The 288,358-nt window shown below is 41.7% G+C and overlaps 9 protein-coding genes and 2 long non-coding RNA genes across 32 annotated transcripts; 2 read left to right on the top strand and 9 right to left on the bottom strand.

Moving 5' to 3' along the window:
* Positions 1-27,311: 27,311 nt before the first annotated feature.
* Positions 27,312-35,808, bottom strand: ZNF233 (zinc finger protein 233). Its single transcript, XM_086688647.1, is given in 5 exon segments — positions 27,312-27,463; positions 27,466-27,961; positions 27,963-28,245; positions 28,247-28,901; positions 35,697-35,808. Coding segments are annotated over 5 exon segments (1,698 nt in total).
* On the bottom strand, positions 33,364-43,341 carry LOC147573644 (uncharacterized). Its single transcript, XM_086690022.1, has 2 exons — positions 43,259-43,341; positions 33,364-41,269 (listed from the first exon to the last, which is right to left on the bottom strand). The coding sequence occupies exon 2, from the start codon at positions 40,717-40,719 to the stop codon at positions 40,162-40,164; it is 558 nt and encodes a 185-aa protein (XP_086546148.1). The 5' UTR covers positions 40,720-41,269; positions 43,259-43,341; the 3' UTR covers positions 33,364-40,161.
* A 12,612-nt stretch (positions 43,342-55,953) lies between these two features.
* Positions 55,954-69,065, bottom strand: ZNF227 (zinc finger protein 227). 4 transcript variants are annotated; one of them, XM_086689998.1, is made up of 6 exons: positions 68,930-69,065; positions 66,900-66,969; positions 66,396-66,457; positions 64,154-65,343; positions 62,704-62,826; positions 55,954-58,973 (listed from the first exon to the last, which is right to left on the bottom strand). In XM_086689998.1, the coding sequence occupies exons 4-6, from the start codon at positions 64,185-64,187 to the stop codon at positions 56,857-56,859; spliced, it is 2,274 nt and encodes a 757-aa protein (XP_086546124.1). In that variant the 5' UTR covers positions 64,188-65,343; positions 66,396-66,457; positions 66,900-66,969; positions 68,930-69,065; the 3' UTR covers positions 55,954-56,856. The 4 variants fall into 4 exon arrangements, with proteins under 4 accessions (XP_086546124.1, XP_025770722.2, XP_086546123.1 ...); XM_025914937.2 differs by having other exon boundaries at positions 64,154-64,280; XM_086689997.1 differs by having other exon boundaries at positions 64,154-64,280; positions 66,396-66,969.
* A 19,296-nt stretch (positions 69,066-88,361) lies between these two features.
* On the bottom strand, positions 88,362-102,459 carry LOC112851400 (uncharacterized). Of its 5 annotated transcripts, none has more exons than XM_025914938.2 (6): positions 102,314-102,459; positions 101,747-101,794; positions 95,937-95,993; positions 94,707-94,833; positions 93,765-93,857; positions 88,362-90,560 (listed from the first exon to the last, which is right to left on the bottom strand). In XM_025914938.2, exons 3-6 carry the CDS (start codon positions 95,949-95,951, stop codon positions 88,378-88,380), a joined length of 2,418 nt encoding a protein of 805 aa, XP_025770723.1. In that variant the 5' UTR covers positions 95,952-95,993; positions 101,747-101,794; positions 102,314-102,459; the 3' UTR covers positions 88,362-88,377. The 5 variants fall into 5 exon arrangements, with proteins under 5 accessions (XP_025770723.1, XP_086546126.1, XP_086546127.1 ...); XM_086690000.1 differs by lacking the exon at positions 102,314-102,459 and adding an exon at positions 102,128-102,269; XM_086690001.1 differs by lacking the exon at positions 95,937-95,993.
* A 10,821-nt stretch (positions 102,460-113,280) lies between these two features.
* Positions 113,281-134,236, bottom strand: LOC112851355 (uncharacterized). 4 transcript variants are annotated; one of them, XM_025914880.2, is made up of 7 exons: positions 134,066-134,236; positions 132,002-132,073; positions 128,973-129,080; positions 127,774-127,861; positions 124,761-124,904; positions 123,828-123,915; positions 113,281-117,346 (listed from the first exon to the last, which is right to left on the bottom strand). In XM_025914880.2, the coding sequence occupies exons 4-7, from the start codon at positions 127,780-127,782 to the stop codon at positions 115,479-115,481; spliced, it is 2,109 nt and encodes a 702-aa protein (XP_025770665.2). In that variant the 5' UTR covers positions 127,783-127,861; positions 128,973-129,080; positions 132,002-132,073; positions 134,066-134,236; the 3' UTR covers positions 113,281-115,478. The 4 variants fall into 4 exon arrangements, with proteins under 4 accessions (XP_025770665.2, XP_086546136.1, XP_086546137.1 ...); XM_086690010.1 differs by lacking the exon at positions 123,828-123,915 and having other exon boundaries at positions 124,778-124,904; XM_086690011.1 differs by lacking the exon at positions 123,828-123,915 and having other exon boundaries at positions 124,778-124,904; positions 129,009-129,080.
* Positions 134,237-134,371: 135 nt separating this feature from the next.
* On the top strand, positions 134,372-142,702 carry LOC147573643 (uncharacterized). Its single transcript, XR_015244932.1, has 2 exons — positions 134,372-134,591; positions 142,564-142,702. It is a non-coding gene; the product is annotated as an uncharacterized LOC147573643 (long non-coding RNA).
* Positions 139,431-185,126, bottom strand: LOC112851354 (uncharacterized). 5 transcript variants are annotated; one of them, XM_086690017.1, is made up of 5 exons: positions 185,033-185,126; positions 155,013-155,103; positions 152,254-152,380; positions 151,640-151,732; positions 139,431-142,919 (listed from the first exon to the last, which is right to left on the bottom strand). In XM_086690017.1, the coding sequence occupies exons 2-5, from the start codon at positions 155,025-155,027 to the stop codon at positions 141,526-141,528; spliced, it is 1,629 nt and encodes a 542-aa protein (XP_086546143.1). In that variant the 5' UTR covers positions 155,028-155,103; positions 185,033-185,126; the 3' UTR covers positions 139,431-141,525. The 5 variants fall into 5 exon arrangements, with proteins under 5 accessions (XP_086546143.1, XP_086546142.1, XP_086546147.1 ...); XM_086690016.1 differs by lacking the exon at positions 185,033-185,126 and adding an exon at positions 160,026-160,183; XM_086690021.1 differs by lacking the exon at positions 155,013-155,103 and having other exon boundaries at positions 185,033-185,122.
* On the bottom strand, positions 177,974-209,125 carry LOC112851353 (uncharacterized). 5 transcript variants are annotated; one of them, XM_086690006.1, is made up of 8 exons: positions 208,872-209,125; positions 194,510-194,778; positions 193,466-193,619; positions 193,301-193,373; positions 190,989-191,039; positions 186,221-186,347; positions 185,033-185,128; positions 177,974-180,528 (listed from the first exon to the last, which is right to left on the bottom strand). In XM_086690006.1, the coding sequence occupies exons 5-8, from the start codon at positions 191,001-191,003 to the stop codon at positions 178,694-178,696; spliced, it is 2,073 nt and encodes a 690-aa protein (XP_086546132.1). In that variant the 5' UTR covers positions 191,004-191,039; positions 193,301-193,373; positions 193,466-193,619; positions 194,510-194,778; positions 208,872-209,125; the 3' UTR covers positions 177,974-178,693. The 5 variants fall into 5 exon arrangements, with proteins under 5 accessions (XP_086546132.1, XP_086546131.1, XP_086546133.1 ...); XM_086690005.1 differs by lacking the exon at positions 194,510-194,778 and having other exon boundaries at positions 208,872-208,976; XM_086690007.1 differs by lacking the exons at positions 193,301-193,373; positions 193,466-193,619; positions 194,510-194,778 and having other exon boundaries at positions 208,872-208,933.
* An 11,001-nt stretch (positions 209,126-220,126) lies between these two features.
* ZNF404 (zinc finger protein 404) lies at positions 220,127-273,564 on the top strand. Of its 4 annotated transcripts, none has more exons than XR_015244931.1 (5): positions 220,128-220,288; positions 221,134-221,218; positions 231,887-231,962; positions 234,753-234,879; positions 273,351-273,564. XR_015244931.1 is itself a non-coding variant. In XM_086690015.1 (3 exons), exons 1-3 carry the CDS (start codon positions 221,111-221,113, stop codon positions 242,704-242,706), a joined length of 1,689 nt encoding a protein of 562 aa, XP_086546141.1. In that variant the 5' UTR covers positions 220,295-221,110; the 3' UTR covers positions 242,707-246,964. The 4 variants fall into 4 exon arrangements, 1 of the variants encoding a protein (XP_086546141.1); XR_015244930.1 differs by lacking the exon at positions 273,351-273,564 and adding an exon at positions 238,642-239,438 and having other exon boundaries at positions 220,131-220,288; XR_015244929.1 differs by lacking the exon at positions 273,351-273,564 and having other exon boundaries at positions 220,127-220,288; positions 234,753-235,153.
* On the bottom strand, positions 244,759-263,743 carry LOC147573642 (uncharacterized). Its single transcript, XR_015244933.1, has 2 exons — positions 263,142-263,743; positions 244,759-245,694 (listed from the first exon to the last, which is right to left on the bottom strand). It is a non-coding gene; the product is annotated as an uncharacterized LOC147573642 (long non-coding RNA).
* On the bottom strand, positions 269,173-284,841 carry ZNF283 (zinc finger protein 283). Its single transcript, XM_025914942.2, is given in 6 exon segments — positions 269,173-269,306; positions 269,309-270,970; positions 277,051-277,177; positions 278,990-279,077; positions 283,947-283,998; positions 284,704-284,841. Coding segments are annotated over 4 exon segments (1,833 nt in total). The 5' UTR covers positions 278,999-279,077; positions 283,947-283,998; positions 284,704-284,841; the 3' UTR covers positions 269,173-269,271.
* Between the last annotated feature and the right edge of the window lie 3,517 nt (positions 284,842-288,358).

Below are 288,358 nucleotides of genomic sequence, written 5' to 3'. Positions count from 1 at the left end.
TCTCTGTCCCAAAAAAATAAATAAACATTAAAAAAAAAAAAAAATCTCCCAACAAACCAAAGTCCAACACCAGATGCTTCACAGGTGAATCTTGCCAAACGCTTAAAGAAGATTTAATGGTTTTTCTTCTCAAACTACTCCAAAAAATAGAAGAGAAAGGAAAACTTCCAAAATCATTCTATAAGGCCAGCATTACCTAGATACCAAAACCAGATAAAGACACCACACAAAAAAGAGAGAGAGAGAGAGAGAGACAACTATATGCCAATATCTTTGATGAACATAGGTGCAAAAATTCTCAACAAAATGTTACCAAACCAAATCCAACAATGAATTTTTAAAAATCACTGCAATGAAGCAATCAAGTGGGATTTATTCCTGGGTTGCAAGTGTGCTTCAATATTTGTAAATCAAGCAACCGGATATATCACATCAATAAGAGAAAGGATAAAAAGCTGTATGGTCATTTCAATAGATGCAGAAAAAGTATTTGACAAAGTACAGCATACTTTCATGATAAAAACCTTCAACAAAGTAGGTTTAGAGGGAACAAGCCACAACATAATGAAGGCCATATATGAAAAACAGCTAACATCATCCTCAGTGGGGAAAAACTGAGAGCTTTCCCCTGAAGGTCAGGAACAAAACAAGGTTGTCCACGCTCACCACTTTTATTCAACATTGCACTGGAAGTCCTAGCCACAGCAATTAGACAACCAAAAGGGGGGGAAAAGGCATCTAAATTGGTAAGGAAGAAGTAAAACTTCCATGATTTGCAGATGACATGATACCCTAAATAGAAAACCCTAAAGACCACCAAAAAACTATCTGAACTGATAAATGAGTTCAGCAAAGTGTCGGGATAAAAAAAAAATCAACATACAGAAATCTGTTGCATATTTTTTTTTGCATTTTTTAAACATTTATTCATTTTTGAGAGAGTGCGAGTTGGGGGGAGGGGCACAGAGAGAGAGGGAGACACAAAATCTGAAGCAGACTCCAGGCTATCAACACAGAGCCCAACGTGGGGCTCAAACCCACCAACTGTGAGATCATGACCTGAGTTGAAGTCGGCCGCTTAACCAACTGATCCAACCAGGCGCCCCTGAAATCTGTTGCATTCCTATACACTAACAATGAAATAGCAGAAAGAGAAATTAAGGAAACAATTCCGTTTACAGTTGCACCAAAAGTAATGAGATACTGGGGCGCCTGGGTGGCTCAGTCGGTTAGGCGGCCAACTTTGGCTCAGGTCATGATTTCGCAGTCCATGAGTTTGAGCTCCGTGTCAGGCTCTGTGCTGACAGCTCAGAGCCTGAAGCCTGCTTCGGATTCTGTGTCTGCTTCTCTCTCTAGCCCTCCCCCGTTTGTTCTCTGCCTTTCAAAAATGAATAAATGTTAAAAAAAATTTTTTTTAAATAATGAGATACCTAGGAATAAAGCTAATCAAAGAGGTGAAAGACTTGTACTCTGAAAACTATAAAACACTGACGAAATAAATTGAAGATGTCACAAAGAAATGGAAAGACATTCCTTGCTCATGGATTGGAAGAACATATATTGTTAAAATGTCTATATTACCCAAAGAAATGTACACATTTAATTCAACTCCTATCAAAATACCAAAAGCGTTTTTCACAGAGCTAGAACAAACAATCCTAAAATTTGTAGGGAAACAAAAGATCCCAAATTGCTAAAGCAATTTCAAAGAAAAGCAAAGCTTGAGGCATCACAATTCCAGACTTCAAGTTAAATTACAAAGCTACAGTAACCAAACCAGTATGGTACTGGCACAAAAATAGACATATAGATCAATAGAATAGAACAGAATAGAGGACCCAGAAATAAACCCATAATTGTACGGTTAATTAATCATCTACAAGGCAGAAAATATCCAATGGGAAAAAGACAGTCTTCTTCAACAAATGATTTTGGGAAAACTGGAAAGCTACATGCAAGAGAATGAAACTGGACCACTTACACTATGCACAAAAATAAATTCAAAATGGATTAAAGACCTAAATGTGAGACCTGAAACCATGAAAAACCTAGAAGTGCACATAGGAAGTATTGTCTCTGACATTGGCTGTAGCAACTTCTTTCTAGATAGATCTCCTGAGGCAAGGAAAACAAAAGCAAAAATGAACTATTGGGACTTCATCAAAATAAAAAGCTTCTGCACAGTGAAGGAAACAAGAAAACAAAAAGACAACTTACCAAATGGGAGAAGATTTTTATAAATGACATATTTGATAAAGGGTTAGTATCCACAATCTATAAAGAATTTATACAAATCAACACCCAAAAACCAAATAATCAAATTTTAAAATGGTCAGAAGACATGAACAGACATTTCTCCAAAGAAGATATACAGATGGCCATCAGACACATGAAAAGATGCTCAACATCACTCATCATCAGGGAAATGCAAATCAAGCCTATAATGAGATATCACCTTACACCTGTCAGAATGGCTAAAACCAAATAAGTCAGAGAAAGACAAATATCATATGATTTTACATATGTATGGAATTTAGGGAACAACATATGAACATAGGGGAAGGGAAGGAAAAATAAGATAAAAACAGAGAGAGAGGCAACTGTAAGAGACTCTTAAATACAGAGAACTAAGGGCTGCTGGAGGAGAGGTTGGGGGGGGGGAATAAGCTAAATGGGTGATGGGCATTAAGGAGGGCACTTGTTCAGATGAGTACTGGGTGTTATATGGAAGTGATGAATCACTGGATTCTAAACCTGAAACCAATACTACACTTTATGTTCTAACTTGAATTTAAACTAAAAAATAAAATAAAATGCAAGAAACAACAAGTGTTGGAGAGGATGTGGAGAAAAGGGAACTCTCTTGCCCCATTGGTGGGAATGCAAACCAGTAGGGCAACATGGAAAACAGTATGGAGTTTCCTCAAAAAGTTAAGAACGGGGCACCTGAGTGGCTCAGTAAGCATCTGACTTGATTTAGGCTCAAGTTATGATCTCAAGGTTCATGAGCTCAAGCCCCATGTGGGACTCTGCAGTGACAGTGTGAAGCCTGCTTAGGATTCTCTCTCTCCCTCTCTCTTTGCCCATCCCCAGGTCATACTCTATTTCTCTCGAAATTAACAAATAAACTTTTAAAAAAGCTAAAAACTACCTTACAATCCAGCAACTTCACTACTGGGTATTTATCCAAAGAATACATAAACACTAATTCAAAGAGATACATGCACCCCTGTGTTTATAGCAGCATTATTTGTATAATAGCCAAGATATGGAAGTAGCCCAAGTATCCATCAACTGACAAAGAAGATGTGAGATGCACGCACACACACACAGTGTGATAGCTTTGAAGTAAGCTTTGAAGGGATAATTGACTATTTGAAACATAAATAATATTTCTGGAAGTTTATCACACACACAGTAAAATGTGTAATCATGGCAAAAGGATAGAAGGGAGGGATGAGAAGTGTACTGTTGTAATAATCTGACACTATACTTTAAACAGTATTGTATTATTTTGTAGATTATGATATTGCATATTAGAAACACTAGTCTAAAAGCAAAACAAATGGTTATAATTAGTCAATAGAGATAAAATAGAATCACAAAAAATAATCCAACAGAAAGTATGAGAAAAGGAATAAAGAACATATAAAATATAAATATAGGAAGATGCTAGATTTAAATCCAGACCGGTCAACATTCACATTAAGTATAAATGGTCTAAACAACGAAATAAATAGGCAAATATTCTAATATTGTATTTTTTTAAGTTTATTTATTTATTTTGAGAGAGAGAGAGATTGGGGGAGGGAGCAAGGGAGGGAGAGATAGGGAGAGAGAGAGAATCCCATACAGGGCTCAAACCCATGAACCATGAGATCATGACCTGAGCTGAAATCAAAATTTGGATGGATGGATGGATGGATGGAGAGATGGATGGATCGATCGATAGATATATAGATAGATAAATAAATAATTAGAGTTGCATGCTTAAATGAAAGAGTCACTTGGGTGCCCCTAATATTGTATTTTTAAAAAAGCAATACCCAACTATATGTTGTATACAAAAACATATTTTTTTTTAATTTTTTTTCAACGTTTATTTATTTTATTTTTGGGACAGAGAGAGACAGAGCATGAACGGGGGAGGGGCAGAGAGAGAGGGAGACACAGAATCGGAAACAGGCTCCAGGCTCTGAGCCATCAGCCCAGAGCCCGACGCGGGGCTCGAACTCCCGGACGGCGAGATTGTGACCTGGCTGAAGTCGGACGCTTAACCGACTGCGCCACCCAGGCGCCCCCAAAAACATATTTTAAATACAAAGATGCAGATGGGAAAAATAACATAATGGAAAGAGATGCAAATATTCGTGGGGGAAAAAGCTACAGTGTCTATATTATTATAAGAGTAAAGTTTAGAACAAAAAAATATTAACAGGTATAAATAGAGACATCCCACAATGATAAAGGAACAAATTTATCAAGAAGACATAACCAATGTAAATGTGTATACATCTAATTAAGGTAATTAAAGATACATGAAGCAAAAGAAGATCTTGACACAGCCATGATTAGAGTTAGAGACTTCCATTCCAACAGAATAAGTAAATAGATAATCTGTAAGGATTTAGATAACCTAAACACCACTATCAACCAATTTGACATAACTGGCACTTGTAGATCACTGTGCGCAATAGCAGAAAAAAAGTTCCTTTAAGATACAGTGCAACTTTCAAAAGAGTTGAAATCAGAAATAAGAGATGGGACAAAAAAGAAATCACAAAAATTAAAAGTAAAGTAAAATACAGGGGCCCCTGGGTGGCTCAGGCGGTTAAGTATCTGACCTCAGCTCAGGTCATGATCTCATGGCTTGTGGGTTTGAGCCCCACATCGGGCTCTGTGCTGATAGCTCAGAGCCTAGAGCCTGCTTCGGATTCTGTGTCTCCCTCTCTCTCTGCCCCTCCCCTGCTCATGCTCTGTCTCTCTCAAAAATAAACATTAAAAAAATTTTTTAAGTAAAATAACAAAAACATTAAAGTAAAATACAAAAGTAATTTATGCAACTAAAGTGATGCAAGAATTTATAACATTAGGTGTTTATATTGCAATAGAAGAAATCAATCACCTAAGCTTTCACATGCAGATACTAGAAAAAGAAAAGTCAATTAAATCCCAAGTTTAATTTGGAAAAAAAAAAATAATAAAGTGGAAATCAATGAAACAAAAACCAGAAACACAATTGAGACAAATCAGTGAAACAAAAATTTTATTCTCAGGGCACCTGGATGGCTCAGTCAAACTTCCAACTCTTGATTTCAGCTCAGGTCATAATCTCATGGTTCATGAGAAATGAGCCCCCCATTGGACTCTGTGCTGACAGCACACAGCCTACTTTGGATTCTTTCTTTCCCTCTCTCTCTGCCCTTCCCCTGCTCATGTGCACACACTCTCTCAAAATAAACATTTAAAATTTTTGTAATTCTTTGACAATACCAATAAAATCAAATCTCTAGCCAGTCTAATTAGGAAGAAAGAGACAAGACAAAAATTATCAACATCAGGAAGGACAGTGGATATCACTTCAGATATTAAAGCCATTAAAAGATAAAATATCATTAATACCTTCATACCCATAAAACCTAGATGAAAAAAAAATCCTTGAAAGATATAAAATGTCCATAACAAATCCAAGAAAAAATAGAACAATGGAATAGCTCTATATTTTATTTTATTTTATTTTTTTTTTTTTAGATTTTTTTTTATTTTTTATTTTATTATTTTTTTTTATTTATATATGAAATTTATTGTCAAATTGGTTTCCATACAACACCCAGTGCTCATCCCAAAAGGTGCCCTCCTCAGTACCCATCACCCACCCTCTCCTCCCTCCCACCCCCCATCAACCCTTAGTTTGTTCTCAGTTCTCAACAGTCTCTTATGCTTTGGCTCTCTCCCACTCTAACCTCTTGTTTTTTTTTTTTTTTGTTCCCCTCCCCCATGGGTTTCTCTTAAGTTTCTCAGGATCCACATAAGAGTGAAACCATATGGTATCTGTCTTTCTCTGTATGGCTTATTTCACTTAGCATCACACTCTCCAGTTCCATCCACGTTGCTACAAAAGGCCATATTTCATTTTTTCTCATTGCCACGTAGTACTCCATTGTGTATATAAACCACAATTTCTTTATCCATTCATCAGTTGATGGACATTTAGGCTCTTTCCATAATTTGGCTATTGTTGAGAGTGCTGCTATGAACATTGGGGTACAAGTGCCCCTATGCATCAGTACTCCTGTGTCCCTTGGATAAATTCCTAGCAGTGCTATTGCTGGGTCATAGGGTAGGTCTATTTTTAATTTTCTGAGGAACCTCCACACTGCTTTCCAGAGCGGCTGCACCAATTTGCATTCCCACCAACAGTGCAAGAGGGTTCCCGTTTCTCCACATCCTCTCCAGCATCTATAGTCTCCTGATTTGTTCATTTTGGCCACTCTGACTGGCGTGAGGTGATATCTGAGTGTGGTTTTGATTTGTATTTCCCTGATAAGGAGCGACGCTGAACATCTTTTCATGTGTCTGTTGGCCATCCGGATGTCTTCTTTAGAGAAGTGTCTATTCATGTTTTCTGCCCATTTCTTCACTGGGTTATTTGCTTTTCGGGTGTGGAGTTTGGTGAGCTCTTTATAGATTTTGGATACTAGCCCTTTGTCCGATATGTCATTTGCAAATATCTTTTCCCATTCCGTTGGTTGCCTTTTAGTTTTGTTGGTTGTTTCCTTTGCTGTGCAGAAGCTTTTTATCTTCATAAGGTCCCAGTAATTCACTTTTGCTTTTAATTCCCTTGCCTTTGGGGATGTGTCGAGTAAGAGATTGCTACGGCTGAGGTCAGAGAGGTCTTTTCCTGCTTTCTCCTCTAAGGTTTTGATGGTTTCCTGTCTCACATTCAGGTCCTTTATCCATTTGGAGTTTATTTTTGTGAATGGTGTGAGAAAGTGGTCTAGTTTCAACCTTCTGCATGTTGCTGTCCAGTTCTCCCAGCACCATTTGTTGAAGAGACTGTCTTTTTTCCATTGGATGTTCTTTCCTGCTTTGTCAAAGATGAGTTGGCCGTACGTTTGTGGGTCTAGTTCCGGGGTTTCTATTCTATTCCATTGGTCTATGTGTCTGTTTTGGTGCCAATACCATGCTGTCTTGATGATGACAGCTTTGTAGTAGAGGCTAAAGTCTGGGATTGTGATGCCTCCTGCTTTGGTCTTCTTCTTCAAAATTACTTTGGCTATTCGGGGCCTTTTGTGGTTCCATATGAATTTTAGGATTGCTTGTTCTAGTTTCGAGAAGAATGCTGGTGCAATTTTGATTGGGATTGCATTGAATGTGTAGATAGCTTTGGGTAGTATTGACATTTTGACAATATTTATTCTTCCAATCCATGAGCAGGGAATGTCTTTCCACTTCTTTAAATCTTCTTCAATTACCTTCATAAGCTTTCTATAGTTTTCAGCATACAGATCCTTTACATCTTTGGTTAGATTGATTCCTAGGTATTTTATGCTTCTTGGTGCAATTGTGAATGGGATCAGTTTCTTTATTTGTCTTTCTGTTGCTTCATTGTTAGTGTATAAGAATGCAACTGATTTCTGTACATTGATTTTGTATCCTGCAACTTTGCTGAATTCATGTATCAGTTCTAGCAGACTTTTGGTGGAGTCTATCGGATTTTCCATGTATAATATCATGTCATCTGCAAAGAGCGAAAGCTTGACTTCATCTTTGCCAATTTTGACGCCTTTGATTTCCTTTTGTTGTCTGATTGCTGATGCTAGAACTTCCAGCACTATGTTAAACAACAGCGGTGAGAGTGGGCATCCCTGTCGTGTTCCTGATCTCAGGGAAAAAGCTCTCAGTTTTTCCCCGTTGAGGATGATGTTAGCTGTGGGCTTTTCATAAATGGCTTTTATGATCTTTAAGTATGTTCCTTCTATCCCGACTTTCTCAAGAGTTTTTATTAAGAAAGGGTGCTGGATTTTGTCAAAGGCCTTTTCTGCATCGATTGACAGGATCATATGGTTCTTCTCTTTTTTTTTGTTAATGTGATGTATCACGTTGATTGATTTGCGAATGTTGAACCAGCCCTGCATCCCAGGAATGAATCCCACTTGATCATGGTGAATAATTCTTTTTATATGCCGTTGAATTCGATTTGCTAGTATCTTATTGAGAATTTTTGCATCCATATTCATCAGGGATATTGGCCGGTAGTTCTCTTTTTTTACTGGGTCTCTGTCTGGTTTAGGAATCAAAGTAATACTGGCTTCATAGAATGAGTCTGGAAGTTTTCCTTCCCTTTCTATTTCTTGGAATAGCTTGAGAAGGATAGGTATTATCTCTGCTTTAAACGTCTGGTAGAACTCCCCTGGGAAGCCATCTGGTCCTGGACTCTTATTTGTTGGGAGATTTTTGATAACCGATTCAATTTCTTCGCTGGTGATGGGTCTGTTCAAGCTTTCTATTTCCTCCTGATTGAGTTTTGGAAGAGTGTGGGTGTTCAGGAATTTGTCCATTTCTTCTAGGTTGTCCAATTTGTTGGCATATAATTTTTCATAGTATTCCCTGATAATTGTTTGTATCTCTGAGGGATTGGTTGTAATAATTCCATTTTCATTCATGATTTTATCTATTTGGGTCATCTCCCTTTTCTTTTTGAGAAGCCTGGCTAGAGGTTTGTCAATTTTGTTTATTTTTTCAAAAAACCAACTCTTGGTTTCATTGATCTGCTCTACAGTTTTTTTAGATTCTATATTGTTTATTTCTGCTCTGATCTTTATTATTTCTCTTCTTCTGCTGGGTTTAGGCTGCCTTTGCTGTTCTGCTTCTATTTCCTTTAGGTGTGCTGTTAGATTTTGTATTTGGGATTTTTCTTGTTTCTTGAGATAGGCCTGGATTGCAATGTATTTTCCTCTCAGGACTGCCTTCGCTGCGTCCCAAAGCGTTTGGATTGTTGTATTTTCATTTTCGTTTGTTTCCATATATTTTTTAATTTCTTCTCTAATTGCCTGGTTGACCCACTCATTCGTTAGTAGGGTGTTCTTTAACCTCCATGCTTTTGGAGGTTTTCCAGACTTTTTTCTGTGGTTGATTTCAAGCTTCATAGCGTTGTGGTCTGAAAGTATGCATGGTATGATTTCAATTCTTGTAAACTTATGAAGGGCTGTTTTGTGACCCAGTATATGATCTATCTTGGAGAATGTTCCATGTGCACTCGAGAAGAAAGTATATTCTGTTGCTTTGGGATGCAGAGTTCTAAATATATCTGTCAAGTCCATCTGATCCAATGTCTCATTCAGGGCCCTTGTTTCTTTATTGATCGTGTGTCTAGATGATCTATCCATTTCTGTAAGTGGGGTGTTAAAGTCCCCTGCAATTACCACATTCTTATCAATAAGGTTGCTTGTGTTTATGAGTAATTGTTTTATATATTTGGGCGCTCCGGTATTCGGCGCATAGACATTTATAATTGTTAGCTCTTCCTGATGGATAGACCCTGTCACTATTATATAATGTCCTTCTTCATCTCTTGTTACAGCCTTTAATTTAAAGTCTAGTTTGTCTGATATAAGGATGGCTACTCCAGCTTTCTTTTGGCTTCCAGTAGCATGATAAATAGTTCTCCATCCCCTCACTCTCAATCTAAAGGTGTCCTCAGGTCTAAAATGAGTCTCTTGTAGACAGCAAATAGATGGGTCTTGTTTTTTTATCCATTCTGATACCCTATGTCTTTTGGTTGGCGCATTTAGTCCATTTACATTCAGTGTTATTATAGAAAGATATGGGTTTAGAGTCATTGTGATGTCTGTATGTTTTATGCTTGTAGTGATGTCTCTGGTACTTTGTCTCACAGGGTCCCCCTTAGGATCTCTTGTAGGGCTGGTTTAGTGGTGACAAATTCCTTCAGTTTTTGTTTGTTTGGGAAGACCTTTATCTCTCCTTCTATTCTAAATGACAGACTTGCTGGATAAAGGATTCTCGGCTGCATATTTTTTCTGTCTAGCACACTGAAAATCTCGTGCCAATTCTTTCTGGCCTGCCAAGTTTCAAAAGAGAGATCAGTCACAAGTCTTATAGGTCTCCCTTTATATGTGAGGGCACGTTTACCCCTTGCTGCTTTCAGAATTGTCTCTTTATCCTTGTATTTTGCCAGTTTCACTATGATATGTCGTGCAGAAGATCGATTCAAGTTACGTCTGAAGGGAGTTCTCTGTGCCTCTTGGATTTCAATGCCTTTTTCCTTCCCCAGTTCAGGGAAGTTCTCAGCTATTATTTCTTCAAGTACCCCTTCAGCACCTTTCCCTCTCTCTTCCTCCTCTGGGATACCAATGATGCGTATATTATTTCTTTTTAGTGTATCACTTAGTTCTCTAATTTTCCCCTCATATTCCTGGATTTTTTTATCCCTCTTTTTCTCAGATTCCTCTTTTTCCATAACTTTATCTTCTAGTTCACCTATTCTCTCCTCTGCCTCTTCAATCCGAGCCGTGGTGGTTTCCATTTTGTTATGCATTTCGTTTAAAGCGTTTTTCAGCTCCTCGTGACTGTTCCTTAGTCCCTTGATCTCTGTAGCAAGAGATTCTCTGCTGTCAGCTATACTGTTTTCAAGCCCAGCGATTAATTTTATGACTATTATTCTAAATTCACTTTCTGTTATATTATTTAAATCCTTTTTGATCAGCTCATTAGCTGTTGTTATTTCCTGGAGATTCTTCTGAGGGGAATTCTTCCGCTTGGTCATTTTGGATAGTCCCTGGCGTGGTGAGGACCTGCAGGGCACTTCCCCCGTGCTGTGGTGTATAACTGGAGTTGGTGGGCGGAGCCGCAGTCAGACCTGATGTCTGCTCCCAGCCCACCGCTGGGGCCACAGTCAGACTGGTGCGTGCCTTCTCTTCCCCTCTCCTAGGGGCGGGATTCACTGTGGGGTGGGGTGGTCTGTCTGGGCTACTTGCACACTGCCAGGCTTGTGATGCTGGGGATCTGGCGTCTTAGCTGGGGTGGGTAGGCAAGGTGCACAGGGGCAGGAGGGGCAGGCTTAGCTTGCTTCTCCTTAGGTGATCCACTTCAGGAGGGGCCCTGTGGCAGCAGGAGGGAGTCAGATCCGCTGCCGGAGGTTTGGCTCCGCAGAAGCGCAGAGTTGGGTGTTTGCGCGGAGCGAGCAAGTTCCCTGGCAGGAACTGGTTCTCTTTGGGATTTTGGCTGGGGGATGGGCGGGGAAGATGGCGCTGGCGAGCGCCTTTGTTCCCCACCAAACTGAGCTCTGTCGTCCGGGGGCTCAGCAGCTCTCCTTCCCTTTGTCCTCCAGCCTTCCCGCTTTCTGAGCAGAGCTGTTAACTTATGACTTCCCAGACGCTAAGTCGCGCTTGCTGTCGGAACACAGTCCGTCAGGCCCCTCCGCTTTTTGCAAGCCAGACTCGGGGGCTCTGCTTGGCCGGCGAGCCGCCCCTCCGCCCCGGCTCCCTCCCGCCGGTCTGTGGAGCGCGCACCGCCTCGCCGCCCTTCCTACCCTCTTCCGTGGGCCTCTCGTCTGCGCTTGGCTCCGGCGACTCCGTTCTGCTAATCCTCTGGTGGTTTTCTGGGTTATTTAGGCAGGTGTAGGTGGAATCTAAGTGATCAGCAGGACGCGCGGTGAGCCCAGCGTCCTCCTACGCCGCCATCTTCCTCCCACTCCTATATTTTATTTTTTAATTTTTGTTTATTTTTGGGAGAAAGAGAGAGAAAGAGAAAGTGTGAGCAGGGGTGGGGGAGGGGCAGAGAAAGAGGGAGACACAGAATCTGAAGTGAGATCCAGGCCCTATGCTGTCAGCACAGACTGTGAGATCATGACCTGAGCTCAAGTCAGACGCTCAACCAACTGAGCCACCCAGGCACCTTCTATATTTAAAAAAAGGAATCTATAGTTAAATATATTCCTTAAAATAGAAAAAAAAGCTAGTAAAAATTTCAAGTCTCATATTGCTGGTGAATTCTACCAAAGAGTTAAATTAATGTGAATTCTATACAAAATCTTCTGGAGAATTGGAGGAAATTATTTTCCACTCATTTTATGAAGCCAGCATTTCTTTGATACCCAAACCAGGCAAATATATTACAAGAACAGCAAAATATTTTTTTTTTTTGGTACAGCAAAGGAAACCATCAAAACAAAAAGACAGCCTACTGAATTGGAGAAGATATTTGCAAATGATATATCTGATTAAAGGTTAATATCCAAAATATGTAAGAATACATTACACTCAACACCAAAACCACAAATAATCTGATTAAAATACGCAGAAGACCCGAATAGACATTTTTCCAAAGAAGACATACACATGGCTAATGGACACATTAAAAGATACTCAACATCACTCATTACCAGGGAAATGCAAATCAAAACCACAATGAGATATAGAGGTCAGAAGAAGTCGCACGTTTTCCAAGTGCTGGAAAAACAAACAAAACTCATCTTGAAATTCTATATCCAGCAAAACTATCCTTCAGGATGAAGGTAAAAGACATTCTTAGATGAAGGAAAACTAAGAGAATTTGTTGCTAGCAGACCTATATTTAAAGAATGGCTGAAAATTTTTCAAGCAGAAAGGAAGTGGTACAAGAGGGACTCTTGGAACCTAAGAAGGAAGCACAACACAAGGAACAGAAATTTGGCTACAAAAAAAGACAATCCTCTTGAGTCTTATAGACATATTAGATGATTGAAACAAACACTATACCACCACCTGATACTCAAGACAATGATATTTAAAAGTGGGGAAGGTAAAGGAACATAAATGGAAGTAAGGCTTCCACACCTCAAAGTGGTAAAATGCCTATGTCAGCAGACTGTTTTAAATCACATATGTATATTGTAAAATCCAGAGCAACCATTAAACATATAAAGAGATACCCTTAAAAACGCTGTAAATAAATTAAGATGAAATCCTAAAAGCCCTGTATATCTACTTGGGATTCTGCGCATCAGATAGCTAAATGTATGTAAGAGTATAAAGTCATTCAGGGAACAATGTAATATATGCTATTGGGGCATGGACTGTTTTCACTTAGAGGAATTATTCATTGCTTTCCCACCACTAGTGGGGAACAGAAGCAACAAGATGGAGTCAACCACTTACTGCTGTTTATTTAGCATTCTTCTGGGATCAACCTATATCAAATCTCTGAAACTAAAATTATGTGAAAACTGATCAATACCTATCACAGTACAACAATTCAACATATTTTTACTTCTTCCTCAGCTCACCACTCTAGCTATTTCATTTGCATAAATAGCCCAAAGGTAATTTATCTTCGGGAAGTGCTAGATCATATATGGATAGTTTGGTGCGTTAGACAAAGAAATGCATTTAAAACACAAGTATGAACTCACTATGTTTTATAAATAGGTATAGACTGGGGTGCCTGAGTGGCTCAGTCGGTTAAGCGGGCGACTTTGGCTCAGGTCACGATCTCACGGTCCGTGAGTTCAAGCCCCGCGTCAGGCTCTGTGCTGACAGTTCAGAGCCTGGAGCCTGTTTCAGATTCTGTGTCTCCCTCTCTCTGACCCCCCCCCCCCCCGTTCATGCTCTGTCTCTCTCTGTCTCTCTCTGTCTCAAAAATAAATAAACGTTAAAAAAAATTTTTTTTAAATAAATAAAAAAAAAATAAGTATAGACTGGGGCGTCTGGGTGGCTCAGTTGATTAAGCATCCGACTTCAGCTCAGGTCATGATCTCACAGTCCGTGAGTTCAAGCCCTGCATCAGGCTCTGTACTAACAACTAAGAGCCTGGAGTCTGCTTCAGATCCTGTGTCTCCCTGTCTCTATGCCCCTACCCCACTCCCACTCTGTCTCTCGCTCTCTCAAAAATAAAATAGAAACAAAAAATTTTTAAAAAGTGTAAACACCTTAATTTTATCATAAAGGTAAAAAGGCCTCCATTTTCCTCTATGTAGTGTGTAAGAATTAAAAAGACTATAAATTTCCCTCAATCTCTTATGTTTTGTGACCACAATGAATTATTTTTTCTAAACAGAATCAGGCACAATCCTCAAACAAGGCAGTATAAGTGTACTGGTTATGAGTTTGGGCTTTGATGTTATAGGTACCCAGACAAAATGCTCTGTTTTATGTACTTGCCAGCTGAGTGGCCTAATTTAACACCCTGGGCCTCAGTCCCTTCATTTGAGAAAAGGATATGGAACCATATACGTTACAGGACTATTGTAAGAAACAACATATCAAATGCTTTGGCATATAAGCATTCTGTGATGGAAACTGTTGTCAGAGATAAACGTAATTATGGGAATAAAGTGAAGCATTTCAAGAGGTCAGATTATTTGGGGTTATGGCACAAAAATACATTAGGTTCTATAGTCAATGGAACGGGTCACCTCCAAAACCAAAATTCTCCTGTGTTATTTGGGACTCTAAGATCATTTACCACATGACTACAATGCTGAGTCATTCTCTGTCTCCTACATTAGGACAGTGGTCACCCCTTCCTCATTCAGTGTAATGTGTTCCATAAAATAGGGTTGAATCCTACTTCATTTGCATACTGTAACTATGACACTGGTGATTTTTTTTTTAAAGCTTATTTTAAGCCATGTGTTCTTTTCTTTGAGAGAAAACTTCTAACAAAGTAATCGTTTTAAGAATATCATGTCCATGGGGCGTCTGGGTGGCTCAGTCGGTTGGGCGTCGGACTTCGGCTCAGGTCATGATCTCGCAGTCCGTGGGTTTGAGCCCTGCGTGGGGCCCTGTGTTGTCAGTTTGGAGCCTGGAGCCTGCTTCAGGTTCTGTCTCCCTCTCTCTCTGCCGCTCCCCCACTCACACTCTGTCTCTATCAAAAAATGAATAAACGTTAAAAAAAAACTTAACAAAAAAAAAGAATATCATGTCCATAATTTTAGCCTATCCTAGAAATGCAAGCTTATCTTCTGCTTTAATACCAAGCGACTATATGCCAAAATGGCCACCTCAAATAATTATCTAATAAAATCACACATTCAAAAAAAAAAAAAATGAGAGGGGTTCCTGTGTGGCTCAGTCGGTTAAGCATCTGACTTCAGCTCAGGTGATGATCTCACGGTTCCTGGGTTCAAGCTCCGTCAAGCTCTGTGCTGACAGCTCAGAGCCAGGAGCCTGCTTCAGATTCTGTGTCTCCCTCTCTCTCTTCCCCTACCCTGCCCGCACTCTGTCAAAAATAAGTAAACATTAAAAAAAAAAAAAAAACATATCACCTTACACTTGTCAGAATGGCTATTATCAAAAAGACAAGAAATAACAAGTGTTGGCAAAGCTGTGGGGGAAAAGAAACACTTGTGCACTGTTGGTGGAAATGTAAATTGGTGCAGCTACCATGGAAAATGGTATAGAGGTTCCACGAAAAATTAAAAATAGAAATACCATATAGGGGTGCATGGGTGGCTCAGTTGGTTAAGCAACTGACTTCAGCTCAGGTCATGATCTCATGGTTCATAGGTTTGAGCCCTGCATCGGGCTCTGTGCTGACAGCTCAGAACCTGGAGCCTGCTTCAGATTCTGTGTCTCCCTCTGTCTCTGTTCCTCCCCCATCTCACTGTCTCTCTTTCTCTCAAAAATAAATAAAGATTTTTAAAAATAAAAGAAATACCATATGATCCAGTAATCTGCTACTGGGTATTTACCCAAAGAAAACGAAAATATTAATTTAAAAAGATATGTGAAGCTTTATGTTTATTGCAGCTTTACAACAGCCAAGATGTAGAAACAACCCAAGTGTCAATCGATAGATGAATGGATAAGGAAGATGTGGTGTGTGTGCAAGTGTATATGTGTGTATGTATAAAATGGAATATTGGGGCGCCTGGGTGGCGCAGTCGGTTAAGCGTCCGACTTCAGCCAGGTCACGATCTCGCGGTCCGTGAGTTCGAGCCCCGCGTCGGGCTCTGTGCTGACCGCTCAGAGACTGGAGCCTGTTTCAGATTCTGTGTCTCCCTCTCTCTCTGCCCCTCCCCCATTCATGCTCTGTCTCTCTCTGTCCCAAAAATAAATAAACGTTGAAAAAAAATTAAAAAAAAAACTGGAGATATGAAGCTTTTTTAAGAAAACATAGGAGAAAATATTTATAAACAGGTTATTCAAAGATTTATACTGGATACAGAAAGGATAAATCAGAAGAAAAACTTGATAAATTCAATTTCATTAAATTAAAGGCACTATTACAGAATTTAAATGTTAGGCTACATAGTGAGAAATGATAGAAAGTGAACTGAAAGAACTTGCATCCAGAATTTACAAAGAAGTCTTAGAATTCAATAAGACAAATGATCGATTTTGCAAATGGAAAAAATGTGCTCAAACACTTTCAAAAGATAGAGGAATGGCCAATAATCACATGGAAATGTTCGGTATCATTAGTCCTAGGGAAATGCAAATTAAAACCACAATGAGATACTACCATACACGCATTAGAATGGATCGAATTAAGCAAAAAAAAAAAAAGGATAATACCAAGTTCTATTGAGGATACAGAATTGAAACTGTTGCACAAAATATAACAGCACTTTGAAAAGTAGTTTGACGCTTTGCTATACAAAGTTGACTAAGACTTACCTCAAGACCCAGCAATCTCACTCCTAGGTAGTTACTCAAAAGAAATGATAACACATCCAAAAACTACAGTGCAGGTGTTTACAGCAGTTTTATTCATAAGTGACAAAGGCTGGAAATAAACGATTTGGAGAAACTGGAGCCATCATACTTTCCTGATGGTCCTCCCCCATTCATGCTCTGTCGCTCTCAAAAATAAACATCAAAAATTAAACACACACACACACACACACACACACACACACACACACACACACACACACACACACACACACACACAGAGGCCAGTCCTAAAGTACTACATGTTAGAGGTTTCCATTTTTAGGAGGGGTGGAGCAGGGAGCTAAATTGTACAGGGTTACTTTCTGAGGTGATGAAAATGTTCTAAAATTACGGTGATAGTTACACATACCTGAATATACTAAAAACCACTGAATTTTTAAGTAGATGAATTGTAGGATATATGAATTCTACCTCAAACTCGTTATAAAAATAGGGAAAGAAAGTACCTATAAAAATCACACTTTTTCTATTATTGCTATTGTACTTATCAAGGTCTATTTTTATTTTTTTTAACGTTTATCTATTTTTGAGAGAAAGACAGTGTGAGAGGGAAAGAGACAGAGAGAGAGGGAGACACAGAATCGGAAGCAAGCTCCAGGCTCCGAGCTGTCAGCACAGAGCCTGATGCGGGGCTCAAACTCACAAACTGAGATCATGACCTGAGCTGAAGTCAGACGCTCAACCGACTGAGCCACCCAGGCGCCCCTATCGAGGTCTATTTTTTAAAAAGCATTGAAAACAGCTGATTTGTAAGCAGAAGAGTAACACAGACATTTTTATTCACTTTCACACTATTTGTGAAACAACAGTGAGCAACAAAAAGTATAAATGAAATTCAGTGATAAAAAGCACACGTTCGACATATTACAAACACTAAATATTTGGGGGTCATCCTTTAGTCCTCATCAAATTGACAAAAGATGTGCCCGCTCATTGCCAAATGAGAGAAAAAAAAAGCACAACTCACCTGGAACTTGGTCATTGTCTCCTCCTTTTTCTGGAGAAGGACAGAGTCACAAGAAAACGCAAACTAGATAAAGGAAAGGAAGTCATGAGAGAAAGGCCAGGAATCCTCCAGCCTGTTTGGCATCTTTGTGAAAACTGGAAAAAAATAAAGAGCCCCCCGTGCACGAAACAGACGCAGCCCCAAGTGCCCTGGTAAGCAGAGCATGGGCTGGGTTCCCGTTACCGCTAGTTTCCTCTGGGATGAGAACAGCGGGGTCTAATAATGCCAACCACCGTTCCTCAAAGCTCCCTCTCCCCCACCCCCCATCAATCCTCAGTTTGTTCTCAGTATTTAAGAGTTTCTGATGGTTTGCCTCCCTCCCTAACTTTCCCCCCTTTCCCCTCTCCCATGGTCTTCTGTTAAGTTTCTCAGGATCCACATATGAGTGAAAACATATGGTATCGTTCTCTGCCTGACTTATTTCACTTAGCATAATACCCTCCAGTTTCATCCACGTTGCTACAAATGGCAAGATTTCATTCTTTCTCATTGCCGAGTAGTTGTGAGGTTTAAACAAGGGGGTAGAAAGAAAGCTGTTATAATTCTGTTTGTGGGGGTTGGGGACCCCATCCCCTGCCACCTGCAGAGAAGCAGAGGCTATATTCTCCATCAGAGAGCTATCCTTGCAAATGGGCTGAGAAGACACCAGAACACCAGGGAACTTCATCTTTGAAAAATCATCAGTGTGAAATCTTGACTGGTGGCTTTACTTATTATTTGTTGCCTCGTAGGTGTTTTTTTTTTTTATGTTCATATTTGTTTCATAAAAAGGGATAATTCCTGGTGGGTTTTCTTCTGGAAGCCACAAGAGGCTCAAAGGCACATTCTCTTCTTGGTTCCTGGACCAATGAAAGCTTTGAGTTTTATTCATCATATTAGCAAAAACTCTGAGTCCCTGTTTAACAATCCTTAAATAGCGATAATAAAACTCAACCCACAGAGATGTTGGGGGCTTTTTTGAGCTTATCTCTGTAAGGCCTGGCACGTTAGATACATTCTCAAAAAATAATGAGGATTTTGATGACTGTTGCTCCTGACAGATAGGAAGACAGAGATTCAGTGAGAATAGGTCACCCAAGTCATAAAGCTGTCAAGTGGCAGTGGCGGGACCCAAATCTGGCTGAGTCTAGAACCTCTCTGCTCTTTGTCACTGGGCTGCTGTAAAGACAAAGAGGAGAGGGGGGAATACTCACCGATTCAGTAAAAGGACAGTCCTGGAGTGGATTCGTTTCCTATGGAGGCTGTAATGAGCTAACTTTGTACTAATTTAAGTGAACATATATTTATTCTCTCATAGTTCTGGAGGTCAGAAGTCCAAAGTGAGTCTTACAGGGCTAAAATCAAGATGTCAGCAAAGCTGACTCCTTCTGGAGGCCCCACGGGGAAAATCCGTTTCTTGCCCCCTCCAGTTCTAGAAGCTGCTTGTGGCAACTTCCTCCACCTTCAAAGCCAGTCGCATAGCATTTTTTCTTCCCTCCAATCACCTGCCCTCCCCTTCTAAGACCCTTGTATTACATTGGGTTCACCTGGATAATGCATGGTACTCTCCCCAAGACCCTTAACTTGATTACACCTGCTAAGTCCATAGAAGAGAACACAGGTTCTAGGGATTAGGACATGAACATCTTTGGGAGACACTATACCACCCACTGCAAAGAATAAAGGACAAACACAGAAAAGAAAGAAAGCTCCTGCTGACAAACGCTCTTTCTGCCAGATAATACAGAATAGGGAAGGGGGTGGCTTCTGGAGCCACATCTTTGAGGCTCTACCACCAACCTGCTACCTGTCTGTGCCTTGTTGCCTCATCTGTGTAAAAGGAAGACAAGGTGTAACTTCCTCATAGGCCTGTGGGGAGGCATAATGCAGTAAATATACATCAAAACATACAGAACCGTGTAGGGCATGCAGGAGGAAGTCTTTGAGACATGTTTCCTGCTATTGTTAGTTTCTCTTCCTACTTGGAGACATTCCTTCCCAAGTAACTTCCTCTGGCCGGCTCCAGGATCATCAGATGCCTTCTGCTCAGGCACTGGGAGTTGCATGGAGATCTGACAATCCCAGATGTGTAGTGGGGAAAACTCTCTAGACCAAATAAGGGTCTGGTGCACCAGACTCAGTTTCACCCATGACATCCATCAGGGTCTGTTTTCTAGACCCAGCTTTCCAGACATGACCTTTCCCAAGCCAAGTCCTTTCACCACTTTGCTCAGGATATTGGCTCCACCTGGGGGACTCTCCTTCCCTCCACGTTTGCAGGGCAGGCATGAGACCTTGCACGTGCCCCTCAAAACCCTACTCAGGTGATGCCTTGATGAAGCTTCCCCTCACCCTCCAGGGATATTTTATTAATCAAGCTCCTGCACTGCCTGAGAGGCGATTAGTTCTTCCTCTGTTTCATATCGACAGCCCCCCAAACACATGAGGGGCAGACTGCACAATGAATGGAGGGACAGGGTGAGCCCACAGTTGGATGGGGAATGTGTGACTGTTGAGGTTCCCAGGTCAGGGGACTTGGAGAGCAGCAGCGTCACTTTCTGGGTGCTGCTTCTGGGTTTCTCCCCTTACCTACTGCTCTCAAGCACCTTGAGGACATCTTGGGATATCTTTGAAGACATGAAACATTTCCTGTGACGCCCTGCTTTGGCCACCTACTCCTCCCCCACAAAGTGCCTGCTAGGTCTTCTTACCCCACCTGAGAAAAGAAAAGCCCTTTTCTGTCTCTGTTTGAGACACTTTCAGATTTGGGAAATTGGAGCATTCACCCTAATGAAAGTCCCTTTGAATGAAGTCTCTCCTCACTGAAGTCCAGATGTGTTTCTAGTTGACAGGTCCCATGAGCTAGGGATGCAATCAGTCTATTGACATCTAGTGTGGATCAGCGAGCACCTCAGTGTCACATGACTCCATCAGGCAATAAGCTTTTTCTGAGGGTGTTTCTGTGCGATCCAGAGGGCCCAGGGGCACCCATAAAGGGTTTTCCACTTTTTAAAAAATTTTTTAATGTTTACTTATTTTTGAGAGAGAGAGAGATCATGCGAGACAGCAGGGGAGGGGCTGAAAGAGAGGGAGACACAGAATCCAAAGCAAGCTCCAGGCTCTGGGCTGACAGCACAGAGCCCGACTTGGGGCTTGAACCCACAAACCGTGAGACCATGACCTGAGCTGAAGTCGGATGCTTAACCGACTGAGCCACGCAGGTGCCCCAGGGACTTATTTATCTCCTAGTTGCCTTAACCAATATCTCTCCCATTACCCCACTCCTAGTCCCTGGTAACTGCCATTTTACTCTGCCTCTATGACTTTAGTTTTTTTTTGTTTTGGGGCTTTTTTAGATTCCACATATAAAAATTATACAGTAGTTGTCTTTCTCTGTCTGACTTATCACACTTAGTATAATGTGATTGATCCGTGTTGTCCCCAAATGGCAGAATTTCCTTTTTTCTCATGGCTGAATAGTAGTTCATATCTACATCATGTCATCTTTATCCATTCATCTGTCGATGCCACTTATGTCGCTGCCATAGTTTGGTTATTGTGAATAATGCTGCCATATACACGGAGGTGCAGTACCTCTTTGGTGACCTGTGTTCATTTCCTTTGGATATATATACTCCGAAGCTGGAGTATCCATGATGTCACAATTTAGGGCCCCCCAGAGGGGTACACAGTGGCACAGTCTGAGTCAGTTTCCTGAGTGGAGCGATCCCAACCCACTTCAATTCAGCACAGTCCATGCTGGGGCTGGAACAGCTCGGGCGGACAGTATCAGATTTCAGCCCAGAGACCGGTCCAGGCAATGAGGAACTGTAATTTCAGCATTCCAAAAAAGCCACCTGCTTCTCTCTGGCAGCAGCAAAGCTGAGACTATAGGGCAAGATGGCTGTGCCCAAGTCCAAGTAAGGCCATCCTGAGCCCTTTCTACCTTGTTATTCTTAGAGTCCAAACTGACCTCTCAAAAATATGCACACCAGGCTGGAGAAGCATCTGCCTCTTGGGGTTAGACATCTGATTCTCTGAGAGCTCATTAGCAGCTAAAAACTGCTTTTGAAAACTCCAAAAGTGTATCTCCACAAGGAGATGGCCTCTCTTTTCATGTTGCCTCCTTTCTCCCAGAGGCTCCAACAGACAAGACTCATAGCAAAAATCATCAATTACAGAGACTTATTCTGTTCCCAAAATTCAAAGTTTAATTTTTTTTTTAATTTTTAAATGTTTACTTATTTTTGACAGAGACAGAGCGTGAGTGGGGGATGGGCAGAGAGAGAGGGAGTCAGGGAATCTGAAGCAGGCATCAGGCTCTGAGCTGTCAGCACAGAGCCTGACGCAGGGCTCGAACCCACGAACCGTGAAATCGTGACCTGAGCCAAAAGTTGGACGCTTAACCAACTGAGCCACCCAGGTGCCCCCAAAGTTTACATTTTAACCTGCTGACAGGAAGCAGGAAGCAAGGGAGTTGTGGCCTCTGACACATCCTCTGCAGCTTTCTCTGACTGAGATGATCCCTCTAGCGTTTAGGTCATAATCTTAGAAACTTGCATCAATTTTTATCATACATTGTAGCCACAAAATACAAAGCCATGTCTTTAAAAGCCCCTTTGTTTTACCCCCTCTTTGTAAGCTTACTCAAACCCCAGGCAGTAGGTCTAACATTTACAAGGTTAGCAATGGCTGGGGAGGAGGGTTGTGACAACACCATGAAAGTGTTTTCTATCAGGGAACCTCAGTCTTTCCCTCCTCCATCCACCCTCTTTATTTCTCTGGTTTATCTAAAATTTTGTCTTGTGGGGTGAAGACACAATTTTCTAGAGAAAGAAAAAAAAACCAGTCCAAGCTTCCAAGAGTCCTCTCCATGTGGAGTCAAACAAGACACTCTTGATTCCCCAGCAATGGGCTGTCATGACACATGTGAAGTATGTCTACCAGGGGACACTCAGCACCATTAGACATTCAGTACCTAAGATTTAATTACAGGCTAGTCACATACACACACTCTGCCTACAATGCATTCACATTCCTGACATCCAAAAGGAAAGCAAGTGTTTGGCCTACACCACATCATTTGTACAGTTTAGGCCCAAGTGAACCACTTTTTATCACTTAGGGAATGGTGGAAACCCTACAGAAATCCCAGGTCTCAGATGTCAGAGGTAATGAATATCTTTTACAATATCTGCTCTCTCATTGTTTCCTTATATTTGACACAGAGAAATGGACAGTGCCTACTATTTGGTAATGAGGTAGGGAAATAGGTTTCTCATGAGTCTTTTGTCAGAGTATATTGGCATAGCCTTTCTAGAAGACTCTCAGACAATGTGGATCAAAATATAAAATGTGGGGTGCTTGGGTGGTTCCATTGGTTAAGAATCAGACTCTTGATTTTGGTTTCGGTCATGATCTCATAGTCATGATATCAAGCCCCATGTCAGGCTCTGTGCTGGTCATGGAGTCTACTTAAGATTCTCTCTCTGGGTTCCTCCCCCACTCATGCACACTCATGTTTTCTCTCTCTCAAAAAAACATGTAAAATGTGACAATGCTATGCTAGGAAGGGTATGAAGAAACTGAATCACTCATACATTGCTGCTGGGAATATAAAATATCAGATACTCTGGAAAATAGTTTGGGAATTTCTTTTAAAACAAAACATGCAGGGTGCCTGCGTGGCTCAGGCAGTTAAGTGTCTGGCTTTTGATTTTGGCTCAGGTCATGATCTCGGAGTTCGTGAGATTGAGCCCTGCATGGGGCTCCGTGGTGACAGCTCAGAGCCTGCTTTGGATCCTCTGTCTCCCTCTCTCTCTGCCCCTCCCCTGCTCACACTGTCTCTCTTTCTCAAAATAAATAAATAAACATTAAAAATAAATAAATAAAACAAAACATGCATTGGGAAGCCTGGCTGGATCAGTCAGTAGGCCGTGCAACTCTTGATCTCAGGGTTGTGAGTTCAAGCTCCAAACTGGATATAGAAATTACTCAAAAACTAAATCTTAAAAAAAAAAAAAAAAATAGGCCATCAGTTACACTCTTGAACATTTATCCCAGAGTAACAAAAATTTATGTTCATGCAAAAACCTGTGAGTGTTTACAGAAGCTCTATTCATCACATCAAAAACCAGAAACAACCGAAATGCCCTCTAACAGGTACATGGTTAAACAAACTGTAGTACACCTACCCCATGGAATACTCATCAGCAATAAAAGGAACTCTGAAAATCATTAAAAGGAAACCTCATTAAAATAGAGTCGGGAGGCCAGAAGGGGGAGCTCTCACGTGTACCACTCACCCTGAACAAGTACCAATTATAGAGTCCATCAGAAGAATCCTCAACAGGAAAGAATCATCAATTACAGGCCCCAACAGGAAAAGACTACTTTGCATCTTATAAGCATACACTGCTATCCGATAGATCTGAGATGACTGAAGTGTTTTGTATCTGTGCTAATATGGTAGCATATGACTACTGAGCACTTGAGGAGTGGGGCTAGAGTGCCTGAAGAACTGAACTTTTAATTGTAATCTGAACAGTCACCTGTGGCTAGTTGGCTACCATATTGGTGGTGCAGCTCTAGGCTCTACTGTTTCAATGTTCACTTTTAGGTCTTAGTAACCATATGGAACTGATTTACAAATCAGCATGGTGTGAGATAGAAGTCAAGGTTCATTCATTTTCTATGTATCTGATCACTACCATATACTGAAACGATCCTCTACTGATACACTGATTTACTGGAAGATCTCTCCACTGTATTGCAATGATTCCTTCGTTGTATATCAAGACGGTACCATACATGAACTCTATTGTGTTTCATTAGTCTGTTGTCCACCACGGTGCCCACCACCACTGTGCCATTCTGTTGTAAAAATTGCATTTTCATCAAAGGTTTGGTATTTGAAAGTATAACCCCTCATGTTGTTCTAGACTGTCTTCACTGTTCTTGGCCCTTTAAATAGCTATATACATTTTAGACACAGTTTGTCATTTTACAGCACTGGTTCTAAAAATTTCTCCCAAGGAAATAACCGTACAAGAGCAGGAAGATGGATGTCACTGTTCTAAATTTTGCATTGAACTGTTTAGGAGATACAAACTGAACATTCATCAGTAGGTAATTGGTTAAAATGTGATATGTCTGTATTACTGGAATACTATGCAATTAAAACATTATAGATCAATATTGATAGAAAAGGTTTCCAACATATTAATGAGTGAATAAAATCAAGTTACAACATAGTATGCATATTGTCCTAGTTTTGCAAAACTGAAAAGATATGTATCCATATGCAGATACCCTAAAAATGTTCAATAAAATCTTGTTTATTATGTTTATTATGGAGACATTAGTGCCTTTTTTAAATTATTTGCTTATTTAAAAATTTCAGGCATTATTTTTTTTATTGTTTTAATGTTTTTATTTATTTTTGAGACAGAGAGACACAATGCATGAGCAGAGGAGGGGCAGAGAGAGAGGGAGACACAGAATCCGAAGCAGGCTCCAGGCTCTGAGCTGTCAGCACAGAGCCCGACACAGGGCTCAAACTCACAGACCGTGAGATCATGACCTGAGCCAAAGTCGGACGCTTAACTGACCAAGCCACCCAGGCGCCCCCAGGCATTATTTTTTAGAGAAAAATCTAATTTTACTCAGGGGAAAAGAAAAAGATTCTCCAGAACACTGATATATGATAAAAATGGCAAATCGTACCTATAAATATTGGCATTTAGATAGGGCATATTTAGGAAAATGCCAACCCTTCAGGTGACAAACACGGACAACAAGAGGTCCAGAAAACTGTTCTGTAAGTATATAGAAAAGGGGGTGTGCTAGAAGAGTTAACAGAGCATCAACTCTTTAAATAAATTTGCTACGAGTTGGAAAGAACAAACATGAGAATCAACTCAACCAAAAGCACAGAGATGAGGAAATCACAAAAAGAATTAATCCAGAGCCATTTTCAATGGGGCCTATATCCTGTCCTATTCATATTCTTTTTAATTACATACACCAATAAATTCTCCTTCTGTCTCAGCTAGTTCAGACTGGGTTTTCTATTTCTTACAACTGAAAACATCCTCATATGAACAGCCATGAGCTCCACTTGTCCACCCTAGGATCTGGTAATGACAAAGCACAGCGTTACTGGCCCTGGATTTCTGATGGTAATATGGAACTCAAGTAGCTGAAAGGTAAGGTCCAGGAAAAAAAAATTGTGTGAAAACCGTTCTTTCTCTCTCTCTCTCTCTCTCTCTCTCTCTCTCTCTCTCTCTCTCCAGTAAATATATACTGAAGTAAACTATTCAACCAAGCAAACTTAAAAAAAAAAAAAAGCAAAGCAGATAAGAATTGTGGGGTGGTATCCAAAATACTCTGTGCCTGGGGCGCCTGGGTGGCTTGGTCGGTTAAGCGTCCGACTTTGGTTCAGGTCATGATCTCACGGTCCGGTCCGTGAGTTTGAACCCCGCTTCGGGCTCTGTGCTGACAGCTCAGAGCCTGGAGCCTGCTTCCGATTCTGTGTCTCCCTCTCTCTCTCTGCCCCTCCCCTGTTCATGCTCTGTCTCTCTGTCTCAAAAAAATAAATAAACGTTAAAAAAAAATTCAAAATACTCTGTGCCTTAATAGCTTAGTTCAACGTCCAAAAGGCATACTATAATATGTCCCCCTTTTTTCACACACCTTTCTCATGAAGACTTTATGGAATTGAAGACAAGTTTCTCTTTTATCATTCAGTCTCTTCTTGTCACAAAAGACCCAAAAGAGATAATGAGATTTATACACAATGGATGATGTACAGAGAGTCTTAAGTGGTAAGATAAAAACTTGCAGAGGACAGGAGCCAACTGCAAAAAAATCTTACACTCAAATTACACATTGCATGATTTTATGTATTTTTTATTAAGTGGTCACTTCCTTGAATTACGTTTTAAAGCTCCTTACAAGAATCCTTTTCCTTGGACAACTGATTATGACTGACTGGGTTGAGCTCCTTAAAATTTTTACGTATTTGTCATATTTATGATAGGTTTCCTTTCCACCAAGTTAGACATTTTCAGGGCACCTACTGTTTGTTAAGTACTGGCTGGAGGTCATGGTCATTCAGCAGTAAACAAACTTCCTGCCCCCATGGAGCTTATATTCTAGTGGGTATGGATTTCGTCATGTCCATCTATATACTTTTGCTAACATCCTGACCTTACCTATCATTCTTAAGGGCTCTCTCCTGTGTAGATTTGACTGAATGTAGAAGTTCTGACTGAAACTTACTCATCTCCGGGCTCCTGGGTGGCTCAGTTGGTTAAGCTTCCGACTTCAGCTCAGGTCATGATCTCCCAGTTCGTGAGTTCAAGCCCCACATCGGGTTCTGTGCTGACAGCTCAGAGCCTGGAGCCTGCTTCAGATTCTGTGTCTCCCTCTCTCTCTGCCCATCCCCTGCTTGTGCTCTGTCTCTCTCTCAAAAGTAAATAAACATTAACAAAAAAAAACTCAGCTCATTGCTGAATTCTTAAAATACAATATTTTATAAATATTCTCTTCTGTGTGGATTTTCTGATGAAAATGAGAAGTCTACAGTCTGAAGAACACTTTTCTCACACTCATCACGTGCACTGGATTTATCACCATTATGGACTCTAACGAACTTGAAGACGTGAACTTTTACTAAAGCCATTACCACAGTCAAAACATTTGTAGGGTTTATCTCCCGTATGGACTCTCCAATGGGCTTGAAGATATGAGGTCTTACCACACATGCCACATTTATAGGGTTTCTCAACTGTGTGATCCTCTGACGAACATGAAGATAGGAGTTCCAGATGAAGCCTTTCCCACATTCTTCACATTTGTAGGGTTTCTCCCCTGTATGGACTCTCTGATGGGCTTGAAGATGTGAACTCTGACAAAAGCCCTTACCACACGTCTCACATTTGTATGGCTTCTCTCCTGTATGGACTCTCTGATGGACCTGAAGATGGGAAATCTGAGTGAAGTACTTACCACATGTGTCACACTTATATGGTCTTTCTCCAGTGTGAACTCTCTGATGGGCCTGAAGGTGGGAATTCAGGCTGAAGTTCTTATCACACATACCATATTTATATGTCTTCTCTCCAGTGTGGATTCTCTGATGGACTTGAAGATTTGAGGCCTTACTGAAGTCCTTCCCACATACCTCACACTTATATGGTTTCTCTCCAGTGCTAACTCTCTGATGAGGACCAGGATTCTGATTAACTAGCCTGTCGCATGCCTCCCATTTGTATGTTTTTTTCTCTAGGAGCGGGGGGGTGGCTCTGATAGGCTTGAAGTTGTGATGCCTGATTGAAGCCTTTATCACACATCTCACATTTAGAGGATTTCTCTCCAGTGTCATTGATACAGCAAATGTTAAGATCTGGGCTACGACTCGAGCCCTTCCCACACATGTCACACCTATACAGATTGTCTCCTGGTTGAAGGAACTCATGGGTGGGAAGACAGGAGTTCTGACTGAAGCCCCTAGCCTACACCTGACATTTGTAGGGCTTCTCTCCTGTGTTGATTCCCTGATGATTTTGCAGGTATGAGCTGACTGAAGCCCTCACCACACTCACCATTCCTACCTCATTTCTCCCCTGCATGAACGCTCTGACAAATGCAAAGCACTGAACTGTTGTTGATGTCCTCCCCACACTCACTACATACATGGTGTTTCTCTCCTGAGTGGGTTATACTATGTTGGAACGATTTCCTCAGGAACTCTTTTCCACAACTATTGTGGTTATAAGCCTTCTCGCTGTTGTGTGCTTCCTGATCATCGTAATGTTGAGAGATCCTTCTCATAACACAATGGTCACACTTAGATGGTTTATTTTTTACATCAATTTGCTGACACCTATTCTGATCATTGTGTGACTCTCTCAGGTAGATTTTCTTCCAGAAATCCCAAGTAGTCTTAATTGGAAACTCTTGACTTTTGATAGTATTGGAACTCTCCCCTTGAAGCTTTATCACACAGTTCTCATCTTCAATAACCTGAGATTCTCCTGCCCACACCTGACAGGAGGAATCACCCTGTGTTGGCAACTCAGACTTCTTGCTTTGCAGATTTATTACAAAGTCTTGATTTCTGGTTAATTTACTTGTAAATGGCTCCCAGATCTGCCAGTATATAACATCTTCATGTGAAAGGTATCTTAATCCTACTTTTTGAAAAGTCTCCATCTTGCTTTGATTCCTGTGTCCTGGAAGGATAAAAAGGATTCAGATGCGAGCATGAAGACAAGTGAATATTGTTCAGAGACAGAAATATTTCACAGATCAATCACACCGGGAGATCTTATTCAACCAGTGAAGACTTCAGCTTGACTTTATCACTGGCTTTTTCGTGCCTATGGAAACACAGTAATGAGCAGGCTCCTTCCTGCCCACTAGGTACCAAGGAGACTCATTTATAACATACCAAGACTAATGTATGAGGTCAAATTAGAAATACAAGGCTACAGAGGAACAAAAAGACGTATCAGAAAGATTTTACAGGGGAGAAACTCTACTTCTTTGTCCATAAAAATAATCACTTAAGTAATTCCTGCCTCTTTTCTGCAGCAGGTATATAAGATCTACAAAATCCTGGATATTTATAAGCCTTAAAATCATGGTTACACTATTACCACCTGCATGTATGTATAAGACAAGGCAAAAATGGCTGGGAAATGCCGAATCTGTCCTTTAGTGTTTACAGAAAGATTATCATGTGATGCCAAGAGTTCCCACAGAGAAAAAGAGAAGACATCCTCAGAAAAGTGCAAAGAATTTATTTGTAAAAGGAAACATTTTCTCTGTCCTAATAATAAATCCATGAGATAGTTTCCTTATATCCTTAATTTAGCCAGTAAACACACATTAAACAAGCTAGATTTGAGAGGATTCCCCTTTATTCCAATGAAGTCCTAATATAGAATACCCAACTGATAAACATTATAACTAGGAAAAAAAACACTAGAAAATGTATTCTCATAGCGGACATATCGTATGGGAGTAAAAATCCTATGACCATTGTGGCCACTTAATTTGGCTGGATTTTCTGCTGAACAGTTAGAGTCATCTCTTAGCTTTTGTGGATTTGTGTTTGTACAAAAGGTGTTATGGTACACAGCACACAAGATGGCCCCCAATGATCCCTGCCTCCTGATATCCATACTCCTATAAAGGTCCCCTCTCACAATGTATCAGGATCACTCTGTGTAAACAGAATATGGCGGAAGTGATGCTATGACACTTCGAAAGTTAGATTATAAAAGATACTGTGGCTTCTGCCTTCCACTCTCTTAGATCACTAGCTCTTGGGGAAAACAGCTTCCATGTTTTGGGGACACTCAGGCAGCCCCAGGGAGAGGCCCACTTGGCAAGTAAGTGAGACCCCCAAATAATCAACGAGGAACTGAGATATTTTGCCAACAATGATGTGAATGAGTCCATCTTGGAAGCAGACCTTTCACCCTCATCAAGCCCTCAGAAGACTGAAGTTCTGGCATCTCCTTGGCAGTGACTTCATGAGATCCTGAGCCTGAACCACCCAGATACCTGCCCGAGATTCCTGGCTCACAAAAACTGTAAATAAATGCTTGTGGCTTTAAACCAATAAGTTTAAGAGTAATTTGCTTTATAACTATAGATAACTTAATACAAGTACCACAGAACTTCTAATTAGGTTAGACATTAACAATGTTCTGAAATAATCCTTTTATCACCGTGGTTCACTTTGCTCATGTAAGCTTTCTCCAGGAGGAGCAAATACATAGAGACAGAAGGAAAAAATGGTGGTTTCCAGACTAGGGGGAGGAGGTATCGGAGCTACTGTTTAATGGGTATGGAGTTTCAGTTTGAAGATGAAAAAAGTTCTGGAGATATGTGGTGGTCATGGCTGCACAACACTGGGAATGTACTTAAGGTCATTGAGAAGTACACTTAAAATGATATATTTTGTTATGTATATTTTACCACAATAAAAAAAAAAAAAAGCCCTTGTCAGGTAACTAGTATCTCATCCCTTCTAACTGAGAGCTAACGTCAGTGAACATCATTTTACTGTATCTGATTGTCTTTCATACAAGTTGAGATTCCCCTCGTTCTTGTATGACAAGTCATTTTTCCAAAACTCAGACATCTTGAGTATTATAAGACTTGGGATTTCATGTAAATCTTCTGTTTTACTAGGCCCCCTCTGACACCTCTCTCAAAGGCGGAGGGGGGCAGAGCTAGGCCCAGATTCCCTACTTGGCCTCTGTTGATATCTGGTGGGGTAAGGAGTTAACTACTTCTGGGCTGGGGTGAGACTTCGGGCCCTTTACTTCTGGTCTCTGCAGATAAGACTGTGGCTGAAAGGGGCAGAGGTGGTTTGTTACTGTTCCCCATTGGCTTCTACTGACATGGGGTATGAGGAGTTGGCCTCAGCTCTGCCAGGTAGTGGTCAAAGTCCTGAATTTCCACTAGGTCTCCTCTAACACCACCTAAGCTGGGAAAAGGAGAGGCAACTCATTATCACTAGGTGAGTGTGAAGTCCAGGCTTCCACATTGTCTCCTTTGACAACATAGTGGTGGGTGAGTCCTTATTACTCCCTGACAGGGAGTTTGGGGGACTCATTATAGCTGGCAAGGCAGGAAGCCTAGGCTTGTCATTACAGCCTGGCAGGGGCAGGTGTGGGGCGGGTTTTGTTTGTTTGGTTGGTTGGGTTTTTTTTTTTTTTTTTTTTTTTTTTTTGGTCTGTACTCATTGGTATTTCCACATTGCCATCATCTCCAGCACCAAGTCTGGGATATATGAGGCAAAAAGAAAACCCAAGTAACTCACTGCCACATCACTCCTCGAGTCTTAGGTCCCAAGCCAGTCTGCCTGCTTTCATGTTTGCTTTACATACAACATCCAGGATTTTTAGCTGTACTTAGTGGAAAGAATAGGGAAAAGTATGTTTCCTCCATCTTTCCAGAAGTGGCAGTCTCCAGAATTACTTTTTGGGAACAGACCTTGTATGTAAGAACACTGCAGTGTTCTTTAAAAACATTTTTTAGGGGCACCTGGGTGGCTCAGTCTGTTAAGCAACCAACTTCGGCTCAGGTCATGATCTCACAGTTCCAGCCCCGCGTCGGGCTCTGTGCTGACAGCTCAGAGCCTGGAGCCTGCTTCACATTCTGTGTCTCCCTCTCTCTGACCCTCCCCAGTTCATGCTGTCTCTCTCTGTCTCAAAAATAAACATTTTTTAAAAATCTTAAACTACCTAAATGTCTAAGATTAGGGAATTCTTTAAGAACAATTCATTGAACTATAATGTAGTCATTAAAAATGCAGATGTGGGCGCCTGGATGGTTCAGTCAGTTGAGGGTCCGACTGTCATTTCAGCTCAGGTCATGATCCCAGGGTCGTGGGATCAAGCCCCAAGTAGGGCTCTGTGCTGAGCATGGAGCCTGCTTAAGATTCTCTCTCTGTCTCCTTCTGACCACCACCCCCACTCATGCTCTCTCTAAAATAAATAAAAATGTTTTTAAAATGTAGGTGACAGAAACTTCTATTTCTGGCTATAACAGAATAACTAGGACTAAACATGCCCTCCTATCATGAGTAGGAAAATAGGGGGGAAAAGTATGAAACAACCATCTTCAGACATCGAAAGCACAGTACTTTGATCTCTTAAATGCAGGAAACAAATGAGGAGTCCTATGATCACCCCAGATATTTGCCAATCGATAACTTTTGAACTGCAGGTGCAAGAAGGAGGAGCCCAAACAGAGACCTGCTGAGTGGAAGAGACAGAAATCAGAACAAGGAGACTGGGTAGCTGGAAATTGCAGAGCAGAGTTCCAGAAAGAAGAATGCAGAAGAAAAGCGCTGTAAATCTGCACAGGAATCCCTTTGAGTCCACCACTAAAGACCAAACTGTGCACATATATGAGGAAACTCCACAGGCCAGGCAAAAAGTAACCGGAGAGTTATGGGCTGAATGGTTTCCAGAGCTTAGTAGCTTAGTAGGACTTAGAGGTGTTTGAATTCCAAACAGGCAAAATGGAAAGCCCTCACTGACCACTAGGGACATTTGGCAGCAACTGAGGGGCCATGCTTAGGTAAAAGGGCTAAACTATCTCTAGAACAGAGTTTCTCAACAGTTGACATTTTGCAGCAGGCAATTCTTTGTTGCCAGGTGCTATCATGTGAATTGTAGGATATTTAACAGCATCCCCGTCCACTGCCCAGTAGTTGTCAGTAGTACCCACCCTAATCATGACAACCAAAAATGTCCAGACACTACCAAATGTCCCATGGTGGGGCAAAGCTGCTGGAAAGCCACTGCTCTGGAATAAAGATTACTCTAGACCCAACCTAACTAAGCTTAAAAAACAAGGTCGAAAAGAATCAAATTGAACCAAAGGAACATATGATGATCCGATTATTAAAAGAAAAAGCATTTACAAAAAGTTGATGGTCATTCATAATAAATGCTCTTGAGTAAAGTAGGACTAGAAGGGGACTTCCTCAACCCCAGTGACTGGCATCTACAAAAAGGCCAGCAGGTGATGGAGGACTAAACACTTTCTCCCTAAGATTAGGAACAAGTAAAGGATGTATATGGTGAGTACTTCTATCCAAAAGTCTTCTAACAGTCTTAGCCAGTGCAATAAGAGAAGAAAAAGAAATCAACACAATGGGGACAGGAATGGAAGAAGTACAACTTTTTATTTAGTGATGACCATCTGTGTAGAAAATTCTAACAGGTCAGAAAAATGTTTTTAGATTTACTATGCAAAGTTAGCAAGGTCAAGATACAAAAGCCAAGTATATATCTATATTCTAGCAACAAACAGACACTGAATTTCAACAATAACAGCACTTAGAATAGTACCCCCTAAATATCAATCCCTTAGAGATAAATTTATCAAATACATGTAAGAAACCCACATACTGAAAGCTGTGAAACAAAGCTGAGGGAAATGAAATGACCCAAATAAGTGAAAGAAGATCTAAATGCTCATGGGTCAAAATGACTTGTATCCAGAATATTAGAAGAACTATTAAAATTCAATACAAAGTAAACAACTTAGCTTAAAAATTGAGCAAAAGAATTGAACCTTTCAAAAAGAAAATATGCAAATGTCCAAAAGGCAAAAAAAAAAAAAAAAAAAAAAAAAAAAAAAAAAAAAAAGGTAGTCAACATCTAAAGCATCAGAAAATACAAATGAAAACCACAACAATATATCACAACACAACTGTCATTAGGATGACTAAAACTTAAAAGATTGAAAATATCAAATGTTAGAAAAAATGTGGAGCCAACTGAAACTCTAACATATTGCCAAAAGGAATATAAATATGCAACTACAAATGAAAAATTATTTGACATCTCTTAAAAAGCTAAGCATATAACCCAGAGATTAGATTCTCCTCCTAGTTATTTATCAAAAAGAAGAAAGAAAAGAAAAGAAAAGCGCTCAGAGCCTGGAGCCTGCTTCAGATTCTGTGTCTCCCTCCCCCCATCTCAAAAATAATAAAAAATTTAAAAAATAAAATAAAATAGGCTGCTAACTTCACTAAACTTTTCAGAAAGGATATACAAAAAAAAGCACACTAAAAAAAAAAGCACATGACTCAACATCATTTATCATGAGGGAAATACAAATCACAATCACAGTGAGATGTCGATTCATTAGACTTTTATATTTGCTAACTTGTGATTGAGATTGGGACACTGTTAGTGTTATGCCCAGAATTCGTGATCCCCAAAGACCACCAGGGAGCCGAGTCCAATGCAAAAGCAAAGAGCCTTTATTCGAGCTAGCTCGAGCTCAATCCCCTACCTGCACCGATGCAGCAGTGAAATGCTGGAGAGTGTGCGTTTCAAAAGCACAAAGGTTTTATAGGGATCTAGGGGCAGTTAATGGGGTGATGGTCATGGCCTTAGCCGATTGGCTGGGAAAGGGTCAGAGTCCCATTGCGCAGGTTGCCGTGCGTGATTTGAATGGGAAGTTTGAACGGGTGAGCAGGAAGTTACTCCAGGGGAGTAGGCATGGTCTGAGGTTTGAGCGGGAATTTCTTTCTGCGGTTTTCCCGGAAAGGGGGCCATGTCAGGGACATAGTCACTCAAGATGGAGGACACAGAACAAAATGGAGTCGGCCGGCCTAGGTCCGCTCCTTCATTCCCCCCTTGTCATGTAGCTTACAGACCCAATCATGGGACTGGCTGCATTTCTATTTTGTCCTCTTCTGTTATTAGGGGCTTGCACTGAGCACAGAGGACCATTAGTTGGACGGCCCCCACAGGGTCCCTAACAAACAGGACCAGCCTGTTGATGATACAGGGTCCAAGGGTTACTAGTAGGAGCAGGATGGCAAGGGGTCCAGCAAGGGCCGAGATGAGGGTAGTTAACCAGGGAGACCAGTTGAACAAAGACTCGTACCAGGACTGAGATTGTTCTCTAACTTTTGTTTTTGCAGCCCTTCCCTTATGAGGGCCATAGATTCTTTTACAACACCCGAGTGATCAACATAGAAGCAACATTCTTCCCCTAGGGCTGCGCATAGTCCTCCTTGCTGCATGAAAAGTAAGTCTAATCCCCTTCTGTTTTGGAGTACTACTTCTGATAAGGAAGTAAGGGATTCCTGTAGATGAGAAATTGATTTCTCAATTCTTTCTATGTCTAAGTCAATGGCTGCCCTTAGGGTTCTGTAGTTTTTGTCCTGGATGACGAGTGAGGATATTCTGGTCCCTGCCCCCACTAATCCCAGTCCAAAGAGCGCTAAGGACCTGGGAGTGGACACAGGGAGTGAGGCCACTGGAACAGGCCCACCATGCATTTTTGGGGGGAAGTAGATACACTGTCTCTCTGGGGACTGTTAGGATTTCATTACAGAAATGAGACTGCCTGGGGGGGGGGGGGGGGGGTGGGCACGTGGCCTATGCAAGTGCCCTGCCCTGTTACTGCCTGGATGGTTAGTCTTGCAGTAGCCTGCTGCCATCTTCAGGAGATAGAGTTGGAGGCTGTTGTATAATTACCTTTAATGGCAATACCTTCGTAATATGGGGGCCGGACATTTAGACAGAGCCAACAGGACTTGGTCAGGTTGGGCCTAGAAGCGTTTAGTAACTGGTATCCTCCAACAACCATGCTCTACAGGGGGTCTGTATCAGGTAGTGAGTTGTGACCTGGGGCAGGAGATGCGGGTGACACTCCGGTAGGGACAGGGGATGTGGAGGGCTGTGTGGCCGGGGCCTGGGTGTTTCTGGGCATGGCCGTCCGGGCGGGGGCAGGTCGGGGAACTAGTACTTGGTGGGGTCCTACCCCCTTGGGGGACTGCTGGGCAAGGGGAGTCGCTTGCATTCAGAGGGTAAATAACGTTCCCTTGTCCTTGGCTCCCAGCCTAACCCGGTCGTATATCCTGAGTCCCCAGGTTTTTCCACTCTCCCGTCCTGTTGTTTTTTTACCTTGGCTTGTAAAGGATATAACTATGGGATTACCGTGCCCCCAGGCATATGGCAGTCAGGGGCCACTGGGTCGCTTTACCACGATGAGATCTCTGGTGTGTGGTGGGGTCCACCAGATGTGCCCCGTCGAGACACATGACTAGGAGGCGCAAAAGTAGCCAGCCGCGTCCCCGCATGTGCTCGAGCGAGAGTGGCCAGGGCAGACATAGAAATAAAGGAATCCGGGGGCATATGGTGATAAGGGGAGCAGAGTTTGGAGGTCTACGCAAAGTTCTGGGAACCAAGTGTCCCTGGGGTGGCTCTGGGAAATCTGATTAAGTATTGTCCCCGAGCTGGTGTCTATGATCTGCCAGGTGATGTTTTGGGGGGCGTGGGGACTCTCGGCAGCATGAGCAGTGACAAGCAGAGCTGAAAGAGTTACCAATATTAGGTGGGTCGAATGCGATGTAGCTTGAGCTTGAGTGGGTTGTGTTGGTCCTGATTGACGGCCCATCGCATGACGAAGTCCTTCCGGATCCAGGAGGGGTCTGCTGGCCGAACGTGGGTGTGATGGACCCAGGTCTCAATGCCATCTACTTTGAGAGCAGTGGGGGTTGTCAGCACCACAATGTAGGGTCCCTTTCAGCGTGGCTCAAGGGTCTCTCGGTGGTGCCTCTTGACGTAGACCCAGTCTCCCGGCCTGTACTGATGAAGTGTCGGGGTTGGGCCAGCCTCGTAGATGGCATGGAGGCGCGGCCAAATGTCCTCGTGTGCCTTCTGGAGCCCTCTCAAGGAAAGAAAAAGTTCTTGATCTTTAAACTCAGCAAGAAGTTCATCTCGAAGGTTGGGAATAATAGGGGGTGGCCTGCCAAACATGATCTCATAGGGAGTAAAACCCAGGGTGTAAGGAGTGTTCCTAACCCGGTAAAGGGCGTACGGTAGGAGAGTCACCCAGTCCCCGCCAGTCTCCATGGTTAATTTGGTAAGGGTCTCTTTTAGGGTTCTATTCATTCTTTCTACCTGTCCTGAGCTCTGGGGCCTATAAGCACAATGTAATTTCCAGTTTGCCCCCACTGCCTTGGCTACTGCCTGCGTTACCTGTAAGATAAAAGCTGGTCCATTGTCTGATTCTATCATGGCACGAAAACCATACCTGGGTAAGATGTCTTCTAGTAGCTTCTTAGCCACCGTCTCAGCCATTTCACGCTTGGTTGGGTATGCCTCCACCCAGCCAGAGAAGGTGTCTGTAAACACTAAAAGATATTTATAACCATACTTTCCTGGTTTGACTTCAGTGAAGTCAACTTCCCATTGGGCTCCCGGTCTGGTGCCTCTGAGCCTGGTTCCTTTTTTGTTTGATGTGGCCCTCGCGTTGGTGAGTTGGCAGGTCTTGCAGACAGACACAACTTGCTCTATTTTGGTGTCCTGTTGGTGAATCTTGATTCCGGCATGTCAGATTAAGTCTTTTAATTTTCAGGCCCCCATGTGAGTAGACCAATGCATGTGCTCTAATACCGAGACTCCGAGCCGGTCTGGCAGCACAAGCTCCTTGTTAGGTGTATACCACCATCCCTTTATCTCCTGGGCCATGGGGAGTTTCTTGATCTGCTGTGACTCCTCCTGGGAGTATTTGGGCTGGTCTGGTAAAACTGGGTCTCCCGGGTCCGGTAGTTGTATGGTCATGGTGGGGACTGAAGTAAGGGCTACTGCCTTGGCTGCCTGGTCAGCCTTTTGATTACCTCTAGCTACTGGGTTATCAGTTTTCTAGTGCCCTTGGCAGTGGATAATGGCCAGCTTGGCAGGAAGCCATAAGGCTGTAAGCAGGTCAAGTATCTCCTGCTTATTTTTTATAGTCAGTCCTTCTGCCATCAGTAACCCCCTCTCCTGATAAATTGCCCCATGAATATGAGCTGTGGCAAACGCATAACGGCTGTCTGTGTAGATGTTAACTCGTTTTCCAGCTCCCAGCATCAGCACCTTGGTGAGGGTGACGAGCTCTGCTTGTTGGGCTGACGTTCCAGAGGGTAGAGCCTCCGCCCATACGGTGTCCGTTTCAGTGCCCACCCCTGCACCCGCATACCTGTGTCCATCCCGCACAAGGCTGCTGCCATCAGTGAACCAAGTAGCCTCGGCATCAGGGAGGGGCCGGTTGGTCAGATCCATCTGGAATCCATGTACTTGTTCCAGGATCCCCACATAGTCATGTAGTAGAGCATCTAGGTCAGGGTCAGGCAGCGGGGTTGCAGGATTGAGGGCCGCACTGGGGCGGAACTGCACCCGTGGAGGGTTGAGTAGGAGGCTCTGGTAATGAGCCATACGTGTGTTGCTTATCTATCAGGAGGCTGTTTCAGAACCCCTTCAATGGCGTGTGGGGGTCATGATCCAGATCTCCTGTCCTAGGATCAGTTTGTCTGCGTCCTTGACTAGAAGTGCTGTTGACGCAATAATTCTTAGGTATGGCGGCCAGCCGGCAGCCACTGGGTCTAGCTTTTTGGACAAGTAAGCCACGGGGCGGTTCCAGGGGCCTAAGGCTTGAGTTAGAACCCCTTTTGCTATTCCCTGGTGTTCATCTACAAAGAGGTGGAAGGGCTTCGTAATGTCTGGCAGGCCCAGGGCTGAGGCACCTAGGAGGGCCTTTTTTAACTGATTAAAGACAGTTTCTTCTTTTTCAGTCCATTCAAATGTTTTCCCCTCTTTGGTAGCTTCATATAGGGGCCTGGCAATCTCAGCAAAACCCGGAACCCAGAGGCGGCAGTAGACGGCTGATCCTAGGAATTCCCTTACTTCCCTTCGGGAGGTGGGAGTAGGGATCTTCAGGACAGTTTCTTTTCTGGCATCTGATAACCACCGCTGTCCACCCTCCAGGATGTATCCCAGGTAACTTACCCTCTCCCTGCATATCTTAGCCTTTTTCGCGGATGCACGGTACCCCAAGGCCCCGAGGGTAGCCAGCAGGTCCTGGGTCCCTCGCTCACAGTCCTTGGCCGTCTCAGCAGCAATCAGGATGTCATCTATATACTGTAGAAGGGTGAGGCCAGGGTATTCCTTTCTGTACTCACGAGGACCCAGGTCCTTGTGTAGTGCCTCATCGAAGATGGTGGGCGAATTTTTGAACCCCTGAGGCAGCCGTGTCCAGGTGAGTTGTCTGCTGTAGCACTCCTCCGGATCATGCCACTTGAAGGTGAACAAGGGTTGGCTTTGGGGTGCCAGCAGCAGACTGAAGAGGCGTCCTTTAAATCTAGTACAATATACCAGGCCCTGGAGGGCACCAAGGAGCTCAAGAGAGTATATGGGTTGGGAACAGTTGGGTGTATGTCCGTGACCCCCCGGAGGTCTTGTACCAGTCGATAGTCATTTGTGTGAGGCTTTTTGACCAGCAGTAGGGGGGTGTTCCAGGCAGACTGGCAAGAACTAGTACCCCTAGGCTTCATAGTCTCCGGATGTGTGGCTGGATCCCCTTCCGGGCCTTCTGAGACATGGGGTATTGTTTGATCCTTACCGGACCTTCTCCTGGCTTGAGCTCTACCAGGACTGGGGTCCTGTGAGTGGCTAGTCCTATCCCCCAGTCTCTGCCCAAACCGAGGGGAATTCTTGTAGCCATCTGTCTATATTATCCTCTCTCGGGAGAGCCTCCTAGTGGAGGCGGTATTCATCCTCTAGTTTCATAGTCAGGACCTGGATGGGGTGGCCCTTGCCATTGGTGACCTGAGGCCCCCCTTGTCTGAAAGTTATCTGAGCTCCAATCTTGGTAAGTCCCATCCTAACAGCGGGTAGGGGCATTCTGGTATTACCATGAAGGAGTGGGATACCCGGCCCTTCCCCAAATCTACCATTCTTTGGGTAGTCCATGAATACTGGCTCATACCAGTCGCCCCTTGTACCCAGGACTTCTTGCTGGCTAGTTTTCCTTGTGGGGTACAGAGGACCGAATGTTGCGTTCCAGTGTCAACAAGGAAGTCAACCGGGGTCCCCTCCACTTTAAGAGTTACCTTGGGCTCGGGGAGAGGGTCCAAACCTCGACTCCCCTAATCACTCAGCTCATCTAGCTCTAAGACTTTTACTTGATCAGTCTTGCTTCCCTTCCCGCTGGCCTTTTTCGGACAATCTTGGGCCCAATGCCCCATCTCCTTGCAGTATGCTCACTGATCTTTCTGCAGCCTCTGCTTCCCCCCTTGGTGGTTCCTTTACCTCCTTTTGAGTCGTCTGCCAGCTGCCAGAGACAGCGGTCTCGTTCCTCGGGGGAGTCAGCAGTGGTGGCTAGTAGTATTCTGGCCAGGTCTCGAGTCTGCTTACTGCTGGCAGCCGCCATGGCATGAGCCTGCTTGTCCTCAGGAGGCTCCCGGTTATTATATACCTTTTTGGCTACCACCAGTAAGTCCTGCAGACTTTTTTCTCCTAGTCTATCTATTTTCTGTAATTTTTTCCTAATGTCTATGGCCAACTGGTTTACAAAGGCCATGATAACAGCTGCCTTGCTTTCTGGAGCCTCTGGATCCATGGGGGTATAGGTACGGAATGCCTCCATGATCCGTTCTAAAAAGGCAGCCGGAGATTCATCTTTTTCCTGTTGCACATTTCCTACCTTGGCCAAATTGGTCGGCTTCCTAGCAGCCATTCAGAGACCCCCCATTAGAGTCTGGCGGTAGACCCGGAGCCTCTCCTTACCTTCTGCCGTGTTGAAATCCCACTCGGGCCAAGTTAAGGGGAAGGAGGCATCTATCTGAGCCTGGTTGGTGGTGGGATTCCCGTCTGTGCCCGGAACTAGTTTTCAGGCCTTATTGAGGATTCTTTCTCTTTCCTCAGTCATGAACAGGACCTGCAAAAGCTGCCGGCAATCGTCCCATGTGGGCTGATGGGTAAAAAGAACAGAGTCTAATAAATCAATAAGCTCTGCCGGTTTCTCGGAAAACTTAGGATTCTAAGCTTTCCAATTGTAGAGGTCACTAGTGGCGAAAGGCCAATAGTGATGGGGCTGATTCCCCTCTACGTCTGGGGGTCCGGTGGCTCACAGGGGCAGAATAGTAGAGTCAGCGGAAGAGGCGGATTGCTCCCTCTGAGTCCTTTGTCTGGTAAAGGGCGGGCTTCCCACTGGAGCGTTTCCGCCTCCCGCTCTCGGAACAGCATCTGCCTCCCCTGGAGGGGGAGGATGGTGTTCTTCCGGCATCCTAGGGGGGGTTATATAGGAGAGGAAAAATTCATTCTTCTTCAGTCCCCCCTTGTAGGACAGGGTAGAGGGGTGCTGAAGGCTGGATAAGACTTTTCTTGTTCTCCTTCTTCTCTGTCCCCTGCAAAGCAAGAATGGGTTTCGGCTCCGGAGGGCGTGGGGCTAGGAAGGGCTTAAGCCAAGAGGGTGGGTCTTCTACAAGGTCCTGCCAAGTGGTAATGTAAGGGAGCTGATCAGGATGGCCCGTCTTAGGCCGAGAGATGATACCCCTGACTCGGTGGATGGTAGGGAGGTCGAAGGTTCTCTCTGGCAGCCATCTGACATTGAAAGCTGGCCACTCGCTAGAACAAAAAACCTGCCACTGACCCTTTCGGACTTCCACACTGAGGTTGTTAGCTCTTCCCCTGACATCCTTAAAGTGATCAATCATAATACTTAGAGGAGTAGTCTGAGTCTGTCCCATAATATCCATCCAGTAAGTCCAGAGAACAAAACAGAGAAACACAGAAACAGACAGAGGGCCCCTAGAAACAGTCTTCCAACTCCATGGAAGCAAAGATGAAAGCTAGACGACGGCCTCACACTGACCGGCGGGAGCGACCTGCCTCGTCTCAGACCTTTGAGGGGAATCCACATCCCTCCAGAAGGGAGGATCGGATGTCTTCCAGAACTCCCGGCCCGTGGTCCTCCAGTGCATCCACTTAGACCGCGCCAGGCACTACCAGAATTTCAGAAATGAGCTCACACAGAAGAGACAGGGAACGAACAGACACTAACCATGGCCAGTCAGGCTCTCCGGGTCGGGGGTCCCTCGGGGGTCTTGGGGATCCTGGACGAGCCCCCAAATGTTATGCCCAGAATTCGTGATTCCCCAAAAACCACCAGGGAGCCGAGTCCAATACAAAAGCAAAGAGCCTTTATTTGAGCTAGCTCGAGCTCAATCCCCTACCTGCACTGACACAGCGGTGAGATGCCGGAGAGACAGCGAGTTTCAAAAGCACAAAGGTTTTATAGGGATCTAGTGGCAGTTGGTGGGGTGATGGTCATGGCCTTAGCCGAGGCTGGGGAAGGGTCATAGTCCCGTTGCACAGGTTGCCATGCGTGATTTGAACGGGAAGTTTGAACGGGTGAGCAGGAAGTTACTACAGGGGAGTAGGCGTGGTCTGAGGTTTGAGCGGGAATTTCTTTCTGTGGTTCTCCCAGAAAGGGGGCCATGTCGGGGACACAGTCACTCAAGATGGAGGACACAGAACAAAATGGAGTCAGCCGGCCTAGGTCCGCTCGTCCAGTTAGCAGGACGCTGGGGGTCACTTCTCCTCTGCACCCTCTGAGAACTTGGGGCAGAGACAGGAAAGGAGGCTGGGAGAGATCACAATTTTGTCTCTGGTCCAGGATAAATCACGGAGGACAATCACAGGCCCGAGCTGGGAGTGAGGCCAGCCCTTCTTTTAAAAAGGGGGTGGGGTGGGGTAGTGAAAAGTCAAGAGGAATCCTAAAGGCCCTGCTTCGCGCAGGCGTCGGAGAAGGGCCGGCGACGCTGCAGCGCTGAACTCACCCCGGGCTCACAAGCTTCCAGGAACCCAGCGCTTCTTGGAAAGAAATCGTAGATTGGTAACAACCGGCCACCGTCCCTGTGCCAGGATCGCTTTCAAGCATTCTTACATCTACTTACTTCACGTAAACCCCACTGCACTAGTGCCTACTAGGAAGGTACTACCCTTAATTCCACTTTACAGAGGACAAATGGAGAAAGTAAACAAGTCCACGAAATGTCGCTAGAAGGCGGCAGAGCGTGTAGGAGTGGGGGAGGCGAGAGAAACCGAGGTCGCGACCCCCGCCCGCCCGCCCGCAACGCCAAGGTGACACACCCCGCCGCCCCGGCCCTCAGCGGCTTCTATGCCTCTTCTATTCCCCGAGCGACAGGGCGGCACTTGCGGGCTCTGCGCCCGGGCAAGCTTGGCAGAGACGCAGGGTCTCTGCACCGACTCACCTCCCACAAGGTACCGATGAAGGCGGCTTCGCCCTCCCAGGGCGGAAGTGCCCTGTCGGCCACCGTCCCTCGACTACTCTTCCCAGAACCCCCTGCGGTACAAAGGGCTTATAGCTTCTTTCCGTGGCAGTGGCTGTGACTCCCCCAGGCCTGGACTACGCTTCCCAGAATCCTCCGTAATGCGGCTCTAAAGGTTGCCACTTTTTCCCCCCTTAAATGTATAACAGTTGCAGTTAAGTCCGTTCTCAGGTGCTATTAGCGTTTGACCTTTCTTTTCTTTTTCTTTTCCTTCTTTACTTGTTTAAAAAAAAAAACCTTCATTAGGAACGCCTGTGGGTGGCTCAATGGGTTGAGCCTCCAACTCTTGATTTTGGCTCAGGTCATGATCTCAGGGTCTTGGGATTGAGCCCAGCTTCTGGCTCTGCGGCTCTGCGCTGAGCGTGAAGCCTACTTAACATTCTTTCTTTCTCCCTCCCCCCACCCCCTCAGTCTCTCTGCCTGTCTCCCCCACTCGTTCTCTCTCTAAAAAAAAAAAAAAAATTATATATATGTATATATATTATATATATGTAAATATATATATATTTTTTTAATTACAGTACTAATAGGTGCGACTGTAAAGAAATGTAGCTGTATAGGAGAGAGAAGTGAAGCTAGGCTCTCAAGGCCGGTTTGATGCTAGTGTATCTGGAAGTGTGGAGATCTCTGACAACGTTTACCTGATATGAGGTTTTCTTTCCAATGATAATAAGTTTCCGCAAAAACAAAGAGTGACTTCTGATGGATCCAGACCACAAGACAAATAACTAAAGTTTCCCGCTCCTCTCGGTTTTAATTGGGCACTTGGAAATGAGGGTATTTTTCTGATAAATGAAAAAAAAATTGTAGTGGCAGGGAAGTAAAGGAAGTACTTCAGTTTGGAAAAGAAAAGCCTGAAATACATCTTGAAAATGTCTCTTTAGTTTGCTTTCAGCATATCACCTACAGTCCATTCTGCACTTGACATCATAAAATACAATAAGATGTTTTATTTTTCTACAGGGTGGTTGCAATCAATGAACCATGATTATTCAAAATTAGGTGTGAAAGTGGGGGATCTTGATCAGATAATAGTAACAAATTCAACTTTTTTTCAGCTTCATTGAGATATGATTGAGAAAAAAGTTGTAACATATTTAAAGTGTACGTGGTGAACTGATATGTGTTCATTGTGAAAGGATTTCCACGATGAATTCGCACATCCATCAACCTAACTCTGTTTGTTTTGGTGAGGACCTGTGAGTTCTACCCGCAGCAAATTTCAAGTATGCAATAGGGCACTATCAAATCCTCAGACCCTATTCATCTTATAACTGAAAGTTTGTACCCTTTAACCCAACCTCTCCTCACTTTCCCCACCTTCCAACCTCAAGCAACCACCATCATTCTACTCCCTATTTCTATGAATTCAGCTTTTTATTTCCCCCCCTCCTAGATTCTATACGTAAGTGATAACAGGAAGTATTTGTCTTTCTCTGGCTTATTTCATTTAGCATAATGCCCTTCAGTTTTATTCATGTTATCACAAATATTTCTCCATACATTCCATATGCCAATGGTTAGAATTAGAGGTTCAATTTGATTCAGATTTTTTTTTAAAGAAAGAATACTACATAGATGGTTCTGTTTGTGTCTCTTATTACCCTTACTGGAAACTGCCAAGACACCCTAAAAGAGAACAAGATGGGAAGACATCCTCCCTTTACCAAATATCAAGACTCACTGCTAAGCTATGGTAACTAAACCAGTGTGGTACTGATGAAAGTATTGAAAAAATAGACCAAAGGCAATTGAGAATGAAGATATACATCTACATCCATATATGACTAAGATAGATAGATAGATAGATAGATAGATAGATAGATAGATAGATAGATGATAGATAGATGATAGATACATAAAGAAAAAAAGAAAGAAAGAAAGAAAGAAAGAAAGAAAGAAAGAAAAGAAAGAAAGAAAGAAAGAAAGAAAGAAAGAAAGAAAGAAAGAAAGAAAGGAAAAGAGAAGAGAAGAGAAAAGGAAAAGAAAAGAAAAGAAAAGAAAAGAAAAGAAAAGAAAAGAAAAGAAAGGAAAAAGAGGGTAGGGGGAGAAAGGAGGAAAGAAAGTTTATTCATTTGTTAAAAGTAAATTCTCTACCTATCCAGAGGTTTCAAGGAAAGGAAGTTCATGGCAACAAAGGTGGGGTTTCCCTGGACCTTTATTCATATATGATTGTAATCACATTACATTTACATTTAGGTTAATGCAGGACACTAGGCTCTTTGATTCTAAAGTGAGTCGCTTGTAGACAGCATATAGTTGGATCTTGTCTTACCCATTTTGCCAAATTCTACTTTTAATTGGGAAGCTTAATTGACATCACATTAATAATCCATAATTTAATTCACATTTAAATTAATTCCTAAGAAGATTCCTTCTGCTATATTGCTACTTGTTTTACAAACATCTTACTATTTTTGTTCCTCAGTTCCTCCATTAATGCCATATCTTGTGTTTGATTTTTTTGTATCCTTATGATTTCCTTCTCATTTTTTTCATGTCTTTTAGTTATTTTCTTAGCAGTTACTCTGAGGTTACAGTTAATCTCTTAAATGTATTACAACTTCTTTTGAATTAATACCAACCTAGCTTCAATGGTATAAAAGACTCTGCTCCCATATATCTGTCTTCTTCTCTTTAGGTTATCACAAATTACATCTTTATACCTTGTATACCCCATTAATATAGGTTTATAATTGTCGTTTCATGTTTTTTTGTTTTAAATCATATAGGAGTTATCCATTGCCTTCTGATTCCATGGTTTCTGATGAGAAATGGGTTGTGAGATAATAGAAATATATATTTGTTTCTGCCCCCCCCATTCCTCTCATAGAGCTCCTGAAACCCTTGTAATTTTCATCTTTTGTTCCAATATAGACGGAACAAAATCAAGGACATGGCATCAGTCCTTCAGGTAGCCCCCAGATGATTCCGAACAGACAAAACACAATTCTTTGAGAACACAGTTAGCTCTGGTCCCTCTGAAGCCAACGATCTGGTTCCTACCAGATGCGAGTGTAGGCTGTCCCCATCAAGACCATTGCTGAGTAGGGGAGGTGGGTGAAGCAAGGGCAAGTAAAATACCACAAAGCTCCCCTACCATCTTCAAGTTGTTTTCTCAATTCACCATTCACTGGGTGGTTGTGCATCTTTAGCCATCTTCCAGGATCCCAGTGAAGTTGATTCTGAGCTTTTGACCTTTTATTGTTGTTTCTGTGGAAGCTGGGCCCTTGGAACTACTTTCTCCATAGTTTTTGCTGACATCACTCTGCAGTTCTTAAACAGTGCAACTTTAAGGGGTTAAAAATGGGAATATTTTCTTTTTCTTTTTTCTTTTAATTCCAATATAGTTAACATACAGTGTTATATTAGTTTCAGGTGATTCATATAGTGATTCAACAATTCTATGCATTGCTCAGTGCTTATCATAAGTGAGACTCTAATCAAATAATTAAACTGTTCAAATGGAAACATGAGCTCAAATATTGCAATTTGGGGAGAATTTTTAAATTGAGTTTTTTCCTACACTTGGGTAGTATGATCATATGGTTCATAATTAAAATTATACAAATATACATTGAGAACTCTTACCCCATCCTGACCCCAGGTTTGCCTTTACCAAATGTCCATGCACTAAGTTTTGTTAGCTTTTGTGTGTTTCTGGTGGTTCTTCATGCACATAAAACAAATTCAAGAGGTATATATTCAAGTTAAAAATCAATTTTAAATATTCCATAATATATGACTATTCTTTGTGAAAGTGTGAGTAAATTTTTGGAACTAGTTCTTTGATTATGTATTAAAGTAAAAGGGTTTAAAAGTGAAGGACATTAGTGAGCTACAAAATATAACCAATGACAAAGTGTATACAAACAAGGCCCTTCTAATGCTTTAAAAAATATATCCTTCAACATACAATGGAATATTACAACATGGATGGACCTAGACAGTGTTATGCTAAGTGAAATAAGCTAGACTGAGAAAGTCAAATACCATATGATTTCACTCATAAGTTTAATCTTTAGGGGCTCCTGAGTGGCTCAGTCAGTTGAGCATTGGACTCTTGATTTTGGCTCAGGTCATGATCCCATGGCCATGGGATTGAGCCCTGTTTAAGATTCTCTCCCCACTCTCCTTGTGCCCCTCCCCCACTCATGTGCACGACCTCTCAAAAAATGTATATAAATATATTAAAAAATTAAGTCTTTAAAAAAAATGAACAAACAAAAAGCAGAATCAGACCTATAAATATAGCAAACAAACTGATGGTTGCCAGCAGGGCGGGGGTGGGAAGTTGAGAAAAATGGGTGAAGGGGAATGAGAGATACAGACTTCCAGGTACAGAATGAATAAGTCATGGGAATAAAGGCCACTACATAAGGAATAAGAAAGGTAATAGCAATTTATCAGGACAGATTGTAGCTACACTTGTGGTGAACATAGCATGATGTATAAACCTGTCAAGTCACTATGTTGTAAACCTGAGATTAATGTAACATTGTGTGTCAACTATACTCAAATTTAAATACACACACACACACACACACACACACACACACACACACACACACACTTCAGTCATTTCATTTATTACATGAAGTGTCTTACTGATAAGGGGTAAAACAGTTTCTAGGTGAATGAGTATTTTTCTATGGGTTTTTCCTTCGTTTTTTTAATTAAAGGTTAAAATAAAAACATAGCTAGACACATTATATTGAAACTGCAAAATATACAAGATAAAGAGAAAATTTTGAAGATAGCAAGAGAGAGGGGGAAGGACACAACACACACACACACACACACACACACACACACACACACACACACACAAGGGACAAAGAGAGAGAGAATTACAGAACAATTCTTATCAGAAACTATGCAAACCAGAAGACAATACAATATAGAAAAAAAAAATCTGTCAACTCCAAATGCCACACCCAGCAAAAGTACCTTTCAAAAATGAAGTAGAAGGGACATCTGGGTGGCTCAGTCGGCTAGCGTCTATCTTTGGCTCAGGTCACGATCTCAGTTTGTGAGTTTGAGCCCTGCATCAGGCTCTGTGCTGACAGCTTGGAACCTGGAGCCTGCTTCAAATTCTGTGTCTTCCTCTCTCTCTTTCCCTTCCCTGCTCGCATTCTTTCTTTGTCTCGAAAATAAATAAATATTTTTAAATTTTTAATAAAAAAAAATTTTAATGAAGGAGGAATAAATACTTCTTAAAACCAAAACAAACAAACAAAAAAAACTGAGAATTCATTAGCAGACTAGCACTACTAGGAATCTTAAAGGAAGTTCTTCAGGCAGAAAAATAAGATAGTACACAGAAATTTGGTCCTACAAAGAAATAAAGATTGCCAGAAGCAGTTAAAATTTTAATTGGTATTTTTAATTGCTCTAAAAGATAATTGTCTAAATCAAAAACAGTAGCAATGTATTATGGCTTTATAGCATGTGCAAAAGAAAAATATTTGACAAGTGCACAAAATGTTGGAGGAAGGAATTGTGGGTATATGGCTGTATAAGTAGAATACATTATTTGAAGGTAGACTGTGATTAATTAAAGATGTATATTGCAAGTCCTATGGTAATCACTAAAACAATTACAAAAAGTGATATAAATAATAGGTCAATATTGGACATTATATGAATTCACAAAAAAACTTCCAATTAACAAGGAAGAAAAAACAGTAGGCAATGAAAATATAGATTTATATCCAAGCATATCAATAATTATATGAAATATAAATGGCATAGACACAGCAATTAAATATAAATGGCATACGCACAACAACAGAAATTGTCAGATTGGAATAGGATATACTATATGTAGTCATGCACTTTGTATTAATATATTAGAAAGCTACAAATCTGTTTTGTACTTTTTATACTGTTGGATACTTATACTCAAAACTTTTACTAGGGGGGTGCCTGAGTGGCTCAGTCGGTTAAGTGTCCAACTTCAGCTCACGTCATGATCTTGCAGTCCGTGAGTTCAAGCCCCACATTGGGTTCTGTGCTGACAGCTCAGAGTCTGGAGCCTGCTTCAGATTCTGTGTCTCCCTCTCTCTCTTCCCCTCCCCTGCTCATGCTGTGTGTGTGTGTGTGTGTGTGTGTGTGTGTGTGTGTGTGTGTGTCAAAGATAAATAAACATTAAAAAAAACACTTTTACTAGGGTATTGAATAAATTTAGTCTTGCTAAAAAAAAAAAAGAAAGAAATTGTCGGATTGGAGAATAAAACAACAATAATCACAAGAAAGCTGGAATGGCTATGTAATTTTAGGCAAACACTGATTTTTAAAAAGCAAGAGTGATTATATGATAATCAAAAAAGACATCAAGACAAAGAATGTTACCAAGGGAAAAAGGAACATTACATAATAATAAAGGGGTAATTGGACCAAAAAGGCATGAAACATGTATGCACAAAGAAATAGAGCTTCAAAATATATCAACAACTGAAAGGACTGGAAGGCTAAACAAATCCACAATCACAGAGACTCCACCACCCTCACCAATCAATAGGATAAACAGAAAGAAAATCAGTAAGGAAACAGAAGAGCTCAACAACATTATTAATCAACTTCACTTAACTGACATTTCTAGAATGCTTTACCCAACAATAGCAGAATACACGTTCTTTTTTAAGGGCATATGGAACATACACCAGGATGGATCATATCCTGGACCATGTAACTAACTGCAATGAATTTAAAGGAAGTGAAGCCACATAAAGTACATTCTCAGACACAACAGAATTAAATGAGAATCAATCACAGAAAAAATTAGGAAAATCCCCCAAATCTTGAAATTAAATTAACCATGGGTCAAAAAAGGAATTGCAAATGGAAATGGGACATAAATTAAATCAAATCAAATCAAAATACAAAGACAATATATAAGAACTTGTGGAATGCAACTAAGGCATGCTTAGAGGGAAATTTTAGAGTATTGGGAGACAAAAGCAGAGGGAAGAAAATAATAAATGAAGCAGAAATCAATGGAACTGAAAGGTGAAAAACACCAGAGAAAAAACAATAAACTTCAAAAACAGGTTACAAGAAATTACCAATGGCAGGACTGCAAGACATTTTAATAGATCCTAAAGACATTAAAAGGATAATAAGGGAATTTTATGACAGCTTTGCGCCACAGGTGACAACTTGGATCAAATGGACAAATTCCTTAAAAAGACACAAATTACCTAAATCATTCAAGAAGAAATAGACAACTACAGTATTCCTGTATCTATTAATGACATTGAATTCAAGTTTTAAAAGCTTCTAAAACAATGAAACCAGCCCTAGACTGCTTATATACTACTAACCTTTAAGAAAACAAAACAATTCCTCAAAAAACTGAGCAAACAGAAGTGGAGAGGGGTGCCTGTGGTTCCATCAGTTAAGCATCCCACTCTTGATTTCAGCTCAGGTCATGATCTCACAGTTGTGGGATCGAGCCTCGCATTGGGCTCCATGGTGAGCATGGAGCCTGTTTGAGATTCTCTCTCTCCCTCTCTCTCTAACTCTCCCCAGCTTGTGCACATGTGCACACTCTTTCTCTCTCTTCTCTCTCTCAAAATAAATATTTTTAAAAAGGAAGAAAGAAAATAGAAGTGGACAGAACACTTCTCAACTCATTTTATAAGGGCAACATTACCTTGTTACCAACGCAAGAAAAAAAACATTACACGAAGAAAGACCATAGGCCAATATCCCTCGTAAACATAGACGCACAATTCCTCAACAATTACTATTAACAAGCAGAAAACAACAACATTTGAAAAGAGCAAAACATCATGTCAGGTGGGTTTATCTCAGGAATGCAATATCATTCCAACATTTGAAAACTAATGTAATTTACCATATTCATAGACTACAGAAGAAGTGTATGACATCTTAACAGATGCAGAAAAAAAGCACGTGAGAAAATTTAACATCTGTTCATGATGAAAAAATTTCAGCAAACTGGGGATAGAAGGATTGTCCTTAACTTTATAAAAGACATCTACAAAAACCTACAGTTAATGTAATACTTAAAAGACTAAATGCTTGAAGAGAAAGGCAAAAATGATTTCTCTCAACATTCCTATTCAACAGCACTCTGGAGGATCCAGACAGTACAATAAGGAAAATAACCAAACAGACACAAAACCAGATCGGATAAGAAATGACGTTGCAGACAACAGACAATTTGCATACCATATATATAGAGGCTATAAAGAATGAAAAAAAAATTCAGGAAATACTTAAGTATAGGTCTAACAAAACACAGGCAACATCTGTGTACTGAATAACAAAAATTACTGATGAAATAAAAGATCCAAATAGAGCTATGCCACATCCACAGACTGGAAGATTTAAGATGTGCAATATTCCAACACACTTCCCTTGAAAGTCCCAGCAAATACTTTTTTAAAGAAATCAACAAGATACTTCTACAACTCAAAGCAAAAGAGCTAGAATAACTAAAGAAAATTTGAAAAAGCAAAGCTTCTCTACTTGATTGACAGGCTTATTATAAAGCTAGAGTGGGGCGCCTGGGTGGCGCAGTCGGTTAGGCGTCCGACTTCAGCCAGGTCACGATCTCGCAGTCCGTGAGTTTGAGCCCCGCATCGGGCTCTGGGCTGATGGCTCAGAGCCTGGAGCCTGCTTCCAATTCTGTGTCTCCCTCTCTCTCTGCCCCTCCCCCGTTCATGCTCTGTCTCTGTCTGTCCCAAAAATAAATAAACGTTGAAAAAAAAAAATAAAAAATAAAAAATAAAAAAAAATAAAGCTAGAGTAATTGGGAACAAGTGGTATTGATACAAGAATAAACACAAAGATCAATGTGACAGAATAGAGTCCAGGAAAAGAAAAAACCCATTCATATATGGTCAATCAGTTTTTGACAAAGACGGAAAACCCAATTCAATGGAGAAAGGATTGTCTCCTGAACAAAAGTGGTGTTGGAATAACTGAGCATCCACGTTTTAAAATGAACCTACATTTTGTACCATGTACAAGTATCACAATGAATGATCAAACATGATCAAAATGGATCAGAGACCTAAATGTAAAACCTAACTTATAAAACTTCTGGAAGAAAACATAGGAGAAAATCATAGGGACCTTGGATTAGGCAAAGACTTCTTCTGTATGACACCAAAAACATGATCTATAAAAGAACAATTTCAAAATTGACCTCATAAATATTTAAAATTTCCACTTGAGAACTTGGTGAAAATCTTTGCAAATCACATACCACATAAAGGATTTGTACTCAGAATATACAAAGAATCTGCAAAACCGAAAATGGTGTTCAGTTTGGTTACAAGTGGCAAGTTAAAGCTTTCAACATGGCTGTTCTTTCTCAGTTTGAGTTAATTTTCAGAGTTGGCTCTTGAGTCATCAAAGAAAAATGTTAGAAAACTAATGCCATTAGTGAAGTCAGAAACAGTCAAGGAAATACAGAATATAAAACGTATCCCTTAGGTTATTGATTTACTATAAACAAAAAAAATAAAAGCCTGGGTAGAAATGTAACAAAGGCTTCCTAGATAAACCTGGTATTTTTCTATGGATTTTCCATTCTTACATTCATGATTCATTCATGTGAGACAGGGAGAATGCTCTACAGAGCAATTTTAGGGGTTCTGGCCCTGCAATGTAATTCATGCAGATGGCAGTTAAAAGTAGCTTCAAAGTCTGTGAGAATGGAGTTCAAACTCTGGTCGTGCTATTTATTATCTACTGTCTTGGGGAAAATAACCTCTTAAAGCCTAAATTTTCTTACATGCAAAAATGGAGAAATAAATAACGTGTATTCTTAGCACTGCAGGTTAATCAGACATTAATAATAGCATAATAGCATATTGCTTCTTCATATATGGCCAGAACCTTGTATTTAAAAAAAAGTTTTCCGATGTTGCTTTGGGCATTTTTTAGACTTCCTGAAGGTTTAAAGTGCTCAAAGTTTTAAATCCTGTGGTTTGAGAAGTGCTAAATTGAGCTAAAACTCTTCTGTATTATCACATATTATGTATGTATCTCAGAAGAGTTTTTGAGAAACTGAAATTTGCTCAGACCAGACGATGGCAAACTTTTTATAAAGGCCCAGACAGTAAATGTTTGAGGCTTTATGGTCCATACTCTTTGCTTTCTCCTTACAATTCTTTACAAATGTGAAATTCCAAGGTCTCAGGCCATACAAAAATAGGATACAAGCCGGCTTTGGCCAAGAGCCTATAGTTTATTATTCTCTGGCTTAGAATTTAATAATATAAATATATAGTAATAATTTCATCTGTCGAAGATAATACCTAAATACCTACAGCTCTTACTATTATAGTTTTAATCCCCATAACAGAAGAGCTATTACCCACACTGAACACACAAGCTGCAGAACAGAGAGGTTAAGCATATTGTCTGCACTTACTCAACTAGCAAACAGCTCAACTGGACAAGTCTGGTTCCAGAATCTGCTTTTTAATTACAATATACTGCTTTGTAACCAACATTCTGGTTTGGTCTCTTTAACATTAGTTTCTCCTAAAATACTTGTTTTTTTTTTTTTTTTTTTTTTTTCAAGAAGCAATGGAGGGGTGTGGTCCTCAATGGCCTGAAAATTGTCAAGCTCCTTCTAAGTATAGGGGGGAATGGGAGGTGAATAGTAGATGACATAATGCAGGGCTGGTCAATGGCCAGAACTGCTCCCCAACTCACCCTTCAAAGGAACTATTCCTTTACATTCGCTGTTCTAGTATCTGCAAGGGATCATTAACCGGTGGGTTCTCATCTGGATATGCCCATCTTTGGATTAATGTTTCTATCAGATACTTTTCTTCATGGTCCAACAAGGATATATTACTTGGTTTAGAGTTGGTGACCTGAGACTGGGAAAACTTATGGTGGAGACTATGCCATTCAAAAGTCGCTTCTAGCTTTAGTCGTCCCATACTCCATTCTTTTCCTGTGAACAACAGAACCAAGTTGTAGCTGGGAGTGCATGTCCATTCTCTTCAGTTAATATGTGGATGATACTGGGAGTAACATTTTTTATGCTTAGAGAATGAAGATGCAATTTGTAATGGGGCAAGGCTAGAAAGAACACTATACCGTTGAATTAAGAATTGGTGGTTCGAACTCATGGTTCATTCTTTCTACCTGTGAACATCCTTATCTACCTACCTATCATTTTCATCCCCTCAGTAGTGAGGGGCATATCTATTTCTCAGGCCTTAATTTCTAAATATCATTCCACACTGTGAAGAACAAGGTCTCCTAAAGAGACTACAAGATAAGTATGGGACATTATATTGTGCCAGAGTAAGGATGTGCTCAAATTTATGCAAATTTATGAAGAGTAAATAAGTAGGGGCACTGGCGGCGGGGGGGGGGGTTATTTCAGTTAAGTCTCACTCTTGATTTTGGCTCAGATCATGATCTCACAGTTCAGGGGATCAAGACCCGCATCAGGTTCTATGGTGACAGCGCAAAGCCTGTTTAGGATTCTCTCCCTGTCTCTCTGACCCCTATTCACCCGTACACTCTCTCTCAAAATAAGTAAATAAACTTTAAAAAAATGAGCAAACAGTACAGATATTGGCTAACATATGTTGAGGGAATGATGATGGTAGAAAACCACTCTTTTGCAACCATCAGTAAGTCGATTTAGGCCACATTTAGCAACGGATGCTAAAACTAGCGGACGAAAATTTGTTGAAAAACAAGCTATTTACAGAACCAGAATATACCTCCCCACAAAGTACTAATTACAAAGGTAAAAATGGTAACTTTGCAGTGGAAAAACCCAGCTTACCTACCTTAATCGAGTTAACCAAGTTAACATCACCTATAATAGGACTAACATACCATGTTTCCTTATGTGATACACCAAGGACACATCACTTATGGAATCCTTATGCCAAAAAATGCATAATTTAAATCCAATAATGAGAAAACCTCACACTAATCCAAATTGTGTAACACTCAAAAATATCAAGGTCATTAAAAATAAACAATAAAGCAGTGATCCAGATTAAAGGAGTCTAAGTGAAATGTATAAACCTTGACTAGATTCTAAACCAGAAAAAATGTGATACATTATCAGGACAACTGATAAAATTTGAATAAGGTTTGTAAGTTAAATAGTGTTATATATCAGTATTAAATTTGCCTGATCACTATACTTGTAGGTGTGTAAGTAAATTAAATATCTTTGTTCTTAGCACATACACTGATGTATTTAGCTGCAAGGGGCAAGAGGTCTGTAACATACTCATGGTTAAAAATTCTACGTGTACAGGGACACCTGGGTGGCTCAGTCGGTTGAGCAGTTAAGCATCTGACTTTGACTCAGGTCATGATCTCATGGTTTGTGAGTTCGAGCCCTGCATCGGACTCTGTGCTGACAGCTTGGAGCCTGGAGCCTGCTTTGGATTCTATGTCTCCCTCTCTCTCTGCCCCTTCCCCACTAGTACTCTGTCTCTCAAAAATAAATAAACATTAAAAAAATTTTTTTAAGTTCTATGTGTACATACAGATATCAATATGTGTGTATATACACACATTCACATACAAGGAGAGAATGATTCAAACATGTTAACTCATCAATCTGAATAAAGGGAATACAAGAGATGTTATATAACTTACATTTTTTGGAAAGTTTGATATTATTTCAAAATAAGAAATCTAAAGAAATGCAAAAATACATATGAAACAAAATATCATCATTTAGCGATAACCAGAAATACCTATTCATCTATACCTTTTCTAATGAGATCACACAAAATCCCATGCCTTGTTTTTTTCAGGTTAATATATTCTGGACATCTTCCAATATCCCGAACTACAAATTTACCTTTTCCCATCTGATGTTTGCATAGTGTCCTACTGGATTAATAAATCATAAAATACTCTATCCAACTGATTGTTTCCTATTATAAACAATGATGCAATGACCTTTTTTTTTTTATACATCTATAGCAAACACAAATTTACTTCTGAAGATCAAAGCTTCATCCCAGGGGACCTATTCCTTAATTTTAATCCAATATACCATATGAAATAAAGCAATCATAGTATGAATTCTTGGTTATAGGAAATTTAGGTCAGTAATTTTATTCACTTTTCACAGCTTTACAGCTTTAGTAAAAATAATGGTCGCTGTAAATAAATATAAAATATAAGTTAAAGTAATCCAGAAACCTCCCTAACCACCCCCACCCCCCGCCAAAAAAACTAGCTAGTATATATATATATGGCAAATATCCTTTTCACACAGTATCTTTAGGCATGTATTTACTTTTAAAGACTATAGCAGATGGATCTTGCCAAGAGGGTTACAAGCTATTCCTCCCCCTTAATATTAGTTCCATTCCTGGCATTATGGTTCCACGTCATCATTTTAACGGATGTTAGAAAGATTCCATCTGAAGAAATCCCTTTCCACTCTCAATACTTGATAGTTTATCACCAGCAACGACCCTCCAAATATGTGACGACGTACATCCTGACAGAAGCCATTAAGACATTCTTCAGTTTTAACGATTCTTGCCAGTGTGGACTTTCTGATGGTACGTAAGACGTGAAGGGTGACTGAAGTCCTTACCACATACATCACATTTGTATGGTTTCTCACCAGTGTGTACTCTCTGATGGGCTTGAAGACGCGAACTCTGACTGAAGCTCTTACCACACTCTTCACATTTAAATAGTTTTTCCCTAATGTGAACACTCAGATGGACTCTCAGATTTGAGGGGAGACTGAAGGCCTTACCACACTCTTCACACCTATGGGGTTTCTCTCCTGTATGGACCCTCTGATGATGGCGAAGGTTCAAGCTCCTCCCAAAGCCTTTCCCACACTCCTCACATTTGTAAGGTTTTTCTCCAGTGTGGCCTCTCTGGTGGTATATAAACTGTGAACTGTATCTAAAACCCTTTCCACAGACATCGCATTTGTATGGCTTCTCCCCAGTGTGGACTCTCTGATGGGACTGGAGACCAGAGGACTGACTGAAGCCCTTACCACATACACCACATTTGTACGGTTTCTCTCCAGTATGGACTCTCTGATGTACCCGAAAGTCTATGGCCTGACTGAAGCTTTTGTCACACTCCTCGCATTTATAGGGCTTCTCTCCAGAGTGGACTCTCTGATGAGCATGAAGATTTGATCGCCAGCTGAAGCCCTTCCCGCACTCCTCACACTTATATGGTTTTTCTCCAGTGTGAATTACCTGGTGCAGTTTAAGATTTGAACTGTAACTGAAGTCCTTACCACACACATCACATTTGTATGGCTTCTCTCCGGTGTGGACTCTCTGATGGGTTTGAAGCTTTGATGACTGGCTGAAGCCCTTCCCACACGTTTCACATCTGAATCGTTTCTCCCCAGTGTGGACATTCTGATGGACTTGAAGATTAGAAGCCTGACTGAAGCCCTTCCCACACTCCTTACACTTATAGGGTTTCTCTCCTGTGTGAACTCGGAAATGGATATGAAGATCTGTATTACGGGTAAAGCCCTTCCCACACGCCTCACATTTGTATGGTTTCTCTCCAGTGTGGACTCTCCGATGGCATATTAGCGGTGAATTGTGACTGAAGCCCTTACCACAGACGTCACATTTGTAAGGCTTCTCCCCAGTGTGGACCCTCTGATGTATGTGATAGTGTGCAGCCTGAGTGAAACCCTTACCACACTCCCCACATTTGTAGGGTTTCTCACCCCTGTGGACCCTCTGATGAACACGAAGATTAACACTCCAGCCGAAGCCCTTCCCACACTCTTCACATTTGTATGGTTTTTCTTCAGTGTGGACCCTCTGATGGCACTGAAAATTTGAACTCTGGCTAAAGCACTTACCGCACTCTTCACATTTGTAAGGTTTCTCTCCGGTGTGAGTCCTGTAATGAATGATAAGGCCTGTGCTGCTACTGAATCCCTTGCCACAACTGTCACATCTGTAGGACTTTTCCCCTGTGTGGTTAGACTGATGAGGATGAAAAGTGCTCTTACCGAAGCAATCGCCAGGTTCATGACATTTATTGTGTTTCTCTCTTGGGCGAATTCTCTGAAGAGCCTGCAGGTGTGGACACCGCCTGGAGCATTTCTCTCCTGGGTGAACGTTGTGAAGTGGAAGCACTGAGCTATAACTGAAACCCTTTCCACACTCACGACACGGAAAGAGATCCCCTCCTGGGGGTACATGTCGACTGAAACCATCGCAAATGCTTTTGCCGCATTCATTGTATTCATAGGGTTTCTGTTCTGTGCCAGTGCTAATACAATCACTAAGTGATTGCTTCATGAAGGCCTCACATACACTCAGGTTATTTTTCACATTAACTTGCTGACCTCTACTCTGCTCCGGTGACTCACGCGGGTAGGTATTCCCACAAGAATCCTGAGTTCTCAAAACCGATACACCTGCAGTGTAACTGGAGCTACCTGCTTTAGGATTCATTCCATTATTCTCACTTTCAGAAACATGAACAGAATCACCGTGGAGTAACTGGGAACGCTTCCTCTGAAGACAGCTGGTTAAATCACTTGCCACTTGCTTCCAGATTTGCCAGCAGGATAGTTCTTCGTGTGAAAGGTATTTTAATGCAACTTTTCGAAGAGTCTCCATCTCCTTTTGATTCTTGCTGCCTATAAGAAAAAGCAATATTCAGAGATAAGGACAAGGGAATGCTCAGGTCCAGAAACGTCAGGATTTCACATATAGGCCCTACGATAAGGCCTCCACAAACCATGGGGAGGGTCACGTCTATACAGTATCACGTAACCTTTTATGTGTTTCCATGCAAGTGGAAGCAAAAAATGGGGTCAACAGACTCTTAGCCACTAAGTGTAAATGTAACCCATTTTAGAACCATAAATTTCATAGATTAAAATGAGAGCTTTAAGTTTGAAATCAAATGACTGCAGGGCAACAAAGACAAGCCACATTCTATCCTCCAATAACATCAATTAAAAGCCTACTCACCTTTGCCCTCGTAGGCTTATGGTAAGAGGCATCCTCCCCAGTAAGATTAAAAAAGCTTGGGGCGCCTGGGTGGCGCAGTCGGTTAAGCGTCCGACTTCAGCCAGGTCACGATCTCACGGTCCGTGAGTTCGAGCCCCGCGTCAGGCTCTGGGCTGATGGCTCAGAGCCTGGAGCCTGTTTCCGATTCTGTGTCTCCCTCTCTCTCTGCCCCTCCCCCGTTCATGCTCTGTCTCTCTCTGTCCCAAAAATAAATAAACGTTGAAAAAAAAAAAATTTAAAAAAAAAAAAAAGATTAAAAAAGCTTATAGGCATTAAATAGTATTTTAGGTCCTGGCAGAAATCACACATAGTAAGGACACCACTGTATGAAATGCTTGTTTCAAAAAAAAAAAAAAAAAAAGGAACAAAGAAAGAAATGCTTGTTTCAGTTCTAAACACACACCTAAATATTGTATTTATGCTGGATAAAGATGTAAAATATCTGATCGAAGGTCATGGCTAAAAATGTATGGAAGCCACTGGCTTAAAATGTTTGAGTGGGGCTGGGTACCAAAAGTCCTTCATTAATTTGCTTAAGTGGAAAGTTACATTCTAATAACATAAGCTGAAAAATCTCAACAGGTATATATACACTTCTAGGTATGTTAGGTGAAGATGTCCATGCCCTAATCCCTGGAACCTGTATGTTCATGTACGTAGCAAAAGGGCTTTAGATCTGATTAAATTAAGGATCCTGAGATGGGGAAGTTATCCTGGATTATGTGGATGTGTCCAAAGTCATCACAAGGGTCATTATCAGAGGGAGGTGGGAGGGAACTGTCCCGGGCCTCACCCTATGCATCTCTGCCTTTTGCTGGTTCAGATTTGCATTCTTTTCGGGGCACCTGGCTGGCTCAATCGGTTGAACACGTGACTCAATCTCGGGGTGTGAATTCAAGCTCCATGTTGGGTGTAGAGATTACCAAAAAAAGAAAATCTTTTAAAAAATAAATAAATAAATAAAAAGGCTGAACCTCACTCCTGAGGCTAAGTCTGCAGGTGAAAACTAGACCCAGTGAAGGGAAGCAAGTATCCAACATCCTGAGCGCATCAACCATGAAGCGACGTAGGAAGGGGAAAGGACAAAAGAAGGGGTAAATCCATCACTCGCTCACAGAATTCATTGCCTTTGTATTCCTTTGGTTATAATGCAGTTATAATTGTAAGTACAGAGCTTTCCTGTGTTCTGTCATTTTAGTGAATGCCAGCTGGGTCCTAAGAGGGTGGCCCTGGAGAGCCCAGCTGGTGTCTGACGTCTTGGTGGGTGGTCTCGTGGGAGGTCTGTGCCCTTAACCTGTGACGCTGGAGCTAACTTCGGGTGTTTCGTATCAGGACTCACTACAGCATGTCAAAAGGCTTCTCACATTGCTCTATCAGCTAGTTAGTATCACTAGGATGCAAATTACACTGGAAAATTTAGAAAGTCTGTAATTTTCTTTCCTGTCAGGACCCTTCTCGTGTCCACAGGTACGTATACCAGTCTTCTGATGCCTGGAAATGTCCAATTTGAAACTACTGAACATCTACCATATATGCGTTCTGTGATCATTTAGGTGTTAGCGAGAGGGGCAGGCGCTCAGCTGGGAAGCTGGTGGCTTCCATTCATATGTAGACAACCTGAGCCTCTTCCCTGAGAACTGATGAACTGAAATGCCTTGCGTCCTTGGCACTGATAATTTCTGATAGTTTAGTTATCCATTCTGATAACTGGGAATAGCTTTTATCTTCTAAGTTTACTCAGTATAAATCTTTACATATTCCAAGACATCTTAGAAATGAGAACTATGTTAGACATTCACTGGGAGACGATGTTCCAGAACAATCCATTAGTCACATTAGTGTGCTCTAAACCTATGAGCCACCTCTAGGAGTGACAGAGATGGGATGCGATGCCCACTTGTCTCCAGTATCTGTAAGCTTTTTGTTTTTAAGAATCTACAAAAATAAGCCCTTTAATTTGTCCTCTTGTGACCTGCAAAGAGCACTTTAGCACAGTTTTTGTATGTGGGGCATGGCTGCAAAATCCTGAAACGTGCTGATGGTAAAGAGGTCAAAAAACCTTTGAGACAAGGTGACAGCAAATGCTACAAGATCTGTTAAAAGACAGACTTGGTCTATTATGCAAAACTGAGAAGTGACAATACTTAGGGTCGGCATTCCTGAGGTTGAGTCTGCATGTGAAAACGAGACCCAGCGAAGGGAAGCAAGTATCCAACACCCTGAGCGCATCAACCATGAAACGACATAGGAAGGGAAAAGGACAAAAGAAGGGGTACATCCATCACCCGCTTGCAGAATTCATCGCCTAACTTATCACGTTTGCAGACAAGCTACTGTTTCATTTTCAGGCAGAGGGAGAGCCTATGAATTTACTTGATCTAGGAATATCTAATTTTTAACTTCTAAATGGGTAGAACTGAGAAATATGCCAATTAAAGAGAAAGGACACTAGGGGAGAGAAAGGAAAGGAGATCGAAGAGTGAAGTGAAAGGTGAAGGAGAGAGAGAGGGCAGGAGAAAGGAGGGCGGTAAAAGGCTGGGCGGGAAAGTAATCAGCCTGTCTGGGGACATGGACAAGGCATTCTTCCCATCCGGGAAAGGCTGCTATTGAAAGGCTGGTATTGTAGCTCACTTCTACAAGAACAGTAACTAGGTAACTGACTTACTCACTTAACAAGCACGTATGGGATCACCTTCTGTGCAGAAGGCCCACCCGAGGCTTTGAGCAGACACAGCAGATAAAACTGCCCAAATTCCTACTTCCTGGAGAGATAGAGGACGCACAAGTAAATAAAACTGTTACCAGGTCAGGAGGTGATCGGTGCTTAGACACAAAATAAGGCAGGGTGAGGGGATGGAGAAGGGAGAGGATGACACATTAAACAGCAGACACAGAAGGCCTAGCTGATGTAGGTGAAACTCGAGCAAAGACCTGAGTAAGGGAGTCGCTGCGGACTCTATGCCCAGGCAGAGGGGGAGCCAGTCAAAGGCCCTGAAACAGCAGACGACACTCCAAGGGGGCCAGGACACCAGGGATGATGGAATCCAGGGTAAAAGCAAGGCTGATCATAGAGGAACCTGGTGAGGCATCCAGATGAGGTAGGGCCGTGCAGGCCACTGTGAGGACACGGAGAGAAATGGGAAGTCTCTGGAGGGTTTTCAGCAGGGGAACGGCGTGATCCCACTTGCTCCCTAAAGAATCACTCAGGTCCCATGTTGAGAACAGATGACAGGAGTGCAAGGGAGGAGGCAGGGAGACCAATGTGGAGGCTGCTTTCCCAGTCCAGGCAAGGGATGACAGTACCCAGACAAGACTGGTAATCACGGGTGTGGTGAGAAGCAGATTAGCTGGTACCTGAAGGAACAGCCACATGGTTCTCACTGGAGTATCCATTTCTTTGAGTTTCTCTTTCCATCATCCAAAGCTTTTCTTCTGCCTCCAACTGGGACATCATATCTGGCTTGAAGGGAAGATGTCCTATGGAAAGGCAGATACATATTTTTAAGATGAACACAAAGCTGTATTTTTGTCCAAATTCTACAATCCTTAGAACCTCTAAAGTGACAATTTAAGAACTTTTTTGAGGGGCGCCTGGGTGGCGCAGTCGGTTAAGCGTCCGGCTTCAGCCAGGTCACGATCTCGCGGTCCGTGAGTTCGAGCCCCGCGTCAGGCTCTGGGCTGATGGCTCGGAGCCTGGAGCCTGTTTCCGATTCTGTGTCTCCCTCTCTCTCTGCCCCTCCCCTGTTCATGCTCTGTCTCTCTCTGTCCCAAAAATAAATAAAAAACGTTGAAAAAAAAAATTAAAAAAAAAAAAAAAAGAACTTTTTTGATCACAAACCATAAGAAATGGATTGAGGTCATGACCTAGTCCGTGTCTAGACAGAGATAAAATTAGATCTAGCTAATGGCTGTTCTCATCCTATTTCCCACTCTCACGCCACTCACTGCAAATGGTCAGTTTGTGCCTCAACGTGAGCAGGTCTTGATAAGGAACTTTGATGGTTTCTGCCCTTATTCTTGTTTATTCTATTTCACTGAAAAATAAAATTCCAGTACAATGTATTAATTCCATGACCCACCAGTGGGTCACAGCCATAATCTGAAAGATAAAGTATTTGAAAAGCATAGAAGCCAATTTATAATTTATAATTCCCAGTTATAGTTAATTTTTTTTAATTTTGTTTTTAATGTTTATTTATTTTTGAGACAGAGGCACAAAGCACGAGCAGGGGAGGGACAGAGAGAGAGGTAATACAGAATCTGAGGCAGGCTCCAGGCTCCGAGCCGTCAGCACAGAGCCCAATGCGGGGCTCGAACTCACGGACCGTGAGATCATGACCTGAGCCGAAGTCGGACGCTCAACTGACTGAGCCACCCAGGTGCCCCTCATTTATAGTTAACTTAAAGAGGATTAACTTAACTTAAAGAGGATTTCTCAACTGCGGCACTATGAATATTGTGGACCAGCTACTTCTTTGTGGTGGGGGTTGTCCTACACGCTGTAGGTTTAGAAGCATTGGCAGCCACTAGGTGGCAGTAGCACCCCTCCCCTCTAGTTGTGATGATCAAAATAGTCTCCAGACATTGCCTAATGTGGTGGGGGGGGGAGGGGGAGTGGAATCATCCCTGGACAGAACTTTGCCTGAGCAGAAAGACCAGGAAAAACTATGCCTGCAGTCCCAGGGATTAGAAAAACTTGTGCTTTCAAGGTCAGGGAACCATTTTAAAAGGTCCAAAGCTTTGAAATGAGGACACGGGCTCTCAGTAGGGGTGAGGTTCAGTGTCACAGTGCGCCTGTTCTCACCCACTGAAAGCAGGTTCTCGAAGTTCTCCACCATCACATCTCGGTACAGCTTCCTCTGGGCAGAGTCCAGCAGTCCCAGCTCCTCTATAGTGAAGACCACAGCCACGTCCTTGAACGTCACTGCCTCCTACGACATCAAACACACACAACCTCGATCCCATAATCTCCACTGGAAAAAAGCCGGGATTGAAAAGGGTAAAGAGGATTACCAAAAATCTTGTTGCTGATTTGAAGGGAACCCAGGCAGATTTCAGTCCCAGAGCTGTCCCCCATTCACCGTCCCCTCCCGATCACCCCACAAAGCTTGGATTCTGTCCCTGCAATTTTCACAGGCCTTTGGCAGTCCTCCAGGACAGGCACACGGCTTTCTGTGTTCAATGCACATGCCGTATCCACCTGCGGCATTCACAGCTGGTGAAGGCACAGACTGAGTTCAAATTTCAAAGTTTTAATTACAGGACCTTGGGGGAAATTCCATAACTTGCCACTATCTCAATGTCCTCTGTTCTTTAATGGTGTCTAAACCACAAGGTGTTTGAAAACGTTAGATGAGGAAGTACATGTAAACCACAGAGAGTGGTGCCTGGCACATCTCAAAGTGCTCAATAAATGTGAACAACTACTATTATACGGTCTCATTCTATTTTGCGACCAGAGACTCTAACATTCCTTAGAATTTACGATTTGTCTTTAATCAATACAAATCATGTATAATTAGTTCCAGATTTTTATTTTGTATTTATTTTTTCAGTTTATTTATTTTGAGAGAGGGAGAGCATGCACACCCGAGTTGGCAGAGGGGCAGAGACAGAGGGAAAGAGAATCTTAAGCAGGCGCCACACCCAACACGGAGCCCAACACGGAGCCCAACACAGAGCTCGATCTCACGACCATGAAATCATGACCCGAGCCAAAATCAAGAGTCAGTCGCCCAACCGACTGAGCCATCCAGGCGTCCCATAGTGACAGATTTTTAATCAATGCTGCAAAGATCCTTTTACAGAGATTTTGGCTAAGAGCAGCAATTGCAAAGTCACAGAATAAACACTTCCAGATTTTTCAAAGAATAGCAGATTTCCCTCTCAAAAGGTTTTCCCAGTTCCCCTTTCATGCAAGAGTACAAGTGTTCCTGAATCTCTAGACTCTGGCCAAAGAGGACAGAACTCCTGTTTAAAAAAATCTTCGACAACCTAAGTGATAAATACACAGAAAGACTTTGTTCACATCTGCATACGTTTACTTATGAGTGACCATTATTTTCTCCATAAATTTGCCTTTTTTAACACTCCATTTCTTTTACTCATATACCAATTAGGTTTTTCTTTATCATACTAGCCTTTTTTTTTTTTAATGTTTATTTATTTTTGAGAGAGAGAGAGAGAAAGACAGAGCATGAGCAGAGGAGGGGCAGAGAGAGACAGAGACACAGAATCTGAAGCAGGCTTCAGGCTCTGAGCTGTCAGCACAGACCAGAGCCCGACACAGGGCTCAAACTCACGAACTGCAAGATCATGACCTGAGCTGAAGTCAGACGCTTAAACAACTTAGCCACTCAGGCGCCCCTCTTACTAATCTTAATAGAGTTATTAAGCCTTTCTTTAATGTATGTAAGTACAGCTGACCCTTCAACAAGGGTTTGAACTGCATGGGTCCACCCTATATACAGATTTTTTACAGTACTGTAAATGTATCCTCTCTTAAAATTTTCTTAATAATGTTTTTTTTCTTCTAGCTTATTTTATTGTAAGAACATAGTATATAACATATACAAAATATGTACTAATCAACTGTTTATGTTATTGGTAAGGCCTCTGGTCGACAGTACGCTTAAAAGATAAGTTTCTGGAGAGTCAAAAGTTAATATGTGGACTTTCAACTGTGCAAGGGGTTCAGCATAGTTTGAGGGTTGACTGTAGATCCCACCAATGCCAATACTGCAAATACAGTGTTAAGAATGCAAGTGAAAAAGGAATGCGGGAAAGTGCAAAGAGCTGGTTTGTAAGCAAAGCAGGAGTGTACATTACTTTTGTCTATTTCAAATTGCTATTACTTTTTTCAGAGATTGTTTTGTGAAATAATAAAGATAAAACAGCACACACACATGCACACAGAGTCTGGCCAGAACATGCACTCAAAATCTGTTGTTCTCCACTAACCTTTCCAAGGAAGAGAAAAAAGGATGTGCCTAATCTCTGAAAAGTAAAAACACACCTTGGGAGCCACAAAAGAATGCCTTATTTACCTGAAACTTGGTCATTTTCTCCTGCTCCTTCTCGGAAAGGTCAGAGTCCTGAGAAGGCATAACTGGGGAAGGACAAAGAAGCCATGAGATGCAGGCCAGGGCGGCCATGAGCCCATGTGGATCTTTGCAGAAATTATACGAGAGTTCTCCTACTTCCAGGCAGTTGCAGTCACATACAGCATGGTAAGGAAAGCATGGAATAGATTCCAACTACTAATAAGTTTGTTAGTCAGGGGCCACTGGACAGTCAATAGCCTGCAGGATCAAACGCAGTAACCCTACTATAAGAATTTTCCATCCTGGGGACAGTAGGAAATGAAGGGCATTGTTAACAACATGTATAGGCTTAAAAAAAAAATGTGGTTCTAAGTCAAAGGCCTCAGTTTAAATCCTGGAAATGATACTTGCATCTATGTAATGTCAGGGGTGTTAAAGAAAAAACTCTGTGCCTCACTGTGGTCATCTGCACGTGAGGACAGGATACAAACTGCAAATCATACTCACCTCATAAGGTTTTCCCCGTATTAACAGCAGATGGAAAGTTCAAAGAGCCAGGAATCCTTTTTTCCTGCACCTGCAAAAAAGCAGATGATACTTTGCATTATAAACTGTATTTGCACAGGTCTTTTCTCAAAGCAGCAAAAAAGACCAGAAAAGTACCTGGACTTCATAACGCTCTCCTATGAAACTCACCTTTCTTCTCTGAAAATCCTCATTTTGACTTAAAATTTTCTCTTACTTAACAATTCTTTCCCCGGGGGTGCCTGGTGGCTGGGTTGGTTAGACATCTGGCTCTTGGTTTTGGCTCAGGTCATGATCTCCTGGTTAGTGAGTTCTAGCCCTGTATCAGGCTCTGTGCGGACATGGCAGAGCCTGCTTGGACTTCTGTGTCTCCCTCTCTCTCTGCCTCTCCCCCACGCATGCTCTCTCTCTCAAAGAAAAAATAAAATAAACATTTCAAAAATAATAATTTGTTGCCCAGCTAGTAACATTTTGACACTGGTATTAGTTTTCTAAAAAACATCATTTCGAGTGAATTTACTTCATGAAGTCAATAAAAGGCTTATTGGTAAGAGCCTTTTAATCCTATGTGCATAGAGATAAAGAAAGATACAAAATAAAAATCAAGAAACACAGAAGACAGATTGAGAGGCTCCAACATTTGTCCAATAGGAGTATGAGGAAAAGAGAATGAAAGAAATGGCAGAGAGGTCTTACTTCAAAAGATAATTGTGAGTTCATACATAGAAATTCTCAACAGTATAAATAAAAATACTCTCTTAAATCATACTGAAACTCAAGAATGCAAAGAACTAAAAAGTGTACGTAAATAAGAACTAAAAACAACAACAAAAATCCTTAAAGCTCCCAGAAAGAAAATACGGTTTACCTAACAAAAATGACCATTAGACTGACAGAATCAGGGAAACAGAATGGAGATCTGAAACAACTGAACGAGATCTCCAAAAGGAAGGAAAAAAAATAATGGTCAACCTTGAATTCTATGCTCGACAGAGTGACTACTGACACAAGGGAGGAAAAAAAAAATTTTCAGCTGAACAAAGATGAAGAACATTTATAACTAAATGAGCCCTAAAGAAGAAATGGTAAAATAACAAAACAACAACAAAAAAAACCCCGAAACAAACAAAAAGACCCTTGTAAGTATGTTGGTAACGTCTTTGTGATTTAAAACAAACAAACAAAAAGCCCAAGAAAGATCTGACCAATTTGGAGGGTAGTTAGAACAAAAATATAACCCATCCCACAGAACCTACCCTACAGTTTAAAAAAAAAAAAAAAGGGGGCGCCTGGGTGGCTCAGTCCGTTGAGCGTCCAACTTTGGCTCAGGTCATGATCTCAGTCTGTGTGTTCAAGCCCCGCGTGGGGCTCTGTGCTGACAGCTCAGAGCCTAGAGCCTGTTTCGGATTCTGTGTCTCCCTCTCTCTCCCCTCCCCTACTCATGCTCTGTGTCTGTCTCAAGAATAAATAAACATTAAAAAAAAAAAAAAAAAAAAAAAAAGGTGGTGGCGTGGGGGCGCCTGGGTGGCTCAGTCAGTTGAGCATCAGATTTCGGCTGAGGTCATGATCTCACAGTCTGGGTTCGAGCCCCACATCCGGCTCTGTGCTGACAGTGCAGAGCGTGCTTGGGATTCTCTTTCTCTTCCTCTCTCTCTGCCCCTTCCCTGCTTGCTCTCGCTCTCTCTCAAAAAAAAAGAAAACATTAGTCTCAGAGACAGATAACCGTTTTTTTATCCCAAAGCAGTTGCGAGTAAGTAAAAGAGGAATAAGAAGAAAGGAGAGCAAAAGGAAGAAATGTAAAACGTGGTAAACTGAAAAATGAAGACATATTTAAAACATATGCGCGTGTGGTATAAAATCCACACTCACACCTACCAACGGGGAGATTAAACACCGGCAGGCTGATGCGACAAATATTTGCACATTTTCCTACTGCGAATTTACTGACTGAAAGAAACCTGATGAATTGAAAACAGAGGACAGGACAAGAAAGTACCTTCGCTGGTACGTACCCGGGGCTATGCCGTGGGCAGCCAAGAAGTCCGTCCTTTCTCCCCTTTGCGACCCCAGGGACGCGGAAGAAAAGGACGCGGTGGGACGGCACGGCTGGCTCTGTCTCCGGGATCAAGCGTAGCGGACATCCCCAGGCGCTAGCGCGGGGTGCCTCGGGGCTTCCTAAAAGAGATCGATAGAGCTGGGGAAGACCTCGGTGCCCGGGACGACGACAGCAGGGCCACGCTGTCGATGCCCCTAGAGCCCTGAGCTCCCTGTCTTCACTGGGGCTTCCAGGCAAAGGGGCGCTGGTGACCGAATTGCTCTATCACGAGCGAGAGCCAACCCGTCACCCCGTGCCCCGCCGTTCTAAGCTCTGGACACGTACTGTCTCGTTCAGTTGGAATCACAACCCTACCCAGTAGTTTCTCGCTCGCTCGCTCGCTACCGTACGGAGGAGGAAAGTAGAGCGCAGAGAACAACTCGCCGGGTATTGTACCGATAGAAGTAGCAGCGCTGCTCGGTAAGTGGGGGAGGAGGGCTGAGGGAATCCAAACTTCTGCCCTCCGTCTCTCGGCCTCCGCCGGCGGCCGCGACTCCTCCATCCTAAAAAGGCCGCCTCGGTAGCGACCAGTCCCACGCTCAGGCCGAAAAGGCTCGGAGGGGTGGGGGGGAGCAAGGCTGACTCACCTCCCGACCGAAAAGATGGTGGCAGCCTCGCTTTTCCGGGGCGGAAGTGCCTCTGCCTACACGGCGCCCCAGAACTACACTTCTCGGAAGCCCCGGGGGGAACAGGCGGCGCAGCGAGCCCCTTGTTTCCGGAAAGAGTTCAGGACTACATTTCCCAGAAACTCAAAGAGGAGGAAGAACTTTGCCCGCCCGCCTTAGGCCACTCCCTTCCCTCCCAGCAAATCTCCCAGCTGGTAATGCGAGGACTACAAAGATCAGAAACCGCTTTACGGCTTCCCATTTTGCCGCCCTAAAGCTGTTCTGTGACGCCAGTGAAACTGAGTTTTTCCCACTGACAAACAAAACGTAATTAGCAAATAGTTGAAGAGTCAGAGACTTAAAAACAGTTTGTAAGAAGATCACGTGATCCTTTAATAACGAAACTGTACCTACTACTAGACGAGAGAAAACGATAGCCTTTATTTTGCAGTTTCAGACACTTTTTAGATATAAAAACGAATGAAAGACCAAAAACAAAAAATGAGGGCAAAACGTATTGTAGATTTCAACTTTTGTGAATAGCACAAATAATTAAGAACTTGGCTACTGAGGGCAGCCAGACATACTCAAGAGCAAAAAGACAAGCTTCAGCATATTTGTATGATCAATTTCCCAACCGGGGGGGGGGGGGGGGGTGTTGGAAACATTCCTCAGAGAAATTTCCGAATTTGAGGATGAATACATTATTAATTAGATTTTTATGCAACAGTCACAGTCACTGTAAAACTCTTGTTTGCTGATATCTATGATAGAACAGATGTTTCAAAGAAATGAGGGTGGAGAGCAGAGAGGAATACCTAAAAATATCCACGTGTCCACTACAATATATGTTTGCATTTCTTATTTACTGAACATGTTCGGCAGGAAAATAGGCATGAGCGACAGGAGGATGGACCTTAGATGTCCTGACAGAGACCCCCAACCAAGGACCGCCCAGGGACCACCCCATTCCATCCACCTAGCAGTAGGTTTGCGTTACAACATCCCAGCAGAGGAAGAGTTAAGTTTGTTGCACTTGTGCAGAAAGCAGCCTGTTGTCCTTATTTAGCTTAGATCTCTAGAAATATGAATAGAAATAATGTTGCGGTTTCCTTCCCCTGCAAGCATTTTGAATACATACTGGGAAAGGACATGGGTAGCTAATTAGCATGTAATCCAGGCCCGTCACTCAAATGTTGAGATCCAAGGACCCTCCAAAAGAAAAAATTGATATAAGCACATAGCCCAGAGTGTCTGTGGGGCCATTCCTTCTGTTATATTATACACCACTGTTTCTTGTGAAGTACTTTGTGCATGCTAGGGACTATTCCAAACACTTGAGACTCTGGGATTCTCCATTCACAACTGTCTTTTTGAGGTAAATACTATAATTTCCTCCATTTTACAGTTTAGGAGGCAGAGGCAGAGGAAGGGTAAGTACTTTGTCCACGTTACTAAATTAGTAAGTGCCAGTGCCAGGTTTCAGAATTTGGCATTTGACACCCAGAGCCTGAGTGCTAACCACTCCTTAGCCACATCTCGTATAATCAACACGAACAGATACTTAATTTCAATCAATTTTTTGGCCTCCCTGATGCCAAAGAGATAGAACATAACATGGAAATTCAGTTATCTTCACCTGCATTTCTATCCAGTGCCCTCAAGGCAAGTCACAGAAACAGGAATCTTCTATGTTGTTTTCCTCTTCAAACCCATCTTCCACTCATGTCCGGCCATGGTGAATAACTTGTACTCCTACAAAAAGCCTCTTTGTATCTACTGTTCATTACATCACACCCCACTGCTCTATTCCCTTCTAGGGTTTAGTCTTCATCTACAGCTTAAATCTTCCCTGTTCCCGTAAGACTTCTTGTGGGTTTTGTCTCATACATGAATAAAAGCCATGTGTAATAACACAGACTACAGATTTGGAATCAAGATGCCTGGGTTAAAATTCAGTTCTTCCACTTATTCTGTGAACTCTGTTCCATTTTTATTCACTTGCAAAATAGAAATAATACTATGACTGATATGATAAGCAAATTAGTAACTACACTGAAGGGCACTGGAAACTCTACCTGACTCATAACCACCCTATAAAAAGCAAATATTATCCTCAGGTGACGGGAAACATGAATAAGGGATGAGTGATTTAGCAACTTTGCTTTAAGATCATTAAAATTAAGAGCAGGGCGCCTGAGTGGCTCAGTTGGGCATCCAACTCTTTTTTTTTTTTTTTTTTGAGAAAGAGAGAGAGAGAGAGAGAGAGAGAATCCCAAGCAGGCTCTGCAGTAGTAGTGGGGGGCTCAACTCAAGAACTCAGCTCAAGTTTGGGGGGCTCAAACTCAAGAATTGTAAGATCATGACCTAAGTCTAAATCAAGAGTCAGACACTTAGCCAACTGAGCCACCCAGGCACCCCAAACTCTTTATTTCAGCCCAGGGCATGATCGCAGGGTCATGGGATCAAGACCCACATTGAACTCCACGCTGATAATGGGGCCTACTTAAGATTCTCTCTCTCCCTCTGCCCCTCTCCCTGGCTTGTTCTTTCTCTAAAGTAAATAAAAAAAATCAAATAAAAATAAAATACATTTTTAACGTTTATTTATTTTTGGGACAGAGAGAGACAGAGCATGAATGGGGGAGGGGCAGAGAGAGAGGGAGACACAGAATCGGAAACAGGCTCCAGGCTCTGAGCCATCAGCCCAGAGCCCGACACGGGGCTCGAACTCACGGACCGCGAGATCGTGACCTGGCTGAAGTCGGACGCTTGACCGACTGCGCCACCCAGGCGCCCCTAAAATACATTTTTAAAAAGAACTATTTCCTATGTTTGTTTGTTTTAATGTACAGCATTGAGATTAAAAACACAGACTTGAGGCTGTAACACCTTGGGCTCGAATGGCAGTTCTGCCTCTTAAAGCGTTAAGTTTTGGGCAAACAGTGTAAACTCACAAAGAGTAAACGAAAAAGAAAAAAAATAATTTTCCTTGTCCAAAAGATGCATTTTCTCTGCCCTTTTTCTTAGAGCATTTCCATAGGAAACCCAGTGCTTTTTGGATCTTTTTTCTGACCTTTAAATACATATGTAAATCTTGTTAGAGGCTAAGTAACTTCTTACCAAGTTTCCAGAAGTGTTTTTCAAAGGTCTGGGCTTTGTCCCTTTTAAATGTAAATGTCCGGGCAAATAATCTAGTGTCCCTATCACTGTGGGAGTTTAACCAAGATTTCTTTCTCTGCTAGCAAGGGAGATAAGATACATTTCATTATTCCCTCGGATAAGGTCAATTAACTAAGAAAATTCCCAAGAAAAATTAGCATAAATTTATCAACGAATTTGCAGCAAACGGTGTAATCAAGCCCTCTTATAGGAAGACAAGATATCGTTAATCCTGAGAATACGTGTACCTAGTAGTTAAACATTTAACAGTATAAAAAGCTTGTAACTGCTTGCCTGTATAAACAGGGCGAAGCTTCTTTACTTGTAATCTCTTCCCGCAAATTACCTACAATACGGTACTCTGAATATGAGTATTCAGTAATAAGCTTACTTTTCTACATTATGTAGCGAGAACTTTGTGTTAGTAGGAGGTTGTATTTCCAGCTACCTCTGCTGAAAAAAATAAAAGGCGAATAGCATTACCTGACTCTTAAGGCTGTTGAGGTCATTTCATAAATTAATTCGTATAAAAATGATGAGGGACCACTATACCAATGACACTACTTGAGAGATGAGCATAATGAGACCAAGAGAGATTAGGTAACTCGCATAGCGTTGTTCTGCTAGGAAGTGGCAGCGCTGACTGGTAGGTGAGGAAAGCCGGCTGGAGCGCCGGGAGACCCGCAGACCAGGCGACACGGAGACCTGGGCCGCCCCGACCCAGGGAAGCCAGAGGTGCTGCAGACGGGAGGCTTGGCAGAGGGGAACGCAGACCTCTTCCAACTCCACCCTCCGCTGCCTCGGGCAGCTCCGGGCTCGGAGAGCTCCCTGGGAGGGAAGACTCCTCTACTGGACAGGAAGGCGCGCACCAACCTCGCCCTCCTACCGCGAAACCGGCTCTTTCCGACTAGAGGGAGCTCATGGACCACTTCCCAGAATTCCCTCGCCAGGCCTTCCAGAAGCGGAAGTGCTCCAGGCTACATGTAGCCCAGACTACATCTCCCAGAATGCCCGAGATAAACGATGCCCTCAGCTCCGCCTCCTAAAGCGGAAATACTTCCGGGTACCCTGAGCGGCTGGGTATTAACTCCTTTAATGCCAGAGTGAATCTTGGCGGAATTGTGTCATTTTAGACTGCAAGGGTCTTCCACGGTGGCTCCTACAGATTCTGTTGTTGCAAGCTGATCAGCACTTTAGTCGCGTTCAAGGCGCTCGGAAGGAGGTCGGGGTAGGGCAGTGAAGAATCCCAAAAAGCTGCCCTGTAGGAGTAAAAATAAGAGGGAAATGGATTGTCTTTGGTAGAGACGGAAGACAAACTCCAAATCACCTCACTAATTGAAATTGGATTAGAGTGAAACGTTTGTTACTGTCTTCAACCACCTAGCAAAAACAAATGAAAATCTTTTCTAGAGAAAGAGAGCATCATCCTAGGCTTCAAATTATTTCTGTAATACTAAAATATATTAATAGTGGGCAAAATAGCCCTTGGAGATAAAACCATTATGAGTCATGGAAAGAAACACTTCATAAGTTTCAAATTATCAAGAATAACAGCTTTGCATGATCAAAAGCAAACTTTAAAAAGCAAAACTGACAGAATTATAGGGAGAAAAACATTCACAATTAGACTGGGAAGTTTTAACACATATTTAGGAAGAATGTAGAGTCTGGAGAGCATTTACTAAAACAGAAGAGAAGCTGAAAATTAAAATGGAAACATCCATCTCAGGAATTTAATAAACAGAAAACAAAAACTATAGTAAGTAGATGGAAGGAAATGATGAAAATAAGAAATTCATGAAATAGAAAACAAAATAGACTGAAGTTTTTGTGAAGGACCAAAAGACGATTCAATGAATAAACCAATAAAATTGACAACGTCCAGTAAGAGTGGCTAAGAAAAAAAAAAGAGACAGAAATGACATACTACCAATTTCAGTGATAAAAATGGAAACATCAATAAAGATATTAAGAAAACATCGTGCAGAACATTACAATGATAAGTTTGAAAATACATGTGAAATGGTTATAAACTCCTAGAAAACTCCAGCTTAAAACTAAAATCAGTTTCTACTCCTGAAACCAATATTACACTATATGTCAACTAACTTGAATTTTTTTTAATGTGGAAAGATACCTAAAATAAACGTATACAACAACTACACATAATACTTAGTGATAAAATGTTGAAATTTTTTGAGAACAGGAAACAGAAGAGAATGCTAAATACCACCCCTTTCATCAAATTGTACTGGGCCTTGTATCCAGCAAACTGGTCAAATTTACTTGTCAATTCCAATAACTTTGTTGTAAATTATTTTAGATTTCCTAAATACATAAACACGCCATTGGTAAATGACAATTTTGTTTCTTCTTTTTCAATCTTTACATTTCTTATCTATTTTTCTTTCATTTGTACGTTGAAAAGAACTCTTGTTCCTTTTAGCCTATTCACACTTTTTAAAAAGATTTTTGCGGGGGTATTTTAAAGCAAATTGCAGAACCTTTTTTCAGTAAAATTAAATTGAAATCCTGGACACATGTGATAAAATAATTTTGTATTTATTCCTTTCTTTTCCCCATCGAACACTTTCATTTGCTCCTCTGACCCATAGGATATTATTTCATCTGAAGTACAGTTGATTCGAACAACACAGGTTTGAACTGTGCAGGTAGACTTATATGTGGATTCTTTTTCAATAAATACAGTACAGTACTATAAATGTATTTTCTCTTATGATTTTCTTTAAAAAAATTTTTTAAAGTTTATTTTTAATGAGACAGAGACAGCAGGAGAGGGGGAGAGGGAGAGATAAAGGGGGACAGAAAATCCCAAGCAGGCTCCGCACTTCCAGGACAGAGCCTGACTTGGGGTTCGAATTCACGAAACCACGAGATCATGATCTGAGCCAAAACCAAGAGTCAGACACTTAAAGACTGAGCCACCCAGGAACGCTTCTCTTATGATTTTCTTAATAACATTTTTTTCTCTAGCTTACTTGAAAATACAGTGCAACATTCAAAATACATGTAACAACATATTTGTGGGGAATAAGCTTAGGAATCCCCTGGGCTTACACCAATGGGTTAACAAGGCATAAAGAATTACAAAGTGATAGGATGCTCACACCCGAGTTTGGGTAAACAAGATTAGCAACCCAGAATAGGGAGGTGCAAAGGCACCAAGAATAGGGAGATGCAAAGGCACCCCAGAATAGAGAGGGGTGCAAAGGCCCCCAATACAAAGTTATACGAGGTAAACAAGATTAGGCATTCAGGGCGAAAACGCCCCCCAATTTAGTGTTATAGCATAAAGCTGCTTTCGCAGGAGGGAAGGAACAAATTAGGTAAACAGGTAAATTGAGTTATAGACCACTGTGCTGCGGGTGAAGTTGCCCAGAGCGGAGATGATTAACAAAAGAAAAGGTGCCTTGTTAACCTTGAGGTTATTTCCCCTATCTGTCTTATCCCCTAGGCTAGCTAAGATAAACATATACAGCACCTCCTGTCTGCCGTTAACAACCATCTGCCCATCTTCCCAGCACCAGGATTTTGTTTTATATTGACCCAAGCCCCAAACACTGTGTATCTTCAAAACCCCCTTTTCCCCTCATGCCCATGAGCTAATGTTCACCGATTCAATATCTCTTTGTGCACACCCATCGTGTTTGTAAGGCTTTTGATCTTAATAAATATGGGGCAAGGACACTTATTCGGGGCTCTTGTCTTTTCCTGGACATTAACCATCTCTCACTTTTTATCCTGCATCCTTCTCTCTTGCTAGACGAGAGAGAACTTTAGACCCAGAGTCTATAACAGATATTAATTGTTTATTGGTAATGCTTTGGTCAATAGTAGGCTATTAAGTTTGGGGGGAGTCAAAAGTTATACACAGATTTTTTACTGGGTGGGTTAGTGTCCCTAACCCCTGTGTTGTTCAAGGGTCAGCTGTATTTCTTTTTGTGTGTCTTCTTATGCAGAATATGTGTGGTGTGTTTTTGTGTGAACATATTTTTAATTTATGTAAGTAGTATTGATGAGGGAGCCAAAGGCAAGCTGAGGGTAAAGCTAACACCATGCAACTCTCCTCTCTCTCCCGAGGTGGGATATGTGTGACATTTCTCAGGTACCCCTAGCTGCCCAAGAACAAAGGAAAGGGAAAAACAAATGGTTAAATGATGGAGATCACAATCATGCAGGGCATGAATCTCCATCAGTTTGCAACTGTCTTAATGATTTATAAGAAAAAAGGAAATCTCCAGAAACCTATAGACTCAGTTTCCTGGAGCCCCAACGTCACCCTCCCCTCCATAGTGATGTGGGTAACAAAGGTAAGAAGAAAATGTACACAAAATTAGATTTGTTTATAACCTGCAGCCCATTGACAAATACTTGAGATAGGCAGAGTAAAACATTCCTCCAAGAAACTCCCATCTTTCTTAATGTTAATGCCTTACTAGAGGGAAAAATAACTTTGGCTCAACCATAGCAAGATCTCCAGTATCTTGTGAGTCTTCTTTAGCATATGAAGGTCCTTTTGGGAACTTCCCCTTGCCTTTACCCACCCCCTCAACTCCCAGATATACAATCAGTCACTCCTCACAACCCCAGTGCAGCTCTTTCTACCCACTGATCATGTCCCCTTTATTTAGTAAAATCATCTTTTTGCACCAAAGACATCTCAAGAATTCTTTCTTGGTCGTTGGCTCTGGACCCCATCATCACTCCAAAAACACGTCAGTATTGTGTTATAAAACTTAATTGATTTTTTTAACTTTCTTCATTCAGTATTATATCTTTAAGATTTGTCCATGTTTTTAGCATACATCTAATTTATTTTATAAAATTCACACACAACATCTTATCTATTTACTCTTCCATGAAAGATACCCAGTTTTCCATTGGCAATAATGATGTGATATGTCTCCATACTCCTATACAAATGTATGAGAATTTATTTAGGACACATATCTAAGGAGTGCATTTGTTGGTTCACAGCATACCCATATACTTATATTTATAAATAATAGCTAGTTTAATCTTTTTTATTTTCAAGAGAGAGAGAGAAAGAGCGTGTGTGAAGGAGAGAGGGAGGAAGAGAGAAAAAGAGGGAGAGGGAAAGAGAGGGATGGAGGAAGGGAGAGAGAGAGAGAGAGAGAGAGAGAGAGAGAGAGAGAGAGAGAGAGAGAATCTTAACCAGGCTTCATGGCCAGTGCAGAGCCCAACAAGAGGCTCCAAACAGGGCTCAGTGTGGGGCTCGATCCAACCACCCTGGGATCATTACCTGAGCTGAAATCAAGAGTTGGATGCTCAACCAATGAAGCCACCCAGGCGCCCTGCTAATTTAACCTTTTGAGAAAGTGCTGGACTGATTTTCCAAAGCCTTTGCACATTCCAAAACATCTCCACTCACAGCATATGGCAGTTTCAATTTCTCCACTTCCAATCATTTTATTACCAAGTTTTGTTTTGTTTTGTATATAGCCAATCTGGTGAATGTGGAGTGCTATCTCATTATGGTTTTGATTTACATTTTCCTAATGTTGACCATCTTTTCATGTGCTCACCGGCCATTTGTGTATCTTCTTTGGAAGAATGTCTATTACCAAATGCTTTGGCACATGGTTTAATTGGGCCATCTGTCTTTTTATTGATGATGTGGGCTATTTGTCTTTTATTACCAAATTGTAAATGATCTTTATATATTCATTCTAGTTATAACTTCATTATAAGAGATACAACTTCATATATGATATGAAAACAAATATTTTTTTCTCCCATTCTGTGGATGTCTTTTCACTTTCCTGGTGGTATTTTTTGAGACACAAAAGTTTCTAATTTTGATGATGTCCTACAAATCTATCTTTTATTGTTGTTCCTTGTGCCTCCATGTCGTATCACGAAACCACTGACTAATACTAAAAGTTTTATAATATTTGGTTCTTACATTTAGGTCCTTGATCCATTTTGAGTTGGTTTTTGAAAATTGTGTGTGGTACGGGGTGCAACTTCATCTGCGTGTATATATCCATTGTCTCAGCGCCATTTGTTGAAGAGACTGTTCTTTTGCCATTGAGTTGTCTTGGCACCCTAACTGGATTTTTAAAATTCATTTATCGTGTCCTACATTGGATAAACAACCTTGATGATGAAGAAATCAATTTAACAAACTTTGTCTTAATTTCTGGGCTTTTGAAACTCCCAAGTTTCAAATTTTCAAAATTAACTTTATAATTTATCCTTTATATTTAGGGCCTTTAATCCTTTTGGAGTCTACTGATGCATGTGTTATCAGGTGAGGAACCACTTTGTTTTTCTGCATATACAAAAGAAATGCTTAAAAACGAGTAGTGCTATTTATGGATAGAAAATTCCATAATTTAAAATATGCTAAACTAGTATAGTGATCTACAATATCAGTGCAAACCCAATAGAAATGCTGGCTTTATGGGGTACCTGGGGGTCCCAGTCAATTGAGCATCCAACTTTTGAGTTTTGTTCAGGTCATGATCCCAGTGTTGTAGAATTGAGCCCCATGTCAAGTTCTGCACTGAGCATGGAGCCTGATTAGATTCTCTTTCTCTCTTCCTCTGCCCCTCTCTTCCACTTGCATTTTATCTCTCTCAAAAAAAGAAATACTGGGGTGCCTGGGTGGCTCAGTTGGTTAAGCGTCTGACTTCAGCTCAGGTCATGATCTCACTGTCTGTGAGTTTGAGCCCCGCGTTGGGCTCTGTGCTGACAGCTCAGAGCCTGGAGCCTGCTTCAGATTCTGTGTCTCCCTCTCTCTCTGCCCTTCCCCTGCTCATGCTCTGTCTCTCTCTGTCTCAAAAATTAAAAAAAAATTTAAAAAACATCAAAAAAAAGAAATACTTTTTTTCCTGGAAATTGATGCAGTAGTTATAAAAATTTTGTAAAGAAGCAAAGGGCTAAAAATAGTTAAGATAATGTTAAGACAACAAAATGGAAGCCTTTATCAGATATTAAATAATATTATACAGCTACAGTATCTGAGACAGCGTGGTGTTTGCTTAAAGATGGCCAGATAAAAAAGGGAGGAGAATAGAGACCAGATCAAAGCAGACACTTTCATCTGATTCATGAAAAGGAGACATTGCAATAGAGGGAGAGAGAAGTATTTTTATGTATGTTCCTCCATCAATCGGACATCCATATGGAAAAGTATATTTACTTCTACTTCACAGAATCTACAAATATAACTTTCATAAGGACTGTAGATCTAATTTTGAGAAGTAAAATAATGAAGCTTTTAAGAATACAACCTTAAAAAAAATTTTATGTTTATTTTTGAGAGCAAGAGAGACAGAGCTCAAGCAGGGGAGGGACAGAGAGAGAGGGAGACACAGAATCCAAAGCAGGCTCCAGGCTCTGAGCTGTCAGAACAAAGCCCAAAGCAGGGCTCAAACCCACGGACCATGAGACCATGACCTGAGCCGAAGTCAGACGCTTAACCGACTGAGCCAGCCAGGTGCTCCTTAAGAATAAAACCTAAGAGAGAATGTTCGTTACCTTAGAATAGGGCAATAAAATTCTTAAACAAGTCCAAAAGCAAACTACTAAGTGTTGACAAGGATATGGAGCAACCATAACTCTATCACTTTGCATGTGAGAGTGTACATTAGTTCAGTGACTTGGAAAATGTTTGGCAGTGTCTGCTAGAATTAAATATATGCATCACCCATGACATGCAATTCCACTTCCAGCAAGCAGAAAAATAAACACACTACACACACATCCCAAAATATACGCAAGATTTGGCCCCTAGGATGTAGTTTGCCTACCTCTGCTCTACAGTAAACACGTAAACAATTGCTTATAAACAGCAACGTGGTTTAAGCTCACAAACACGATGTTGAGCAAAACAAGCGGGGCACAAAAGAATATATACAACGTAATCCCATTTATGTAAAGATAAACAAAAGGAAAAGTAGTCAATAGTAATAGAAGTTAGGGAAGGGCACTTGAGGCGGGTGGGTAGTAACTGAAAAGGAGCAGCAGAAATGGTTTGTTGTGTCTGTTAGAGCCTACTGATGGTAATGGTCTTGGTTATGGATGCCTGAAGTACTGGCCCAGACTCTATTACTTGTATAGAGCCCCACAGACATTTCCCCAACTGGGGCCAGTGTTGTGGCTGGACCAGCCCTTATTGGTTATTATGATCACAGGACACACTTCAGCAAAAAACCAGGAGTAAGATTTATAACTCCCATGTCCTGGAGGGTACATGGTTTGCCAAAGGACCACACAGCGAGATCAGAGAGAAAGAGCAAGCTGAGACCTGGGGCTCTGCGTTTAATTGGGTCCCAGGGTGGGGTGTCTGGGGTTTCACAAGTGTTCACTTAATTATTTGAAACATACAAGTGGGATTAGAGGATGGGAGAGTAGAGACAGGATCACCCAGGGTTTCTGAAAGGGAAGTTCATGAATGTGGGTGGCCTAGTTCCTTATCTGGTTGTTTTGCTAGGAACTGCCATATAGCTGGCAATATGTTTATCCAAAATAAGTAAGCGGATGCCTCAAAAATTTTAAGCAGATGCCTCAGGAATCAATAGGCTAATGTCAGGCACTTACACTGCAGGGTTCAATATCAGCCAGGGTTCAATCAGAAAAGTTGTGTCATTATGATTTTAGAGATAAGTGTATTTTAAAAAAGGAATTAGATTTGGGGCACTTGGGTGGCTCAGTCAGTTAAGCGTCTGACTTCAGCTCAGGTCATGATCTCGTATTTCGTAAGTTCAAGCCCCACATCGGGCTCTGTGCTGACAGCTCAAGCCTGGAGCCTGCTTCGGATTCTGTGTCTCCCTCTCTCTCTGTCTCAAAAAGAAATAAACATTAAAAAAAAATAGGAATTAGACTTTACACAAATGTGGGAGGAGAAATCAGAGTTTAGGAATTCTGAGAAGCCCAGCTCATCCAGCTTCTGAAGCAGAATTGTTAATGGGGAACATCGTGTAAGATCAGTGAATCCTGTGAACATTAATTTTGCTACAATTCTTTTTTCTTTTTGTAAAATTCTTTGCCTGGTCACAAGCAATGGTGGATGGAATATCATGAAAGAGAATAAAGCATTTTGTGAGGTCCACAGATGGTGTTTCTGACAGAAGCACTGGACCGGGAAAGGCAGTTCCATATCTAAAAGCAACTTTTCTCCATTGAAAACAAAATGCTGTCCCTTCCATGATGGAAGTGGTCTTGTGTAATCAAATCCTAGCAGGGGCCTGGGTAGTTCTCTTTGGAGAACAGCAACAAAATTTTCCCTTCTCATTCAGCTGATCACAGACACCTCCTCATGAGGTTGAAAGATGGGACTCACAGTAGCAAGAATTGGAGCTATGGAAATCTGAGTCACTCGTTCATGCAGCTTACTTGTGACTTCTGTTTAGACCCAACCTCATATGGATCACTTCAACATCAGCACCAGTATAGCTGCTGGTATACTCAAATTTATGACTTCATCACATGGTAATTTTCTGGCTTATGGCCAGATAGTTTCAATTAGGGATTGAAAAACCCAGAAGTTGCTTTCTCAGGATTAATGCTATCAGCAGAGAATGGCTTAATTTTGTTCCCAAATCCTAAATATGTATGCTGTAAGTTCTGTGCAGTGACCCTACCTGTCAGACACTTCATACATCATCAGATATATATCAGGGGTCACAAAATTATTTCAGTCAAGAACCAGATAGTAAATATTTTAGGCTTTGCAGACCACACAGATCTCTGTCACAACTACTCAACTCTGCCATCTTAGCATGAAAGCACTGTGGACAATATGTATAGAGTCATCATGGCTATGTTTCAATAAAGTTGTATTTACAAAAAACAAGTGGCAGCCAGATTTGACCCATGGATTGTAGTTGGCCAATCCTTGGAACTAAACTATGAAGACTGGAAAGTTGGTGTAGCCCTGAGCTGGAGCTATAAAAGTGTATTGATGGCCCTACCAGATGAAACTCAACTTCTTTGAACGTTTACTAACATTCAAACAGGTATAGGAACAGGTATAGGGAAAAAAAAGAAAAAGAAAGCATGTTGGTGTAATGGCTGCATATCAGGTGTCAGCAGATGATTGACGTGCTCCAGCAATAAAACCTCATCTGACGCTACAAGTGATGTCAAGTCCTAATTAAATTTACAATAATCCCAGGTCATTCCCCCAAGATCCACCTGTCTTTTTGCACAGGTCAAATAAGTAAATTAGGGGCACCTGGGTGGCTCAGTCAGTTGAGCATCCGACTTCAGCTCAGGTCATGATCTCACAGTTCGTGGGCTCAAGCCTTGCATCAGGCTCTGTGCTGACAGCCCAGAGCCTGGAGCCTGCTTTGGATTCTCTGTCTCCCTCTCTGTCCCTCCCTGACTCACACTGTCTCTGTCTCTCCCAAAAATAAACATTAAAAAAATTTTTTTAATGAGTAAACTAGAGGGATATGATAGAATAACAGGACTCCTATCTATGACTTTCAAGATACTGCTGTGGCACTAATCTCTAGAATCCCTTGAATATGGCATTTCTTTTGTTTTTCTATTTTGGTACATACAAGGCAGTTACGGTGTTTATTTGTCCTTTCTTACCAAAATAGCCTTTGTCTCATGGGTGAGGGAACCAATGTGAGAATTCTGCCAGTGGTTGGGTATTTCTATTGCAATTCAGCATTCTGGAACTTGGGAAATAACCATACAATGGGTTCCACTACATATGCACCTGAGCAAAAGTTAGGTTATTATTTGTTGTTTATAAGCCCCAACTACTAACTGGTGGGCACAATGCATTTGAGGTTCCAGGAATTAATGTCATGTCTACTGTCCAGTAATCCCTCCGTATTCTACTTATTTCCACTTATCTAATGCAAAACTTCCATAAATATGGCTGCAAGTCACTTTGAAGAAGTCTAGAACAATTTATGGTATATACTTTTGGCAGTATATCAGATGCTTTCCTCAAGGGAACCTGGCCTGTTCTTTAAGATGCTCTGGAAATGGGAATGGACTCACTCACCAAGACTGCCAATGCTCCCCTCACCAATGAACTTCTTAAATCTTTGGCAAAGGCAGTGTTCTTTAAACCCTCCCAGGGCACATAGAGGGTTACGTTGAGCGGGTCTTGCATGACAAATTCACTTCAGCAGTCTGACATTCCCATGTCTTTGTATACCTTCTACAGCAGTTCTTAGCTGGGGACAATTTTGTCCCCCACCCTGGGGCATTTGGCAGTGTCCTGAGACATTTCCTATTGTTATAGCTGTTGGGGGGGGGGGGGGGGTGCAACTGGCATCTAGTGGGTAGAGGCCAGAGATGCTGCTGCAGAGATGCTACAATGCACAGGACAGCCCCCAACACCAAAGAGCTATCCAGTCCAAAATGTCAGTTGTGTCAAGGTTGAGAAAATATTTTACAACATACTTATAAAGTTCTAGCATTTTGACTTTAGCGTATATAGGATAACTTTAGGTTCAGGTTTTAGTCATTTTACTGAACCGAAGGCATTCACAGATGCTCAGTCTGAAATTGATGTTCAGTGCACTCATATCAACAAATCCACCCTACTCCAATATTATATTACTTCCACCTGATTCCATACCCTTAAGACCCACAACCATATAGATTTCTTAGGTTTCTATTGATACAAATTGTATAAAAATATTCTGGCAAGGTATAGTGTCTCCTCATGGTTATACTTTATACCTGATGGCTCCCTCCACTCCCACTACTTTCCCCTTCCCTGCAAGGATCTAGTCATGATTAACAGGTCTAGAAAAATGAGAGGCAGTAGAGAAAAGTCTTAAGGATCTAGTTTCCTGCAAGGAACCCATCTTGGGGGAGATCATAACAGGTTCTTCAGGCAAGAAAAAACTACATCAGAAGAGAGAAAAAGGCTTCCTTCTAATGGCAAAGGAGGCTCACCTAAGTTTAGAGATCAAAGGCCTCCGTTTTTTTTTGGAATCTACCCATATATTTCTCCTCAATTTTTCAGGATTCTAGTCCTTCCCTTTGATGCTCTGTACCATAAGAGAATCTACAAGTTTGTGAATCGATGTGTTATCATTCAGCTGCTTACTGAATTTGACTTTGGGTCTCCTTTTTGTTGAAAGAAAAGAAGAAAAGAAAAGAAAAAGAAAAGAAAAGAAAAGAAAAGAAAAGAAAAGAAAAGAAAAGAAAAGAAAAGAAAAGAAAAAAGAGAGAAGAGAAAAGGAAAAAGAAAGGAAGGAAGGAAGGAAGGAAGGAAGGAAGGAAGGAAGGAAGGAAGAAAAAAGCCAACTCTTTACAACAAGCCCTCAAAGTATTAATATGTAGCCAAGTTCAAATCTAAGATAGGAAAATCCTCCAGAGGCCATGAGTGTGGGCCCATGGTGTCAAGTGGGAGTTGAAACCGAATGGCCTACAAAAGCCAATGGAACTGGATACACAGCTAGAGGTTTAATCTTTATGTAGATGGGAGTCAAGGTCAGAGGAGCCAGGCACGCTGGGAGAGAGTAGTGAACTACCCAGTATTACAAAGGAAATTCTCTTTCACTGACTGTGAAGAAACAGGTAGTCCCCACTGCTACCAGCATCTTTGGACCAACCCAAAAGAACAAGATCAACCAGAAGGGCAGATACAAGAATCAAAAGGAAACCATTCTGAAATCCTGACTGAACCAGGTTTAAGTTCTGTCCTACTTGTAGTCTTTCCAGTTATGGGAGACAAATGTCTTTGGTTTAACACAGGGATTAACAGGCATTTTCTGTATAGGGCCAGAAAGTTCAGTATTTTAGGTTTTGTGGGCCAGTGTTTGTCACAACCACTAAAGTGTCACTGCAATGAGAAAACAGTCACAGATGATATATAAATGGGCATTGCTATGTTCCAATAAAGCTTTCAATACCTTGCCAAACTTTGGTTTAACCCATTACACTACAAATTACCTTGAAATGACAGGCTATCCTGGTATCCATTAAACAAAACAAAACATGCAAGGCCTAGGATTTCTCATATCTAATGCAATTTGAGGTAGCATGGACTTCACATAGCATGTGAAGGTGTGGTCCAAGAAATCAACTTGGAAACCTTTCACATTATATACATTATATATACATATATGTGTATATATATGTATGTATATATACATGTGTGTGTATATATATGTATATATGTATATGTGTGTGTGTGTGTGTGTATATATATATATATATATATATATATATATATATATATATATAAAATCTCCATTGCTGAGCAAAGCCCTTTAACCAAATAAGCATTAAATATCAGTAAAGTGACTAAGTAGAAATGATATTCAAACCTCACACAGCTTGCTTCCATCATGCTAGATGTTCCCCTATGCACATCTTTTCCTTAGGAAATCTTTGTTAAATTTTACCTCAAAACAGATGTACTTTCGTTCTCCATCTTCAAGATTTGCCCAGTTACTCTGTAAACAAGTTTTTCATCATCCCTTTTCTCCCACAGCTCAAGGTTCTCTGTTTCATGGTGTCTGGAAAGAGCCAGCTACCACCCTGATCAGAGCAAGCCAGTACTGTGGGATTCCATTCACCCAGTAGGGAAGTCTGACAAGAAGTAGGGGATGTACAAATCTCCACTGTTGGAGTTACACTAGAATCTTCTAAGCCACATGGATTTATGCCTAAGCTTCAAATATATTAATTACAAATACACAGTTACGTTCACTGTATGTATCTGTATCTTTGAATGACTACAGAATTTTTTTTTTCTTTTTACAACTGATTTCCAGGGTTCTATTCCTTAATTTTGGCCTTACATGCCACATGATGATACAAGTTTACCGTAAGAGATGTTCTTAGAAATTTTTAAAATTATATTTTACATAGCTTACTCTGCTGCTGTAAAATAACAGTATTTTACTATAAAACTGATGCTCAACGAAAAATCTGAGTTAAATACTATAAAATCTCTGAGAATCTTCCTTGCCACTATTTATGTAACGTAAATATCCCTTCACATGACTGGATGCATTAACACATTCATAGACACACACACGTTTGATTAAAGTACTTGATGTCCCTAAACTGCCTTAAACTGTTACATTCTTGTCTTGGCTTTAAGCCTTAGCCATCATTTTAATGAATGTTATTGTATATCAAAACATATTTATACAAATCCCTACTGATGAACATTTATTTCCACTTTTAAAAAATTCAGTTACAGGGCGCCTGGGTGGCTCAGTCGGTTAAGCATCCGGCTTCAACTCAGGTCATGATCTCGTGGTTTTTGAGTTCGAGCCCCGCACCGGGCTCTGTGCTGTCAGTTCAGGGCCTCCAGCTTGCCTTGGATTCTGTGTCTCCCTCTTTCTCTGCCCCTCCCCTACTCTTGCTCTTTCAAAAAATGAATAAATGTTAAAGAAAAAAAATTTAGTTAACAGCACTGATGTGCTACTGACCTTTTCTATTTGAAACTCCAAATCAGAAGTTCATATTCTACCTTCTCCAGATCAAAGGGATTCCACATTCTACATTTTGATAAATACCAGTTTCAAAACAAAAAGCCAATTATTCAATCCACTGCTAGGAAAATGTGTGAAAGTCAGTCATGCCTCAATGGTCAATGTGTTTGAGGAAATTCTCAAATTCCAACAAATAATTTTTCTTTCCTTCTTTCTCAGGGTGGGGAGAGGATGCAGTAATGGGATAGAGAACTTGACAAAAGTAATCAACTTCAAATAGCCTCTCTACCCAAGAAGTTTTGATGAAAGTAATGCTAAAACCCTTAGAAGGCAATGACGTCAAAGTCTGGATGGAAATATGGAGAATAAGACACCAATGATCAATTCAACATTTACTAAGAGATGTGTGTCATTAGTGGAACTTTGACACTTAAACCCCTGCTTTGACATTCTTGAATATAATAATCGACAGTGTTAAGGTCTTATTATTGTAAGATCAGCAATTTTTTGGTCTATGCTGTCACAAAAGGTAACTGTCTGGGATTCTATTGATTTTATGCAGACTAAGTTCAAGGCCCAATGATAAGACCCAACCTGATGAGAGGCTGGAGAAGACAGGAGCTCCTCACAACAGGGCAACGTCAAACTACCAGGAAAGACTGCAGTACTGAGTGGTCTCAGTTCAACTGTCTCCCTGAACTAATTTTATTAAGGCCAATTTTAGGTCACCTCTTCTGAATATAAATTTTTGTGAAATTCCGGAGGTGATCTCAACACAATTTTCAAATATACCATTTCCCCCATTCATTAATTTAACAAACACTGAGCAGCTCCAAAGTCCCCAGCATGTTAAGACTCTGCAGATCCAGAACAAGTCTCTGCATTTATGGAGCTTACATTCTAACGGGCATTCATTCTAGCATGTCCATCAGACTTTTGTACAAGGCCGGATAAAACTCGTCCTTTCCAAAGCCTCTCCCCTGAATAGTATCTAATAATAAAGCTCAAAGTTCAAACTGTACTTCGCTATACAACCCACAAGCATTCTCTGCTCCGTGCCCTCCTGACTACTGGGATATGTTAAGCTGGGGCTGAACACTGACTTTAGTGAAACAAACAAGTTCTTTTGAACTTTATGATTGGAAGAATTCACGGGACACTGGGGTTTTCTTTTTAAAAAATCATTTTATGCAACTATTTTCCTGTGTAGATTCTCTGTTCTTACCACTCCTATTGCTTTTGTAAGATTTATCACCGGCGTGGATTCTGTGATGAATGGTAAGGTTGGATCGCCAGCTGAAGCTCTTACCACAGGTCTCACACTTGTAAGGTTTCTCCCCTGTGTGAACTCTCTGATGAGACTGTAGCTGTGAAGAGCGACTGAAGACCTTGCCGCACACATCACATTTGTACGGTTTCTCTCCAGTGTGGACGCTCTGATGCAGCTGAAGACTTGAGGCCTGACTGAAGTGCTTACCACACTCCCCACACTTGTAGGGTTTCTCTCCCGTGTGGACCCTCTGATGCATGTCCAGATTCAAGCTCCACTTGAAGCCCTTCCCACACTCCTCACACTTGTATGGCTTTTCTCCAGTGTGCACTTTTTGATGGGCTTGCAGGTGTGAACTGCGACCAAAGCTCTTCCCGCACTCTTCACATTTAAAAGGTTTCTCTCCGCTGTGAACTCTCTGATGCGCCAGAAGATTTGAGGCCTGCCTGAATACCTTCCCACACTCCTCACAATTATATGGTTTCTCTCCTGTGTGGATTCTGCAGTGAATTTTGAGATCTGCTCTACGACTGAATCCCTTCCCACACTCTTCACATTTGTGTGGCTTCTCTCCGGTGTGGATCAGCTGGTGAATCTGAAGTCGGGAACTCTGATTGAAGCCCTGCCCGCATTCGTCACACTTGTAAGGTTTCTCCACGCTGTGGGCCTTCAGATGGATTTGAAGATATGAACTCTGACTGAAGCCCTTCCCACATACCTCACATTTGTAGGGTTTCTCCCCTGTGTGGACTACCAGATGAACTTGATAATGGGAGTTCCTCCTGAAGCTCTTCCCACACTCATTGCATTTGTATGGTTTTTCTCCTGTATGGACTCTCTGATGGGCTTGAAGATTTGAACTCAGAGTAAAGCCTTTACCACACACATTACATATGTAGGATTTCTCTCCAGTGTGGACTCCCTGATGGGCCTGAAGACTTGAAGGCCGACTAAAGCCTTTACCACATTCCTCACATTTGTAGGGCTTTTCTCCTGTGTGGACTCTCTGATGAATGTATAGATTTGAGCTACAAATGAAGCCCTTCCCACACTCCTCACATTTGTATGGTTTCTCTCCTGTATGGACTCTCTGATGGGATTGAAGATGTGAATTCCGACTGAAGCTTTTACCACACGCATCACATCTGAATGGTTTCTCCCCAGTGTGGACCCTCTGATGGTCCTGCAGATGAGAGGCCTGACTGAAGGCCCTCCCACACTCCTCACAACTATACGGTTTTTCTCCTGTGTGGACTTTGCAATGAACAGTAAGTGCTGATCTACGACCAAAGGCTTTCCCACAGTCCTCACATTTGAATGGCTTCTCTACAGTGTGGACATTCTGATGGGTTTGCAGAAGTGAGTTCTGACTGAATCCCTTGCCGCACTCACCACACGTATAGCCTTTCTGTCCCACGTGAACTCTCTGATGAATACGAAGAACTGAGCTATAACGGAAGCCTTTCCCACACTCACTACATGTATGAGACTTCACCTTTGAGTGTAACTGTTTATGAAGATCAAAGGTGGAGAGGTCACTGAAGGTTTTTTCACATTCATTACATCGGTAAGGTTTCTGTCCTGTGTGAATCACACTATCCTGGTTCAATGCTGAAACCTTCATGCCGTCTTTCTCATAATCATCGTGGCAATAAGATTTGTCACTTCTGTGTATCCCATGATTAAGGGGATGTGAAATCCAACCGATCGCGTCAACATCTTGTTTACACCGACACAGATGATTTTTCATGGAAATTTGCTGATATCTGTTCTGATAACTCTGCGACTCAGTCAAAGACGTTTTCCTCCAAGAGTCCTGGACTCTCAGCATTGGAAACTCTGAGTTTTCAGTACCACTGGGACCAGCCACTTTACAATTTAGCATACAGTTCTCATCTTCAGAAATTTGAATAGACAGTCCCGCTCCAAGCTGGCAGGGGGAATCACCCTGCTTGTGAAACTGAGAACTATTTCTCATAGAGTTCTGCCATCTGGTTAGGTCACTTGCGATGTGTTGCCAGATTTGCCAGCAGGAAAGCTCTTCACGTGGTTCTCTGTCTTGAAGAGTCCTCAGCTCACTTTGACTGTTCCCTCCTATAGGGACAGAATTCAGACATGAGGACAAGTGAAAGCACGGTTCAGAGTCAAGATTTCACACTTAGGACACAGTACAAGACTTTACTGAACCTCAGGATGGTCTGGCTTATCTTTTTCACCACGTATGAAATACTCTGGCTTATATACTGATAGAAACCAAGAGGTAGTCCATTAAACTCCCAACCGCTTAGCATCAATGAAACCTACTTGAAACAAAATTACTGCCATCTGACATACCATTTAAATCATGTCAGAAATGACATGTCTTTCCCACCACAATGCATGATCAGTAAGGACAAGCGTGTTGCAGTGTTGACAGCTTTTGACAGTGCGTCGCAGTTAGCAGGCACTCAAGAAGCGCATGCATAGATGAATCCCAGTTTGAGGTCTGAGATGATGATGATGATGATGATGATGATGATGATGATGATTAGAATTAGAATTATAAATCCCAGTTTAAGTGTGAACAGGACAGAGGAGCCAAAGAACTTTTACAAGTATTTGAAGTAAGAAAAGAAGGGGCACCTGGGTGGCTCAGTCGGGTGAGTGTCCGACTTCAGCTCAGGTCATGATCTCATGGTTTTTGAGTTCGAGCCCCGCATCAGGCTCTTTGCTGACAGCTCAGAGCCTGGAGTCTGCTTTGGATTCTGGGTCTCCCTCTCTCTCTGCCCCTCCCCTGCTCACACTCTTGTCTCTGTTTCTCTCTCTCAAAAATAAACAAACATTAAAACAAAAAAAAATTGAAATGGGTGCCTGGATGGCTCAGTCGGTTAAACAACCGACTTTGGGTTGGGTCATGATTTCATGTTCGTGGGTTCGAGCCCCACCTCAGGCTCTCTGCAGACAGCGCGGAGCCCGGACCCTGCTTTGGATTCTGTGTCTCTGTCTCTCTCCACCGCCCCCCGCTTGTGCTCTCTCTTTCAAAAATAAACATTTAAAAACATTTTTGAGGGGTGCCTGGGTGGCTCAGTTGGTTAAGTGTCCAACTTCGGCTCAGGTCATGATCTCACGGTTTGTGGGTTCGAGCCCCACATCAGGCTCTGTGCGGATAGCTCAGAGCCTAGAGGCTGCTTCAGATTCTGTGTCTCCCCCTCTCTCTGCTTCTCCCCTGCTTATGCTCTGCCTTTCTGTCTGTCAAAAATAAATGTTTAAATAAATAAGTAAATAAAAATTAAAAACAATAAAAATAAAACATTTTTCGAAATAAGAAAAGGACGGGTAAATACAGATTACTAAGAAAGTGAAAGGCGGCACCAGAGGCAGCAGTACACCAAGGGGGTACTGAGGAGAAAATCAAAGGTGCTAAAGAAAGAAAAGCATGAAGACTTATGCACTAGATCCTTCTGAGACTTTTGTATTATCTAAAATTTTTTTTTAATGTTTTTATTTTTTGAGAGAGAGAGAGAGAGAGAGAGAGAGAGAGAGCGAGCGAGCTCACGCGCATGAGCAGGGGAGGAGCAGAGAGAGGGCGAGACACAGAATCCGAAGCAGGCTCCAGGCTCCGAGCTGTCAGCACAGAGCCCAACACAGGGCTCAAACTCACCAGCCGTGAGATCATGGATGACCTGAGCCGAAGTCGGACACCTAACTCACTGAGCCACCCAGGCACCCCTGTACTATCTCTCTAAATATACCCTAATCACCCTCCCCACACTACCCTGCCAAGTAAGAATCAAATTTAGAGGCCAGGGACGAATGCCGACTCTTTGAAGACAGCGTGGAAAAATTTTGGATATAGATCCATTGGTCTTCAACAAGAATAATTTTCAAAGTGAAGAATGGTTTCTTAGTGAGCTGGGAAATCAATTCCATAGCTTACAATATTTAGAAGAAACAGATCAGAAACGATTAGAGAATCATTACAAGCAATAAAGGTGTCATTATATGAAACGCCTTCAAAAGTCATACATTTAAATACATACACAAACACAATGTCTGAGGTAACAACGTTAAGATCCACTTCTTATTATACATGTGGATTTTGGAAGCAGCAAATGGAATGCAGTTGGGCAAATCTTTCAAGGGAAAGGCAAACACAAGCTTGCTATTTTCTGAGACCTTTCATTCTCTGATACAAGAGACACAGAAACTGAATATTTTCCCTTCTATGGAGGAGCTGCCTAACTGGACAGAAGAATCCACAATTAAAAAAACAATTCCTCCCCAAATGAATATGCTCTGCTACTAATGGAAAGTCACAGGGAAAGAATGTTATTCAGTTTGGTTATAATGACAGTGCTGCAGGTTCTGTATAGGTTTCTGTACAAGTTGGTGTGGGTCAATTTGTACAGAAAGGCAAACACACACATGCACACGCACATATACCAGGGGCACCAGAAACAGCAGAATTAGGTCAGGAATTCATTTAAAGACAAAAACTGGTTTGCAATATCCCCTATTCACGTGGATCTGTTCACCACCTATCAGCTATCTCCATTGAAGGCAGGTTTCCTTCTAAAGGAACTCATTCATTTATTCAACAAATATTTACAGATCCCCTGCCATGTACCAGGACTGTTCTAAGCACTAAGGATAGTGAACAAGAAACAGAAAAATCCCCCCACTTTTAAAAATTACACTCCAGTGAGGAGAGAAAGGTAATAAGCAATGAACAAAAATGTATGTGAGGTGAGGACCAGGGCTCAGACACAAAATAAAGCAGGGCACAGAGAGTAGAAAGGGGAAGCATTTTCAACAGGGTGGTCAGAGCCCAACATGATATTAAAACTGAGTGACCCAAAAGAAGGAGAGAAGGGGCCTGAAGGATTGGAGGTGGAAAAGTATTCCAGGCAGAGAGAAGAACGAGTGAAGGGCTCTGAGGCAGAAGCTTCCTTTGCGGGTCTGGGGAACGGCAGAGAGGACGCTGTAGGCAGAAAAGATGGGGCAAGAGGGAGGACAGATGTATTCGGAAAGGCAGAGGGGGATGAACGGCAGACCACAGAGGACGTTCTGGAGGCTGTTGTCAGTGGTTCTCATTCTACGTAAATGAAGCCGTAAAAGAATTCTGAACAGAAGACTAGCCTAACCTGGCCTGAAGTTACAAAGGATCACTCTGGCTGCTACTTGAAGAACAGACTATAGGAGGAGTCACACAATCCAGGAAAGAGCTGTGGCAACTTGGACACGGGCAACAACACAGGGGTGGCGAGAAACAACAAGGATGGTCAGGAAACGGAGAACTCACACGTGCTTGGTTCTTACCCACATTTCTCTCCATCTGGGCTGCGGTCTTCATCGACCAAAGCTTCTCTTCTCTTTCTATACGCCATTTATCTTGTTTCAAGGATTGGTGTCCTAAGAACATGCAAAGTCACGAGTTAGAACGAACACATGAGAGGGGCGCCTGGGTGGCTTAGTCAGTTAAACGGCCAACTTCAGCTCAGGTCATGATCTCACAGTTCATGAGTTCGGGCCCCGCATCGGGCTCAGCGCTGACAGCCTGGAGCCTGCTTCAGATTCTGTGTGTGTCTCTCTCTGCCCTCCCCCCACTCTTGCTCTGTCTCTCTCTCTCTCTCTCAAAAACAAATAAACGTTAAAAAAAAATTAAAAACAAAGAACGCACACACGAGGGCTAAAATTTACTGGAAACTTTTTGAGTTCCAACTGCATATTCGAGGTATCGAAAGTTGTGTTTTTCCAACCTGTTTTAAATCATGACCCAAAAGCTAAATACATAGCATTTATTTCATGACCCAAATACATACCTAAAGATATGTACTGTTGAAACAACGTTTGAATGCTCTATTTCTGACCAATGTCCGTGTTCACTAAATCCCTCCCACTAGCCCTCACACACTCCTGCACTCAGCCAGTTTTTGCTGCAATGCGTCCTCAGAAGCTGATATCCTCTACCTTATTTATTTCATTCAAAGGTGCTCACAGACCTCAATAAACCAGTTTTATAATGCATTAATGGGATAGGAGTGAAATCTGAAATCGAATAGGCAAAGCGTAGCAGTATACATAGTCCATTTATAGTTCTTTACCAAACCCAAATAAAAAAGACCTGAAAGATCCCGTTCAGAAAGACCAGAGACATCCTGTGTCCCGTAGGAAATGGAAAAGTTCAATCCCCAAACTCAGAGAACCATCTCAAGAGCCCCCAAAGGTCACAAAGATACTCCAGAGGGGGGCTGTCCTCACCCACGGAGACCAGGTTCCTGAAGTTTTCTAACATCACATCCTGGTACAGCTTCCTCTGGGCAGAGTCCAGCAGTCCCAGCTCCTCCTCTGTGAAGGCCACTGCCACATCCCTGAACGTCACTGCCTCCTACGACAAACACACACAACCTCCATCTTACACCCGATGTCCACTGAGAGAGGTGGGAAGGATGGGGGGGAAGCTGCTCTGGCCCCTGAGCAATGTGTAGGTTTCCCAGCGCCACTCCTACCCTACCAGTGCCACACGCAGATTTCCCACAGCCTCGTCACAAGTGCTGCTATGAGGGGCACCTGGGCGGCTCAGTCGGTTACACATTCGACTTGATTTCAGCTCACTCACGGTATTTTGGGTTCGAGCCCTGCATCAGGCTCTGCACGGACAACGCGGAACCTGCTTGGGATTCTCCCTCTCTCTCTGCCCCTAGCCCACTCACACTCTCTCAAAATAAATACAGAACCTTAAAAAAAAAAAAAAAAAAAAAAAGTGTTGCTATGGAAAGGAAAGCTTGTCTATTCACCCGGCCCTCTCAGTGAACACTATAAAAAGCAAACTCCCTAGAATTTGAATCGCTGTATCCTACACTAAAAAGGTTTTACTTTTTAACTAACGTTGCCAATTACCCCAGGAACATTTAACAGTTTAGCCGCAGCACTGTTTGATGGCACCTGCCGTCCCACTGAGGTGGGATCAGGTGAGGAGCAGCATTCTATGTGGAAATAATCCAAAGGGCATGCCAGGTCCCTGAATGAAACACTCTCTCCTCCTGTACCTGTCTTCACTTGAACACGACACTCTGCCTCCAGATCCCTGGTTTTCTTGTGCGAACTTAAGCAAGTACCTTTTTCCCAACCCCTTTTCTTTATATTTAAAATGAAGATGGGGATGCCTGGGTGGTTCAGTCAGTTAAGCGTCCTACTCTTGATTTTGATTTTGGCTCAGGTCATGATCTCGTGGTTTGTGAGTTCAAGCCCCACATCGGGCTCTGTGCTGACCGCTCAGAGCCTGGAGCCTGCTTCGGATTCTGTGTCTCCCTCACTCTCTGCCCCTCTCCTGCTAGCTCCCACTCACTGTCTCAAAAATAAATAAATGTTAAAAAAATTTTTTTTAACAAATTTAAAAGACAAATAAAAACTAAAGAGAGAAGAACTTATGTCCAGCCTTGGAGGACTAAAAGGACATTTTTAACAGCAAAAAAGGCAAGCCCTACTCACCTTGAACAAGCTCATTTTCTCTTTCCTTCTGGAGAAACAGAATCCTAGGAAGACAGACTGAGAAAGGAGAAAGAAGTCAGTGGCAATCAGTCAGGTACGTCATTAACCTAGGGGACGGCTCACTGTGAATCAGCAAGGGCACTCCTTCCTCGGCACGGCGCAGGTGAACAAGCCTTCACAGGCAGAATGAGACATGTATACCAGTTACCCGCCCTCTAGCCCTTCCATAGTAGTTCAAGGAACACCTGCCCAACCACAAAAATGGCTCCACCACAGTGCCCCTGTAGCTTTCGCTACAGGGAATCCCCGTAGGAATTCTTATCCCGGGTATGATAGATATTGAGACCGCACCAGTAAGAGTTGGCTCTGGAGTCAGTGTGCATGGGCTGAAATCCCAGCTAGGCTATTCAGTAGCAGTGTCATCTTGGGCAGATCATTAACATCTCTCTGCCTCGATTTTGTCATGTGCAAGTGGGGGAGAATAACGCTACCAACGTCCTGGGACCACGGAAGAGGTGGAAAGCTCCCAGAGCCCTTCCAGTTCCTTATTTCTTTGCAAATGCAGGGACACATTCTGCAGAATAAGACTCTACAGTTTAGATTCTCTCTACCGAGAGAATATTGTTAAAATACACAGAGATCAAAGGTTGTCACTCTGTCGGGTGAGAGTCTTATTAACTGCTCCACATCTCCGGTTGTCTTCCTAATAATCTGAAACCTCAACGACAATATTTAGAGAGACATGGCCAACTTTTTATAAAAGTTACAAAAATAAGTGAAGTTTCTTTCTTTTTTTCTTAATGTTTATTATTTATTTTTGAAAGAGACAGAGAGAGAGTCTGGGCAGAGAGAGAGGGAGACACAGAATCCAAAACAGCCTCCAGGCTCCGAGCTGTCAGGACACAGCCTGAAGCAGGGCTGGATCTCACAGATCGTGAGATCGTGACCTGAGCCGAAGTCAGATGCTTAACCCACTGAACCACCCAGGCACCCCAAGTGAAGTTTCTTTTTAAGCAGGAAGTGCACTTTTGACAAGTATGCATGGAGATAAAGAAAACTAATAAAACCCAAGCTTCTACAACAAAAAAGAGGTTGACAGTCCTGACCTAATTTAAATAAAAAAGACAGACATCTGAGTTGTAACCATACTGTTATAAATAAAAGAATGTGTAAGAAATAAATAGGTAGGAAGAAAAAGCTCCCCCTCTGGCAGAAGGCAAGGTAAAAAAAGTAGAATGAAAGAAAGATAGTTAGAAAATCATCAATGGATGCCAAAAAATGGTGAAAGTTTGGGAATAAATAAATAAAATATTAACCGCAAAAGGGAAAACAGGAACCTGGCAGACACCTTACCCAAGAAAACAAATTTGACACCAGCAGTTGGGTCAAACCAACAAACTGACAGGTGCCTCCCGTGATGCACCAAGAAGGTGGCCTTACCACTGACTTCTGTAGCATCCCTGTTGCTAATGTACAGCCTGAATCAAATCATAAACAAACATCAGATAAACCAAAAAAGAGGGACATTCTACAAAATAATTTGCCAATATTCTTCAAGAATACCATCATCTAAATTACATAAATGAAGTCTGAGGAATTATTCTATCTTTTTGTTTTAGGTAACCTTTAAAAAATTTTTTTAAACGTTTAATGTTTAATGTTTATTTTAATGTTTAATGGGGCAGGGGGGAAGCAGAGACACAGGCAAAGAGAAAATCCGAAGCAGGCTCCAGGCTCCAGGCTCCAAGCTGTCAGCACAGAGCCCGACGCGGGGTTTGAACTCACGGACTGTGACATCATGACCTGACTCGAAGTCGGACGCTTACCCAACTAGCCATCCAGGTGCCCCAAGGTTTAAAAAAAAATTTTTTTTAATGTTTATTTTTGAGAGAGAGAGAGACAGCATGTGAGCAGGGGAGGAGAAGAGAGAGAGGGAGACACAGAATCTGAAGCAAGCTGCAGGCTCTGAGCTGTCAGTACAGAGCCTGACATGCGGCATGAACCCACAAACCAAGAGATCATGACCTGAGCCGAAGTCAGACACTCAACTGACCGAGCCACCCAAGGCACCCCAAGTTTTAAGTAATCTTTATATCCAACCAGGGGCTCAAACTCATAACTCCAAAATCTGGAGTCGCATGCTCTACAGACTGAGCAAGCCAGGCGCCCCAGAATCATTCTAGAATAAAGACTAACAAAACAAAAACTAAGTTCAACGCATATCACAGGACTGAACCCTGAACTAAAAAAAGGAAATTGCTCTCAAAGACTTTCTTGGAAAAACTGAAAAAAACTGAAATTTGTACTGTGGATTAGATAACAGTACATTATTATCATAATTAATTCCATATTGATCAGTCTATAGCTCGCTCTCAAATGTGTTTTTTTTCCAGCAAAAAAACATAACAATATACAAGTATGATAAAGCTGTGAAAGAGAAAAAAAAGGGGGAGGCCTTGAAAGCTAACAGCAGCAAACAGCTAGAGCTTGGTGTTTGCCACCGATCAGTGAGACTCTGACAGGGCCACTCAGTGACCATGATGAACAGGAAGAGGACAAGACACAGGATGCCTGGGTGGCTCAGTCAGTTAAGAGTCCAACTTTGGCTCAGGTCATGATCTCACAGTCCAGGAGTTCAAACCCTGCGTTGGGCTCTGTGCTGACAGCTCAGAGCCTGGAGCCTGCTTCAGATCCTTTGATTCCTCTGCCCCTCCCCTGCTCGTGCTCTCTCTCTCACTCTCAAAAATAAACATTAAAAAAATTTTTTTTAAAAAAGGATGAGACGCTTTGTAACACAGACACAAAGACATTCTTTGTTGTAGCCCACCCCCAGCTAACATGAGTGACTAGTTTATTAATAGTGACAATTGCAGTCTCATTTTGTTTCTCCCATCTACTAGACAAAAATTATTACAACATTCAGTCATCAAATTGCTTCTGCTGCCTGACAGCATCCAAACCAGATCAAACTCTCACTGCTTAAAACTCCCCAACTCAGTTAACACAAGGCAAAAACCCTGTAAGCAGCCCCACTTAATAGCCTCTTACTAAGACACCCTGGGTGTGTGGGCTTCCTTGCTTCCACAAGCTGAAACCAACCTAATGCTTTGATTACAGAGACGTCCCTGGTGGTTTGGGGCTGACACTCACTGACAGAGCAAATAGGCAAAATATAAGTTAGTAACTGATGAATCCGATGAAGATATGAGACTTCGTTATGCTATTTTTGCAACTTTTCTAGAAGTTTGAAGGTACATAAAAAGAAAAAGTGAGGGGTGCCTGGGTGGCATAGTTGGTTAAGTGTCCAACTCTTGATTTCAGCTCAGGTCGTGATCTTGCGGTCCCTGAGTTCAAGTCCCACATCGGGCTCTATCTGCACTGACAGTGTGAAGCCTGCCTGGGATTCCCTCTCTCTCTCTCTCTCTCTCTCTTTCTCAAAAATAAATAAACATTTAAAAAATATATTTTAAAAAAAAGGTGAAAGAAAATAGGAAATAGTCATAGCTATAAGAACAGTAATGGGGCTCCTGGGTGACTCAGTCGGTTAAGCGTCTGACTTCGGCTCAGGTCATGATCTCACAGTTCGTGAGTTCGAGCCCTGCATCGGGCTCTGTGCTGATGGTGCAGAGCCTGCTTGGGATTTTCTCTCTCTCTCTCTCTCTGCCCCTCCCCCACTCACGCTCTGTCTCTCAAAACCAAACGTTAAAAAAAAAAAAGAACAGTAATAATAGCAGTAGTTCTGATAAAGGTGAGTATAGCAAAAATATCTTATGTTAACAGTAACTACTAGCTGATCTTCAAACTCCCGGAAGAATTTCTCTATTACAAAAGATGGCAACAAATTCACTCCCCAATTACACACATCCTCCAATTCCCTCCAGTTTGACTCTACACTTGCCAGCTGCCTTCTGCTCAAGTCAATACACTGCAAGCAGACACGACAGCTGACAAGAACGAGTCCAGGGAGAAACCACTGGACTGAGCTGGGCTATGGTGTACCCAGCTCAGTTTTATCTGTGACCTCCAGCAAGGTCCATTTTCCAGGTCTCAGCTTCCAGACAAGTCTTTTCCTGAGCTTCTGGAATTTTCACATGCACAGGAATCTCCCCAGAATCTTGCTGGAATGCAGATTCCTGGGCCCCATGGGCAGAAAGTTTAAATAAAAGGTCTCAGAAGGCGCTCAAGGATGAGCATTTCTACCCAAGTGATGCCAAGGCCACTGCTCTGTGGGCCACAGTTTCAGGAGCACTGCAGTATCCCATCTGGACCAAAGAAAGCAACCTCCACTAAACACAAATATACATAGAGCAACCAGACAGGCTAAAATGTTGTTGTTGTTACTGTTACATTCCAAGGTTATAGGTAGTTAACATTTGTATTTATATGCATTTCTGTATTTTCCATAATGATTAGGTTACTTCTATGATATAAGTATTATTTAGGGGCGACTGGATGGCTCAGTTGGTTAAGTGTTTGACTTTGGCTCAGGTCATGATCTCACAGCTCGTGAGTTCGAGCTCCACATCAGGCTCTGTGCTGACGGTGCAGAGCTTGCTTGGGAATTTCTCTCTCTCTCTCTCTCTCTCTCTGCCCCTCCCCCACTTGTGCTTGCTCTCTCTGATACGTGAACTTTTAAAAATTAAAAAATATGTATATTATTTAAAACAAATGACACAGACCAAAAATCTACTTTAGAGATTTCGGACACCGAGGTGCCTCAGTAGGTTAAGCATCAGATTCTTGGGTTTCAGCTCAGGTCATGATCTCATGGTTTGTGGGATCAAGACCTAAGCAGGGCTCGGCGCTGATAGCAGGGAGCCTGCTTGGGATTCTCTCTCCCTCTCCCCCTCCCCCACCTGCACGCACGCACTCTCAAAATAAATACACTTAAAAAACGGTTTAAGGGGCGCCTGGGTGGCGCAGTCGGTTAAGCGTCCGACTTCAGCCAGGTCACGATCTCGCGGTCCGTGAGTTCGAGCCCCGCGTCAGGCTCTGGGCTGATGGCTCAGAGCCTGGAGCCTGTTTCTGATTCTGAGTCTCCCTCTCTCTCTGCCCCTCTCCCGTTCATGCTCTGTCTCTCTCTGTCCCAAAAATAAATAAACGTTGAAAAAAAAAAAAAACTTAAAAAAACAAACAAACAAACAAAAAAAACGGTTTAAAAAAATACAAGAAATTCTTAGAATACCCTAAACCTTGCTCTCAAGGTCCCTGCAGTCAAGTCCCAAAATGTTTTCACAATGATTCTAGCCAGTCCCTTATGCTCAAGGAGAATATATCAAAGAGATTCATGAACTCAGGTGATGGCTTCAGAATGTCCCGCTCTGCCTCCTACTACCTGGATGCCCATGAACAAATGGGCTATGTTCTCCACCTCAGTCTCTCCTCATCTTTAAAGTAGGAAAAACATGGGGGCACGTAGGTCCGTGAAGCATTTGACTTTGGTTCAGGTCATGATGCCCAAGGTTCATGGGTTCCAGCCCCGTGTCGGGCTCTGTGCTGACAGCTCAGAGCCTGGAGCCTGCTTCGGATTCTGTGTTTCCCTCTCTCTCTGCCCCTCTTCCTGCTCCTGCTCTGTCTCTCTTAAAAGTAAATTAAAAATATTTTTTAAAAAAATTTTTTAAGTAGGAAAAACAGCAGTACTTCAAAGAGCCATTGTGTGAGGGGGGAATGTGTTCATCTGTGTAAAGCTTTTAGAATGGAACTCTGCAATGAAGGCTCAATTGTAATCATCACCGATGCCCAAGTGCGTGTCCCACACTTTCTCCAGTTTACGTGACTATCTTGGTAGAAGAATGGCAAGTCCTACTCACGTGGGGCTCTGTTGCCTCCTCCCTGCAGTGCTTGTTGAGAAGTCAGGGCTGGGGAAGGAAAGGAGGTTGTGAAATACCAGTATTCTTTCCATTCCCAATATATCACATTCCCCGGTATCAACTAGAAGCAACCCTCTCCTTCCAAAAAAAGGTCAGGAGTCCAGGACAATTCAGCATCCTGGGCTCGCAGAGTCTGAGAAACAGGCGCTTCTCGGATAATTACAGTAGTATTAATAACCACAACACTCCCGCCAGGTAGTTTTAAATCTTTTGCTTGTACTATCTTGGTTTTCTCCCCACGGCACTGTATTAGGAAGGTATTACTTTTACTCCCCTTTTACAAAACAGCAAACCAAGTCATAGAGGGATTAAGTAACTCACCCAATGCGATACCGCATGAAGAGGGGGTAGGTCGTAGGTGGGGAGCCAGGACACAGGTGCAGAGAGCCCGGGACACCCTCTAACCCGGAGAAGCACAACCAGAACCCGCCCCATCCCGGGCACTTCCCCAACGCGAAGAAGCTCCGCCCAGGAGAACGCAAATCACCCCCCCCTCGGCTATCTAACCTCCGTTTTTAGCCGCTGCTCCTCTTTCTCTCCCAATGAAAGCCTGGTGGCTGCTGGCCCCGGGTGCGTTCCGGGGAAGTTTGAACGGGTCGTGAACAGCGGACCTGAAACCCTACAATCAGAGAAAAGATGGCTGCTACGGCGTCCTCCTGGGGCGGAAGTTCCTGCGGTCACCGGAGCTCCTGGACTACACTTCCCAGAATTCACCAGCACCACCGTGTTGAATGGAAGTACCTGCGACTACTCGGAGTTCCTGGACTACACTTCCCAGAATGCCGCAGGGAAAAACGTTTACAGCCGGGGCTTACAGTCGCTGCGGAGTGCGAGACTATACGGAGGTCTGGACCGCAGGGGCCAACCTGTGTCGCGCTGCGGCTACGGTGACAACAAGGCTCTCCAGGCTACCCTTCGCCTAAGGTCGTAGCGGAAAACAGACAAAGCCACGCCCCTGATACGGAAGTGCTCGACTATTCTATTTCACTTCCAGGGATCCCTGAGAGGGTCTCCTGCAGTTGCCTTGCCATTTTAGCACGTCATCTCAGCACTTAGAAGAGTGTAGATTCTGTTCACGAAAAGCCGAGAAGCTAAGTAGCACTTTCGATATGCTCAAGGGACTAAAGCACGTAAATCCTTTTTTTTTTTTTTTTTTTTTTTTTTAACCACAGATGCTTCCTAGTAAACCCCAAAGAACTCCACCATAGGAATAGGAGCAAAAGGAAACTGGGCCTTCATTGGCAAACGTTAAATCAGCTCAGTCCTTGAAACTGCATGAAAGTGAATTGTTGGCATCTTCTGACCCTTGCAGAAGCGAGTGGAAATCCTTTGTACGGGAAGATGTCGGTCATCATCCTAAGCCTCAAATTATTCCTATCATTATAAAATTTGTCATATCAGTATTAGGCCAAGTGAACTTTAAGGGGGAAAAACATTACTTGGCATAGGGCCACTTTGTAATGATAAAAGTTTCAAGGTACCAGAAACTAATAACTTCAGTTTGTATTTTATAAAGCGAAAATTGAACTATGACAGAGAAAGATTCAAACTCAGTTGGAACTGGAGATTTTAACAGGTACACACATGGGGGGGGAAATGTTGAGCCTTAAATGCATGTATTAAAATAGAGGAGAAGCTGAAAATCCCTCCGGAGAAAAACTAATCTCAGAAATTTAATTAACGCATAACAAAACCAAAGAAAGCAGATAGAAGAAAATAAGAGCAGATTAGTGAACTACCAACAAAATTAAGTGGATCCCGCCTTCCACAGAAGGTCAAAAGATCACCCCGTGGGGAAAGCAATGAAATTGATAAAAGTATGGTGAGAATGATTTTTTTTTTTTAATTTTTATTTTTGGGACAGAGAGAGACAGAGCATGAACGGGGAAGGGGCACAGAGAGAGGGAGACACAGAATTGGAAACAGGCTCCAGGCTCCGAGCCATCAGCCCAGAGCCCGACGCGGGGCTCGAACTCACGGACCGCGAGATCGTGACCTGGCTGAAGTCGGACGCTTAACCGACTGCGCCACCCAGGCGCCCCAAGAATGATTTTTAAAAAAGACATATATGAAAAATAGCAAGTATCAGAAATTAAAGAGAACATCATGAGATACTATGATGATATTGTAAACACCTTTATAAAAATATATTTGTAGAGGTGTCTGGGTGGCTCAGTCAGTTGAGCGTCCAATTCTTGATTTTGGCTCAGATCATGATCCCAGGGTCATGGAATCAGGCCTGGCATCAGCTCTGAGCTGAGTGTGAAACCTGCTTAAGATTCTCTCTCTTCCTCTGCCCTTCTCCCCTGCTTGTACTACTTTCTCTAACAACAACTATATATATATATATATATATATATATATATATATATATGTACATATATTTCTGTGAAATATATAGATGTATGTGTGTATATGTATATGTATATATGTAATACTTGATGAAATGACAGAAACTTCACTTGCCAAACTCATCTATAAATTTCAGTGTTAACACCACATTCATCTGGACTTTCTATACACTTAATCATGTTAATTTAAGTGGGGTGCCTGGGTGGCTCAGCCGGTTAAGGGACTGACTCTTGGTTTTCGCTCAGGTCATAATCTCAAGGTTCCTGAGATTGAGGACCCAGTTGGGCTCTGCACTGAGAGCATGGAGCCTGCTTGGGATTCTATCTCTCTCCCTCTCTCTCTGCCCCCTCTCCTGCTTGCTCGCTCTCTCTCTCAAAATAAGTAAACTTAAAAATTCATGTTAATTGTAAGTAACAACCATTTTATTTCTTCCTTTCCAATTTGTATACCTTCTCTTTATTTTTCATTCCTTCTTGAACTGGCCAAGACCACTTATTTCCTCTAACACATTCTCAATTTTTATTTTTGCCTTGACTATTTAAAAAAATTTTTTTTCAACGTTTATTTATTTTTGGGACAGAGAGAGACAGAGCATGAACGGGGGAGGGGCAGAGAGAGAGAGGGAGACACAGAATCGGAAACAGGCTCCAGGCTCTGAGCCATCAGCCCAGAGCCCGACGCGGGGCTCGAACTCACAGACCACGAGATCGTGACCTGGCTGAAGTCGGACGCTTAACCGACTGTGCCACCCAGGCGCCCCATTGCCTTGACTATTTTAAAGCAAATTCCAGGGATGTACTTTCACATATAAATATATTAGTATCTATCTCTTACTGATAAGAACATGTTTTTTAAGTAGGCTCCACCCCGCACGTGGGGCTTGAACTCACCACCAGGAGATCAAGGGTCACATGCTCCACTGCCTGAACCAACAAGTACCCCTGATAAGAACATTTTTAAAGCCTAAAGATATTGTGCAATTATGTTTAAGAAAAATAAAATGAGGGGGCACCTGGCTGGCTCAGTCAGAAGAGCGTGCAAGTCTTGATATCAGGATCATGAGTTTAAGCCCAAGGTTGAGTGTAGAGATTACTTAAATAAATAAACTTAAAAGAAAAAAGGAAAAGGAAAAATCTTTGTTTAATAACAATTTATATTCAAGCCCGGGTTAAAAAAAATTTTACTATTTTGTGAAGTATGCCTAAACTAAATTTTTTTGAATCCAGATATTAAAAAAAACGATCCATACATTTGAATGTATTGGTTATCACTATTAAATAGTTCTATAGTCGTGCACTCTTCCTTTTTTTTAAGTATGTGACTGAATTCATGGAAAATCACATTATTTTCCCTACACTTGCAGTATTTTGGATTTGGTTCATTGCTTCAACAACATTGAAACCCAGAAGTCAGTGGGATAATAATTACAGTATTCTTGTGTCTTTTTTAATGTTTTTGTGTTCCAAATTCTGGGAAATCATCCTCTAAGAACTGTGCCTGGCTTAATGCAACATGGCACACAGAGCAGACACAGAAATTCTTCCCAATGGACAAGTCAATTGAAATCTTGAATGTAGTATGATGCAGTTTGTGCACATGTGTTTTTACTTTATATAAGTGATACTGTGTCATAAAATTTATCCTGGCGTTTATATTATCCACTCAGGTGTATGTTTTTAAGATTTATCCACCCATCTTATCTAGTTTATAGAACTCCATTTTCTGCACCCACATTTTTTTAAAGTTTGTATTTAAATCCGAGTTAGTTAACATACAGTGTAATATTAGTTTCGGGTGTATAATTTAGTGATTCAGCACTTACATACAATACCTGAGACTCATCACAGTAAGTGCACTCCTTAATTCTATTCTATTCTATTCTATTCTATTCTATTCTATTCTATTCTATTCTATTCTATTCATTTAAGATTTTATTTATTTTTTTTCAACGTTTATTTATTTTTGGGACAGAGAGAGACAGAGCATGAGCGGGGGAGGGGCAGAGAGAGAGGGAGACACAGAATCGGAAACAGGCTCCAGGCTCTGAGCCATCAGCCCAGAGCCCGACGCGGGGCTCGAACTCACGGACCGCGAGATCGTGACCTGGCTGAAGTCGGACGCTTAACCGACTGTGCCACCCAGGTGCCCCTTTATTTATTTTTTTAAGTAGGCTTCACACCCAACATGGGGAGTGAACTCAACAACCCTGAGATCAAGAGTTGTATTGCTCTACTGACTGAACCAGGCAGGTGCCCCTCCCATCACCTATTTAACGCATCCCACACACACCTCCCCTCTGGCAACCATCAGTTTGTTCTGTATAGTTAAGAGTCTGTTTCTTGGTTTGCCTCTACCTTTTTTCCCAACATTTCATCTATCTACTCTTCCCATTCCTACTGCCAGAAACAATGAAATGAACACACATGTTCACTTACGGACCTATGTGAGAATTTCTTGGGAAGACATATCCAAGAGGGAAATTACTTCATAGCATACATGTATACTTAAATTTAGTATCAGCCAGATTGAATCATTAAACCAGTCCACATTAACAAGAGCTATCTTTTTGTGTAACTATCTCTTCACCTCCATTTGGAAGACTTGTCACCCTAACTTTTGCCAGTTGTTACTACTGGCAGTATAACTATGATACTATTAAATGTATAGTAGTATCACACAGTTTTAATTAAATTTCTCTAGTTTCTAATAAGTGATCATTTTTTCAAATGCTCAGGAGCCTCATTTGTAAATGCCTACTTATACCCTTGGCCCCTTTTCTCTTGTGGATGCTACCTTTTTCTTTCCTCATTTTCATTGCACATTCTGATTATTGATACCTTGTCAGTTTTAGAAATTACAAATATTCTTTCCAAAGTAGGCATGTGTTTTTAAATTTTGTCTATTGTGTCCTTCATTGAATAGAAATCATTAATTGTAAGATAACTACTAAATTTCTTCTTAATCTCTGTCCTTTGAAACTCCTAAGGCAAAAGTATCTATTTCTTCCTCCTTAAATTAATTTCTAGACCTGTCTTTCATATGTAGTTCCTTTAAATGTTTTGGAGTCTATGTATGTGCATCTTACTATATGGGGATTCACTTTTATGTTCTCTAAGAAAAACTCTTAAAAAATAAATAATGATATTCATGGCTTCAAGACTCAGTATTACAAAGATCTCAATACTCACCAAAATGATCTATAGTATCAATCAAACTCCAATAACAATATCAGCATTTTCCCCTAGAAAATGATAAGATGATTAGAAACAATATATTAGAAAAGAGCTAAGAAGAGTCTAAATAAGAATAAAACAGAGGACTTATTTATATTAGTATACACTAAATCTTCTTAAAAATCTACAATATAAGTCTGGAGCTTGCTCAAGAATAGACGAATGAGTGAATAGACATCAAAATCTATATTGAAACAGACATTACACCTTGATGTGTATAAAGAAAACACTACAACAGAAAGGGTAAAGAGGTCTCACTAATATACAGTTCTCAGTCAGAAAAAATGCTGATCACTGTCTCATAGAATATAAAAATACAAATTCCAGAAGGTCTGCAGATTTAAATTTGAAGAGCAAACAATGATAATTTAGGAAAGAAACAGGGGCGCCTGGGTGGCTCAGTCAGTAAAGCGTCTGACTTCAGCTCAGTTCATGATCTCACGGTCTGTGAGTTTGAGCCCCGCGTCAGGCTCTGTGCTGACAGCTCAGAGCTTGTTTCAGATTCTGTGTCTGCCTCACTCCCTGCCTCTCCCCTGCTCATGCTCTCTCTTGCTCTCAAAAATAAATTTAAAAAGATAAAATAAGTTTTTTTTTAAAAAAGGAAAGAAACGGAACTTCTTTCTTACTCGGACTAGAATTTCTCCCTCCCTCTTTTTAAGTAGGAAGAATTTCTTAACCAAAAAAACAAAAACAAACAAAAAATCAAATATTGAAATAAAAAATTGAAAAACTGTACTATTTTATATATATTTTTATATTTTTTTAACTTGTTTTTTAATTTTTTTTTAATTTACATCCAAATTAGCATATAGCACAACAATGATTTCAGGAGTAGATTCCTTAGTGCCTCTTACCCATTTAGCCCATCCCCCCCTCCCACAACCCTTCCCATAACCCTCAGTTTTTTCTCCACCAGTCTCTTCTGTTTTGTCCTCCTCCCTGTTTTTATATTATTTTTGTGTCCCTTCCTTTATGTTCATCTGTTTTGTCTCTTAACGTCCTCATTTGAGTGAAGTCATATGATTTTTGTCTTTCTCTAATTTCACCTGGCATAATAACCCTCCAGTTCCATCTACATAGTTGCAAATGGCAAGATCTCATTCTTTTTGATTGCCGAGTAATACTCCACTGTATATATAGACCACATCTTCTTTATCCATTCATCCATTGATGGACATTTGGGCTCTTTTCATACTTTGGCCATTGTTTATAGTGCTGCTATAAACATGGAGATGCATGTGTCCCTTTGAAACAGCACACTTGTATCCTTTGGATAAATGCAATTGCTGGGTCATAGGGTAGTCCTATTTTTAGTTTTTTGAGGAACTTCTATACTGTTTTCCAGAGCGGCTGCACCAGCTTGCATTCCCTTGTACTATTTTAAAGTTAAGAAACACTGCTAATCAAAACACACTAAAAGAATGAAAAGGCAAAGAGAGAGATTTTCAAAATGTGTGGAACAAAGGACTGTTATGTAAAATCTAAGTCTTCAGATCAATAAGATAGGCATCCCGACACAAAATATGGAAAAAAGACTTAAGTAAATTCAGAAAAGAGGATGTCAAGTGAGCCAGTAATCATGAAAAGGTACTAAACTCCATGTCATAAGGGAAATACAAATTATGTTGTTATGAGATACCAGCACATTCTGATTAGAAAGGCTAAAATTAAAAAAAAAAACACAGAAAAATACTGAGTAAAGATGCCAACACTTGCATATCACTATTGAGAAAGTATGACTACACTGGTGTCACTACTTTGGAATATTCTAAGTATCTACTAAAGTTGAACATTTACCTCTAATGTTTTGGTTCTATCCATATAAATATTCCTCAAGTAAATGTATCATATATTAAACACAAGACACATTTTAGACTGTTCATGTCAGTACTAAATGTGATATCCAAAAATCAGAAATTACCCGATGCCCATCAACAATAGAATGAATAGATTATGGTATGTTTACACACTACAATGATCTCCACCAATTAAAGTAAAACAAAGTCCTCTGCTCCCAACAATGTTGGTGAACGTCATAACATGATGTTGAGTGAATGAAGCCAGCATGTATGTATTTTGTGTATACTGTATAATTCCACTTATATAAAATACAGAACAGGCTAAATGAATCTGCACCATTGAGTTAGTGGCTACCACCAGGAAAAGGAAATAAGGGGAATGAGCCCGAGAGGTGTGTTTCTACGATGTTGGGTTTGTCCTGGTTCTCCAAGGAGTGGACGCCAAGATGTTAAGCAAGACTTTTAAAGAGCAGATATTTTATTAGGGGGAAACATCTGAGAGAGAAAATGGCCGGGAGCTCATGGAGGGAATCATCAGAATCATCAGATCATGGTACAAACGTGACCCTGAGTGAAGGAGTTTTGGAAGATTTGGTGATCATCCTAGACTGCCTTATATTAAGTTCTTGAAAGCTGTCAGGGGGAGGGGGTCCCTGAAGAAAAGGCTTTGGACAGAGGAGTCCCAGCCTCCAAGAATGGATCTGTTTTAGGACCCCTATTGTGTTGACGGGGAGCAATCATGGGAAGATTGGCCTCCATGTAAATGTAGTGTGGTGGTGCATTTTAGAGCACAGCAGCTGGGCCCTTTGGCCAATTATACTCCTGCAGTCAGGCAATTGTGAAGAAACTATCAATTTGGGTTTATCTGCTATTCCCTCAGAATGCAGGATACAAAAATACAAAAATATTGTATTGGCAGTAATAACAGTGAAGCAACATCATGTCCTTCTTGGTACATATCAGACCTAAAATGTAAGTTTGTTCTATTATCAATAATATGAACATCTTGGCTAAGGGAGTGTTCACCCAGATTTCTCCATGATATACCTACATTTCCTTTAAAAAAATTTTTTTAATATGTATTTATTTGTGAGAGAGACACAGAGTGTGAGCAGGGGAAGAGGCAGAGAGAGAGAGGGAGACACGGAATCCGAAGCAGGCTCCAGGCTTTGAGCTGTCAGCACAGAGCCCGAAGCGGGGCTTGAACTCGCAAACTGTGAGATCATGACCTGAGCCAAAGTCGGAAGCTTAACCAACTGAGCCACCCAGGTGCCCCTATATTTCTTTTTATAATAATACTGTACTTTGTGGAGATATTTTGGGCTCTGTAGCACCCATCCTGTTTTTCAGTAACTTTCAACCAGTAAGCCGTACCTGCAGTCTTAGAAGTTGTGAGGGCAAACCTTTTTTTTTTTTTTCATCTACTGAGTTTTCTGTCACAAATTCCCTGACGACACATTATGGTATAACAGCAAAAAATGGTAAACAAAATACAAAAAAACAAAAACAAAAAAACAAAACCAAAATGAAGGCACTGGGCTTCTGATGTCATGTGTACAGAAAAGTTTAAAATAGAGCTGAGACTGGGACCCTTAGAAAGGCCGGTGTGCAAGGCTGGCTCTTGACAAATATCTGGGTAGTTGGATTGGTCAGGAGGATTCCTACCGTTCCCTAAGTAGTTCACAGTGCCTAAGCTCTTTGTGCAAAGTGATTTATCCTGAATATCTCTTTTCCTTCTGAGAATCTCTAATTTTGGTACATGCCAGGCAGAGAATGCCTAAGTAACTGGCCTCCAAAAAAAACCCTAGGGCACAGAGTCTCTGATGGTGACACTTCACACGTGTTACCACAATTCAGTGCCAAAGGAATTCGGTACACTGTGATTCCACAGGGAGAGAACTTTTGGAAGCTTGCACCCAATTTCCTCCTCCGGACTTCATCCTATGTACCTTCTCCTTTTGCTCATTTTATTTTGTATCCTTTCAGTTAACAGATCAGTTGTTGGGTACTCCTAGGGAATGAAAGAACATGGAACAGCTTTAGGAACCCCCAACACACGAAACTGAAACAGCACGGACCTAATTAAGTACCTAACATCCGATGAGGGCGTGGTCCACAAAATCAATTGTGGGAATCTGTCTCCAGTAAATAGAGTTTGCTGAGGAAAGCCCCTTTAATCAACTATAATGAATAATCACTATCATGTCTATGTAACAGCATCCAAACCTGGTCTTCACCTTTACTGGTTCCACAGCCAGAGGGTCCACATTGCTGTTATGGTCTTCCTTCATGCATACCTTTTCAAAAGGAAATGTTTTATTTTTTAATGCCTCCACAATGCATTTATACCAATGTTGTTATGAATTTATACTTAAAGCACAGCATGCGTTAACTACAATTGTTAAAATTCGCCCAATTCTTTGTATATGCAAAACCACCAGAGAATTTTTTGGTTTTGCAATTGGCTTCCAGAGACCATACCTTAATTTTGATCTTATATGCCAGATGACAATACAGAACATTCAGAGCAGCTTAACTGCAAGGGATAATTACTTGGTACTTTCCTAAATTCCATTGTAATTTACTGCTTTGGTACTATTCCATGAAAAACTGAAGCATAACTTAAATGGAAGAATATGGGGGGGGGATGAAAAATGCGAAAATGCTATAAAATGTTCCTTGCCAAGGAAAACCACTATGAAAAAGGATCCCTTTACACATTATCTATGTATGTAGATACATACATTCCCACAAACACACTCACAAAGACTTATGTGTGATTATGCTATGAAGGCTACAATCTATGATTTCTCAAAGCCCGTATGTTTCTCCTCTTGTCACAGATATCTGCCATAATCTTAATGGCTTCAAGTTAATATATGAATATTCAAAATTCAAGTTCCTACAGATGTGCACTTATTCCTATTAAAAAATCAGTGATATCATCAATGTGGTGCTCATCTTCTTGGTATTTTAATCTCATAATGTTAACTTCTGATTATATGATTTCCAAATCAGAGATGTACAACCTATATTCTGACATATACTCCTTTCCGAGAACCGTGCTTTAGTGCTGCCAGTAGGGAAAAGCATGTATCAATTTCCCCTCAAAAATACATTTGATCAGGGGTGCCTGGGTGGCTCAGTTGGTTAAGCGTCCGACTTCGGCTCGGGTCATGGTCTCACAGTTCGTGAGTTCGAGCCCCGCGTCGCGCTCTGTGCTGACAGCTCAGAGCCTGGAGCCTGCTTCACATTGTGTCTCCCTCTCTCTCTGCCCCTTCCCTGCTCATGCTGTGTCTCTCTGTCTCAAAACTAAACATTAAAAAAAATTAAAAAAAAAACCATTTGATCAAATTATCAAATTCCCACAAATGTGTGTGTGTGTGTGTGGGGGGGGTATTCCTTTCATGAGCATGGGGGAGAAAGAGGGCATAGACACCACATGAAAGTTTTGATAAAAAAAATTGCTACAGTAATTAGAAGGCAACATTTTGAGTTGGATGGAAATGCAGTTATAAATCAACGATAAACTCAAGGTCAGTTAAGAAAATTGTTGGGGCGCCTGGGTGGCGCAGTCGGTTAAGCGTCCGACTTCAGCCAGGTCACGATCTCGCGGTCCGTGAGTTCGAGCCCCGCGTCAGGCTCTGGGCTGATGGCTCAGAGCCTGGAGCCTGTTTCCGATTCTGTGTCTCCCTCTCTCTCTGACCCTCCCCCGTTCATGCTCTGTCTCTCTCTGTCCCAAAAATAAATAAACGTTGAAAAAAAAAATTTTTTTTTAAATTAAAAAAAAAAAGAAAATTGTTATTGGTGGGGCGCCTGGGTGGCGCAGTCGGTTGAGCGTCCGACTTCAGCCAGATCACGATCTCGCGGTCCGTGAGTTCAAGCCCCGCGTCAGGCTCTGGGCTGATGGCTCGGAGCCTGGAGCCTGTTTCCGATTCTGTGTCTCCCTCTCTCTCTGCCCCTCCCCCGTTCATGCTCTGTCTCTCTCTGTCCCAAAAATAAATAAAAAAACGTTGAAAAAAAAATTAAAAAAAAAAAAAAAAAGAACCTAACCTTGGAAGTTCGTAAGAGTTGGGGAAGTTAAAAAAAAAAAAAAATTGTTATTGGTAATTAATTGTGACATTTTCAAAGTGTTATAGTAAATTCTTGCCTTAATATTGATAGATAAAAGCAGCTGTGTGAAATGCAGTTAAGTCCTTGCAAACAAAACTTTCTCAGTCTGTAGTATCAGAAAAATGACAAAAGACAGTTCAACGTAACTGTATATACAATGCTTGGAAAAGTACACAGGGCCCCAGATAAGAACCCAACTTGAGAACAGAGGCTGTGGGAGGAGAGGAGCCATTTATAGTAGAGGAGTAACATTAACGTTGTGAATTGTAATATCCAGTGGTTTTCTACAGTTCAACAAATGTTCATTTCCCTGAAATTTACTTTGCAGGTTTCCTCCTCTGGATACAATTTTCATATGTTGTTTATTTAACATACAGGTAGAGACCACACCTACAAGGGCTAGTCAATATTAAGGCTGTGCAGACTTTTTTTTTTTTTTTGTAAAGTTTTTATTTAAATTCCAGTTAGTTAACATACAGTGTATTAGTTTCAGGTGTACAATATAGTGCTTCAGAAATTCCACATATCACTCAATGCTCATCACAAGTGCACTCCTTGATCACCATCACCTATTTAAACCATCCCCCCACCCACCTCCCTTCTGATAACCATCAGTTTGTTCTCTATAGTTAAGAGTGTTTCTTGGTTTGCCTCTCCTTTGCCCTTTGCTGGTTTCTTGTTTCTTCAATTCCGCATAGGAGTGTAATTACATATTTGTCTTTGACTTATTTCACTTAGCAATATACCCTTTAGATCCATCTACATCATTGCCAATGTCAAGATTTCATTCTTTTCTATGGCTGAGTAATATTCCATCGTATATATATACACATACCACATCTTCCTTACCCAGTTATCAACTTATGAATACTTGGGTTCTTTCCATATTTTGGCTATTGTAAACAATGCTGCTATAAACATTGGGGTGCATGTATCCCTTTAAATTAGTGTTTTCGTATTCTTTGGGTAAATTCCTAATAGTGCAATTGTTGGACCATAGGGCAGTTCTATTTTTAATTTTCTGAGGTACCTCCATACTGTTTTTAACAGTGGCTGCACCAGTTTGCATTCTTGTCAACAGTGCAGGAGGGTTCCCCTTTCTCCACATCCTTGCCAACACCTGTTGTTTTTGTTCTTGAGTTTAGCCATGCTGACAGGTGTGAGGTGATAGCTCACTGTAATTTTGATTTGCATTTCTCTGAGAAGAGACGTTGAGCATCTTTTCATGTGTCTGCTGGCCATCTAGATGTCTTTTTGGAGAAATGTCTAATCAGGTCTTCTGCCCATTTTGTAATTGGATTTTTGGGGGAGGGGGTGTTGAGTTTTACAATTTCTTCATATATTTTGGATAGTAACTCCTCATCGAATGCATCATTTGCAAATATCCTATTCAGTAGGCTGCCTTTTAGTTTTGTGGTTTCCTTTGCCGTGCACCTTTTTCTTTTGATGTAGTTCCAATAGTTTATTTTTGCTTTTGTTTCTCTTACCTCAGGAGATCTATCTAGAAAAAAAAGTTGCTACAGCTGATATCAGAGAAATTACTGCCTATGCTTTCTTCAAGGACTTTTATGGTTTCAGGTCTCACACTTAGGTCTTTAATCTATTTTGGATTTATTTTTGTGTATGGGGTAACAATGCAGTCCAATTTCACTCTCTTGCATGTTGCTGTCCAGTCTTCCCAACGCTATTTTTCCCATTGGATATTCTTTCCTGCTTTGTTGTAGATTAACTGACCATGTATTTGTGGGTTCATTTCTGGGTTTTCTATTCTGTTGTAGTGACCTATGTGTCTATTTTTGTGCCAGTACAATACTATTTTGTTTGTTACAGTTTTGTAATATAACTTGAAGTCCAGAATTATGATGCCTCCAGCTTTGAGGGCTATGTATATTTAGCAGCAAAGTCCCTGTCCTCATGCAGCTTACATTCTAGTGCATATGAATTCTGGCATGCACACCATTATACTTGTGTTAAAGGCCAGACCAAACTCTATTCCTAAGTGCTATCTAAGTGCTTCTGAACAAAGACGTATCACACCACTTAAGGGTTCTCCACTGTGTGATCTGGTGAAAACCGAGATAGGTTCAATTATTGCTTCAATACCAACTAAACCAAACAAGTATTTTCTCTCTTATGAGACTCGATGATGGTAAGAATTCAGGGTTTCACACAACGTCATTTTGGAGAACTTCTTTCCACACACAATTCCTTCATGTTCTTACCACTCTTGTTACCTTCATAAACCGTACTGCCACCATGAGTTTTGCGATGATGTGAAAGTTTGGATCGCCAACGGAAGCTCTGACCACAGGTCTCACACTTGTAAGGGGTCTCCCCTGTGTGAACTCTCTGATGAGACTGTAGCTGTGAAGAGTGGCGGAAGACCTTGCCGCACACATCACATTTGTACGGTTTCTCCTCACTGTGAACACTCTGATGAACCTTAAGACTTGAGGCCTGACTGAAGTGCTTACCACACTCCCCACACTTGTAGGGTTTCTCTCCCGTGTGGACCCTCTGATGCATGTCCAGATTCAAGCTCCACTTGAAGCCCTTCCCACACTCCTCACACTTGTATGGCTTTTCTCCAGTGTGCACTTTTTGATGGGCTTGCAGGTGTGAACTGCGACCAAAGCTCTTCCCGCACTCTGCACACTTGAAAGGTTTCTCTCCGCTGTGGATTCTCTGATGCGCCAGAAGATTTGCGGCCTGCCTGAATACTTTCCCACACTCCTCACAATTAAATGGTTTCTCTCCAGTGTGGATTCTGCAGTGAATTTTGAGATCTGCTCTACGATTGAATCCCTTCCCACACTCTTCACATTTGTGTGGCTTCTCTCCGGTGTGGATCAGCTGGTGAATCTGAAGTCGGGAACTCTGATTGAAGCCCTGCCCGCATTCCTCACACTTGTAAGGTTTCTCTACACTGTGCGTCTTCAGATGGGACTGAAGATATGCTCTCTGACTGAAGTCCTTCCCACATACTTCACATTTATAGGGTCTCTCTCCCGTGTGTACCACCAGATGAACCTGGTAACGGGTTTTCGTCCCGAAGTTCTTTCCACACTCGTTGCATTTGTATGGTTTCTCTCCTGTGTGGACTCTCTGATGTGCCTGAAGATTTGAACTCATAGTGAAGCCTTTACCACACACTTTGCATACATATGGTTTCTCACCAGTATGGATTCTCTGATGGGCCCGAAAATGAGAAGGCTGAATGAAGCCCTTCCCACACTCCTCACATTTATAAGGTTTCTCTCGCGTGTGGCCCTTCTGATGGATGTGAAGATTTGTGCTACAAAAGAAACACTTCCCGCACTCCTCACATTTGTACAGTTTTTCTCCCGTGTGGACCATACAATGACTATTAAGTGATGATCTACGACGAAAATTCTTACCACATTTATCACATTTGAAGGGTTTCTCCCCGGTGTGGATTCTCTGATGTTCCTGAAGATGGGAAGCATGAATGAAGGCCCTTCCACATTGGTCACAACGATAAGGTTTCTCTTCCATGTGCAATTTATAATGAACATTAAGTGCTGATCTACGACAGAAGCCATTCCCACACTGCTCACATTTGAATGGCTTCTCTACGGTGTGGACTTTCTGATGAGTTTGCAGGCATGAGCTCTGACTGAATTCCTTCCCACACTCATCACATTTATAGCGTTTCTCTCCCAGGTGAACTCTCTGATGAATATGAAGTGCTGAACTGTAACAGAAGCTTTTTCCACACTCACGACATGTGTGAGACTTCACTCCTGTGTGTACTTGTTGATGAAGATCAAAGTTGGAGACATCACTGAAATATTTCTTAAATTCACTGCACTGATCAGGTTTCTGACCTGTGTGAGTTTCAGTTAGTCTGGCCCCAACCTGTCCAGGTGAATCACCTTGTTTGGGGAACTGAGAACTCTTTATCATGGAGCCTTCACACTGGGTTAAGTCACTTGCAATCTGTTGCCAGATCTGCCAGCAGGAAAGCTCTTTGTGTGGTTCTGTTTCTAAAACAGTCTTCATTTTATTTTGGATCTTTCCTCCTGTAAAGACAGAGAATGCAGAGATGTGGACAACTGAAGGCTTTGTTCAGTATTTTCAAGATTTCATTTAGGAGAGACCGTAAGACTTTACTGAACCCAGAGAATGTCCAGTCGGTCTTTTCCACCATGTATCAGAGTCTCTGATTTGCAGGTGTAGGGAACACCGGAGGGGGGCCAGTGGGCTCCTAATCACTAAGCCCATATTCCCTCCCCCCGCCCCCCATCAACCCTCAGTTTGTTCTCTGTATTTAAGAGTCTCTTATGGTTTGCCTCTATGGCCATTTCTATTGAATTTGAAAGTCAGTGTAGAATATTGAATAGAAAATTATGTAGTTAATAAGTTATGTAGTTAGAAAAGTTATATAGATAATATCAATCAATTAGAACTTAAAGAAAAGCAGTAACACAACCAAATTTTGGATTTATTATATGTCCTAATACCAAATACCTTGAAATATTTATATTTCTATATTCAAAGTATTCCTGGAAATTCTGCACATGTTCACCTAACTTTATCTTTCTGTGTTGACAGACATTAAATGGGTTGGCTACTATTACAAACTTTTGACCACCTTTAATAACTTAAGTTCAGAAATGTGTTTTCTAAAACATTTACCCCATTCACATTCCCAAGTCTCTGTATTTACATAAAGATTATCTAAACATTTGAAGATTATTTTTTCAATAAACTTTTCAAAAAGTACTTTTCTTAAAACTCAACAATAAGGAAAAAGAACCTGATTAAAAAATGGACCAAAGACCTTCCTAACATCGAAGAGGATCGGGGCGCCTGGGTGGCTCAGGTGGTTAAGCGTCTGACTTTGGCTCAGGTCATGATCTCATGGCTCGTGGGTTCGAGGCCCACGTCGGGCTCTGTGCTGATGGCTCAGAGCTTGGAGCCTGCTTCAGATTCTGTGTGTCTCTCTCTGCCCCACCCCCGCTCATGCTCGCTCTCTCTCTCTCTCTCTCTCTCTCTCTCAGAAATAAACATTAAAAAAAAAAAACCATTGAAGAGGAGCTACAGATGGCGATAAGTGTATGACAAGATGCTTCCCATGTTATTTTATGCAAATCCAAACACCAAGATACCATTACACATGTATTAGAATGGCCAAAATCTAGAACACCAACACCACCAGTGCTGGCCATGACGTGGAGCACCAGGAACTCATTCATCACTGGTAGGAATACAAAATAGTATAGACACTTTGGAAGACAGTTTGGTGGTTTCTTACAAAACTAAACATACCCTTACCATACTCTCCCACTACCGCACAGTTTGCTATTAACCAAAGGGAGCTGAAAATGTACGCCCACACAGAAATCTATACACAGACAAAACCTGGACAAGGTTTATTCACAAGGACCGAACTTTGAATGAACCAAGATGTCCTTCAGTAGGCGGACAGATAAAAATTCACTGTGGTACATACACACAATGGAATATTATTTGGTGCTAAAAAGAAATGAGCTACTAATCCATGAAAAGATATGGAGGAAATGTAAATGCGTATTACTAAGTGAAAAAAGCCAAACTGAAAAGTATGAGTCCAACTATATGACATTATTGAAAAGGTAAAAGTACGGAGACAGTAAAAAGATCAATGGTGGTTAAGGGTTAGAGGGGAGGGATGAACGGGCAGAGGACAGAGGATTTTTTAGGGCAGTGTAACTACTCTATATAATACTATAAAGATGGATATGTGGCTTTATCCATTTGTCCAAGTCTATATAATGTATGATACCATGAGTAAACCCTAATGTATACTCTAGACTCAGTGACAATGATGTGTCCATATAGGTTCATCAATTGTATCTGGTGGGAATACTGATCATGTAAGAGGTGAGTGTGTGGGGGTAGGGGATATATGGGATATCTCTGTCTCTTTCGTTCAATTTTGCTGTGAACCTAAAACTGCTCTAGAAAGATAGTCTTTGAAAACACTGCTGAAGAAATGTTTAAAAGGGAAATTCACTCGCCTCCCCGTATGAATAGTCAATTAAAAGCTGCCCCCGTTTCGATCCACTAGACGTGTGGGAAACAGCCTCTACAGAGCCCTGCCTTGGGTCACTTTATTGGAAAGTTACTTCAGCGTCCAGGTGACCTGGAATATCTAGAATGACTTGCGGGTTTGGGAGCAAATACCTAATGGCACACTGACTAAAACATAGCATAAAGCAGACAGCAGAACTTTATCTTCTACGGGCAAGTTTCCTTCGTGAGGACAAAAGGGAAATAAAGTTGAACAGAAAACATACATGGTTCTAAAACCTGATGGTAATTCAGAGCTCTAGAAAAAAAGTAAAAACAACAGAGACAGAGCCTGGGAAAAGGAAAAGATGAGGTTATGGTGTAACCTCCGAAAACCAGCCCAACTGCGGGAGTCTGATCTTGCCAGGAACACTTCCTGGACAGACACATGGATGATTCCTCATGACTTGTAGGTCTCTGCTCAAAGTCAGTCCAGCAACAAGCCACTTTACGGCCCAGAGTAAAATAATCAGCCCTGTCTGCCCCCAGTTCACCTCTGGCAACTCCCATCCTTCTTTATGTTCCATGCACCCCTCTCACCATGTGACTTGCTAGGTCATCTGTCGGGCACCATATGTCTTTCCCACCACAATGCAGCACCAAGGAGGGAAGCATGTTATACCTTGTACGGTGAACACATTTTACACTTTCCGACTTTATTACCAATGTCCAGAACTCTGCCTGGAGTGTGGAAAGTACTCCACAAGTGCATGTTAAATGAAATAAATGAATCCTGGTTCAGCTATTCTGGTGAGAGTTGAAGCCACACCCTAGAAAGAAAATATCTTTTCCAGGTAAGTTATTTGATACAGGAAAGGGAAAGAATATTGCAGTTTTGCTGGGAAGCTGAAAAGCTGCACAGGGGACATCGAGAGACAGGGGTACCTCAACCAGGATGCTAACAAAAACAATAAAAGGTGGCAAGTGTCTCTGGGGTGAAAAGAAAGGAAGGCCTATTGCTGGTTCCTTCTGAAGCTTTAGGACTATCTCTGTGATAACAGGATGTGGAAGAACTGTGGATGTATGGATGTGTGGATAACATAACCCACCACAACAGTTTTTCAAACTCGAAAACTTTCGAGACTCTAGTAAGCTGGAAAGATTTAAAAGCTTGTAATAAGCTCTCAGAAAAAAGACCCAGGACAGCAACTATCAGAGCATCACTGCCAACAGGACAGGTGTCATTATTCGAAATGCCTGTGAAAGTCACATATAAATCTGCAACATGCAAAATGTTCTGGTTACAATGAAAGATGTGTTTCTTACTATGGCTCACTCTTGGGAAGACTCAGAAACTTTGCTTCTACAAGTTACCCAGTCCCTAATTAAATTGTTCAAATGGAAAGATAAGTTACTAGAATCTTGGGAAAACGCTAATAGGTGAGTATGTACTTTTTGGTGGGTAATTCCGTTTATGGTTATATTTAACAAACCGACCCCTAAAAGGAGGAGTTGTGTGAGGGGAACAGGGAGCCTCTCTGAGGATGTTGACAATTTTAAGCAGGAAATTTCCTGATTCTTTCTACGTCAGAATGTTCACTAGTTGAAGGGCACCTGGGTAGCTCAGTTGGTTGAATATCCGACTTTTGATTTTGGCTCAGGTCATGATCCCAGGGTCACGGGATCGAGCCCCGTGTCTAGCTCTATGCTAAGCATGGAGCCTATGTAAGATTCTCTCTCTCTCCTCTCTGCCCCTCTCCCCTACTTGCTCTCTCTCGGTCTAAAATTAAAAAAAAAAGTTCTAATTAAAACACAATGAATGTTTACTAATTGAAAAGCACCAAATCTTCATTTAAAAAATCGGGGAAAAACTGTATGAAATCTATATTCTTTCACATTTGTTTAATGGCTAACTTTGTAGAAAATAAAAAGCATGATCTATTTTTGAACCAGATGCAGGCAGCATTCGGGTATGTGTCTCCTATCGTTCTCACCTTAAATCTTCCCCTCCGAGGACAGGGAAGGGGAAACCTGGAGGCAGTAACGTGGGTGGGTGCTTTGAAAGAGGCAAATGGGCTGCAGATGGCAACTCTTCAAAAGGAAGGCAGCTTGCAACCTGGCTGATATTGCCTGATACAGTAGAAGAAACATATAGAAGAAGAAAGAGGAAACATATCTTTCTTCCTTCTGTTGGGGGATCTGAGAACAGGACATCAGAATCCTCATTCCAGGGGCGCCTGGGTGGCTCAGTCAGTTAAGCGTCCGACTCTTGATTTCGGCTCAGGTCTCGATCTCATGGTTCATGAGTTTGAGCCCTGCATCAGGCTCTGTGCTGACAGTGCGGGGCCTTCTTGGGATCCTGTCTCCCTCTCTCTGCCCCTCCCTGGCTTGCTCTCTGTCTCAAAATAAATAAAAATAAATTTAAACACAAAACCAAAACCAAAAAAAGAGATGCTTAACCGACTGAGCCACCCAGGTGCCCCAAGCATCTGGCTCTTGATTTCAGCTCAGGTCGTTATCTCATGGTCATGAGATCAAGCCCTGCATCAGGCTCAGCACTGGGTGTGGCGCCTGCATGAGATTCTCTCCATCCTCCTGCCCCTCTCCCCAGGACACACATGCTCTCAAAAAAAAAAAAAAAGAAGAATTGTCATTCCAAAAGTATTCTTCCCAGAAATGAAAATGCTCCCCTGAGGTGCCTGGGGGGCTCAGTCAGTTAAGCTTCTGACTTCTGCTCAGGTCACGATCTCACTGTCTGTCAGTTTGGGCCCCGTGTCAGGTTCTGTGCTGACAGCTCAGAATCTGGAGCCTGCTTCGGATTCTGTGTCTCCCCCTTTCTCTGTTCCTCCCCTGCTCATACTCTGTCTCTTTCTCAAAAATAAACAAACATTAAAAAAAAATTAAAAAAGAAAAAAAAAAAAGAAAATGCTCCCCAACAGAAGGTTCCAAGAAAGCCACAGAGCACAGAGACAAAGCATGTTACTCAGTATGACCACAAGCACAATGCCTACCAGTTGCCCTGGGACACGGGTCAAGTGCATATACCCAAACACACTTTCATGCCAAGGGTACCCAAGAAAGTAACAAACAGAAAGAAACTGGATAGGCATTCATCAGAAAACAAACAATGTTCTGCAACATCCTTCCTTCGCTCTGGTTTGCACACGACCTATAGCTATCTCCAGGACCCATGGACACGTGGAGGTCTCCCTTCCATTAACACATTCACAAAGTCAATACATGCTTCCAGACACCTGCCACATACCAGACGATTCTAGGCACTGAGAATAGAGCAATGAACGAAAGAGGCAAAATCCCTTGCTGGGGGGGGGGGGGGGGGCAGGGATCAAACTCCAGCGGGGACAGAGAGGAGATGAACAAGCAAACAAAAATGTATGAGGCACAACATAAGGCAGAACAAGAAAAGTAAAGAGGGTGATGTTTTACTTAAGTTGGTCAGAGAAGGCCATTCCTGTGACATTAAAACCAAGCAGACACAGGAAGGGAGGAAGGAAGGAGGGAAGGAGTGAAGGGACAAAAGGATTTCAGGCAAAAAAATATGTCAGAGAGAGCCACAGAGAGTAAGTAAGGGCTCTGAGGCAGAAGTACGTGTAGTAGGGAGATTAACTGGCTCCGGAAGAATCCACGTCCTGATTTTTGGAGCCTAAAATACGTTAAGTATATGACAAAGAGGAATTAAGGCTGCAGATGGAAATTAAGGCTGCTAATCAGCTGACCTTAAAATGGAAGACTATTTTCTATTGCCCAGGTGGACTCAAGGCAATCAAGAGGATCCTTCAAAGTGCAAGAAAGCTACGGAAGAAGGGCGGAGGAAGGCAATGCGACCACAAGAGAACGGGCAGAGAGAAGCAGGGTGCTGGCAGTGAAGACGAAAGAAAGGGGCCGTAAGTTCAAAAACGGGGGGTAACCTCTAGAAGCTGAAAAAGACACAGATCCTCCCCTAGAGCCTCCAAAAAGAAATGCAACTGTGCAGACATCTCAACTGTAGCCTGGTTAAAAACCATGCCACGCTTCTGACCCAGAGAAGCGTAATCAACCGTGTTGCTCTAGGCCATGAAGTGCGTGGCAGTTTGTTCCGGCAGCAGGCGCTAGAGCGTCCCTGGCAGGTCTGGGAGCCCCGAGGGGCATGGTGTGGGTGGACGAGGCGGAGCAAGAGGAAGGGGACGGGCGAGGTATTCAGAGAGGAAGTGGGGGACGGGGAGCACACCATGGAGGACTCAAGCCACTTCGAGAGGTTTCAACTCCGGGAAAAATAAGCCCCAAAGGGTCTTGAGCACAGGAACGGGGCTCTGACTTCCAGTTCCTACGGATCACACGGGCTGCTACGCGGAGAACAGACAAACAAGAGGAAGCGTGGAAACAGGCAAGCGGCTGAAAGGATTCAAGAAACAGCTTAGAAGTTTGGACCAGGTGACAGCAAAGGGGGCGGAAAGAAGCGAAGACACACAGGAGAACACCTACGAGGACTCCCACCTGCTTGGCTCTTACCTGATTTCTCTCGTCTGTGGCTTGCTAGCATCATCCAAAGTGTTTTTACCTTCTCTAAGCGGAATGTATCATGTTTGAAGAGGCGGGGCTTTGTGAGCATGCAAAGTCCGTATTTAAAACGAACACATTAGGGGCGCCTGGGTAGCTCAGTTGGTTAAGGATCTAACTTTGGCTCAGTGCATGATGTCATGGTTTGTGAGCTCGAACCCACTTCAGATCCCCTCTCTCCTTCTCTCTGCCCCTCCCCCACTCATGTGCTTGAGCACACATGCTCTCTCTCTCAAAACTAGAAAGACATTTAGAAATAAATAGAACGCACACACTAAAGGTACAATCAACGGAACATTTGGATTCCTGCACATACTGATCAATTAATCAAAACCAGCATTTTTCAAACATTTTTAAAAACATGGCCCATATTGGTGCACCTGGGTGGCTCAGTCGGTTAAGCCTCCAACTTCGGCTCAGGCCATGATCTCGCGGTTTGTGGGTTCGAGCCCCGAGTCAGGCTCTGTGCTGACTGCTCAGAGCCTGGAGCCTTCTTCGGATTCTGTGTCTCCCTCTTTCTCTGCACCTCCCCCGCTCACACTCTGTGTCTCTCTCTCAAAAATAAACACTAAAAAAAAAATTAAAAAAACAAACAAACAGGCCCGTATTTCAAGACCCAGACATACATGCAGAAACGTGCATTACAAGCACCTATTTCTAACCAATGTCTATTTTCACTAAATCTCCCACTGGGCTCCTACACCACTGACAAAATTGGCGGGAGATCTTGCTGCAATATATTCTGTTCTAATAAACTGAGATTTTCCACTTTATGTTATTAAAAATTGTTAGTACACCATAAATACAAGGGACCATTTCAAGACCCCCCAAAGCTTTGAACACACAAACACACAAAGCCAATCCAGGAAGCTGACACTGAGTCACAGAGCGCCTGTCCTCACCCAGAGAGAGCAGGTTCCGGAAGTTCTCCAGCATCACGTCTCCATACAGCTTCTTCTGGGCGGGGTCAAGCAGCCCCAGCTCCTCCTCCGTGAAGACCACAGCCACGTCCTTGAACGTCACTGCCTCCTACAACACCAAGCACATATAACCTCAATCTCGCACCCAAAGGCCACTGGGAGCGGGGCAGCACGGAAAAGCTGGAGAGGATGGTGGGACGTAGTTCCAGAGTGTGAGGGACTCAAGTCCATCTGTAGGCTTCCAGGCGCTTCTCCTTCTACCTTGCCAATGCCACGGTGAGTTTCGTCAGCCTCACCAAAATGTGTGGCAATGACAACGTCCTTGTGTTTTTGTGTCCTCGTGGAGTCTACTTACAACGTCCTTGTGTTTTTGTGTCCTCGTGGAGTCTACTTACAAGTAACCGCCAAAAACTCTAAACACGCATCCTGGACAACACACGTTTTACTTCGCGACGCGTGGTGCTGACTGCCCCAGAAGCATTCAGCAATTTAGTTCAAGTTTGACAACACCCACATTCTTCCTCTCTCACACACACACGAACCCTATCACTTTGCTTTCACATGTGCCACTAACGAGCTTTTCCTACCCTCGTGGGACAGCTACGTGGTTCTCCCATGTAATGTTCAGCATCATGTTCCGGAGCCAGCAGGCCTCAGTGCGATTCCCAAGGGCCTGTGCCTTACTAGCTGTGTGACTTTGGACAAGTCTGTCCATGTCCCTGAGTTTCTTCTCCGTATGTGGTCCTTCTGTGACAGAGTTCCTTCAAGGATTAAACAAGGGAATATCCCTAACACTTGGAACAGTGCATGGCACAGAGTAAGTGCCTAACAGACCTTTATTATTCATATTATTTCTTCACGTTGCCATTATCAACAACTATCTCATCAGGGCACCCGGGTGGTTCAGCTGGTTAGCGTCCAATCTTGATTTTGGCTCAGGTCATGATCTCAGATCTCACGGTTGTGAACTCGAGCCCCAGGGTGGGGTCTGCACCAGGCGTGGAGCCTGCTTGGGATTCTCTCTCTCCCTCTGCCCTTCCCCCACTTGCATACACTTGCTCCCAAGCTCTCTAAAAAAATAAAAAATAAAAATATTTCCTCTCAGGGTGACTGGGTGGCTCACTGGTTAAGTGTCCAACTCTTCATTTCAGCTCAGGTCATGATCTCATGGTTAGAGAGTTCAAGCCCCACATCAGGCTCTGTGCTGGCAGTGCAGAACCCGCTTGGGATTCTCTCTCTTCTTCTCTCTCTGCCCCTCCCCCACTTGCTCTGGCTCTCTAAAATAAATAAATTAAAAAAATATTTCATCTCATTTTGTGGCTGTTATCCCAGAGAACAGAAAACTATATTTAATGATACCGATTAAACAGTATTTAATTTTACGTATTTTTCTCATTACAACGTATCCTGCAAAGAACATCATTTTACATAGACCTTGTTTCCCTGACCACTTGAAAATGATCGCAAACGAAAATTAAAACGTCAGAAATTAGCACGTTTAAAATTGTGATCATATAATGGCAGATTTTCTTCCCCCCCTTTTTCCTACACCGCTAATCTTTCAAAAGAATACAACAGTCCTGGGTCGCCTGGGTGGCTCAGTCGGTTAAGCGTCCGACTTTGGCTCAGGTCATGATCTCGCGGTCCTAGAGTTTGAGCCCCGCATCGAGCTCTGTGCTGACAGCTCAGAGGCTGGAGCCTGCTTCAGATTCTGTGTCTCCCTCTCTCTCTGACCCTCCCCCGTTCATGCTCTGTCTCTCTCTGTCTCAAAAATAAATAAACGTTAAAAAAAATTAAAAAAAAAAAAAAAAAAAAAAAAAAGAATACAACAGTCCTGGGTCTCCAAATGACAGCCAAGAGCAGGCTATACATTTTTCCACGGTTTTGCTAATTTGGTTTACAAGAACAACTTGTATTATTATTGCCACTTATTTGACTGTAAATTAACATAACTACCTTTGAGATGTTTATTTGTGTTTCTCATTTTCACATGCTTACTCTCATCCTTGTTTGTATTTCACTGGATTTTTGCCCTTTACCATATGCATAAGATTCCTATTATGGGCTCTGCCTTTTTATTTTGGCATCCCTGTAGCAAGTATTTTTGCCCCAGGTTGTTGCTCCTGGTAATTCCATATCAGGTATCTCTGGCCACAGAGAAATTTAAAGATTTTACATTTATAATTTAAATTTTATAAACGACTGTGCTAACTGCTATCAACGTGCCTACAGCGCTGAGCAGGTCAGTGTGGCGGGGTGACTCTGAGAAAGGGGTCAGGGAGCAGGCTAGCTGTGGAAATCATCTCTCGAGGGGTGCCTGGGCGGCTCGGTTGGTTAAACGTCTGATTCTTGGTTTCAGCTCAGGTCACGATCTCATGGTTTGTGGGTTCAAGCCCTGCATTGGACTCTGTGCTGACAGCATGGAGCCTGCTTTTATTCTCATTCTCTCTCTCTCTCTCTCTCCTCTCCACCCCTGCTCACGCTCTCTCTCAAAAATAAAAAAAAATAAAAAACAGTAAAATCCCTAAACCACATACATGTCTTTGAACAGGAAGTAAAGATAAAAAGTACATCGATTCAATGGGGACAGGATGCAACTGTGAAAAATGAACATTACAAAACATTAAAGGAAAAAAATCAGAATTAAAATTAGATGTATATCACAAATACAAATTCAGTTATGGATACTGACAAGGATGAGAGAGGGAGAAAATAAAAATAGCTCACTTGTCAGAAAGGAAGTAATGAATTGGAAGAATTGCTCATTTCTAGTAATTTTTCTACTCCGTAAGAAAAATAATAATAAAACAAAAACTAAAAATACATGCAAAGTAAATTCAAAAGGGACAAGGGAAGACCCTGGCACAAAACAGGTCCTCAAACGCCTGGAGCTCTGCTTGAGTCATCCCCAGAAAAAGGTGTGACCATCTGAATAATGAGATGGAATCTGGAAAGTGAGAAAGGCAAGCCCTACTCACCTTGAACATGGTCACGGGTCCTCCTACTTCTGGCAGTGTGCAGAGTTGCACAGATCCCAGGAAGGCAGAACGGCGCCTGGTGGGGGGCCTAGGGAGGCGGAAAAAAGACATTAAAGGTAGCCCGGGATGTCACTCCCCTCCCATCCCGGGATGATTACTGGAAATCTGTACATGAGTGTTCACACTCCAACCGGAAACCACCGAAATGTCGACCTATGACCTATGCACGAATAAACAAATTGTGACAAATCTGTACAGTGGATGTTTTTCAGATACTTTTACTGTAATTAAAAGGAAGGAAGTATGGATCATGCTGCAACATGGATGAACCTGGTAAACGCTGCTGAAAGTCAAAGAAGCCAGTCACAAAAGGCCAGATATTTTATGATTCTATTTCTAGAAAATGTCCAGAAGAGGCAAATCTAAGGAGAAAGAAAGCAGGTTGGTGGTCACCTGGGTATTAGGGGAGAAAATGGAGGTGAACTGAAAATGGGCCTGAGGAATCCAACTGGGGGAATGAACATGTTCTAACTGAATTACAGCAATGGCTGCACCACTCAGCGAAGTTACTAAAAATCACCGATTTGTGCAACGAAAATGGGCAGATTCTATGATATGTACAATACACATCAAGTTGATATAAATAAATGTTTGTTCATCTACGTGTCATTTAAATCACAAAACTAATTGACAGATTCTGAGTGCATCTTGATAAAGGTATTTATATTTGAGTGAATAAGGAGGGAACATGGGGAAGCCTGGCCTCACAGCAGAATGCCAACCAGTAAGTGTATCTCCCCATAAACTTTACTCATTCTGATTTAAAAAATAGTAACTTTAGGGGAGTCTGGCTGGTTCAGTCGGTAAAGCGTGCGACTCTAGATCTGGGGGTTGTGAGTTCCAGCCCCACGCTGGGTATAGAGGTTACTTAAAAAATACAATCTTTAAAAAAATATAATAAATAAAAGTTAGTGACTTCGCAGTGGAGAAACCTAATAGAAATCACCTTAGCTTAGGTAACAACGTTGAGTTCACCGATATACGGACAGACCGACGTCCTTTGGCTCCTGTTATGCTGCAATGTCAAGGACGCCTCAATGTTCTATGGGATTCCTGCTAATGACGCATTACCGAACCTAAACACGTAGTAAGTACATTTGATAAACCCCAAATGGAGAACTTTCTCCAAACTAACTTGCCTCTACACTCTTCAAAAGCATCAAGAACAGGGGCACCTGGCTCAGTCGATGGCACGTGTGACTCTTGCTCTCCGGGTTGTGAGTTCGGGCCCCACGTTGGGTGTAGAGCTTACGTGAAAAACAAAAAGTAAAAAAAAAAAAAAAAAGAAGCACCATCAACAAAAAAGACAAAGGTTATGGAATGCATTCCACATTAAAGAACATCAAGTTTATGATAAAATTTTTGTACAATGTCTATCAACAAATATACAGTTTAAGGCAGTACGTAAAATTGGACTTTGAAATGAGTTAGGGGAGGCGAGACTGGTTATAAGGCGTTTATACATGAAAAACAGAACAAAATTACATAGAAGACTGCAGATTACAAACCAGGATGTTATATGTTATCTAGCATTATTTAATAAGTAACACCACCATTAACTACTATTTGTAATTACTTACTAAACATCTAACATCTGATAGATAACTCTATCATATAGTATAACATCCAATATTACCAAGCACGGGATGTTAAAATTCTATAATCAGCCTCCCCTAAATCCTTTTTACCAAGATACCTGATTACCCATATGTGGGGCTTCCTTCCTTCAGAAAGCTAAAAGAAGCTGTTATTGAATCGCAGGTATATTCCTGGTGTTATGTGGTTGACGGAGCCACAAGACAGACAGGCAAAATTTAAACAACTGGGGAATTTGTGTAAAGAGTATTTGAGGGGGCACCTAGATGGCTCAATCAGGTAAGCATCTGGCTCTTGATCTCAGCTCAGGTAGTGATTTCAAGGTTCGTGGGATTGAGCCCTGCATCAGGCTCTGCACAAGACAGCAAGGAGCCTGCTTGGGATTTTCTCTCTCCCTCTCTCTCTGCCCCTCTTCAACTCGCTCTCTCTCAAAACACGTAAGTTAGAAAAAAGAAAACAACTTAAAAAGAGTATATGAGAACTCCTTACACTAGTTTTGCAACTTTTCAATGGAAAATTTTTTAATTTTAAATTATGCAAAAATAAAGTCTTATACTGTCAGGAAACAGTCACAGGCACAACAATAATAACGGGAATAATAAAGATGATCATGAAATTAAATGGAAATTCATTTTTCTTGGCAATGTTTAAAAATTGGCCATAGCTCTGCGGCACCTTGCCTGGCTCAACTCTTGATCATATGAGCCCCACAACGGGTGTAGAGGTTACTTAAAAATCATTAAAAAAAGGGGCGCCTGGGTGGCTCGGTCGATTAAGCCTCTGACTTCAGCTCAGGTCATGAAGTCACAGTTCATGAACTCGAGCCCCGCGTCGGGCTCTGTGCTGTCAGTTCAGAGCCTGAAGCTTGCTTTGGATTCTGTCTCCCTCTCTGCCCCTCCCCTGCTTGTGTTCTGTCTCTCCCTCTCTCTCTCTCAAAAATAAATAAACATTTAAAAAAAATTTTTTTTAAATCGTAAACAAAATTTCCATAGTTAAAATACATCAGAGGTTACACACAGAAAAATATGATCATTGTGTAAAATGTTCATAAACAAACATATAAATATACACAACCACCAAATAGAAATGCATTAAAAGCTTCACAGTTATTATCTTTACATCCTCGATTACCAGGTAATTAAAATTTTTTCCAGGGGCGCCTGGGTGGCTCAGTGGGTTAAATGTCCGACTTCGGCTCAGGTCATGATCTCACCGTTTGTGGGTTCAAGCCCCGCATCAGGCTCTGTGCTGACCGCTTGCTCAGAGCCTGGAGCCTGCTTCTGATTCTGTGTCTCCCTCTCTCTCTGCCCCTCCCCCATTCATGCTCTGTCTCTCTCTGTCTCAAAAATAAATAAACGTTAAAATAAACTTAAAAAAAAAAAATAAAATAAAATTTTTTCCAGAGCGCCTGGGTGGCTCAGTCGGTTAAGTGTCCGATTTCGGCCCAGGTCATGATCTCGCGGTTCCCGAGTTCAAGCCCCGCGTAGGGCTCTGTGCTGACAGCTCGGAGCCTGGAGCCTGCTTACGATTCTGTGTCTCCTCCTTCTCTGTCTCTCCCGCACTCACACGCTCTCTCTCTAGTTTCAGCTCAGGTCATATCTAATGGTTTCATGGCTTTGGGCCCCTATATTGGGCTATGTGCTGGCACTGCTGAGCCTACTTGGGATTCTCTCTTTCCCTCCCCCACTCACAATGCCTCTGTCTCTCTCAAAATACATAAATAAACTTCAAAAAAAAAAAAAGAATAAAGCATATTACTAGTAATAAGCAAAATAAAATAGTTCACAATGCTTTTAAAAACTCAGAAAAGTCAAAGCCCGTTAGCCTTGCTTTTAAGGTCCTCCAGACCCAAGTACTAACTACCCCAGGGTCTGATGCCTGCTGGTTCCTACAGCTGCAGAACATGCTCAAGAGATTAGCAACCTGAGCTCTGGACTCAGGCTGCCTTCATTCCAACCCCAGTTCAGCCTCTTACTAGGTGGGGACTGTGGGCAAATCACTTATGCTCCCTGGGTCTCAATCTCATTTTATTGACTAGGAAAAAAAAGGCAGAATTTCTTAGCATAGCTGTGGTGTGGCCCAATATATTTATTTGTATAAAACCATCATGGTTGAGGTTGGCAATTAAGGATTATTACTAATACCCATGCCCAATTACACAACGTGTACATTATCTAATTGATGTGACTATCGTTGTAAAAGAAAAATGCCCAGGGGCCCCTGGGTGGCTCAGTCCGTTAAGCGTCTGACTCCTGATTTCTGCTCAGGTCATGATCTCAGGTAGGGAGAATGAGCAACCCCCCTCCTTTTCCCAGGCTGTGACAGGCTCTGTGCTGACAGCAGGGGGCCTGCTTGGGATTCTCTCTCTCTCCCTCTCTCTCCCCCTCCCCAACTCACCCACACATGCTTTCTCTCGAAAGAAAGGGAGAAAGAAAGAAGAAAGAAAGGGAGAAAGAAGAAAGAAAGGGAGAAAGAAAGAAGAAAGAAAGGGAGAAAGAAAGAAGAAAGAAAGAAAGAAAGAAAGAAAGAAAGAAAGAAAGAAAGAAAGAAAGAAATGCCAAATCCCACTCACGTGGAACTTTGCTGTCAGTAGCCAGGGGAGTCACTCTTTCCACCTCTGTGCAGCCCTTTCTGAGAAATCAGGCTGGGGAAGAAAAAAAAAAAAATGTCATGAAATGCCATGGTCATGTCACTGTCCTCAATAACAGTGCAATCTAGGGGGGCGCCTGGGGTGACTCAGCTGGTTGGTTGTGCAAGAGACTCTTGATTTCGCCTCAGGTCGTGATCCCAGGGTTGTGGAGCCTGTTAAGATTCTCTCTCTCCCTGTGCCCCTCTCCCCAACTCATGCATGCTCTCTCTCTCTAAAATAATAATAATAATAATAAAAATGCAATCTGGAAGCAACCCTCATCACCAACTAGACCCCAAGACCTGACATCTAACGCCCACCTGCTTGTACTCACCCACCTCTGTCTTACATTTTCCCTTAAGCTCTCTTTTCTAGCTTACCTCTTAACTCCGGCGAATGAAACCGGAAACCACCTCAGGTGATGACAACTGCCCTGACAAGACCTGCCGCAGACCCAGACCACCCAGAACTTCTGCGCTAGACCCCCAACTCGTGCCTGCACAGAAGGACCATGGAGTGGCTTCTGGACTGACCTACAATTACCTTTACCTCATTATAACCCTAAAATTTCTGCCCAAGGAGGAGCCTCAGCCTCATGTACATAACACACAACATATAGGCATGTTTCCTTAGGGCGCATGCTCATCCCTATGCCTGCCTCTACATACCATGACAAGCTTTCCCTATCTAAATATCCATCCTAACCCTAAACAAAAGGAACCCATCCACCCTCTTTTGGGGATTCCCGGCTGCGGAAGCTATTCCCCTGTGATTTCCTTCTTTGCTTGCAAATCAAAGTTTTCTTTATGCAACAACTCAATCTGGTAAGGTTTCTGAGTCACCAAGGTGGGAACTCAACCTTAGTTCCGTTACTACCCACACCTTCTGAAAAGAGACATTAGAAGGGGCCCAGGATGGGGCGCCCGAGTGGCTCAGTCAGTTGAGCGTCCGGCTTCGGCTCAGGTCATGATCTCACAGTTTGTGGGTTCGAGCCCCACATTAGGCTCTGTGCTGATGGCTTAGAGCCTGGAGCCTGCTTCGAATTCTGTGTCTCCCTCTCTCTCTGTCCCTCCCCCACTCATGCTCTGTCTTTCTCCCAAAAACAGATAAAAACATTAAAATAAAAAATTTTTTAAAAGAAGGGGCCCAGGATGATCCAGCAACCTGATCCAGCAGGAACCAGAGAAGAGCAAAGATCACCGCAGTTGGATATGTGACCCTAACCTGGGGACTTGACTGATGCTCGGGAAATTAATACCAAAAAGAGATCACCATTCACCATACGCCAGGAGCTGTTTTGAGATTTTTATTTCCACAGCCATAGCTGGCGAGCGGGGGCGGGGTGGGGAGGAGGGGGCAAGAGCATCTGGCTTTGGGGAGGTCCCAAACAGACCCCATTTGGTCCCTCGCTGCTGACAAAATCCGAAGGCAGAGAATCTAGTCCCGGTGAATAAGAAAAGAATTTATCTCAGTAAGGCGAACGCCAAAAGACTGCAGACTTACGGCTCCAAGACTGTCTTCAAAGTGCCTGAAAATACGTCCGGGTTTATACAAGCAAAAGGTGGGGTGAAGGCGGGCGGGTACTGCAGGTGGGCAGCGAAGGTCAAATGGATTACTATCTTGGGGTCAATCACAAACGGGGTCTTGCTGGCGCAGGGCAGCCCTTACGGCTTGAGGGGTTAGTTTAGGTTCTCACCAGGGGCTGCTCTGCCCTCAAGGCTGTGCCACCTGCGCCAAGAGACAAGCTGGAAAGAAGCCAACCAGAAAGTTTGAGGTCAAAATGGAGGCAGCTGAAGTCCTCTTTCACCACCTCTTACAATCCTGGAACACCAGGAAGCACAGGCACGCGTGGGTGTAGGGAGGCGGACCGGGCGAGCTGAGACAAGCAGAAACTCAAGCCAGGCGATAGGTGACCCCACCCCACGCCCCACCCCGGGCCTCGGGACCCACCACGAACGCAGAGACTCCCCCAGAGACGCACACCACTGCCTTCCCCCCCGCTAATACCTGCGTGCTCCGCTCAGGCTTTTTTTTCCCCCCTAAGCCGCCCTGTCGCTGCAGGTTCCAAGCACAGATTCAGGAAGTTTGGAAGCGCTGGGAGAGGAGGAACTGACGCACCGCTCCCATGGAAAATTCAGGAGCAACCTCCCACTCCCCCAGCGGAAGTGCCCGAGAGAACCTGGAGCTTCTGGACCACATCTCCCAGGATGCACCAGACCCGCCTTCCTGAGCGGAAGTGAGCGCGACTACACGGAGCGCGAGGACTACATCTCCCAGAATGCTAAAGGCAAAACGTTCTTAGGCTCGCGCTCCTAAACAAGTTGCGGCTGCTGGAAGCTCCTTGTCTACGCTTCCCCAAATGCCAGAATGGAAGGGGTCACGCAGTCCCGACTTCCTAGGTGGTAATACGGGTTTCCATGTTAAGAGTCTGCGTTACCTCTGCCTGAGTCTTCAGCGAAATTATTCCATGGACACGACTTCCGAATTCGAAATGCCTCCAATTGTGACAGGAGTGTTGTTGGAAAGGGATTAGGTGAGGAGGTGCAATCTTCAAGAAATTAACGGGGAATGATTGCTTAAGGGACACTAGACGACTGAGAGGGGGAGGATGTTTAATGTAATCTGACGATATGAGGCCAAAACAGAGTTCAAAGAATGGGCGAGGGAGAATTATTCGGGAGGGGCGGTGAGAAGCGAGGAAGTTACCCGCTTCTACTCCAGACATACCAGACTTGGGAGGAATTTAGGGCCCAAGTGGAAGCTTGTCCTCATGGAAAAGCACGCTTCCCTTATTTAAACTGTATATTAAAATTGTTATCCCGGGGTGCCTGGGTGGCTCAGCAGGTTAAGCATGTGATTCTTGATTTTGGCTCGGGTCATGATCTCAGGGTGGTGGGATCCGGCCCCACATTGGCCTCTGCGCTGATCAGGGAGCCTGCTTGGGATTCTCTCCTTTTGCCCCTCCCCTATGTGTGCGCTCTCGCTCACTCTCTCTCTAAAATAAAGTTTTTTTTTTAATTATCCCTACTTGGGAGGTGAACATGTCAAGCTTCTGTGAAGTTACAAAATTGTCCAGTATCTCAAAGCAAGGGTAATAGCTGCAGAACTTGACATTGGAGTTATTCTGACACCCAAAGCCCATGATTTAAAGGCAAATCACGGAGGAGGATTCTGTAGGTGAGAGAGCATATTTTAGTATTGAGTTTTTTCCTTTATACTTTCTGATAAAAATATCTTATATTTTATAGTTGTTTTATTGCATATAGTTAATTTTAAAAGATGTATGTTACTAAAAACTAAAAATAGTATGAAGCAAAATAAGAAAAATGCACCTAGAATCCTTCCTCCTGAAGATAAAAATTGTCTCCCCATAAACATATATCAATATATATCTATATCTAGCTATCTATCAACATATATATTTAATTTTTATTTATTTTTTATTTTTTTAAAATAAATTTTTTAATGTTTATTTGTTTCTAAGAGAGACAGATGAGCGGGGGAGGGGCAGAGAGAGAGGGAGACACAGAATCTGAAGCAGGCTCCAGGCTCTGCGCTGTCAGCACAGAGCCCGACGCAGGGCTCGAACTCACTGACTGTGAGATCATGACCTGAGCTGAAATCGGACGCTCAACTGACTGAGCCACCCACGCGCCCCTATATTTAATTTTTAAAATGAAGTCTCAGGGTGCCTGGGTGGTTCAGTTGGTTGAGTGTCTCGCTCTTGATTTTGGCTCAGGGCATGATCTCACGGTGGTGAGATCAAGCCCTTTGTCAGGGTCTGTGCTGGGTGTGGAGCCTACTTAAGATTCTCTTTCTCCTTCTGCCCCTCTGACCACCCCCCACAAACACACAATCTCTCTCTCTCTCTAAAAAAAAAGTAATTGAAAAATAAAATGAAGTCTCATGTTCTATATCCATATAAGCTGAACATTTTGTAATACCAGTTTTGAAAGTCTAGGGGCGCTTGGGTGGCTCAGTCGGATAAGCATCCGACTTCAGCTCAGGTCATGATCTTGCCGTCTGTGAGTTTGAGCCCTGCGTCGGGCTCTGTGCCGACAGCCCGGAGCCTGGAACCCGCTTCGGATTCTGTGTCTCCCTCTCTCTCTGCCCCTCCCCTGCTCATGCTCTGTCTCTCTCTGTCTCAAAAATAAATAGAAACATTTAAAAAATTTTTTGAAAAAAGTCTAACTCCTTCCAAATGATGGCTGTAGAATGTTACACTGGATGGACTGAGAACTAAAAACGAAACAGCCCGACATCTGGAAGCTGGTGTAGCCCTCGAAGCTAGGCCATGTTAGTCTCCTTTGGGACATAAATGAATCACAGAATACCATCCTCGAATGAGCGTTCTCTGAGACCATGGTAAAGTGAGACGAAACAAGTCCCCTTCTTAATTTTGAGATGCACACAAAAACGAGGTCACTGTGCCATCACACAATGCCAAGCATCCCTTTTTTGCTAGATGGGTGACTGCTACTTCTTTGTCACTTGGACCTTTATTCTTGTTCCAGGCTGCCTTCCCAAAAGGTAACACCTATTGAAATACTCACTCTTAGAATTCCTCCTGCTTTCCGACGGTAGTTCATCTCCAGGAACCCTGCTTCTTTAGGCCTTCCCTAAACCACCCAAACAAAGCTCAAATCCTAGAATAGATTCTTTCTGACACCCTCTTTCCCTCGTGACGCTTCATGGTTTTCCCTGGTGGGTGTACTCCACTGCAACAAATAATAAGCCCAACTTGTCCAACTACTGGTGTGTTTCTGGATGAATTAAGCGTTTTGGCACATCCCCTGAGGAGTAGTAGGTTTGCTATTATATATGGTCCTTAGGCCTGCTTGCAAGGCTGGATTTTGGCTGGTGTCAGGGAACATGGATTTGGGAAGACTTACTCCGTCCATCACTGGTCAGAGCTGTTCACTGTGTCTCAACTGCGCAACAAGGTTTCTTTTGAACATCCGCTTTCTGTTGAAGGTTTGAATTTTGTCACGTGCTAAGTAGATGGCGCCTACATGACCAGCTCTCATTAAGAACCCTAGGTTCTCAGGGGCACCTGGGTGGCTCAGTCGGTTAGGCGTCCGACTTCGGCTCAGGTCATGATTTCACAGCTCGTGGGTTCGAGCCCCGCGTCGGGCTCTGTGCTGACAGCTCAGAGCCGGGAGCCTGCGTCAGCTTCTGTGACTTTCTCTCTGCCCCTCCTCCATTCACACGGTCTGTGTCTCTCAAAAATGAATAAACATTAAAAAAAGAAAAAAAAAAAACAAGAACCCTAGGTTCTCAGGGGTGCGTGGGTAGCTCAGTGGGTTGAGCATCCGACTTTGGCTCAGGTCATGATCTCAGTTTGTGAGTTCAAACCCCACACTGGGCTTGCTCCTGTCAGTGCAGAGTCCACTTCGGATCCTCTGTCCCCCTCTGTCCCTGTGCCTCCCCCACGCATGCTACCAAAAATGGATAAATATTTTTTTAAAAGAACCCCTTTTAATAACCCCTTTCTTTTGCAGTCCTGTTGTAGACATTTCACACATGTATTCTTTCACTGAAATATAGTCCTAAATCCAACTATATTCTGTGTCCTCTCAGCAAGTCACAGAACCTGAAGGTGGTAGAAGGGACCCTCAAGCCACTACGCAAATTGAGATAGCATGGATCGCAGTATCTAGTATTCTGTGGAGATACAGCCCAGAAAATTGATTATGAAAATGAATCTATTAGATACACTTTGTAAGTAAACCCCTCAGTCAATACACTTAAAATATCACCATGGCATCCACGGAGTGTGGAATGGCATCCAAAGCTTCTTTCTCCTTAGAGGCTCCAATGCTATAATGCTCTGTAAGATCCCTACCCATGCGCATTTTTTCTTCAAAGCCTTTTTCTTAACCTCCACAACATAACCACTTTACTATCTCCAGTATTTGCCTGCTCCCTGGCTTATGCCTCAAGATGAATCTTGTGCATCAACAACAAACATGGTTGACCATACTCATTAGTTTATCTGTGAATACAAATTGTGTCTTATTCCTTAGTTTTGATCTTATCTGCCATATGATAATGCAGAACAATCTTAGTAGGTGACCCAACTATAAGGGACTCCTAATCATCTTTCAAATTCTATTGTAATTTGCCAGTTTGATCAAATCGATGTTCACTGAGAAATAAAAACACACAGTAGAATTACAGAATGGAAAATGCCACCATATACTCCTTGCCAAAGAATATCATTTAGAGTATCCATTTCTATGTGATGTATGTCTATAAACACATAATACACAGAATTATGAACTTATTACACTATGAAGGCTATGGTCTGATTTCACAAAGCTTTTATTATGTTCTTCTCCTGCTATTACATGTCCTTGACATTAATTTAATGGCCCCATGTTATTACGGGAATATATGAAATTTAAACAAATTCTTATTGAACACTTGTTATATCCATTGTTAAAACTCTGTGACATTACTGATGTGGTATTCATCTTTTCATTGTTTGAATCTCATAGTATGTTTCCTATAGTACGATTTCCAGATCGAAGTTGCATGTTACACATTCTGAAGTATACTGCTTTTCAAAAAAATGTTTTTATTGTCACCAAGAAAAACATATGTCATTTCTGCACCCTGTAATTAATGTATTTGATGCAATCACCAAATCCCAAATTTTTCTAGTATTTATTTTCATGGGGATGAGGGGAAAATATGGGAAGCTGACAAATTAAATGTCCTTCAAATTGGCATAAATTTCTACCACAGAAGTTTGATTAAAAAAAAAAAAAATCCAGGGGCGCCTGGGTGGCGCAGTCGGTTAAGCATCCGACTTCAGCCAGGTCACGATCTCGCGGTCCGTGAGTTCGAGCCCCGCGTCAGGCTCTGGGCTGATGGCTCAGAGCCTGGAGCCTGTTTCCGATTCTGTGTCTCCCTCTCTCTGCCCCTCCCCCGTTCATGCTCTGTCTCTCTCTGTCTCAAAAATAAATAAACATTAAAAAAAAAATCCTACAATTAGAAGGCAATCATATCAAAGACTACATGGAAATGCAGAAATTTAAAACTCAATGACAAATTCAAAATTAAGAAAAATGTTTTTATCACTACTATATAAATCTGATGTTTTTAGTGTTTCTTTGAACCCTTGCCTTAACTTTGTTGAGAAAATTCAATTAAGATATGTGCAGTGGCCAGTTATTGTGAAGTTAAATTGTTTCAGTCTGCAATGTGAGAAAAATCACAAGAGTTCAACTGCTATTGCGTAAACCAATGGGATATGAGATCAAGACATGAAAAATAAGAACTCAACCTCAGAACACAGGCTGATAGCCAGAGCCAACCATAATAGGAAACTACCAAAATAATGCTGTGGAACACAGTACTCAGTGTATTTCTGCATTTCAACTATTTGTTCCTCAGAATTATTTATTAGTTTTTTGCTGGTTTCCTTTTCCAGATACAATTTGTAAAGATTGCACATTTTGCCTCTTTGGTTCATTTAAAATATTTTATCACTTTTTGCCATTTTAACAAATATGTATCTTGGTGTGGACATCCTTGGGCTGATTTTTTGGGTGGATCTCTGCCTCCTCGATCTGGTTATCTGTTTCCTTCCTCACATTAGGTAAGTTTTCAGCTATTATTTCTTCAGGTAAAATTTCTGCCCCCTTTTCTCTTCTTTTGGGGTCCCTTTAATGCAAATGTTATTATGCGATTATGCTTGATGGAGTCATTGAGTTCCCTATCCTCAATCTCCATGATTTTCTTCCTCTCATTTGTGTGGCTTACTTTCCATTACTCTGTCTTCCAGGACATTCATTCATTCCTGCTTCATCTCACCTTCTTCTTATCCCATCAAGTGCATTTTTAATTTATTGTGTTCATCTCTGCTTGGTTCTTTTTAATCTATTAAGGGTCTCAGTGATGTCCTCCACTCTTCTCAAACTAAGTGGGTATCTGTGATCATTACTTTAAATTCTCTGTCTGGAATATTACTTATATCCATTTTGCTTAGGTCTCTTGCTGTGGTTAGGTCCTGTACTTTCATTTGGGAGATATTCCCATCTCATTTTGTCTCCATGTCTATTTCTGCATATTAGGAAAGTCAGCTGTGTCTCTTGCTCTCGAAGGTAACGCCCTTATGAAGAACAAGTCCTGTAGTGCCCTGCAGTGCACGGTCTCCTGTTTCCTGGGACCTGTCGCTTCAGGGGCAGGGTCTCCTATGTGTGTTGCCTGTGCCCCAGTGCTGTGTCCTGGGCTCTTTTTATTCAGTCTGGTCACCTGCAGAGGCTCTCTTTGCCTATTGTGGGCAGTGTTTGGTCCCAGCTGGGTAGAGCCCATTTTAATGATATGTGCTGGTCTGTTTGTGAAATGAGACCTGTTGAAGCTGCCACCTCTGGAACTGATGTTCTGCAAAACACACAGGTCAGGAGACAAGGTAGGCTTGCTCTGGTCTTCACAGTGCCGGGACTGAAGCAGGTGTGATTGGGAAAGGCAGACCCACCAGAGCACAGGGGGGCAGGGGCTGGTGTAACCAAGTTAGGTAAGGAGTGTGGGCGCCGTGCTGGTTCCAGCAGGTACCCATGTGCTTATGCTGGGGGGGCCAGGGAGGGAAATGGTTCCCTCCTTTGTTCCCAAAGAGTGTCCCCATGATCCCTGCCTCTCCAGGCCACACTCAGTAAATTGCTGTCCCTGCTGTCTGCCCCTGGCATTTGCCAAACTTGATTCCTGGTTGTGTCTCCACCAGCTGTTCATCGTGCTCTCCCAGAGCCCAGCCCACAGACACTGGAAATCCAGGCTTTAAGTCCAGCTGGCTGCTAAGAACTCATGCCATTTGGCCCCTCTCGCTTTCAAAGCCAAGTGTTACAGGGATTCATCTTCCCCATGTGGGCTCCCCAGTGTGACAGTCTGTTTTTTGTCTTCTCTACACCACTGGCTCCTTCCCCTCCACAGACGGCCAGTCTGGCTCACTCCCAAACTGCATCTTTGCCCTTCCTACCTTCTCTGATATGGCCTCTTCTACACCTTTAGATGTTGACTTTGTTCTGCCAGTGTCGGGGTCAATTTCTGGGTTATTTACGCTGATGTGAGTGTTGTCTAGTTGCATCGATGAGAGGAGAGGAGCTTAGCGTCCTCCTACTCCACAATCTTCCCTAATTCTCTCTTCCTTTTGATTCATTTAACAACTGTGTACTAAGTGCATACACAGAGTGCTATTCAATGCTGATTGTATAGATTCAGCAGCAAACAAACTCCCTGCCCTCATGAAGCTTCTATTTCAGGGGACATCGATTTTAACATCCACCATTGGAATCTGATAAAGGCCTAAAGAAATTGTTATATTTAGGCCTTTTTCTTGAGTGATAGCTACAACTGCCAAGGTTCTTGTACCTTGTACACTGCACCACTTATGTGACCTTGGGATCACCAGGATGCATTCAGCTACGGCTGAAACATTCACTTTAATGAAACAAATGTTTTCCCTCCTATGAGACAGAATGAGATTTATCCTCAACGTGGATTCTGTGATGAATTTTAACATACGAACTTGAACTGAACTGCTTACTGCATATCTCACACTTGTAAGGTTTCTCCCCTGTGTGAACTCTCTGATGAGATTTTAAATGTCCAGATTGACTGAAGACCTTACCACACACATTACATTTGTACGGTTTCTCTCCAGTGTGGACTCTCTGATGAACTTTAAGATTTGAGGTCCTAGTGAAGTGCTTACCACATGTCCTACAGGTGTATGGGTTCTCTCCCAAATGGACACTCTGGTGCACATCAAGATCCAAGCTCGTCTTGTAGCCCTTCCCACATTCCTCACATTTGTATGGCTTTTCTCTGGTGTGGACTTTCTGATGAGCTTGCAGGCACGATTTCTGACCAAATCCCTTCCCACATTCTTCACATTTGAATGGTTTTTCTCCACTGTGGACTCGCTGATGTGTCAAAAGAGGTGAGACCCACCTGAAGCTCTTCCCACATTCCTTACAATTATAAGGTTTCTCCTCTGTGTGGAACCTCCGATGATAATAAAGATGTGTCCTAGAAAAGAAGCTCTTTCCACATTCTTCACATTTGTATGGTTTCTGTCCCATGTGGACCTTCTTATGGATACGAAGACGTGAACGCCAAGTGTAGGACTTCCCACACTCCTCACACTTGTATGGTTTTTCTCCCGTGTGGACCACACAATGACTATTAAGTGCTGATCTACGACGGAAGTTCTTACCACAGATATCACACTTGAATGGCTTCTCCCCGGTATGGACTCTCTGATGGTCCTGAAGATGGCAAGCATTAATGAAGGCCTTTCCACATCCCTCACACTTATAAAGTTTCTCTCCCGAGTGTAACCTGCAATGATTACTAAGTTCTGATCTACGACTGAAGCCTTTCCCACATTCCCCACATTTGAATGGCTTCCCTATGGTGTGGATTTTCTGATGAGTTTGCAGGCATGAGCTCTGACTGAATTCCTTACCGCACTCCTCACACCTATACCGTTTCTCTCCCAGGTGAACTCTCTGATGAATACGAAGCGCTGAGCTATAAAAGAAGCATTTCCCACACTCGCGACATGTGTGAGACTTCTCCCCTGAGTTTATGTGTCGAAGATCACAGTGGGAGGTATCACTAAAGATCTTTTTGCACTCATTTCCCAGGGAAGTCTTCTGGCCTGTGTGGGTTATAGACCGTGCTGCCTCAACGTGGCTGGGTAAATCCCATGGTCTGTGGAATTGAGAACTCTGTATCATGGAGTCGTGACACCAGGTTAAGTCATCTGCAATATGCTGCCAGATTTGCCAGCAGGAAAGTTCTTCATGTGGTTCCACTTTAGGAATAGTCTCCATCTTGTGTTGGATTTTGTCTCCTAAAAGACAGAGAATGCAGAGATGTGGGCAAATGAAGGCTTTGTTCGGTGTCCTCAAGATTTAACAGTTAGGAAAGAGCATGAGAGTTTAATGAACCCAGGGAATATTCCCTACATCCTTCTAGTGTGTACCATGGTCTCTGGTTTAAATGCCTACAGAAACCAAGAGGTAATGCAGTAGGGTCCTATCCGCTAAGCACCAATGAAACAAATTTAGAATCGTGCCAAGCCTCATATGTAATGGACAAGTTAGAAATCAAAGAATTAACAAAAATGATAATGATACATATTAGTTTTGCGACTTCCACTCAATTTCATAAATCGGTGTAAATTCTTAAATAGTAAAATATGCAGTTACAAATAAGTTACATAAACAACGAGGCCTGTCCTCAACATCAAAGAGACAGTTCTAAGCCCCTGGAATGTCATGCCTGAAATGAGCGCAATAGGGACTTCAGTCACATTAGATTACTTTAACAATATGATTTAGGGATGACGCTGACCACACCAGAAAAACTAAGAACATGATGTTGGGCGGGGCTTTCAATTACCTGGTAGCGTGGACCAAGAGACTGAGAATAACCGTATGAAACCATTCAGTCTATACTGAATGGTCATGTGACAGAGCTCCAATAATTACTCTGGACACTGAGGATCACATGAGTTCCTCAATTGCCAATATCCTGTGTATAACTGTACACTTTCATTTTGGAAAGTAACACAATAACACGTCCCTGATTCTATGGAGACAAGACAATGGAAACTGCATATGGTACTTCTCTAAACTCTCTCTCCTATGCTTTTTCTCATGCCTTTCCTATAATAAACTAAGCATAACAGCTTTCAGTGAATTCTACCAGCCCTTTTAGAAAATTATTCAATCTGAAGGCAATTTTGGGAACCCCTCAAACTTTTAGTTGGTGTCAAGTACAGGAGGTCTGTGTGAACTGTCCCTCGAAACCTCACAGTTGCTTAGACTCTTTGCAATCCTATATATCAAGCACCCAGAACTGATTATATCTATATGTTCTAAGTATTCCCGCAAATTCTATACAATATGTGTAGCTCATCTTATTTTTGTGCTAATATGTGTAGTAACTTAATTAAGATACCTGAAATTAAAAAGGGACCGGAAACTGCAGTTTTACTGTGAGGTCAGAAATTTGTACCCCACAGGAATACAAGGAGGGTGGTGTTCCTAATGAAAGAACTGGAAGATGGCAAGAACCGCGAGGGGTGGAAAGGATACATAAAGGCTTATGCACCGGTTTCTTCTGAGGCTTCTGGACTGTTTCATACTAAACAGAGTGTGGAAAATCTTTGGATGTAGAATATTGGGCTTTCACATGAGTTTTTCTGACTGAAAACTATAGCCTTTTAGTTGGCTGTAAAATAAATTTAAAATCATTCAATAAGCATTTAGAAAAAAAGGGACAGAAATCATCAGAGTATCATTATTCATAGGAATGGGGTGATTGCAAGAATTCTTATAAAGTTGTACACATAAATCTACACACAAATGAAATGATTCTTTTGGATACACTGAAAGATGCATTTCCTAGTAGGGCTTGTGCTCTAAAAAGTTTGAAAACTTAGTCAGGAACTCAGCAAGTCTATAATTAAACAAACTGTTCAAATGGAAAGTCCTAAGGGCAAAAACTTGGAAAAATATTAATAGGTGTGTATGCACCTCTTGGTAGATGCTAGTTTATGGTTATATTTAATAAACTGTCCCTTTAAAATAGTTTTCTTTGGGGCATCAGGGTGACTCAGTCGGTTAAGCATCCGACTTCGGCTCAGGTCATGATCTCATGGTTCGTGGGTTCAAGCCCTGCATCAGGATCTGTGCCCTCAGCTCAGAGCCTAGAGCCTGCTTCAGCTTTTGTGTCTCCCTCTCTCTCTGCCCCTCCCCTGCTCACATTTTGTGTGTGTGTGTGTGTGTGTGTGTGTGTCTCAAAAATAAATAAACATTAAAATAGTTTTCTTTGGGCGGGGGATATAAGAAGTCTCTCCAAGGATGTGACAATTTTGAGTGGGCTGTTTCCTGATACTTTCCAGGTTATAATGTTCATCAATTGCAGATGAAACAATAGGCTTCATGATAAATGTATGGAAATCATGTGAAATGATTATTCTTTAATGGCTAAATTTGTAGAAAATAAAGGTGCAGAAATAGATACCTTAATTTTTGACCAAAATGATCAGGTATAGACAACATTCAGCTGTGTGACTGGTGTTACTTTCACCTCCTCCCCTTCTGGCACATGGAGAGGAAACCTGGCAACAGTAGGGTGGATGTAGGCTTTGTAAGATGCCAGTGTGCTGTAGATGGGCAAACTGTGCAAAACAAAACCTTTCAAGCTGATTACTATCTTGAGAGATCAGGAAGTTGAGATTTTTTTTTTTTTTCTCCACTTGTTGGGCAGCTATCTAGGAAAAGACATCAGAATCCTCATTTAAAAAAAAGATTTTCTTGGGGCGCCTGGGTGGCTCAGTCGGTTAAGCATACGATTCTTGGTTTTGGCTCAGGTCATGATCTCACAGTTCGGGAGTTTGAGCCCCGTGTTGGGCTCTGTGCTGACAGTGCAGAGCCTATTTGGGATTCTCTCTCTCTCTCCCTGTCTCTGCCCCTCCCCTGCTCATGCTGCCTCTGTCTCTTTAAAAATAAACAAACTTTTGGGGCGCCTGGGTGGCGCAGTCGGTTGAGCGTCCGACTTCAGCCAGGTCACGATCTCACGGTCCGTGAGTTCGAGCCCCGCGTCAGGCTCTGGGCTGATGGCTCGGAGCCTGGAGCCTGTTTCCGATTCTGTGTCTCCCTCTCTCTCTGCCCCTCCCCCGTTCATGCTCTGTCTCTCTCTGTCCCAAAAATAAATAAACGTTGAAAAAAAAAATTAAAAAAAAAAATAAACAAACTTTTAAAATATTAAAAAAAAAAAAAAAGATGTTCTAGGGGTGCTTGGTTGGGTCAGTCAGTAAAGCACATGACTCTTGATCTTGGTGTTGTAAGTTCAAGCCCCATGTTGGGTGTAGAAATTACTAAAAAAAATATTTTTTTAAAAGAGAAGTATTTGGGGGGAAGAAGGAAGATGGCAGTGGAATAAGAGTACCCATGAACTGTCCCATGAATACAAGTAGATAACTAGGAGACATCCTAAATACCCCAGAAATCAACCTGAACAATGGCAGCACAAACTCTGTAACTAAAGGTAGAGAAGAAGCCGCAGAGAAGTCAGGAAGTGTGGGGACACAGTTTGGGAGAGAAACGGATCGTGGCTGCTGTGGTGAAGAGGGAGCTGTAGTTGTGGAGAAGGGGGTGAGACAGACGAGCACATGGGAGTGCACGGGGAAAATGAATCCCCACGGCAATTGGCTTGGAAAGCAAGAGGGACCAAATTTCATGAGTTCTTGCAACCAGCGGTGCTTAAAGCCTGGAGCTGTAAGTCAGCAGGCTTGGCTCGGGGACAGCCTGAAGTCTTTGGGGCTGCTCTTGGAAGGAAAGCAGGACAAACAGCCCACGGACATACAGCACGGAAACGGGAGATCTGAAGAGCACCTGGGGGGCACCTGAGTGGCTTAGTCGGTTAAGTGTCCGACTTCAGTTCAGGTCATGATCTCATGGTTTGCGGGTTCGAGCCCCACGTCGGGCTCTGTGCTGACAGCTCAGAGGTTGGAGCCTGCTTCGGATTCTGTGTCTCCCTCTCTTTGCCCCTCCCCTGCTCGTGCTCTGTCTGTCTGTGTCTCTCTCTCTCAAAAATGAATAAACATTAAAAATAAATAAATAAATGAAAGAAATAAAAAGCATACACATCAGTAAAGAAGAAGTCAAACTTTCACTATTTGCAGAAGCCATAATACCCTATATAGGAAACCTGAAAGATTCCACCAAAAAACTGCCAGAACTGATAAATGAATTCAGTGGAGTCACAGGATACAAATTCAATGTACAGAAATCCATTGCGTTTCTACACACCAGTAATGAAGCAGCAGAAAAAGAAACTAAGGAATCAATCCCATTTACACATGCACTAAAAATAATGAGATATGTAGGAATTATGCTAACCAAAGAAGTGAAAGACCTATACTCTGAAAACCATAAAACACTGATGAAAGAAACTGAAGACGACACAAAGAAATGGAAAGACATCCCATGCTCTGAGACTGAAAGAGCAAATAACTGTTAAAATGTCTGTACTACCCAAAGCAATCTACATATTTAATGCAATCCCTATCAAAAGACCTGTCAGAATGGCTAAAATCAAAAACACAGAAGACAGCAAGTGTTGGTGAGGAGTTGTGTACTGTTGGTGGGAATGCAAACTGGTTCAGCCACTGTGGAAACAGTATGGGGGCTCCTCAGAAAGTTAAAAACAGAGCTAACCTACCATCCAGCAATTGCACTACCAGCTATTCGCCCAAAGAATATTAAAAAACTAGTTCAAAGGGATACGTGCATGCATCCCTATGTTTATAGCAGTGTTATTAACAATAGCCAAATTGTGGAAGCAGCCCAAGTGTCCATCAACCGGTAAATGGATAAAGATGTGGTATATATACACAATGGAACATTATCTGGCTAGAAGAAAGAACGAAATCTTGCTATGGGCAATGACATGGATGGATCTAGAGAGTACAATACTAAGTAAAATAAGTCAAAGAAAGACAAATACCATGTGATTTCGCTCATCCGTGGAATTTAAGAAAGAAGACAAATGAACAAAGGGGGGAAAAAAAACAGAGACCAACCAAGAAACTACAGAGAAAAAACTGGTAGTTACCAGAAGGGAGATGGGGGGGGGGGGGTGAAATGGCTGATGGGGATCAAGGAGTGCATCCGTTGTGATGAGCATGAGGTGATGTATGGAATTGCTGAATCACTATATCGTACACCTGAAACTGATGTAACATGGTACATTAACTGGAATTACAATAAAAACCTTTAAAAAAAGAAGTATCTCTTTCCAGAAATGACTATGCCCCCTATAAAAGGAAAGCCATAGGGAAGGCATGTTTGCCTGTATGGTCACAAGCACAGTGCTTAGAAGTTTCCTTGTGAAAACAGATGAACATAAGGGAAGGGAAGCAACAATAATATAAAAACAGGGAGGGGAACAAACCACCAGAGACTCTTAAATACAGAGAACAAACTGAGGGTTGCTGGCGGGGTGATGGGTGGGGGGGATGGGCTAAATGGGTGAGGAGCATTAAGGAGGACATTTGTTGGGATGAGCACTGGGTGTTCAAAGTAAGTGATGAATCACTAAATTCTATTCCTGAAATCATTATTACACTGTATGTTAACTAACTTGGATATAAATTAAAAATACATAAAAAGTAAATAAATAAATATTTTAAACATCAAAAAAGAAATTTCCTTGTGATACAAGTCAAGGGTACATAAAGAATCAAACTTAAGTGTGATTACATCTAAATAAGTAGAAACCGGATAGCTGGCCATTTGAGGACAAGACATGTTCTGCAGTATCTTCAATTCACTCTGGTTTGTGGATCACTTATTAGAGGTTTCCATGAGTCATGGAGTGACTGGGTGAAAAGGAAGCCTACGCACTGGTTTCTTAGAGAAGGTTTGGATGTTTCTTTGGGCTGTTTCGTTGAAAATGGGGTGGAAAGGGGCGCCTGGGTGGCGCAGTCGGTTAGGCGTCCGACTTCAGCCAGGTCACGATCTCGCGGTCCGTGAGTTCGAGCCCCGCGTCAGGCTCTGGGCTGATGGCTCGGAGCCTGGAGCCTGTTTCCGATTCTGTGTCTCCCTCTCTCTCTGCCCCTCCCCCGTTCATGCTCTGTCTCTCTCTGTCCCAAAAATAAATAAACGTTGAAAAAAAAAAATTAAAAAAAAAAAAAAAAGAAAATGGGGTGGAAAAACTTTGGACATAGGGGCGCCTGGGTGGCGCAGTCGGTTGAGCGTCCGACTTCAGCCAGGTCACGATCTCGCGGTCCGTGAGTTCGAGCCCCGCGTCAGGTTCTGGGCTGATGGCTCAGAGCCTGGAGCCTGTTTCTGATTCTGTGTCTCCCTCTCTCTCTGCCCCTCCCCCGTTCATGCTCTGTCTCTCTCTGTCCCAAAAATAAATAAACGTTGAAAAAAAAACTTTGGACATAGATAAATTGGTCTTCAGCAGTTTTTTCCAAATTGCAAATGAAAGACCTTTTAGTGCACTAATAAATTTAAAAGCCTGTAATAAGCGTTCAGAAAAATAAACTATCCTGCATCACCACAAGCAAGAAATAGTCCATTTCTCCTATCCATTAAGTCCTTCACTAAGTCAATAAATATTTACAGGTATCTGCCATATCCCAGGACTAGTCTAGGCACTGAGGACACATCAATAATCAAATCAATCAAAATTCTCCTCCTGAAGATTATATCCACTGGAGAGAGAGGGGTAAGAGGCAAAGACATATGAGACACAATATGAGGCAGGAAGAGTAAAGACAGCATTGTATTTTAAACAGAATGGTCAGAAGGCCTGTGTCATGGTAGTAAAACTCTGCAGAGACCAGAATGAAGAAGGGAAGAGCCGGCAGGAAGTTTTGGGGAAAGACTGTTCCAGGCAGAGCAAAGAAGTAAAGGACCCTGAGGGAGAAGCTTCTGTAACAGACTTAATGGTTCCTGAAAGATGTCCGTGTCCCATCCCCAGAACCCGTGAACTTTTGTTACGTTACCTGGGTTGCAGATGCAATGCAGGCTGCTGATCAGCTGATCAGAAAAAGAGGACGATCGTCCTGGATTATCCGGGAGGAATGTAATCAGAAGGGTCCTGAAAGGCAGCAGACACAAGAGGCAGAAGAGGGGCAGAGGGAGAGTACCCAAGAACGGTCAGGGAGATGCAGTGTCGCTGGTTTCGAAGACGGAGGAGGGAGAATGAGAGTCGAGAACTGGGCAGGCCGCACATGCTGGTAGCCCGAGGGAAAAATCTCTCCCCTTGAGCATCCAAAGAGGAACACGGCTCCGTAGGCACCTTGCTATTATCCCAGTGAGATGTGTCAAAGTTCACACCTCAAGAACAAACACACCTTAAAATTTTGTCGTTTGGTCTACTACACTCATAGTAATTTGGAAAGTCAGCAATAAGCAAAGTACAGTATACTTGGCAGGTCCTGGTAACAGCAGAGAGGGCGATGTGGGTGGAGAAATGGAGCGAGAGGAGCACCTGGTTGGCGCCATCGATAAGAGCATGTGACTCTTGATCTCGGTTGTGAGTTTAAGCCCCATGTTGGGTGTAGAGACAACTTAAAAATAAAAAAAAAACTTGAGGTGCCTGGGTGGCTCAGTCGGTTAAGCGTCTGACTTTGGCTCAGGTCATGATCTCACAGCTTGTGGGTTTGAGCCCCGCATCGGGCTCTGTGCTGACAGCTCACAGCCTGGAGCCTGTTTTAGATTCTGTGTCTCCCTTTCTCTCTGCCCCTCCCCTGCTGGTGCTCTGTCCCTCTCTCTCTCTCTCAAAAGTAAATAAACATTAAAAACATTAAAAAACAAATTAAAAAATTTTTTTTAAATCTTGAGAAAGAAAGAAAAATGGAGAAAACAGGAGATGTATTCAAAGGAGAGGGAGTGGGGATGTAGAGCAGACCAGAGAGGACTCTAAGAGCCACTTTAGGGGCATGTGGGTGGATTAGTCGGTTGAGCATCTGATGTCACTTCAGGTCATGATCTCACGGTTCGTGGGTTCATGCCCCACATTGGGCTCTGTGCGGACAGCTCACAGCCTGGAGCCTGTTTTAGATTCTGTGTCTCCCTTTCTCTCTGCCCCTCCCCTGCTCGTGCTCTGTCCCTCTCTCTCTCAAAAGTAAATAAACGTTAAAAAAATTAAAAAATTAAAAAAAATTTTTTAAATCTTGAGAAAGAAAGAAAAACGGAGAGAGAACAGGAAATGTATTCAAAGGAGAGAGAGTGGGGATGCAGAACAGACCAGGGAGGACTCTGAGAGCCACTTTAGGGGCACGTGGGTGGATTAGTCGGTTGAGCACCTGATGTCACTCCAGGTCATGATCTCACGGTTCGTGGGTTCGTGCCCCGCATCGGTCTCTGTACAGACAGCTCGGAGCCTGGAGCCTGCCTCGGATTCTGTGTCTCCCTCTCTCTCTGCCCCTCCCCACCTCAAGCTCTGTCTTTCTCTCTCTCTCTCTCAAAAAAAATAAACATTAAAAAAATTTTTTTTATTTTTAAAAAAAAAATTTTTTTTTTTTTCAATGTTTATTTTTGGGACAGAGAGAGACAGAGCATGAACGGGGGAGGGGCAGACAGAGAGGGAGACACAGAATCGGAAACAGGCTCCAGGCTCTGAGCCATCAGCCCAGAGCCTGATGCGGGGCTCGAACTCACGGACCGCGAGATCGTGACCTGGCTGAAGTCGGACGCTTAACCGACTGCGCCACCCAGGCGCCCCTAAAAAAATTTTTTTTAATTGGAAAAAAAAAAGAGCCACTTTAAGTGGTTTTAACTTTAAGGGGAGAAAAAAGAAGCCATAATGGATTTTGAACAGAGGAATGGCAATCTCGTGTACACTTCCAAAGGATCACTTTGGCTGCTCCCGTGGATAACACATGTAGGATGGGAAGTGTGGAAGCAGGACAACCCATAATAAGGCTGTTGTAATAATCCAGGAAAGAGGTTTGGCAGTTTAGAACAAGGCGATGGAAATGAGCATGGAAAAATGTGAAAGAGACGGTTGAGTTGCCTCCACGACTCACAGTTACTTGGATCTTACCTGAATTGCCTTTTCCTTGGGTTGCTAACTTCATCATCCAAAACTTTCCTTCCCTTACCAAGTGGACCATATCTCGTTTGAATGGTTGATGCCCTGCGAGCACACAAAGTCATACGTGTTGTAGGTAAAATTCACTGGAGAATTAGGTTCCCACTACATATTCTTCAAGCATTCAGAAGCAGCATTTTTCAAACTTTCTTTTTTCATGACCCATTTGAAGAAATATCATTTGCCAAGTCTCCTACACATATATGTTAAGAAATACTCTTCTTCAATGTTTTGGAAGAGTGGGAGAAGCTTGCTAACATCTCGTTTGTTTATTTCATTAAAAGTTGATAATAGGGCTCCCTGTACTGGTTTTATAACTCATGATAGGGTCAGAAATACAAAGAGTAGAGCTGTATACCATTCATTTAGTTCTTCAATAAAACAAAAACTTGCCTGTTGATCAAAACAAAACAAAACAAAACAATGCTGTGTGTCCCATATATATTAGGACAGTCATATCCCCAAACTCAGAGAACCATTTCAAGCGCCCCAAAGCCTCAAAAACCCACGGATACAAAGCTACTCCTGGAGACTAACTTTCAGTTACAGAGAGCTCATGTCCTCACCCACAGATACCAGGTTCCCGAAGTTCTCCAGCATCACTTCTCGGTACAGCTTCCTCTGGGTGGGGTCCAGCAGCCCCAGCTCCTCCTCCGTGAAGACCACAGCCACGTCCTTGAATGTCACTACCTCCTACAACACCAAGCACATATAACCTCAATCTTACAACCAACCTTCACTGTGAGGGATAGCGCTGAGATACTATCTTCTTATCTGTCACTTTTACTCAACGGAATGGCTAATGTTCTTGACCATTGGTTTCCTGTGTGAACCTGAGCAGGTTTCCTATATTTTACATATGTAAGTGGAAGATGCAATCAAGAACCTCCTTATACAACAGCTCTGAGGAGTAAATGCAGAGACAGAACTAAGTGCCTGGCAAATCCAGCAAGACTGGATATTTTAAACTAAAATTATACCTTAGTTTATAGCTGGAGGCAAGCAAGATGTCCCTTAGGTGGTGAATGAATAAACTATGCACATCCATACCAGAATATAATTAAAAAAATTTTTTTTAATATTTATTCATTTTTGAGAGATAGAGGCAGAGAGAGAGGGAGACACAGAATCCAAAATGGGCTCCAGGCTCCAAGCTGTCAGCACAGAGCCCGATGCAGGGCCTGAACCCATGAACCGTGAGATCGTGACCTGAGCCGAAGTCAGATGCTCAACCAACTGACTGAGCCACCCAGGTGCCCAACACCAGAATATAATTTAAGGGGGAAAAAAACAACTATTAAGCCACAAAAAAAAAAAGATATGTTTTTACCTTAAATTCATATTACTAAGTAAAAGCAGCCAATCTGAAAGGTTATATACTGTACAATTCCAACCATATAACATTCTGGAAAAGGTAAAACTGTGGAGACTGTAAAGAGATCAGTGGTTGCCAGGGGTTAGAGAAAGGGAGGGGTAAATAGGTGCAACACAGGATTTTTTATTTTTTTTTATTTTATTTATTTTTTTTTTTTTTTAAATTTTTTTTTTTTTCAACGTTTATTTATTTTTGGGACAGAGAGAGACAGAGCATGAACGGGGGAGGGGCAGAGAGAGAGGGAGACACAGAATCTGAAGCAGGCTCCAGGCTCCGAGCCATCAGCCCAGAGCCCGACGCGGGGCTCGAACTCACGGACCGCGAGATCGTGACCTGGCTGAAGTCGGTCGCTTAACCGACTGCGCCACCCAGGCGCCCCAACACAGGATTTTTTAGAGCAGTGAAACTACTCTGTATGATACTATAATGGTGGGGCCATATCATTATAAAGTCCCAACCGACAGAAAGAACAACATCAAGAGTGAATCTTAATGTAATCTAGGGACTGGGTGATAATGATGTCCCAATACAGGTTCATCGACTGTAACAGTGCACCACTCTGGTGGGGGATGTTGACAATGGGAGGGATTGTGGGTGTGTGGGGGCAGGGGGTACACGGGCAATCTCTGTACTTTCTGCTGGATTTTACTGTCAATGCTCAACTGCCCTAAAAAAATAAAATCTATTATTGAAAAACACATATACAAACCTAAGGTTATATGTTATTTTGAAAAAATTCATCAATACGTGAAGGAATAAAAGTAGACCAGGGGTGCCTGGATGGCTCAGTTGGTTAAGTGTCTGACTCTTGCTTTTGGCTCAGGTCATGATCTTAACCATTCATGGGTTCAAGCCCTACATCGGGCTCTGTGCTGACAGTGCAGAACTTGCTTGGGATTCTCTCTCTCTCCCCCTTTCTCTGCCCCTCCCTCTCCTTCTCTCAAAATAATTAAATAATAACAAATAAAGATAATAAAAAGTTTCAAAAAATTTTTTTTAAGTTTCTTCTTTTTTTTTTAATGTTTATTTATTTTTGAGAGAGAAACAGAGCATGAGCAGGGGAGGGGCAGAGAGAGAGGGAGACACAAACTCTGAAGCAGGCTCCAGGCTCTGAGCTGTCAGCACAGAGCCCAAGGCGGGGCTTAAACTCACAAACCATGAGATCATGACTTGAGCTGAAGTCGGATGCTTAACTGACAGAGCCACACAGGAGCCCCCCACCCAAAAAAATTTTTTTAAGTACACCAGTAAGTAATAAGAGACATGCAGTGTGACTCAGACACGGGAAAGACAGAATCTAGCTCTTCCTGTGTGAAAATCTCCAACAATATTTGCATAAAGCAGTGGTTAGAGCCTGTTGCACTATGCTGTCTTTGAATATCTGTCTACAAAATCCTAACACGGCATGTATCATGTGTACTCTTTCGTTACTGAGTTCTTAGTACACTGAGGATAAAAAATAGGCAGTGTGTTCGGAGAATTGATTTTTTGGAGAAAAACCTGCAGGCAGGAAAATGATCAATGCAGTGTGCCTTACAACAAACTCCTCAGCCACCTTAATGTCTAGAAGCAACTATAAATAATGGCTGTTATATAATGCTAAATGAAAAAGACACAAGTCAACATTAGATGTATATCATGAATGCGAATAAATCTATGAATGTGCACAAGAAAGAGTACGGGGAAATAAAAATAGTTAATGTGTCAGCAGTGAAGCAAGCATTCCTACTAATTTGTCCACACTTGTTTTCAAGTAAAATGAATAATGGCAAAATAAAACAAATGCTAACAAAAACCAAAAACCAAAAACCAAAAAAAACAAAAAAACAAAAAACAAACAGGTCATTTAGCCTGGTGCTCTCCTTGAGTCACCGAGGAAAAGACACAAATGTGTAACACTTTGAGGAGTGAAATGGAATTTTACCAGGAAGAAAGGGAAGCCATATGCACCTTGAATGTGGTCATTTTCTCTTGCTACTTCTGGAGATGTACAGATTCTGGGAATAGAGTCCTGCTGAGGCAGATCTGTGCCTGGTAGTGTCTGGAAAAGGCAGAAAAGGACATGAATGGGTGACCAGGGACGATGCTCACCCACATGAATGCTTATTGTGAATTACCCAGGAGCCCCTTTCTTGGGGTGGCTCCTGCCATACACAACTTGAAGAGCAGATCAGGGCATGGATATTCCATTCCTGCCCCCCACGCACATTCACTGTTGTGTGTTGACTTGGTGTGTTGACTTGTGTCATCTTGTGGCCTCCAAGGTGGCAGCTGAGATTCTGATATGATGGAAATTGAGACAACATAATGCACCCAACAAGAATCATCTCTGGGGCAGAACACCTGGATGGCTCAGTGGGTTAAGCGTCCGACTTTGGCTCGGGTCATGATCTCGCAGTTCATGGGTTCAAGCCCTGTGTCGGGCTCTGTGCTGACAGCTCAGAGCCTAGAGTCTGCTTTGGATTCTGTGTCTCCCTCTCTCTCTGCCTCTCTCCTGCTCATGCTCTATCCCTATTGCTCAAAAATAAATAAATGCTAAAAAAAAAAAAAAAACACTTAAGAATCATCTCTGGGGCAATCATATCTGGGTTCAAATTCTACCTCCGCTTCTCACTAGTTGTATCATCTTGGGTAATTTAATAACGTCTCTTTCCCTCAATTTTGTCATCTGTACAAATGGGAGAATAATATTTCCAAACCCTAGAGCTGTTGAGAGCTGGAGAACACTTTGAATACACTCAGAGTTTCTTATTTTTGTAGCTAATATTGAAAAAGATGACATTCTGTAATGTGAAATTTCTCTTATAAATATGATTTTCTACCAAAAGACACTGTACGATATCCAAATCTGACATTGACTATTCTGAGGTCACTCATAACCTTTGAAAAATCGGTTAACTCTGCTTCATTGTCTTCCCTAATATTGTGTTAGCTGAACAATAATTTTTAAATTGTTGTGGACAAGTGTTTTCCCCCACAACATGGAAGCACCCAAATATATAAAACAATTAATAACAAACATAAAGGAATTCATTGATAATAATACAATAATGGTGGGGGACTTTAATACTCCCCTTCCATCAATGGACAAATCATTTAGGCAGAAAATCAACAAGGAAGCAATGGTTTTGAATGAAACACTGACCAGATGGACTTAACAGATAATCCAGTTAAAAAATGGTCAAAAGACATGAACAGACATTTTTCCAAAAAAGACCTATAGATGGCTAACAGACACATGAAAAGATTCTCAATGTCACTCATCATTAGGAAAAATACAAGTCAAAACTACAATGAGATACCACCTAACATCTGTCCGATGGCTAAAATGAACAACACAGGAAATAACGGGTGTTGGAGAGGATGCGGAGAAAGGGGAACCCTCTTACATGGCCGGTGGGACTGCAAACTGGTGCAGCCACTCTGGAAAACAGTATAAAGGTTCCTCAAAAGTTAAAAATAGAACTATTGGGGTGCCCAGGTGGCTCAGTTGTTCAAGCGTCTGACTTCGGCTCAGGCTGTGATCTCATGGTTCTTGAGTTTGAGCCCCGCATTGGGCCCTCTGTTGTCAGCAAAGAGCCTGCTTCAGATCCTCTGACTCCCTCTCTCTCTGCACTTCCCCCGCTTGTGCTTTCTCGCTCTCTCTCACTTTCTCAAAAATAAATAAACATGAAAAAATAGAACTGGGGTGACTAGATGGCTCAGTCACTTAAGCGTCCGACTTCAGCTCGAGTCACGATTTCACAGCTTGTGAATTTGAGCCCCATGTCAGGCTCTGTGATAACAGCTCAGAGCCTGGAGCCTGTTTCAGATTCTGTGTCTCCATCTCTCTCTGCCCCTCCCCTGCTCATGCTCGGTCTCTGTCTCGCTCTCAAAAATAGATAAACCTTAAAAAAATTAAAGAAAAAATAGAACTACCCTATGACCCAGCAATTGCACTACTAGGTATTTACTCCACCCCGATGTATAATTTATAGCAGCATTATCAACAATAGCCGAAGTATAGAAAGAGCCCAAATGTAAAAGAATGGATGAATGGATAAAGAAAATGTTCTCTCTCTCTCTCTCTCTCTATATATATATATATATATAATGGATATATATGTGTGTGTGTGTGTGTGTGTGTGTGTGTGTGTGTGTATATATATATATATATATATATATATATATATATGATGGAATATTACTCAGCCATCAAAAAGAATGAAATCTTGCCATTTGCAATGACATGGATAGAGCTAGAGTGTATTACGCTAAGTGAATTAAGCCACTCAGGGAAAGACAAATACCATATGATTTCACTCAGTGTGGAATTTAAGAAACAAAACAGATGAACATAGGGGGGAAAAAGAGAAACAGGCAAATTATAAAAGAGACTCTTAACTGGAAAACAAACTGAGGGTTGCTGGAGGGGAGGTGAATGGCAGGATGTGTTAAGTGGGTGATGAGTATTAGGGAGGGCACTTTTCTTTAAAAAAAAATTTTTTTAACATTTACTTATTATTGAGAGACAGAGACACAGAGCATGAGCAGGGGAGGGGCCGGGAGATGGAGAGACACAGAATCCGAAGCAGGCTCCAGGCTCCGAGCTGTCAGCACAGAGCCTGATGAGGGGCTCGAACCCACAAATTGCGAGATCATGACCTGAGCCGAAGTCGGATGCTTAACCGATGGAGCCACCCAGGCGTCCCAGGGAGGGCACTTTTTGTGATGAGCATTGGGTGTCGTATGTAAGTGATGAATCACTGAATTCTATTCCTGAAACTAATATTATACTGTATGTTAAGTAGCTGTAATTGAAATAAAAACTTGAATCAAACCATGAAATCTATCACACAAACTTCACAATTCACAAGATGGACTTTCTCCAATACAGTGTGCTTACACATCGTGAACAAAAACATCATGATCAAAATGAAGGAATCATTCCAGATTAAAGGAGTCAATTAAAGAGTGTTTCCCTCTCTCTCTCTCTGCCCCTCCCCAGCCTGCACTCTTGCTCTCAAAAAATATTTAAAAAATTAAAAAAAAAAACAGCACAAATTTAAATATGGACTGTGGCTTAGATAACAGCATATTAACAATGTCATTTTCTGATTTTGACCCTGTGAGTATAGGAGAGAATATCCTTGTTCGTAGAAAATAGACACTGTTTAAAAGAAAAACACAGCCCTAAAACGCTGTCACTTAGGCCAAGTGACCAAACTGGGGCTTAATGCCTAACCTAATTGCAGTTTCAGACTCCCCCAGACACTCAGAAATTCTCCAATAAGCACCAGCTGAGTAATCTGTCACACAGACCCTCTCCATCCCCGCAAGATGCATAAGATCCCCTGCTCTTCCCTCTAAGGGAAAGTGACCGTGCCCAGAACAATCCTTTGTTTCCACTTGCTAATAACTTCCTTGCCCCACCCTCCTTCCCATAAAAACCTTCCATTCTGTACAACTCCTGGGAGATCCCTCCTACTTGTTTTATGGGATGCCACCCAATTTATGAACCGCTTAATAAAGCCAATGAAGTCTTCACGTTTACTCAGTTGAATTTTTGCTAACAATACAAATATTTAGGGACGAAGAAGTATTTTCTACAGCATAATCCCCAATTCTTGAAAAAAAGATGCGTGAAGGAAAAAAAAAAGGGGGGGCAAGGACAGTTGACAGCTGGCAGCAGCTAGGTGTTGGTGTCTTCAACTCATCATACGTAATTCCAAAAGTATCAGCAATTTTTAGACATAACCACAATGGTGCAGCGAGAAACACAATTTTTTTTTTTTTTTTGCGACAAAAACCAAGGAAAGAGAGGAGGCTCTGAAATGCCACAATTATGTCTCTGTCCCTGAGAAATCATGAGATATTCTGCCCTCCTCCAGACCCCCTACTTTCAGCCAGAAACGGTTTGGGAATGTTAACCTTAAAAATAAAACTGCCAGTTATTTTACTGGAATAGTAGAGAACTGCAATCCAGGACGAGCAGGATATGGCAAAACCACAGGCAAGTCCGCAGAACAAAGGAGAAACCCACTCTTTTACAGAGGAAAGGGAGAAACTGGGCAGGCTGTCATAAACAAAAAACCCATTGGATTAACCGGGACTTGGAAATATGGTGGCTTTTCATTGGCTGAGTTTTGACAATCTTTCACTGGTTGGGCTGATGCGGAGCTGGGGGAGGAAAGCCATTCTGGTTCCCTCTGGGATAGCAACGAAGAGCTACTGTAGTTATCAGCCTGCAAGGTGGTCTCTTCCAATAGGGCCTTCCAATTGGGTCTCTTACAATTGACAAGAGCGACAGGGTGTGAGGGCTCTCCCTGCCAGCCTCGGACGCCATCCTAAAGGAGGTTTTCTCACTAACTTTCACAGGAGTAACTCTTCAGAAGGGGCTGGGGACTATGAAGCTAACGATTGGGATCAAAGATAAATGACAGGGGTCACTGAAGCTGAAGCTCTCACTCCATCCGATATTCATGGCTTTCAGGTTACTAAGCACTTAAAAAAATTAAAGAGTCTAATACCAAGAGATCCCCATTCACCACGTGGCAGGAACTGTCTTTAAGGCTTTACTTAACCCATTTGTTTAATTCTCAAACCGCTGTATTATAGGAAGGTAGGAAAGTCACCCCAATGTTACAAAAAAAAAAAAAAAAAATTGGACACAGATGTTAAGTCCCCCAATGTTCAACCGAGTGAAAAGGCGGAGCGAGGGAAAGGTGGGCTGCCCTGGGGTGGGGGGCAGGACCGTAGGCAGAGAGCCCGGGAGAGCCGGGAGAGCCGGGAGAGCCCCCCCCCCCCCCACCGGGCCATGCACAGCACAAGATCCCCAAACGCCAAGAGGGTCCCTGGGGAGGGAAACACCACTCCAGTCCTCAAACCACCGCTGTCTGACGCAGCTCTTTTCCCCAAATCAATGGCCGGTGGTACTGGCACCCAGGGAAGTTCAGAAGGGTCTCGAAACCAGAACCCACTCACCAAAGCGACAGAAGAGCCTGTAGCAACCTGGCCACCCGAGCGGAAGTGCCTGAGACCGCCCCGCCCCAGGCTGCGGGAGGATCAACTACCCAGAATTCATGTTTCCAGACGGCCCTGGGGAAGTGTACGACTGTCTACGGGACTTCCGGACTACACTTCCCAGAAAGCCAGGGAACCACCGTCCCATTCCCACCCTCTTTGGCCGGAAGTGCTTGCGCCTCCTGAGAGATTCGGTAGTATAGTTCCCACAGTGGTCATGGGGGCGGAGTTCATACTGTCGACTTCAAGGGCAGTAGTAACGTGGGTTCCCACAGTGGGGGCAAGAATTAACCTCTCCGAAATCCGGCAGCAGAAAATATTCTAGGTTATTTAAGCTGCTGTTAGTTTTGTCTCTACTATAACACTAAACCTAGCTGTTATCCAAATATATCAAATATATATATATGATATAGGAATATATAAATGATATATATCTCGAATATATCATTGGAAAGTTCGGTTCAGTTGCAGTGGTGAACTTCAGATACTCTGAAGAATGCACAAGGTGAAGGCTTAAGAAGCTGCGCGTTTGGAAATCTACACAGCAGAACTGTGGATAAAAATACTTTAAAACTGTACTACAAAATTCATGGGCCCAAGACAGTTATGGTAATTTGACTGATTCTTTATTACTCTTCCATATGGGTCTGAATCATGAGTGCCAGAATCCATGAGTCACCTCCATTCTGGCAGTACACTCATCATGTGACCGCTTAAAATATTGTGCCACAGAGAAGCAAGCACCAAGGCACCTCGACACAACCTCATGGGCACCAGTCTTGGAAGTTTCCTGGGGTATCTGATAGACCACCCAAATGGGATAAAGACCAGAGACAACCCCAGAAGGAGAAACCAGATTGGACACACACAGGTTCAGATCCAGGCTCCAGACACCCTAACTGGGTAACACTACCAGTCATAACCAGACTCAGGCAGCAGAGGGCAACATGAAAAATTTGGGCACTGCATACTGTAGGCCCTCCTGAGGCACAGGGCCTGACCCCACCTACTTGGACCTAAGAGCGATACAGTCTCCTTTATTCTAACTGATGTTCTCACCTCTTTAAGCACACATAGTCTTATAAGCTGCACAGCCATGAGTATCTTTATTTATCTATGATGTCAGCCCTAGCCGGATATCAGCAAAACTGACCTTTAAAAAGATTGGGTCTATGACACAGAAATTCCGCTCCCAGGTATATACCCAAGAGAAATGAATCATATGCCCACAGTTGTACAAAAATGTTTATAGCAGCATTATTGATAATAGCCAAATTGTAGAAACAATCCAAATATCCAGCAACTGATGACTAGGTAAATAAAATGTGATACATTTATACAATGGGATCTTACTCTGCAATTAAAAAATGAAATACTGATTCAGTCAAGGATTGACCTTGAAAACATGCTTAGTGGAAGAAGCTAGACACAATAAACAATGTGTTTTATGATCCCATTTATATGAAATGTGCATAATACATCAATCCATAGAGGAAGAAATTTGATTAGTTATTACCAGGGACTTGTTCATTGGGAGTGGAGAATGAATGCTAATGGATGGGGGGGTGGAGGGGTTGGTGGGCTGATGAAAAAGCTCTGGAATGAGACAGTGGTGATAGTTTATATCTTTGTGAATATACCAAAAATCATGCAATTATACATCTTACAAGTGTGAATAGTCAGGTATGTGAATTATATCTCAATCAAAAAGAGAGGTTGGTCTGTTTGAAACTATTTCCCACTCTCAAGATACTATGGACTGGTTTGTGCCCCCTGCCCATGCATACTGATGCCTTAAACCCCAATATGACTGTATTTGGAGATAGGCTCTTTAAGAAGGCAATTAAATAGGTCATTAGAGTGGGGCCCTATTCTGATAGGTTACAAATAAATGGAAAAGTATCCCTGTTCATAGACTGGAAGAATTGATACTGTTAAAATATCAAGACTACCAAAAGCATCTATAGATTCAATGAGATCCCCATCAAGATTCCAATGGCAGCTTTTTTTTTCACAGAAGTAGGAAAAACAGTCCAAAAATTTACATAGCACCACAAAAGACCCCCAATAGCCAAATAAATCCTGAGAAAGAACAAAGCAGGAGGCATCACACGTCCTGATTTCAAACTATACTATAAAGTTATAGTCATCAAAACAGTATGGTACTGGCACAAAAACTAATACCAATGGGACAGAATTGATAGCCCAGAAATAAATCCAAGCATATACAGTCAACGAATATTTGAAAAGGGTGTCAAGAACATTCAATGGAGAAGACTCTCTTTTCAATAAATGGTGCTGGGATAATTCGATATTTACATTCAAAAGAATGAAACTGGACCCAAATCTTATACCATTCACAAAGATTAACTAAAAATGAATTGAAAGACTTAAATGTAAGAAATTCCTAAAAGAAAACAGGAATAAATCTCAACATGGCCCTTAGTAATGATTTATTGGATATGACACCTAAAGCACAAGAAACAAAATAAAAAGTAAACAAGCGAGACTACATCAAACTTAGAAGCTTCTGCAGAGCAAAAGAAATCATCCACGAAGGTAAATTACAACCTATGGGATGAGGAAAAATATTTGCAAACCATGTATCTGATAAGAGGCTAATATCCAAAATATATAAGAACTCAAACAACTCAACAGCAAAACAACCCCTCTCACAAATAATCTAGTTAAAATGGGCAAAGGACCTAAGTAGACACTTCTCCAAAGAAGATATACAAAAGAACAACAGGTACATGAAAAAATGCTCCACTTCACTAGTCATTAGTGAAATGCAACTTAAAACCACAACGGAGGTATCATTTCATCCCTGTTAGAACAGCCATCATCAAAAAGACAAGGGATAACAAATGATGTTATGGATGTGGAGAAAAGAGAACACTTGTGCACTGCTGGTTCGACTGTAAATTGATACAGCTACTGTGGAAAACAGTACAGAGGATCCTCAGAAAATTAAAAATAGAACTACTGTAGGATTCAGCAATTCCACTTCTGGGAATATATCTAAAGGAATTAAAACAGGGGCGCCTGGGTGGCGCTGTCGGTTAAGCGTCCGACTTCAGCCAGGTCACGATCTCGCGGTCCGTGAGTTCGAGCCCGCGTCGGGCTCTGGGCTGATGGCTCGGAGCCTGGAGCCTGTTTCCGATTCTGTGTCTCCCTCTCTCTCTGCCCCTCCCCCGTTCATGCTCTGTCTCTCTCTGTCGCAAAAATAAATAAACGTTGAAAAAAAAAAATTAAAAAAAAAAAAAAAGAAAAAAAATAAAAAAAAAAAATAAAGGAATTAAAACACTGATTTGAAAAGATATCGGCACCCCCGTGTTTGTAGCAGCAGCAGCAGCAGCAGCAGCAGCAGCAGCAGCAGCAGCATTCACAATAGCCAACACAAGGAAACAACCTCAGTTTGCATCAATGAGTGAATGGATAAAGAAGCTTTTGTATATATTTACGATGGAATATTATTCAGCCATAAAAAGAAATGATGAAATCCTGCCATTTGCAACCATATGGATAGAACTTGAAGACATTATGCTAAATGAAAAGTCAGAGAAAGACAAATACTGCATAAGTTCACTTATATGTGGAATCTAAAACACAAACAAAAAAACAAACTCACAGAAGAAACAAACTCATAGACTGTGGTTACCAAAGGCAGAGGGTGGGGGGGAAGGGGAATTGGGGGAAAGTGGTCAAAAGGTACAAACTTCCAGCTATAAGATAAGTAAGTACTAGGGATGTAATGTACAACGTGATGACTACAGTGAGCACTGTCATATAATATATAGGAAACTTTGTGAGAGTAAATCCTAAGAGTTCTCATCACAAGATGAAAATGTTTTCTTTTTGTTGTTGTTGTTTATTTTTGAGTGAGAGAGACACACACAGAGTGCAAGCGGGGGAGGGGCAGATGAGACACAGAATCTGAAGCAGGCTCGACTCTGAACTGTCAGCACAGAGCCCGACGTGGGGCTCGAACTCACGAGCTATGAGATCATGACCTGAGCCAAAGTCGGATGCTTAACCAACTGAGCCACCCAGGCTCCCCTTCTTTTTATTTACATGAGAATATGGACGTTAGCCAAACCTACCGTGGTAATCATTTCACAATATATGTAAATCCTACCATCATACTGTATGACTTAAACTTACACAGTGATGTATGTCAATCATTTCTCAATAAAACGGGGGAGGGGCGCCTGGGTGGCGCAGTCGGTTAAGCGTCCGACTTCAGCCAGGTCACGATCTCGCGGTCCGTGAGTTCGAGCCCCGCATCAGGCTCTGGGCTGATGGCTCAGAGCCTGGAGCCTGTTTCCGATTCTGTGTCTCCCTCTCTCTCTGCCCCTCCCCCGTTCATGCTCTGTCTCTCTCTGTCCCAAAAATAAATAAACGTTGAAAAAAAAATAAAAAAATAAAAAAATAAAAAATAATAAAAAAAAATAAAACGGGGGATAAAAAGAAAATCAATATTTTGTGAGTATGTGAAAATATAACAAAACAACGAATGTTTATAAGTATTACAGTCATCATTTCTGGAACTGATGTAATGATCTACAGCTATCATCATTCACTACCCATTCCATATTCCCCTTGCCCTCAGCAAACACCTCAGTTCATTGTGGTTCTTTTCCTAGCAGGATGAACCAAATTTTCATTCTTCAAGGTTGAGACATTAACGGTCCTGCTTGAACTGTGTTGTATTTTTCCACTGGTTTTTGATCATTAGACATGGTGCTTTTAAGAGACCCCCTAAGTGATCTCTTGCATTCCAGACGTACTCTTGTTTACCTCCACTGTGCTGTAGCAACTCAATTGTTTGTTATCGGAATCAATTACCCCAACCAGTAAAATAACCCCCTTCTTTGACTATTCATTCAGAAGTAGAAGACATCAAGTGCCCAGTCTGAAATATCAAGTTCAAGTTCAATGGAATCATTGTTGTGTTTTCTGATGAAATCATTCATCCCCTTGGAATTAAGGTCTCTTTAGAGCCTGCTCATGGAGACAGGAAGCAAAATATTTGCTATTGGAACACTAGAAGTAGTAAGTGGAGCCACTCAAATTTCTACCCCTGGATTCCTGATCTTGTGAAGCTTGGTTATGGACACCATATTCTGAGCACTGATTTAAATCATATACAGTATCTATGAGAACACTGCCACAGCTCAACAAGATACTGCCACCTACCAGGTAAGGTAACTGAATTTTCAAAGGGCCAGTCCACTTTCTATCAATCCAAATATGTCAAGGTAATGGGGAACAGGGTCGAAACAATGCACTCCGCAAGGATGGGCTCACTGCCACACTTCATTTGCTATGAAGTGAATTCCTTATCAGAAGCAATGCTGTGTGCAGGTTCCTCAAAAAATTAAAAATACAACCATCATATGATCCAGTAATTGCAGTACTGCGTATTTACCCTAAGAACGTGAAAACACTAATTCGAGGGGATATATGCACTCCTATATCTACTGCAGCATTATTTACAATAGCCAAATTATGGAAGTAGCCCAAGTGTCCGTTGATAGGTGAAGAGATAAAGGAGATGTGATTTTTGTTAAATTCAGCCATTTAAAAAAGTTAAATCTTGCTATTTGCAACAACAGGGCTGGATCTAGAGAGTACAATACTAAATGAAATAAGCCACTCAGAGGAAGTCAAATACCATATGATTTTACTCACATGTGGAAGTTAAGAAACGAATGAACAAAGGGGAAAAAAGAGACAAGCAAAAAAACACTCTTAACTACAGAGAACAAACTGATGGTTACCATTGGAGGGTGGGGTGGGGGGTGGCTGAAATAGGTAAAGGAGATTAAGAGTACACTTATCTTTTTTTTTTTTCTTCCCTTTTTTAACTTTAGAGAGCAAGGGGGCACAAGTGGGGGAGAGGGGCACAGGGGCAGGGAGGGAGGGAGGGAGAGAGAGAAAGAGAGAAAGTTTAAGCAGGCTCCAGACTCAGCACAGATTCCAACATGGGACTCAATCCCAGAACCCTGGGATCACGACCTAAGCTGAAATCAAGAGTCAAATGCTCATCCCACTGAGCCACCCAGGTGCCCCTAGTACACTTATCTCTTATCTTGATGAGCATTGAGTAATATACGGAATTGCTGAATCACTATATTGTACATCTGAATAAATATAACACTGTATGTTAAGTACACTGGAATTGAAATAAAAATAAGTTAAAAAAAAAAAGAGAACAAATGCTGCATGGAATACCACAAAAATAGTGGAAAAGGACTGTCAGAGTACCTAGTTGATAGTTTTGGCAAAAGCACTGCAGGTATGGAAGGTGAATCCATATCCAGAGTGCCTATTCGATTAAAAACAAGGTACTGCCCCTTCCATGATGGAAATGGTCTAATGGAACCAATCATCCTGGGGAAAGGGACTATATCAAGGAACCAATGTTGGTCTCTGATGCTGGCACATGGCACTCAGCAATAGCTATAGCCAGGATGGCCTTGGTACATGGAGTTTACATTGCTAAAACCATGGATAACCTCCATTCCTGCCATTATGGCCACTTGGCTCATGAGTTCACTGGGCAATGACAGAAGTGGCTGTTGACAGAAGCTAAAAGAGAGAGACACACTGGATCAAACTACTTGTTTATGGAAACCCTCCTCTACTGAAAGTACCGTACGGTGGTTGTTTACGTGGAGCACACTTATCTTCACATTCTTTCCCCACTCAGAGTGGTCTATCCAAAATACCTCTCCCTTAGGATACCTTGCAATTAATTTTCCAATCACGTATCTTTGAAGAACCTGAAAATCCAGCCAAACCTTTGACCATAGGCTGTGTAACTATACAGACTCTTAATTCAAGCCATTTGTTCTTTTAGGCCAAAAGAGCAATGAAGGCACACTGGTCAAAGTTCTGCCCATTAAGAGGTTTTCCTTTCACAACTGCCCTTTACGGACATCCCAGAAAGAAGCTGTTATATTTTAGTTGAACAATTTCAGGTCGGTGCCTGTCTACCTACCATGCAGAACCATCTGCAAATTGGCCAGGAGTGAACTTTCCCTTCCTCGCCCAACTGGTCATAAGGAACTTTCCACGAAGCTATAGGGGCACACTGGGAGAAAGGAACATAATACAAGTATGGACCGTGGGCATTTGGGCCATTTACTGATGCTTCCAATGCTTCATATAAATATACTTCCATTTACTTCTCATGTAAATCTCTTCCATTTGACAACAGAGTGCTTCTGTTGTCAAATCCAAGCCTACATTGGTGAGCTGACACCTAGTCCATGAAGGAGAGTCAGAGTGTGTGGTAATTTGGGAGCCCATGGTTAACTCTTCAGTCTAGTAAAGTGCAATGACCAAACCAAAGTGGTTTCTTTATGTATAATATAACTTTTTTAAAGTTTATTTATTTGAGAGAGAGTGAGAGCATGAGTGGGGGAGGGGGAGAGAAAGAGGGAGAGAATCCCAAGCAGGCTCCATGCTATCAGTGCAGAGCCTGATGCAGGGCTTGAACTCACGAACCTGAGATCATGACTGAGCTGAAATCAAGAATTGGGACGCTTAACTGATTGAGCCACCCAGGTGCCCCCCAAAATAATTCCTTAAAGAGAGGTGGGTGTCTATAGAGGATGCAGGGTTTGATGCCAAAATTCTAAGGGTCTGTGCTGTGAATTATCTTTAGGAGCTAGCCAGACATTCCAAACACCATTTCTGTCTGCCACTGACATTTCAAGAACCTTTTAATCTGCTGGGTCATATGGCCCAAGTGGTAGAGAGCTTCCATGGAAGCCTGGACCTGAGAGCCTTATTCTCCTCTGGGCTCCAGGCAGAAGGTTTTCAGGTCACACATAAAAGGGCATAGAACACCCCAATGAGAAATATGTGTGTCCAAAAATCTGAGGGAGCACACTAGGCATGGTGACTCTCTTTTGGTTGTAGGAGGGACCTGGATGCAACACGTCCTTTACTTTAGAAGTGGCATTTCAACATGCCAACACCAATGACCCCTTAGAAACTTTACTTAAGTAGAAGTCACCTAGATTTTTAGGGAATTTATTTCCCATCCCCTGGCATAGTCTTATCAATATGCCTAGGAGAACTTTGACTTCCCACTCGCCAGGGCCAATCAGCATCAATCAATGGGCCAGTTCAGAGCCATGATCCAGTAATCCCAGCCAAATGGTCCCCTTGAGTGAAGCCCAGGAGAAAGATTAACATTGCAATGTTTGGCAGGGTAGCAGGGTACTTAGGAAGATGAAGCCTTTTCTTTCTTTCTTTTTTAATGTTTATTTATTTTTGATAGAGAGAGAGCACAAGTGGGAGAGGGGCAGAGAGAGGAGACACAGAATCGGAAGCAGGCTCCAGGCTCCGAACTGTCAGCACAGAGCCCGATGCAGGGCTCGAACCCACAAACTGCGAGATCATGACCTGAGCCCAAGTTGGACGCTTAACCAACTGAGACACCCAGGCGCCCCCAGCCTTTTCTTAATCCACTAAATTCTGGATGTGAAAACTGGCTCATGTCTGGATATTGTTTAAGAGGTAGTCAATCTCTGTTTTTAGGATAAAGGTAGACTTCTGTTCACATGACCTAGAACTATTCCACTTGTACGTATCAGGTAATAATTCAGTATACTTCACGTCTATTTATGTTTCAGGGACATCAAGGTCAATAGCCAATGTCACATATCAGACTATTCTGAGTATGATGTTGGCTCTGCTGTCCATTATAGTATCCCTATCCAACTTGCCTTTGGGATTAAATGCCACCACTTGACCAATACCACACTAGGATCTCATCATTTCATTTCATTTCATTTCGAGATCCTCCTCTACAGAGCACAAAAAACCTTGAGCTCTTCAAAGATGCTGAAGTTCCTCTCAAATTATTTCTCAAGGTCATGATGAATTACGATTTCTCTATTCCTCCAGGGGCGGGTGACATGTCTAACATGATAAACCTGCTCTAACATTCAAATCTCTGCAAGACTTTGAACATTTCCCTCTACATCGTATGAAAGAAATTCTGGAATTTCAACTCAATTTAGTGAAGCTACATTCCCATCCATTTTTCAACCTACCAACCAACCAACAACAACAAAGCAAAAAAAACAAACAAAAAACAAAACAAAAAACTCACACCTTTCTAACCAATGGAGCTGAAATATTGAATTCAGAATGTTTAATGAGCCTATTTCAATATATTCATCTCATCCAATTTTATACTCCTGTGTCACAACCCCATATCCCAAAGATCCACCCCCAGACATGTTCCCAGATTTATCTACCTAAGCTGAAAAATCATGAAATTCTTTCAATGTGCAGAGTACTACTTCAGTGTCATTTGTACCTAAGGCTTTGGTACCAGGTGTGACTTGAATCTACGTATAGTTGTGGAAGCAAAGAGGTGTGGCAGGATTCGGTCCTGAGGAGAATCAGCAGTGTCTTTCTTTTTTAAAAATTTTTAATGTTTATTTACTCTTGAGAGACAGAGAAAAAGACAGAGCATGAGCAGGGAAGGGGCAGAGAAGAGAGGGAGACACAGAACTCGAAGCAGGCTCCAGGCTCTGAGCTGTCAGCACAGAGCCCAAGGTGGGGCTTGAACCCAAAGGCTGTGAGATCATGACCTGAGCCGAAGTCGGACGCTTAACCGACTGAGCCACCCAGGCACCCCTGTCTTTCAAGGTCTCTATCTCAGAGGAAGCCATTACATGCTCTTTGGGGACAAAAGGGGTCATTTTCCTCAGGCAGTAGCAGAATGGCTGCTTCTAGCAGCAAGGACGACTTTGCAAAATTCAGGGGGTTGAGGGCAATCACTCCTGGATACGAGGACATTTGTAGGCATTCCATATTCCAACAGAAAAGTTCCAGCACTGGTGGAACAGCAACAAATCTGAGAACAGATGCAGTGAAGGGGAGAAGAGTTTCTCTTTCCCTGTGTCACCTCTCCTCCACGACAGCAGAGCTCACCGTGAAGGCAGATCCCACTGGCCTGCAATTTCTCCCATGTGGGTGGGGAAGTAAAATCATGTTGAGTCAAGTGCTAGGCTTCCCCAGCTGTACTCAAAAGGCCCACTTCTTTCCTGCTCTACCCACAATACCGAGGTGATCTGTATGGCCGAAGGGTTGGGAGAGGCTGGGAGCACAGCAACCAGGGCTTGGAACTCATCAAAGGTACACAGATTCTACTAAGTGCATCACAGACTGCCAGGAAGCCTGCCCACAAGTGCTGGGGATACCTCTCCTGCAGGCTCCCCAAACTGCCCATTAGCACCCCAACACGCCACATGCCTCATTTCCTCCACTTTGTGGCTAGCTGCCTGCACCCACCCCAGAAGATGATGAGCGTGAGCCTCTGCACACCTCTGGCACACACAGACGGTCATCCCAATTCTGCAGATTGGGAAAAGGGACACAAATGTAAGCACTTCAGGACAACACTCGAAGGGGGAGAAAAAGGGACGCTCTCATCACGAAGCCTGGCTTTGCTGGGAAAAAGCATACAATCTTATAAAGTCTCCCACCAAGAGGGAACACGAGTGTGGAGTGGATACATCGATAGAAAAGTTCTGAGAAAGACTCAGAATCCCCAGCCAGCTGATAGTGATAGCATTTCTCCCCTGAAGCCAGTCGGTAGAGCCTGGAGGAGGTCACTGCTTCTTCACATGAGAAGACAGCAACACAGTTCAACGGATATGAGAAATCAAGGAAACTGGCATTACCAAAGGAACACGCTCCTTTTCCAGTAAGTACCTTCAAAGAAATGGAGAGTGAAGCATTGCCTGACAAAGAATTCAAAATAACTTTTAAGGAAGCTCAGTGAGCTACAGGAGAACACTGATAGACAACCCAACAAAATTAGGAAAAGAATACATGAACACAACAGCAGGTTCAACGGAGAGATACAAGTTGGAAAAAAAGAAGCAAAGTTAAAGTCTGGAGCCCCAAAATACAATAAATCAAATGAAAAGTGCGACAGAGAGCACGAACCTAAGGGTTGATCAAGCAGAATAAAAAATCCGTGAATTCAAAGAGGGGTCATTAGAAATTTTCAGTCAGAGGAGAAGAAAATGAAAAAGAGTGAGGGGTGCCTGGTTGGCTCAGCCGGTTAAGTATCTGACTTTGGCTCAGGTCATGATCTCACGGTTCGTGGGTTCGCGCCCTGTTGGGCTCTGTGCTGACAGCTTGGAGCCTGGAGCCTGCTTTGGATTCTGTGTCTCCCTCTCTCTCTCAAAAATAAACAAACATTAAAAAAAAAAGAAAAGAAAATGAAAAAGAGTGAAGAAAGCCTATGTGAATTATGGGATCGAATACAGATAAACGATATACACATCATGGGAGTCCCAGAAGAAGGAAGGGAAAGAAAGCTTATTTTAAAAAATTATATAATGGCTGACGGGGCGCCTGGGTGGCTCAGTCGGTAAAGTGTCTGACTTCAGCTCAGGTCATGATCTCACGGTTCGTGGGTTCGAGCCTCTTGTAGGGCTCTGTGCTGACAGCTCAAAGCCTGGAGCCTGCTTCGGATTCTGTGTCTCCCTCTCTCTCTGTCCCTCCCCCACTCACGCTCTGTCTCTCAAAAATAAATAAAAATGTTTAAAAAAATTACCTAATGGCTGAAAAATCCCCAAATCTGGGGAGTGATATGCACACCCAGGTACATGAACTTCATAGGCCCTGGAACATTTTCCATTGAAAGAGGACTTCACTGACACACATTATAATACACCTATTAAAAAATTAAAGAGAGAATTTTGAAAGCAGCACAGGAAAAGAAACTCATCACCACAGGATATGTCATCAAAGACCTCGTAAGCTAGGAGAGAGATGATGTATTCCAAGTGCTGAAAGGGAAAAAAAACAAAAAACAAAAAAAAAAAAAATGGCAACCAACGCTACTCAGCAAAGCTGTGCCGCAGAAATACTTTTCCGGACAAACAAAAGTCGAAGGAATTGATCATCCCTAGACCTGCTCTACAGAACTGCTAAAGGGAGTTCTTCAAGCTGAAATGAAAGGATACGAATTAGTAAAATGAACATGTAAGTATAAACCTCACTGGTAAAGAAAGGGAAGTATGTTGTCAAATTCTCCTAGTTGTGATCAATTTCTTAATTCTAGGGTTAAAAAAGAAAAGCATTTAAAACAACTATAGGTTCCTCAAAAAGTCAAAAATAGAACTACCCTACGATCCAACAAATGCACCACAAGGTATTTACTCAAAGGACACAAAAATACAGATTGGAAGGGATATATGCACCCAGATGTTTATAGCAGCATTTGATTCAACAATAGCCAAATTATGGAAAGAGCCCAAGTGTCCATCAAGTGATGAACGGATAAAGAAGATGTAGTATATACACACCATGGAATACAAATCAGCCATAAAAAGAATGAAGTCTTGTCATTTGCAATGACATGGATAGAGCTAGCAAGTATTACGTGAAAGAAGTCACTCAGACAAAGACAAATGATTTCACTCATATGTGGACTTCAAGAAACAAAACAAATGAACGTGGGGAGGAGGGATGGGGAGAGGAAAACCAAAAAATAGACTCTTAACTTCAGAGAACAAACTGATGGTCACCAGAGTGGAGGTTGAGGGAGGGACGGTTAAATAGGTGATGGAGATTAAGGCGGGTACATGGGAAAAGCACCAGGGGTCGTAAGTAAGTGATGAATCCCTAAATTCTACAACTGAAACTAACATTACAAGGTATGTTAACTGGAATTTAAATAAAAACTTGAAAAAATATGTAGCAACAAAAATTTATTAGTGGATCCATAATATAAAAATATATAAATTGTGACATCAAAAACATAAAATCTAAGGAGAAAAGCACAAAGTTTTATATGTGAACAAAGGTATAATGGTTATGTTTTATGAAAGCTCATGGAAACCACAAAACAAAACCTGTAGTAGATACACAAGAGAGAAAGGGAAAGGAATCAAAATACAGCACTATGGAAAATCCTCAGATAACCTAAGTACACAGCAAGACAGGGAGAGAGGAACAAAGGAACTACAGAACAGTCAGAAAATAATTAACAAGGTGGCATTATTAAGTCCTTAGCTATCAGTATTACTTTAAATGTAAATGGATTGAATTCTCCAGCCAAAAGACACAGAGTCTTGGTTGAATGGATCCAAAAAAGAAGAACCAATTACATGCTGCGTACAAGAGACTCACTTCAGCTTTAAGGACCCACATAGGTTGAAAATGAAGAAACGAATACAAAATAATTCACGCAAATGGAAACTGACGAAAGCACAAGCAGCTATACTTACATCAGACAAAACAGACTTTAAGTCAAAAACCGTAACAAGAGACAGAGAAAGTAATTATACAGTGTTAAAGGGGTAAATTTATCGAGATAAAACAAGTGTAAATGTGTGCCCAACATTGAAACTAAATATATTAAGCAAATATTAACAGATCTGAAGAGAAATAAAAATGCAAGGGGACCTCAGTACCCTACTTTTAACAATGGATAGATCATCCAGATAGAAAATCAATAATAAGGAGGGGCACCTGGGTGGCTCAGTCGGTTAACTGTCTGACTTTGGCTCAGGTCATAATCTCACAGTTCACGAGTTTGAGCCCTGCTGCGGATTCTGTGCTGACGGCTCGGCGCCTGGAGCCTGCTTCCGAATTCTGTGTCTCCCTCTCCCTACCCTCCCCCACTTGCACTCTGTGTGTGTGTGTCTCTCTCTCAAAAATAAATAAACATTTAAAAAAATTAAGAAAATCAATAAGGAAAAATTGAACATGAACTACATTAGACCAAAGGGACCCAACATAGAACATTCCATCCAACAGCAGAAGACTATTCTTCTGAAGCTCACACAGAACATTCTCCAAGATCACATGTTATATCACAAAAGAAGTCTAAAAATTTTAATACTGAAGTCATATCAAATATCTCATGGTTCATTAAATCGAGCCCCATGCCAGGCTCTCTGCTGACAGAATGGAGCCTGCTTGGGATTCTGTCTCTTCCCCTCTCTGCCCCCTCCCCCACCCATGCGCATGTGCACGAACATGCTCTCTCTCTCAAAATCAATAAACAAACAAACAAAAAAAGGAGTCAATTGTGAAGGCCATCGGAAAGAAACATAGACATCTGATTTTGTGTCAGCAACGTATAAGCTTCATCTCCTGCCCATGTCCTCTGCCTCCTTCACAATTCTGGTAAGGTTCTGGGGTAAGGTTCACTCACATAGTACAAGCAACCTCCAACCATTAAAAAAAAAATTTTTTTTAACATTTACTTATTTTTGAGAGTGAGAGAGACAGAGCATGAATGGGGGAGGGGCAGAGAGAGAGGGAGACACAGAATCTGAAGCAGGCTCTGGGCTCCGAGCCATCAGCATAGAGCCCGACGCGGGGCTCAAACTCACGAACCGTGAGATCATGACCTGAGCCGAAGTCAGACACTTAAGCAACTAAGCCACCCAGGCACCACTCATTTTTTAAACTTAACTTCGAGAGGACTTCTACTCGATAAAATACCTGAACATTGACTGTTCTTTCTGCTCTGGACCTTCTCCTGGACAAGTGTTCTCTCCACCTTTGATCATCCCAAAGGGTGTCTGCCATGAGTTTTGTGACCCAAACCTAATGTTGGTGGGGAAGCTTCCTTACGTCGCAGTGAAGTTGCTGAACATGCACATCAACTGGCATGGAAAGATTGATCTTTTTGTGGATGACATTATCTGATTACAGAAAATCCCAGGAAATCTATATAGAGGAGCTACTTTAATATACAAGTTTGACAAGATTGTAGGCTACAAGGTTAACATAGAACAATTGCATTTCTATATACTAGCAATGAACAGCTGGAAGTTGAAATCTGAAAAATAGTAACATTTAGTTTAATACCAAAAACCAGAGCACTTAAGTATAAATCTAATAAAATATGTACAGGATCTATGTACTGAAAACTACAAATTACTGATAAAAGAAATTAAAGGAGTCCTAAACAAATAGGCAGATACATGGTGTCTGTGGTTTAGAATATTAAATATTGCTAAAAAAAAAAAAAAAAAAAAGAGAGAGAATATCCAATATTGATAAGATGCTAAGTCTCCCTAAACTCACCTATATATATTCAATGCAATTTCAATAAAATTCGCAGTAATGAGCTTAATTTCACAAAGCTTAGTCACAAAGCTTATTCTAAAAATTATGGAAAAACAGACAACATAGCCAAAATAGGGGGTGCCAGGGTGGCTCAGTTGGTTAAGATTCCAACTCTTAATTTCAGCTCAGGTCATGATCTCATGGTTCATGAGTTTAAGCCTGTACGGACAATGCAGAGCCCACTTGGGATTCTCTTTCCTTCTCTCTCTGCCTCTCTCCTCTGCTCTCTCTCTCTCTCTCTCTCTCTCTCTGTCTCAAAATTAAATAAACTAAAAAAAAAAAAAAAAAAAAAAAGGGCAATTTAAACTTAAAAAAAAATAGCCAAAATATTCTGAAAAAGAATAGAGTTGGAAGACTCATACTATCTCATCTCAAGACTTAGTGTATAAAGCTACATATTGGCAAAATGATAGACATATAGATTGATGGAACCAAAGAGAGGCCAGAAAAAGACCCACACATGTATGATCTACAGGTTTTTCACAAAGGTACAACAGCAATTTGATGTTAAAAGGATAGTTAACTGGATGTTTCCATGCCAAAAAATTGGCCCTTGACCCCACATTTTATACAGACTAACTCACATGGATCATAGACCTAAATGTTAAACCTGAAACAAACTTTTAGATAAAAAAGAGGAGAGGGACACCTGGGTGGCTCAGTTGGTTAAGCATCAGATTCTTGATCTCATGGTTCACGATCTCATGGTTCAGGTAACGATCTCATGGTTCATGAGATGGACCCCCATGTCAGGCTCTGTGCTGACAGTGTGGAGCCTGCGTGGGATTCTCTCTTCCCCTCTTTCTTCCCCTCCCCCACCCACACGCACACACGTGTCTCACTCTCTCAAAATAAATAAACTTAAGAAAAAAAAAGGAGAAAAATCTTTGTGACCTTGGATTAGGCAGAATTCTCAGATCTGAATCCAAAAGCAGAATCCACGGAAGATGAAAACTGAACTTCATCAAAAACAAAACACCTGCTTCGTGAAAAATACTGATAATGGGGGAGCCTGGGTGGCTAAGTCAGTTAAGCGTCCAACTTTGGCTCAGGTCATGATCTCACTGTTCATGGGTTTAAACCCCGCATCAGGCTCTGTGCTGACAGCTCAGAGCCTGGAGCCTGCTTCGGATTCTGTGTCTCCTTCTCTCTCTGCCCCTTCCCCGTCACTTACTGTCTTCCTCTCTCTCAAAAATAAACAAACATTAAAAAAATAATTTAAAAATACTGCAATGGAATAAAAACATAAACTACACACAGAGATAAAACATTTGCAAAACATATAAGGACATACATCCAGAACATACAAACTTTCAAAATTCAAGAAGAGAACAGTCCCCCAAAGAAAAGATACATGTATAGCAAACATTCAGATATGAAAGATGCCTAACATAGTCATTAGGGAAACGTAAATTAAAAAAATTTTTTAATGTTTATTTATTTTTGAGAGAGAGAGTGTGAGCGGGGGAGGGTCAGAGAGAGGGAGACACAGAATTGGAAACAGGCTCCAGGCTCTGAGCTGTCAGCACAGAGCCCAACGCAAGGCTCGAACCCATAAACCATGAGATCATGACCCGAGCCGAAGTCAGATGCCCAACCGACTAAGACACCCAGGTGCCCCGGGAAATGTAAATTAAAACCAAAGAAAGATGCCACTATGAACCTAGCGAAATGCTAAAAACAAAACAAAACTTTGATACGCACTGATGGTGGGAATACAAAACGGTACATCCATTTTAGAGCCATTAGCTTTTCCATACAGTTGAACATGCATACAACCCCCCTCTTAAGTATTTACGAAGACAAAGAAAACTTGTGTTGATACACGGCCCTGTATGCAAACACTAGTCACTGTTTTCTTTATCACCACTAACAACTGGAAACTCAAATAATCCTTGAAGTGATAAATGGGTAAACCAAACGTGGTACAGCCCTGTAACAGAACACGACTCAGCAACAAGGGGAATGACTAGCAATCCGCACATCAAGATCAATGAATCTCAGAAGCATTAAGTGGGAGAAGCCAGACTCCAAAGACTACAGTCTGAATGATTCCATTTTAGGACATTCCAGAAAAAGTAAACTATGCATACAGAGAGCAGGTAGATGGTTGCCAAAGGTAGGGAGGGGTGATAGGGAAGGGGCTGACCACGAGAGTACAAAGGAATTTCAGGGCAAGGGGGTCACGGAACTGTTAAATGTCTTGACTGTTGGGTGGTGATACAATAGTAATCATTTGCCAAAACACAGAACCCTACACCAAAGAGTCAATTTACTGCATATAAATTAATCCTTAATAATTTTAAAAAGAATGCTAATTTGTAGGGGCGCTTGGGGGACTCAGTTGGTGAAGTGTCTGACTTCGGCTCAGGTCGTGATCTCAGGGTTCGTGGGTTCGAGCCCCGCGTTGGGCTCTGTGCCAACAGCTCTGAGCCTGGTCCTGCTTCAGATCCTGTGTCTCCCTCTCTCTCTGTCCCTCCCCTGCTCATGCTCGGTCTCTGTCTCAGAAATAAATAAACATTAAAAAAAAAATTTAAAGAATGCTAACTTGTAGAATTTTCATAGAAGGCTCTTATCTCCCTGAGGAATTTTTCTCATGAATAGATACTGAATTTTTTCAACTTTGCTTTCATGTTTGATGATCATGTTTGATCCAAAGAATCCAGACATAAAAGAGTATATACTGAAGCCACAGGAAGTCCAAGAACAGCTTCTACCAACGTGAGGTATAAAAACCATCCTTGTCGCCACCGGAGGTGGGAATGACTAGAAATGCACACAAGGAAACAGTCTGGTTTAATAGAAATACTGCACACATCAATTTGGGTGAGGATTACACAAGTGTTATACATTTGCAAAACTTCAGGAAGCTGTAAACTTGAGATTTATGCATGTTACTGCATGCAAATTATACCTCAATAAAGTATCCGCACACATAAGTGCTGGCTACAACCCACTGAATTGATTTTTGGACCTCCTGACAGGTTGAGAAACACCAGTTCACAGGACCTGCAGGGTTGGGGAAATGAGCCCACGTGCCTAATTTACATGTCCTCTAAGCCTTGCAGATTTCCTCTTCTAAGTACATCTCATAGACATTTTGCGAGACGAACCGAAGAAAAAGTCTCAACGATGACTCTTCTCCCTACACTGATTGAACGTTACTGAACACCTACAACGTGTGAGGCACTGAAAGGTTGAATAGATTTGGCAGCCGACGCATCTCTACTCTCCTGGAGCTTATATTCTAGCGGAAGACGGACTCATCCCTCCTAAGCCTCTCCTCTGTGTCACATCTGGTACGTGTCAACGTTCTAAATGAAGCCCTTCCTTAAGTCTCCGTTCTCATGAGGCTTCTCTGCTATGTGGTCACCCAACCACTGGGACATGTGGAGCTCCGGCTGAAATACTGACTCTCTTTAAACAAATGTTTTGTCTCCTATGACAGGTCTGGTAACGGGATTGTTTCAGCACCCATTTGAGGTATTAAAACATTATCACTTTTCTGGAGCTTCCTTCCTGCGTGAATCCTCCGAGGTGGGAAAGTCTTTATCACCCTCATCGTCAGCATGCACTCGCTGATGAATTATAAGGCTTGAGCTCCAACTGAACCCCTTCCCGCACTCCTCACACTTGTATGGTTTCTCTCCAGTGTGGACTCTCTGATGGGCTTGAAGGTATGAGCTCCAACTGAAGACCTTCCCGCACTCCTCACACTTGTATGGTTTCTCCCCAGTGTGGACCCTCTGGTGGGCTTGAAGATAGGATCTCTGTCTGAAGCGCTTACCGCACACGTCACACCGGTACGGTTTCTCTCCCGTGTGGACGCCACGATGAGCCAGAAAATTCGAGGCCCGGCAGAATCCTTTCCCACACTCCTCACATTGGTACGGCTTCTCTCCAGTGTGGCACCTCTGATGGGCTTGGAGCTGTGAACCCACGCTGAAGCCCTTCCCACACTCCGCACACTGATACGGTTTCTCTCCAGTGTGGACTCTCTGGTGCACTTGAAGACTCGAGAACTGACTGAAGGCCTTACCACACTTCTCACATTTATAGGGTTTCTCTCCCGTGTGGATTCTACAATGAACGTTAAGATCTGAACTCCGGCTGAAGCCCTTCCCACATGTACCACACTTGTATGGTTTTTCTCCAGTGTGGCCTCTTTGATGGGCCAGAAGATTTGAGGCCTGACTGAAGCCTTTCCCACACTCCTCACATTTATAGGGTTTCTCTCCCGTATGGACTCTAAAGTGAATGTTAAAATCCGAGCTACGACTGAAGCCCTTTCCACAGGCATCACACTGATATGGTTTCTCACCAGTGTGGCCTCTCTGATGGTCCAGAAGATTTGAGGCCCGACAGAAACCCTTCCCACACTCCTCGCATTTGTAAGGTTTCTCTCCAGTGTGGCTGACCTGATGGGCCTGAAGGTGTGAGCCCACACTGAAGCCTTTCCCACACTCTTCACATTTATAGGGTTTCTCTCCTGTGTGGATTCGACAATGGATGTTAAGGTGTGAGCTGTAACTAAAGCCCTTGCCACAGGCCTCGCATTTGTATGGTTTCTCTCCTGTGTGGATTCGCTGGTGAGCCTGCAGTCGCGAACGCCAACTGAAGCCCTTCCCACACTCTTCACATCTATAGGGCTTCTTTCCCACGTGGACTCTCTGGTGGACTTGAAGATACGAGCCCTGACTGAAGCTCTGCCCGCACTCCTCACATTTATAAGGTTTCTCCAACGTGCGGACTATCAGAGGAGCTTGACACTGGGAGCTTCTCCGGACGCTCCTCCCACACTCCTCGTACTTGTGTGGATTCTCTCCAGGGGGGGCTCTCTGCGGATGGCGAAGATGTGACCTCTGTCTGAGACCCTTACGCGATGTATCGTGTTTGTACGATTTCTCCCTGCCGTGGACTCTCTGATGGGCTTCAAGGCTTGAAAGTCGGCGGAAGGTGTTTCCACATTTTTCACATTTATAGGGCTTCTCTCCCACATGGGCTGTCTGGTGAGTCTGAAGATGAGAGTGCTCAATGAAACCATTCTCACACTCTCCCCCCTTATAGGGGTTTCCTCCTGTGTGGTCTCTGTGGTGAATTTGAAGACACGAAGTCTGATTAAAGCCTTTACCAAACTCCCCATCTTTACAGAGTGCATCACCCTGTTTTTCCAGCTGAGAGCCAGTTCCTTGGATATTTACCATGGCATCTTGGCTCTGGATTAACTCCTTTGTAACCTGTTGCCAGATTTGCGAGCAGAAAAGCTCTTCATGTGGCAGGTACTTTAATCCAATTTCCTGAAGAGTCTCCGCATCATTTAGGTTCCTGTCTCCTAAAAGGATAAAGAGAATTTAGAGATGGGGCACCTTAAATGCTTTGGTCAGAGGTACCAAGGTTATAAACTTAAGGCCCACACCCGAAGGCTTAACATGAACCAGGAGAAGGTACCGTTTTTTAAAAATGTTTCTTCATTTTTGAGAGAGAGCGGGAGCAGGGAAGGGGTGGGAGGAGGACAGAGGATCCCAAGCAGTCTCTGTGCTGAGAGCAGTGAGCCCGATGCGGGGCTCAAACTCATGAACCGTGAGATCATGACCTGAGCCAAAGTGGGACACTTAACCGACCGAGCCACCCAGGCGCCACACTGTAGGGAATAAGTTTAAGGATTCCCTGAGCTTGCACCAATGGGTTAACAAAGTTGAGGTGGAAAGCTGCCACAGGGTGAAAAAGCCAAGCACAGAACAAAGCATAGAGCGGAAAGCCGCTCCCAAAGGATGCAAGTGTCTAAGAACAGGTAGAGGAACAGTTAGAGGCAGAAAGCCGCCACGGCAGGGCAGAAGTGCCCAGGATTTATCATGAAGTAAAACAAAGCATAGAGTGGAAAGCCGCCACCAGGTGGAAGTGCCCAGAGCTAACCGGTGAGAAAAATGCCTTGTTAGCCCTGAGGCAGCATGCTCTATTTGTCTTGGCCCCTAGAAATTTAAGATAAACAGACACGGTGCCTGGTGCCTGCAGTAAACGGCTGTCTGCTCGGCACCAGGACTCTGATTTGTCTTAACCCCAACCCCTAACACTTCATACCTCTGAAACTCCCTTTCTCTCACACACGAGTTAATGTTTCACTGTCGCTTTCTGCATGTCCATCACACTTGTAAGCCTTCCGATCCTAATAAATACGGAACAAGGACCCTTACTCGGGACGCTTGTCTCCTCCCGGACATTAGCCTCTCTCATATTCAAGTCTGCGTCCGCTCTCTTGCTGGACAAGAGAGAACTCCAGATTCAAAGTCTGTGACACCCTGCCATTGTTATCATCGAAAACCTAGAGGTGGTCCGCCAGGCTCCTATTCACTACACCTTAATGAGATATGTAGTATGTAGTATGATTCCACTTAGAATCATACTAAGTTTTATATGTGAGAAACAGGTTAGAAATTTGGTGATTGCAGATCAAGAAAAACACTTCCTAGGGAATCTTTCCAAAGACGAAGCTGCACCCACCTAAAAGCTTTCTCTTCTTTGCTAAACCAGGTGTCCGATAAATAGTCTCCACATAATTCTGCCTACTGCATGCACATCTGACCAAATGCTCAAAATGTCCAGCAGGACCCTTACAGACAGACGATCAGAAGATGTGCCGAAAACACATCTGAAAAACCTTTGCTTCAAATTATTTCATTGGACTTTATTCCATGTTAGAAGCCTTGATGTACTGGGTTGGTTGGAAAGACAGGTGTTTGGGAGAACAGATCTTATCACCCAAGTGCCTGAAATTCAGAGTATAAGCAGGAAAACGTCCTTCAGGACAGCAATTGGGGAAGAGGTTTACGGTACTAACATACATTATTCTAAAACCTCATAGCAATAAAGTTCCTATCACCTCGGGGGGAAAAAAGAGTGGAAAATCAGAAGCTCATCTTTTATTTTCATTCATTTAAAAATTTTTTTTAATATTTATTTATTTTTTTGGGAGAGAGAGAGACAGAGCGTGAACAGAGGAGGGGCAGAGAGAGAGACACACACACACACAGAATCCGAAGCAGGCTCCAGGCTCTGGGCTGTCAACACACAGCCCGATGCGGGGCTCGAACCCACAAGCCATAAGACCATGACGTGAGCTGAAGTCGGACACTTAACTGACTGAGCCACCAGTCAGTTCCCCTGAGATGCTCATCTTTTAGAACAGAGCAAGAATCTGTGAGAATGAGCAGGGCATGGCGTGGATTCTCCACGTCAGGATCAGTCAGGAAGAGCTATGTTCTCCTTGGGACTCTGTTCCATCAATAAACTATAGAGCTTGCTACCTACTTCTTTTCAGCTCTCTCTTCAAATAACACCTCATCAGTGAGGCCTCTTTCACCATCCAGCATCCAGCAGGAAATTCTCCCTATCCCTTGACACCCCCAGCAACCTTCTCGGCATTCACCTTACCCTGTGTTGTTTTTACGTGGTGTATTACATCAGATGCACTATCTATGCCCTTTATCGTTTTGTTTTATGTCTTCTCCCACCTGAATGCAATATCCACCAGGACGAGCACTTAGATCATTCGTTGCTTTATCAGCACTCCCAGATGGCAGCGTTCCGTAAGTACATGTTGAACACACAAATAAGCCCCAGTCTGACTTCTTTGCGAGAGTCTGAGCTCTGTTACAAAAGTAAAAGAGCGTTTTCAAGGAAGTTACCCATAATAGGAATGGAAGCAGCAACTTTGCTGGGAAGCTGAAAGGCTTCACCAGAGGCAGGGCTAACCTAAGTGGATGTTGGTGATGATAAAATCATGTTGATCATAAAATCATGGCAAGAATCGCTTGGGAGGAAAGAAGGAAAAAAAAAAAAAGCATAAGGCATACAAGCGGCTGTGGGGCCTATGGATCAATTGCTTGTGAAAAAATTTTTTTCAATGTTTACTTATCTATTTTTGAGAGAGAGAAGGCACAAGCACACACACACGAGGGGGAGGGGCAGAGAGAGAGGGAGAGAGAATCCCAAGCAGGCTCCACACACTGTCAGTGCAGAACCCGACATGGGGTTTGAACTCACAAACTGTGAGATCATGACCTGAGCCAACATCAAGAGTCAGATGCTTAACCGACTGAGCCACCGAGGCACCCCCTTCTGAATTTTTGTAATCTCTTCCTATGTGTGTAAAACTTTTCCTTCTTCATATAGGAGTCAATATTTAGAGCCTCAGGAATAATGACTCCGAAAGCAGGCTGTCAAACTGATGGATACAGAAACATGTTCCTGTATGGACAACACCACTGTTTTACAAGCTACAGGTTGGACTCAGTGAGTCTGAAATAAATTTAGTGGCTTATGACCAGCATTAGCAGAATGGTAAAATATTAGAAGTGCTTTGTAAGTAAAGGTTTCTCTGGATAAAATGCATGTTAGAACTATATACACGCGCGCACACACACACACACACACACACACACACACACACACACAGGGATACTGGTGGGTGACATCGTTTTCTTTAACTGTTTGGATGAGGTTGGTGGTTGCCATGAGGAAAACCGACGAAGGGAAAGACTAACTTGAAAGCTAGTTAATACCTGATACTTTCCTGAATAGAAGACCTGCCTCAAAAGTGGCTATCAGATTCTTCAATTCTAAAAAGTGGTTCTTCACTCAGACAGTAGGATCCACTACTAAAACCCGCAGGAAAGCCACAGAGCTGAAATGATATTCACTGTGGTTACAAGTGCAAAGTTAAGCTGTCATCGGATATGGTTTAATGGATACAAATCTACACATATCTAAAAGGACCTAAACAATTACATTCGATTAGATAATCACGATAATCACGGGCTGTTCCAGACGATGCCTTCACCACACATTTCTGTTTAACACCCTTTAAGTACGTCCACGACTAATGGGAAAAAGTCCATGTAACCATTATCAGCTCATTCATTCACACAACAAATATTTATAGCACACCTGTCCTCTGCCAAGTCTGATCTACACACTGAGGATATAGCAATAAAGGCAACAGAGTTTCTTCTCTCCTGATAATTACATTCTAGTGGGAATAGAGTGAGCGAAGCAAAAATATATGTTAATATGGTAAGCGGTGATCAATGCCTAGACACCAAATCAATCGGGGTAAGGGAAAGGAGAACGGGGGAAGAAGAAGGGGTCAGGAACACAGTGGTCACGGAAGGTCTTTCTTATGATGTTAGGATTTGAGAAGGACTTACGCGAAGTAAGGGAGGGGCCAAGAGGATGACAGAAGGGAGAACAGGTAGAGGGTGACGAGGCCGGGCCACGGGTAGCATAGCAGAGCGACAAAACTGGACGGAACAGACAGGCAAGGGGGAGAGCGACAGGTCACGTCTGCAGAGGGATGGAGGATGAGCAAGGAGCAGACAGGTGGGACATCAGAAGTCACTGTAAGTACTTGGATTCTACTCTGAATCAGGTAAGAAGCTACCAGAGGTTCAAGCAGAGGCCTGACAAGACCTGACAAACATGCAAAAGAATCACTTCGAGGGGCTCCTGGGGGGCTCCGTCCGCTTGAGCACCTGACTCTTGATTTCAGCTCAGGTCATGATACCAGGGTCGTGGGGTGGAGCCCCGTGTCGGGCTCCGTGTGGAGCGTGGAGCCTGCTTAAGGTTCTTTCTCTGTCTGCCCCTCTCCCCTGCTCTCGCTCTCTCTACAATAAAAATAAAAAAGAGTCACTTCCAGTGGAGAACAACTGTAAATGAGCAAAGGAGAGAGGGAGAGTGCTAAAAACTGCTGCAGAAATTCAGAGACAAGGCACTGACCGCAACCTGCTCCAGAGCTGTGGAGGTGACAAGAGACGTGACAGACTGAGCTGCATGGCTCTCACCTGAGGAGCCGTGGCTCTGGGTTGCTGCCTTTATCATCCAAAGCCTTCCTCCCCTCTTGAACTGGGGTACTGCATCTGGTGTGAAGGGTTGGTGCCCTGTGGAAAGGCAAGGACAAACATTTTAAATTAATATAGTAGAGGCCAAAATCACAACACATGCGTTTTCACCACAGCATGTTTAGGACATCAGAATTAGTGTTTTCCAAACTGTTAATTATGATGCATCAGAGGACGACATTTTATTGCAAAAATCCAGGATATGTAGATCTAAGTGTGAACTACCGGGGTAAAAAAACGTCTGTTTTCTTCAGATTTTTTCCGCCACTGCTCACACAATTTTCAGCAACTGGCTGTAGTTTTTGCTGCTGCAATGTGTAGTTATTGCCAAGGGCTCTGACGTTTTCTACCCTATTGTAGTTCTTTTTTCTTTTTAATTTTTTTAATGTTTACTTATTTTGGAGAGAGAGAGAGAAAGAGACAGAGTGTGAGCAGGGGAGGGGCAGAAAGAGAGGGAGACACAGAATCTGAAACAGGCTCCAGGCTCTGAGCTGTCAGCACAGAGCCCAACACGGGGCTTGAATCCACAGACTGTGAGATCATGACCTGAGCCAAAGTCTGATGCTTAACTGACTGAGCCACCCAGGTGCCCTACCCTATTGTATTTCATTAAAAATACTGGTATAGGGGAGCCTGGGTGGCTCAGTCAATTAAGCATCTGACTCTTGGTTTTTGGCTCAGGTCATGATCTCACGGTTCGTGAGTTCCAGCCCCGCATCAGGCTCTGCGTGACAGCCCAGAGCCTGCTTGGGATTCTCTGTCCCCCCACTCTCTTGGCCCCTCCCCCACTCACACTCTGTCACTCACAATAAGTAAATAAACTTTAAAAATGCTGGTACAATACTCTAAATATGTGTCACGACCCACTAATTGGAAATGACCACAACTTGAAGAAAAGCCAAAAATGTGGATACAGCAGTCAGGCGTCAATTTATGGCTCATGTAAAACACAAACTTTGTTGGGGGCGGGGGGGGGGGGGGGGGGGGAGAAGACCAGAAAAATGCCCTCTCTGCGTCTTATGCTGATTAGAACACTGGAAACCAGGTCAAGAGCTCCAAAGCCCCACACATCGGAGGGTAAATAAACCACACAGAGGGGGTGACATTCAGTCACAGAGCACCTGTCCTCACCCAGAGAGAGCAGGTTCCGGAAGTTCTCCAGCATCACGTCTCCATACAGCTTCTTCTGGGCAGGGTCAAGCAGCCCCAGCTCCTCCTCGGTGAAGACCACAGCCACGTCCTTGAACGTCACCGCCTCCTACAACATCAAGCACACATAAGCTCAATCTTGCGCCCGATGGCCACTCAGAGGAAGAGCATTGAGAAAACTGGAAAGGGTGGGTACAAAGTGGTTCCAGATTTTCAGAGACCACAGATTTTCACTACTATCTGATTAAACATTTCAAATAATACATACTGTCTTACCTGGCATTCTTTTCTTTTCAAAATGAATACTGAAAAGAACAACCTTTTCCATAAATCCTAGCCTCCCGTCTAATTCTTTTCCTAGGATAAGTTCCAAGGAGTAAAAATTGCAGTGTTGAAGAATATGCCACTTCAAAACTACTATGTACAACGCCAGGTTTTCTTTTCAACTTTCTCCGTATTTTACGCTTCCCCCAAGAGAATATAAATATCCCTGATACTCCACATCATACGCAACACTGAATATAACCAGTGTTTCTGAGTCCTAAGAAATTTGATCAGCAAAAAGCAACTTGTTCTTTTCGTACTAATTCGGTAATTAATGAGCTATCGTATTTTCATATATTTACTGGCCATCTTTATTTTTTGCTTCAGTACATTGCCAGTTAATGTTCTTTGCTCATAGTCCAACCAGAGTTTTACTTTATGACTGCAAAATTTCTATTAGAGATTTGAAGCTCTTTTTTTTTTAAACGTATTTAAATACTGTCACCCACGTTTTGCTATTGTTCTTGTATAGCTTCGTGCACTGCATGGTTTCTCGACCTTGACACGACACACATTTTGGGCCACATAATGTTTGTTGTTGGGGCGGGGGCCTGTCTCACGCACCGCAGGATGTTTACCAGCATCCCGGGCTTCTATGCACTGGAAGCCAGAAGCCTCCCTCAAGTGGTGACGCCAGAAATGTTTCCAGACACTGCCTGGGGGCAAAGATCACCCACGGTCAAGAATTGCTGATGTACGGTACTGTCTTAACTTTTCTTTTTTTTTAATTTTTAATGTTTATTTATTTTTGAGAGACAGCAAGACAGCATGAGGGCAGGGGAGGGGCAGAGAGAGAGGGAGACACAGAATCCGAAGCAGGCTCCGGGCTGTGAGCTGTCAGCACAGAGTCTGACTCGGGGTTTGAAGTTACAAGTCTTGGGATCATGACCTGAGCCAAAGTTGGACGATTAACCGACTGAGCCACCCAGGCGCCCCCTGTCTTAACTTTTCATATGAGAATTGTGTGTTCATCGCCGGAGCCCTGCACATCCAAGCGTCCTGAATGAGCATCAGAGATCCTAAAGAAGGAGCCTCTGAAGAGTGACCATGTAGAGGCAGTATTATCTGTGCTGTCTTCCATGCATAGGGCAACCAAGCGCACATAGAAGGACCAAGACCCTGACTGGAGAATTATTTGCCCTTGCCTCCCTCTTTATCCAAATAAAAATCCACGGAGTCTTTTTGGATCAGTTAGTCCTTTGCTTTCCTGTGTGAACTTAAACCGTTTTCTGAAATTCTACAATCCTGTGTCTCTGTAATTAAAATGCAGAGGAGACAAAGTACTGCCTCTTAAGGTCAGTCGGAAGCTAAACGCAGTAAGAAAAGCATCTGGAATGTCTCCCTGTGCTACTGGACTTTATAAAATTAAGTACCTTCTAATGGAATACTACTGAGCCATCAAAAAGAATGAAATCTTGCCATTTGCCACGACGCAGATGGAGCCAGAGGGTATTATGCTAGTAAGTAAGTAGCAGAAAGACAAATACCATATGATTTCACGCATATGTGGAATTTAAGAAACAAAACAGATGAACATATGGGAGGGGGGAAAAAAAGGAAAAAGAGGAAGAAACAAACCATAAAAGACTCTTCATGATAGAGAACACACTGAGAGTTGATGGAGGGAGATGGGAGGGGGATGGGCTGGATGGGTGATGGTTACAGGAGGACACTTGTTGGGAAAGGCACTGGGTGTGGTATGTAAGTGATCAATCACTGAATTCTACTTCTGAAACCAACACTATTCTAACTAAAATTTAAATAAAAAACTGAAAAGAATAAAAAAGAGGGAGGGGAGGGGCGCCTGGGTGGCGCAGTCGGTTAAGCGCCCGACTTCAGCCAGGTCACGATCTCGCGGTTCGTGAGTTCGAGCCCTGCGTCAGGCTCTGGGCTGATGGCTCAGAGCCTGGAGCCTGTTTCCGATTCTGTGTCTCCCTCTCTCTCTGCCCCTCCCCCGTTCATGCTCTGTCTCTCTCTGTCCCAAAAAAAATAAATAAACGTTGAAAAAAAAAAAATTAAAAAAAAAAAAAAAAAGAGGGAGGGAAAAAAAAAGCACATTATTACTTTGATAAAAATCAATCAATACCCAAAAAAATATAAATCAGTAAATAAAACATGTACATGACAGGATTCAGACATGGATGAGAAAGAATCTAGCTTTCTTTTTTTTTAATTTTTTTAAATGTTTATTTATTTTTGAGAAACAGAGAGACAGAGCGTGAGCAGGGTTGTGGCAGAAAGAGAGGGAGACATAGAATCCAAAGCAGGCTCCAGGCTCTGAGCTGTCAGCACAGAGCCCGACGTGGGGCTTGAACTCGTGAACCACAATATCATGACCTGAGCTGAAGTTGGATGCTTAACTGACTGAGCTACCCAGATGCCCCAAGTATCTAGCTTTCTTAAGGGAAAATATGGAAGAATGTTCTCTCTGTGCAAAGCATCAGTTATACCTGGTTGCACTGTCATATCTGAGTATTCTACATACAATATCCCTGAGGATTTTGCCTATCAAAGGTACTTTTTCAATTTACATTCCTAAAAACATTAAGAACAAAAAATGGCAAACCCCTCAAAATTCCTTTTTGAGGAAAATGGTTTACGTTAAGCCAACTGTTACTACAATGTTCTTTTTTAAGTATGTCAAAATCAGAATTTATTATAATTTTACTTTCCTAGTTTTCATTTTTTTTAATTTTTGTTAAATCCCAGTTAGTTAACATACAGTGTAATATTAGTCTCAGGTGTATGATACAGTGATTCGGCACTTCTGTCCAATAGCTGGTGCTCATCATAACAATGTCCTTTGAAATAGTAAAAATTCTGGGGGCGCCTGGATGGCTCAGTCGGTTGAGCATCCACCTTTGGCTCAGGCCATGATCTGACGGTTCATGAGTTCAAGCCCCACATCAGGCTCACTGCTGTCACTGCTCACTGCTTGGGATCCTGTCTCCCTCTCTCTCTGCCCCTCCCCGACTTGCACTCTCTCTCAAAAATAAATAAAACATTAAAATAAATAAAATAGTAAAAATTCTTAACTACCTGAATGTCCGTGAATGGGGTAAAAGTTATGAGACATACACACAGACTACATCAATATAAGGGAATATAATGTAGCCATTAAAAATGTAGGAAATAGGGGCACCTGGGTGGCTCAGTCGGTTAAGCGTCCAACTTTGGCTCAGGTCATGATCTCACAGTTCGTGGGTTCGAGTCCCGCATAAGGTTCTGTGCTGACAGCTCAGAGCCTGGAGCCTGCTTTGGATCCTGTGTCTCCCTCTTTGTCTGCCCCTCCCCCACTTGTGCTCTGTCTCTCAAAAATAACTAAATGTAGGGGCGCCTGGGTGGCGCAGTCGGTTAAGCGTCCGACTTCAGCCAGGTCATGATCTCGCGGTCCGTGAGTTCGAGCCCCGCGTCAGGCCCTGGGCTGATGGCTCGGAGCCTGGAGCCTGTTTCCGATTCTGTGTCTCCCTCTCTCTCTGCCCCTCCCCCGTTCATGCTCTGTCTCTCTCTGTCCCAAAAATAAATAAAAAAAAAAAAAAAAAAAAAAAACGTTGAAAAAAAAAAAAAATAACTAAATGTAAAAAAAAAAAAATAAAATAAATGTAGAAAATATATTTGTATTAATTAGAAAAGGCATAATTTGAGAATTTTTATGTAACTATTAAAAATATACAGTTACCAGGGCGCCTGGGTGGCTCGGTCAGTTAAGCGTCCGACTTCGGCTCAGGTGATGATCTCGCGGTCTGTGAGTTCGAGCCCCGCGTCAGGCTCTGTGCGGACAGCTCAGAGCCTGGAGCCTGTTTCAGATTCTGTGTCTCCCTCTCTCTCTGACCCTACCCCATTCATGCTCTGTCTCTCTCTGTCTCAAAAATAAATAAATAAATGTTAAAAAAAAAAATAATTAAAAAAATATATATACAGTTACCAATGCCTATGAGGGAAAGGACATGGGAAAATGAAAACAGCTTTTATAAGGAAAATAGTAGTAAAATTAGGGAGGCTTTTTTCACTGCTATTCACTTTTCTCCTCTATTTTATTCGTGAAATTATGAAAGATAAAATAAAACAACAAAAATTAAACTGTATTAGCGGCTCTTGGGTGGCTCCGTCAGTTAAACATACAACTTGAGCTCAGATCATGATCTGGCAGTTCGTGAGTTTGAGTCCCACGCTGGGCTCTGCACTGACAACGTGGAGCCTGCTTCGCATCCTGTCTCTCTCTCTCTCTCTCTGCCCCTCCGTGGCTTGCTGTCTCTCAAGAATAAATAACATTAAAAAAAAATTAAACCACACCAAAGTAGGAAGTAGTGATCCTCTAGCACAGAAGAGGTTTTGAAATGCCTATTAATCTATTGTTTTCAAGGATGCAACTAATCATTGAGAAATGAGACAGTAATTTCAAATCTAGAAAGGAAGCCCAACTCACCTTGAACTTGGTCATTTTGTCCTCCTTCTACTTCTAGGGAAGGGCTGAGTCCTGAGAAGGCAAAAAAAGGGAAGAGGAAGGAGAAAACAAAACCATCAGAGTCTGGCCAAGACTGTTGCTAACCCATATGGCTAACATACATCACTACCCAGGTTTCATGCTTTACATGAACTTGCAAAAGCACCATTTCCTCAGGGGGCTCGATGAGCAGAGCATGGGGTGGATTCCAGAGACCACTCACCCCCTCAGCCGAGAGCCCCTGCACAATGGACAACCACCTAAGCACACACGGTGGTCCTAATATAAGTTCTCCTTGTCACTCTCAGGGTATGAATCTGATCCTAGGGAAGGTGGAAATTGACAGTCAAGTTAAGAGAGCAGTCTCTGGGGCCAAATGTTTTAGGCTCATGGTACTGCTACTTATTAGTTGTGAAATGTGGAACAAATTATTAATATCTCCGTGCCTGAATTCCTTCACCTGCAAAAATGGAGGGATTAACAATGCCTACCTCACAGGACTGTTTTAAGAATTAAACCAGCAGGCACAAAGCACACAGAACCCTTTCAGAGTACCTTATTTCTCAGTAGCTGCAGAAAAGCAGGTAATATTCGCTAACATAAAACCTGTCCCCAAAGCGCCTGGGTGGGTCAGTCGGTTAAGCATCCGACTGTGGCTCAGGTCATGATCTTGCAGTTTGTGGGATTGAGCCCAGCACTGGGCTCTGTGCTGACAGCTCAGAGCCTGGAGCCTGCTTCGGATTCTGTGTCTCCCTCTCTCTCTGCCCCTCCCCCACTCGCACACTGTCTCTCTCAAAAATAAATAAAAACATTAAAAAAAAAAAAAAACCTGTCCTCATAAATGGTTTCTATCAATGGTGTCTTTAGAGGCTGTTGTTCTGTCCTATGAAAACCAGCTGTAACCTCTGAAATATGGTATTCTCTCTTGGTCGGTCATTCTTTTTTTATTTATTGATTTATTTTCATTTTTTTTTTAATGTTTATCTATTTCTGAGACAGAGAGACACAGAGCATGAGTGGGGGAGGGGCAGAGAGAGAGAGAGAGAGAGAGAGAGAGAGAGAGAGACACAGACTCCGAAGCAGGCTCCAGGCTCTGAGCTGTCAGCACAGAGCCTGACGTGGGGCTCGAACCCACAAACCACGAGATCATGACCTGAGCCGAAGCCGGATGCTCAACTGACTGAGCCACCCGGGCGCCCCATCTTGGTCGGTCATTCTTAACACGATGTCTTTGCAATAATATTTAAGATTATGTGGATGACTTTTTTCCCTGTGTAAAATATACATAACACCAAATTTACCATTTTAAACCATTTTAAAGTACTGTACAGTTCATTACATGCATTCCTCTTGTTGTGAACCAGCACCACCATCCAACTCAAGAATTTTTTCACCATCCTCAACTAAACTCTGTATCCATTAAACAGCAGCTCCCCATCACCCCTCCCCTCTACCCTTGGTAACCACTATTCTACTTTCTCTCTGTGAATTTGACTATGCAGACAACTGTTTTGTTTTTATGGACGACTGTTTTTTGAAAGATATGAGATCTTGTAAAGTTTACTCTGTTTAACAGTAGGGCCTTAAAAAGGACTCCATATCAAGGGGCGTCTGTGCAGCTCAATCAGTTAAAGCGTCCCATTCTTGGTTTCGACTCAGGTCGTGAGCTCACGTTCGCGGGTTTGAGCCTTGTATCGAGCTCTGTGCTGACTGCTCGGAGCCTGCTTGGGGTTCTCTCTCTCTCCTTCTCTCTCTGCCCCTCCCCTGCTCATGTTCTCCCTCTCTGAAAATAAATTAAAATACATATATATATATATATATACATATATATATATGTACAAACTATCATGAAGACGGAAGACAAATTAATAAAAGCCTATGACCCTGCAAGATTCGTTTAACTACAGTTAGGCAATCAATAGGCCATTCGAACTCACAAGCTACAGTAATCGTAGAAAATGGTTAAAAACAACAAAAATGGAGGGGCGCCTGGGTGGCGCAGTCGGTTGAGCGTCCGACTTCAGCCAGGTCACGATCTCAGTCCGGGAGTTCAAGCCCCGTGTCGGGCTCTGGGCTGATGGCTCAGAGCCTGGAGCCTGTTTCTGATTCTGTGTCTCCCTCTCTCTCTGCCCCTCGCCCGTTCATGCTCTGTCTCTCTCTGTCCCAAAAAAAATAAATAAAACGTTGAAAAAAAAAAAATGGCAATGTGTGACATTACATGGGCGCTGAGTACACGTCAGGGACCTGACAGAGCCCTTGGCACGCGCAGTTTCACCGAGGTGCTACCCACGTACCTGTGAGGAAGCTACTCTTGTCCAAGTCGTGTGACTTTGGTCCAATCACCTACATGTCTGAGCCCATCCTCAGCTATTAACAAGGAGATAAAAACAAAATTTCAGTCATAGGAGTATTGTGGGAGAATAAATAAGCGGATCCATGCAATGCCCTTGGCTTTGTACCTGGCATTTTAGGAAGTTCTCAATCAACGATGATGATGAGGACAGTCGCTCCTATTTAACAGACGAGGAAGCTGAGGCTTGGTAAGGTCAAGATGCAGGGGCGGAATCGGAATCCACCTCTCACCCCAGAACCAGCATTCTAGGTCTTGTCCCTCTGTGGTTTGTAAAGACAAAAACAAGCAGACGGGACTCTAAGGTCTCACAGAAAGGGACACGAGAGCCTGAGAGCTGGGGATGATAGACACAGAAACGGGGGGAGGACTCTGAAGCCACAGGATCTAGTTGAGGGAGAAGAGAACAGAGTCGTGAAGGGCGTAGGCTCTGGAATCAGACGACCAGGACGGGAACAGTGGCATCCCCAACTTGCTACTACTTTGTGCCTCAAATTCCAATCTATAAATTGGAAACAATAATGATAATGACAACAATAATACTACCAACCCCAGGGGAAGGGTACTCAGCCTACATGACTATACATCAAACATTTGAAACAGAGTCTGCAGCTAAAACATTCAATACGGGTTACCCATATAGCCACTTTACATGGAACTGTCAAGGACCCCCCACCCCCCACCCCTTTCCTCAGGGTGGATGCAGCTGAGCACTGTTTGCTGAGCAGTGCGTGGGCTAGATTCCAGAGACCACTCCCCTTCCAGGCGAGAGCCCCCGGGCAGTGAACGACCCACCCAACCACACTGGTGGCCTGAATACAAGTTCTCCTTGTAGCTCTCAGGGTAGGATTCTGATTCTGGGAGGGTGGAAACTGAAAGTACTCAGGTTATATTGCTGGTTCACTGCTGGACAATTTGTTAATTACTATTAGTGACTGCGCCATCTTTAGATACGAGAACGCTAGTATGGAAAAGGGCAGTGGAAGACTTCCTAATCCTGGAAGAAATACCCTTCCGGGATTTGTGATTCACTTGGTTCTGACTGCTTGCCCAACAACTTCTGTTCGTTAAGAGGGCTCCGTGGGGAGATCTTTCCATCACGTATGGGGGGGAGGAACATAATCGGTAAATCAACCTCGTCATTAACACCTACCCAGCTTTACAGCTCAAGCACCTGAAACAGCGCTTGTAACAGAAACTGCTCAGGAGTCACTCAGCAGTCAGAGTCAGTGTCTTGACGAATGAACCTGCCACCAGGCAGACAGGCGGAGGCACACGGAAGACAAGACTCATTGGTCTGAGATTTTTTTGTGAGTTGTAAAATTCTGAGGCTGATCCCAGTTGGGAGGATTTGGAGAGTGGGGGTTTTATTTCTAACTTTTTCCTCCAGCTCTTTCACGATATTTGCAAGACCAAGGTCATCTGTGGAAGGAAAAGAGCCTCTGAATTTTCTTAAACGCCGTCTTAGAAGGTGATGTCTGCTCTTCACAGTCAGTGCCTACATGAACTTCTGATACAAAATCCACAGAATGTGTCCATCAAGATATTCAGAACCACCAACCCACTGCCTACATAGTTAAGCATTAGACAGGCTAATTTATAAACTCTTCATTAAATAACTGAGTTTATTAATTCACTGAACACTCAGGGAAACCTCCCTGAAAGGAAGACAATTACCCAGTGCCAACTTGCTCACGGTCTGGTGATCACACACTGCTACAGGGCAGAGTAGGGCACAGGGTCTGGTGCCCCACGGCCCACACAGCAGGTCCTACATAAACAGGGCTTTCGCTGAGCTGTGGGGGACGATGGAGTTCTGTTAGCCAAAAAGAAGCAGAATCGCTAGAAAACCTCATGGGAACATATGTTATGATGGGAGTGAATACAAACAAGAGGCAGCAACAGATAAGCAGGTAAACAGGATTCAAATTATGGTGATGTGGGGCGCCTGGGTGGCTCAGGTGGCTTAGACGTCTTACTTCGGCTCAGGTCATGATCTCACGGTTTGTGGGTTCAAGCCCCGTGCTGACAGCTCAGAGCCTGGAGCCTGCTTCGGATTCTGGGTCTCCCTCGCTCACTGCCCCTCCCCTGCTCACACTCTGCCTCTGTCTCTCAAAAGTAAGCATAAAAAACAAACTATGGTGAGGTGCGTCCCAGTTTTATCTGCATTTCAGCAGAAAAGCAGCAAAGGCCTTGAGGAAGGGAGGGTAAAAAGATTCCTTCTGTGTTGGAAACAGATTACTCTTTCAGCAGAGAGACTCGAGGGGGAAGTGGCTGGGGCCAGAGAGCACTGTTAGGAGAGCCACGTCAAGAATCACCTCCTTCTTGGAGAGGGGGAGATGCGGGCGGAGCAGGAGGACCCTAAGCTCACCTCCTCCCACGAACACAACCAGGTAACTACGAAACCATCCTAAATACCCCAGAAATCAACCTGAACAATGGTAGCACAAACTCCACTAAGGGTGGAGGAGAAGCCCGGCTGAAGATGTTAGGAAGTGTGGAGATGCAGTTTTGGAGAGAAACAGATGATGGCCTCAGGGGTGAAGGGGGAGCCACAGTTGCACAGAAGGCGAGGGACAGACTGGCACGCAGGGGAGCGCACAGGGACAATGAATCCCCAGAGCCGTGGGCTTGGAAAGAAAGAGAAGCTGAATTTCGTGAGGTCTTGCAACCAGCGAGGCTGAAAGCCTGGTGGGGTTTTTTTGTTTTGTTTCGTTTCAGTGTTTATTTGCTTTTGATACAGAAAAACACACACAGAGATCGTGAGTAAGCATGGGAGGGGCAGAGAGAGGGAGACACAGAATCCGAAAGCAGGCCGCAGGCTCTGAGCTGTCAGCACAGAGTCCCATGGGGGCCCGGACCCATGAACCACAAGATCACGACCTGAGCCAAAGTCGGACGCCTAACTGACTGAGCCACCCAGGCGCCCTGAAAGCCTGGAGTATTAAAGGTCAGCAGGCTTGGCTTGGGGACAGCCGGGAGACACCGGGACTGCTCTCGGAAAGAAGGCAGCACAGAACCAGACCACAGACACCCAACGTGGCAACAGCAATCTGAAGCGCGCCTGGGGCACACACAGTGGGGAGGTTATTAGCTCATCTCGGAGTGTGTTCCAGAGAGGCAGCATTCACGGAGAGGCCCTCCCGGAACAAAGAAGCTGGCAGGTGCCATTTTCACCCCCCCGCCCCTTAGCGTAAACACAGAGCCACCTGCAGGAACCAGAGCAGCACTGACACTCTTTAAATTTAAGCTCTTGTTTAAACCAAGCAGAGGGCACACAGCACACACTGGAGACACTCTGGAAGCACCAGGCCCTGGGAAAACAGAGGACACTACGTTGCAGGAACTGGAGGACCTCTTCTTCGAGCCCATAACCATCAACTACAGGAGATGTAGCTGACTCTCCTAACACCGAGAAACAGGCGCAGAGACCCAGACAAAATGAGAACACGGAGGAATCTGTTCCAAACGAAAGACCAGAACAAGCCCATAGCCAGAGATAATAGTGACACAGATTCAAGTAACATGCCTAATGGAGAATTTACAGGAATGATCATAAAGATACTCATTGGACTTGAGAAAAGAGTGAAAGACTTCAGTAAGACCATTATCACAGAGATAAAGAATAACATAGAGATTAAGGGCTCAATGAATGGAACAAGAAACACGCTTGATGGAATGAAGAGCAGGCTGGAAGAAGCAGAGGAACGAATTAATGACCTAAAAGAGTAATGGAAAGCAATCAAGCTGAACAAAAGAGAGAAAAAAGAATCACGCAAAACGAGAATACACTCAGGGAACTCTACAACTCCATCAAACATTAGCAACATTTGCATTATAGGCGTCCCAGAATTAGAGAAAAGGGGGCAGAAAATTTATTTGAAGAGATAATAGCTGAAAACTTCCCTAATCTGGGGAAGGAAACAGATATCCAGAACCAGGAGGCACAGAGAATGCCCAACAAAATCAACAAGAGCAGATCCATACCAAGACATGTTGTAACTAAAATGGCAAAACATACAAAATTAAAAAAAAAAATTTTAAGCAGCAGGACAAAAGAAGACCGTTATGAACAAGGGAAGCCCCATGAGGCTATCAAGGGATTTTCAGCAGAAATTTTCCAAGCCCGGGGCACCTGAGTGGCTCAGTTGGTTAAGCATCTGACTCTCGATCTCAGCTCAGGTCATGATCTCACAGTTTGTGGGTCAAAGCCCCGTGTCGGGCTCTGCACTGACCTCGTGGACTCTGCTTCGGATTCTGTCTCTCTCTTTCTCTCTCTCAAAATAAATAAACTTTAAAAAAAGAAAAGAGGGGCACCTGGGTGGCTCAGCCGGTTCGGCTTCGGCTCAGGTCATGATCTCACGGTCCGTGAGTTTGAGCCCCGCGTCGGGCTCTGTGCTGGCGGCTCAGAGCCTGGAGCCTGCTTCCGATTCTGTGTCTCCCTCTCTCTCTGCCCCTCCCCCATTCATGCTCTGTCTCTCTCTGTCTCAAAAATAAATAAACGTTAAAAGTTTAAAAAAGAAAAGAAAAGAAAAAAAAAGAAAAGAAAAGAAAAAAGAAACTTTCCAAGCCAGAAGGGAGTGGCGTTATATATTCAACGTGCTGACTGGAGAAAACCTACAGCCAAGAATATTCTATCTAGCAAGGTTGTCATTCAGAATAGAAGGAGAGGGACACCTAGGTGGCTCAGTCGGTTGAGCGTCCAACTCTGGATTTTGGTTCAGGTCATGATCTCAGGGTCGTGGAGCCCACCGCAGGGGACTGAACCTGCTTAAGATTCTCTCTCTCCCTCTCTTTCTGTCCCTCCCCCATCCACATACTCTCTCTCTCTCTCTCTCTCAAAAAAAAAAAAAAAAAAAAAAAAAAAAAAGGACAGGAGGAGATAAGGAGGTTTCCAGACAAACACTAAAGAAGTTCATGAGCACTAAACCAGCCCTGCAAGAAACATTAAAGGGGACTCTCTGAGTGGAAAGGAAATACCAAAAGTGACAGTAAGAAGGTAGGAACACAAAAGCAGTAAAAATTGACTACTTCTGTAAAATAAAGGTAAAAAAAGGAGCTCACAAAAGAAAAGGATGTAAAACATGACACCATAGACCTAAAACGTGGGGAGGAGAGGAGAAAAGAATGGGTTCAAACATAAAAGGCCATCGACTTAATACAGACTGCTATATGCAAAAGAGATTATATACAAACCTAATGGTAACCACAAATGAAAAACCACTAATAAATATGCAAAGAATAAAGACAGAGCCATCCAAATATAGCACTAAAGAAAATGACCAAACCACAAAAGGGAGAAAGACAAGAAAGGATCAGAGAAAACCTTAAGAAACAATGACAAAACAGGTAATAAAATGGCAATAAATATATATTTACTCTGAATGTAAATGGACTAAATGCTCCAATCAAAAGACACAGGGTGACAGAATGCTTAAAAAAATAAGACCCATTTATATGCTGCTTACAGGAGACCGACACCTAAACACTGAAAGTGAGGGGACACCTGCAGACTGAAAGTGAGGGGATGGTGGAGCCCCTGGGTGGCTCAGTTGGTTAAATGTCTGACTATCTCAGCTCAGGTCCTGATCTCAGGGTCACGAGTTCAAGTCCTGCATTGGACTCCATGCTGGGCATGAAGCTTACTTAAAAACTAAAAATAATTAATTAATTAATGTTTCAAAAAGTGAGGGGATGGAGAAACCTTTATCATGCAAATGGATGTCAAAAGAAAACTGGAATTGCAATACCCTAAATACAAAATGGCTTTTAAAACAAAGACTGTAACAAGGGACAAAGAAGGATACTGTATAATAATAAAGGGGATAATCCAACAAGAAAATATAATAATTGTAAATATTTATGCACCCAATATGAAAGTACCTAAATATCTAAAACAGTTATGAGCAAACATAAAGGCACTAATCCATAATAATACAATAATACTAGGGGACTTTAACACCCTACTTATATCAATGAATAGATCATCCCAACAGAAAATCAACAAGGAAACAATAGCATTGAATGACACTGGAACAGATGGATTTAACAGATATATTCAAAACATTCTATCCTAAAACAGCAGAATACACATTCTTTTCAAGTTCACGTGGGACATTCTCCAGAAGAGATCAGATTTAAGGCCACAAAACAAACCTTAATAAATTCAGTAAGTCATACCATGCATCTTTCTGACCACAACTCTATGAAACCAGAAGTCAACCACAAGGAAAAACCTGGAAAGACCACAAATACATGGGAGGTTAAATAACATGCTACTGAACAATGAACGGGTCAAACAGGAAATAAAAGAAGAAATCCAAAAGTACATGCAAACAAATGAAAATGGAAACACAACTGTTCAAAACCTTTGGGATGCAGCAAAAGCAGTTCAAGAGGAAGTTTAAAAGTCTTTTTTTTTTTTAATTTTTTTTTTTAATGTTTACTTATTTCTGAGAGAGAGAGAGACAGAGCGTGAGCAGGGGAGGGGCAGAGAGAGAGGAAGACATAGAATCCCAACCAGGCTCCAGGCTGAGCTTTCAGCACAGAGCCCGACATGGGGCTTGCACCCATGAACCCTGAGATCATGACGTAAGCTGAAGTCGGACACTAAACCCACTGAGCCACTCAGGCGCCCCCAAGAGGGAAGTTTAAAGAAATACAGGCCTACCTCAAGAGGCAAGAAAAATCTCTGGGGCACCTGGGTGGCTCAGTCGGTTGGGCTTCCGACTTCAGCTCAGGTCATGATGTCACGGTCCGTGAGTTCGAGCCCTGAATCGGGCTTTGTGCTCAGTTCAGAGCCTGGAGCTTGCTTCAGATTCTGTCTCCCTCTCTCTTTACCCCTCCCCACTCACTCTCTGTCTCTATCAAAAAATGAATAAATGGTAAAAAAATATATTTTTTTTTTTAAAAAAGAAGCAAGAAAAATCTCAAGCAACTTAGATTTACATCTAACGGAGCTAGAAACAGAACAACAAATAAAACCTAAAACCAGCAGAAGAAAGGAAATATTAAAGATCAGAGTAGAACGAAATGATGGAAAAAGAAAACAACTGATCAATAAAACCAGTAGCTGGTTCTTTGGAAAAAAAAATCAATAAAATTGATAAATGTCTAGCAGCCTTATAAAGAAAAAAGTGGGGGAAAAGACTCAAATAAAATCACAAATGACACAAGAGAAATAGCCAAAACCACAGAAATATGAACAATTATATGAGAATATTATGAAAAACTATATGCCAACAAATTGAACAACCCAGAAGAAATAGACAAACCCCTAGAAACATATCACCTACCAAAACTGAAACAGGAAGAAACAGAACATTTGAACAAACCTATCACCAGCAAAGAAATTGAATCAGTAACCAACTCTCAAAAAACAAAAGTTCAGGACTAGAAGGCTTCACAGGTGAATTCTACTCAACGTTTTTTTTTTTTTTAATGTTTATTTTTGGGAGAGAGTGTGGGAGGGGCAGAGAGAGAAGGAAAGAAAGAATCTTATGCAGGCTCCATGCCGTCAGCAGAGCCTGACACAGGGCTTGAACCCACAAACCGTGAGGTCAAGACCTGAGCGGAAACCGAGAGTCAAATGCCTAACTAACTGAGCCACTCAGGCACCCTGAATTCTACTAAACATCTAAAGAAGAGTTAATACTTCTTCTTCTCAAACTACTCCAAAAAAAACAAAAACAAAAAAAAACAGAAAAGGAAGGAAAACTCCCAAATTTATTCTATTAGGACAGCATTACCCCAATACCAAAACCAGACAAAGACATCACAAAAAAAGAGAGAACTACAGGCCAATCTCTCGGATGAACACAGATGCAAAAAATCCTCAGCATATATCAGCAAACCAAATCCAACAATACATTTAAAAAGTCATTCACCACGATCAAGTGGGATTTATTCCTGTTACACGGGTGGTTCGATATTTGAAAAATCAATCAATAAAAACCATATGATCATTTTAAAAGAGAGAGAAGAAGAGATGAAAGGAGGGGCCGTTACAGAATAAGTTTCTGTCATGGAGGCTTCTCCCACATTTGAACAGAGACTTGAATCATGAGAGAGAGAGAGAGAGCCATGTGGCTATCTGGTATCTGAAGGATGCGGAATTCAGCCAGAGAGAAACAAAACTGTTTTTATTAAAAAGCCACAAGTCTGTCCTCTCTACCAGTGCCTTTCAGATTATTTATTTATTTATTTGTTTATTTATTTATTTATTTATTGCCTCTCAGATTTTAATTTTCCATGAATCACCTGGGGGACTCTGGGAAGGCACAGGTACTTGTGTCTCACCCTAGAAATTCTAAATCAGGAGATCACGGATTTGGACTGAGAATCTACATTTTTAACAATATCTCAGGTGATGCTGATGCCGTTGGTTTCTGGGTCACTATTTGAGTAGTATCAGTCAAAAACCGCCTTCCAGGGGTGCCTGGGTGACTCAGTCAGTTAAGCGTCTGGCTTTGGCTCAGGTCATAATCTCACGGTTCGGTTCGTGAGTTTGACCCCGCGTGGAGCTCTGGGCTGACAGCTCAGAGCCTGGAGCCTGCTGTGGATTCTGTGTGTCCCTCTCTCTCTGCCTCCCCCTGACCGTGCACTCTGTGTCTCTCTCTCAAAAATAAATAAAACATTAAAAAAAAAAAAAAAAAACAAACCCAGCCCTCCAGATATTTTCCATCAGATTCAGGACTCGAGGTTTTCACCTCCACCTTTTCTACTAACTACAACAGACTGCCCTGTTGCCTAAGAGCAAAAAAGTTAAAGAAAGTAAACACAAATTGCAAACTTCTCTTTCTCTAGGGTTCTAACAACAGGATTAGAATCAAGGTTTGTTAAGATCAGAAAGCACTCCAAGAGCAACTCTAAGCACCTAATTTTACCCCACACCATTCATAAAAATACTCCCAGTAATAGTTCCAGCAACTGACACAGCAACTGACCTACTACCTACCAAGGCGCTACTTACATGAAAGCTTTACATGCACTACGTCATTTGATCTTCACAAATCTAGAAACTGAGACAATGATTATCCCCATTTCACAGATAAAGAACATGGAGCACAGAGAAGTAGCTTGGCTCGTGATTAACCAGTGCCCTACGGAAGGGTCAAGATTTTCACCCAGAGCCTCATCTACTGCTCAGACCTTGGTTCTCAACTCAGGCAGCATAGTAGACTCAGAAGGAACTTCAAAACAAACAAACAAAAAGGTTCAGGCCTCAGCCACAACTAATCAAATCAGGTCTGGCATGGGCGGCTGACAAGTGCATTTCTACACCCCTCCCATTGTCTCAGGCCACAGTTTCATTGGCCAGTCAGGACACTGAACCAGGCACTAAAGAACCCAGGCAGCAGGTCGCCTAGGCCCAGGCCCTTGTCCTGTTTGTGTAGTGGTTCTCAAACTCCAGTGTGCAACTGAATTGTAGGGCCTGAAATTCCATGTGCTGCCTGGACATCTTTGAGTTTCCTGGGGCCCAAAGGCCTAGCCAGGAGTTCCTCTGCTGTCTCCAGATACGGCCCTGACCCTGGGGGGAAAGGCTCCCACCCCAGCTACTCCCCCTATGTATCAACCAGGGTTTTAGGTTCTATACTGGCTATTTGACATCTGGTATTCCTAACCTCTGCATGAGTCTGCTGAATCCCAAGGCCAGCCTGTCAACCAAAGCCAGCTTCCTGAGGGCACACAGGAGTCATATAATTCCCCCAACCACTGAGCCCAGCCTATTTTCACTGGTACCCCAGGTGGGTGTCTCCACGGAGTTACTTCCTGTCACGATCGTCATAAAGGCAGAGCCCAGGCCCTCTCTGCTTCCCGACCCTGCGTGTGACAGGCTTCATGTGGTCCTGTGTGGCAGGCTGTGTCTCTCGTTTCTGGCAGAACTGAATTAAAAACCTTCTTTCTCAATGGCATCAACCTCTCCATGTTGCCACTCAATCACCTTTATAACTTAAGACCTGACACAATTCCCCCTACTAACCGGACCAGCTGCATACTACTCAGTCATCAACCTAACAGGTCTCACGTCCCTGCCAGACAGGCTGGCCACACCTTCCTGCAGGAGCCCAGGGTCACCGTACCTCGTCACTACAAAACCCACCTCCCTGGCCCCTGCTGGTTCGCTCTGTTCCTGAGTGCCGGCCCCTGGATGGCCCTGTAGGACACGCAGTGTCCTCCCCACAAGGCTGCGGGTAAGCTGCTGCCCATCTCGCCTCCCTGGTGTCACGTGTCACCCATTCAGCATCTCACCCTACACAGGACAAGGACTCTCCTTCCTACACAGCGTGAACAGGGAGTGAGCAGAACAGCATCGAGTTCCCTAACGTGATTTTGCTATGACCAAAGTTTGAGAACCACTGTATTATTCTATTCTGCCTCTCATGGAGTTCTCTGTACTGCCCAAGGGCACCCAGAAAGTCAAGGGCAGGGTGAGACCTGGCACCCAGGCCTCCTGCTTTCCCAAATCCCTACTTCTCTCTGTTGTAAGACGCCCCTGCAGGCAGATCCCCAGAGTGAAAATGGAGGTTCTATTGAAATCAGCGCCGCCCAATAGAAACGTAATCTGAGCTCCACATGTAATTTATTTTTTTATTTTTAAAATATTTATTTATTTATTTTTGAAAGAGAGAGAGAGAAGAGAGAGAGAGAACAGGGGAGAGGCAGAGAGAGAGGGAGGCAGAATCCCAAGCATGCTGCACACTGTCAGCGCAGAGCCCGATGCAGGGCCTGAACTCACAAACTGTGGGATCATGACTCTTCAAATCAAGAGTCGGAAGCTTAACCGACTGAGCCACCCGGGTGCCCCCATGTGTAATTCAAATGTTTCTAGTAGCCATGTTAAAAAAATGTAAGAAGCAGATGGACTTTATTTATTTTTAATTTTTTTTAATGTTTATTGATTTCTGAGAGACAGAGCATGAGTGGGGGAGGGGCAGAGAGAGAAGGAGACACAGAATTCGAAGCAGGCTCCAGACTCCGAGCTTTCAGCACAGAGTCCAACGTGGGGCTCGAACTCACAAACCGCAAGATCATGACCTGAGCCCAAGTCGGACGCTCAACCGACTGAGCCACCCAGGTGCCCCCAAATGGGCTTAATTTAAACAATATGTTTTATTTAACCCAATATACCCAAAATATTACCACTTGAATCTGCAATTGCTATAAAAATTCCTGAGCCATTTTATGGTTTATACTTACAGCACATCTCAGCACCAGACATATTTCGAGTGCTCAACTGTCACATGTGCCTGACGGCTGCCATATTGGATACTGCAGACTTGAACCTTTTTAAAGCAACAGAGACCACATAACCATCTCCCAGGGACTCTCTAGGTTCAAGAGACAGCAGATTCGTGTCAGTTGCAAGTTTAACCAATGGTTATTACAGAAACTAACCATTTCTGTTCAGCTGAACGATAGAACCAAAGTAGTGAAAGCAGAAGATGCATGAAAAAAATGAATACCTTAAAATCCCCTTTTGCCCTTTCAATAACTGGCTGCATTTTCCATGTTGTAAAGTCATCTATAATGGGAAGATAACTTCAGTCTGTAACACATGGAGGATTTACAACATGCCAAGCGCTATTTCAAGCACTTTACATAGCATAGCTCTTTTAAATCTTTAATTAAAATAATTTAAAAAAAATTTTTTTAATGTCTATTTATTTTTGAGAGAGAGAGACAGAGTGTGAGCCTAGAAGGGGCAGAGAGAGAGGGAGACACAGAATCTGAAGCTGGCCCCAGGCTCCGAGCTGTCAGCACAGAGCCCGACACGGGGCTCGAACCCACAGACCACGAGATCATGACCTGAGCCGAAGTGCGGCGCTCAACCAACTGAGCCACCCAGGCGCCCCTAAGATAATTTTCTAATGTTTATTTAGAGGGAGAGAGAAAGCATTAGCAGGGGAGGGGCACGGAAAGTGGGAGACAGAGAATCTGAAGCAGGCTCCGCGCCAGCAGCGCAAAGCCTGATGTGGGGCTCAAACTGATCAACCGTGAGATCGTGACCTGAGCCGAAGTCAGATGCTCAACTGACTGAACCACCCAAGCGCCCCCCCTTTTTTTTTTAATTTTAGAGAGAAAGAGCATGAGAGAGAACAAGCAGGGGAAAGGGGGAGAGGGGGAGAGAGAAAGAGAATCTCAAGCAGGCTTCATACTCCGCGTGGAGCCCAACACGGGGCTCGATCCCACAACGCTGGAATCGTGATCTGAGCTGAAATCGAGAGTCTGACACCCAACCAACTGAGCCACCCAGGGACCCCACAATAGATGGCTCTTTTAATTTTCACAAAAGCCTTAGGAGGGAGGTACTGCTATCCCTACTGGACCGGTTACAAAAGTGAGGCACGCAGAAGTTAAATAATATGCCCAAGGTTATCCAGTCACAGAGTGCTTGAGCTGGGTTTCAAACCTAGCTGCTTAACTTTGACCCTGCTTCTGCTTCCCGCCAACTGTGCCACCAGGTCATTTATTCAATTGTCTCTGCCTGTCTATTAACCATTAAAATGCGAATAATAATGATGGCACTGTAGTGAAAAATAAGTGAGTTAACACGTGTAAAGCGTTAGAAATTCTCCAAGTCATGAGAGCTGCCCAACAAATGTTAGCTATTCTAATCGTCCCCCTAATGATCTCCACGCAACAAACAAAAACCGAAACATTAACACCGATTTGTTTCTAAGGACATCTGTTTTAGATCATGACATATTATGCATAATTGTACATCAACTTCTGCACTGATGTATTCTATAGCCCACCCCAAGTGAGATAAAAGACAACGAATGTGGATAGAGATTATCTTTTTTTTTTTAACGTTTATTTATTTTTGAGAACATTAGAGAGCATGAGTGGGGGAGGGGCACAGAGAGAAAGGGAGACAGAATCCGAAGCTGACAGCGTGGAGCCCCATGCAGGGCTTGAACTCATGACCTGTGAGATCATGACCTGAGCCAAAGTCGGACGCTTAACTGACTGAGTCACCCAACTGCCCAGATTATCTTTCTATTTTGTCCTCTAATCCCAGGCTGTGGCTCCCTTTTGGAATGCTATGTGAATCACACTCACTGAATAACTCTTCTCTGATCACCTCATGCTAGGCACTCTGAATAAAGTATGATGAGGTCCAGGAAACAGTGGTCCCTACAGCCAACAGGAGACAGAAAATAAATCAAGAGTTATATATTTTAAAATAAATAAATAAAATAAAATACTCAAGGAGAGGGGCGCCTGGGTGGCTCAGCTCATGATCTCTCGTGGTTTGTGAGTTTGGGCCCCACATCAGGCTCTGTGCTGACAGCTCAGAGCCTGGAGCCTGCTTCTGACTCTGTCTCCCCCTCCCTCTCTGCCCCTCCCCTGCTCCTGCTCTGTCTCTCAAAAATAAACATTAAAAAAATTTTTTTTAAATACTCAAGAAGAACAAAATGTGTACATGGGAAGCAGAGAAGCAACAAAATTAGCAAGGACTGAATCAGGGGGATGGTTACATAGGAGTTCATTACATTACACTTTGGGTACGTTTGGAAAGTTTCATAGTAAAGACTTAAGGTAGTAACTATGAATAGTGTGATAACAATTTCATAAAATAAATACACAATTAAAAACTACTAAACAGAAGTGCATTAAAATGTTAAACACTGTCTATTTTGTAGTACTATGAGGTTTTTTTTTTTTGAGTTATTCTTAATGCTTTATATATTCTATATTTTCTGAATTCCCTACAGTAAGTGTGCCTATCTTCTTTATGTATTTATTTATTCATTTTGAGACAGAGAATGAGCAGAGGGGGGGGGCAGAGAGAGAGGGAGACAAAGGATCCAAAGCAGGCTGGGTGCTGACAGCAGAGAGCCTGAAGTGGGGCTGGAACTCACCAACTGTGAGATCATGACCAGAGCCAAAGTCAGAAGCTTAACACGCTGAGCCACCCAGGCGCCCCTGAGTGTGCATATCTCCCATAATGAGAACATGAATTACAAATACTCTCTGAAATAAAACTAAATGAGAATGCTTCCAAAATTTTATAAAGTCCAAACTCACAAATGCTGATTTCAAATTCCACTGCAATAAAAGTCCAACGAAACTCCACAACTTGACCCCGAATGACTCTTCTGCAGGCAGTTTCCTACAGTTAAATACTTATGTAGCATATGTTTCTATTTTGTGTCCTAATTGCAACTTGGGGACTTTACACTTTGGGACCAAGGATATCTGTCCGCAGATATAAGGAACACACACCTTGCGCTCAAATCCCACTGTTCTTACTAACAGTGTGACATATGATAAGTAACTTATGCTCCTCTGCCTCCATTTCCTCAGCTGTAAAATACAGGTAATAACACTATTCACTTCATAAGGGCTTTGTGGAAACTGTATGTGTTAATTTTTATAAAGCCCTTAGGATGACACTTAGCGCTCAACGTTTAATCATTATGACCATTATTCGTGCCCTGTACGTATTCTACAGATTTTCCCAACTGTTTAACTGAGCACCCTTGTAACGGAAACATTTTGCTAATGAATGAAGTATCTTCTACCACCGCAGAAAAGGAAGAGGAATGTTAAGTTCCGTCTCGGTGGGGCTTTGCTGCCAGGAGCCCTCTTTTATAAGTCAAGAAAGCGGAAAGAAAGGAGGCCGAGATTCTATGATCTTGTCGGTGGCCCTGTTAAAACCGCAGAAGATAATCCGGGGGTGACGCACTTTCTTATTAAACGAGTCAGAAGTAGTCCAGGCTCAGCCTCCTTTCCCATACGGATCAGAAAGAGGGGCCAGGGCCACTTCGAAAAGCTTCCAGAGACATACCTTCCTGATCACTATCACAGAGTGTATATTCACAGCTAACACCTTGCCACACGGCTGAATAGCTCTAAACCTGTTGCTTGTATTATACCATTAATTCTCAAAACAAATGTGTAAAGTAGGTACTCGTAATATCAGCGTTTGCAAAAAAAGCAAACTCAGGGGCGCCTGGGTGGCTCAGTCGGTTGAGCCTCCGACTTCAACTCAGGTCATGATCTCGCGGTCCGTGAGTTCGAGCCCCGCGTCGGGCTCTGGGCTGATGGCTCAGAGCCTGGAGCCTGCTTCCGATTCTGTGTCCCCTCTCTCTCTGCCCCTCCCCCGTTCATGCTCTGTCTCTGTCTCAAAAATAAATAAACATTAAAAATTTTTTTTTCTTAAAAAAAAAAAAAAAAAAGCAAACTGAGGCACAGGAAGATTAAGTTCTAGGAAGTGACACAGCGTGCGAAGGTGAGCCGGGCAGGGCAGCGGAGAGCTGGAAGACCCTCAAACCCTGCGGATCTAGGTCCGCCTCCAGGCCGGGGGAGGGGGAGACTCGCGAACCGCCCCAAACGCACAGGCTAGGGCGAGGGGAGGGGAAGGCAAACGGCCGCCCCCGTCCCTTAACCTTGCTCTCTGCCCTCGGCCGAGGCTTTTCCTCCCCCGCGACCGAGAGCGTGGCGCGGCTGATTCCACTACCAGATCAAAAGTTAAAAGAAGTCGCGGGGTCGCGGGTATCACTCACCTCCCCGAGAGAAATGAAGGCCGCGATCTTAACCTCCCGCAGCGGAAATACCTCCGACAACGCGGAGCTCCTGGACTACATTTCCCAGCATCCCCGAGAGCAACCCGAGGCCCTGTCCCGCCTCCGTGTGAGACTGAGAAGCCGGCTCCGAGACCCACAGCCTGAATCCAATTCCCAGAGTACACGAAAGGAAAGGGCTTCTCATTCTTAACCCCAGGTAGAAGAAATGCCTCCGAAAATGCGGAGCACTGTTTTATACGCTCTTATTTCTCGAGCGGAGCAAACACATCCGCGCTTTCCCGGAACGGAAGTGTCCCAATCCCAGAAAGCGTGTGGACTACACATCCCAGAATCCTCTGAAGGGCTGAGCTTCCCGCCTGCCTGCAATTTCCTTTTGAATTAGCAGGTGAAGTCTAAATAAGCCCTTCGGTGTTTGTGGAACTTTGTTGGCCTATTTTTTCCCTCACTCCTCCCTATCATCCGTGACATAGTTGGAAATATGAGAAACAAAAGTAAAATAATTGCAAAGGCGTGCTATGGGTTAGGTAAAAACAGAGATCAGAAAAGTGACGCCTGAGCTGCACTCAACAAGTCGTTATTACATGGGCCTGGATTCACCTGTGACCAAGAAACCATTAAAAAGGAGATGCAACCACCCAACAGGATATAAAACAGAAGCAGCAAACTTTTCCGCTTCACCTTCGCTTTAGGAAAGACGTTAGGAATTTTTTCTTGCATTGGCAGGGAATTGGAGGAAATATAGAATAGGGTCCACCCTATACAATGTCTTTTTAAAAACTCTTTGAATTCAAATTAAGGAATCATATATAATTTTTGCTCTGTTTAATTGAAATGTAACTGACATATATATTGTATAACTTTAAGGTGTAAAACATGTTGATTTGATACATTTACATATTGTAATGTGATTACCACCTTAGCCTTAGCTAACACTTGTCACTTCCCTTAGTCATTTCTTTTTTGTGATGAAAACAATTAAGATCTAACCTTTTAGCAACTTTGAAGTTTATAATACAGTTATTGTTAACTATAATCACTATGCTGTGCATTCGCTCTATGGGATTTCTTCATCTACTATTTCCAAATTTGTATATTCCAAACAGCATATCCCCAATTCCCCCACCCCCCCTAGCCTCTGGTAACCATCATTCTATTCTCTGCTTTTATGAATTTTCCCTTTTTAGATTCCACATATGAGATATCATACAGTATTTGTCTTTCTCTGACATATCTCACTCAGCATAATGCCCTAAAGGTCCATCCATATTGTCCCAAACAGCAGCGTTTCCTTCCTTCTCATGGCTGAATAATATTCCACTGTATATATACCACAAATTATTTATTGACAGACACTTGGATTGTTTCCATACTTTGGCTGCAAGAAACATGGGAGTGCATGTATCTCTTATAACTCCTATTTTCATGTCCTTTGGTTAAATCTCCAGAGGTAAAATTGCTGTATCATATGGTACTTCTATTTATAATTTTTTAGGAAACTCATATTGTTTTCCATAGTGGCTGAACCAATTTATATTGTCACCAACAATGTACAAGGGTTCCCTTACCTCCACATCTTTACCAACACCTGTTATCTCTTGTCTTCTTTGTGATAGCCATTCTAACATGTGTGAGATGATATCTCTGTGGTTTTGATCCGCACTTTCCAGATGATTAGCAATGTTGAGCATCTTTTTATGTACATGGTGGCCATTTGGATGTCTTCTTTGGAAAAACGTCTGTTTAGTTCCTCTGTCCATTTTTATAAATCATATTAGTTATTGTTGTTGTGTTGTATGAGTTCTTTATATATTTGGAGTATTGGTCTCATGCTCTGTTTTGCTTTCAAAAATAAATAAACATTGGGGCGCCTGGGTGGCGCAGTCGGTTAAGCGTCCGACTTCAGCCAGGTCGCGATCTCGCGGTCCGTGAGTTCGAGCCCCGCGTCGGGCTCTGGGCTGATGGCTCGGAGCCTGGAGCCTGTTTCCGATTCTGTGTCTCCCTCTCTTTCTGCCCCTCCCCCGTTCATGCTCTGTCTCTCTCTGTCCCAAAGATAAATAAACGTTGAAAAAAAATTAAAAAAATAAAAATAAAAAAATAAAAAATAAACATTAATTTTTTTTAAATAAAATAAAATCTAGTTTGTTTGATAGAAGTATTGGTACTCTGGCTTTCTATTGACAACCATTTTCATGATAAATATTTCTCTATCCTCTCAATTTGAATTTGCAGGTGTTTTTAGGTCTAAAATGAGACTCCTGTGGGAATATATAGATGGGTCTTGTTTTTGTTTTTTGTTTTTTACCTATTCTGATACCCTATGTCTTTTAATTGGAGCATTTAGTCAATTTACATTCAGATTAATTGTTGATAGATACATATTTAGTGCCATTTTATTTCTTATTTTTCATTGTTTCTGGAGATTTTCTCTATTCCTTTCCAGTCTTTGTCACTTTGGGTCTTTCCTTCCCACTCAAAGAGTCCTCTTTAGTATTTCTTGCAGGGCTGGTTTAGTGGTCAGGAACTCCTTCAGTTTTTCTTTGGGAAATTCTTTATCTCTCTTTCTATTCTGAATGATAGCCTTGATGGCTAGAGTACTCTTGGCAGTAGATTTTTCCCATTCAGCATGCTGAATATATCATGCCACTTCCTTCTGGCTTGCCAAGTTTCTGTAGAGAGATTTGTTGCTAGCCTTCTGGGTCTTTGCTTATAAGTTGGGGACTTCTTTTGTCTTGCTGCTTTTAGGAATTTTTATTTATCACTATATTTTGCAAATTTAACTACAGTATGTCTTGGCCTGTTTTTGTTTATTTTGATGGGAGTTCTCTGTGCCTCCTGGATTTGTATGTCTGTTTCTTTCTTGAGATTAGGGGATTTTTCAGCTATAATCTCTTCAAAGAAAACCTTCTGTCCCCTTTCTCTTTTCTTCTTCTGGGACTCCTATGTTATGAATGCTGTTATGTTTGATGGAGTCATTGAGTTCTATGTCTACTCTCATGATCCATCATTCTTCTTTCTCTCTTCGGTTCAGCTTTATTATTTTCCATAATTCTATCTTCTATATCATTTATTTGTTCTTCAGCTTCTTCCATCCTAGTGGTCATTACATCCAGCTGGTTTCAAATATCAGTTATTGCATTTTTCATTTCTGACTGATTAGTTTTTCTTAATGGTTATTTATTTTGAGAGAGAGAGAGAGAGAGAGAGAAGGAGAGAGACCACGAGTGGGGGAGGGGCAGAGAGAGAGGGAAAGAGAGAATCCTTAGCAGACTCTGCTCTGTCAATGCGGAGCTCGATGCAGGGCTTGCACTCACGAGCCATGAGATCATAACTTGAGCTGAAACCAAGAGTCAGATGTTTAACCAATTGAGCCACCCAGGCACCCCTATGCCTTGTTGGTTTTTAGCTTGTTTATCTCTGCAGTAAGACTGTCCCTGATGTCTTCCATGATCTTCTCAAAACCAGCAAGTATCCTTATGATCGTTGTTTTAAAATCTGTGTCAGGCATATTACTTGTATCTGTTTGGTAGGTCTCTGGCTATGACCTTTCCTTATTCTTTCTTTTGGGATGAATTCCTCCATCTTGGCACTTTGTCTAGGTCTCTGTCTTCTTCCCTGTGTTAGAAAATTCTGTTATGCCTCCTGCTTCTGAGAGTAATGGCTTTACGAAGAAGAGGTCATATAATTTCTAGGTCCTGGCACTTCAGGAAGTGTCTCTGGTGTATACTGCATGCACTCTGCTGCTGTGTTTTGGCCACTCCCCCAGGTCTGCTTGCCTACAGTGGGGAGTGTTTGGACCTTGGCCAGAATGTGGTGACTTTTAACTAGGTGTGCTCTCATCTGCCTGTTAAATGATACCTGAGGTTATTTCCACTAGAACGGAAACTTTATAAAACCCTGTGGTCAGCAGACATGGTGTGTGCAGGGGTTTGTGCTGGTCTTCTTGGGAAGGGACCCACTGTGCTTGTCCTAAGGCACACTTGCTGTAGAAAAGCAGTACCAGCAGAACACAAAAGGGAAGGACTTGGTGTAAGCAGATTAAGCAGCCAGTGTTGGTGCTGTGCTGTTTACTGGTTTGTTTATGCAATGGAGGGAAATGGCACCAGCCAGCTCTTTTGTGTCTGGAGATGGATGACTGTGCTTGCTGCTCTCAAGAAAGCCCTCCCAGAAGAGCAAATAATTTCCCCTTGTGCATCCTAGGCATTTTTCAGATCGCTGTTTTCACACTGTCTCTGGGTTGCTTGCCTTGCCTGAGGCAGGTCAATACACTTTGGGCTCTCTCCCAGCCAAGCCTGCTTTGTTTTTGTTTTTGTTTTAAGTTTATTTATTTATATTGAGAGAGAGCAAAAGCTCAGGGGAGGCACAGAGAGAGAGAGGGAGAGAGAGAATCCCAAACAGGCTCCATGCAGTATCACAGAGCCCAGCTCAGGGCTGGAACCCATGAACTGTGAGATCATGACCTGAGCCAAAATCAAGAGTTGGATGCTTAACCAACTGAGCCACCTAGGTGCCCCAAGCCTGCTGACTTTTATAACTCCAAACTTCAGGGACCTGGTGTGGCAGGGACTTGCACTGCTCTTCCAGGAGAGGTTCTCACCAGGCTGGGACTGATGCAGGTTTGACTCAGAAGGGCAGTCATGCCAGAGTGCAGGGCTATGAGATTTGGAGCAAAGCAGGCTAAACAGCCAGTGTCCAGGTTAGCCATCCTCAGTAGGTGTCTTTGCACCTATGCTGAGGGGTGGAGGAGGGAAATGCCACCCACCGGCTCTTTTGTCCCTGGAGAGGCAATGCGACTTCTCACAGATGCACTCCAAGGAGAGGGAACAGTCTCTCCCATGCGCCTTAGGTGATCCTCAGCACCATCTGCCCTGGGGTTGCTTGTCTGCCTTTTCTCCCGGAGTAGGGCAGTGCCCTCAGGCCTCCATCCCAGCCTAGAATTCTAGCCACAGAGCTCTAAAATTCCAGTATTTGAGCTCTGATCATTGCAAAAACTCAGGAAAATCAGCCCTTCTAATTTTCCTAGCCAATGGCTTTGGGGAAGTGTTCTCTTTGGGTCTACCTCTGTGCACTCCACTTTCTCTCACCTTCCTCTGCAGCCAGGGTTCCTTCCCCTCCACAGCACCCATGATCCAATTCCCCCCACCTCAAACTATGTCTCCACACTTCCTAACTTCCTTGATGTGGTCTCTTCTCTCCCTCTAGTTGTGCAGTTTGTTCTATCAGTCCTCGGGTTGATCTCTTGAGTATTCAGAATGATTTTTTAAAAGTTTATTTATTTATTTTGAGAGAGAGAGAGAGAGAGAGAGAGAGAGAGAGAGAGGAAGAGAGAGAGAGAGAGGAGAGGGGTAGAGAGGGAGAGACAGAATCCCAAAAGAATCCCGACATGTGTGGCTTGATCTTACAAACCATGAGATCATGACCTGAGCCTAACACTAAACTGACTGAGCCACGCAGGCACTCCAGGTTTTCAGAATGATTTGTAGTTATCTAGCTATGTTGGAGGGAAGAAGCAAGCCTAGGTTCCTCCTACTATGCTGCCATCTTAGCTCCCCTTAAAGTGATTTTTCTGAAGACAGCACAGTTGAGTCATGGCTTTATGTACCATATGACAAACATTCCTTTTACTCGGTATATTTAGACTTTAATTATTGATATGGTTTGATTTGGGTTACCATTTTATTATTCTCTGTCCTTTTCTGTTTCTATGTTCCACGTTTTCTATCTTCTTCTGCATTGTTTGCGTATTTTTGGGTGTTCCATTTTTATTTATATATTGTCTTTTTAGTCTATTACTTTGGTTTGGTGTTTAATTGTTTTGTTCACTTGTTTTAGTGTTGGTCTGGGAAATATATATATATATATATATATATATATATATATATATATATATAATCACAAACTCGTGTGTGTGTGTGTGTGTGTGTATAAACTTTTGCATACTACTTTGAGTAAATATTTTATGACTTGACATAAAACATGGAAACTTTACAACCTTCCTTCAGGTCCTTCTGTCATCTCTCTTTATGGTATAGCAGCCATATGTATTATATGTATCTACATTGAAAAATCATACCAGGGGGCATCTGGGTGGCTCAGTCAGTTGAGCATCCAATTCTTGATTTCAGCTTGTGTTGTGATCCCAGGGTCATGGGATTGACCCCCACCTTGGGCTCCACACTGAGCATGGAGCCTGCTTGAGATTCTCTCTCTCTCTCTCTGTCCCTCTCCCCCACTCGTGCTCTCTAAAATTAAATGAAAAAAAAACTTATTATTTAAAAAAATCGTACCAGACATTATGATTTTTTTATTCAATCATCACGCATATTTAAAGAACTTAAATGGAGAAACACCATATTATATTTACTTAAATATTTACCATTTCTGTTGCTTTGCTTTCCTTCCTGAGATTTTTCATCTAGTATCATTTCTCATCTGCATTTCTTTTACAGTAGGTCTGCTGGTGACTAATTCTTAGTTTTCCCTTCATCATTTTGTCTTCACATTTGAATTTTTTTCCCAGATATAGAATTTTGGATTGACAATTCATTACTTCCAGCATATTTAAAATGTTGTTCTACTGTCTTCTCACATAGTTTCTAATCAGAAATATGCAGTGATGTGAAACATTGTTCTCTTATTTATAATGTGAAATTTTTTTCTACTAGCTTTTAAGAATTTCAAAATCTATCTTTGGTCTCTTCTCTTATAGTTTAACTATTATAAGTCCAGTGACTTTCTTTTATTATAACATGTTTGGGTTTTATTGAGTTGTTTGAATATGAAAAATGTCCTTTTGAATCTGAAAGACTGGAGAAGTTTTCAACTACGATTCCTCCAAAATTTATCTTATACCTCTTTCTTCTCTCCTTCTGGAATTCCAACAACACGTATATTAGGCTTTTTGATATGGGTCCAAAGGTCAGTATGGCTCAGTTGAGATTTTTCTAATTTTTCTTTTCCTACTTCAGATTGGATACTTTCTACTAATCACTTTTAAAGTTTACTGAGCTGCCTTCGTCATCTCTATCTGCCATGATGCTCTTTGAATTTTTAAGTTTGCCATTGTATTTTAAAGTTCTAAAATTTCAATATGGTTGTTATTTCTCTCCTGAGAACTTTTATATTTCCATTCATTTCAAGAGTGTTTACTTCTGCTTCATGGAAAATGGTTATAATACTTGCTTTATTATTGTAACAAAATAATCTTTGGTAATTCAAACATCTGGAACATTTAGGGGTTGGCATCTCTTAATTGTCTTTTCCCTTGAAATTGGTCATATATTCCTGGCTCTTGTGTATCAGGTAATTTTGGATTGTATCCCAGACATTTAAAAATTTTTTTCTTGAGACAGAGACAGCGTGAACGGGGAGGGGCAGAGAGAGAGGGAGACACAGAATCCGAAACAGGCTCCAGGCTCTGAGCTGTCAGCATAGTGCCCGACACGGGGCTCGAACCCACAAACCACAAGATCATGACCTGAGCCAAAGTCGGACGCCCAACCGACTGAGTCACCCAGGTGCCCTCCCAGACATTTTTAATGAAACATTAAGAGACTGTGGTTCCTATTAAAATCTCTGGAGTATATTATTTTTGTTTGTTTGTTTTAGCAGGCAATCAACTGGATTAGGTTCAAATCACAAAGTCTGCCTCACTTTCTGTATGTGTTGGTTCCAAAACATTGAATATACTGTTTGGGTCTGTCATTCACTAAGCCACTTAGAAATTAGTTGAGTTCTGAGCAATGTCTTTTCTGCATTTCTTTGGGTATATTCTGTGAATGTGCAGCTTATGGGTGACCCTCAAATTTTATCAGTTCATCCACAGAACTAAAGTGTCTCCTTCAGCAATGTCCTCTTCTCAATCTCCTCTTGAACTTTGGATCCTAAAGGCCCTCTTTCAAGTTTATTTGAACCAAAAGATTAGATTCTATCAGAGTTTTAGCCTCATACCCTATCACATATTTCTACACTACCAGATGACAATGTTGGGGTTACAGTGGTGAAAGTGAAACATACATTGGCCATTACTCCCACACTCTACATAAGAAAAGCTCTTTTCTCAGTTCCTGTATCTAGAGAAATGGGTTTTAACTCACGACTTCATATGCACTGACGTTAGTGCAGTTCCACCAATGGTGTTGGCCTTGGGCAGGCAGCAGGAAAGGGGCGGAAAAAAAAGAAAAAAAGGGGATTCCCCCCCCCCCCCATACTCTCAAGAGTCACAGGGGCCCTCTTTTCTAGTGCTTGGGTCAGAAGATAAGCTTCTCTCAGAATTTTTACCTCTCTGTTCTCAGGTGTTTCCCAATTTGGCCAACCATTAGTTTAAAGCCAGGAGATAAAAGGGGGGAATAGTAATAGTAATAATAATAATAATAATAATAATAATAATAATAATAAATGGATTCACCATGCCACACTAATCGATCTTGAAGTTTTGACTTCCCTCCTTAATCTTCCTGCTATTATTTGCTTTTCAAAGCCCTCAGGTAGTTGCTCTTTGTATTTTTCTCAGAGTTTGATTGTAATCCATGGGGAATATAGGCTGTAGTGGACTTAATCTATCTTAGCTGCACCTGTAATGTTCCATTTATTTTTATACTTTATATTGAACTTATTAAATATGTTACATTTACATATGTTTTAAATTACACAACAAAATGTTATAGTTTTGTTTAAACAGTCATGTGTTTTAAAGGCACTGGGGAAAAAAAAGATAACCCACACATTTATTGTTTTGTGCACACTTCTTTTCTTCCTAAAAATGTTTTCATTTGATATCTTTCCCTTCGGCCTGCAGAAATTCCTTTAGCATTCTTTGTAGTTAAGGTCTTCTGATGATAAACTCTCTTTTTAATCTAAAAATATCTTCATTTGGCTCTCGTTATTGAAGGATTTTTTACTGGATGAATAATTTGGGGTTACTCTTTCTTATTTCTTTTCTTTCAGCCCTGTAAGTATGATGTTCAATTGTCTTCAGTCTTTCAATTTTTTAATGACAAGTTGGCAATCATTTTTGTCATTTATACATCTTCTTTCACAAATCTCTCTTTATATTTGCTTTAAGACAGTTTTATTATGTTGTGCCTCCCTGTAGTTTTCTTTGTTATTCATCCTTCTTAGAGTTCACTGAACTTCTGGGATTTATAAATTTATATTTTTCACTTAATTTTTATTCAAAGGATTCCTGTATCCTAGAGGATGGCATTCCAGCCTTGCAAAGTATGGCCTCCAACCTGGCATGTTAGCTGTGTCTTCAAAGGGCCTTTTGATGCTTTATCCGGTTGGCAGTTTTTGGTTGGTATAATATATAATACAGTGGAACATACGGTCATGAGTCCACTCCTGCATCTCCTTTAGAGAAAAGTAGGTTCCTGGTTGGATAGAATGTTATTGGGATCCATGACAACGGTCAAAAGCTCTGTAAGCCTTCATATGCTAGGGCTAGCTGAAGACTTTGTGGACAGGAAAGGTAAACCTATAATCAGAATATGTGTTAATTCCTGTCCAGTGTGGAAGCAGTTCTGCTCTGCCACCAAATGGTTGATTGGTCTCCTTGAGGGACTGTGTCATATCTGGGATTCCGAATTTGTCTCTGTTGCTAGCAAGTTGAATATTTCGTGGTATTAATAGTTACATCATTTTTGGTAAATGAAAGCCCATGTTGTTTGGCCCAGAGGTAGCTTCTATCCGTGCCACCATAGTGCCACAATTAGTAAAACATGACAAGACTAAATGATATTAACTGACCGCAACATTTTGTCTACCTGATCTGGTGTCGCTCACACATGCTCTCTGGTGGGTACTAACATGAAATACAAGGTTGTTTACATACACTTCATGCCTACTACCATGTCTCTCCACATCCCTCTTCCTCAGACTTCCTTTTCCTTGGTCTTCTAATACTGTTCTTCTCAAATATCTTACCAATTGACAATCCGTGTACTGCTGCACATGAGTTTATATACGTTCTAACTTTAGGTCACTTATCCTTTCACACGAAGTGGGTCACCAGATAGACTGATAAATTTCTTACTCCACAGGGAGAATTTTCATTTGTCACTGTTCTTCAGGGCCACTCCTGAATGGGGTGATGGTATCCTGCCCATCTATTCCTGGCTTGCATATTGAATGAACACATACATGAAATCAAACTCAGGATTTCTCCTCTTCTATCTGCTGGTCATAAATGATCCCCCAGGAAGCCATGTACACACACGAGCTGAGGGAGAGGTGCTGATGCAACCATGGTGAATGAAATGGAACCAGGGTTACATACTCCGGTAGCTTGCTTGTGCACTCTGGTCCTGATCATACTTGATTCCAGATGTACCACTTTCATCTACAATGTTATGACCTAGTGAGTCTGAGAGAACCCAACTCACAATGGACAGTTACAGCCACTATAGGAGCTATACCCTATAGGAGATGCATACTTAAGTATTTAGTATTGTATTTAAAAATGGAAAGAAACAGGGCCGCTTTGACCTAAACGTTCATTTTTAATTCTGATTTTAAAAGAATTTTTTTCTTGTGGGCCCTAGGCATTTTGCCACCTTGCCTCATGGATGAGTTGGCCCTGCTAGGACACCTCTTGGACAGAAGTCAGTCAGACTCGACGTTAATAGAAAGACAACTTACTGGGCACGAGGAATTTTGGGACGGAGATGTAGGCGTAAGGAAGAACAGGGCTTAATAAATTTTATACAGCCTTAAAATCTGAAAAACAAACCACTTTCGCATCCAAAGTAACAAGGTCTGAATCACACACAGAAACACAAGCGCGCGCACACACACACACACACACACACACACACACACACACACACACACACACACACACACACACACACACAGTACAGACGCACAGTGGGTTCCCCAGTGTCACGGAGAATGAAAACCCAAACACACCTACACACACCGAGGCATTGTTTCTTTAAAACAAACGCATACTTAACATCCGCGGTGGTCCTGGCTCTACTGCAGGCGCAGGTGCCACCCTTGGGGCGCGAAGGACGAAAGTCCAGGCCCCCTCACAGAGCTCGCACCTAGGGAACTATGGTACCCAGGAGCCTGCTACCTCCACTTCCCGCCGGCAGGGTCGAGGCCCCGGAGTCCGCATGCCCTTGCTCCGCGTCCTACAGCCTGGACTTACATCCCACTCGCCTTCTCCACCCATGCGGGACCACCTGAGAACACCGCACTCCACAGGTCCGCGTCTCTTCCGCCGCGCGCAGGCGCAAGCCTGCGCCTGCGCACTCTGAGCACAGGCGCCGGCACCGCCCGCTCCCTGCTGCCTGGGCTGCTCCCGCTGGACTGCATTTCCCAGAAGCCACCGAGCTCGCATCCCCCTCGACCCCTGAGTCCTTTTCCGGTGTCCAAACAGCTGTGGTCCCTACGTGGTGAGTAAGACCTATCCAAAGATAAAAATCAGCGGAGGCTTCCGCACTCTGACCAGAGCGGGACGCAACCCGCGGAGGGGATGAGAGGCTCTCCAGAAGAGAACAATCCGGGAGATGACAGGGCGTGTAGAGCCAGGAGTCTCAGGCCTGTGTCTGCGCGAGCAGCAGAGATTTGTGTGCCCCCGAGATGCGTGCCTGCGTGTGTGTATGTGTGTGTGACAGCGTGTCTCCGTGACGTCGTCTGCGTTTGCATGTCAGTGACAGATACTTGATTTGTGCTTATTTAACTTCATGGCTTATGGGTGACCGACGGTTGTGTGGCCGTGTGGGTTGTCATTGGAACGCACGGCTCTAGGCTCCGCGGATCCTCCGCCCTGTGTCCTCACAGCCACTTGGGGACGGCCGCAGATAAAAGAGGGAAGCCAGATTCGGGGCCTTAGAATGGAAGAATGGAGAATTACAGCAAGGTCACACAGACTTGATCTTGAGATAAGATTTTTTTTTTTTTTTTTTTTTTTTTTTGAAGCTCGATGTGGCCCCAAGGCAGGCTTTTGGAAAGACCTGATGAGGTCCCAGGAGTAGGAGTAGGATCCCCCCTGGAAGCTCCTAGAGGTCACCTACATGTTTCCTAACCACAGCATTTCCAGAACTCCGGCCCCAGGAACATGCTGTGAATTGGAGATAGATTCCACCCGAGACGTCAGTGATCCTGGCCTCTCTCATACTGGGAAGGTCAACACTGCCTTTCTACTCCCAGTCTGGTTGTGTGTGTGGGACTGGTGTTAGAAGTTACTGTGCTATCCAAGAAAATCCTGATGTCTCATGATTGCTTTCTCTTTTCCCAGTGCTGCCAGTCTCTTAAAAAAAAAAAAAAAAAAGATACTGAGAGCAAAAAGAATTTTTGTTACACATCTAAAAGTTAAAGTTCAGGTGAGTTTGTATATCCTCATTATTCGTAAAATGCACTTTAATTGTAAAGTTATGGGACCCTTTCTTTTCCTTCTTCTGAAATGTCCTGCCTACCAGTGACATTATCTGTGAATTGTGTGTGAGGTCATGCAGGTGCATCATCCTTCTCAGGACCCCCAAGCCCTTCTCCCCATAATTTAATCTGTTGCCTACCGTTAGCTATTATGTTTCTAATTTTTTTTTTTTTAATTTTTTTTTTTCAACGTTTATTTATTTTTGGGACAGAGAGAGACAGAGCATGAACGGGGGAGGGGCAGAGAGAGAGGGAGACACAGAATCGGAAACAGGCTCCAGGCTCTGAGCCATCAGCCCAGAGCCCGACGCGGGGCTCGAACTCACGGACCGCGAGATCGTGACCTGGCTGAAGTCGGACGCTTAACCGACTGCGCCACCCAGGCGCCCTATGTTTCTAATTTTTGATGACCAACTAAATTAGTCTATAGTGAACATCATTATGCATAGATCTTTATGTCCTTTTACAGTCATTCCCTAAGGATAAATTTCTAGTTTTGAAATTTGAGTCAAATACCAGATATTTACAATATATCCATATGCTTGTACTCTGGAATACAGTGACAAAAAGATATAGTTGCTATCCTCAAATTACTTGTCATCCAGTAAGGAAATGAAATCAAAGTAGGAATAAGATAGACTATGTGAGAGGCCACGAGGAGAAATTCAGGTGATCTGCTTTAGGAGTTCACAGGAAGAGACACCATTCTGTCTCTAGCAGCCCTGTCACCATATGATCACATTATGCCAACTCCCTTGTGTCACCATACCACACTTTGTTTATCCATTCTTGTGACAATGGGTTGTTTTCCGCATTTGACTGTTAGGAATAAACCTTCTATGAACACTCTTGTACGAGGCTTCATGTGGACATCTGTTCTCGGTTTTCCTGGGTATGTACTTATGGGCGGAAGTGATTGACTTCATTTACTCTCCACTGCAAAGTATAGTTACTTTTCAAACTGGCCGTCACTTGATATTGTTAATCGTTTCATTTTAGTCCATTCTGATAGATGCACAGTAGTATCTCATTGTGATTTTAATTAGCATTTTCTGATAAGTGGTTATGTAATATCTTTTCATATGATACTGTCCATTTTGATATACTCTTTATTAAGTATTCAAATCTTTTGTCCATTTTTTGGTCTTTTTTTGCCATTTTCCTGTTGATTTGTAGGAATTATATACATATTGAATACAAGTCCTTTGTGTGTGTATGTAAGCATATGCATGCCTGTGTGTGTGTGTGTGTGTGTACCTGAGATCAGAAAAAGAAAGAATATCTTTCATTAGCCTAGAGCTTCTGACTCACTTTATTAATGATATCTTATAATGAAGAGAAGGTCTTAATTTTAATCAGTCTTTTTCTTTACGGTTATTGCATCTTTGTTCTGTTTAAGACATCTTTTCCTGGGGAAGAAGGGACAGCTCCTCCTTATGGTAGAATTCCAGGTGTTGAGTGTAGAAGGGAAGAGGGAGATAGAAAATGGCAATTAGGCAAACACCACAGAAATAGTTGTTTCAGACACAATCAACTGATAGATGCTGAAACTAGTGGGTGAAAATTTGAGGAGAGAAAGGATTTGTAGTGTCAAAATATTTCCCACGCTGCCTATTGACTACAAAGGGAAAGATAGTAACTTTACAGTGGGGAAACCCAGCAGAAAGCAGTCTAATCAAGTGTTCAAGGTTAACCTCACCAGTAATAAGGCATTGGCATCATGGGCCCTTTCTTATGGTGCGAAGAGAAGGACACAACATCATTGTGGTACTGCCGAAAATACGTGACCTCACTCCAATCATGAAAATATTAGAAGAACCAAGTGGGGGGACATTTGACAAAATGATTGGTATTCCCCCCAAGATGGCAAGGTCATGAAGATAGGTGCGGTAGACAGACTGTATGGTGACCGCTCGATTCCTGCCTGCTGGTGTCTGTGCCATTGTATAGTCCCCACCCCTGGAATACAAGCTGAGCGTCTGACTTGCTTTCAACCAAGAGAAAATAGCAAATGTGAGGGGATGTCACTCCTGTGATAAAGTTACATTATGGTGAAAGTAATGGTATGTCACTGTTGTGGTTATATCATGTCGTGGAAGACTCCGTTATAGCAGACTAGAGCTAGACTCTCCTTGAGGGCTTGATGTAGTAAGCGGCCATGCGGGAGAAGCCCATATTGCCAGAAACGCAGGTGGCCTCTAGGACCTGAGGGTGTCCACCAGGTGACAGCCAGCAAAACGCTGGGGCCCTCAGTCGTATAGCTGCAAAGAAATGAATTCTGCCAACAATGCGAATGAACTCTGAAGTGGGTTCTTCCCCAGGTGAACCTCTGAATGAGAACACAGCCCAGCCAACACCTTGTTTGCAATTTATGAGATCAGCCTAAGGAGAGCATCCTGCTAAACTGTGTGCAAACTCTGGGTCCACAGAAATTGTGAGATGATAAATATGTGTTGTTGTAAGCTAAACTTGTGGTGGTTTGTTATGGCGGCAGTTGAAAACTATTACCGTGAGGAGACCATGGAGATTGGAAGAGACTAAGGACAAATAGTAGCTAAATGCAATGTGGGATCACGTATAGGATCCTGGAAAAGAAAAGGACATTAGTGTGAAAAACTAGTGATATTTGAATTAGATGTGCCATCTCTAGTATTGTCCCACTGTTAATCTCCTGGTTTTGATTACTGTCCTATGTAAGATGTTAACATTGGGGTGAGGGGTAAAAAGAACTCTCCGTACTATTGGAACTTTTCGCTAAGTCTAAAATAAGTAAAAATAGAAATTAAACTAAAAACGGGGGAAATTTTGCACATCCATAATCTTGGAGATATTTTCCTATTCTTCCAGAAGGGTTATTGTTTCAGTTTTCAAACTTAGGCGTATGATCCATCTTGAATTTATATCTCTATGTAGTAGAATCAGGGTCAAAATCATTTTTTTGCACACAGACACTCAATTGCTCAGGCACCATTTGTTGAAAAAGACTATCCTTTCTGATTATATTGCAATCAGACTTTTTTGAAAAATGTGACTATATATGTGCAAGTCTCTGTCTGGAATCTGTTCTATTGGTCTGTTTGTCAATCCTGTGTCACTATCACTGTTTTAATTACAGTAGCTTTCTGTCATGTCTTGATATCTAATAATGTGGTTTTGACAACTTTGTTCTTCAGAATTGCCTGGACTATTCTGGGTTCTTTGCATTTCCATATAAATGCAGAACAAGTTTGTTAATTTTCTGTCTTTTTTTTTTTAATATAACTTGTCAAATTGGCTGTTAATTTTCTTTAAAAAAATATCCTGCTGATATTGTTGGAGTTGCATTGAATCATTAGATCAATTTAGAGAGAATTAAAAGTTAAAATTGAGTCTTCCAATTCTTGAACATAGAATATGTTTCCATTTGTTTAATTGTTAATTTCTTAATGTTTTGTTGTTTTCAGTCTAAAAGTCTTGTACCTCTTTTGTTAGGTTTTTCCAAAGTGTTGTATTTTTTAGTTTTTTTTTTTCATAAACTGTTGGGATTTTGAAATTTCATTTTCCAGTAACTTTGCTTTAATACAATTAATTGTTTTATACTTTGACCTTTTATTCAACAATCTTGCTAATGAATTCATTTATCCTAATAGTTTGTAGAACTGAATTTTTTTTTCAGTGTTCAAAACCATGTTATCTGCAAACAAAGATGGCTTTACTTTTTTTTTCCAATCTTACCTTTCATTTCACTTTTTTTTTCTTTACGGTACTGGATAGGTCTTATAGTATAAAATTTAATGGAACTGGTAAGAATGGACAACCTTACCTTGTTTCTGAACTCAGAAGGCCAGCGACCCATATTTCACCTCTCATATAATGGTAGCTGTAGTTTTATTCTGTAGATTCCCTTTATCAAATTAAAGAAGTTCCCTTCTTTTCCTAGTTTGTCGAGAATTTTTATCATGAACTGTGGTTGAATATTATCAAAGATTCTCCATCTGACAAAATGTATGAATGGCTTCCTCCTTTATTTTTTAAGTTTGGAAAGTTACATTGATTTTTTGAAAATTAAACGACCTTTGTATTTCTACATTAAATCCTTCTCATCATCTATTATCACTGGTACCATTTGGTTTACTATGCTTCCTAATATTTGGTTTAATATGCTTCCATCTATGTTCATGAGAGAGATATGCTGTAATTTTCATTTCTTGTGATTAATATCCCTGTCAGGTTTTGATACTACAGTTGGCCTCATGATATGGTCCATTTTTTTTCTGTTTTCTAGAAGATACTGAGTTTTACTAGTATTTTTAATTCCTTCAGTGTTTGGGAGAATTTGCCACTGAAGCCTCTGGGCCTGACATTTTATGGGAAGTTCCTTAATAAAGGTTTTATTTCTTTTTTTTTTTTAATGTTTGTTTATTTCTGAGAGAGAGAGAGAGAGGCAGACACAGAATCTGAAGCAGGCTCCAGGCTCTGAGCTGTCAGTACAGAGCCCAACATGGGGCTCAAACTCATGAACCCAGTGAGATCATGACCTGAGCCAAAGTCGGACGCTTGACTGACTGAGCCAGCCAGGTGCCCCAAAGATTTTCTTTCTTTAGTAAATACAACAATATTCAGAATTTCCATTTCTTATATCAGTTCAATTAAATTTATTTCAAGGAATTTTAAAATGTCATCTACATTTTCAAGTTTATTGGCATAAAGTTGTTCATGAAATTGTCATCAATTTAATGTCTATAATATATGTAGTGATACCTCCTTTCATATTCCTGATATTGGCATTTATATTCTAGACCAGTATAGCTAGAGGCTTATCAATATTATCTCTTCAATGAAATAGTTTTTGGCTTTATTCATTTTTCTCTGTTGTATATGTGGGTTTTTTATGTCACTGGTTTCTAAATTTGCTTTTCTAGCTTCCAAAGGTAGATCATTGATTTTTAACCTTTATACTTTGATAATACATACATTTATGTTTAGCTCAAGGGGGTCAAAGAGTGTAAAGAAAGAATAACCTAAGTGGACAATTATTACAAATGCTCACGCTGTCCACTGGGAGAAAATAAATTCCAGATTTATTAGCATTGACATAATTTGACACAGGGTTTCCATCGTAATTTCATTACTAATTTACTTGCTTTGTCAACATATCTGTAGTACATCTAACAACTATGATGGAGATTAAACAATGAATGGCATTTATCTGCAGCATTTATTAAAAAAAAAAAAACATAGGTAAAAAATGTTGGGCATCTGGGTGGCTCAGTCAGTTAAATGTCTGACCTCAGCTCACTTAGGTCACGATCTCATGGTTTGTGGGTTCGAAACCTCACATCAGGCTCTATGCTGACAACCCAGAGCCTGGAGCCTGCTTTGGATTCTGTGTCTCCCTCTCCCTGCCCCTCCCCCATTCACGCTCTGTCTCTGTCTTTCTCTTAAAAATAAATAAACATTAAAAAAATTTTTTTAAGGTAAAAAATATCTTTGTAAGTATTGGTTTGGTTGCATCTGACAAGTTGTGTTATATCATACTCTCAGGATCATTCAGGTCTGGTTTCCATTATGATTTGTTTTTTGACCTGTATTTATTTAGAAGTGAACTTTTTATATTTGGAAACATTTGAGAAATACCTGTTTTTAAGTTCTAAGTTAATTCCAGAGGCTTCAGAATATATGCATTCTTTTTTGATATTAATCATTTGAAATTTATAGATGCTTGTTTTATGGCCCAGAATATTCTGATAAATACACTGTGAGCATTTGAAAAGAATGTGTATATAGTCTATAGTTTGGGAGTACAATGTTCAATTAGGTCAATTTGATTACTCCTATTCAAAGTTTTATGGCCTTGTTTATTTTTTTTCTCTTTCTGTCATTGGTTACCAATGGAGGGTATTAAAATCTCAAACATTTGAAAGGGTATTAAAATCTTAAACTATCCTTTAATTCTGTTGGCTTTCCTATACATATTTTATTTATTTGTTTTTTTTCTTTTTCTTTTTTTTTTTTTTTTCAACGTTTTTATTTATTTTTTTTGGGACAGAGAGAGACAGAGCATGAACGGGGGAGGGTCAGAGAGAGAGGGAGACACAGAATCGGAAACAGGCTCCAGGCTCTGAGCCATCAGCCCAGAGCCTGACACGGGGCTCGAACTCACAGACCGCGAGATCGTGACCTGGCTGAAGTCGGACGCTTAACCGACTGCGCCACCCAGGCGCCCCTATTTATTTGTTTTAATCTTTTAAGTTTATTTATTTATTTTGAGAGAGTGAGCGAGCAAGAGAGGGGCAGAGAGAGAGGGAGAGAGAGAACCACAGGCAAGCTCTGCACTGTCAGCACAGAGCCCAATGTGGGGCTCGAACTCACAAACTGTGAGATCATGACCTGAGCTGAAACGAAGAGTTGAACACTTACCGACTGAGCCACCCAGGCACCCCTCGCTTTATATATTTTAAAGCTGTGTTATTAGGTACGTAAGAAATGTAAGACTCCCATTTTGTTCTTGTTGAATTGTACAACGTGTCACTTACAATGCTGCTCGCATTGAAGCCCATTGTATCTGTTATTAATATACTAACATCAGCATTCTTCTAATTAATGTCTAATACATTTTCCACTCTTTTATCTTTAATATGTCTGTGTCTTTATGTTTCAAATGTATCTCTTATAAGCAGCATAATTGATCCTGTTGTTCTTTTCAATCTAATCTGACAATCTTAGCTTTTAAATGCAATGTTTAGTACATTTATATTTCACTATAATTACTGATAGAGTTTGATTTAAGTCTGTAATCTTGGGATATATTTTGTTTGTCCTACTCATTCTCATTTCCTGTCTTATTTTCAATTAATCAAGTATTTTTTATTATTTCATTTTATCTCTCTGTTAGGTTTTTCTGGTTGTACATCTTTGTATAATTCTTTAATTCTTTGTATAATTCTATAATTCTTTAACTGAGCTATTTTTGACTGCATCTTTAATATAGTCTCCTTTAGGTTAGGGCTTTTACTACCTACCAAATAATGTGAGACCATTTTAAGTTTAACTCCATTTATGGTGTTACTGTCATTTCTTCTTCATTACAAGCCCCACAAGTGTTATTATTTTTGTTGCTTTAAAACAGTCCATTTGTTTAGTCATATTATTCATATATATACTGTCCTAACTTTTTGTACATCCACACTTCCATCCGGGATTACTTGCCTTTAGCCTGATTGCTGTCCTTTGGTATTTCTTGTATTGTGGGTCTGTTAATAAGAAATTCTCCAAGCTTTTGTTAGAAAAGGTCTTTCTTTCACTTTCATTTCTTTTTTAACTGTTTATTTATTTTGAGAGAGAGAGAGCAAGCAAGGGGGGAAGGGGCAGAAGAGAGGGAGAGAGAAAAATCCCAAGCAGGCTTCACGCTGTGAGCGCAGAGCCCCATGCAGGGCTCCATCCCGCGAACCATGAGATCATGATCTGAGCCAGAATCAAGAGTTAGATGCTTAATTGACTGATCCACCTAGGCGCCCCTCACTTTCATTTCTGAACAATATTTTCTTCGGGTATAAAATTCACAGTTGTCATATTTTTCTTTCAACACTTTATAGATCTGATTCCATTCTTAGGCTACTATAATTTCTGTTGAGAAATGAACTCTTTCTCTTGTTGTGTTCTTATAACTGATATCCTTTAACAACATACTATTAAGATATGTTTTTAAACTTTGTTTTTCAGTTGTTTGGCCATGCTGTGCCTAGGTATGGATTTGCGCATTTTATCTGGTTAGGTTTGATGAGTTTTTTGATTCATACATCAAAGCATTTCAAGAGATTTGTGATGTTTTTGTCCATTGCTTCTTCAAGTAAATTTCCTGTCTTATTTTTTTAGGTGTTCAATCTCATGTCTTGACTATCTCTTGTATTTCTCTTACATTCTGCTCTGTTCTTTCCTTTTTTCTTTCTGCATAAGATTATTGTTAATTTGACTTGACATTGACAATTCAATACGTTCTTAATTTTCAGTATTCTATTCTTATAAAATGTTCATGTGAATCTCTTAAGATTCTAAATCTCTATTGATATGCTTCATTTTGCAGTCTGACTGAGCCAGCCAGATGAACCCCCCTCCCCCACTTTTTTTTTTTTTTTTTTTTGGGACAGAGAGAGACAAAGCATGAACGGGGGAGGGGCAGAGAGAGAGGGAGACACAGAATCGGAAACAGGCTCCAGGCTCTGAGCCATCAGCCCAGAGCCCGACGCGGGGCTCAAACTCACGGACCGCGAGATCGTGACCTGGCTGAAGTCGGACGCTTAACCGACTGCGCCACCCAGGTGCCCCTCCCCCACTTTTTTTAAGTAAGCTCTACACTCAACATGGAGCTTGAATTCACAACCCTGATATCAGTAGTCATGTGATCTACCAATTGAACCCATTTTGCATCCCATTTTGCCCATATTTTTTTTTATTTTTTTGAACATCTTAATATAATGTTTTTAAGTCCTTGTCTATTAGCTTCACTATGTAGATAATCTCTGGATCTGTTTATACTGAGATTTTTTTCTGTTGATTATCAGTAGCCTTCTCCTGTTTCTTTGCATGTTTAATAATTTTTATTGTATGCTGGCATTGTGGATAATATACAGACTCTGGATTAGGTTATCTTCCTTTAATGAGTTTACTTAAGGGTTTCTCATTAAAAAAATTTTTACCATTTATTTATTTTTGAGACAGAGGGGGACAGAGCATGAGCAGGGGAGGGGCAGAGAGAGAGGGAGACACAGAATCTAAAACAGGCTCCAGGCTCTGAGCTGTCAGCACAGAGCCCGACGCAGGGCTTGAACTCACGGACCACAAGATCATGACCTGAGCCTAAGTCGGACGCTTAACCGACTGAGCCATCCAGGTGCCCCAAGGGTTTCTCAGTCTTAATGCTTTTGATATTTTCAGCTAGATAATTCTTTGTTGTGGGGAGAAGGGGGCTTTCCTGTACATTACAGGATGTTTCACAGCACCTCTGGCTCTCTACTCACTAGAAACAATAGCAGCCCTTTCCATATTTCGACAACCAAATATGTCTTCAGACATTGCTAAATGTTCCCCTGTTGAGAACCAATGGTCTGTACAGTCATTTTCAAAGTCTGCTTCACTTTCCATTGCATGAATGCACTATAATTTATTTAATTGACCATCTATCTAAGTACCTTTAGATTTAGTACCTTTAGATTTCTCTCCAGTTTTTTCTTTTAATTTTAACTAGTATCTATAATATTCCTTTATACATCTCTAGGCACATTTTACAGTTATTTCCTTTGGATGGAAACTCACAAATGGCCTTTCATGGCTAAATTCTTATGGAAAATTCTACTTACATGTCTCAACTGCACTAGGTTTTCAGAAGTCCACAGGACACCATAAGAATGCTCTTAGGGCACCTGGGTGGCTGTTGAGCATCTGACTCTTGATTTCGGCTCAGGTTATGATCCCACTGTCATGGGATTGAGTGCTATATCAGGCTCCTCACTGAACAGAGAATCCCTGCTTGGGATTCTCTCTCTCTTCCTCTGCTCCTCTCCTGTGCTTGCGTGTTCTCTCTCTCGCTCTCACTCTCTAATTAAAAAAAAAATGTTCTTTTCCCCACAACCTTACTGTATGTGGTACATCATCAACCTTTGAAATCCAACAATTGAATACCTGTAAATGTTAGTACCTTATTGCTTAAAAAACATCTCTTTAGTAAATCTTTTGATAGGTGAAGTTTTAATGACCTATTCTTAGGTTTCACACAAGGGAACAAAAAATCTGGGTTTCAAAGGCAATAGTTAGGGGAAAAAGTTGGCCCTATAATTATAGAAATTAAATTCAAAACATATCACTTCTACTTATTGTTCGTGATATAGGGAAAAGGCTTTAATTAAATGTTAATGTGTACACACTACCTATCACGTAAGGTTGCAAAAATCTGTATGTTGCTGTGTGGTTTCAGTAAGCAGGAATTCACTCCTCTCTTGTGGGTACTGGGTGGGTCGGGAGCTGCGGGCACAGGCAAGGACTCGTGCCAGCAAAGTAGATCCTGATAGGGAAATCCAGGTTGGTCAACCCAGAGGATCTTAGAAGTCAAAGTTTTGGCTTAGGGGAAAGACTTCACATGGGCAGGCAGTTTTACAGTGGTCAAGGTTTCCAGGTTTGTCTCTACTGTTTTCTCTCTTTGGTGCAAAAGATTTTATGTCCAGGTCCATGAAGGATAAAGGTTGTTGCAGTTTGTGTTGTATGACTTGGTCTTTACCCTGGAACATAGGCCTGGATGGGGGAGGATCTATTCAGAATCACTGAACAACCCAGGCAGGGTTCAGTTGGCTTGGTAAGAATGAAAAATAAGGCACTGTGGGTGTCCGGATCGAGCTTTGGTGCAAGAGTGCCCCTGTTCTGTATCCACTCTTGTGTGGCTTGTATCTGTAGGTATGGGGAAGGGCTTGGGTTTCTCTGGACTTGTCATATCCCCTGATGTGTGTTAATGTGTTTGGGAGGGTGGAGAGTGGGAAAGAACAGTGGGAAGCAGAAATAAAGAAGAAAAAAGAAAGGTTCTCCTACCTTAAATAATTTTTGGAGTTCCGAGATACACAAGGTCTCAAGGCCTCTTTTTCCTCTCTCAGCTCTGGCTTCTCTGAACTCAGCTTCCCTAATAGAGGAAACCTGAGGAAGACAGGTGGTTTGAAAACCATGGCCCAGGTAGGTGTCTCTATCCTGAAATACTGTGATTTTTAGCTCATATAAAACTTTCATTCTTTATCCCCAAGCCCCCTATCTAGGAAAGTTGTATCTCTGACCCTATTTCATGGTTTCTCCCCTTACAGAGAAGGATGATGTCCTCCTCATTTGCTCCTTGTTTTTTTAGAACTGATTTTCAGTTATTCATCAAATAATTCATTTATCTTCTATGTGTTCAGTCTTCTCTCGAGAGCATTGTTAAAGGAGTGAAAGAGTAAAGTACCTGGAAGGAAGTATTTGAGCTTCCCTTATCAGGTTTGTGGTTTCATGAGATAGAAGTGATGGTCCTATTTGATCACAGGAGGGTACACTTTCTCCATAGTTTTCCAGGGAGGTAAGGGAGAATTGGGTTAGGAATGTTCTCAGGGTCAGGTGTGAGATGAAACCTCAGCTTTGAAAAGCTTTTCAGTTTGGGTAGAAATGGTATTGGTGCCGAGAGACAGACAGACAGACAGACAGACATCCATCAGGGCCCTGGCTAAGGAATCACTGAGAACTGAATAAGGTAGTAAGGTCCATTTTGTATTGGAAGATAAATAGCTGGTCTTGAGTCAATCAGTGTTGGTCTGATCATCCTATATTAGTGTGTTCTAACTCAGGAACAGGAATTCAGTAAGGGATTGTAGAAAGGAAGATCATCTAGAACTACACGTCCTAGATGATACTGAACAGTGGGGAAAAGCTTAGGATTTGGGTCCACCCTAAATATCATAATAGCATAATACTTTACATTTAATATTATTTTAATAACATTAATAACACCTTAAGACTTTAAGAAAAATTAAATCTGATGTCTTTAAGAGGGACTAAATGAAAACTTTAACTTGTGAAAATAAAGGAGATGCTTATGATACACAACTTGACATATATTACATCTTGATAAAATTACTTAATTTTATAGAAACTATTTCCGAAGATAGAAACTTTATCAGCTTTTTGAAGTATAACTGACATATAATTGAGTGTATTTTGTCTCTTTAGAGTAGCTTTATTGAAATTTAATTTACAATAAATTGCTCATGTTTAAAGTGTGGAATTTAATGAGTTTTGACCTATGTATATACCTGTGAAACTCTTACCATTATCAAGATAATAAAAATTTTTCTCATGTCCCTTTATAATCGCCCCCTCCTTACCTGCTCCCAACCTTGCCCTTTGTGCCCAGGCAACTGCTGTCTTCCTTTCTGTCACTATAGGTTAGTTTGCATTTTTCTAGAATTTTATATAAATGTAATCATACATCATGTGCTCTTTCATTAGCTTATTTCATTCAGCATATTTATGTTGAGATTCATCCATATTGTTGCATATCTTATTCCAGTATATGTTCCATTCCAGTAGTATATTCCATATAATTACTGATTAGTATTCTCGTCTCAGGATATACCAGAATTTTCCATCCATTCTTCTGTTGATGGATATTTGAGTTCTTTCCACTTTAAAAAAAAACAATTTTTTTTATTTTAATTTGAGAGAGAGAGAGAGACAGAGCGTGAGCAGGGGAGGAGCAGAGAGAGTGGGAGACACAGAATCCAAAGCAGTCTCCAGGCTCTGAGCTGTCAGCCCAGAGCCCGATGCGGGGCCTGAACCCACAAACTGTGAGATCGTGACCTGAGCTGAAGTCGGAGGCTTAACCGACTGAGCCACACAGGTGCCCCTAAGTTCTTTCCACTTTTTGACTACTACAAGTAAAGCTGCTATGCCAAAATGCTTCATGCCAAAATCTTTGTGTGGACATATGCTTTCATTTATCTTGGGTGAACATCAGGAGTGGAATGACTGGGTAACGTGGATGTTTAACTTTTTAAGAAATAAACTGGGACACCTGGGTGGCTCAGTCAGTTAAGTGTCTGACTTCGACTCAGGTCATGATCTCGCAGTCCATGAGTTCGAGCCCCGCGTCAGGCTCTGTGCTGACTGCTTCAGATTCTGTGTCTCCCTCTCTCTATGTCCCTCCCCCACTTGCGCTGTCTCTCTCAAAAATACGTAAACATTAAAACAATTTTTTCAAAAAGAAATAAACCGTTTTTCAAAGTGATTGTACCATTTTACATTCCCACCATCAGTATTTGAGAGTTCCATTTCTTTCCACATCCCTGGCAACACCTAACACAGTCTATTAAATTTTAGCCATTCTAATAATTATGTAGAATACTGTCTCCTAGCAGTAAGCTAGGGCAATCATAGAGTTCACTGCATTTGTTACTTATCTCTCAATGATCACTACCTAATATTTTGTTTTGAAAACTATTGTCTCATACATTTTGTCCATGTTTTTGGTTATTTCACATGGGAAGGTAAATCCAATCCCTGTTACTCCATTTTTGCTGGGATAGATTTTTTATTTCATTTTGGGGAAGAAAGTGAACAATGCTCCTTACATATACACTGAGGAGAAAAAATGTCAGAACGTGCATTTACTAATAGTGTCTGATTTAGGTACATAGTAGGTAATGTGCTTATATATACTGTTTCCTTTAATTGGGAAAGTCTTGGTTACTTAATTCATTTTCATACGTTTAAAGTTTTCCTCTATTTTTAAAGAAATTTGTTGTACTCCAACAGGATTCTTCAAGACTGTGTTGGCACTCTACTTCAGAAGCTAATTTATTTATCTTCGTCTGATCGTGTCATGATCTTGTAACTCCGCTTACTTGTTTTTCTGTATTGCCCCCTTACTGCAATTCAGTCATTCCATCTTGAACATTTTTTCTTTACTGTTACAAATAATACGTGGGTTTGTCATTTCAGGTGCCATTGACATTCAGTGATGTTGCCATAGACTTTTCTCAGGAGGAGTGGGAATGCCTAAATTCTGATCAGAGGGATTTGTACAGAGATGTGATGTTGGAGAATTATACTAACTTGGTCTCACTGGGTAAGGACATCTGCCTGAAGTGATGTAGAATCTGCTGTCTGGAATAGCTGCTTTCTCCACTGTGTATTTTATGTTCTATAGCGAGAAACCAGATAAATGTCTCCATATTCATATTCTCCAAGGCCTAGTTTGACCTTTCTTAGGTGGAAATGGGCATCTCTCTTCAGCACCTGAATCTTTTCTGTCTTTCATTTACCTCCCTCCGCCCCATCCTACAATTCCTTCTTTTTCTAAATCAATAAAGGTTTGAATTATTGGACTTTTTCCTGCATAACCAATGCAAAGGAAACAAATTTCATATTATGTGTATGTCCAGAATATCTACAAATATTCCACTTTAATTGCTGGTCCACCTACATGGAGAACAGATAACATGGGGTCCTGGTTTTCTCTTTGCTACAAAAGAACCATGGTAATTTCTACAGTGTAGAATGAATCAAGAGTATTATCTGCTTAGTGTTATTTTTGCATTTACAGCAGGAGAAAAGTTGGTTTGCAGTGCTTTTATAGATTCTACTGAGAAGTGAAAGTCTTTGTTCAGTTTTTGGAAAATGCTTGACCATTATTTCTCCTGGGATGCCAGTTATGGTGATGTTAGATATTTCTAACACAGTTCTATCATGTATTTATTTCCCTTTCTCTCTATTATTTTCTGTTGACGTGTATTTCAGCTCATTTATCCCATATTCTGCTATGATGAGTCTGCTCTTAAAGATGGATTTTTCATATCAGATGTGGTCTTTTTCAGTTCTAGAAATTCAATTTGGTGGTCTTTTATGGCATCTAATTATCTATTGAAATTCTTCATTCTTTTATTTACTTTCTTTTCATTACTGTTTTCTCATCTGTTTTCTTAAACATTTTAATCAAAGCTATTATGGAATTCTTGAAGGCCTTCATTTTTTGTACTATCCTTGGGTATGATTCTCTTTCTTTTTTTCCCTCTCATTATTCGTCATCTGGTAATTCCTCTTTAAGTCACCTGGAATTGTGATTGTATGCTGGACATCGTGTTCACAAGAACTGAACAGTTTCCATATGATGGGATCTTCCACCAGAGTATTTACGTTTTCCTCTATTAATTGATAGGATGGCAGGCTGATCACTATAATACAATCAGGGAATGAGCTGGGTCAGTGCTAGTTTTCAGTTTGGGTAATGGTCAGCTACCTCTTTTTTATCACTTTACTGCTAGCTGCACTCGGAATCAATGAGTTTCTACAGGGGAAAAGTAGTGGATCCTCAGGACCAATTCACCACTTCTTCATGGCTCTTATTGCTTATCTGTTTCGATTTTAAGCTGCTTCTCCCAAACGATCTTTAAAAAAAAATTCTTTTTAATGTTTATTTATATGAGAGAGAGAGGGAGCAGGGGAGGAGCAGAGAGAGAGAATCCTAATCATAGAGGCTGATGCAGGGCTCAATCTCACGGCTGTGAGATCATGACCTGAACCAAAATCGAGAGTCAGACGTTCAACCGACTGAGTCACCCAAGTGCCCCTCTGAATGGATTTTTTTGATTCCAGAAGAATTGTTGAGAATTAATAAGTGAATCATCCGCTTGACATGCCAGGAAAAGAAGAGCATAACAGACTTAAAGAAAGTAGAAGAAAGGAAATAGTAAAAGAAAGTAGAAAGTAATGAAATGAAAGCCAAACACAAAAGAGCAAGTCAAATCAATTTGCTTCTCTCCAAGAACTAGTAAAAGTGGTGCAACTCTCTCGACATGAATCAAGAAAAAAATAATCTGTGTAAGGAAAAAAGCCACCTCATTACAAACCTTGAAGCCGTGAAATACAGTATTTTGAAAATCATCCTGCCAAAAAGAAACGAAAAATCAAATGAAATAAATGATTAGAAAATTTTAATCTACAAAAATTTCCACTCAAGAAAAAAACCTGAAAAGTCTCATAAGCACTAAAGGAACTGAATCAGTCATCAAGAGTCTCCCCCAAAATTAGAAGATTCAGGCCTAAATCATCTGTCATTAAAGTACAGGTGCAACAGTTTGAACATGTAAGAATTTTGGGAAAATATTCCCCATAAATGCTTTTGCATGTTGAGTCTAACAAAGAATAAGCTATGGAGAGAGGGACAAACCATAAAATAGACTCTTAACGACAGAGAACAAACAGGGTTGAGGGAAGGAGGAAGGTGGGGAATGGGCTCAATGGGCGATGGGTATTAAGGAGGGCACTGGCTGTGATAAGCACTGGGTGTCGTAGGTAACTGATGCATCACTTTCTGTTCCTGTAATATTTCACTGTATGTTGACTAGCTAGCATTTAAATAAAAACTTGAAACAAAAAAAAAGAACATTAAAAGATGAGAAGAGTAGCCATCTTTTTAAAATATGGGATATACTTACAATAGCTTTTTCCAGTATCCTTGCCTACTAATTATATTATCTGCATCATTCCTTGGTCTGTTTCTTTTGATTCATTTTTCTCCTAGTAAGGGTCACATTTTCCTGCTATTTGCATGCCTGATCATTTTTTATTAGATGCCAGACATTGTGAAGTTTACTGTGTTGGGATGCTGGATTTCTAATACTCTTTTACACATTTTTGGGCTTTGGTCTGGGATACAGTTATGTAATTTGGAATCTGTTGATCCTTTTGTGGTTTGCTTTTAAGTTTTGCTAGGGTGGGTCCAGAACAGCTTTTAATCTAGGGATAATTTGCCCCACCCTCACCCCCACCCCACTGAGGCCTTATCCTTCTGTGGAGTGGACTCTGTTTGATGCCTCGTGTTATGGGATCTTTCCATTCTGGTTGGTGGAAACAGGAATTTCCCAGGCCCTTTCTGACTTCCAGGGGATGTTCTGCCTACTTCTATCTGGTAGTACATTCTTTGTTATTTGTTTCCTCACACAGATGTCCAGATTCATACTCATCCAGCTTCAAGGAGATTCCTCTACAGATCTCTAGAGATCTCTCTTCCTCCTTTCTAGTACTCCAACTTGCAAATTCTGCATCTCTTTCTTTCCCTTCATTCTCTACTCTGTCTTCTCAACTCAGGGATATAGCTGCACTGTTTTAGTTTCCCCTCCTTGTGCTTTGTTCTGGAAATTCTCTTTAGGCAATCAGATGTGGTACTTGTGGGGCACACTTCATTTGTTTCCCTTCTCTCAGGAGATTTCTGTCTGGCGCTATTTTCCAATATTTGAATGATATTGTTTCATCTATTTTGTTGGGTTTTCTAGTTATTTAAGGTAGGAGGGTAAATTTGATCCCTCTTAATGTTACATGACCAAAATCACAAATTATTCACTCTGTCTTTGAGAGCTTCTTTGCACTTTAATACAAGAGGTTTTAGACTCACCTTATATCTTCCCTGCCCTGGACCAGGAATTAGCTATTTCTCCAAGGCACCCTAGTTCACATTAGTGGGAAATAGTTTACAGAGACTGAAACCTGGCCAACAGGGAAGCTAATTGTAATCACCTTTTTGTGGGCATAAATACACATTTTTAAAATTATTTCTCCTATGGAGATTGGTTTGTTTAGATTTTCCATCTCTTCTGGGGTCTACTTCTGTTATTGTCTTACTTTTTATTTTGAAATAATTTTAGATTCACAGAAGAGTTATAAATGTGGTACAAAGAGTTCTAGTATACCATTCCCATAATGATGATAACATCTTACATAACCGTGGTACATTTGTGAAAACTACCAAATTAACATTTTACAATTACTATAAACTAAATATTTTATGTAGATTTCACCAGTTTTTGCACTAATGTCTTTTTTTCTGTTTCAGGATCCAATCCAGGATACCACATTACTTTTAGTCATCACGTGTCCTTAGTTTCCTCCAAATGTGACAGTTTCTCAGTTTTTCCTTCTCTTTCTTGACCTTGATACTTTTGAAGATACAGTTTGGTCAGGTATTTAGTAGAGTGCCTCCAAATTTTGGGCTGTTTGTTTTCTTATGATCAAACTGAGATTATGGATTTGGGGGAAGAATAGCAGAGAAGTACCCTTCTCATTGTATAACGGGAGTACATGATATCGATATGATTTATCAGTGTGCTGTTAACCTTAAAAACTTGTATAAAGTAGTGTCTGTCAGTTTTCTTCACTGAAAAGTTATTATTTTTGTTTCCTTTTCATATTCTATTTGTTAGGACCAGGTCAGTAAATCTCACTGGGGTCAGTTTTTATAAATAATATTTTCAGAAAAAAACGTCATCATGTACATCTCAAATTTATTTGCATAGTTGTCTTTAAGGATTTCTTAAACATTCTCTATTTCTTTATTGATGACTGACTGCCTGTTGTCATTGCGTTTGGATTGTCCTCCTATCTTTTGTTCCTTGAATAGGTAGGCTAGTGGTTTGTTCGTATGTGTTAATTGTACAGTTTTATTTAAAATTTGTTTTTATTGATTTTCCTTTTCTGCTTTCCTTCAATATATTTTATCATTCTTTTTCTAATTTTTGTCTTTTCCTAATTTTGGATTTCATATTTAATTTATTCATTTTAATTCTTTAATTTTTCATTTGATGTACGCCTTTTGGTCCATGTGTTTGCAGCAATACAGTTGAAGGCCATAGATTCTGATGTGTTGTATTTTTACTATCATTCTTTTCAAGATGTTCTGTGGTTTCAGTTTGTATGTTATCATTCTCTAAAAGTAGTTGTTGGTTTTTATTTATCCAGAGAAAGGGTTTTGGCTTTTTGAGATTGCTATTCATTTTTCGTTGATTCAGAGAATATTGTTTGCTTTACTTCAACTTTGTGAACATATTGTACTTCATTCATAGAAGAATCCCACTTGTCTTCACCTCATACTCGACCCATTTAGCACATGAGAGTCTTTCAGGCTGCTCCCCCATCCAGACAGCCCATTTTTAGCCTACATTCAACGTATTCTTTGTTGCAGCGTCCCAGGCATTTGGTTTCCCAGGGTCTGTTCCCATGGTATTTAGTTACTTTATTTTCCCCCAACATCCTCAAGTTTAATTTCTTAGATGTTCATAAGCATTTAAAAATAATATTAACTATTGCAATTCCTGAAATGCATTTCTGTGAAATTCAAGGACAATTTGCCTTGCCTATAAAGGAATGGAAGGGAGAATTTGGGAAAGCCATTAGAGAAACAGAACACAGTTAGCATCAGTAGGATGGATAAACAATGTTAAAGTTCTACTGATGAAGGTAATACACCATCTGATTATCTTGATTGAGATAAAGCAGAAAAACAATCATGACTTGGCACAGGAAGGATGGAACAATGTACGTCAATTTAAGGGGATAAGCAGGTGGAGAACGATCAGGTATCACCTCTTTCCATTTATATTTTTGACTAAGCTAGTTTGGCTGTACACTTTTCTCACCTGTAAGGTAAATGATAGAGGAAAGCATACTTTACTATAATAAGGCATGAGAGATTAGGACCAGCGAGAGATAGTTGATAACTGTTGCATCATTTTCAGAAACGAAATGGTTATTTTGCTTGGCTGCCTTCCCCAGTGACCTTGATTTTCATCCTTATTTACCTTTATTTTCATCGAAGTTATTTTTTAAAATTCAGTACTTTATTCTACAACTAAGGACTTGTTTTGCAGTAGTAGTTGCAAGAATTTTTGAGTTTTAGAGTAAGAAACTAAGTAGTAAAACAAATGAGAAAATAAGTATGTAATAGAGAAAAGTATTTTGAAGACAAAAAGTTAGGTGTTGGAATACAGGATAAAGGATATGAATTTACTTAGAGTTAGCAGAGGCAGCCTTTCTGAAGAAGTGATTTCTAACCTGCAGCACCTGAAGATAGTAATTTAAAGGAGTGAGGTAAGAGGATTTCTGAAAGGTGGATCCCCAGTGAATGGGAAAGGTCATGGGACATCTCAGTAGCTGAAGAGATGCATTGGGATAGTATATAGGGAACAAAGATGCCAAGGGCTTGAAATGAATTTGTGTAAATAAGACATCCTTTTTATTCATGATTGTGTATTTAGGTTTCATGCTAAGATAAAGACAACCCACCGAAAAAATTACATAGAGCCTCTGATAGATAATGTTAGAAATGTAGATAACCAGAACCTACTCCTGCAGAATCTGATTCAGTCTCAGTGGATCTCTAAAAGGCACTATATATAAAAAGCTCTCTCTGTAATTTTGACCCACACTAAATATGAGAACTACTGACTTTTTCTCTTTGCCTACTCACAAACCTTAAAAGTCTCGTATGAACTTTTATAATTTCCTGAGGCCTTCTTGCCTCTTAAAAATTTAATGACACGATTTTAGGATTTTATAACCCTTTTACTTCCAGTGAGTATACTTCTCAATTTATCCCTATTTTTACTCTAGAAGGCCCCTCCTCACCCCCAGTACAGGAAAATAGCATTTATTTTCTCATTTTCTTTCAGACTTTGATTTTACAACTGAGACCAACAAGTTATCTTCAGAAAAAAGCAGTTATGAAGTAAATTCATACCATCGGGAGACAATGAAAAGAAGTAAAACCTTCAACCTAATGAGGTTTATTTTCAGAAATGACCCACAGTGCAGAATTGAATTTGGGAGAGAACAGGGACCCAACATGGGATGTTTTAGTCAAATGACATTTATGAAACATATATCTCTTCCTCTACATCAGAGAATTCACTCTAGAGAGAAATCCTATGAATGTAAGGAATGTAGGAGGGGCTTTAGAAAAAAATCACACTTTACTGAACATTTGAGAGACCATAATGGTGTGAGACCATATGAATGTAAAGAATGTGGAAAGGCCTTTATAGTTCTCCAGCATTTCATTAGACATAAAAAAATGCACACTGATTTGAAACCCTATGGATGTAATGGATGTGAGAAGGCCTTTAGGTTTTATTCACAGCTTATTCAACATCAGATAATTCATACTGGTGTAAAACCTTATGAATGTAAGCAATGTGGGAAGTCTTTTAGACGTTATTCTCACGTTACTGAACATCAGAAAATTCATATCGGTTTGAAACCCTATGAATGTAATGAATGTGGGGAAACTTTTAGATTGTACCGACATATGTGCCTGCATCAGAAAATGCATCATGGTGTGAAACCCTATATATGCAAGGAATGTGGGAAGGCTTTTGGTCATCGCTCAAGTCTTTATCAACATAAGAAAATTCATTCTGGTGAGAAACCATATAAATGTAAACAATGTGGAAAGGCCTTTGTTCGCAGCTATCTACTTATTGAACATCAGAGAAGTCATACTGGCGAGAAGCCTCATGAATGTAAGGACTGTGGAAAGGCCTTTAGTAGGGGCTCAAGCCTTCTTAAACATAAGAGAATTCATAGTAGTGAGAAGCTCTATGATTGTAAGGAATGCGGGAAGGCCTTCTGTAGAGGCTCTCAACTTACACAACATCAAAGAATTCATACTGGTGAGAAGCCACATGAATGCAAAGAATGTGGGAAGACATTTAAGCTTCATTCATACCTTATTCAACATCAGATAATTCATACTAATTTGAAACCACATGAATGTAAACAATGTGGGAAAGCCTTCAGTCGTGTTGGAGACCTTAAAACGCATCAGTCAATTCATGCAGGGGAGAAACCATATGAATGTAAGGAATGTGGAAAAACCTTTAGACTTAATTCTCAACTGATTTATCATCAGACAGTTCATACTGGTTTGAAACCATATGTATGTAAAGAATGTAAAAAGGCCTTTCGTTCTATCTCAGGTCTTTCTCAACATAAGAGAATTCATACTGGTGAAAAACCCTATGAGTGTAAAGAATGTGGTAAGGCCTTTAATCGTAGTGATCGTCTGACTCAGCATCAGAGAATTCATACTGGTGTGAAACCACACAAATGTAAGGACTGTGGATAGGCCTTTACTCATTGCTATCAACTTACCCAACATCAAAGATTTCATAGTGGTGAGAAACTCTTGATGTAGTGAGAGTCAGAAAGCCTTTTAGCCATGGCACATCCTTTACCATTGTCACTATTCCACCACCTAATGATGTTATGGTAAAGATTAAGTTATTTAACATAAAAATATAAATGCTTAGAAAGGCATCTGGCACATAGTGTTTGTTTACTAAGTATTGTGGTTTTTAAATGATAATCACTAGTATTACTGTATATAAATTCATGTGGAAGGAGGACTCTATAAGCATATTTTTTTCAGATAATTCATTCTGGACAAAATCCCATAGAATATATTAAACAAGACCCTTTTTTATTCAAAGCTCAACCCCTTGAAGGTTAATAAGAAGAAACCCTGTGCCTTTATTGAATATTGAGAATTTAGCTGTTGAAAAACTAGAAAGTAGTTTGCAGAAACTTTTCTTACAATCAATTCTGTAATACAGATAACATACAATCCACATTCCCTACAACTGAAATAAATTAAAAACTAATAATTTGGTAGCCAAAGACATACGTTGACTTGGAAAAGTTTTCCTCAAGTTTTTGAAAGTTTCCAAACTTACATAAAAGGTACAGCAGTGTTACAATGATGTTTTTTTGCCCTCCACCTAGATTCAATATCTAATATTTCTCTCTCTATGTATGAACATGTATATGTACAGATGCACAAATACCACATATCATTCTTATTGCATATTGAATGTATTTTACATATATCATTTTGCTGTGTTTTTCAGTGAATGTTTTAGATATCACTTCACCTCTAAAAAGTCAACATACAATTCTTAGAATTAAGGATAATCTTCTAGATGACCATTAACCCACTGTTACCTAAAAAGACATTAACAATAACCCTATATTGTTTCACAACATTCAGCCCATTTACAAATTTTTCTGATTGTTTAAAGAACATCTTCTAAAAGTGCTGGATTTTTAAAAAGTCAAAAACCAAACTAAGCTCATATATGTTATATGACTGTGGCTTGTTGAGGCTGATAAGAATTGGTCAAGAATTTACTCTCCACCTCCTTACCTTTTTTGAAGACTCAGAAGAAGTAACCTACATAATATTGTTAATTCCATATTTGTCCTTTTTCTCAAGGTGGGCTTAACTTTTCCTCTTTCCTTTGTATTTATTTTGAACTGAAGGTTATGTCTAGAGGCTTGATTAGGTTTCAGATTACACATTTTTTAGAAGACAACTTCATAGGTAATAGTGTACTTAATATTATAAAATATCAGTTGGCATACCAGTGAAACTATGTTTGGTCTCTTGGTTCATGTATTGGTCACCATTTCTCTCCGTTGTACTGGTACATTTTTTTCTTTGCAGTTAGTAATCCACGGAAAGTCACATTGGCATTCCACTTGAAATTTAAATTGGTTATTATTTTAAAGAAATTAAGACCCCCCCAAAAACTCCTCATATTTTATATTTATCCATATATTTACCTTTCCCCATGCTCTTCATTATTCCCAGTTACCAATTCCCAATGGTCTGAATTTCCATGTGGTATCATTTTCCTTCACCTTAAAGAACGTTAGCATTTCTTGGAATGCACATCTGCTGGTGATGAATTTTCAGTTTCTTTTACTGAATGCCTTTGTTCTTGAAGGGAGTATTTTTCTTAAAATAGATTTATGGGTTTTATTGTGTATTTTGAAAAAGATACTGTAACGCTGACTTCTGGCCTCCATAGATTATGATGAGAAGTCATTTGAATTATTTTCCTTCTGTGTCATTTCTCTTTGCATGTTTTCAAGATTTTCTCTTTATCTGTTTTTCATCTGTTTGACTATGCTGGTCTAGGTATGGTTTTATGTTACTCCTGTTTGGAGTTCTCTGAGCCTCTGAAATCTGTACACTAATGCCTTTCCCCAAATTCCAGAAACTTTTATCCATATTCAGATTTTTTTTTCTGCCCTTGCCTCTCCTTCTGGGATTCCAAGTACTCATGTTAAATCTTTTGATATTATTCCACAGGTCACTTGTTCTGTTTTCTTCAACTGTTTTTCAGATTGGATAATTTCTATTACTCTATCTTCAAATTCACTGATTCTTTTTCCCATCATTTCAATTATGCTGTTAAGCTTATCTATCAAGTCTTAAATTTGAGATGTTGCACTTTTTAGTCCTATAGTCCTCATTTAGTGCTTTTTTAATAGCTTCTATTTCCTTACTAAGATTTCCTGTTTCTTAATTGCATATTTTGACAATGCTTTTGATTCTGAAGAAAATCTTTCATATATCAATTCATGATAGGAAAATTAGTAAAATTAGTATTAACTTATGAAAAGTATCACTTTCAGGAAATATTCCTACCCTTTTAGCTAAGTCATAAAAACAGTTTTTCCTTTCCTTGGAATTTCAGATTTTGTTTGTTCAAATGCAGTGTGATACTTGTGAGAAAGCAAATCACACTGTCATTTTGGGGGTCTTGATTATGAAATATTTGCCAAGTATTTTTAAATTTTTTTAAATGTTTATTTTTGAGAGAGAGAAAGAGAGAACAAGTGGGGAAGGGGCAGAGAGAGAGAGAGAGACTGAGAGAGCACAGAGCCCGACGAGGGGCTCAAAGTCACAAACCACAAGATCATGACCTGAGCCAAAGTCAGACACTTAACCGACTAAGCCACCCAGGCACCCCACCAAGTATTTTTTTTTTTTTTTAAAGAAAGCCTCAGAGTTGAAAGTACCGTAAATCTTTGTATAACTCTTCCACCATTCAACCAATGAGCACTGGCAAAAAACATAAGATAAATAAATTCATTGTTTTCTGTTTCTTTCAACAGCTCCATAAATGACAATGATTCATAACATTTACATGTATATACCAAGCCATCATACTTTTCATACTGGGAAGCAAGTCAATTAGGGAGACATTAGGCTCTTACCTTAAAATTCCAAGGGATCCACATTTTAACAGCATAGCTGGAGCACCACCTATTGTAATAGAAATTATTTTTTTTCATATCTAGAGGAAATTCTTTTTTTGACATATATAGATTTTTAATTATCTATGGTATGAATCTAATTTTGTAGGCTGAAAATTGACAACATTTCTATTTGATTTGGAAGTCTTTGAAACAAAATGTACCCAGAGTGTTAATTTGGCAATATTTCATATTGTACAACTCACCTAAAAACTAAAGAAGAATATATGTAGCTTTACTAATTTTGAATTAATCTTTAATATTGTTAGAAAGATCTTTTATGAGCAGTTGACTGGTGGCTTAATTAAAAAAATTTTTTTTTACTTAAAAATTTTTTAAATGTTTCTATGTATTATTGAGAGATAGAGCATGAGCCAGGGAGGGGCAAAGAGGGGGGACACACAGAATCCGAAGCAGGCTCCAGGCTCTGAGCTGTCAGCACAGAGCCCAACATGGGGCTCAAACCTACGAACTGTGAGATCATGACCTAAGCAGAAGTTGATGCTTAACCAACTGAGCCACTCAGGTGCCCCTTTTTTTATAAAATATAATGTTTAGTCTTCATATCCTAACAAAACTCCATAATTAAAATAATTTATCTTTCTATATTTCCATCTGAAAATTGATATTTTGTGTGTAAGACACAAAGCCATTTTATAGCTACACACAGTTATAAGCTCAGATTATGTTTCAAAGTTATTTAAATATTTTGGTTGCCCATTTAATGCTCCTTTCAGGTAAGTGCTTTTATCTATTCCTTTTTGGTTATTGAAAGGAAAATTTTCATCAATTTTTTTTCCAAAAAATTTTCAAAAATTTTTTGTTTGTTTGCTCTGTTCACAGCAAATTGCAACTGGCATTTATGGTGAAATTCATAGCACTTCTTCCAGCCTCTTATTTTTTACTACTCTGGCCAGAGTACTGGCTTCCATTTGACTACAGGCCATTAGTATGCTTTCATTTTAACTTTTAAAATTTGTACATATTTATTTAACCTAGAATAATTTAATTATGATTAAAGTAATAAGTATTTATATTTAATTGCCAATTATTATTTCCTTCATATCACTGCAACTCACGTTGTCTTCATAAAATACCCAAGTAAACCCATCGATGGCTTGACATCAGCTATATCAGTGATGTGATTACGTGTAACACTAGAAACAACATCTACACAGGACATGTACATTATAATACAAAAATAAGATCTATGCAGTGGTTGAAGTGAAATGTAGTCCTTCCAAAACAATAAAGTTGTCAGTAATGGCAAAATATGTCAACACTGCTTTTTTAAAAAGTTTTATTGGGGCGCCTGGGTGGCTCGGTCGGTTAAGCGTCCGACTTCGGCTCAGGTCATGATCTCGCGGTCCATGAGTTCAAGCCCCGCGTCGGGCTCTGTGCTGACAGCTCAGAGCCTGGAGCCTGTTTCAGATTCTGTGTCTCTCTCTCTGACCCTCCCCCGTTCATGCTCTGTCTCTCCCTGTCTCAAAAATAAATAAACGTTAAAAAAAAAATTTTTTTTTAAATAAAAAAAATAAATAAAAAAGTTTTATTTATTCATTCATTTAAGTAATCTCTACACCCAACGTGGGCTTGACCTTATGACCCAGAGATCAAGAGTTGCGCATTCTTTGAGCCAGCCAGTTGCCCCTACACTGCTTTTGTTTGTATATTTAAATTACCTACAATTAGATAAAGTTTAAATCAATTTCTCAGTTACACTAGCCTTGTGTCTTAGAAAGTTCAATTGGGTGGCCATATAGTATGTATTGGATATAGGACAGGAATGAGAGGAGCATCAGGAAAAACTGAATACAAAGTATCTGTCCAGGGGCGCCTGGGTGGCGCAGTCGGTTAAGCGTCCGACTTCAGCCAGGTCACGATCTCGCGGTCCGTGAGTTCGAGCCCCGCGTCGGGCTCTGGGCTGATGGCTCAGAGCTTGGAGCCTGTTTCCGATTCTGTGTCTCCTTCTCTCTCTGCCCCTCCCCCGTTCATGCTCTGTCTCTCTCTGTCCCAAAAATAAATAAACGTTGAAAAAAAAATTTTTTTTTTAAATTTTAAAAAATTTCCAGGCTGCATATAAGGAAGATTCACTACAGCTGTGATGGTAGGAAAAAAAGTCAAAAAATTTTCATATATTAAGTAGAATTAGCAGGACATAATGGGATGTAAGAGACCAAAAATTCCAGAAAGATTTTAAAAAAAATTTTTTTTTACATTTGTTTATTTTTGAGAGACAGAGAGACAGAGCACAAGTGGGGAGGGGCATAGAGAGAAGGAGACAGAATCCGAAGTAGGCTCCAGGCTCTGAGCTGTCAGCACAGAGCCCGGTGCGGGGCTCGAATTCACAAACCGTGATGATCGTGACCTGAGCCGAAGTTGGATGCTCAACCAACTGAGCCACCCAGGCGCCCCCAGAAAAACTTAAACACTGTAAGTGTACCTGTAAACTCCCATTTCAATTATTTAAAAAAAAAAAAATTTTTTTTAATGTTTATTTTTGAGAGAGGGAGACACACAGAGGACAAGTGGGAGAGGGGCAGAGAGAGGGAGACGCAGAATCCAAAGCAGATTCCAGGCTCTGAGCTGTCAGCACAGAGCCCAATGCGGGGCTCAAACCCACAAACCATGAGATCATGGCCTGAGCCGAAGTCGGACATTCAACCGATTGAGTCACTCAGGCACCCCTCAATTATTTACTCCTTAGCGTTTTTGTTCAATACTGGTATCCAAGAAGATGGTTTCCATGGTTCGTATTTGATTTAGGGCCAAGTGTGCTAATTATCTCCTATATTCATCCACTTTCTTCCATAATAAAATAATGACCATTTCTTTATTTGCTTATGTGCATAACTCAGAGTGATGATTCCCCCGCCTTATTATGGATCTTCTGTTATGGCCAACTGTGTGGCAGTTTGGGGAAATCTTCCTTAAACACACCTGGCTATCTCCCTTTCTTCCTTACTCCGTGTCTCCATTCTGCTGCCTGGATTTGGATAAAATGGTTTGGAGGACTTTGGAGCAGAGCCACAAAACCAGGCTTAGACTGCCACCTCCAGAATTCTAGGTGACAGAAAAATTTTCCTGTTTGAGCCAGTCGTTCTGTCTCTGTCTTAAAGCCGAACATAATCTCTACTGATTCACCCAGGTTGTTGTATACTAAAAACAGCTATCACGTTCCTATCTCACCTCAACCAAAAACAGAGCAAAGATTTTACATAAATATTCCCATGTAAGTGTTTATTCCCACCTCATCAAAAATTCAGAATACCTGCAAGGGTGAGACACTGATATTTCCCTCCTTAGGGACATGCTTTTCTGCTTTTTTAACAATTCAAATAGTGCCAAATGACATTTTGGAAGACTACATGAACTTTGGAGGAAAAGGCATTAGTGGCTGTTATTTGAGACCTTCCTTGGGGAAGAGGAGCTAAGATAATTTATAGAACACTGTAAAATAGGAACTTAAATAAATGCTTCTAAGCTTGGGAAACATAAGCAGTGAGCATTAGCAGAAGATAGTGAAATTATCAAAGCCTGCTATCCTTGGCTTTTAAACTGATTATTCCCCCATGTCTATCTTTGGGAAGTTGAAACAGAAAACTGCTTTGAAGCAGGTGGAGAAAGAGGAGCTACAATCCATGAATGAACAGTGCTGACTTATCACTCCTAATTAGGCAACTTACAGTAATTCCATTCTGCAACTCACACTTCACAAATCTGGACTGCTACCTCCAACCTCGGGAACCCTAGGTTCTTTCAAGAGTGGAGACAGAACTCTAGCCTATTAGATGCCATATCCTGATTCATTCAAAATTTGCAGAAAGGGGTTACAATTTTCCTTACAAAGGGTAGAATTGAAACTAGACCCAAAGAAGAGTCTGAGGATTGAGGTCTAGGCTAGGATGTTTGTCCTTAATCTTTCCTGACCTTAATTCCTGACAGAACCAGATACATGACGTAAATCCTTGGCACTATAAGGATGAAGGTTTTTGCCCTAAAGCTTGGGATAAGTAAATACTCCTGTGAACTCTTAGACCCAAATTATCCCCTTCAGACATGTGATTGGCCCTTCTCTCACCTAGCCCAGAAACAGATATTTTAAGTACTTCTTCCATGAGCCTACTATTTACTAAATTTGCATTAGTTCCAATCATGACCTCTGACACTCTGTGATTTCATTTCCTGTCAGGATTTTGGGACCAAGAACCTTCTTTTAACCTAGAGATAGCTCTTCTACTGAGGACACGGAGATGAATCTGAAATGTATGTCCCTTCAAAGATCTGCCTGTTGAGTTAGAAAGGAAGACCAATAAAATGACACTTATAATGCCGTACAACTAAGAGCTATGAAATAAGAGTAAAGGGGGCAGAGGTAGGTAGGCACTGAAAACAAACAGAATCTGGCAGGACTTCATGAAATAATATGAAGACTTCTATTTGGAGCAGACTAGATAACTTGAAAAATCCTACAAAATATCAGGAAATGCTCAGTAAAATAGAAAAATTATCTCAAATGCTGATAGATATTCTATAAATGTTATACAGCTGAGTATCTGAGAATATTAAATCTTCATTGGGGCAAAAATGAAAAAGTTAACTGAAAAGGCAATAATGCTGAGGCTACTTGGGATGTTACAAAATGAATGGACCTGGAGACAAAAACAATGCTAGAAGCTACAAGGAGTAACAGACAAATCCATACACATAGTCGGAGATTTTAACACATCTCTCAGTAAAAAGTTCAAACAGATAGAAATTGCATGATCAATATGTTGATCTTATGAGCATATTATAAAAGCCATGTACTTAACAAGCACTGAATAAAATGTATATGGGTTGTTTAAAGATTGACCAAGTTAGAGAACTCACACATCCTGATTTCAAAACTTACTACAAAGCTATCATCAAAACTGTTACTGACAGAGGAGAAGGAAGATGGCGGCGTAGGAGGACGCTGGGCTCACCGCGCGTCCTGCTGATCACTTAGATTCCACCTACACCTGCCTAAATAACCCAGAAAACCGCCAGAGGATTAGCAGAACGGAGTCGCCGGAGCCAAGCGCAGACGAGAGGCCCACGGAAGAGGGTAGGAAGGGCGGCGAGGCGGTGCGCGCTCCACGGACTGGCGGGAGGGAGCCGGGGCGGAGGGGCGGCTCGCCGGCCAAGCAGAGCCCCCGAGTCTGGCTTGCAAAAAGCGGAGGGGCCTGACGGACTGTGTTCCGACAGCAAGCGCGACTTAGCGTCTGGGAGGTCGTAAGTTAACAGCTCTGCACAGAAAGCGGGAAGGCTGGAGGACAAAGGGAAGGAGAGCTGCTGAGCTCCCGGAGGACAGAGCTCAGTTTGGTGGGGAACAAAGGCGCTCGCCAGCGCCATCTCCCCCGCCCATCCCCCAGCCAAAATCCCAAAGAGAACCAGTTCCTGCCAGGGAACTTGCTGGCTCCGCGCAAACACCCAACTCTGCGCTTCTGCGGAGCCAAACCCCCGGCAGCGGATCTGACTCACTCCTGCTGCCACAGGGCCCCTCCTGAAGTGGATCACCGAAGGAGAAGCAAGCTAAGCCTTCCCCTCCTGCCCCTGTGCACCTTGCCTACCCACCCCAGCTAAGACGCCAGATCCCCAGCATCACAAGCCTGGCAGTGTGCAAGTAGCCCAGACAGGCCACCCCACCCCACAGTGAATCCCGCCCCTAGGAGAGGGGAAGAGAAGGCACGCACCAGTCTGACTGTGGCCCCAGCGGTGGGCTGGGGGCAGACATCAGGTCTGACTGCGGCTCCGCCCACCAACTCCAGTTATACACCACAGCACAGGGGAAGTGCCCTGCAGGTCCTCACCACGCCAGGGACTATCCAAAATGACCAAGCGGAAGAATTCCCCTCAGAAGAATCTCCAGGAAATAACAACAGCTAATGAGCTGATCAAAAAGGATTTAAATAATATAACAGAAAGTGAATTTAGAATAATAGTCATAAAATTAATCGCTGGGCTTGAAAACAGTATAGCTGACAGCAGAGAATCTCTTGCTACAGAGATCAAGGGACTAAGGAACAGTCACGAGGAGCTGAAAAACGCTTTAAACGAAATGCATAACAAAATGGAAACCACCACGGCTCGGATTGAAGAGGCAGAGGAGAGAATAGGTGAACTAGAAGATAAAGTTATGGAAAAAGAGGAAGCTGAGAAAAAGAGAGATAAAAAAATCCAGGAGTATGAGCGGAAAATTAGAGAACTAAGTGATACACTAAAAAGAAATAATATACGCATAATAGGTATCCCAGAGGAGGAAGAGAGAGGGAAAGGTGCTGAAGGGGTACTTGAAGAAATAATAGCTGAGAACTTCCCTGAAGTGGGGAAGGAAAAAGGCATTGAAATCCAAGAGGCACAGAGAACTCCCTTCAGACGTAACTTGAATCGATCTACTGCACGACATATCATAGTGAAACTGGCAAAATACAAGGATAAAGAGAAAATTCTGAAAGCAGCAAGGGGTAAACGTGCCCTCACATATAAAGGGAGACCTATAAGACTCGTGACTGATCTCTCTTTTGAAACTTGGCAGGCCAGAAAGAATTGGCACGAGATTTTCAGTGTGCTAGACAGAAAAAATATGCAGCCGAGAATCCTTTATCCAGCAAGTCTGTCATTTAGAATCGAAGGAGAGATAAAGGTCTTCCCAAACAAACAAAAACTGAAGGAATTTGTCACCACTAAACCAGCCCTACAAGAGATCCTAAGGGGGACCCTGTGAGACAAAGTACCAGAGACATCACTACAAGCATAAAACATACAGACATCACAATGACTCTAAACCCATATCTTTCTATAATAACACTGAATGTAAATGGACTAAATGCGCCAACCAAAAGACATAGGGTATCAGAATGGATAAAAAAACAAGACCCATCTATTTGCTGTCTACAAGAGACTCATTTTAGACCTGAGGACACCTTTAGATTGAGAGTGAGGGGATGGAGAACTATTTATCATGCTACTGGAAGCCAAAAGAAAGCTGGAGTAGCCATACTTATATCAGACAAACTAGACTTTAAATTAAAGGCTGTAACAAGAGATGAAGAAGGACATTATATAATAGTGACAGGGTCTATCCATCAGGAAGAGCTAACAATTATAAATGTCTATGCGCCGAATACCGGAGCGCCCAAATATATAAAACAATTACTCATAAACATAAGCAACCTTATTGAGAAGAATGTGGTAATTGCAGGGGACTTTAACACCCCACTTACAGAAATGGATAGATCATCTAGACACACGGTCAATAAAGAAACAAGGGCCCTGAATGAGACATTGGATCAGATGGACTTGACAGATATATTTAGAACTCTGCATCCCAAAGCAACAGAATATACTTTCTTCTCGAGTGCACATGGAACATTCTCCAAGATAGATCATATACTGGGTCACAAAACAGCCCTTCATAAGTTTACAAGAATTGAAATCATACCATGCATACTTTCAGACCACAATGCTATGAAGCTTGAAATCAACCACAGAAAAAAGTCTGGAAAACCTCCAAAAGCATGGAGGTTAAAGAACACCCTACTAACGAATGAGTGGGTCAACCAGGCAATTAGAGAAGAAATTAAAAAATATATGGAAACAAACGAAAATGAAAATACAACAATCCAAACGCTTTGGGACGCAGCGAAGGCAGTCCTGAGAGGAAAATACATTGCAATCCAGGCCTATCTCAAGAAACAAGAAAAATCCCAAATACAAAATCTAACAGCACACCTAAAGGAACTAGAAGCAGAACAGCAAAGGCAGCCTAAACCCAGCAGAAGAAGAGAAATAATAAAGGTCAGAGCAGAAATAAACAATATAGAATCTAAAAAAACTGTAGAGCAGATCAACGAAACCAAGAGTTGGTTTTTTGAAAAAATAAACAAAATTGACAAACCTCTAGCCAGGCTTCTCAAAAAGAAAAGGGAGATGACCCAAATAGATAAAATCATGAATGAAAATGGAATGATTACAACCAATCCCTCAGAGATACAAACAATTATCAGGGAATACTATGAAAAATTATATGCCAACAAATTGGACAACCTGGAAGAAATGGACAAATTCCTGAACACCCACACTCTTCCAAGACTCAATGAGGAGGAAATAGAAAGCTTGAACAGACCCATAACCAGCGAAGAAATTGAATCGGTTATCAAAAATCTCCCAACAAATAAGAGTCCAGGACCAGATGGCTTCCCAGGGGAGTTCTACCAGACGTTTAAAGCAGAGATAATACCTATCCTTCTCAAGCTATTCCAAGAAATAGAAAGGGAAGGAAAACTTCCAGACTCATTCTATGAAGCCAGTATTACTTTGATTCCTAAACCAGACAGAGACCCAGTAAAAAAAGAGAACTACAGGCCAATATCCCTGATGAATATGGATGCAAAAATTCTCAATAAGATACTAGCAAATCGAATTCAACGGCATATAAAAGGAATTATTCACCATGATCAAGTGGGATTCATTCCTGGGATGCAGGGCTGGTTCAACATTCGCAAATCAATCAACGTGATACATCACATTAACAAAAAAAAAGAGAAAAACCATATGATCCTGTCAATCGATGCAGAAAAGGCCTTTGACAAAATCCAGCACCCTTTCTTAATAAAAACCTTGAGAAAGTCGGGATAGAAGGAACATACTTAAAGATCATAAAAGCCATTTATGAAAAGCCCACAGCTAACATCATCCTCAACGGGGAAAAACTGAGAGCTTTTTCCCTGAGATCAGGAACACGACAGGGATGCCCACTCTCACCGCTGTTGTTTAACATAGTGCTGGAAGTTCTAGCATCAGCAATCAGACAACAAAAGGAAATCAAAGGCATCAAAATTGGCAAAGATGAAGTCAAGCTTTCGCTTTTTGCAGATGACATGATATTATACATGGAAAATCCGATAGACTCCACCAAAAGTCTGCTAGAACTGATACATGAATTCAGCAAAGTTGCAGGATACAAAATCAATGTACAGAAATCAGTTGCATTCTTATACACTAACAATGAAGCAACAGAAAGACAAGTAAAGAAACTGATCCCATTCACAATTGCACCAAGAAGCATAAAATACCTAGGAATAAATCTAACCAAAGATGTAAAGGATCTGTATGCTGAAAACTATAGAAAGCTTATGAAGGTAATTGAAGAAGATTTAAAGAAATGGAAAGACATTCCCTGCTCATGGATTGGAAGAATAAATATTGTCAAAATGTCAATACTACCCAAAGCTATCTACACATTCAATGCAATCCCAATCAAAATTGCACCAGCATTCTTCTCGAAACTAGAACAAGCAATCCTAAAATTCATATGGAACCACAAAAGGCCCCGAATAGCCAAAGTAATTTTGAAGAAGAAGACCAAAGCAGGAGGCATCACAATCCCAGACTTTAGCCTCTACTACAAAGCTGTCATCATCAAGACAGCATGGTATTGGCACAAAAACAGACACATAGACCAATGGAATAGAATAGAAACCCCAGAACTAGACCCACAATCGTATGGCCAACTCATCTTTGACAAAGCAGGAAAGAACATCCAATGGAAAAAAGACAGTCTCTTTAACAAATGGTGCTGGGAGAACTGGACAGCAACATGCAGAAGGTTGAAACTAGACCACTTTCTCACACCATTCACAAAAATAAACTCAAAATGGATAAAGGACCTGAATGTGAGACAGGAAACCATCAAAACCCTAGAGGAGAAAGCAGGAAAAGACCTCTCTGACCTCAGCCGTAGCAATCTCTTACTCGACACATCCCCAAAGGCAAGGGAATTAAAAGCAAAAGTGAATTCCTGGGACCTTATGAAGATAAAAAGCTTCTGCACAGCAAAGGAAACAACCAACAAAACTAAAAGGCAACCAACGGAATGGGAAAAGATATTTGCAAATGACATATCGGACAAAGGGCTAGTATCCAAAATCTATAAAGAGCTCACCAAACTCCACACCCGAAAAGCAAATAACCCAGTGAAGAAATGGGCAGAAAACATGAATAGACACTTCTCTAAAGAAGACATCCGGATGGCCAACAGGCACATGAAAAGATGTTCAGCGTCGCTCCTTATCAGGGAAATACAAATCAAAACCACACTCAGGTATCACCTCACGCCAGTCAGAGTGGCCAAAATGAACAAATCAGGAGACTATAGATGCTGGAGAGGATGTGGAGAAACGGGAACCCTCTTGCACTGTTGGTGGGAATGCAAATTGGTGCAGCCGCTCTGGAAAGCAGTGTGGAGGTTCCTCAGAAAATTAAAAATAGACCTACCCTATGACCCAGCAATAGCACTGTTAGGAATTTATCCAAGGGACACAGGAGTACTGATGCATAGGGGCACTTGTACCCCAATGTTCATAGCAGCACTCTCAACAATAGCCAAATTATGGAAAGAGCCTAAATGTCCATCAACTGATGAATGGATAAAGAAATTGTGGTTTATATACACTATGGAATACTACGTGGCAATGAGAAAAAATGAAATATGGCCTTTTGTAGCAACGTGGATGGAACTGGAGAGTGTGATGCTAAGTGAAATAAGCCATACAGAGAAAGACAGATACCATATGGTTTCACTCTTATGTGGATCCTGAGAAACTTGACAGGAACCCATGGGGGAGGGGAAGGAAAAAAAAAGAGGTTAGAGTGGGAGAGAGCCAAAGCATAAGAGACTGTTGAGAACTGAGAGCAAACTGAGGGTTGAGGGGGGTGGGAGGGAAGAGAGGGTGGGTGATGGGTATTGAGGAGGGCACCTTTTGGGATGAGCACTGGGTGTTGTATGGAAACCAATTTGACAATAAATTTCATATATAAGAAAAAAAAAAAACTGTTACTGACATAAGTGATAGACATACACATTAATAGAATAGAATTGAGAGACCATAAATAAACCCATACACTATACTGTCAACTGATTTTGACAAGGAGGCCAAGACCATTCGATGGGGAAAGAACAGTCTCTTCAACAAATGATGCTGGGAAAACTGCATACCCTCATGCAGAAGAATAAAGCTGGACCCTTGTCTCACACCATATACAAAAAATAACCCAAAATGGATCAAAACTAAGAGCTGGTAGAATTCTTAGAAGAAAACATAGGAGGAAATCTTCATGAAATTGGATTTGACAGTGATTTCTTGGATATAACACTAAAAGCACAGGAAAGAAAAAATAGATGTGTTGGACTTCACCAAGATTAAAAACCTTTGTATATCAACAGTTACTATAAATATAGTGAAAATGCGGCCCTCAGAAACAAAGGAAATATTTCAGGTTATCTATCTGGCAGATTAATATCCAGAATATATAAAGAATTACTACAACTCTACAACAAAACAACAACCCAATTGAAAAAGAGCAAATGAATATATGTATCTCCCAAGAAGATATGCAAATGGCCAAAAAGCACATGAAAAGATGATCAATATTATTAATCATTAAAGAAATGCAAATCGAAACCACAAATAGATACCACTTCACCCTGAGCAGGATGACTATTTAAAAAAAGAAAAAGAGGAGTGCCTGGGTGGCTCAGTCAGTTCGGCTTGGGTCATGATCTTGTGATTGGTGAGTTTCAGCCCCACATTGGGCTCTGTGCTGAGAGCTCAGAGCCTGGAGCCTGCCTTGGATTCTGTCTCTCTCTGCCCCTCCCCGCACTCTGTCTCTCTCTCTCTCAAAAATAAACAAACATTAAAAAAATGTTTTAAAAAGAAAAAAAAATAACAAGGTTGATGAAGACGTTAAAAAACAGCAACATTTGTGCATTGCTGGCAGGAATGTAAAACGGTGCAGTTGCTGTGGAAAACTATGATGATTCCTCAAAATTTTAAATATAGAATTACCATATAATCCAACAGAGAGGGAGAGTGTGAGCAGGGGAGGGGCAGAGAGAGAGGGAGATACAGAATCTGAAGCAGGCTCCAGGCTCTGAGCTGTCAGCACAGAGCCCAACCTGGGGCTCAAGCCCACAGACTGCGAGATCATGACCCGAGCCAAAGTCAGATCTTAACTGAGCCACCCAGGCACCCCTAAAGATTTTATTTTTAAGTAATCACTATACCCAATGTGGGGTGCAAACTCACAATCCTGAGATTAAGAGTCACATGCCTGAGTCAGCCAGGCACCTCAGTAAGCAGCTTATGTACAGCAATACAGAGATGAACACTCTGATATGAAAAAGAATGAGCTAAGGATATAAATGGAGATTTAATAAAACAAATGTGTACATGAAAATATATCTAAATTTATGACACGAGTAGAAACGTTACTAAATATTACGTATTAGCCTAAAAACTGGCAAACTTTTATAAAAATAATATCCATTGTACCATAAATTTTATGTGCTATCAATTCCAAGTTAATTTGGTGTAAAATAATCCATATACAACTTTCCTAGAGGGTATTTTATGTCCTTATTTAAAATAAATATGCCCTAGGGGCACCTGGGTGGCTCAGTTGGTTAAGAGTCTGACTCTTGATTTCAGCTCAGGTCATGACACCAAGGTCATGGGATCAAGCCCTGCATTGGGCTCCATGCTGAGCATGGAGCCTGCTTAAAATTCTCTCTTTCCCTTTGCCCCTCTCCCCTGATCATGAATTCTCTCTCTCCCTCTCTAAAAAAATTTTTAAAAAATAAGTATGTTCTAAGAAAATAAAAATAAAATAAAATATGTTCTTTAATCTGGCAACCATTTAAAAGAATATACTTCAGGGGCACCTGAGTGGTTCAGTCAGTTAAGCGTCCAACTCTTAATTTCAGCTCAGGTCATGATCTCACAGTTTGTGAGATTGTGATATCAAGCCCAGCTTTGGGCTCCAGGCTGATAGCATAGAACCTTCCTGGGATTCTCTCTCTCCCTCTCTCTTTGCCCCACCCCTACTCATACAATGTGCACATGTGCTCTCTCTCTCAAAATAGATAAACATTAAAAACAAAAACAAAAAATAAACAGAAAAATAAAAGAATACTTCGCAGTAATGGATAGAGTGAAAAAATTTTTATTTTCCATAGGATTAATTATATTAGCAAACAATAATTATGAATAGGCAAATAGAGTATTGTATTCTAAAAATGGGAATCTGGGCAGGTGTTAATAATAGTAATTATGTAGAGGTATAATGGCTGATAGTCACAACATTTCAAGAAATAAGAAAAAACAGGTTACATAAAAAATAGGTCTCCCCAATTTTGTATAATTGTAGATGTGCCCTAAAATATAAATCTGTAATATAAACAGCATTTTTAAGAGTATATATGATACTACACACTGGCTAATTCTAACTAGTTGATAAAAATTTGAAATTCAATTTTCTTCATCCTTAGGAAGATAATTCCTCCTTTAATATTTGTATAATTAAAGATTATATATAAAGAGTGGTTAAGCCACAACCATTTCAGTTCAAATCCATGTTCCCCCTCTTGGAAGTTGGTGGGCCTTGGACAAGTTTTTTAACTTTCATAAGCTCTATTTTTCGTCTTTGTTATAATGGCAATATATTACCATACACGCAGGGTTTTGTTGCTAGATTTAAATTGGTTAACTATATGAATCTTTTAGCACTGCACCAGACACATTAAGCATAAACATAATTTACTTAGTCCCCCTCCTTGGGGTAGGCATGTTGTCGCTGGAATAAAACCGACAATGATCGTTAGGGTGAACACGAATTGCATCTATTGCTTTAGCCAAAATCCCCCTATCATATCAGAGCTGTGATGGTTAATTTTACCTGCCACTTTGACTGGGCCATAGGTGTTCAGGTATTTGAACTATTCAGATAAACACTATTTCTGGGTGTGTCTGTGAGGGTGTCTTGTATGGATGAACACCCGAATCAGGACTGAGTAAAGCAGATTGCCCTCCCCTGTGTGAGGAGGCCACACCCAAGCCAGGGAAAGCCTGCATAGAATTAAAAAGCTGAATAAGAAAGAATTCTGTGTTTGTTTTGAAGCTGGGACATCAGTCAGTCTCCTCCTGCTTTCTGACTCAGACTCCAATTGGAACTTAAACCATCATCAGCTTTAGCCTTCAAACTCCAACTGGCACTATGTATGGTGATATATGTATCACTGACTCTCCTGGGTCTCCAGTTTGTCAAGTTCAGATCTTGGGACTTCTTGGACTGCCTACCTCTCTCTCTCTTTCCATCCTATTGGTTCAATAGATGATAGATAGATAGATAGACAGATAGATTGACATACATATATAGTACTCTACAGATTTTATCTATCTATCTATCTATCTATCTATCTATCTATCATCTATCTAATCTTTCTTTCTATCTTTCTATCTATCCTATTGGTTCTGTTTCTCTGGAGAACCCAGACTGATAAAAGAGCAAAAGAAATCTCAGGCATACAAGGGCTCAGCAATTCTGCCATTTACTGTAAGTGACCCACATAAGCTGTCTAAGGGAACTCTTAAGAAAGGGGATGCAGCCAAATGACATTTAAACATTTAAATTTTTTTTTAACGTTTATTTATTTTTGAGACAGAGAGAGACAGAGCATGAATGGGGGAGGGTCAGAGAGAGGGAGACACAGAATCTGAAACAGGCTCCAGGCTCTGAGCGGTCAGCACAGAGCCCGACGCGGGGCTCGAACTCACGGAGTGTGAGATCGTGACCTGAGCCGAAGTCGGCCGCTTAACCGACTGAGCCACCCAGGCGCCCCGACATTTAAACATTTAAATCAGAACTAAGCTTTCACAGAGGAGGGGGATGAGGTGAACACCCAGCACTGATATTCCCACATCCCTGAACCTCCTCCGGTTCCTCTCAGAGTCTCGAGCACTTTGTTTTCTTGGGGACTTTGTGGTCCCAGGAATTCTCTTCCCCCGGTCTTTGCCATAGGAATGTGTTCTCGTCTTTCAAACTGTAGTGTATTTATTAATTTCTCTTACAGGCCTTTCTTATATCCATATTTAAATCAAGATCACCCATCATTGGTTCTCAAAAAAAAATCCTTCTTGTTCTTCATTATCACTCATCATAATGTGTCATTTTATGTTTATATTTGGATTTTCCTAAGTCCATCTCCAAAGGCCAAATAAAATGTCCATTACAGCATGATTGTTGACTTTTCAGTTATTCATCTTTAAAAGGAGTCAGAAAATTATGACCTATGGGGCAAATCTGGCCCACTGTCTTTTTTTGTTTGGCGATGGCCAATCACCAGAGTAAGAATAGTTTTTACATTTTGAGGTTATGGGGTTTTTCCATTTTTTAAAAAAAATATCTTTATTTATTTTTGAAGGAGAGAGAGACAGAGCATGAGTAGGGGAGGAGCAGAGAGAGAGGGAGACACAGAATCCGAAGCAGGCTCCAGGCTCTAAGCTGTCAGCAGAGAGCCCGATGCGGGGCTTGAACTCAGGAACTGTGAGATCATGACCTGAGCCAAAGCCAGACGCTTAACCGACTGAGCCACCCAGGCGCCCCTTGGGGTTTTTCCATTTTTAAGTGTTGGAAGAAATCGAAGGACAGTCCTTTTTGGAAGTTGAAAATTTTAAGATTCAATGTCATGTCAAATGTCATTGGACCATAGCCACACCCAATCATTTATATATCATCTATGGCTTCTTTTCATGCTACAACCTCAGAGCTCAGTAGTTGTGATCAACAAGAGACCCCATGAATACAGGAGTACTGATGCATAGGGGCACTTGTACCCCAATGTTTATAGCAGCACTCTCAACAATAGCCAAATTATGGGAAGAGCCTAAATGTCCATCAACTGATGAATGGATAAAGAAATTGTGGTTTATATACACAATGGAGTACTAAGTGGCAATGAGAAAGAATGAAATATGGCCCTTTGTAGCAACGTGGATAGAACTGGAGAGTGTTATGCTAAGTGAAATAAGCCATACAGAGAAAGATACCATATGGTTTCACTCTTATGTGGATCCTGAGAAACTTAACAGAAACCCATGGGGGAGGGGAAAAAAAAAAAAAAAAAAAAGAGGTTAGAGTGGGAGAGAGCCAAAGCATAAGAGACTGTTGAGAACTGAGAACAAACTGAGGGTTGATGGGGGGTGGGAGGGAGGGGAGGGTGGGTGATGGGTATTGAGGAGGACACCTTTTGGGATGAGCACTGGGTGTTGTATGGAAACCAATTTGACAATAAACCTCATATATTGAGGAAAAAAAAAAAAGAGAGAGACCCCATGAAGGGGTGCCTGGGTGGCTCAGCCGGTTGAGCGACCAACTTCAGCTCAGGTCATGATCTCACAGTTCGTGAGTTCGAGCCCCACGTTGGGCTCTGTGCTGACAGCTCAGAGCCTGGAGTCTGCTTCGGATTCTGTGTCTCCCTCTCTCTCTGCCCCTCCCCCACTCATGCTGTGTCTCTCTCTGTCTCAGAAATAAATAAACATTAAAAAAAAAAAAAAAAGACCCTGTGGCTCATAAACTACAATACTGACTGTCAGGCCCTTTACAGAAAAAAATCTGCCAACTCCTGCACTATATTCAGTAGGGAGAACAATGCCTGGCAGGTCATGGAATGGATTGGTCTAAGTCTGGTGTAGCACTTAGACATCAGGCATTTACCTCAAGAGCTAGACTTTTAAAAGCAATCATTTAGGGGCGCCTGGGTGGCGCAGTCGGTTAAGCGTCTGACTTCAGCCAGGTCACGATCTCACGGTCTGTGAGTTCGAGCCCCGCGTCGGGCTCTGGGCTGATGGCTCAGAGCCTGGAGCCTGTTTCCGATTCTGTGTCTCCCTCTCTCTCTGCCCCTCCCCCGTTCATGCTCTGTCTCTCTCTGTCCCAAAAATAAATAAACGTTGAAAAAAAAAATAAAAGCAATCATTTATACGTAGGCATAAATTTAACACAATATGACCCAAATAAGGAGACACTAGAAACAGAAGGGTAGAATAATTTTTTTAACCACATGATTTCAAAATCACTTCTAAGAAAGCAACTAAAGGTTTTCCACCAGATAAATGAAAGAAAATTAAAAATTCAACATAGGAGAGAAGTAAAGAAAATCACCATAGTGATGGTGGTAGAGGAAATCACAACATCTCTTGAGCAACAGGCATAAAAAGCATTAAGAATAGATAATATTTAAAAATTGTGGCCAAGGATAATGCAGACCCTTTCCTCCACAGTAAACACTCAGGAATAGTAAAAGTAAACTGAATGAAAATTTTTATTGGTGAAATCCATAATAATGGCATATGGGTGACACTGAATTATGAGGCATTAATGGAATATTTTCAGTCTTGAATGTCTACTCTGAGGCAATATATTCTGCTATTTTATACAGAATATCTGCCCAAGAATACAGAAGAAGATGAAAAATGTAGTTTTCTCTGAATAGTCATTGTATAGGAAAGGGGACAGAATAACACTTCTTTTGTATTTAGCACTAAGTTTGTGTGCTGTAAAAATAAACTTAGCAAATACAATCCCCCCAATTCTACTTACACCTTTGACTTCATTTCCACATTGCCAACCTTGACCTTCTCATCCTTGAAACTAACAGAATTCCAGGAGTTAAAAGAGTAGGCTTCTCTGACTCTGGGAACAAAAAAACACTTTACAAGGTTAAACCATTAATATTTCCCCTGTCCCTCATAGCTGCACACACACAAAAAAATCAGATGATAAAAAAGTACTAGTAAATGTTCTAATAATATTGACTACTTCAGAATTTTTGTTGTCTTTGCGAAATAAACACAAACCTCTGATTAGTCTGTGATTGTTTGGTGGTCTTAATATATACATTTAATTTTAAATTGTCATCTATTTTGTGACATGCATACACGTAAAATTTTTTGTTATTGTTAAAATAAAGGATCACTGGTTATTTCTTCATACATGCATAAAAAGATAATGAAGGGGCACCTGAGTGGCTCAGTGAGTTGAGTGTCTGACTCTTGATTGCAGCTCAGGTCATAACAGGGTCATGGGATTGAGCCCCATGTTGGGCTAGTGTGGAATCTGCTTAAGATTCTCTCTCTCCCTCTGCCCCCTCCCCTGCTTGTGCTCACTCGCTCGCTCTCTCTCAAAAAAAAAAAAAAAAAAAAAAAAAAAAAAAAGATAATGAAATCTTTGAGCCTGACCTATTTATTTAAATAAAACCTTCAAGAGTCTGTCATTAACTTAAAGTAATACCAGTGATTATTTCAGAAATTACCTGTGACCCAATTTAACAATTAGGATAAAAGCAGACATACACTGTTGGCTAATGGGAAATGTTCCTTGCTCCTAAAAGTCACAAAAAATGATCTCTCATCCTCTTTGCCCTGAATATTGTCATGCCTGTATATAATGTCTAAAACTCTGTCAGCCATCATGGTACCCTAGTCAACACTGAGGAATGCATAGTAAAAATCAGAAGAGAATCTGCATCTCTGAAAATTTCCTTTTGCTGATGAATCAAAAATCTCTGGAAACTCCTCTCCTCCCAAGAGCCTGTTATTTGACTCAGTATACTTCCTCATTGCTTCAGCTAGTTTGGTATTCTGATTTTTGCTGAGTATATCCTAACTACATCAAATAACTAAGGGTCATGGCCCATATTGGGAGCTAGAGAGGCAAAGATAAAATTGATTCCACCACAGCCATCACCCAGCTCGTGTCCGCTGGGGGATGAACACACACACACACACACACACACACACACACAGTCACTGCCTATCACTGCCCAGGTGTTACATCCTGCCCTACATGTTTTACAAATGCTTTGTGAAACCAGATACACCTAATGCATCCAATGTCAGGAGCAAGGAGTAGAGAAATTGCAAGAATATCCAAACAGCTAATAAACAATCAGAAAAAAAAAAAAAAAAAAAGGAAATGCAAACCATGATACCTACCAGAGTAGCAAACATTGTTTTAAACTGATGCCAAATGTTGTCAAGGATATAGAGAAAGCAGAACATTCATACAACTGTTGGTGGGAGTGCCAGTTGGTACACTTGTTTGCGAATGTATTTAGAAGAATTAAAGTTGAACACAAGCATATCCCTGACCAAACCCAAACAACTCCACTTCCAGTATATGGAGAAAGACATGTACAAGTATGATCATAATAGTCTGATGAGGAGCTCTGACTTCCCAACATAGTATTCCCAAGAACACATAGTGAAGGATTTTCAATGAGGGGCCATGTTGGAATGCTCGTTTTATGTGGATCGTGACCGGTACTACATGGCTGAAAAGTCTCCTTAAAGGAACTATGCTGGGCACTCTGAATTTGTTGTGTCCAAAGCAGAATTTCAAAGACAAGAAAAATCAACCAGATAGAACTAGAAATGTGATTAAAGATCTCCAATTCAAAACACCCCAATACAGTTTTAAAGAACAGGTAATTGCAACACAAGTATATATATATACATATACATATATATATCTTAAAAATAACACTATTATGTAATCTCACTCATAAGATGTCAATATTCTAAGTGGGAGCAAATGAAATCCAGCAGTGCATCAAAATACATACAAAATATATATCAAAGTAAAATAAATATATCAAATAAAATACATCAAAATATATACACAATTAACCTGGGTTTATCCGGGAATGGGAAAAAGATTCAAGAGAATCTGTCAATATAAACTATCATGTTAACAAATTAAATACTATACATTGCAGGAAGGGAGGATGAAATGACATTTGGTAAGACTCGGGAGCCATTTCGACTTAGCTACAACAAAGAGTTTTACTCACGAGTAAGAGAAAACATTAGAAGGCAATTGTTTGAGAGCATGATGCCAACTGCCCGTTCCCTCATAGCTCCCAGGCAGGTTTGGTGACCGAAACGCCCAACTTTAGGGCTTCTAGTTATGGCAGCATTTGCCAATGCAGTTTCATACCCCTAAGATGGAAATACGTAATGGGAATCTGTATTTCCATGGCACAGTTTGAGATACACCAACTTAAAGGAAGTTGAACAACTTTCTTCACTAGAATACTCGTTAGTTTTCCAATAAATTGATATGGTGCGTTTGATTTTTCCTTGAGAGATTTAGTAAGTGCTACTTCATAAGCTTCTTTAACCAGGGATTCCCACGACTTCTCAAGCACTATTCAGTACTGGTAATTTTTGACACATAACTTCAGAAGTTCTGGGACAATTTTAGTGGTATAAATGGTTTCTGTATATTGGCTTAGGGTTTGTTATTTTGATGGCTTCTTAGTTCAGTGTGACAGGGACCATGTAGATACTGGGGAAAACAAGGCATAGGTCTGGCCCTCCATTTGGCCAGATGCATCTTGGTTTTCTCCAAGACACTTTAAAAGGCATTTTCCAAGGAACAGAGCTTCAGGCACATTCTACAAGTTCTGATACACAATTTCATCATCACTTTTCGAACAACCTATAATTGTTTCAATTTTCTATTTAATTCAGAACTTATATATACATATGATAGGACTACATTTTCAAAAGTAGTTGGCCAAGTAGTTGTATAACGGACCTTTATGATGGGGAGCTCTAGCAGTCACCATCGGAATCAAATGAGCAAACTTAGTTTTGGCAAGTGTCTCTGGTATGTTGCAATATGAAGTACCTATCACCACCTAGGATGTATTTGGCCAAAAATGTTTAAGCTTCTGGCTCTAACTTGACTTTATCAGAGATACAAAGGACAGAGGGAAGAAACAAATCTAGAATGCATGGGATTCTACAAACCAGCTTTCCTTAATTTTCAAAAAGTCTGTTCAAGGGGGTGCCTGGATGGTCCAGTCGGTTAGGCATCCGACTTCAGCTCAGGTCATGATCTCACGATTTGTGAGTTTGAGCCCTGTGTCAGGTTCTGTGCTGACAGCGTGGAGCCTGGAGCCTGCTTTGGATTCTGTGTCTCCCTCTCTCTCAAAAATAAATGTTAAAAAAATTTTTTTAAGTCTGTTCAAGATTAAAATCTAGAGACATGAAAACCAAATGCAATGCATGAATATAGACGAGATGCTCATTAGAAAATACAAAGCAGAGGCACCTGGGTGACTCAGTCGGTTGAGCGTCCGACTTCAGCTCAGGTCATGATCTCACAGTTCGTGAGTTCGGGTCCCGTGTCAGGCTCTGTGCTGACAGCTCAGGGCCTGGAGCCTGCTTCAGATTCTGTGTCTCCCTCTCTCTGTCCCTTCCCCACTCATGCTCGGTCTCCCTCTGTCTCTCAAAAATGAATAAATGTTTAAAAATAAAAATAAAAAATAAAATAAAAAGAAAATACAAAGCAACAGGGTAGCTTGGGAGTACTGGGACATATAAAGTTAATATAAAAGAATATTACAGAATTATTGATAATTTTCCTGTATGACCATGGTCTTAAAGGCTGTGCTTATTCTTTAAAAATCTTTTTTGAGAAGAAGCACGAGCAGTGGAGGGGCAGAGGAAGAGGGAGAAAATCTCAAACAAGCTCCACACTCAACATGGAGCATGACACGGGGCTCAATCTCACAACCATGAGATCATGACCTGAGCCAAAATCAAGAGTTGGGACACTTAACTGACCAGCCACCCAGGCACCCCAAGACTGTTCTTATTCTTAAAAGATGCACGCTAATATGTTCAGGAAGGAAGTGTCATAATTTCTACATCGTAAGTCAAATGACATGAGTATACATACACGTATGTACGTATAAATTCATAGAGAAAACAAATATGACCAAATGTTAACAATTATTGATTCTAAATAGAATATATGGATATTATACTATTCTTTAAGTTTTTCAGAGTGTCTGAAATTTGTCCTAATATCTGGGGAAAGAATTCCCAAATGCACAACTTTTTGTTTCTTTTTAATTTGTAATTTATCTTGAAATATGAACAGAGAATTTTAACTACTGGCTACCTCTCTGTTGGGATTCATTACAGGCAAATTGCTTTACACCCCCTGCGCTTCAAGAGGTACATTCCCAACATCTTAACGCTTTCTAAATCCACATTTCTTTTCAGCCTTCATTTTTTATGCAGCTTAAGGGATAAACTGAATAAAAACCCTTTCGAGTTGTTTTTCTAAATTGTATCCATAATGGACTATCTGAAATGTAGATGAATGAGTGGTTATGAAAGCTTTTCTAAATTCATTACACCAATGAGCATTCTCTTCCCAAGAATTCACTGTAGTAATACTAATGATGAGGATATTAAGAACAATAGCAAGTTTGTATTGAGCATACGCTACATACCCAGATATTCTTCCAAAGATCAGATGCATACTAAATCTGCCCAATCTCTGCAACAGGACAGAAAGTTACTATCACTAGCATTTTAAAGATGATGCCCAGAGGAGAGGAGCATTTGGCCCGACATCCCAAAGGTAGTAAGGAAGTGGAATTGTGATGACACGGAGTATGGTTTGTGCCATGAGGGAGGGATTTCCTACATTTGCTACATTAATAGGGTTATTCCCTAGGAGGAATTCACTTAAGTTTTATAAAGATTGGATAGGGGCACCTGGGTGGCTCAGTCGTTTGAGCGCAGACTTCGGCTCAGGTCATGATCTCGTAGTTCCTGAGTTCGAGCCCCGCGTCGGGCTCTGTGCTGACGGCTCGGAGCCTGGAGCCTGCTTCGGATTCTGTGTCTCCCTCTCTCTCCCTCCCCCACTTGTGCTCTGCTCTCTCTCTCAAAAATAAAATAAACTTAAAAAAAAAAAAAAGATCAGGTAGTGTTAGAACGTTTCTATACCTTCATTAAACGAACATGTTTATTGTAAATTCTCTATGCTTTTATAAGCATAAGGAAGTTGTGTCTCACATTAGCCAAATCATCCTATAGTGTGAATATTCTGCCATTCTAATCAGAGAGGTGACAGTGAGGGGTTTCTTATTCTAATCAAATCGTCTTGTGACTTGTGTCATGTTCTTGAAACTGTGAATGTTGTCTCTCACATCATTTCTGGAAAAGGGCAAACTTCTTAATTTCTAATCATTCATAAAGTGGTTGATACTTTTATAAAATATAATTTTATGGCAGTAACAAATTGCTATAAAAGTTTCCAAACGTTTACTCTCGCTTTCTGCATTCATCTCATGATGGACAGGTAACAATTTTGTGGACTGGCAGTAGGCTCTAGACAAGTTTTAGTAGTACTTCTCTAAGGGCCTTCCTACATCCTAATTTAAAGGGTTTCTCACTTGGATGAAGTCTATGACGTACCCTGAGATACTTATCACATCTCTAAGTCTCCCCACATTCCTTACATTCATAATATTTCACAGCAGTATGAGTTCTCTAATGTGCAGAGCAAAAACTGAATTACGATTAGGTTCTTCCTACATTCCTTAAAGTGTTTCTAATGAGTATGAATTCTCCAATGTTTACCAGACTTTGTGCCAAGAATAAAGATCTTCACACGTTCCTTACATTTGAATGGTTTCACATCAGTATAAATTGATGTTCAATAAGATTGTACAAAATCCTAAAGGCCTTTTCATATTCCTTATATTCAAAGCATTTCTCACTAGTATGAATTTTCTGATATATCAAGAAAACTGTCCACACACAGGTAAGGGTTTTACACATTCGCTACATTTGTAAGTTTTCTCAAGAGTAAGATTCTCCTTGTATTGTTCGTACACATAAAAAATGTGTTCACATCTCTTCAATCATAAAGTTTCATCAGTATCAATTGTCTCATTTAAGTTGTCCATATAAAGGCTTCCCCACATTCTTTATATTCATAAGGTTTATCATTACTATGAGTTCTCTCATGTTGAACAAAGTTTGAGCCATTAACAAAGGTCTTCCCAAATTCCTTACATTGATAAGGGTTCTCACCAGCATGAAATCTCTGATGAACAGTAAGTTGATAGCCACTACCAAAGGCCTTCCCACATTGCTTACATTCATAGGACTTCTCACCAGTATGGATTCTCTCATGTTTAACAAGGCTTGAAGCCCAACTAAAGGCCTTCCCACATTCCTTACACTTAAAAGGTTTCTCACCAGTATGGATTTTCTGATGTTGCGTAAGGTGATAGCCACGACTGAAAGCCTTCCCACATTCTTTACATTCATAAGGTTTCTCGCCAGTATGGATTCTCTCATGTTGAACAAGACTTGAGCCACAATTAAAGGTCTTCCCACATTCCTTACATTTATAGGGCTTCTCACCAGTATGAAATATCTGATGTCGAGTAAGTTGATAGCTACTACCAAAGGCCTTCCCACATTCTTTACATTCATAGGACTTCTCACCAGTATGGATTCTCTCATGTTTAACAAGGCTTGAACCCCAACTAAAAGCCTTCCCACATTCCTTACATTCAAAAGGTTTTTCACCAGTATGGATTTTCTGATGTTGAGTGAGGTGATAGCCACGACTGAAGGCCTTCCCACATTCTCTACATCCATAAGGTTTCTCGCCAGTATGGATTCTCTCATGTTGAATAAGACTTGAGCCACAATTAAAGGTCTTCCCACATTCCTTACATTCATAGGGTTTCTTGCCAGTATGAAATACCTGATGTCGAGTAAGTTGATAGCCCCAACAAAATGCCTTTCCACATACTTTACATTCATAAGGCTTCTTGCCAGTATGAATTTTCTGATGCTGAGTAAGTTGATAACCACGACTGAAGGCCTTCCCACATTCTTTACATTTATAAGGTTTCTCACCTGTATGAATTATCTCATGTTTAGCGAGGCTTGAGCCCCAAAAAAAGGCCTTCCCACATTCCTTACATTTGTAAGATTTCACACCAATATGAATTTTCTGATGTTGAGTGAGGTGGTAGCCACGACTGAAAGCCTTCCCGCATTCTTTACATTCATAGGGTTTCTCGCCAGTATGGATTCTTTCATGTTTAACAAGACTAGATCCCCAACTAAAGGTCTTCCCACATTCCTTACATTCGTAGGGTTTCTCACCAGTATGAAATCTCTGATGCACAGTAAGTTGATAGGCACTAAAAAAGCCCTTCCCACATTCACTACATTCAAAGTGTTTTTCAGTCATATGAGTTCTCTCATGTTGAACAAGTTTTGACCCATGACTACAAGCCTTCCCACATTCCTTACAAATATAGCGTTTCTCTCTATTATGAATTCTTTGATGTGCACTAAAAGATTTGCTTTTTCTGTAAATGGGCATTTTTTCATAGCTAATTATCATTTGACTAAAGTATGCCTCTTGATGTCCCTGTAGTCCCTCCAATTTGCTTTTGCACTTAGAATTATTTTTGAAAATGAATGCCTCAAGGCCAAGAGTTTTACTTCTTTCCGTCCTCTCCCATTGGGAAAAATGTATTTCAAAAATGTCTTTTTCTGAAATTTTATTTTTGGTTGCATATGTTGACTCCAAATCTGAAAGAAAACAAGAAAACCACATATTTTATTTCGTTTACCAGAAAAAAAAATTTAAAAACCCTCAATAGAAATACAAGGCAAATTAGAAATAATACCCATTAAAAAAAAACAAAAGAAAGAAAGAATACCCATAAAAGAACTGGATTATAAGACTTCCTGAGCTCACTCCTAAGCATCAAGTGTCTACCCTGTTGGAACAACAATCTCAGTTTTGACTTTTCAGCTCTTATGTTCTTAATGTTCTGATCTGACAGTTTTCTGGAGGATTCCTCAAAGATCATTTTAACAAGTTCCTTATCTTCCTGTGTGGATGACCCCTTACACAAAATGCCTTTCCATCAAGCAAGCCCTTATGTGCACAGAGGTGGTTCGGCTGAACTTTTTCACAACTATGCAGGTTGGCATCATGAACTGGAATCTAGAAAATCAAGCACACCTGAAACTAATATTATATGTCAACTACACTTAAAAAAATAAAACACTAAGCTACATAATACTCCACAGGAATTTTTCTGAGGGATTGGTGTTGGGATAAAAGCAGACAAAACTACTAAGTTCCAAGGCTCTACTGGAGGTGAAACATGTGAAACAAAACCAACTAAAACCGTAATAGAACGTCCACTTAGCTCAAATCCTGATACAATCAAAGAGATAAGCACATCAGTGGTCATGCAGGAAGTTTAGAGCAAAGAACAATTTTTCAATCTAATTTGAAACCAGAAATAAACTGAAACTAATGAAAGCTATGACCCAGTCCCAGCTCAGCTCTAAGCCTGGGGGGATCTGAGTTATCAGCCCCTCCCCCTAAATAGCTGATTTGAGAAACAGGCAGGGATCTATTCTTTACTGTTCTTCAAAATGTCTGGCACACAATGAAAATTTATGCGGTAGGTGAGGAACAGGGAAAGTGTGACCTAAAATCACACCCCCAGCCCCCCCAAAAAACACAAAAGAGACAAAGAACAGCTCACGTAGATATTAGAATCAGCAGGCAAGGCCATTGAATTATATTTTACAGATTCTGGAAGAAAAGATAGAGAACAGATGGCAAATTTCAGCAAAGAAACACAAACTCTAAAATTATAAAATGGAAATTCTACAACTAAAAAACCCAAACTGAAGCGCAAAGAGAAAAAGGATGGGGGGAAAAAATAGAGTCAGACCTGTGCAACAATATTAAACAATCCAACTTCAGACAACAGCAGTTCCAGAAAGAGCCAAATAAGTACTTGAAAAGATTATTATTGCCATATTCTTAAAATGTATGAAATGTATAAATAAGCAATCTACTTTTTAGCAAACTGCAAGCAGAATAAATACAAAGAAAAGCAACAACTGGGAACATCATAATCAAACAGTTGAAAACTGAAAATAAAGGAAAAATAATAAAAGGAGGCAAAGGGGGGACATTAAAGTTAGAGAACTATAAGAATTGAGGCTGACTTCACATCTGTAACAATGGAAGCTACAAGACAATGGAATGATATCTTTAATGGCTGAAAGAAAGCAAGCTTTCAACCTAAAGTTCTATATAAAGCACAAAGTATTCTTCAAAATGAAGATGAGAGATTTCCAGCCCCAGCCATGAAGAAAAATCTGGTATTAGACTTACTCTCACACTATAAACAGCTCTAAAGCTATAAAGCAGTATACTAGATGGGGCGCCTGGGTGGCTCTGTCGGTTAAGCAACTGACTTCGGCTCGGGTCACGATCTCACGGTTCGTGGGTTCAAGCCCCACGTCGGGCTCTGTGCTGACAGCTCGGGGTCTGGAGCCTGATTCAGATTCCATGTCTCCCTCTCTCTCTGCCCCTCCCCCTCCTCGTGCTCTGTCTCTCAAAAATAAATAAACCTTTAAAAAAATTAAAAACAGGGGCGCCTGGGTGGCACAGTCAGTTAAGCGTCCGACTTCAGCCAGGTCACGATCTCGCGGTCCGTGAGTTCGAGCCCCACGTCGGGCTCTGGGCTGATGGCTCAGAGCCTGGAGCCTGTTTCTGATTCTGTGTCTCCCTCTCTCTCTGCCCCTCCCCCGTTCATGCTCTGTCTCTCTCTGTCCCAAAAATAAATAAACGTTGAAAAAAAAAAAATTAAAAAAAAAAAAATTAAAAAACAAACAAACAGTGTACCAGACACAGGGCTGAAAAACTTTTAGAGGCAATTCTTAGGAGAACTTTATATTCACCCTTTCTGCCTGGCTGCGTCCTCCAAAATAAGGTACAGGAAAATGAAGTCCAAATATACAGCAGTGGTTTCACTGGGCAAAGGATACTGGTATCTGAGTTCAGGACTGCTAAGGCAGCTGGAATTTGTAGCTCATGGTTTAGCAAGTAAAGGAGCCATGAATCTGTAACTAAATATTAATTTATGCATCCATACAGTGACTCTCCACAAGGTACTTGGAGTACCAACCCAGACTGAGGGGAAAGAGGCATTCATCTGAGGCCTCACAAAGCCCGTACAGTGAAAGACTCATCATCTGCTGCAGTAGTCCTCAAACTCGGTCTCAGAACCCCTCATACTCTTAATTATTGGTGAATTCTTTGCTTGCTCATGCATAAGTGTATTTGCAATACAAAATATACAAGGTTAGTATTTTTGTGTAATGGTGATTTTATGACATCTTAGGTGACTTATTAAAGGGTAGAGGAGTACTGTGGGATAGGTCTGTGGGAAGTAATTTTAATGATGTTTAACTGGGCATAGATAAACTGTAGTAACTATTGCTGCTTTACTTAATGATGTTTTATTTCTTTGTACACATGAACATTTGGGTATAAGAACTGTGTGTACATCCAAAAGGAAGTCACAGAATTTAAACTGACCAATCTAATCTTACAGCTACCTTGAGATGGCCAAATATAAACTAAATGCAATGCACTTTTGTATAGCTTAGCATCAATAGATAGTTCAGTAAACTTGAATTTAGTTCAACCAATCTGAACTGCCATGCAAGAGTTTATATTACAATTACTTGGTAAGGAAGGCTTAACAACATTAGTAAATGAAAAGAGATTTAACTACTTTTTAAATGTTAAAAACAAAAACAAGGGCACCTGGATGCCTCAGTCGGTTAAGCATCCGACTTCCACTCAGGTCATGATCTCACAGTTCGTGAGTTTGAGTTCTGCATCAGGTGAGAATGAGCCCCACTTCCGGCACCGTACTGACAGTGCAGAGCCTGCATGGGATTTTCTCTCTCTCTCTCTCTCTCTCTCTCTCTCTCTCTCCCCCACTCTGCCTCACCCATTTGCTCCCCCCACCTCAAAAAAATAAAATAAAAACACTTAAAAATAAATAAATGTTAAAAAAAAATCACTGAGGGCTCAAAAGAGCTTTTGTTTGTGCAAGTTAGATTTTCCAATATTTACCATACTAGAAATTAAAACGGAAAAATTAAAGATATTTATTAATTCACTTGAAAATAATGAATCATTCTGTCAGTACAATAAATTTATAAAAGTTACATTTTCTAAAACAAAAAAAATAACTATTATCTTAATTTTTTGTGACTCTCTTTAATATATGGCTTAACAGAAGTCAACTGGATTCTCGTATCTGCTTCTGCATTCACTCTATGGCAATATGCTATTGTGACTGAAGTATACGAAGGAAATCTAGCCTCCCACATATATGCAACTGTTATTCTTTGATACTGTGGGTATGTTACTATTTGATGCTACAGTAAAACTTGAGAAGGGATAGTTTCATAAAGGTTAGTTGCAAGGTGAAATATGCAAATATACCCATGAACTTTTCATATTAAGTTACCTTAAAATCCACTGCACTTTGAATGATCTTTTATCCAAGCATAATTTTGTAATATTGTGCACTGGTCATGTGAAAAATGGTGGCTCGTGGAGTTATGCAGATCTTCGAAATGTTCACACATCTCATTACATAATATTTAAAAAATCATGTGTTAATATTACTTTCTATCTCATCAGAAAAATGTTCATGTATTGGGAAGTTGTAAAAGCTCAAAATGGTAGATGTAAGTTTGACACAATTCTAAGTTTTACTTCAAAGTCTGAATTCTATCACTGGCAAAAAATACTGTTACTTGTCTTTCAAGTGGCGGGCTCAACTTGTGAGAAAATTTTTCTAACTACCTAAGTCTCAATAATAGTGTAATAGTTCATCTGTTAGGCATTCTTTCAAAAACAAAGTGGTGTCCCATGAAAAGAACAGCCAGTTTAACTCACAATTCAAACACCTGCACCAGTGGTTTTCCTCAAGGCATGCACCACACTTGGGTATACAGCAGAAGCGTTTAATGAATATTTCCCATTTCACCACAAAGGATATTTTTTAAATGCATATTCGAGGGTCAAGAATACAGGCTCATGAGCCAGACTTCCTTACAGGCTCAATTGCTTCAACCTTCTCCCACCAGCTGTGTGACCCCGGGAAGTCACTTACACTATATGTCTCTGTATTCTCATCCATTAAAAGGGGATAAAAACAATACTTGCCTCATAGGGATGTTGTGGAAGTTAATTAAGCTAATGTACTTGCTCTGCTTAGAACACAGCCTGGTTTGGGGCGCCTGGGTGGCTCCGTCAGTCGAGCAGCTGACTCTTGATTTTGGCTCAGGTCATGATCTCAACAGTTTGTGGGATCAAGCCCCACGTCAGGCTCTGCACTGACAGCATGGAGCCTCCTTGGGATTCTCTCCCTCTCTCTCTGTCCCTCCCGAGCTCTCACATGCACATGTGCTCTCTCTCTCTCAAAATAAATAAACTTAAAAAAGAGAAAACAACACAGCCTGGCATATGGTTGGCACAGTGTTAAGTGTTAATATTGTCAGAGTTACTATTGTTATTTTGCTAACAGGAAAAGAAGTTTCAGGAGACATTTTTAGGATTGAATTCTGTGTAGAGTTTAACTTTGTAAAATACACGGTTCACAGATCGCAACGTTCAGCCTCCAACATGTTGAAAGGAATGTGTTCGCTTGGTGTGAAATGAATTGTTTATTCAATCCTCCACTGCATAAAGTGAAGGGGCTCTTTTGAAAGTCGGAGTACATCAGGACCCTGTTTCTAGCTGCACTCTCTGCATGTGGGTCAAAAACTAACAAAGAGCAGTGCTTCTTTGATGTGTATAAAAATCACCCAGGGATCTTGTGTAAACGTAGACTCTGTTCGGCATGTCTGGGATAGGACCTGGCAACTGTATTTCTTTTTTTAATGCTTCATGCATTAATTCATTCACTTATATATGTAAGTGATGAATCACTAAATTCTATTCCTGAAACCACTATGACACTATAAGTTAACTAACTAGAATTTAAATATTAATTTGGGGAAAAAAAAAAAAAAGACAAGCTGGTAGAAGCAGCTGATGTTAGGTATGTGTGTAATATTTAACAATAAAAAACCTAACACCGGGGCACCTGGGTAGCTCAGTTGGTTGAGCGTCCAACTCTTGATTTCCATTCAGTGAGATCAAGCCTCACGTCTCAAACCCCTACTTGAGATTCTCCCTCTCCCCTCCCTCTCTTTGCCCTTCCCCCGCTTGCTCACATACTCTCTTTCAAAAATAAATAAATGAACTTAAAAAAAAAAAAAAAAAGCTAAAACCCCAGTAAACCAAATAAAGGCTTCTAATCACCCAGAAAACAATCCACATTCCTCCCCCAAACCAACAAAACTGCCTACCGTCTGGGCCCTGCCTATCTCCTTCACTAACTCTGTTCTGGTCTTCCTATGGTTCCTCAAACATTAACAATCACATTCTGAGGAGCAAGCACACAGATAATCGTTAGACATGTTGAAGTTAAACACAGTATGAAACCTGGTTTCTTTGACAATGGTTACGAACTGAATGCCCCATAATGCAAATCCAGCTCCCTGTAAAGAAGAGAGGCCACTACAGGAAAAGCCAGAGGAAGGTGTGAAGGTATGGGACGATCAAGGAGCTTGCTGAACCCATTTCTAATCCAACAAATATTAAGTCATCCCTTTGAGAACAGGGAGAAGAAATTGACCTGGTTTCTTCAAAGACAGCCCTATAATTCCCACAGGGAAAGCCAATGGTGCAGAGAAGATTCTAAAGTATTTCAGGCAGATGACCTTACCCAATGAGACCAAGTTACTATAGTTCTCCAACATCACATCCACGTACAAGTCCCTCTGAGCAGGGTCCAGGCACTCCCACTCCTCCTGAGAGAAGTCGATGGCCACATCCCTGAAAGTCACCAAGCCCTAAAACCAAAAACCCATACATTACTTGGGAAATTAAAGAAATTTAAGAATTTAAGAAAATATTTCTAAGAGGGGGAAAAAGGATTATGAAGGATAAACCGCAAGAAGAGGAAAATGTAGCAATCAAGTAGGCTGGAGGCCTGTGATACATATAGGTAGAGAAAAGTAAAGAAATTAGTACAACTAAAGCAGAGTGTTACACATTCTGGAAGAATTTCTTGGATATTGTGAGATAGGTAACTAAGCTATCTAGACTTGTCTGGTAATATATAAAATAATCCCAGTTTCTCTTCTATTAAATAAAAGTGGTGTTGGGGGGGGGAGGTTGTTTATGAGTATGTAAACATACATACAACCTGCTATGTGCCTGCCTCGTAAATTCTTTATAAACATAAACTGCTACACCATCTTTTCCCTTTCAGGCTTTAAGGAACAGAAAACACAAATAAGAAAATTTTTTTCCCAAATGCACTATAAAATCTCTATTTCAGAAAAATGACTTCCATTAAATTACAGATTATCATTAAGCCTCAAGTAAACCATTCCATTAGATTACAATGTAAGCATTTTTTTCTCACACATCTTACAAATACATGTTTTTATTAGCTGCATTCAGTTCATCATATAGGTATATAAATTAATATCTCCATTATATTTATACACTTAGGTTGAACAAAACTTCCAAAGACTTTCTTAATTCTAGAAATCTACTATCATCCAGTATTTAGAAATCTCAGTCACCTTCTTACTTGTTACCATCAACCACACCTCACCTGACACCCTCCTCATTCCCAAGCAGGAGACTGCCAATAGAGCACATCATATATGACACAGGTGTCACCAAGATCTGTGCATCCTGGTCAATAACCAAATGGACTCTGACACTGGTGTTCATTGATTGGGGAACCACACTTTCCCTGGAAAGACCCACTCACAAGCCCCTGCATCCAAAAAGCCTTGCAAAGCCTCACAGAGACTGAGGCTGAGCCCAAGAAATCCCAAATTCCATCTTCTCTCTCTGGGAGACTCAGGTCCATGAAGAAGTTCCAAGTTTGCCTGTATGACCAAATGGGACCCTCATCACTGACTCATCACACCACAGACCTGAGATGGGAATAAGGAATTCTGATAAGGGAAATGGCGCAGCCCTAGTGGACCAAAGACAGAAGTGATTACGAAGGGCACCACCCAAGACAGCCTACCATGGATATGTCCTAGGTAAACACCAAAGCTCTTCCAGAGAAGGCACAAGCAACTGAAATTGTTCTCTTGGGTGACCATCCAGCTGTCTAAGGGCATTGTATCCTGACTGGCTTCTTTCCTAGATGCCAGCCAATCAGCACCTTAACCTGAAAAAGGAATAACTGTTGTTTTCAAAATGTCTACAGTCTTCATTCTCCCGTTTTTCCTTCCCTTGTAAATAAATCGTTGGTGTTTTAATAGATGAAATCAGTCTACTGCTGGTTTTCCTTGTATATAAGTAAAAGTGTGCTGTTAACTACATTTCTTCAAGTTATTCTTTGACAGAAGCTCAAGTATTTCCCTCAAAAGATTCCATCCCTTCGCTGCTCTTGATAGAAGACCGAGCACACAGATGTTGAATGTGTTCAATGACCATGACGACACTGAATGGAAAGGCACATACGAAGGACACTGGGCTACTTGGCACTATCCTTTACTGGAATAGGGGGAACTGAGAGGCAGGTTCAGGAGTGGGGTTCTGTTATGCAGAAAGCATTCGGATAATTAAGGAAAAGATTCATATGACCTAAAAATCACAGTATTTCAAGGAGAGAGAAATAACCAACTTACATCAGTCATGATTCTAGAATTGCAAGAACTAATTAATAATCCATGGGGTTCCTCTATTGGTGAAGCACAGAATCCAGAAAAGTCAGAGCTGGGGAGGGGAAAAAAAAGCTTTAGACCAGATGTGAAGTGATCCCATCCTGACTTAAGCTAATATAAACTTCTACCTCCCTCCTACCCCCCCACACTCCCACACCATCTTTGAAATCTAAACTCTCCCCTCAAACCCAAAGGTCCTTCAGTAGGAAGGTTTCTGGCAGTGCCTGATACTGGGGATGCTGATATGAGACTGAGGCTGGACCACTGGTCCTTCCCAGACCAGATCTCCCTCCCACCATTCTGCCTCTCCGAGCTGAGAAAGAGCAACACAGTCCAAGTGAGAACATCTTTCATGGGCTCGGGGCTCAAGAAGGTTGGTCAAGACACAGGGGTGGACAGGATGTACAACTGCCTGAGCCCAAAGCTGACCTCTTAACGCGTTCATAACATACACGCAACAGAATACGAGAAACTAAGCTAAGTCAGGGGAAATAATCAAAATATACTGTCAATAGAAAACACAGCTTGCAGGATGTATAGTATGATTATATTTATAAATTGTATGTATAACAATATAGAAAAGACTGACAATCACATGTCCACAGATGAAAAAAGTGTTTAGGAAAAAAAAAGTGTTTAGAAAGTTATACATCTATATACAATAAGGGTTTTCTTTTTATTGTGGTCATAATGTTCTTTTTGTTTAAGTATTCTGCATAACTGTTGTAACCATGGCCATGCATTATACCAACTATATAATTTCTACACACACTCCCGTTTTGCCTAGAAAAAAAGTGGCTGAAATTCCCCCAAGAAATGTCATGGATATATTGATGAGATCTCAATCCTGCTTCTCTTCATGTCTTCTGACACATGGGTTTATTTTATATCTGAACTTGTCTTTTTAGACGGGATACTCTCCTGATAATTGCTGAACTGATCCTACTGGTCTCACTTAGCAACTAACATTAGTAGGATACAAACTACAGGGTATCCAACACGCAGGACAAATTCTATTTGCCTCTGCAAAACCAGTCGTGACCCAACAGTATTGCCTGTAATTACCTTCCTATGAGTTTCCAAGACAGGTTACCCGAGTTGTTTCTTGGCCTTTGTTGCTGGCAGCCTTAACTTCATTCCTATGTAAATTTAGTCTTCCTTGTCTTTTTTTTTTTTTTTTTAATTTTTTTTCAACGTTTTTATTAATTTTTGGGACAGAGAGAGAGCATGAACGGGGGAGGGGCAGAGAGAGAGGGAGACACAGAATCAGAAACAGGCTCCAGGCTCTGAGCCATCAGCCCAGAGCCTGACGCGGGGCTCGAACTCATGGACCCCAAGATCGTGACCTGGCTGAAGTCGGACGCTTAACCGACTGCGCCACCCAGGCGCCCCTAGTCTTCCTTGTCTTAAAGGCAACAACCATGTCTTTCAGTTACTGTATCACTACCCAAGTCCTATCTCAGGGCCTTAAATTTGGGACAAATTTTTACCCAAAATTCCCTTATAGAAACGTGTCCTTAAATAGCTAGAGAAGTACAGATGTATACACAAGAATATTCAACCAAAAATCATTTATGAGATAACCAAGAATTAGAAACTACCTAACAGTAAGCAAAAGGTTTGCTCAACTGTGGCCTGCTGTGCCCTCATTAGTTTGGTGGTATTAGACCATATTAATTGAAGAAAGACACACATAATCAATTTCTTGGTGATACAGGCAGGTTTGTAAAGGATACACAATGTGGGAAGTGTATCTGAAATTAAGATAAAGGCTCTGGTGTCGACTTTCAGGATGTGAATCTGGGCTCGACAGTGACCAATTTCTCAACACTTCTATTTCCTCGTCAATAAAAGAAAAAGAGAAGGATAGGAACACTGTCTGCTACAGAGGGCTGTACTGAAGATTAAGTAAGAAAATCCACATATAATACTGGTGTACGATAGGGGAATCTGGCTGGCTCGTTCGGAGGAGCATAAGGCTCTTGATTTGAGGGTCGTGAGTCTGAGCCCCATGTGGAGTGTAGAGATTTCTCAAATTACAAAAAAAAAAAAAATAGTGGGGTGCCTAGGTGGCTCAGGTAATAAATAAAGCGTCCGACTTCAGCTCAGGTCATGATCTCACAGTCCATGAGTTTGAGCCCCACCTCGGGCTCTGTGCTGACAGCTCAGAGCCTGAAGCCTGCTTCACATTCTGTGTCTCCTCCTTTCTCTGTCCCTCCCCCACTTGAGCTCTGTCTCTATCTCAAAAATAAATAAATGTTAAAAAAAGCAAAAAAAAAAACTAGTGTACGATAATTACTTAACCTAAGTTTTAGCCATTATTATTGAAAATGGAGATTACTGTCCCTTATTCTGTTATGAGAAAAGTTAATGACCCTTTCCATATTTTCATAATAAAATCCATGCTTCTCAGGTGTGTTTTCTTACAAAGTTAACTAAAGTTTCACCGTCCAGCCTTAAGCCCACTATTCTTCCTAAATAACAACATAAGCACAACAGGTTCTCAGAAAGACACAGAGGAGATATCCCCCACTCCCAGAAGCTGCAGATAGAGACAGGACTCAACATCATAAAGCTGGCTCAGAAAATACAACCCAATTAGATGTCAAGAGGAGAACATTAACCAGAGGTGTGATCTTGTTCTGTGCAAATTGGTGGTTTATTAAATGTCCATAACTATAACCTTCTTATTCTACCTTCTGTTATTAATATCTGTCCTTGGAAATATTATTTGTAACATAGGTTTTTATAAGACAGAACAAAGACACTGGAAATTATCACTATTTTCTGTGGAAATAACCTTTAAAATAATCTAATTCTGAAAGTCTGTCTTTGAGGCTCTTCTAATTAACTTTTAAATGGTGTTTACATTCCTAAAAGTTGTGAATACTTCAGGTTTTTTTTTTTTTTAATTTTTTTTCAACGTTTATTTATTTTTGGGACAGAGAGAGACAGAGCATGAACGGGGGAGGGGCAGAGAGAGAGGAAGACACAGAATCGGAAACAGGCTCCAGGCTCCGAGCCATCAGCCCAGAGCCTGACGCGGGGCTCGAACTCACGGACCGTGAGATTGTGACCTGGCTGAAGTCGGACGCTTAACCGACTGCGCCACCCAGGCGCCCCTAGGTTTTTAAATAAAGAAGAAATCACTAACACTTCTCTCTTCTTCCTGCACATTCAAGAGTAAAACAAAACCCACACGTGGGTTGGACCTCTCCATCAAAATAAAAGCTAGAGAGTCTTTAATTCAGTTGTATCACCAATTACTGTTATCTTATTCAGCAGAAACAAAACCAGACACATAGGCTCACAGGAAAAAATATTTTTAAACAGAAATGCACCAAAATATTAAGAATGATTAACTCTAGGGGTGCCTGGGTGGCTCAGTCAGTTAAGCGTCTGACATCGGCTAGGGCATGATCTCACGGTTTGTGAGTTTGAGCCCCACAGCGGGCTCTGTGCTGACAGCTCAGAGCCTGGAGCCTGCTTCGGATTCTGTGTCTCCCTCTCTCTCTCTGTCCTTTCCTTGATTACGCTCTGTCTCTCTCTCAAAAATAAATAAAACGTTAAAAAAATTTTTTTAAAGAATGATTACCTCTAGAGGATGTAATTCTAATTTCCTTCTCTATGTTCCCTGGACTGTTGAATTTTTTGCAACAAACCTGCATTAATTCCATAACCAGAAATATAAAGATATTTCCAAATGTAAAAAACTGAATGATAGGGAAGGGCCATATTTCAGTCATTAAGAAAACTGAAAAAAACAGAGCCAACCCTGAAGATCAGTGGGCCAGAAACAAAGTACACTGACCAGCTGTTGAACATGCTGGAGCTGGAGCTGACCCCTACACTGAGACACTTTCACTATCAAGATTCCCCTGAAACCAACACACCAATTACGTTAAGTCACCTTCAAAGTCTTGAGGAAGGAAACATATGCACATAAATAGAATAATATTTGGTACAGAACAGATGCTCAACAAGTGTGGCTACACCCCTCCACCTGTTCACTGCGGTCAATTAAAACATTTTGGAGACAATCCTTGAAAAATGTCTTTCAGGGGCGCCTGGGTGGCTCAGTTGGTTAAACATCCGACTTCAGCTCAGGTCATGATCCCACGGTTGGTGAGTTCGAGCCCCTGTCGGGCTCTGTGCTGACAGCTCGGAGCCTGCAGTCTGCTTCAAAATCACTGTCTCCCTCTCTCTGCCCCTCCCCCACTCGTGCTCTGTGTCTCAAAAATAAAATAAACATTAAAAAAAAATGTTTGAGAATAATGTCTCCCATAACTCTCACTGAATGGGATTCATACAGAACTCACAATATTCTTGAGGACTTTTGTTTATAACTATTACTTAATATTTTATTACTTACATTTTCCTTCTGATTCTTTATAAACATAATTTTTATCAAGTACACATTATTCCATTACAGGAGACAACTGCAATTTACTTAACTGTTTCCCTATCACTGGACACTAATCTTGTAAAATCTCCTTCCCAGCTATTAAATCCTAATCCCGGACCAATGGAGCTGGATCTTTTTTGGGTCATGTACATTCGACAATCTCATGAAATTATAGACATTTTTGCCCACTAAAAAAATACATTTACAAATATTTATAAAAATTCGGTCTCAAATCCAAGAGATTTGTGATCATCTGGCAATTATAAATGGGACAAAACCTCAGGTTAAGATTTCCTCTACTAGATCACTTTTTCCAACTTGAATAGCTGGCTATTAATTGAGAGTAAGGTCAATAAGGGGCGACTAAGAAGAGGGATGCATGAGCAGGGTAGGTCATTCATCAGGAGGAAAACCCAGAATAGTCACTACTAGTGATATTTCAGGCCAAGAAAGCAAATATTCTCATGATCTAAAAACGAAAGGAACTGTGTGAATAATAAAGAAACACAAACTCACCCTGATCCTTGACTTCAAAATATGCAACAATTCTTCCCTCCTCCTCAGGATCCTTCTTAGAAACCCGGCAGCAGTGGAAGTGGTGGGGGTGGGGGTGGGGGTGGGGGTGCGGGAGGGGGACACCGAAAGACTCATGAGACACCAGCATTTCTTGGAGCACAGACCCAACTAAAACAAAAAACAAAAAAGGAAAACCGAAACACCGCCTAGAGCCGTATTCACCTTCAGCCACACAAAACCCAACGGAATTGAAAGGAAGGAAGGTTGCAATCTGTCTCTGAGTTGACAGCAGCTGCTGGGCACGAAGGTCTGGCTGCTCTGAAACACGTAGCTGGCTCCCAAGGAGCTCCGAGACGCGCGCCCCTTCTACGAACCTTACCTCTGGGGCCTCCCCCATCACGTCTTCCTAGAAGCCTGTCACGAGGACACTTCCGGATGTACGATTCTCATCCCAAGACTAGCCCTCTGCCTTCTTGGCGTGAAACGTTCCCTCTAGGGCTTAGGGTAGGACCCCTTTTCTTGCGGGCATTTAACTTTGGCAGGCCCAAAGAAAGTCTAGAGGGAACCCAAAGCACACAGCCAAAGCAAAACCACAAGGCCACGCACCCCATCACCCGGGCACACATTCCCAATCGCATACACCATCGCGGAGGCACACCCCGGCCCTGTCACGCACCATCCTGCTCAGCCGCTAGCGCACACACAGGCTGGAGGCTCCGAACGCGACACACCCAGTCCGCTAACCGGGCCCCCTCACCTCGGGCGCTTCCCGAAGTCACCCCCACACCGGCTGCGGGTTCTGACCCCGCGCTGACTACTTCCGCCGACGCGGGCAACTCACTGCGCGGAGCCCGAGAACCTTCAGGACACCGGAAACGGACCCACAGGCTTATGGGAAATAAGAGACGGCAAGTCCTCGGAGGGCGAGAACCGGCCCGTCCAAAGAGCTCTCCGCGGGCAACCTCACCCCGCCCGGAAGGAGACCTGTGCCCGGAGACTTTTGGGAAATGTAGTCCACGGCGGGCAAATCCTCAGAAGCTGGGACCCAGGACCCTTAGAATGCTCCCAGCATGCAACTCGGCTACGCCTAGCAAAGGCGCTTTTTCCAAAGTCAACCCGAACTTCTAGTTTTTGCTGCAGCGAGTAGGTCCCGGCTAGGCGAACATCACATCTCAATAATCTTCGATGTGACTGAGGGAGAATTAAATGATTTTCAAGGAAGGCTGAGGAATGCATTCTGAGAGTGTTAGAGATTGGAAGGGGAGCGTTGGCGGAGAGGGGCGTGGGGGGATATGACCAGGGACTTAGGCTTCAGTGGGCGGCAACATCTCAAGTAAGGTCCGTGGGAACAACCCTGAGCGAGGCCACGGGCTTACCTGGTTTACGAGGGACTCGAGTAGGGTCTGGCGGGTTGAACAGATGGATACGTGTGGCTCTGAGTTTGTGGGTCCAATTCGGTGACTAGGACCTCGTGTGGAGTTGTTTATATTCATGGGATAGTTTCTGCTGGTGTGAATCCTTGTTTCCTTACGTGTAAGGTGGTTTCTGTTAGAGATTATATATTTTTTCAAGAGAAAAGCAACAATACGTGGTCGTGAATTGATACTGTGATCATGTGCAAAGGTCCCTGTAGGGCTGGGAGATGAGATCTGGGACATTGTGTGTTAATGTCAGTAACCCAGGACAATTTAGTATTTGTGAGGTTTTTTTAATAGGCTTTTCTTTTGCATACTATGGTGATTATGAAAGTGGATCACTGTCCAGCTGAGATCGAAAAACAGTGCAGTGTTGTGTGGCCTAGTATGTGTTAGTTTGATGATCTGACTGCCAATCGCTATATGTACCTGGAAAATTGTAACTGTTAGGATAGTGAGTTTCATTATTTCCACAGTTTCATTATCTCTAAGAGTGGTACAACTACATCTTCTTGGAGCATCAAATTTAAGATGCAGAAAAATATTTACAATTTATCCGCCAAATAATTTAGATATTTTATAATGAATCAATGATGCTTTATGGGAAAGAATGCAAATTGGCATAACGTTTTAAAAGCAAGAAGAAATCAAAGTAATATCCAGTCATAGAGTGGCTGCTGTAGGTTTCCATTCTTCTGTGATGTTAAGGGTACTTAACCAGATAACTTTGAAAGCCCTAGACTAAGGAAATAATTTCCTGCTTGTGAACGCAGGTAGATTAGAACAGAGCCCAGATTAGGGAATCAGATGTACTAGTTTATAGGTCATGCAAGGCAAGGAACCTGTTTGAGACTACATAATTAGTCCATCAGAACACTACTTGTCTTATTTCAAAAAGTGGTAATTACATTTTGTTATATCCTGAGTATACAAAAACCACTTCCTAAACAGCGCCTGATTCCTCTGTTGCAGTTGGCAATTTTGAACCTAAATATTTGTATTTCTTCTGACATTTCTGATAGAAACAAAGATAAAGAGCTAATGGTTATACTGTTAGGGAAGAAGATAAAATTCCTTTTCTAACACAATTTCAGAAGAAACTCCTCAATGTTCCTGGGGAGAAAAACATTTGTTTGTTTGACCTTTTTTGTTGTTGTTTCTCTTCCAAAAGTCCGTCTTTTGCTTCCCCCTAAGTGCCTTAATCACAGCCACAAATTCTTAAAATGCTTTCCCTGTCATCAAACACAGTAGCATTGCTCTCATTAATATTGTAGTAACAAATCTAGAAATGAAACACACCCATCAAAAGTAGGGTGAACAATTAGGTCTGGAGTACCTTTACATCAGAATAGTACATAGCAGTGAAAGTTACTGAATCTATCATAACATGAGCATTGAGCCATAGAAATATATCTGCAGGATGTTTCATTCATAAAATTTTAAAAAGGAGGGGCGCCTGGGTGGCTTAGTCGGTTGAGCGTCCGACTTCGCTCAGGTCACGATCTCACGGTCCGTGAGTTCGAGCCCCGCATCTGGCTCTGTGCTGACAGCTCAGAGCCTGGAGCCTGCTTCAGATTCTGTGTCTCCCTCTCTCTCTGCACCCCCCCCCCGTTCATGCTCTGTCTCTCTCTGTCTCAAAAATAAATAAATGTTAAAAAAAATTTAAATTTTAAAAAGGAAGAAAAACAGTGATATTTTGTGCTTAAGTGGAAGATAATGGAAAACAAGGGCATGGTGAATAAAATTCAGGAATGTGGTAAGTTCAGAGAGGAGGAAAGATGAAAAGGTAGTTTTTAAAGGGATTCAAAGCTATTTCATGGCCCCATGGGCTGCTCTGAAAAGCCATCTTTGCATTGTTCGGGTAACCCGCTCTCCCACCTCGGGCGCATGCCTGCTCCATGATGGTCCTCCAACTCGCGCTTGCTTTTGAATCTGCTGCACGGGGCCACTGGCATGCCCCATCATTTCAGGCACGGCCGTGGACCTCAGCTCCGATATCACCACCAAGGACTTAAGAAGAAGGAAGTTGTGGAGGAGGTGGAGAAGGGAAGAGCTGCACCCGCTGATGGGAACACTAATGAGGAAAATCAGGAGCAGGAGGCCGACAATGAGGTAGATGAGGAAGACAAAGAAGGGGAGGAGGGAAAGGAGGTGGAGGGCCGAGGTGAGGGAAGAGGATGGAGAGGAAGATGATGAGGCCGAGGCAGCTACAGACACACGGGCAGCGGAAGATGGTGAGGATGCTGATGTGGACACCAAGAAGCGGAAGATCGATGATGATGACTAGACAGTGAAAAAGGGAAAGTTAAACTTGATAAACAACGACAAAAAATGCCACCAGGACCTCTTCATCCCCCACGTCCAGTCTGAAAATGTAAAGAGGGTCATCTTTGAGTGGAGAGTCCCATCGTGGGGAGCGCCACCCACAGATGACCTCTTGCTCTGCCAGCCCCCCAGAACCACAGTGGGAATCTACAACAAGGGAGGAAAAAAGAATAAAAACTTACCAGCGCCTGAGAGGCTCAGTGGGTCAAGCCTCCCGCTCTTGATTTGGGTTCAGGTCATGATCTTACAGTTGGTGAGATGCTTCCCTGCGCCTGCTTGGTAGTCCCTCTCTCTCTCTCTCTCTCTCTCTCTCTGCCCCTCCCCCATGCAGCCTCTCTGTCTCTCTCTCAAAATAAATAAACTTTAAAAATTTTAATGAAAAAGGGCCAAGATAAAATTTCTTTTTCCCCCTTTTTTGTCTATGAAGTTGCTGTTTATTTATTGTTTGTCCTGTTTGAAGTGTGTGTGAAACAGTGTTTTCCAACAATAAACTGGAATTTTATTTTGCTGAGTTGTTCTTACAAGAAAACAAAGCACAATTATTTTATGTATTGTATTTCTTAAACTGGATTATATTACATAATTGTATACTGTTACTTTGATATATTCCTCATTAGTTGTAAATATTTGTTTATTCGTGATGAAATCTTAAAACTTTTTTGGTATAGGAAT

Source organism: Puma concolor, chromosome E2, assembly GCF_028749965.1.
Source record: "Puma concolor isolate L17-30 chromosome E2, mPumCon1.1.hap2, whole genome shotgun sequence".
NCBI classification, from domain to species: domain Eukaryota; kingdom Metazoa; phylum Chordata; class Mammalia; order Carnivora; family Felidae; genus Puma; species Puma concolor.
The sequence above is the reverse complement of the archived record's forward strand: the minus strand, read 5'-3'. Positions and strand labels throughout refer to the sequence as shown.

Coding starts and splice junctions, on each gene's coding strand:
- LOC112851354 (XM_086690017.1), bottom strand. Junction 151,733..152,253: donor CGGGAACCTGGTATCTGTGG/GTGAGGACATGA, acceptor GTGTGCTCGCAG/GGCATCAACCATTCAAACGA. Junction 142,920..151,639: donor CCAAGGAAAAGGCAATTCAG/GTAAGATCCAAG, acceptor TCTGTCTTTTAG/GAGACAAAATCCAACACAAG.
- ZNF227 (XM_086689997.1), bottom strand. CDS start 66,503: ATGGCCGCCCTGGCCTGCATCTCATGGCTTCTTTGTCCTTCCCCAGTT. Junction 64,281..66,395: donor AGAAAATGACCAAGTTTCAG/GTAAATAAGGCA, acceptor TTGATGTCGTAG/GAGGCAGTGACGTTCAAGGA. Junction 62,827..64,153: donor CGAGAACCTGCTTTCAGTGG/GTGAGAACAGGC, acceptor GCCTTTCCATAG/GACATCTTCCCTTCAAGCCA.
- ZNF404 (XM_086690015.1), top strand. CDS start 221,111: ATGATTGCTTTCTCTTTTCCCAGTGCTGCCAGTCTCTTAAAAAAAAAA. Junction 221,219..234,752: donor ATCTAAAAGTTAAAGTTCAG/GTGAGTTTGTAT, acceptor TTGTCATTTCAG/GTGCCATTGACATTCAGTGA. Junction 234,880..241,252: donor TACTAACTTGGTCTCACTGG/GTAAGGACATCT, acceptor ATTTTCTTTCAG/ACTTTGATTTTACAACTGAG.
- LOC112851400 (XM_025914938.2), bottom strand. Junction 93,858..94,706: donor CAGGAACCTGGTCTCCGTGG/GTGAGGACAGCC, acceptor GCATGTTCTTAG/GACACCAATCCTTGAAACAA. Junction 90,561..93,764: donor CCAGATGGAGAGAAATGTGG/GTAAGAACCAAG, acceptor CTGTCCCTATAG/GAGGGAACAGTCAAAGTGAG.
- LOC147573644 (XM_086690022.1), bottom strand. CDS start 40,719: ATGGCTGCTAGGAAGCCGACCAATTTGGCCAAGGTAGGAAATGTGCAA.
- LOC112851353 (XM_086690006.1), bottom strand. Junction 185,129..186,220: donor CCGGAACCTGCTCTCTCTGG/GTGAGGACAGGT, acceptor GCCTTTCCACAG/GGCACCAACCCTTCACACCA. Junction 180,529..185,032: donor CCAGAGCCACGGCTCCTCAG/GTGAGAGCCATG, acceptor TTATCCTTTTAG/GAGACAGGAACCTAAATGAT.
- LOC112851355 (XM_025914880.2), bottom strand. Junction 123,916..124,760: donor TGGGTGAGGACAGGCGCTCT/GTGACTCAGTGT, acceptor ATGCTCACAAAG/CCCCGCCTCTTCAAACATGA. Junction 117,347..123,827: donor CCACAGACGAGAGAAATCAG/GTAAGAGCCAAG, acceptor CTGTCTTTACAG/GAGGAAAGATCCAAAATAAA.